This window comes from Callithrix jacchus, chromosome 16 (assembly GCF_049354715.1).
Source record: "Callithrix jacchus isolate 240 chromosome 16, calJac240_pri, whole genome shotgun sequence".
Lineage (NCBI taxonomy): Eukaryota > Metazoa > Chordata > Mammalia > Primates > Cebidae > Callithrix > Callithrix jacchus.
In genome coordinates, this window is record NC_133517.1 from 33,732,907 (window position 1) to 33,976,699 (window position 243,793).

A 243,793-nucleotide genomic window follows, 5' to 3' on the forward strand; every position below is an offset into this window, starting at 1 on the left:
GCTATTACATTTTATCTTCTGTGCACATGTGCTGTTGGCAAGCTTTCAGAGTCTTTTAAAAATTAGCTTAGAACTGGATGGAAATGGTACAGGTGCAAATGATTTGTGCACTGGGTTTTTCAAGTACACAGTGGGCTCATAAGAAGGTGCATTTTTTTTTCAAATTATATTTTGGATGTGATTTACAAAAAACTGCATGGAGAATAAACTTGGCATCACTGTACAGAAGCTATAGATGTGTTAAATGACAAAAGGACTCTGTTGGCTGGAAGATAATTTGGAAAATGGATCTCCTTCAAATTGGTGGCCTTGGCACTATCCCTCTGTTCAGTTTATTCCCCTCGCATGATTTTCTGCCCTTGTGGGTATCTTTAGGGTCCTGGAGACCAATGCAGCGGAGTGCTTAGCATAGCATCTATTGCCCTGGAATATACCCTTCCAAAGCTGCACCCCTTCAACAAATTTTAAAGGTAAAATGTTGGCATGATGTTTGTTAACAGGATAAATCTGTTTAAGGGGAAATACTTCAGTTATGTGATTGAAAGCTTAGTGCAGTGTCCAGATCAGGGACACAGAGCAAAGATAATCAAAGGCTATAGTCTTTTTATGTGCTTGTTTCCCCATCAGCCAGTGGCGCAGGCCCACTGCAGGGCTTACCATGTGAAAACTTATTAAGCTACTTGGAGGAAAGTTTATGTGTTTATGTTTTAGGAAACTAGGTGAATCAACAACTCTTTTTAAAAAACCATTGTGTGCATGGACTATAAACAGGTACTGTGGAGGAGACGAAGACTTCATTCTGGGGCTGATCAGATTTTGGATCAATACAAATAGACTAGTAAGAGCAGGATGTCTTCTCGCCCTTGGCCCTTTAAATTCTGCCAGTAACGTCAGAGTCCTGATTGCAAACTGTGAATATCAACAGCGTTTTCCTTCCTGGGCCATCTTCCTTCTGCAGGTCCTTTATAGCTTATGCATTCAATTTTGTCTAGTTTCTCTGACCTGTACTTCTTGGCTTCTTATCTGGCTTCATCATTCCTGCTGCTGGCTCTGCTCAGGCTGGTCACCATCTGTACTTGTGCCCTCCTTTCTTGAATTTGTCTCTGCTTGCCTCTTGGCTTTTAGCTGCCCTTGTTATGGCTCATGGGCACTTGTTTCCCAGCCTCTACTCTAGGCCATATCAGTTTCTCAAAGAAAGGATGGTTTGATACATATGTGTATATATATATATACACACACACACACACACACACACACACACACACACACACATATATATATATTCCATTGTAACAACAATTATTGGGAACTGGGCTCACAAAATCATTTCAACTTATTAAAAATATATCATCTTTTAATTTATTATTTTGAAAAAGTAACATGCACATGATTAAGTTCACATGATGTCAACAAGCATCATTAAGAAAAAAAACCTCTCTTTCCACCCAGGACCTCTAGTTTCTCACTTCAGAGACAGCCTACTGAGTTGTATTTTTTACCTACTCTTCCGGGAACATTGAATTCCTATACTGATAATTATTCAAGTAGTTTTCAGTCTTTTGCTTTCATGAAAAATGCTTGAACCTAATTTTTAATATACTTATGTATCATATCTAAAGAGTAAAATTCCCAGAAATAAAATTTCTGATTTAAGGATATTGTTACAAAATTTTAATTTCTTCGTATGGGAAGTAAACACACTTAAGAAAGGAGGACAGAGATATATGTGCTGGCTCAGTGAATTGCACTTGGAACACCTGTGTAATTACTGCTTAGGTCAAGAAAGAGATTGTTGCCAACACTCCAGAAGGTGCCTTCCTGTGCCCTTCTGGTTTTTACCTATTTTGCTTCTCTACTTCCTTTACTTTAATATTGCAGTTTAGGTTTTCATGCTTTTGAACTTTATATAATTGATTTACACAGTGTGTAATTTGTATGCCTTGCTTCTTTTATTTCTCATTGTGTTTGTGAGGATTGTTCATGTTGTTTCATGTAACAGGAGATAGGCCATTTTCCCTGGTGTATTCTATGCTATTCAATGGATATACCACAGTGCATTTATCCAGTCTTCTGTAGTAGACATTTGGGTTGTTTCCTAATTTGGCTATGTGGAATAATGCTGCAATGATCCAACAATCCCACTTCTAAGGGTAAATATTCACTGTCATTGGCACTGTCATTGGCACTGTCATTGGGTATAGACCCTCAGAAGTGGGATTGTTGGATCACAGGTTCTATGTATGTTTGATTTTACCATATAATGCCAAACTGTTTGCCAAATTTGTATTCATACCAGTATGTATAAGAATTCCTATTGCTCCACATTCATGCAAATATCACCCTTAAAAATATTTTTTTTTTTGGGACAGAGTCTTGCTCTGTCACCCAGGCTGGAGGGCAATGACTCACTGCAAACTCTGCCTCCCTTGTTCACAGGACTCTCATGCCTTAGCCTCCTAAGTAGCTAAGATTACAGATGTGCACTACCATGCCCAGCTACTTTTTTTTTTTTGTATTTTTAGTAGAGATGGGGTTTCAGCCATGTTGGCCAGGCTGGTCTTGAACTTCTGGACTCAAGTGATCTGCCCGCCTTGGCCTCCCAAAGTGCTAGGATTACAGGCATGAGCTGCCGTGCCCAGACAATTTATTTTGTTTGTTTTGAGCATTATGGTAATTTCATAGTGATATCACTGGGAGCTTTAATTCATATTTTTTTGATTACAAAAGAAGTTGAATGTGTTTCCTTATTTAGATATACTGTTTCTGAAGGGCCTGTAGACGTTTTTTGCCTATAAGGTTGTTAAGAACCCTGAGAGTGTTTTATATATTCTGGATAGGAACACTTTGTTGGTTTAATAGATGTGACAAAGTTTTTTCCCAATTTATGGCTTGCTCTTTCACATTTGTAATGTGGTCTTTTGATTAAAATTCCCTAGCTTTTGTAATTCAAGTTACAAACTTTGTCTCCATGGTGATTCTTTTTCTTGTGGCACATGTGTTGCTTATAAACATTTCCTTACCTTACCATAGTGAAGATATTCTCCTGTATCATAAAGTGTTACTGTTTGCTTCTACTTACCTGGAATTTATTTTTGTGTGTGGTGTGAGATAGCAGTTACTTCATTTTTCCCATAAAGATATCCAACTGATTCAGCATCACTTATTGAAAAGAGTATCTTTTGCCTCCAAATTGCGTTATTATGTTGTTATAAATATCCATATATTTGTGGTTCTATTTCTGGACTTTGTTTTATTTCATTGGTTTATTTATCAAACCTTGCAACAATATTGAATTTCTTCCATCCAAATACTAACCAGACTTGACCCTGCTTAACTTCCGAGATCAGATGAGATCAGGTGCATTCAGGGTGGTATGACCGTAAACCAATATTACATTTCTTAATTACAGTTGCTTTCTAGCAAGTCTTGCTATCTAGTGGAGCAAATTTTCTTACCTTGCTCTTTAAGAAACTTTGCATATTCTTAGCCACTTGCATTTCCATATAATTTTAGAATTGGCTTGTCAATTTCCTCATGAATAAATGTTGGGGTTTTGTTTTAGTTTTGTAGAGACAGGATTTTGAGATTGCCAGGCTGGAGTGAAGTGACACTGTCATAGCTTACTACAGTCTTGAACTCCTGGGCTCAAGTGATCCCCCACCTTGGCCTCCTGAGTACTGGGACCACAGGTGAGGCTACTGCACCTGGCTAATTTTTTTTTTTTGGTAGAGATGGGGTCTCTCTTTGTTGCCCAGGGTGGTCTTAAACTCCAGGCCTCAAGCAATCCTCTTACCTCAGCCTCCCAAAGTGGTGGGATTACAGGAGTGAACCACTGTGCCCTGCTAATGTTGGGGTTTTTAATAAGATTTCTTTGACAATCTGTAGAAAACCTGAGGGAAAACTGATATCTTTGTATTGAGTCTTACTATCTATGTGTATTATTGTAATCCTATGTTTATCTATAAGATTGGCCCATAATTCTCCTTTTTTGTAATAATTTTGACAGGTTTTGGCATCAGGATTATTATAGTCTCATAAAAATGAAATATTTTTATATATTCTCTGAAGAGTTTGTGTAGAATTATACCTATTTCTTAATTGATAAAACCTGAGCCTGAAGTTTTCAATTTACAGATTTTGAGAATTTAATAATTATAGGATTGGGGATGATCCAAGATGGCTGAATAGAAACAGCTCTGGATTGCAGATCTCAGCAAAAACTCAGAGGCCGCTGCAGGTGATCCTCAGGCAAACAGCATCTGGAGTGGACCTCCCAGCAGCCCTACAGCAGGGGGGCCTGACTGTTAGAAGGCAAACTAAGAAACAGAAAGAAGTAACTTAATCAGCAACAAAAAGGACATCCACTCAGAGACCCTGTCTGAAAGTAACCAATCACAAAGACCACAGGTAGATAAATCCACAAAGTTGGGAAGAAACCAGAGCAAAAAGGATGAAAATACCCAAAACCAGAATGCCTCTCTTCCTCAATGGGATCACAACTCCTCACCAGCAAGGAAATAAGGCTGGATGGAGAATGAGTCTGATGAATTGACAGCATCAGGCTTCAGAAGGTAGGTAATAACAAACTTCTCTGAGCTAAAAGATCATGTACTAACCCAATGCAAAGAAACAAAGAACCTTGAAAAAAGGTTTTACAAAATGTTAATGAGAATAAACAGCTTAGAGAGGAACATAAATGAATTGATGGTGCTGAAAAACACAACAAGAGAACAGCATGAAGCATACACAAGTTTCAATAGCCGAATCAACCAGGCAGAAGAAAGGATATCAGAGATTGAAGATCAACTCAATGAAATAAAATGAGAAGGCAAGATTAGGGGAAAAAAAGTAAAAAGAAATGAAGAAAACCTCCAAGAAATATGGGATTATGTGAAAAGACTTAATCTACATTTGATAGGTATACCTGAATGTGACAGAGAGAATGAATCCAAGCTGGCAAACACTCTTCAGGATATTATCCAGGAGAACTTCCCCAACCTAGCAAGGCAGGTCAACATTCAAGTCTAGGAAATACAAAGAACACCACAGAGATATTTCTCAAGAAGAGCAACCCCAAGGCACATAATTGTCAGATTCACCAGGGTTGAAATGAAGGAAAAAATGCTAAGGGCAGCCAGAGAGAAAGGTCAGGTTACTCACAAAGGGAAGCCCATCAGACTCACAGCGGATCTCTCAGCAGAAACCCTACAAGCCAGAAGAGAGTGGGGGCCACTATTCAACATCCTTAAAGAAAAGAACTTTCAACCTAGAATGTCATATCCAGGCAAACTGAGCTTCATAAGCAAAGGAGAAAAAAAATCCTTTATGAACAAGCAATTGCTCAGGGATTTCATCACCACCAGGCCTGCTTTACAAGAGCTCCTGAAAGAAGCACTAAACATAGAAAGGAACAACCAGTACCAGTCAAGATGTACCAAATGGTAAAGAGCATCAACACAATGAAGAAACTGCATCAACTAATGGGCAAAACAACCAGCTAGCATCAAAATGTCAGAATAAAATTCACACATAACAATATTAACCTTAAATGTAAATGGGCTAAATGCCCCAATCAAAAGACAGACTGACAAATTGGATAAAAAGTCAAAACCCATCAGTGTGCTGTATCCAGGAAACCCATCTCACATGCAAGGACACATGTAGGATCAAAATAAAGGTATTGAGGAAGATCTACCAAGTGAATGGAGAGCAAAAAAAAGCAGGAGTTGCAATCCTAGTCTCTGATAAAATGGGCTTTAAACCAACAAAGAATAAAAGAATGAAAGCAGGGCATTACATAATGGTAAAAGAATCAATGCAACAAGAAGGGCTAACGATCCTAAATATTTACGTGCCCAATACAGGAGCACCCAGATACATAAAGCAAGTTCTTAATGACCTACAAAGGGACTTAGACTCCCACACAATAATAGTGGGAGACTTTAACACTCCACTGTCAATATTAGACAGATCAATGAGACAGAAAATTAACAAGGATATCCAGGGCTTGAACTCATACCAGGACCAAGCAAGCCTAAGAGACATTTACAGAACTCTCTACCCCAAATCCACAGTGTATACATTCTTCTCAGCACCACATCACACCTACTCTAAAATTGACCAAATTATTGGAAGTAAATTACTCCTCAGCAAATGCAAAAGAATGGAAATCATAACAAACAGTCTGTCAGACCACAGTGCAATCAAATTAGAACTCAGAATTCAGAAACTAACTCAGAACTGCACAACTTGACGGAAATGAAACAACTGGCTCTTGAATGTTGACTGGATAAACAATGAAATGAAGGCAGAAATAAAGATGTTCTTTGAATCCAACGAGAACAAAGACACAACATACCAGAATCTCTGGGACACATTAAAAGCAGTGTCTAGAGGACAATTTATAGCAATAAATGCCCATGTGAGTAGCAAGGAAAGATCTAAAATCAACACCCTCTTGTCAAAATTGAAAGAGCTAGAGGAACAAGATCAGAAAAACTCAAAAGTGAGCAGAAGACAAGAAATAACTAAGATCAGAGCAGAACTGAAGGAGATAGAGACACAAAAAACCCTTCAAAAAATCAATAAACCCAGGAGCTGGTTTTTTGAAAAGACCAACAAAATAGACAGGCCACTAGCCAGCTTACTAAAAAAGAAAAGAGAGAAGAATCAAATAGATGCAATAAAAAATGATAAAGGGGATATTACCACCAATTCCACAGAAATACAAACCACATCAGAGATTACTACAAACAACTCTATGCACATAAACCTGTAAACCTGGAAGAAATGGATAAATTCCTGGACACTTGCACCCTCCCAAACCTAAACCAGGAAGAAGTCAAAACCCTGAATAGACCAATAACAAGGGCTGAAGTTGAGGCAGCAATGAATAGCCTACCAACCAAAAAAAGCCCAGGTCCAGATCAGTTCACAGCTGAATTCTATGAGACATACAAAGAGCAGCTGGTACCACTCCTTCTGAAACTATTCCAAACAATGCAAAAAAGAGGGAATCCTCCCCAAATCATTTTATGAGACTAACATCATCCTGATCACAAAACCCGGCAGAGACTCAACAAGAAAAGAAAACTTCAGGCCAATATCCACGATGAACATAGATGCAAAATCATCAATGAAATACTGTCAATCCGATTGCAGCAGCATATCAAAAAGCTTATCCATCATGATCATGTAGGATTCATCTGGGGATGCAAGGCTGGTACAACATATGCAAGTCTAGAAACATAATTCACCACATAAACAGAACCAAAGACAAAAACCACGATTATCTCAGTAGATGCAGAGAAGGCCTTCAACAAAATTCAAAAGCCCTTTATGCTAAAAACTCTCAATAAAATAGGTATCGATGACATGTATCTTAAAATAATATAAGCTATTTATGACAAACCTACAGCCAATATCATACTGAATGGGCAAAATATGAAAGCATTCCTTTTGAAATCTGGCACTAGACAAGGATGCCCTCTCTCAACACTCCTATTCAATATAGTATTGGAAATTCTAGCCAGAGCAATCAGGCAAGAAAAAGAAATAAAGGGTATTCAATTAGGAAAGGAGGAAGTCAAATTGTCTCTATTTGCAGATGATGTGATTATATATTTAGAAATCCCTATCATCTCAGCCCCAAATTTCCTTAAGCTGATAAGCAACTTCGGCAAAGTCTTAGGATACAAAATCAATTTGCAAAAATCACAAGCAGTCTTATACACCAATAACAGACTTAGAGAGAGCCAAATCAATAATGAACTGCCATTCACAATTGCTACAAAGAGAATAAAATACCTAGGAATACAACTAACAAAGGATGTAAAGGACCTCTTCAAGGAGAACTACAAACTACTACTCAAAGAAATAAGAGAGGGCAGAAACAGATGGAGAAGCACTCCATGCTCATGGTTAGGAAGAATCAGTATCATGAAAATGGCCATTCTGACCAAAGTAATTTATAGATTCAATGCTATCCCCTTTAAGCTACCAATGACCTTCTTCACAGAACTGGAAAAAGCCACCTTAAACTTCATGTGGAACCAAAAGAGATCCCACATAGCCAAGTCAATTCTAAGCACAAAGAACAAAGCTGGAGGCATCGTGCTACCTGACTTCAAACTATACTACAAGGCTACAGTAATCAAACAGCATGGTACTGGTACCAAAACAGAGATATAGACCAATGGAACAGAACAGAGGCCTTGGAGGCAATGCCACACATCTACAATCATCTGATCTTTGGCAAACCTGACAAAAACAAGCAATGGGGAAAGGATTCCCTGTTTAATAAATGGTGTTGGGAAAACTGGCTAGCCATGTGCAGAAAGCAGAAACTAGATCCCTTCCTGACACCTTACACTAAAATTAACTCCAGTTGGATTAAAGACTTAAACATAAGACCTAACACCATAAAAACCCTGAAAGAAAACCTAGGCAAAACCATTCAGGACATAGGCATAGGCAAGGACTTCATGATTAAAACACCAAAAGCATTGGCACCAAAAACCAAAATAGACAAATGATATCTAATTAAACTCCAAAGCTTCTGCACAGCAAAAGAAAAATCATTAGAGTGAACCGGCAACCAATAGAATGGGAAAAAAATTTTGCATTTTTTTTCCATTCTATTGGTTGCCGGTTCACCCATCTGACAAAAGACTTGTATTCAAAATCTGCAAAGAACTAAAACAGATTTAGAAGAAAAAAACTAACAAACCCATTCAAAAGTGGACAAAGTATATGAACAGACACTTTTCAAAAGAAGACATATATGAGTCCAACAAACATATGAAAAAATGCTCATCATCACTGGTCATTAGAGAAATGCAAATCGAAACTACATTGAAATACCATCTCACGCTAGTTAGAATGATGATTATTAAAAAATCTGGAGACAACAGATGCTGGAGAGGATGTGGAGAAATAGGAACACTTTTACACTGTTGGTGGGAGTGTAAATTAGTTCAACCATTGTGGAAGACAGTGTGGCGATTCTTCAAGGACCTAGAAATAGAAATCCCGTTTGACCCAGCAATCCCATTACTGGGTATATATCCAAAGGCTTATCAATTGTTCTACTATAAGGACACATGCACACATATGCTCATTGTGGCACTGTTTACAATGGCAAAGACCTGGAACCAACCCAAATGCCCACCTATGATAGACTAGACAGGGAAGATGTGGCACATATACACCATGGAATACTATGCAGCCACAAAAAAATGATGAGTTCGTGTCTTTTGTAGGGACATGGATGAACCTGGAAACCATCATCCTCAGCAAACTGACACGAGAACAGAAAATCAAACACCTCATGTTCTCACTCATAGGCGGGTGTCAAACAATGAGAATATGGACACAGGGAGGGAAGCGTCATACAGTAAGGTCTGTGGGGGGAACTAGGGGAGGGACAGTGGGGGGTAGGGAGTTGGGGAGGGATAACATGGGGAGAAATGCCAGATGTGGGTGATGGGGGGTTGGAGGCAGCAAACCACATTGCCATGTATGTACCTATGCAAGAATCCTGCATGTTCTTCACATGTACCCCAGAACCTAAAATGCAATGAAATAAATACACACACACACACACACACACACACACACACACACACACACAATTATAGGACTATTCTGATTTTTCTATTTCTTCTTATTTTTGTTTTTTAGGATTTGTGTATTTAATTACATTTCAACAATAACTTTTTAAGATTTTTTTTTTTTACAATACCTTCTTAGGATTTTTCAGTATCTCATCATGTTTCTCACTTTATTCCTAATATAGTTAGAAATACTAACTTTTCCCTTTTCTTTCTTGATGCATCTCCTGGGTGTCAGGTTATCAAATTTATTGATTTTTAAAATAATGAAGCAACTTTTGGCCTTGTCAATCCTTTCAATTGTGTATTTGTTTTGTATTTTATTAGTTTCTATTCTTATCTTCGGAGTTCCTTCCTTCTACTTAGGCTTATTTTATTGTTCCATTTCTAACTTCTAGAGATGGATGCTTAACTCATTGATTTTCAGCTTTTCCTCTTTTGTGATGGATATTGGGCATTTTCCCTCTGACAATGGGTCCAGTTACATCCTACAGTATTTTACCATAGTCAGTTAACCAAAATAAGAAGAATGTTTATTAATTTTTACACATATGGAGGCTTTCCAGTTATTGTTTTTGCTGTGATTTTAAGCTTAATAAAGCTGTGGTCAGAGAACATATTTTAATAACTTAAATCCTTTGGAATTTGTTGAGCTTTCTCCATGGCTCAGCACATGGTTAATTTTTGTTAATGCTCAGTATGTGTTTGAAAGGAATATGTATTCCGCAGTTGTTGGGTACGTTTTCTATAAGTCAATTAGCTTAAGTCTGTTGATCATGTTGTTCAAATCTTCTAAACATTTACTGATCTTTCTATACTGCTATCATTTGCTAAGAGAGTTTTGGCTATGTCTTCCACTGTGATGACTGGCTTTTCTCTTTCTCCTTGTAGTTCTGTTAGTGTTTGCTCTCTTTATTTTGAGGCTATGATATTAGCTGAATACAAACTGGGAATGGATTAAGATGGATTGATCCTTTCCTGTGAAGTTTCCCTTTTTGTCTCCACTTATTTATTTATTTTTGTATACTTTACCTGATAATAATACAGTTTAAGCAGCATTTTTTTTGGGTTAATGTTTACATATTGGATCTTTTTTATCCTTTTATTTTAAACTTTTTATTTCTTTATCTTGAGATGTGTTGTTTAGAAGCAGCATATATTATGTTTGAAAATTTCTGACCATCTTTGGTATGTCTGACCATCTTTGTCTTTTAATAGGAGCATATGATTATTGACATATTTGGGTTTAAATCTTTCATTTTATGTCTGTATTCAATTTACCTAACCTGTTTTATGCTTATTTTTCTTCTTTCTTGCCTGTTTTTTTTTGATAGATTAACATTTTTTTTTTTTTAGAATAAATTATTTTATTTTATTTTATTTTTTTATTTTATTTATTTTAATTTTTTATTGGATTATAGGTTTTGGGGTACATGAGCAGAGCATGCAAGACAGTTGCGTAGGTACACACATGGCAGTGTGCTTTCTTTTCTTCTCCCCTTCACCCACATTTGGCTTTTCTCCCCAGGCTATCCCTCCCCACCTCCCCCTCCCACTGGCCCTCCCCTTTCCCCCCAATAGACCCCAGTGTTTAGTACTCCCCTTTCTGTGTCCATGTGTTCTCATTTTTCATCACCCACCTATGAGTGAGACTATGCGGTGTTTCATTTTCTGTTCTTGTGTCAGTTTGCTGAGGATGATGTTTTCCAGATTCATCCATGTCCCTACAAACTACACAAACTCATCATTTCTGATTGCTGCATAATATTCCATGGTGTATATGTGCCACATTTTTCCTATCCAGTCTATTATCAATGGGCATTTGGGTTGATTCCAGGTCTTTGCTATTGTAAACAGTGCTGCAATGAACATTCGTGTACATGTGTCCTTATAGTAGAAGGATTTATAGTCTTTTGGATATATACCCAGTAATGGGATTGCTGGGTCAAATGGAATTTCTATTTCTAAGGCCTTGAGGAATCGCCACACCGTCTTCCACAATGGTTGAACTAATTTACACTCCCACCAACAGTGTAAAAGTGTTCCTTTTTCTCCACATCCTCTCCAGCATCTGTTGTCTCCAGATTTTTTAATGATCGCCATTCTAACTGGCGTGAGATGGTATCTCAATGTGGTTTTGATTTGCATCTCTCTGATGACCAGTGACGATGAGCATTTTTTCATATGATTGTTGGCCTCATATATGTCTTCTTTCGTAAAGTATCTGTTCATATCCTTTGCCCACTTTTGAATGGGCTTGTTTGTTTTTTTCCTGTAAATCCGTTTGAGTTCTTTGTAAATTCTGGATATCAGCCCTTTGTCAGATGGGTAAACTGCAAAAATTTTTTCCCATTCTGTTGGTTGCCGATCCACTCTAGTGACTGTTTCTTTTGCCGTGCAGAAGCTGTGGAGTTTCATTAGGTCCCATTTGTCTATTTTGGCTTTTGTTGCCAATGCTCTTGGTGTTTTGTTCATGAAGTCCTTGCCTACTCCTATGTCCTGGATAGTTTTGCCTAGATTTCCTTCTAGGGTTTTTATGGTGCCAGGTCTTATGTTTAAGTCTTTAATCCATCTGGAGTTAATTTTAGTGTAAGGTGTCAGGAAGGGGTCCAGTTTCTGCTTTCTGCACATGGCTAGCCAGTTTTCCCAACACCATTTGTTAAACATGGAATCCTTTCCCCGTTGCTTGTTTTTGTCAGGTTTATCAAAGATTGTATAGTTGTATGTATGTTGTGTTGCCTCCGGTGCCTCTGTTTTGTTCCATTGGTCTATATCTCTGTTTTGGTACCAGTACCATGCTGTTTTGATTACTGTAGCCTTGTAGTATAGTTTGAAATCCGGTAGTGTGATGCCCCCCGCTGTGTTCTTTTTGCTTAGAATTGACTTGGCTATGCGGGCTCTCTTTTGGTTCCATATGAAGTTCATGGTGGTTTTTTCCAGTTCTGTGAAGAAAGTCAATGGTAGCTTGATGGGGATAGCGTTGATTCTGTAAATTACTTTGGGCAGTATAGCCATTTTCACGATATTAATTCTTCCTAACCATGAACATGGAATGTTTCTCCATCTGTTTGTGTCCTCTCTGATTTCGTTGAGCAGTGGTTTGTAGTTCTCCTTGAAGAGGTCTCTTACGTTCCTTGTGAGTCGTATTCCAAGGTATTTTATTCTTTTTGTAGCAATTGCAAATGGCAGTTCGCTCTTGATTTGGCTTTCTTTAAGTCTGTTATTGGTGTAGAGGAATGCTTGTGATTTTTGCACATTGATTTTATATCCTGAGACTTTGCTGAAGTTGCTTATCAGTTTCAGGAGTTTTTGGGCTGAGGCAATGGGGTCTTCTAGGTATACTATCATGTCGTCTGCAAATAGAGACAATTTGGCTTCCACCTTTCCTATTTGAATACCCTTTATTTCTTTTTCTTGCCTGATTGCTCTGGCTAGAACTTCCAGTACTATATTGAATAGGAGTGGTGAAAGAGGGCATCCTTGTCTAGTGCCAGATTTCAAAGGGAATGCTTCCAGTTTTTGCCCATTCAGTATGATATTGGCTGTTGGTTTGTCATAAATAGCTTTTATTACTTTGAGATACGTTCCATTGATACCGAGTTTATTGAGGGTTTTTAGCATAAAGGGCTGTTGAATTTTGTCAAATGCCTTCTCTGCGTCAATTGAGATAATCATGTGGTTTTTGTTTTTGGTTCTGTTTATGTGGTGAATTACATTGATAGACTTGCGTATGTTGAACCAGCCTTGCATCCCTGGGATGAATCCTACTTGATCATGATGAATAAGTTTTTTGATTTGCTGTTGCATTCGGCTTGCCAATATTTTATTGAAGATTTTTGCATCTATGTTCATCATGGATATTGGCCTGAAGTTTTCTTTTCTTGTTGGGTCTCTGCCGGGTTTTGGTATCAGAATGATGTTGGTCTCATAAAATGATTTGGGAAGGATTCCCTCTTTTTGGATTGTTTGAAATAGTTTTAGAAGAAATGGTGCCAGCTCTTCCTTGTGTGTCTGGTAGAATTCGGCTGTGAACCCGTCTGGACCTGGGCTTTTTTTGTGTGGTAGGCTCATAATTGCTGCCTCAACTTCAGACCTTGTTATTGGTCTATTCATAGTTTCAGCTTCCTCCTGGTTTAGGCTTGGGAGGACACGGGAATCCAGGAATTTGTCCATTTCTTCCAGGTTTACTAGTTTATGCGCATAGAGTTGTTTGTAATATTCTCTGATGATGGTTTGAATTTCTGTGGAATCTGTGGTGATTTCCCCTTTATCATTTTTTATTGCATCTATTTGGTTGTTCTCTCTTTTCTTTTTAATCAATCTGGCTAGTGGTCTGTCTATTTTGTTGATCTTTTCAAGAAACCAGCTCTTGGATTTATTGATTTTTTGAAGGGTTTTTCGTGTCTCAGTCTCCTTCAGCTCAGCTCTGATCTTAGTTATTTCTTGTCTTCTGCTGGGTTTTGAGTTTTTTTGGTCTTGGTCCTCTAGCTCTTTCAATTTTGATGATAGGGTGTCAATTTTGGATCTCTCCATTCTCCTCATATGGGCACTTATTGCTATATACTTTCCTCTAGAGACTGCTTTAAATGTGTCCCAGAGGTTCTGGCATGTTGTGTCTTCGTTCTCATTGGTTTCAAAGGACTTCTTTATTTCTGCCTTCATTTCGTTGTTTACCCAGTCAACATTCAAGAGCCAGTTGTTCAGTTTCCATGAAGCTGTGCGGTTCTGGGTCTGTTTCTGAATTCTGAGTTCTAACTTGATTGCACTATGGTCTGAGAGGCTGTTTGTTATGATTTCAGTTGTTTTGCATTTGTTGAGCAGTGCTTTACTTCCAATTATGTGGTCAATTTTAGAGTAGGTGTGATGTGGTGCTGAGAAGAATGTGTATTCTGTGGATTTGGGGTGGAGAGTTCTGTAAATGTCTATCAGGTTTGCTTGCTTCAGGTCTGAGTTCAAGCCCTGGATATCCTTGTTGATTTTTTGTCTGGTAGATCTGTCTAGTATTGACAGTGGAGTGTTAAAGTCTCCCACTATTATTGTGTGAGAGTCTAAGTCCTTTTGTAAGTCCTTAAGAACTTGCCTTATGTATCTGGGTGCTCCTGCGTTGGGTCCATATATGTTTAGGATCGTTAGCTCTTCTTGTTGTATCGATCCTTTTACCATTATGTAATGGCCTTCTTTGTCTCTTTTGATCTTTGTTGCTTTAAAGTCTATTTTATCGGAGATGAGAATTGCAACTCCTGCTTTTTTTTGCTTTCCATTTGCTTGGTAAATCTTCCTCCATCCCTTTATTTTGAGCCTTTGTGTATCCTTGCATGTGAGATGGGTTTCCTGTATACAGCACACTGATGGGTTTTGGATTTTTATCCAATTTGCCAGTCTGTGTCTTTTGATTGGTGCATTTAGTCCATTTACATTTAGGGTTAATATTGTTATGTGTGAATTTGATACTGCCATTTTGATGCTAAGTGGCTGTTTTGCCTGTTGTTGTAGATTCTTCATTATGTTGATGCTCTTTAGCATTCAGTGTGATTTTGGAATGGCTGGTACTGGTTGATCCTTTCTATGTGTAGTGCCTCTTTTAGGAGCTCTTGTAAAGCAGGCCTGGTGGTGACAAAATCTCAGAGTACTTGCTTGTTCGCAAAGGATTTTATTTTCCCTTCACTTCTGAAGCTCAGTTTGGCTGGATATGAAATTCTGGATTGAAAATTCTTTTCTTTAAGGATGTTGAATATTGGCCCCCACTCTCTTCTGGCTTGTAGTGTTTCTGACGAGAGATCTGCTGTGAGTCTGATGGGCTTCCCTTTGTGGGTGACCCGACCTTTCTCTCTGGCTGCCCTTAGTATTCTCTCCTTTATTTCAACCCTATTGAATCTGACGATTATGTGCCTTGGGGTTGCTCTTCTTGCGGAATATCTTTGTGGTGTTCTCTGAATTTCCTGCAATTGAGTGTTGGCCTGTCTTGCTAGGTGGGGGAAATTTTCCTGGATGATGTCCTGAAGAGTATTTTCCAGCTTGGATTCATTCTCTTCGTCCCCTTCTGGTACACCTATCAAACGTAGGTTAGGTCTTTTCACATAGTCCCACATTTCTTGGATATTTTGTTCATTCCTTTTTGCGTTTTTTTCTCTAATCTTGGTTTCTCGTTTTATTTCATTGAGTTGGTCTTCGACTTCAGATATTCTTTCTTCTGCTTGGTCAATTCGGCTATTGAAACTTGTGCATGCTTCGCGAAGTTCTCGTATTGTGTTTCTCAGCTCCTTTAATTCATTCATATTCCTCTCTAAGTTATCCATTCTTGTTATCATTTCCTCAAATCTTTTTTCAAATCTTTTCTCAAGGTTCTTAGTTTCTTTGCATTGATTTAATACATGATGTTTTAGCTCACCAAAGTTTCTCATTATCCATCTTCTGAAGTCTAATTCCGTCATTTCGTCACAGTCATTCTCCGTCCAGCTTTGTTCCCTTGCTGGTGAGGAGTTTTGGTCCTTTCTAGGAGGTGAGGTGTTCTGGTTTCGGGGGGTGTTTTCCTCCTTTTTGCGCTGGTTTCTTCCCATCTTTGTGGATTTGTCCGCTGGTCGTCTGCGTAGTTGCTGACTTTTCGATTGGGTCTCTGAGTGGACACCCTGAATGTTGATGATGAAGTATTTCTGTTACTTGGTTTTCCTTCTACCAGTCTAGCCCCTTCACTGTACGAGTGCTGAGGTCCGCTCCAGACCCTGCTTGTCTGGGGTGCACCTCTAGCAGCTGTGGCACAGCGAGGGATGCTACCAGTTTCTTTTTCTGCTATCTTTGTCCCAGGATGGTGCCTGCCTAATGTCAGTCTTTTAGATATAGAGGGGTCAGGGAGCTGCTTGAGGAGACAGTTTGTACTTTATAGGGGTTTAATTGCTGAGCTGTGAGCTGTGTTGTTCATTCAGGGCTGTTAGGCTGCTATGTTTGATTCCGCTGCAACAGAGCTCATTAAAAAAACCCTTTTTTTTCTCAAATGCTGTGTTGAGGGGTTTGGGCTTTATTTTTGGATGTCCGTTGAGGTCCTGCCCAGCTAGGATGCAGACTAGCCACTGTTTGCCTGCCGAGGCTCCGCCCTTCTGTTGTGAGGCTCGCCCTGGCTCCGCTGTTCTGCTGTTCTCCGCCACGCCCTGCGGCAGAGTCTCTCTGTTGTAGCGGGTTGCCTCGGCGACGGCAGGCTGTGTCAGCAGTGGGCGTGTATCTCAGTAGGGACGGGTTGCCTCGGCAACGGCTGGCTGCGTCAGCAATGGGCGTGTATCTCAGTTGGGGCGGGTTACCTCGGTAATGGTGGCCGCCCCTCCCCCTCAGAGCGTCTCGGGCCGTCTGCACGGGGCTTGTTTGAAATCGCGGTTTTGTTCGTCCCACTGGGCCAATCCTAACGCTCTGTTCCTGCAATCCCCTGGGCTGGCCCACTGTTCAAGTCTAGCTCAGTCTCAAGTCCAGCCCTCTCACGTCTCCAGTTGCCGGTTTAACGGGGCACCCGGACAAGTGCGCCCTGTGGGGAGCGCTGGGTAGGGCCGGTCGCCACCACCCCGGCTGCCGGCTTCGCCAGGCGTAATATCTGCCTGGCGTCCCGCGTCTCCTCTTCACTTGGGAATTTCCCCGTTCCGTGAGCAACAAAGATCAGTCTGGAAATGCAGCTCAGACTCACCTCTCCGCAGACACAACGAGAACTCCAATCCTGGGTTGTTCTCACAGCGCCATCTTGAGTCCTCCCCAGAATAAAAAATTCTAGATTAACATTAAACATCAACATCCCCATCAATATCAGGTTGGTAGCTATGCAGTTATTGACATATCCCTGGTCAGCCAGGAGGCCTGTGTGGGTGGAGTTAAATGTGTGTGGCAAATATCAGTGGATAACGTTAGACGCATAGTGAGGTTTTTATAATGAGGTAGCAAGGTGAGAATAGAGGAAGGACACTAAGGCCTTGTACAAGGATTTTGACATTATTACGACATAAATCCCAATTTAAGAGAAATTATAGAAGTTAAATGTAAAATACAACTTTTTTTTTTTGTTTTAGCTTACATTTTTTTTAGAAGAATTAATTTAGACCAGGCACTGTATTAAGGACATTACATGCAAAATTTTAATAGTCAATGGATAAGAAGAATAGGGGTTTCACATAGGTTAATTAACTTATGCAAGCTCACAGCTTATATGCAGCAAAGGTAGGAGTAAAGTCCATGTGGTCTCTTAGCAATAATTCTGTATTTTTCTGACTCTCTTTGTCACTTAATGGCAGAAAAGTTAACAGTTCATTTGGAGAGATCTAGCTCTGAACTCTTCGGATGGGCTTGTCCACTTGCTCTTCTTTTAGTACACACAGCACTAGCACCGGCAACTGATCCCGACACCCTTGGTTGATAACATGGATCTGTGCTGTAAGTTTTACTTGCCACACACTACCTATCCAGTTCTGGGCATTTGTTTCATAAGTGCCCATTGCCAGCCCGTAAGGATGGAGAAAGATGTCATGGATGGGTCAATCTAAATTGAACACCATTACTGAAACAAAAAAAAGCTCATACCCCATAGAGGACATTGGTGTATGAGTTATTTAATCTATTATAAAATCTTTTGTCTACTTCTGAGTGACTAATTATGCTCCTTTTTGACTTCTTATACTATAAAATAAAAATTAAAATGGGTAGAATATGCAAGAAAAACTTGTGCTTAAGACAATCCAATGTTATATTTGTAATGTCACAAATGAGTAGCACATGCATTCTTTATCACCTTTCTAATCATGCCCGATGAACCCTCCTCAGAAAGGAATGAGGGCTAGCCCAGCCCCTGTGGAACAATCAGCAGGCTGGGCAATTCACTTTATTTTTACACAGTTTGGCTAGAAAGCTGAAGATTTATTGATGCAATGTAAAATATTAGCTGGCAGGTAAAAATAAGCCTGTTAATGAATGTGATTAGAACAGCAGCTGGAAAGAATTGCAGTGTTCGCAACATCAATGGAATTAATAGACCTTAAAATATTCAGGGAATCAATTAAAAGTCTTCTTTGGGATTCAAAAACTGTGTGTTCATGTGCTTAACTTTAAAATGAGCACCGGGAGAAGAAATGGCCAAACCTTCTGTCAGAAAAGCGTTTAAGGATTCCAAGGGCATCTGACTGTTTCTGGGCCCAGCCAACTACTGAAAGAAACCCTGGTGGGCTGAACGGCAGGCATCTTGGAACACAGGCTCCAGACTGTGCTTCCAAGAATTAAACAAGAGCAGCACGTGAGAGCAATTGAAATGGGTGGCCTGGCCACATTCCCTGAAGGTTTTGCAACCTCGTTAACCTTTGAGAAGAGCACAGCTCCCTACCAGGATGAAAGAGTAAAGGAAGGTGATAGTTTCTGAACCTTGTTCTTCTTTAATGGTCACCCCCAAAAGACCTTGAAAAGTTTTCAGGCATGAAGTTTTGAGCTGAATCTTCTTGTATAAAAGTCCTTGGGAGGAATTAATTGGACAGCATAATGTACAAGCAAGTGAAGATAGATATTATCTAGCTTTTCCAAAACTAGATTAATTAACCTCCATTCCCCCTACTAACAACCAATTAAATAGGCCTTTTAAAGCTAGGCCTTTATGCTTGTACCTTCAGGGAAGAGCCAAGAGAAGTATCTATTGTCTTTATAATTGTTCTACAATGCAAACTTGAAGATTTCTCTTCAAATTAATATAAAATAGAAGCATAAGATAATCAAGCTGGGTACATCATTTAGTCCAGGCCATGATTTGCCAAAACACCTATGTCCGACCTACCCTCTGTGGGAAGACTGGGCTCATTTGGAAAGAAACCGGACCGCAGGCTAGAGGAAATTCCTTAAGTTCAGGCTTTATTGAGAGGAAAGAGCCTCCAGGCGGACCAGCCGGGAGGAAGAGGAGAATGGCCGCACCACTCAGAGGGGCAGGGTTGTTTTATAGGGGGCTGAAGGGCTGGGGGGTGGGGAAGCCAAAAGCCGAGGTGGTGGGCAACTGTTGGTCAGTTTGAACTGCTGGGCGGGAAGCTGGGTGATGGGAAGCTGGGCTGCGGAAGCTGGGCGGCGGGAGGGCTAGGGCCTGTATGTAAAGTGAGAGATAAGGGAGCCTCTTTGTGGGGGAGGGAAAGAGAGAGAGAGAGAGAGAGCTTTTGCGGTAGGGGCAGAGTTTTCCAAACAACCTATTTTAATTCTGGGGATAGACTCATGCCCTGTTGTATGTCTAAGTCCACAAGATACATACTTGTTCACAGGTTAACTATGACCTACACAATTTCTATGTTTGCTTTTTTTTTTTTTTTTTTCTCATCATGTCAATAGGAAGCTGGGCAGGGTCAGAAATCCTGCAGTCAGAACAATGGTTTTGTGAAGATGACTTCAGGATTTCTGAACTTTTAAAACTTCCTATTGGTTGCTTATTGCCCACATAGCTCCAAGCTTCAATGTCATCCTTAGACCTGAGCAGCCAGGGTCCTCCTTGGTCCCATGCTGCTCATGGCCATCTTCTGGCTGCTCTTCTGGGGACAGTGGAGTTAGCCAGGGGAATGTGCCCACCCAGAGTAGTCTCTTCTAAACCATGCTCCAGGGACTCAGGACCTTAAAATTATTGCTCAAACTTGCAGGTTGACATTCAAGGTCACAGCTCATCCTTCCCAGAGTGGCCTGTGATGCTGTGGGTGTGTGCACACATTGGTCTAAGTGGTAGCCAGGGGGTGGTTGCTTATAGGGAAGAGTGACCACTGAACAAGAATGGGGCTTAGTCTTGTGGGTTGGGTTTCCACAGCATGCACCCCGGCCCTGCAGGGGGACCAAATGACCTGGGATAGGCAGACCGGAAAACTGGGGCTGCCCACACAGTTAGGGAGCCTCTAACTTGCTGCCACAGCTAACCCTGGACACACTCACACCAGAAGGTGGATGTGCTGTCTGAGTCTTGGGTCCCTAAAAAGGGATGGAAGACACAATTTGCATTCTCACCAATATTCTCTAATTGTTTTCTGCAGGAACTGAATTACCCACTTGACATTTTATTGGTGACATTATTAGAGGCAACAAGGAGTAAACTAATGTCATCAATTGTTCTACCCTAGTCCTAGTCTTGGCAACTTGTTTCATGTTTCAGTATCTCTTTGGCTCCTCCTGTTTAGTTCTTCCTTTTCTGGCAGTGTCTTCCCCGCCATGATCCAGCCATCAGCCATTGTCTCCATCACCCATAAATGGCTTCTGTTGTCCTTGCCTTGGTCCAGTCCACTAATGATGGAAACTTCAGGTGGAAGGAGAGTGTGGTGTCATTATGCTGTGTGTGTATGCACGTGTTTGCCAGAGGTGGGGGTAGGGGAGCACAGTGAATATTCCGCAGTGGATACCATAAAACCACAGAATCATGAGGCTGAACATTCTTTTGGAGTTTATGTTATTTGTCAATTAACCTTTCAAATACCTATAAGAAGAAAAATGCATTTCCTATGAAGAGTGCTAAGGCGAGCACATTATTATTATTTTTTAGACAAAGCTGAAGAGGTAACATGTAAACATCTTAAGAGCTCAGATTCTCATCTGGGGACAGGAGGGATAGGCAGATAGAAGATAGGTTTAAATTCAACCAATTCAGGAAAATGTATCAATTTCAGACCAAGAAAGGTCATGCATTTGAATGGTGAAAACAATGCTCTGAACTTCCATGAGTAGAAGGACTTAGTTCTCTCTTATCATCAACTACCTGCATGGCCTCAGGCACTTTACCTAACTACTTTCACCTTCAGGTTCCTCATTTGTAAAATTAGCATACCTTCTTTCCTGGAATCTTATAGGGTGGTTGTAAGGGTGAATTGAAGTACTGAGTATGAAAACAGTTTGTTTACTGGAATGTGCTATGTATACATGGTTGAGCCCCAAGTTCAGTTTGTGTCTAGGATCCAGACCTGGTCAAGGCCAGTAACATGGTGCTGCTCTTGCAGCTTTGCACTACTGCTTTTGCCTTTTCCTTCTGATAGTCCCACAAGCTGTTGCCCCCCGGATATAAAAGTTTGTTGTCTAAAGCCAGGAGTGGTAGCATGTGCCTGTAGTGCCAGCTCCTTGGGAGGCTGAGGTGGAAGGATCACTTGAGCCCAGGAGTTTGAGGCTGCAGAGTGAGCCCTGTTTAGAAAAACAGTTTGTTGGCTGGGGCCGGTGGCTCATACCTGTAATCCCAGCACTTTGGGAGACCGAAGCGGGCAGATCACGAGGTCAAGAGATCAAGACCATCCTGGTCAACATGTTGAAACCTTGTCTCTACTACAAAATGCAAAAATTAGCTGGGTGTGGTGGTGTTTGCCTGTAGTCCCAGTTACTTGGGAGGCTGAGGCGGGAGAATCGCTTGAACCCAGGAGGCAGAGATTGCAGTGAGCTGAGATCGTGCCACTGCATTCCATCCAGCTTGGTGACAGAGTCTGTCTCAAAAAAAAAAAAAAAAAAAGGAAAGAAAAAAGTTTATTGTCTTATGAAAATAATGTGGGATAATCTTCTACTTCTGTCATGGGGTCCTTTATTTCATTTTTTGTTTGTTTCATTTTGATAGTAGAGATCTACATATATTCTGGCGAGGCAAAAGATCACACCTAGAGTTCCTTATGGGCAGGATAAGTTCTCTTTCCCACAGGAAGCCTACTATTGAGGGATGTGAGTAGTTTAAGGATTAGGACAACAGCTTGGCCATTGATGAGCTGTGATGAACTTTGGGCATAATATTAATTAGGCTATTAAAATGGTAGGCTCCCTCAGCTACAAAAATAATATTTTGAGTGATATAATTTCTAGGATCCCTTCTAGGTTTAATTTCTAGGATTTGAAATCTACCATACATATCTGCTCAGCTTTTCTTTTTCTCTTTTCTTTTTTTTTTGAGACGGAGTTTCGCTCTTGTTACCCAGGCTGGAGTGCAATGGCGTGATCTCGGCTCACCGCAACCTCCGCCTTCTGGGTTCAGGCAATTCTCCTGCCTCAGCCTCCTGAGTAGCTGGGATTACAGGCACGCACCACCATGCCCAGCTAATTTTTTGTTTTTTTTTTTAGTAGAGACGGGGTTTCACCATGTTGACCTGGATGGTCTCGATCTCTTGACCTCGTGATCCACCCGCCTCAGCCTCCCAAAGTTCTGGGATTACAGGTCTTTTTCTTTTTGAAATGATGAGCAAGCAAAGAAGAACCAACCAGAATCTAAAGAATTAAAATTATAAACTGATTAATTAAATCTTTTATTCGTTCAACAACTGTTTTTTGACAGTTGAACAACTTTATGCTAGTTGGTACTGGTGACACTGGGGAAAACGAGAGAAAGATTGTTGGAGCTCACTGCTTAGTAGGAAAGACAGACAAAATAAGCATATAAGTGAATAAGAAACATGTCGAATAAAACATATTTCTTATTAATAAAATGAAAAAATTGGAAAAGAGAATGGAAAATTTTAGGCTCACAAAATTAGCCATACACTTTTTTTCACCTCCTTCAAATGCCAACATTTCTGGTTACGTATTATCTTTTAAGTAGATCTAGAGCATTTGGTTTGCTTGCATGGAAATGGGAAAGAGAAGATAAGTTGAGAGGGGTTTAGGAAGTACTGAATCTTTGTTCGAAATCATTAACTCTTCCAGTAGTTTGGGCAGAAAATCTAGACAGAAAAATGCACAAATGCTAGTCTTAGATACATCGCTGAATATATGAGGTTTATGAGGAAAACACTGAATACTAGAGTCACCAACTTAGGAAGGTCACAATTCAGTCATTCATTTGCATCTTGATCAAATACATTGATAGGGCAGCGACTCCAAATGAGATGGAACTAATTGGAATCTCACACATTCTTATTAGCTCAGCAAAACTAGTTACTCTATTTAAAATTTTAAAAATGAAATGGAAAAGAAGACTAGTATAATGCTAGTAAATAAAGCAGTAAGCCTGAAAGTCGGTAAGATGTTTTGAATTTTATGTTGAATGTCAGCACTTGAAGCAAATTTGTGAAACCAGAGCCACATATGACATAAAGTTAGAGGGAGAAGACTTTGTAGACGTTTCGGAGAGCAGCAGTGGTCGAGGGGCTGGGTCCTTATTATGCCATCTTTCACTTCTAAGTATGTGGCTTTCTTTTCCCTGGATTCAGTGGTGTCATGAATGCTATGCTTAGGCTTCTCAGTCATGATTATAGTCAGTAGTTTTATTTGACTCATAAATGGAACAATGTAAAGAGGAGAAGAAAGAGCATGTGAAGAAGGGTTGGGAAGAGAAATGGGATGGAAGGAGGCAAGAGCATGTGGTTACTTAAGAAAGAACTTGTCTGAAATTCAACTAGTAGTGAGAGGGAAAGGCAAGAATGAGAAGGAGAGGCTGGAAAAATAAGGGTGTTTATCTTGTAGGCAGAAAGGAAAAACTAGTATAGAAGACTGCAGCAATGAGCTTAAGATGGTGCTTGGTGCTAGTGACACATTACAACCTATAATTTCTATTTAGCAATTTTTGTAGATCAGATATAGGTAATGTTCAAGTATGCCTATTGTTTGAACATTTGCCTTTGATCTACCAGTGTTTCTAACTATACAGCATTTTTTTTAAAAGACAAATTTAATGCTGTTCTTTGTCATTCCCCAAATCTACTGTCAGGAATGGATGATTTGCTGACATTTCAGCACCAACTACAATCTATTTTCCCCACTAAATGCTGAATTAGACACTTTATGCTCATAATATGGATTTAAGAAATTTCCCTGCAGAAGTTAATGTGCTTAAAGGTCAATGGAGTGGGGTGTGTTTTGGAAGAATATAATATAAAGCATTTAATATAGATTTGGCAGATCTTTTGTAAACTTTATTGTCTAAAATGTAATGCTTAGTTTCTGTGAGATTAAATATACCCACAAAAGAAATCATTATTGGTACTTTGACAGAATGAATTGTTTCTGAAGCTAGTGCAACACCAAAGCCATGCTGAACACAATGTTCACAGGGTGGCAGGGAAGGTATAACTCAGCCTCATGTGATTATGATATTTAAGCAGAAAGCAAGATTCAGGGAAAGTGTTTTGCAACAATGTCCTGTCCAAACAACAGAGTATTTACTGATTCATCAAGAAAATGCCAGTGTTCAAAAGGACTGCAGGTGTCACAAGCAATTAGTGTGTCGACAAAGGATCTTCTGCAATTCTCAGAGAAGACAGGAAAATGTTATATAAAATATGAAATGTAGGGGTCATTTCAAACGTAATGGATACAGACACAGAGCTACAAACAATTTTAAGGTTTACACATCACTCAAAGAAATTGAATTAGAGCCAGAGAAAAAGATGTCTTATATTACAAAAAAAAATCTTAAGGGCATTTGGTGCAAGACAACGTAATATCTACCTTCTTTTGAAATGTAGTATACATGAAGGCAAAGGATTCTGTCATTTCGGAGGTAAAATGTTACCATTTTGAGCATGTTTTATTTCAAATCTTTATCCCAACAATAGCCTGAACATGTTAGGGTAGTTTCTAGGTAGTATGTAAATAGAGTACCTAAATTCTAGTGTTCGTCCCCTGCTGAATGAATTTATCAGATGTTTCATAGCCTATGCCTAATTCTCAAATAAGAGCAGACTGCCATTTGTTTTTCTTGTAAAGACACACATTTAACCGGCTTAGTGTTTTCACTTAGACTTGAACTCATAATTGTGGGCATTGGTTCAGTCGGGAGAGTGGTTGACTCTCTGAGGCTGGACTCTGGTTGTCATCATGAAAGTTGGCTCTATGTGGGCATTGTAGTGCTTTCAATGGTGGCCTCCCAAAAGATATATTTACATCTGAATTCCTCGAATCTGTGGGTATTACCTTATTTGAAGAAAGGATATTTGCAGTTCAGTTAGGGATTTTGAGATGAAGGCACGCCCTTGGATTTTCTGGGTGGGCCCGAAGTTCAGTGACAAATATAAGAGAAAGGCATACCAGGCGCAGTGGCTCACACTGGTAATCCCAGCACTTTGGGATGCCAAGGTGGGAGAATTGCTTGAGATCAGGAGTTTGAGATCAGACTGGTCAACATAGTGAGACCCCATATCTACAGAGGGAGGCAGGGAGGGAGAGAGATACACACACACACACACACACACACACACACACACACACACACACACAGTGAGTAAGTAAAACCATATGGAGACACAGAAGAGACAACAATGCAGCCACAAGGAAAGGAAGCCAAGATATGCCAGCAGCTATCAGAAGCTGGAAGAGGCAAGGAAGGATTCACCTATAGGAGGTCCTGAGGAAGAGGCTGGCCTGACTGACACCTTGATTTTGGACTTACAACCTCCATAACTGTGAGTGAATACATTTCTATTGTTTTAAGTAGCCCAGTTTGTTGAAACTTGTGACAGAAGCCATAGGAAACAAATAGAAGAGCCTTTAACTCCTCAGATTCTTCAAGGCCTGTTTACTTACCATGTCTCATTCTGCACTCATGGGAGGTGACAGTAACACACTTGGAGGTGACAACAAAGATGGAGAGTGTTTCTCAATTCCAAATGCCAGATTGTTCAGGTACCTGTAGTTGAGGAAAGATAGGAACCATTTCTATCTGCATGTTTCCCACTCTTATCTCTATCTGCCTCCTTTTTCCTTGCCTGCTATCTACAATTTAGCCTTGGGAAAAGGAGAGCAGGGAAGGGGAAGGCATGAAAAGAAAGGAAGAAATAACATAATAAAGAAGTAGTAACAGCCGGGTTGTTAGCAGTGTACAGGCATCAGTTAAATGAACAGTGAGAGGTGCTCATTGGCTTTGGTGCTTAGTAGCTCACTGGTGGCCTTTGTTGTAAATCACAGGCCTTTTCAAGGATGTAGCATCCACACAAACCCTGTTCCACACCCAGATATGTGTGCGTATGTATATACACACTTATACATGTGTATTTAGGTCTACGTATACATATACTTTATATATATATAAAATATAATTTTGACTCCAGACTTTGGAATGCCTAGGCTGGCAAGTCTACTATACTTTTGTAGTTAGGGACATAGTCTAGGTTCTCAGCACAAAGAGATATCTGGCAAAGCTTAAAGGAGGAAGACATATCCAAAGTACTCCTGTGCTGTGGATATGATTTTAATACTAACTCCTGCTGTATGCTATAATCTTAAACATTTCATCAGATTTGCTAAGCTCCATCTGCTTCCCAGGCTCTTGGCTGCCACTGAGACCGATTAGTCATCTGGAGGCACATGCAATTTTATCATCTGAGGCTGGACTCCTGGGGGTCTCGAACTCCTTTGGCCACTTCTAGGCTTGGATGCCCAGGACAACTGCAGCACTGGAATGGGCTTTTTCAGCAGCTGTTGTGGGAATTGGATGACATGACTTGGAATTTGTTGGGAAGTAACTCACTCTGTGGTGAACCTAGGAACTGGGAGATGGTAGGAAACCATACAGATAAATTCTCCCAGCTTCCTCTTTGTAGGAACTGCTTTGAGCTCTTTCTCTGAACAGCCTGTCTGGAGATATCCCAGGTGGCTGAATGGCTGCACCTGCTGAATGAGCAGCTGTGTGTCTTTGAGGCTCATGGTAAAGCAGTGGCCAGTGCAATGACTCAGCAAGTGGGGCTTTCCACCCTTCCTTGTCGCTCTTCCTTTTTTCCCTTTCACTACCTTGGGACTCTACCTTTCAAATAAAGCACGCTGACCAGCCCCATTTTCAACAGAACACAGGCTGAGACATTTGTCTATCTCCATGTCCACTTAGGTTGCTGGTTATTTTGGTAATACCAACAGCAAAGCTCAGACTTTCCCAGCCAATAGTTGATCTGTCATCTCCTTCCCAACTTCATGGGAATTAATAGGGCAAGGACACTGCACAATTTTCATGGCCTGAATAGCTGGCTGGGATTCATTGTGACTGATACTCTGCCTGTTATGCAAAAGTTAGAAAACTGACTTGGATAAAGGCATTGCTGTTCATTCTGGAACAAAAATGCACAATCCCCAGTCTACCTCCTCACTAGAGCACCAGGCTCTGACTTACTTTCCTTGGCTGCATGTGGCTGGAGAGCAGGCCCATACATATATCAGGAAGAAGGTGATTCTCTCAAGGTTCTACCTATCTGCTGGTTCCATCATCTGGGCCCCCATCCGTGTGGATGTAAAATTATATTCCTATTGAAACATGTCCTTTAGGTTATGAGTAATAAACAATATCTTAATTGAGAGGTTGTTTGGATTATTACTTAGGCTTTTGGCAAATTTGCAAGAAGAAAAGTGAATCCAGATACTCTGGAGCAGAGGGAATAAGTTCAATGCTTAGATCTGGAGCGAATCCCTAAGTAGCTGGACGAGAGCTGGGAGAGGAAGGGAAGTTTTTGAATAGGAATTCCTATATAGGACCCCAGATGGAGGGGAGAAAACAATCAGCATGTGCTAGCTTCTATGTCTTTATTTTGGTTATTTGAGGAAGAATAGATAGGACTGTAGACACAGAAGCTGTGTCAACATTTTCATCTTTCTGTACTACTTTTTCAATATTAGGTAGACTTTTGTTTATTTACAGGCTGAGGGGAAGGAGCCATCTGTTGAGTTACAGTGTAACCACAGAGGAAATGTTTCTCTTGCTCCCCAGATGGCTCTTGGAGTCTCATGTGAGTTCTGACACTTTATGATCATTTTGTCTGTCTGGACTAGGTTTTCTTTATTGGCAAAATAAGGACAGTGCACTAGGTGGTCTCCAAGGTGATTGTGATAAATGGTGGTTTATGCACATTCATTTTGCTGTGTAAGGCCAAGTTATGAAGCTTGTATTTGCTCATTTTCAGGCCCCCCACCATGTACTCCTTCCCTGATTCCCCGAGCAGAAATGTGTATGCCGCTGACTGCCCTTGTTCTCTTGTGAAAGTTATGATTCTGAACATTTCACATGATGAAAACATCGGGGTGGGATAGTAACAAGCAATTAAAAAAACAGTCTTTGATAGATGGACTGCAAGGTTTTGAAGTCCTGTGGAGCTCAAGGAAGATGGCTGAAACATAGATGAATAGAGCTTTGGCCAACTGTGAACAGGATCAGGGGCAGTGGGGGGAGAGAGAGAAAGAGAGAAAGAGGGAAAGAGAGAGGAGTACAGGGGCATAGGGAGGGAGGGAGGAAGGGAGAGAAAGATTCAAAAAGAGAGACAAGGAGGCAGGAAGGGAGGAAGAAAGAGGGAGAAAGAGATATAGAGAGAGGTAATGGCTTTACCATAGAAATAAATATCAGGAACCCCAGGTTGTGTTTTCAGCTAAGCAAAGCTACACTCACTCTCAGACCTACAAGCCCTCTCCAAAATTCAAACTGCCACACTTCCCTTTTGTCTCTTTGCCACCCTGTGGGAAAGGTCTGCATAGACAAGAGCCTTGCATCTCCTTCCTGCTTATTCTAGTTCACTGTTGTAACATATATTTGCTGAGTGCCTCTACTATGTCAAACACTGTGCCCCGAGCTGGTGCACTGCAGTCTGCAGGACCGAGGGGACCCTGTGCTTGTGGACCTTCCAGCTTTGGATCAGGCTTTCTCTTTGGGACTTGATCACATATTCTGTGACACATTCAATACCTTTTTCTAATTTTTCATAGATAATTTAGAAAAAACAATGCAGATTTTATTCATTTGTCATAAAAACATTTGTTGAACACCTGCTACATACCGAAGAACTTTCTAGATGTTGGGGTTAGTGTCAAACAAGACAGACACTGTTCCTGCCTCCTTGGAGTTTATGTTGTAGTGTGGAAAACAGAAATTGAACCAATAATTACGTGTGGTAAGTGTTGTAAAGAACTCAAAGTGTTGGGGCCGGGCGCGGTGGCTCAGGCCTGTAAGCTCAGCACTTTGGGAGGCCGAGGCAGGTGGATCACGATGTCAAGAGATTGAGACCATACTGTTCAACATGGTGAAACCCCATCTCTACTAAAAAAAAAAAAAAAACAAGAAAAATTAGCTGGGCATGGTGGCACGAACCTGTAGTCCCAGCTACTCGGGAGACTGAGGCAGGAGAATCACTTGAACCTGGGAGGTGGAGGTTGAAGTGAGCTGAGATCACGCCACTGCACTTCAGCCTGGGCAACAAGAGCAAAACTCTGTCTCAAAAAAAAAAAAAAAAAGAAAGAAAGAAAGGAAGAAAGAAAGAAAGAAAGAAAGAAAAACAACAGCAGCAACAACAATAACTACAGAGTGTTGAGGAGCTTATGTGAGGGTATTTATTTATTTTTATTTTAATAGAGATGGGATCTCACGATGTTGCTCAGGCTGGTCTGTAACTTCTGGGCTCAAGTGATCCTTCTGCCCTGGGCTCCCAGAATGCTAGGATTATGGATGTGAGCCACTGCGCCTAGCTTCGTGGGGATATTTGATTGTGGGAGTCAGAATAATTTCAGAAGATGTCCTGTTCCAGGAGACGAGAGCTCATTCCAAATTATCTGAGTTTGGTAAATTTAATGCAGAGTAAACTCTTCATTCCTCTGCCTCCCTGGTCAGAAAGTAGGTTTCTCCCTCAGAAATCAGTTGCTGCTTGCTTGGGAGCTACATTCTCATTTAAATGTTTAATAATAGAAGCAAAGCACTAGTAGGAAAGTAACTTTGATGTAAATAAATAAATAAACACCCACATGAATAAATTAATGGTTCTAAAGCCCAATACTAATTATTTAAAAATTATCCCTGTGTTCGATGATGTGCACTAATTTTTATGAATATGAATGATTTAGAACTGACTGTAAAAATACTATTTCTAGCCACCAACTGATCTCCTTCATGGATCAATTTAAGTTTTCTTTATTTGTGTTTGATTTTTGAAAAAGAGTTAATGTTTTTCCTTGCTGTGTATCAAACCATAACCTATGGTGTTCCATGAAAGCATGTCTTAATTCTAGTCTGAGATGCTAATAACTCACTTTCTGAGAATGTTAGCTAGCTGATGCTGCAATGACTAGGGACACAGTGGGAGTCTCAAGTGGGAGAAAAACACCTATGATTTGGGTAAGTGGGAGGGGGACACAGCTACCAGCTTGATGACAATCTGATGCTCTTGGGTAGCATTACTTTTCTGGAAGCAGGTAGAAAAGGCATTGGCATCCTCTAATACAAATGTGGATGCCAGAGAGAGGCCAACGCCTTGGGAGGCTAATATTCAGGAACCGAATTGAGCATCAGGAAAGCAAACCACTCAGGCTAATTGCATTTTATGTCAAAACAAAGGTTCAAAATCATATCTCAACTCAGTAACAAGAGTCAAAGTGTAGTCAGAACAGAGGTGACCTGAATGAGCTACCAAATTCTTGGAAGATGTTTTTATAACCTAAGCAACTACATTGTACATTTTAAAGCTAGTTTCTGTCTCTTCTAGATCTAAACCACCAATGTCCTGGAACCACGTGGAAAGGGCCTCTGAAGTGTGGTTCAGTCTGTGTGCTACCTCTCAGGGCTATTTTAAGATAGAATTGGCTGGAGCCTGAACAGCACTGCATCTGAAGGAGAAATAAACCTAGATCTAAAGATCTAGATTTGAGAATAATCTTAACCTTTCTTGTGACTCTGATAAAAGCTATGGAGTCTTTTCCAGGAAATGGAGCATGTGCATATGTACAGAAAACTTTGCTTGTTGCTTTTTAGGGCACCATGGACTTCAGATTAAAAACCCTTGGCCTAGAAGTAAAATGGAGCCCAGTCACTCTTATTTGGACTGGAATATTCTCCCTTCAAATCTTCGTTGATATTGGCCTAAGGAGTCTTCAGTCATTCATGGGGAGTTCATGTTCCATTGCATTTGCTTTATGGTATTTATGATTTCTGGTATTACTTTTAGGTAAGAGAAGTTTCTGTAGCGCCATTCAGTTTCAGACAGAGTATCAAATAAATTCATAATATATCAAGTCTGGTGTTATAATAATAATTATCGAAAAATGCTGACCTTGATTTAATGTCGACCTTTTTTCCTCTCAAAACATAAAACTGGGTCCTGGGCTTCTTGCAGACTGAAGGCCCAAGTTTATGACTGGGCAAGGATTTTGATTGGCTTCTTTTCTCTTTCCTCTGTGTGTTGTTTACCCTTCGTGATCTTGCCAGCTGTGACTTCTGAGCCCTGTGGGTTGAAACAAGGTGAAGAAGAAGAGCAGGAAGGGGCAAGAAAGAGCCCATTGACAAGTACTGTTGTGAGCTGGCTTCAGTTTGATGATACTGTCACTTCTCTAATTTCTTATGGGATATAGTAGACGTCACAGGACTAACTTGAGGGATTTTGTTTCGACAGCAGCTGCTGCTAAAAGTTGAGTGAGTTATTATGCACTGTGGCCGAGAATTAAGGAGCTCTGTGAAAGAAGGGAATTTATACCCATGCCTCTCACTTACTTTGGTCCTGCTATGGTGTGAATGTTTGTGCCCCCCCTAAACTCATATGTCAAAACTTGACCCCAAGATGGTGGTATTAGGAGGTGAAGCCTTTGGAAAGTGATTAGGCCATGAAGGCTCCACCCTCATGAACGGGATGAGTACCCTTTTAAAAGAGGTTTGAGGGAGCTTTTTGCTCCTTCTGTCATGTGAGAATACAACAAGATGTCATTTGTGAAGAATGTGCCCTCACTGAATTTGCTGGTACCATGATCTTGGATTTCCCAGCCTACAGAATGATGAGCAGTAAATTTGTGTTGTTTATAAATTCCCCAGTCGAAGCATTTTTGGATATGACTTTTTTTCAGCATCAGCTTTGCAGTCCCCAATCAATTTTAGCCTGAGAGTCTCTTACATGTATAATGGATATGTATTTATATGGATGTGTTTGTGCATATGTGTATAAAACATATTGTGCTTGGCAGATGAGCACATAACAAAGGCTTAATATGTGGTTAAATTAAAATAGTCACAGCCTGTTTCCTGCTGTTAGGTCTCAGGTATTGGATTTGCTGTGTGATTTGGAAACAAAGGCCACTCAATGTTGTGGCAAATGCACAGGTTATAACTTAAAAAGTGAGGAGGATAGGCATCACCAAGAGTGGAACAACCTCTTGATGTGAAATATCTCTGCTTTTATTTATTTATTTATTTCTTTTAGACAGAGTCTCATTCCATCGCCAGGCTGGAATGCAATGGCACTATCTCTGCTCACTGCAACCTCTGACTTCCTGGTTCAAGTGATTCTCCTGCCTCAGCCTCTTGAGTAGCAGGGATTACAGGCACATGCCACCACGCCAAACTAATTTTTGTATTTTTAGTAGAGACAGGGTTTCACCATGTGGGCCAGGATGGTCTCAATCTCCTGACCTTGTGATCTGCCCACCATAGCCTCCTAAAGTGCTGGGATTACAGGCGTGAGCCACCTCCCCCGGCTGAAATATCTCTGCTTCTTATCACCTCATTCCTAGGAGTTATTAGCTGAAGTAGTTAGGGGTGAAGTGGCCTGATATCTGTGCCTAACTTTCAAATGGTTTTCCAAAATAATACACACGTACATGCAGAATAAAGCAAATGTGTCAAAATGTTAACAACTGGTAAATCTAGCAGAAGGGCATATTGTACTATTCTTTCAATTTTTCTGTAAGTTAGAAAATATTTGAAATAATTGGGCAAAAATTAAAGTAAGATTTTTACAATATCAAAAAATATGTGGGGAGGCTGGGTGCAAAGTAGGTACTTATTAGTATATACACAAATTATATGTGGAAATGGTGGTATGGAGAGCTTAGGCTCTTGTTTCACGGTCACCCAATTAGTCTGTAATGGACTTTTTACTTACAGTGAACAATGAATAAGAAACCCAGGTCTCTCTGACTCCTAGTAGTTACTGTTACCGTAGCATCAAGGCAACGTGCACACTACTGTCTTCCCCTTCCCCTTTCAGTCCCCACTCTTGGTCTTTCTTTAGCATCTTTTAAGTAGAGCCAGAAATGTTTATCTTAAACTGATTTCATCCAGAAAATGATGGACTTAGGATGTGGAAAATCTTCTGTGCCTTATTTGAGATCCACACCAAAATGAGATTGCCTAGTGGTAAGGCATTCAGGGTCTGCTACTTCTCTTCATCAAAGGTGGGGAACACATTAGTGGCACATGGAACTGCACAGCCCTGGCTACCCTCTGTTGCTTTTTGGAGTTAAGCAGCAAGCTCAAGGAGTCTTCCCTTTTGCAACTTTTTGCATTTGTAGTTAGATAGGGAAGAAAGCATAATGAGTAGGAGGACTGTAAGCTTTAGAGACAAAGGAAATTGTGTCCAAACCTACCTTTTCATTTACCAGCTGTGGAAGCTTTGTGAGACACTTATTGTTTCAGTGGTTAGTTGTCTAATTGGAAGAAGGATAATAATAGTAGCCACTTTGTGGTGTATTGGATAATCAGAGATAATGTCTATAAGGTATATGGCATGAATGGTAGCTAATAAGGTTATTTTGAAAATACTCCTAAGTCTCTTTAGTGCAGGAGTTTATCAGCACAGCACATCCTCATCCATTCTCAGTCTGTATCAAATATTCAATGTGGCCTCCACCACATTTACTGCTTTGAGAATAAAAAAACATTCAAGCTGAGGTTATTTTTCTCTTCCACATGTGGTTTCTCATAGTTCTACATGTGTGGCTTGGTTTTTGGATTCCACCCAGTCATTATGCAACATCCTGATGTTCCAAAGATGCTGTGTTGGAGAGAGAGGTACACTTAGAACAGAAACCAGTATCAGAGTCAAACCCTTGGTGCTAGCAAGAGATGAACTTGACCAGATGTTCCCCAACCTCCCACAGGCTGTGACTCACAGGTGGCCCTTGGTGCTGTGTGCAGCAGCTCGGAGGATAATCTGTTCTCCCAACTGAGTTCTCCATCATGGTTAGGTCAGAGCCCTGGTGTGGCCCCAAATTTACGAGCTCCTGGCAAGAGTGAGGGCAGATGGAGAAAATGTCAACTTCAGCTTTTGTGAGAGGATCAGGAATTACCTTTAGGAATTCTCACTGACATGAATTATTAGGGAGTTCTATCCTTCTGAACCCTTTCTTCCATGAATCTCTCCTTGGCTGCTGACTTCTTTCCTTTCGTCTTTTCTTATTCCCCCTTACAATCACTAACTATGCCTATGGATCAAACCCTTATTCTTGACATCCTCTGCTCTTGATATTAGTTAGAAGTTTCTTCTTTTGTCTACCATCCTGAACAGTTTGAAATTCCACATGGTCATGCACATTCCCTGTTAATGACACAACTCAGAATATGGGATTGCATCACTCAGAGAGCTTGCAAATTGAAGTTGTCTTAGCTTTTTCTTCCTCAGTGGTCTTTATCATGGTCTTGTACCAAGTGAATTGCATTTCTTGGCTGTGCCTTTCAATGCTAATGAAATGTCTTTTGTATTGAATGATATGTCTTGCCATGCATTTCTTAACCCTTGGTCCAAAAAACAAAAAAAAGAAATTAAAAAAAAAGCGTTTATAGGAACAGAAAACCAAACACTGCATGTTCTCACTCATAAGTGGGAGTTGAACAATGAGAACACATGGACACAGGGAGGGGAACATCACACACCAGGGCCTTTTGGGGGTTGAGGCGCTGGGGGGCTGGGGAGGAATATCTAATGTAGATGACAGGTTGATGGGTGCAGCAAACTACCATGACATGTGTATACCTATGTAACAAACCTGCATGTTCTGCACATGTATCCCAGAACTTAAAGTATAATAAAAAAAAGCGTTAAATGGCTGAGCACGGTAGCTCAGGCCTGTAATCCCTGCACTTTGGGAGGCTGAGGCGGGCGGATCACCTGAGGTCAGGAGTTCGAGACCAGACTGATCAACATGGTGAAATCCTGTCTCTACTACAAATACAAAATTAGCCAGGCGTGGTGGCACATGCCTGTAATCCCACCTGCTCAGGAGGCTAAGGCAGGAGAATTGCTTGAACCTGGAGGTGGAGGTTGCAGTGAGCTGAGATCATGCCATTGTACTTTTAGCCTGGGCAACAAGAGCAAAACTGCATCTCAAAAAAAAGTGTTTAATGTGAGTTGCTTGTCTTTAGATAGAAAATAAATGAAATATCCTAGTATATGAACCATAAAAGGTTCAGATTAAGCAGAATTTATTTTCCACAGAATTCTTTAGAAATGGTCCTTTTCCACTGCTAGCCTTTTTGGTGTATGACTCCCCAGCCTCTGTTCTAGCCAACAGCTGCTGACAATTTAGCAATGAATCTCCCCTTTAATTAATTAATTGGAGTCCACATGGAGGAGGTCTGTATTTACTATGTCAAGATTTTGACAAAAGCATGCATGCAGGGGAATCAGGCATGCACAGAAAATCCAATTTCTTTCCAATAACATTCAAATAGTAATAAGAAAGCTGCCTGCAAGCAACATGCAACTGCCTTTACATAGACAATACATGTGTCATTTTTTTTTGAAAAAGAGAGGCATGCTTTCATTACTAGAATAAACATAATAGTACAATAAGATCAAGATCAGAAGAATATGTTTAGGAAAGAAAAACAAAGTTCATTAATTCAAGAATTGGAATAACTGAGAGCTTTTAGAGAATGAGAATCAGAGAGGAGAGGGGAGAGTTCCCATTCTTCCCAATAAAAGCAGAAACATACGCAGAGGATATGTCTTGCTCCAGAAGTGCTATTAACAGGGGACAGTTTTGCTGACAGAGAGTGAAGGACAGTGAGGGAGGAGGAAGGGTAGAAGGCCCACTTCCTGACGTATTCTAAGGCCTGTGGAATGTGGGAAAGTGGACACATGAGTCTGAAAAGACCACAGGGGATGGGGGTTCCTCCTGTAAAAGCCAGATCTCAGTGAAGATGGGCAGCAAAAGGTGTGTCCCGTGAGGAAGTTCAAGATACATGAGTGTTTGTTTAGATGGAAAGGGCTACACCATGGGATGCATTTTATTATTTGCCACATTTTGCCTGTGTGTATGCATATATATTCATATGCACATTATTCTAACTTTTATCAATTTCCTGCTTTTTTGTTGTTTAAAAAAATCAAGTTTCCATGACCTCAAAACATAGCAAGTCTCTTTTACCAAAGTGATTTTTTTTTTTACTTTAAAATAGCTGAATTAAAATGAACAAACTGGCCAGGCATGGTGGCTCATGCCTGTAATCCTAACACTTCAGGAGGCTGAGGTGAGAATATCATTTGAGTCTAGGCATATGTGACTGCAGTTAGCTACAATTGCACCACTGCACTCCAGCCTGGGTGACAGAGCAAGACCCTGTCTCTATAAAAAAAAAAAAAGAAGAAGAAAGGAAAAAAGGTAACTGAATGTAGCACAAAAACTCTGGATGAATGATATATACATATGAATGACATGTAATCCATATATTCATGTGTGTAGTATATAGTATATATATATTTTTACTATATATTACCTATATATAAACTACTATGTATATATACAAAATACTATTATGTATATAGCATATATAATATATAGCAATATATTACTATATATTACCTACATATACTATACGTTATATAGTATATATTTTCTACTATATGTTACACATATGAATATATGGATTACGTATTATTCATCTGTATATACTATATATAGTATACCTATAAATATATACTATATATTATACCTATAAATATATGGATTGGATAGATATGAATGTAAATATCTATAAGAAACATGCAGCTGCATGGACAAAAATCAAAGATGGGAGTCAGGAAGTCGATGGAGTTGTGTAACACCTATCTAGAGTGTCAGGCTTTGATAATGACATGGTTTCTAGTTTTTTGTAATCTTTAGTCACCAGTGTCAAAGAGTGCTAGTCTCAGGACCCCTCTGGGACATCTTCCTTTCACAGGGAGTCAGGAGTCATATTCCTGTCAGGATGTTTTGGGTACAGCCCCAGTGGGTGGGTGGAGGGGCTTTTGTCTTTTTCTTCTGCTTCATATATTGTGTTAGAAATGCCACTGCTGACAGTGTTCTTTCTCGGCAGTTTCCATGCCACAGAATGTGCTGAAGTCGTCTGGCAGCTTCCATGATGAGGGTAATCAGGCTGGCAGGCACCAGCCCTCATGCACCTGCACTTGGCTCCCGCGCAGAGCGGTGGATGGGTAGAGGGAGGGCTCCACCACAGCGCTTCACCCTGATCCTCCCTCCCTCCCTCCCTCTCTGCTGGCTCAGGACTGATTTCTTCCTGCAGAGAAGTGTGCAGCAAGGGACTTGGGCAGACAGGGTGAGAGGCAGAGTCTTTGCTTACCTGGAGGTTGCCTCCTAATGTACTGGGCTCCTGGGAGTGCATGAAGGCTTCTTAGATGAAGAGTAATGGGAATGTCTTACACAGCAAGATGAGAAAACACAGACCACTTGGCTCTCTAGCAAGGACCAGAATTTGAGTCAAAACTATATGGTAAGAAGCAACTTTTGTGTGTGGGACTAATGTCTATCTCAGGAAATGTTCTCAGAAGCATCACCAAACATTTATTCCAAAAAGGGAGCTAAGTTGTGGCTTGAAACATAAAGGCAGTTTGTTAAATGTAACAAGTAGTTATTGAGTATATTGAGTGTTGTCTGGTCCTAGACACTGCTAGGGGCAAGGGAATCCTTAAGGAAAGACTAATTAGTGCCTTTTCTAACAAACAATCCATGAAAAATGTTTAAGAAACAAGTGCTTAGTTTCTATTGTTACAGAAAATACATGCAATAAGAACTAAGAGGAGAATTTGTTAGCTGAGGGCTGGGACTTGGGAAAGGTTCCCCAAATGGCATGGGTTGGATGCTGGATCTGGAAGGAAAGTCAGGATTTACACATTGGGAAAAGGAAAGGTCATGAAAAAATGCATTGGTTTTAAATTCTAGCCCATGTCAGATTTTGATGTAATTAGGAATCAGTGTTAAATTCTGTTTTGTAAGTGCTAAGTCACAGGGTGTTTTCACCAAAATACGATGGGAGGGGAGAGAACTAGGGACTGCTTGAGAATACATTTTCATCCATGTAAAGCTCATATGGTAGGAGGAAACATAGTGTGTGTGCATGTGTGTGTGTGAGAGAGAGACAGAGGAAAAGAAGGAAAGGAGGACAAGGAGGAAGATGAAAAACAGAGACAGAGACAGGGAGAGGAAGGGGGTGGGAGGAGTGGGGAGGAGGCCTAATTACTCCAAACACATAGAATTAAGTCTTGAGATTTTAAGAGTTGAGACATTGTTATTCTCAGAAGGCCTAGGACAGTGTTGTACCAGTGTTTTACACATGTGATCCCACTGATTAACAGCTGGAAGGAAGCCCAGATAAAGGTGCTTATGCTGGGCTGTAGCTAGGAGAAAGGCGAAGGAAGAAGAATGAGGACACCTGCCTCAGTATGAATGGCATTATGTGCCCTCCTTTGGTTCCAGAACTATTTTTTAACCACCTATATATTGCTTTGTATTAGTCAGAATTTTATAAAAGTTAATTTAGCCATTTTTATTGTGTTCCAATAAATAGTACTTTCCTCTATTAAAAACACTGCAGAATAAGCTATCTGGTATAGGAATACTTGTGTTCTGTTAAGAAAACTTAAATTTCTCAGCCTCTGTTAAGGTGATGGGTACCTGTAATCATCGTGGCAGGTGAGAAGGCATCCCCTATGTCCTGGCTGCCATGTTTGACTTCTCTCCTTCCATTGCCCTGTGTCTCATGAGCCACCCTATTTTCTTTCTATAGTATCTCACACCTTACCACTCTTCTCCATGCCCATGGCAGCTATCAATGCTAGAAACCCATTGATATGGTTTGGCTGTGTATCCACTCAAATTTCAAATTGCAGCTCTCTTAATTCTCATGTGTCATGGGAGGGACCTGGTGGGAGGTAATTGAATCTTGGGGGTAGGTTTTTCTCATGCTGTTCTCATGATAATGAATAAGTCCCATGAGATCTGACTGATGGTTTTATAAAGGGGAGTTCCCCTGCACAGGCTCTCTTGCCTGCCACCATGTAAGACGTGGCTTTGCTCCTCCTTTGCCTTCTGCCATGATTGTGAGGCCTCCCCAGCCATGTGCAACTGGGAGTCTATTAAACCTCATTTTATTTATAAATTACCCAGTCTCGGGATTGTCTTTATTATCAGTGTGGTGATGGACTAATACACCCTTGCCTTTCCAGCATAGCCTCATTATTGCAAACACCACCATTTGGGCATCAAGGTAGGAGCTGGGATTGCAACTGTGCAAGAGAAACAGCCCCTGCTTTTCAGTTGCTCACAGTCTAGTTAAGGAGCAGCACAAGCAAGCTGACAATGGAAATACGATTTTAGAGCAAAGAAGTCAGGATGTTTTTAGTATGTGAGAGGGCTACCCACCCCAGGGAGGGGGTAGGGGTGATTTTCTGAAGAAGGAAGCAATGCCAAAGCTAGTCAGAGAAAGCAGAGTGGGAAGGGAGTGACCTGTGCAATGGTTTGCAGGTATGAGGGAGCATGGCAAATGTAGGGAACTGCAAGGCATCCTGAGTTACAATGAGACAGTAGCTAAGCAAGTGGACAGCATCAAGTTGTGATGGGTCTGTGTTTCATCCGCTTGCCATTTAGTCATTTCTATAATCAGGGCTTTGAGTATTCACCATGCACAAAGCAAGACATTAAGGACTGTATGTTTAAGAAAACCGAAAAATACGTCAAAAATGTGTTAATGAAAGAGACCACGGGTGTGGTGTAGTAAGAAGCTGGATGCAGAGAGGGGAAAAGCATTGATACTGGACTAATGTCCTGACCAGGGTTGTCCTCATGCCTCTGCTCTCCCCAGTCCCTGCTGCAGAGCACAGCTGCAGTGACACTGGGCAACTAAATATCAAGTTAACTTGACTCTAAAAATATAAATGTAGGAAGGATGATGGGGTATTCAGCAGTGAGGAAATGAGTCAGGGACTAAGTAGAAGCAAGCTAGATGGTTAAGCAATTTTCTTAAATGGTATATGAAAGGAGAATCTTGAAAAGGAATGGGTTTAGACTTTATATTCAGAACTTATAAAAATGCGGGGCAACATGCACTCAGCAGGGCATTAGTGCATTAGGAGCCATAATCTAGTTGAGTTTCTACAAAGTAACTCCACGCAAGAAATGAAAAATGAGGGTGTTCAATTTCTGTAGAATCAATTTTTTGAAAAAAAAAATGTAGTGAATAATGGATGCAACAGAATGGAATAATTGAATAATACAATGGGAAGGAATTAGGAGCAAAACAGGGAAAAGTAAGTTCTCAAAGATAGTCTGATCCATGGCAAAGGGTTATACACTACTATTTAGCAGTAAAGATACTTTGGAGCCAGGGAAAAGAATATGAGAAATAAAAAGTGATTTAAAAAATCTAGAAATGTGAAATATAACACTTGCACCATGCAATATTGAAAAGACAGAGCAAAATTAAAATAATATATAAATGCTGACAGTTTCCACTCGTTTTTAAAGCCATGTTTCCTGGCTGAATGCGGTTATAATACCAGCATTTGGGGAGGCTGAAGCAGGAGGATTACTTGAGCCGAGGAGTTTGAGACCAGCATGGGCATGATGGCAAGACCCCGCTTCTACAAAAAAAACAAAACAAACAAACAAAAAACATGTTTCCTCAGGCTGACTCCCAAACTCCTGCCACTTCCTGGTGGCTCTCACTCAACTCCTTTTGGGGAGACACTGGGCACCACTAACCTCTTGTGTACCTCTCTCTTCAGGCAGTTTGGAGGTCTCTTTCTCTGTATTCACTGCTCCAGCTGTTCAGCTGGATGAGCTTCTGTTAAATTTCATCTCTTGTATCAGGTTCTTGGAAATCTGGGATAACAGTGTCTGCTCTTAAGATAGGATGGCCAAGGTTCTAGAGAAAAATGATGAATAAAGCAAATGAAGGGAAAAATAAACTCTGAAAAGAGATGTGTTCATTTTCTTCTGGGAACTGTATTCTAGGGCCAACAAAGTCTCTTACCCTTTGACCTTTTCCCTTGGATGATTTCTCTACCTCAGGGATCCTCTAAGAGTGGTTTGTGGACCAGCAGTGTCAGTATTGCTTGGGAACTTACTAGAAATACAGATTTTCGAGCCCCACTCCAGATCTACTGAATCAGAAAGTGATTCTGGGTGAGGCCTAAACCCTGTGTTTAGAGGAGCTATCCAGCTGATTCCAATGCACATCCAGGCTTAGAACCACTGCCATCTTTTGGTCCAGTTTATCCTCAGGATTTATTCCTCAAGGAAGTCCAGCCAAGAGCTAGGTGCTTCCACATACGATGTCTTTCTTAGTCCCGGAAACAGTCTTACAGAATAGTTCGTGTTACTTGCCATTTCTATAGAAGACTAAACTGAAGCTCAATTAGATAAAAAGTACTTGCCCAAGGTCACAGTGATACCAAGTATAAAAGCTGCAGTTTGAGTCTGGGTCTGGTCTCATTCCACAGCCCAGGTTCTTTCATGTTGTTGTTATCTCAGAACATCACAACCTTTTCTAACCCAACTTTTCATACTTCCAATCAACCGTTCCTCCTTTGAAGTCTACTGTATCCTCTCTAAAATATATATCAGTATTTGTTCCCTCTCCAGTATCTCCTGAGAGAGAGAGAGAGAGAGAAAGGGAGAAAGAGACAGAGGCTCCTTTCCAAGGCTAACCCTTCCAATGTGTTGCCCTTGGCCATGACTCTGGAACTTTACTCCTTTCTCTTCCATCTTTCTGCCATTTTATATCTATTCCTGTCATTGATTTTCTTTTCATTAGCCCCTTGTACCCTGTTTATCTCTTCCAAAAATTACCTACTTGTCTGTCCGTCCCTCCTTCCCTTGCCTTTCCTTCCCTTCCCTTCCCTTCCCTTCCCTTCCCTTCCCTTCCCTTCCCTTCCCTTCCCTTCCCTTCCCTTCCCTTCCCTTCCCTTCCCTTCCCTTCCCTCCCCTCCCCTCCCCTCCCCTCCCCTCCCCTCCCCTCCCCTCCCCTCCCCTCCCTTCGCTTCCTTCCCTTCCCTCCCTTCCTTCTTGCCTTTCTCTTTTTGTCTCCCTCCCTTCCTTCCTTCTTTCCTTTCAGTTTTTATCACCAGATGCCCCTGTCTATCCTTCTTATTTTATATTTTCTCACTGAGAACTCACCTCTTCCCAGGATCTCTCTTTAGATGAATTCCAGACCTCTCTCTCCCATCCTGGCCTCTTTCCTAAGCCTCAGACCTATGGCTCAAGCTTCTTCCTGGGTGTCTTATTCAACCTCAGGTTAACAAGCCTAAAACAGAGTTGTTGTCTTTTTCTCCAATCTGTTTTCTATCTTTTAATGATGCCATTCTCCATCCAGTCTGCCTGGAGAGAAAATTTGGCCTTTTCTCTATTCTCTTTCCTCTCTCTTTCACACTCTGTATCTTATCAGTCTTTGTGATCTGATAATTTCTTAAGATAGTCCTCAGATCTCGTCCTTAGTTATATTCTCTAACTAGCTCCATGTGGGCAGAATATCATTCACCTTATATCTCTGTGCATAACTCATTGCCTTGCCTATTATAAGTGCTTAAAAATATTTACTGAATATATAGATAAATTATGGGGAATAAAAAATGTAACAATTATTATTCTCATAGGAAAAGGAGAGAAAAAGCAGATACTCTAAAGGTAAGTTAAAATAATTTATTGACAGTCAAGGTGAGTGTTAAAATGCTAGCTGAATTATTAGCCCCAGAGGAGCAAGAGGATGGGACTTGAAAGACTTATCAAATAAATGAATCAAAGAACAGTCCTTGTAGTGTCCTGTTAAGAGGCAGAGATATTTCAACATCTCAAGAATCAAGTACTACAATCTTTTATGAGACTAGAAAATCATTGTAGGTCTCATAAATTTCCCTCTTTCATTGTTCCAAAGGCTTAATTTAGGATGAGTCACTCCATAAATCTAGGCAAAGATGACTAATGATTATAATAACAATATCATAAATTATATAGTGCTTTTCCTCCAAAGGAAAACTGTATCTAATTTATTCTTACAATATTCCTCATTGGTGGCTAGGGCCAGGGATCATTATCTCTATTTTTCAGATATCTGGGCATGGAAACGTGCTACCAATTTATCCTCATTGCCATAGGATGCCCTATGGCCGCATCCTCTTGTTTAGTGAAGCTTACTTCTGAGTGGATTTCCACACCATCTTCACCTCATTTAGTCTCCAGGCCTTGGCTTGGTTTTCTTTCCTTCTGTTTGTCATAACACATTCCCAACCTTATCTGAGAAAATTTTGTAACTTAGTCATTTTCTTTCTTTGTATTTTTTTTTTTTTTGACAGAGTCTCACACTGTAGCCTGGGCTGGAATGCAATGGCGCAATCTTGGCTCACTGCAACCTCCGCCTCCTGGGTTCAAGCAATCCCCTGCCTCAGCCTCCTGAGTAGCTGGGATTACAGGCACCCACCATCACGCCCGATTAATTTTTTGTGTTTTTAGTAGAGACAGTGTTTCACTATGTTGGCCAGGCTGGTCTCGATCTCCTGACCTCGTGATCTGCCTGCCTCAGCCTCCCAAAGTGCTGGGATTACAGGCATGAAATTTAGGCATTTTCTAACTCATTCTAGAATTCAGGAAACATAACTGGAGGGCAAATAGAAAGTTGAAAAAAAGTAAGAAATATATTTGAGGTCAGTTTCTTGCGAATAAGTGTAATACTAGTTAAATTCTATCCTTTAACAAATACTTTAAAGGTACTATAAAACTATGGACATCTTTTTTTGGTATGTTCCAATAATCTAGTGTATAGTCTTCTATTTGTTAACTACAATAAAACAGGAAATATACATGTTTGATATAGCCTCAATCACTGTTTACCAAATTATGCTAGATGATTATTAAGCACACAGTTGTTTACTAAATGACTTGGTTAATGTCACAGGGTCAATAACACGATGATCATAGTGTTTCAGTCACAAAACATGAATCCATATTTTTTAATACTAAGTTTATCATTTGGTTCATATATTCATTATTGTGTAAAACCTTAAGGAGAACTTCACAATATTTTTGTCCCAGTAAAATGCTACTGGTGGGTTAATCTATGAACAATGATTTTTAATTATATAAAAGCAAGACATGCCTTGGATTTAATAATTTACTTTCTTATGAATTCAAATTGCATTTTGTGTGTTATTTATAATTACTTCATAGGATGGTAATGTAAAGAACACTCATATTCTTGCATATTTTTGCCTTCCCTTCATAGAGTTGCTAATGCTCCTCATTCATCTATTCATTTATTCCACAAATATTTGTTGATTGTCAACTGTATGCTAGGAGCTCTGCTGGGTGCTGGTTATATAGTGATGAACAAATCAGGCATAACCCTTGTCCTCCAAGAGCTTAGCATATTAAAAGAAACAGAGACAGGGAGCAAAGAGACACATAAAGGGATGCATATCTGGAGATCATGACAAGTGTCATGAAGTGAAAGAATGGGGAGGAATGCAATTTACAATGAGGAATCTGAGAAGGCCTCTTTGAGAAAGAGACATTTTTTGTGAGGTTGAGGGGTAAGAGTTAAGCATGCAGATGAATCAATGCATGTGAATGATCAGAATGCAGCTGAGAACTTGCAAAGCAGAGTATGGCCTGATGGCAAGGAGGGAAGAGAGTTTACAAAATGAGATGGAGAATGAAGGCAGGGAGGGCCCTTGCCAGATGGTTTCTCATATATTATCCATATGAAGAATTTGAGATGTTAAATTAAGTGTAAAAAGAAATTATCAGAAGGTTTTATGGAGGTGATATGGTTTGGTTGTGTCCCCACCCAAATCTCTTCTTGAATAGTAGCTCCCATAATTCCCATGTGTTGTGGGAGGAACCTGGTGGGAGACAATTGAATCATGGGAGCAGTTTCCCCCATACTGTTCTCTTGGTAGTGAATAAGTCTCACCAGACCTAATGGTTTTACAAGAGGTTTTCATTTTCCCTTGGCTCTTATTCTTTCTTGTCTGCCTCCATGTAAGATGTGCCTTTTGCCTTCTGCCATGGTTATGAGGCCTCCCCAGCCATATGGAACTGTGAGTCCATTAAACCTCTTTTTCTTTATGATTTACCCAGTCTTGGTATGTCTTTATCAGCAGCATGAAAATGGACTAATACAGTAGGGAAATAAAAAGAATCAATTTTTTGTTATAGAAGGACCACTCTGGTTACTCTGTGGGTGTGTAGGTTGGAGAGGTGTCAGAGTGCAGGAATTAGGAAGCTCTTGAAGTAGTTCAGGTGAGTAAATACCAAGGTGATTACTGTAAAGGTAGACTGATTTAAACTATAGTTTAGAGTCAGATCACCAGAGCTTTGTGATGAATTGGATGCAGTCAGAGTAGGGGATGTGGGGAAATAAGATTCTTTAGTTCATTGAGTCCCTGTTTGAGCCAGAAGGAGGTTTAGACAATATCTGATCCAACTCCCCCATTTCAGAGCAAATGGAATTGAATTTCTGAGGCACAGAAAAATTTCCCTCACAAATATTTTACTAGAAATAAAATTTGTGTTGCTCAGAACCAAAAGGTTGAACCAATAGAATTAAATGCTGTCTACATATTTAGTTCTTACCTCTAAGAAAAACAGCTTGGTAATTTAATATAGTAAGAAACTTGCCATTTATTTTGTAAATATTTGCAATATATATGAGGACATACAGAAAAAAGTTTCCAGTTCTTCTTCCTGTATGTTTAAGTGACTCATCATTTGGGGGAGCTGCCTCCTCATCTGGTTTGTTTCATGGTCTAATGCTACTGTAAAATGATTCCTTGATGTTTAGCTCAAGTTTATGCTTGTCCAATGTCAGATGTTATATTTTATTTGGAAAAATAACAGAAACCATTGTTTCCTAACTTTTCCCCTAAAAGGAAGATAGGGAGCTTTACTTTTTTCATGCATACCATTTTTTTTTAACTGATGCAAAAAGAATTGGCTGCTGACAAATGAATCACAGTTTATAGTCCTCTTTGATTGATGTAGCATATTCCTTAAAAGTTTGGTTATTAGTTAAATTATAATTTCTCACCATTGTCTTGGAAGAATGAAGCTTATATTCAGTGATAATCATAATTATGTTTTAATAATGATAGCTAAACAAAGAGAAACATTTCCTATATGCTGGGCACTGTACCAGAACTGTTAGCATTCACTGTTTGCCTAGAGTAAGACAGCTAATAGTGACGGAGTTGAAATTCAAGCCCAAATCTATATGATTACATAGTACATGTTCAAAGCCATTCTCCTGTACATTCATTCATTCAATAAATATCAAGCAATTGGGTGCTAGGACTGTTCCAGGAGCTGGGTACATAGCAGTGAACAAAATGGACAAAAATTTCTACCTTCAAAACCTTGTATTCTATTTTGGAGTGGGAAAGGGCAAGATTATAGAGCATAATAAATAAAGTATATAGTCTGCTAGAAAATGATAAGTGCTGTTGAGAAAATGAAATTTGAGTAAAAGGGAGCAATGTTAAATAGAGGAGATGGGGAGAGCATCACTGACAAGGTAACATTTGAGCCAAGATTTCAAGGAGATGAACAATTGAGGTCTACAGGGAAGAGCATTCCAGGCAGAGGGAATAGCAGTGGAAGGCTCTCCCTGAGGAGTTGCTAGTTGCCAGGCATATTTGAGGACAGGCAGGGAGGCCAGTGTGGCAGGGGTGGAGGGAGGGAAAGGGGTCTAACAGAAGGCCAGGTCATCCTGTAGCATCTTTCAAGCCAGGATAAAGTTTAAAATAGATGTAGATATATATAGTGCTATCGATCTTGTATAAGAATGCTATTTGTCACACTATTACAATGTAAACCTTATTCACATTGTGCTGGGTATCCCAGAGAATTGATCAATGACAGTGTTGCTGCTCTCTGAGAATGTCTGATCCACTGAGGAAGCAGTTCTGGCTCAGGAAAACAGTTGCATAGTGGAAATTTTGGAAACCCAGAGTGGTTTGGGTTTCGTTCAGCTTCAGAATAATCTCCTAAATCTGTCTTACAGTGCTTTAGAGTAGTCCCTTGGAAGTGCATATTGATTACCCTGAGGATCGTGTTAAAATGCAGGGTCTGGTTCAGTAAGTCTGAGGTTGGGCCCATGAATCTGCATTTCTAACAAGCTCTCAGAGGAAGTCAGTGCTGCTGGGTTGTGATCCAGACTTTGAGAAGTGGGGCTTTAGGGTTGCTGGAAGACTTTCCAGTATGTCATCTCATTTTAATTTGTATCTTCATTGAAGCCTGAGTTAATTGGTTCAGATATTATCATTTTCCTTTACAAGTGAAGAACTCAAAGCTCAGAGGGTTGAGATGACCTGGCAGAGGTCATATGGCCAAATGACAGAGCTGTGACTTGAATTTAGTTCCTTGGCTTCTAGACAATAGCTGCCCTGATGGCTTTTAAGCTCTAATACATAAAGCACATGCTAATTAATGTTTTTGGCTGGTGTACACATGTATACACACACACATACACAAGCACACATACAAGGCTGTAGTGGAGCGTGCGTGGGGGATGATTAGGCCCCCCTAAAGCTGCAGCTGCCCAGAGGCAGGCCTTGGCAGTGGTCTCTGGAACTGATCCAATCATCACAACATGCTCTGGAAATGTGCCTATCTCCTGCACAATGCCCGCCCTTACCTCAGATGGGAGCATTTTCTTCACAATTACTTTGCACATGAGTTAAATGGCATTTCATCTACCTTGGAGGTAATCTGGTCTCATCCTTTTGCCCAAGTCAGAAAGTTATTTACTGTAGTGCTGCAAAATTCTGTTCTTCTCACCCAAGGAGAGCAGTGTTCTCAGAGATGAAGCACATCGCTTCATACTGAGCTTCAGCTTTCTGGGAAAAGCAGAAATCTTTGAAGCATTTCCAACCAAATCCTTGGAGAAGTAAACATATTTTTCAGCTGCAGGATTCCAGGTTAAAGAAGTGTGTCCCCCACTTGTTTACAAAGCAGCGCAGCAGCTGTTAGGAGGCCTCCACCCCCACTGGACAGACAGAGGCATTTGGAAGATGTGCTGAGCCTTCCCATACAGTCTGCTCAGGCTCACCCCTCCGGGAAGACCTCATCACCATCAGCCACCAGCAGTGCTGAGAGCTCAGGGGTACAGGAATGGCAGATGAGACACGCCTGGCTTCTCTGATTCAGTTTTGCTGTGCTCTTTTTTATTAACATTTTAAGAAAAACATGCTGCCTCTCAACTGTTTTTTTTTTTTTTTTTTTTTTGCAGATGATGGGTAAAGAAAAGCCTGTGCCATCTCCTGCTTCCTATTCTCTTGTAGGAAACATGGCTTCAGAGACAGAGGCATTAGTTTCTTGGGTGTTGTGATGAGAAGAGCTCTACTCCTTCCCTTCTGCTTGTGTGCCCCTGCTTCAAAACCCTATTCATGTCCTGTGCTCTCTATGAAGCCCATCTTGAACACACAAGGTTGCAGTGGTTGCTCACTTTCCTAATTCCTAGAACACTTGGTGTTTTCTCATTGGATATTTATTTTGCACTGCTTTGTATGGTTAAGAATGATAATAGTGACAATAATAGCTAGCATCGATAATGTGATTGCTATCACACTGTGCTAAGCACTTCGTATGAATTATCCCATTTATCCTCAGAACAAATCTCATAAGGGCAAATTGCTTGAGCCCAGGGGTTCAAGACCAACCTGGGCAACATGGTGAAACTCCGTCTTAACAAAACATACAAAATTTAGCTAGATGTGGTGGTGTGCGCCTGCAGGCCCAACTACTCAAGAGAGACTCATGCTCATATGGTTCTTAGTACCCACAATCTCGAAATTGACCTTCTAGATTAGTTTCTGATTGGTTTGGCCCTGATCCATATGGAAATGTTTACTAAGGTAGCTGAAGTGGGAGGATCACTTGAGACCAGGAGGCAGAGGCTGCAGTGAGCCAAGATTGTACCACTGCACTCCAGCCTGGGCGACAGTGAGACCTTGTCTCAAAACAACAACAGAAACAACAATGGACCCCGTAAGATTAGCATTATTATTTATCCTCATTTTAAGATCAGCAAATTCAGGCATAGAGAAATGATTAGATATGGCAAAGGTCATACAGCTCATACATTCGAGAGTCTGGATTGGAACCAGTTTGTGTTAGAATCCTTGTTATCTTCTCAATATGTAATGATAATGCCTCTTCTATTATGCTGGAATGACAGTAAAGTCTGTGATGAATAGCAGTACTTTAATAAACATTTCCATATGGATTAGGGTCAAACCAATGAGAACTGAGACAGAAGGTCAAATTGGAGGTCATGGGTACTAAGAAGCATATGAGCTTGAGTCTATCAAGAGCCATCTTTACCTCCATATGATTAAAGCCAGCCCAAGAAGAAAGCCACATAGAAAGTAGAGCTGAGAGATGGAAAGATACTGTTTTAATGATACATTTGAACCCCTGATCCAGCTGGGCTTTGTTCCTAGATTTTTCAGTTATAGAAACAAAGAAATTTACTATTTTGCTTAGGCTATTTTTGAGTTCAGTTTTTTCCCTTGTTATCAAATGAGTCCTGGCTAATATAACCCATTAGAAACAACCAGCACCCCCAAATTAAAACTAACACTGAAACATAGGACCCCTCTTCCTTTAAATAACGGAGTTGTTTGAAAAGCAAGGGTTTGCTCTCTCTCACTCACTCTTTTTTAAATCTACACCAGTGCTGTCCAGTGTTACTTTCTGTGATGATTAGGATGTTCTAGAAATGGTCTAGATGTATACTGTCCAATATAGTAGCCACTAGCCACATGCGGTATTAAGTGCCTGAAATGTGATTAAGTGAATGTGGCTAATGGCTAACTGAAGAACTGAATTTTTAATTTGATTTACATTTAATTAATTTAAGTAGCCAAATATCGCTAGTGGCTATTGCACTGGGCAGCACAGATATAGATCATCTCTGTACTTCATGAACGAATACAGAAACACCTGATGACTCCATTGCAGTAGGTAGAATGAATTATAGCTCACTCTCTTTTTGTTCCTGGTGGGTCCCCAGGAGTCCTTCTGATATATCTGTGATTCCAAAGCCCATGCTCCTTTCACATATGAGACTCAGAGAGGCAAATAATAACTTGCCAGATCTTTTAATGATAAATACCTTATTGGCTCTGTTAGAGCAATGGCTGATGAAGGAAACTCTTACTTTATAAACATGGTTACCCCATCTTGGTCTATCTGTCCTGAGTGAGACTTCTTGTGTGACTGGCCCTGTGACCTCATTATAGCTGAAATTTTCACAGTCTGGGTTATGCCAACACTTGTAGAAATGGATAAAGAAAAAGAGACACAGCAATGTCCAGATGTTCTCATGTTTGTCTTGAAAAATTTCATCTAAGTTTGCAGAGAGAAGGTGGAGACAAGTCATGAGGTATTAATTTAAGAATTAAATTAATACTTAAACTAGGTGAATTTAAATTAGAAATTCTCCTAGTCATCAAGAGCCTTTGGAAGCAGGCAGCCTGGATCTAAATCCTGACTTCTTCTCTTAGCACATTTGTAAGACCCCAGTTGAACCACTTATACTCTTTAAATGGTGAGTTATTGCAACTGAAAAATGGGAATACAAGTATCTATGTCATGGTGTTTTAGTGTGTATTAAGTGAAACAGTACATATTAAGGACTTAGAGTTCCCAGAATGTGGTCAGTGCTCTGTAAATGTCCACTGTCATCATTGTTTCATATGATTATTGATATTCATGGGGTGATACAAGCAATAAAGAGCACAGCCATGTTGATGATTCTCTAACAGACTTTTCACACTGTGGATCCTCACTAGCCTGCAGCATTTTTTTCAGTATGAAATTTGGCTGAAAGTTAGAAAGAAGTTCCTCTCCACAAATTAGTCTCGACTGAGGTAAACGAAAGGTTCCTCTCCACAAATTAGTCTCGACTGAGGTCAGAAAGATGAGCTTCTGCCTGATGCTCACACTGCTTTTCTCTGTTTGCCAACTTTTTTTCATCTTTCATAGATGTCAAGGGTTCTTGGCAGTGAGATTAGAAAATGGTCCTTGCTATTCCTTTCCCAAGGCTGAAGTGTTCAATGCCTTAACAATGACATTAGACAGCAGCTCCCCTAAAACACTGGTGAGGAGGCTCATGTCCCCACCCAGGGTAGCCGCCTAGGTGCTGTTCAAAATAATTAGATTGATGTTCAGGAATCATTTATTCTAAAAATATTGATTGAGCTCCTCCTACTTTCCAGACATCATGCTGGCCCCTAAGGATATGGTAATAGACAAAATAGACATAGTCTGTAGCTCCCCACCATAGTCTAAAGATTGACTAAGGCTGGGGGATGTTTTGGTGCCTTGTTTGCAGAATACTGGTCATCTTTAAACCATCACCTCTCATTAGTACAGCACCATGGGTGAAGCCTATGGGTATGTACACAGAGTTTGAGAGAACACTATTTGATTAGACGCTGTAATTCCTGTTTAGCTTTTTATGCTCTTCATGCAACAGGAAAATTTCTATGTTCAAGTAAAATAATGTAATAACTGGATTCAGGTATAATGGCATAATTCTATCCATTAGAGGAAAGATGAAATATTATAACATATTTGAGTCCCACAAATTGTCAGCTCATTTTATCCAGACTTGTTCATAATACTTACTACAGAATAAAATGAAAGCATTTAGCATCTGAACATTAGGAAGCAGGCTCATCAGCATGAAGCATCTCACTAGCTAGAGTAGCCATTCAAAGTATCCATTCTGCAAACATTAATATAGTACCCATGTTACACCAGACACTGACTGGAATTTGGAAGCACCGAGGCTCTCAGTTCTCAGGGAAGAATGAATACAGTTTTCAGTAGCTTAAGAGTAGTAGAGTTCTGTGCATTTACATGATTGCAAAACATTCTTTTAATGGAATCCTGCTTCTCATTTCTAAAAAAAAATATTGTGTTGGGATTGTAGAGAAAAAAAAATCAAGGAATCAATGGCTTACAAAATGAGTCTTTCATATCTCATGCTGTATTCAGATTTATCTCCATCGTAGGTGACTGCAGCACACAACTTTAATAATTCAAAAGGGACAAAAAATGTAGAAGTTTCAATTCATTTTAGTTCCTTTTACTTTAGCAGATATTTATGGAGTCATATGCCCCATGAGGAACCATTAATAATAGCACACATTAACAGGGATTATCTGATGTCCTCTTGCTGCATTCTGACATAGGTGCTATTTTCGTTGCCATTTAACAGATGAGAATATTGGGAGTCAAGACTTACATTGAAATGGCTGTGATTAAGCTGCTGAGAAAAGGCAGACCTGGTTTGCATGCAGATGTATTTGACCTCAAAGTCCATTTTTTTAACTAACATGTCTGAGGACATGATTGCATTGTCAACATCCTTTTAGTCCCTGCAATGCTTTATCTATAGAGAAAGCGCTCAATAAATATTGATCAATTGTAAGTTTGAGGATCTGTTCCAGATTGGGGTAGGGGAGTGGGAGATTCTAGCCTTAATTAAAAAAATATTTTGCAGTACCTACTTGACCTGGATGTTACCTGGCATTTCTTTATAGCTTTGAAATTCAGGTAAACTGGGTTGGAGTCAGCAGATTTTATATCTCAGTTAATACCAGTTTCTACCTCAAACTTTCTTATCGTGCCACCATATAGGTTCTGTTTCTGAGCTGTCTTGATGTAAAATCTACCCTCTGCAAGTGTCTGCAAGACACCTAACCTCACAGTATGATGTTTTTCTAGTACTTTTCTTGAAGGTATTGGGATTACATTGCATGGCTATTGATATTTTTTGATTCTTTCTCCTTATACTGCTCCTGATCACCACACACCTAAAACTGCATACATGCTCTGAGTCTTCTAAAAGTCTGAGCTTCTGCCCCCACTGGGATACCCTATTCTTGCAGCTTCCTCATGAAGCATCATCCATTCTCCTCTAATTTTCTTCCATTGGAAATCTGGTGAATGAAATTTTGTACATTTTTACACTTATAGGTGTTTTGTGATTTGATGTACATTCTCATGTAATGCTTGCAATTAGACATTAGTGTCCCCATTCTATGATGAGAGGGGGGAAAACAAAACCAGTCTTGAGCAGTTAGGACTTGTCTGAATGCAGTTGTCACTGGAGGTGCTGTGTTGGGAAGCTTAGCCCTCTGCCTGGACTCTGATGCTTTTTCTGCTCTACCCTGCCTCCCCAGTCCAAATGAGGCATGTAGCAGAGAGGATGAAAGTGGATTCTGTCTTAGGGAGCCAGCTCTGGCAGTGTTTCTCAATGGAATGCTGTTGACACTTTGAGTAGGATGATTTGCTGCAAGGAACTGTTCTGGGCATTCCAGGTGCCTGGGATCTCTGGCTCCCATTCACTAAGTGCTGGTTGTGTCCTGCGCTCATTGTGGCAACCAATGAAGTATCCTTGTGCATGTCTAAAGGTTTAAGGTATGTAGAGAAGAATAGATCATCCCTGAGATCAGTGGACTAAGTCTTTATTTCGATACTGGGGTCCTCATTTCCATATGAATAGATTAACTGAAAGGTAGTATGAATATAGCAGCCACTACTAATGTTAAAATGATAATGCGAAACAAAATGATGAGGAAGAAGAGAGTGGCAGTAGGAAAACTAGGGTCCTCCTTTCCCCCTACTTGACATATGGGTCCCGTGGAAGGCTCGGGTTACAGTGTCCTCACTCCTAGAATTAGGCTGTGGTTAGAAGCCAAGATAGAAAGGAAAACAAGGCAGGAAGGAAATGGTGTCTTGGGAAACAGCAGGAAAGAGGGAACCCACATTTGGTGGTGGGGAGATGATTGGGCAAGCAAGGAGGGCATCAAGATAGAGCCTTTGCTTGGTTGCAAGCAATTTTGTAATCTTGAGTAGTATCCTCTTGACATGCAGAATGAGAGAGTTGGATCCGGGAATAGCCAAGAGTCTTGGCCCTGTTTCTCAGTTCAGGGACTTTGGGGGATCAGAGGTACTGGTTATTTTGTTTACTGATATTTCTTAATACTTTGGTTGTTGTGTACAGTTTAGCCTGCTAATGATTTCCATATTTGTCAGCTGCTTCAGCCTGAATCATCTTTATCCTTTAGGAGGAAGGAAAGTCAAAGCCCATGATTTGATTCTGTCCAGAAACCATAACCCTCAGGCTCAGGCTGGGGGCCTGTGCTTCCCTATTTATTCCTGCTGGCAAGTTGCAAGCTCTGGGTGAGGGAGATACATGATCTTAAGTGTTTATAGAGTCAGATGTGCACAGTGAAAACAGTCTGGCTGACTCACAACAGATTCCCAGCCCCTTGGCTGTCCTCCAGAAATCATGTCTGGTAGGATTTCTGCAGCAGATCTGATAGTTGCTGACTTAGGGAACTTGTTAGTTGCTTGTGAATTCATGGTGATGGTCCTAATTCCAGACGCAAATTCCCATTGACAGTAAGAGGCTAGAAATTTAGAGAAAATGCGTTGAAAGCTTATTTGTGAAATATGTGGGTATATCCGTGTGTGTGTGTGTGTGTGTGTGTGTGTGTGTGAGAGAGAGAGAGAGAGAGAGAGAGAGAGAGAGAGAGAGAGAGAGAGACAGAGACAGAGAAAGGGAGAGGGAAAGAGACAGGGAGAAAGGGGAAGAAAAAGAGAGAGGAAGAGAAAGAGATATTATGTAGATGATATAAAAATAATTTATATTAGTAGAGGTTGGATACCTTCTAAATGGAATATTTTGAAAGATGGCTACATTGGGAAAGAAGTTAGGCTGGAATGATGATCTCTGATGATTTTCCTAACATAGAACATAACCTCATAAGACATTGTCCCAAAATACCATGCTCTACCAAAAGGCTAGTATATAACTTTTGAAAATGAAGAGAAAGAAGGTAGGCAGATGGAAGACACAGGAGAGCTGATAAACTTTACCAGAATTTGCAGATTGGTTTTATTTATTTTGTGTTGCAGAACAATCAGAAAAACTTTTTGGGTAGATGATCAGATTATTTTAAGAACTGTTTTCCGTTTTGAAGCATGATGACATTTTGTTTATTTGTTCAATGCATGTTTCATAGAGCCTTCCTCTATCCAGATAGTAAGCACAGACTACTGTCATTTGTATGAGTTTGTACATGAGTGTGTGAGGCAAAGGGTAATTCGTGGAGATAGTAGGATAGATGGGAACTGGGTATTTTAATATCTTTTGCAGATAATTCCAGAAAAGTAGAGGAAAAATAATATTAATGTCTAATAAGTGGTTTATAGGACTTGGTGCAAAATGTGCTTTTTAGTAAGAATTTTAAGGTGACAGCATCAGAGAATTAAACCAAGCCCAGGGGCCTTGTACCTCTGGCTTGTACCAAGCCAGGGATCTTGTACCAGATCACATACTTATGAAGCACCCCTGCCATGGTACATGACCCTCTGAGCCTCAATTATATCTTTCAATTGGGAATAATGCTATCTACCTTGTAGCGTAATTGTAATGAAAACTTGAAATCATGTTGTGTGACAGTGTTTATTAAGTTTATTAATATGCTCATCAAGCTTATTAAGCTCATATTAGGTGTTTAAAAATAATAATATTCAAATGTTGTGATAGAAAGTTGAATTAATAGCATAAATTAGAATTTACTTGGAGGACTTGCAATGCCAAGAGTGTTTTTTGTTTTACTGCTTTTTGTCGGAGGAACCATTTGCTAAGTAATTTTACTTTTGTCCTAGATTTTTCTTTTCAAATTAGTAGACATTTATTAATTTCCTGTTCAAAGAAATAAGAGCTTGGTTGCAGGCCACATGTGTGTCATAAATCAAACCCTGGGTAGAAAATATATAAAATGTAAAGAAATGCTTGACTCACATGCTTAATCACCTTATAACATTTGCAATCATAAAAATGCCTCCTCTGATACTTTCAAACTGGAGTAGAATATCTTTTTCACAGAGTACCATAAATAAGCAAGTTTCCAGGTTCTGTAACATTCCTTAGAAATGCTTTCATTACTTGAGCTATTGAAAAGGACGTTTTATACCAAAAGCAGAAAATGTATACAGCTCTTTAATATTTAACAGCTGAAATGATTTAAGCTCAAATATCATCTTCAAACCCCAAAATATCTTGGAGAAAAAGCAACAATAAAAACTTTTAAGCCATAAAGAACATTTTATTTTATTTTATTTTATTTTCAGACAGAGTCTTGCCCAGGCTGGAGTGCAGTGGCATAACTTCGGCTTACTGCAACCTACTCCTCCCAGATTCAAGCGATTCTCCTACCTCAGCCTCCAGAGTAGCTGGGACTATGGGTATCTGCCACCACGTCTGGCTAATTTATGTATTTTTAGTAGAGAAAAGGTTTTACCATGTTGGTCAGACTGGTCTCTAACTCTCCATCTCAAGTGATCTGCCTGCCTCGGCCTCCCAAAGTGTTGAGATTACAGGTGTGAGCCACCATGTCTGGCCATGTAAAGAACATTTTAAAAAGCTATGAGTTAATAAAAAACAGGACCATTGATTTTCTGAAAGAAATTATTTTGACATATTTTTCTTACCTGGACAATAGAGTTGTAGAGAAGTCATAGTTGCAGAGTTTGAAGGTGAAGATCTGTTATATTCTCATTTTCCTAGTGAGTTATCAGGACAATGTTTCAGACAAAATCACTGAAAATCTAATATTCAAAATTATTAATACTTAGTAGAAACGGAAAGGGAATAAACTCTGTGAGGTGATAGCATTTTCTTTCTTTTGATTGCAAAGTCATTCCTTCTCTCTCTGTCTACACTTTAGTGTTTCTAGATGATCTCTAGGGTAAGAGTATCAACTGTTTTTATGGTGGATCACCTCTAATTAATAATGCTATCAAAATCTGGTCAAAAATCCATTTCTGAGTCTTTTGTCCTCTGCCCAGGGAGACCCACAGTTCATGTAACTTAATGAAGTGAACCCTAAGATTTTGAAGGAACTTCCTACCCAGTTCATGGAGATCAGATGTTCCTGGTAAAATGCCAGAGTTTCTGACCTTGAACACTCTGGATAGATGAGGACTTGCTGCCCCTTTGCAGGATCAGGGCCTGTGCAACCAATCCTGTATCCTTTAAGAGAGAAGTCCCCACCCCTGGGCTGCAGACTGGTACCGTGTCCATAGCTTGTTAAGAAATAGGTCACACAGCAGGAGGTGAGTGGCCAGCAAGCATTACTACCTGAGCTCTGCCTCCTGTCACATCAGTGGTGGCATTGGATTCTCATAGGACCAGGAACCCTATTGTGAACTGAGCATGTGAGGCATCTATGCTGCATGCTCCTTATGAGAATCTAATGCCTGATGATCTGAGGTGGAACAGTTTCACCGTGAAATCATCCCCACCACCTGGTCCATGGAAAAATGGTCTTCCACAAAACCAGTCCCTGGTGCCAAAAAGTTGGGTACTGACTGATGCTTTAAGGGGTCAACTAAAGAAAAGCTGAGCTGGGACAGACCAAAGGGCATTACATGTTCTGCTTTCCATCAGAAAGATTTCCTGTGTCTTTCTGTGTCATTTCTGAGCCTAGATCCAGGTTGTCCACTGATGCTGTCTGGGACTGATGCTGTATCATCCCAGCTGGCGATCCCTTCATTCTGTTGCCCAGTTTCCATTGAGCTCCATTGGAGTTTTGTGCCCCCTCATGCCTGGCCTCACCTGCACCATTATACCTGTGGGAATTATCCACCTGTTCCACATACCTGGTGGTCTCTGCCTCATACCACATCATACTGACCTGGTCTTCCTACACTGCAGCAGTTTTTGGACATTTTCTTCCTGACTTGGGAGAACATACTATTTCTATGCACACTTGACCTGGTGAATTCTTCTAGAGGCCAATTATGGGTTAGAGATTGTGTTTCCCTCCAAGTTTGGGTGTTCAATTTCTAATCCCTAGGGCCTCTGAATGTGGTATTTTTGGAGATAGGGTCTTTGTAGAGATAATCAAGTTAGGATGAAGTCATGAGGGTAGGCCCTAATCCCATATGACTGGTGTCCTTACAAAAAGGGGAAATTTAGGCCAGGTGTGGTGGCTCATGCCTGTAATCCCAGCACTTTAAGAGGCCTGAGGTCAGGAGTTCAAGACCAGCCTGATCAACATATCAAAACCCCATCTCTACTAAAAATACAAAAATTAGCTGGGCATGATGATGTGTACCTGTAATTCCAGCTACTTGGAAGGCTGGAGTAGGAGAATCATTTGAACCTGGGAGATGGAGGTTGCAGCGAGCCGAGATTGTGGCATTGCACTCCAGCCTGGGCAGTAAGAGTGAAACTCTGTCTCAAAAGAAAAGAGAAATTTGGAGATAGACTCATATATAGGGGGAAGACCACAGGAACATGAAGATGGCCATCTATAAGCTAAAAAGAGAGGCCTAGAAACGGATCCTTCCCACAGCCCTCAGAAAGAGCAGATCCTGCTGACACATTAATTTTAACTTCTAGCCCCCAGAACTGAGAGATTATAAATTTCTCTTGCTTAAGCCACTCAGTTTTTGGCACTTTGTGGCAATTTCCTTAATAATCAAATTTAGAGTCTCTTCCAATAGAGCTCTCAACTCCTTTTCTTGTCTCCCCTAGAGCATTCAAAGGTTCAAAGCTCATGAAGGGACAACCACTCTTTTTCTATGCCCGAGATTATGTCACCATGAAAGTGGGAAGGTTTACTTCCATGTCCACAAGTTCACCACTTTCTGAAATGTGTTTGGTCTGCACAGTGCAGGTCTCTCTGCTTTCTTGGGACCCACTTTTCTGGAGGGGCTTCTGGACTGATGATGTCCACATCTCTAGTTACGTGTTGAACCTGTTCTATTCTTTGAATACAAAGTATTCAGTCATCTCTTCAGACCATCTTTTTCTTTCTTCACTGGCTTCTTCCTAAGTGGAGTGAGCGAAAGTCAGCCAGCCCTCAAATCCCCTCCAGTGAGGACAGTTGCCAGTGTCTGGCTCTGCTGCTTCATCATGGAGGGTGACAGTGGGCCAGTCATACCATCAGGGGCACAAATCAAATGTAGCCGATCCCTTGCAGTCAGATACAATATTGTTTCCTCTGCCCTCCTTAAGAGCGAGTGGTCAGACCATAATTACTTCTGATGGCAGGTGGCAGGTCTACATCACATCTTGACATTAGCTTTTAGCTATTTTTTTTATAGCTGCCAGTGTGCTCGGTCAAATACCTGTCTGTCATCACAATCAGACAGGTCTTAATGTCTCTGCATTACAGAGGAGGACCTCAGCTCCCTTTCAGCCCGTTTATTATGGTCCCAGCATAGCATTTTATCACACATTCTTTAAGCATACTCTCCTCTCTACCACCACGGAAATCTTCCAAGTTGGCAGCTTTAGTGTCTACTGTCATTAATCTTCACTAGGCTGGGATCATGGGGCAAAGGATGATTTATTGCAATTACCTGTTATAGTGCAGAGCTCAGGTAAGCTGGGCTCAGATGCATTTACTGGGCTTCCTTCTATTCTCCCACAGCCAAGAAGGAAAGAATGTCTGCTTTGTTTCTAGGTGTATTTGCTTTCATTTAGCCCATCAAATGTTAGTTGATTAACAGGAAAGTGGAGAAATAGATTTAGATAGTATTAGGATTATATATAGACAGGCTGAAGGCTGGCTGTTCAAAGCCAGAACTGACACTGATATTTGACAGTCCATTTAATTTCTTTGTTGTTTCTGCATTTTAAGAAACATCCAAAGGAAATTCGAAATTGCACTTACCTGACACTTTCTGCACCATCTGTTCCAGGTGATTAAAACCAATCTGCATATAGTGTTGTGTTTCATTTCCAATTTCTCACTCCCTGGGATGGCAGGGGGCAGTGCATGAAGTGGGGATAATGTGTGCTTGGGTTCTTCTAATAAGGGAGAAAAAAGGGGTGATGGTGACAGAAAATAAAAGGGAGAAGTTCTTTGCAGCAGAAATAAATGTGTTCTTAAAATTGGCCCATTGTTTTTCCATTACCAGATCCGATGGCAGCTTCTTGAATGCTGAGTCAAAGAGCCTCAATATTCTCATGTCCTTGGCCTGGTGAAAAGTGGCAGTTGTCAGGATAGATGAATGAAATTAAAAAGCTTTTTTGCTATTGTACCCCAGATCTGCTTCGTTCTCAGATTTTATGTAATGTGTAGAAGATACTATTTGGTACCCTTATTATCGACAATAAACTATTTGTTTCCTCCTGGATGGTCAGGTAGAGGAGGGCTGGACTAAATGAGCCTTAGGGATTCTTTCTGAGTTTCTGACCTCCTAAGGGGACAGTAGAATTAAGGAGAGAATGGCTGCTCCACAATTCCCAGCTGAGACAGATACAACATTCATGTCTATCTCTTCATTTTCCCACTTTGTTTTGCTCCCTCTCAAGTTTGCTGTAATTCTCTGCATGGGCTGCTGAGAATGGGGATGCTGGAATTTTATGCAGTCCTCTCCCAATGCATCTTCCTCTCAGCATTGATGGACATTTATTTCCCTTGCATCCTGCTACCAATATGGGCTGCCCGGGATTTCACAGAACAGTTGACGAGGCTGCAAGGAGCCAGCAGTTTGCCAGCAAGACCCAGATTTGGCGGACATCCATTCTGCTGGGTTTTCACTGGTTCTGCATCCTAGTTCAGAGTATATCCTTCAGCATATATTTGAGATAGAAAGAGCGACTTTTTGAAAATATCTGTTGCCAGGAATGACTGCCTGGCAAACGTGTATCACCAAACTGAAAGTTTTATGAGAAGACTTTTCTTTCACATGTTCTTGGAACATGGTAGTAGAGGAGGACAAGTTTCCATCATTAGGGATTACTAATTCGGGATTAAGGCAAAGAGGAAAAATGCATGGAGAGGTTTGCATGTTAACCATGAGAAGTGGAGGTTTAGCAAAGTTAAGTAATTTGCCTAAGATCTCATAGCCAGTAAGTACTAAGGTCAGCACTTGGCCTTCAACAATTGACAGGTTTTTACATCGACAGATGGGTTAGGTTGCTTCTAAAATAGCTCCCAGTGATCACTGCCTCCAGTTTTTATTCCCTCATGCAATCTCCTTATGTGTGGGTTGGAACTGGGGACTAGCTACTAATGAACAGAATATGGTGCCATTGATAGGATATCCATTCTAAAATCAAATTATAAAAGACTGTGATCTCTGTTTCCTGACCCCCTGCTCTGATGAAGCTGGATGCATGCTGTAGGCTGCCCTATGGAGAGACCCAGGTGGGCAAGGAACTCTGGCCAACAGATGGTCTGGGTGGTCTCTGGTCAGTAGCCAGGGAAGAGCTGAGAACCTCTGACTAGAGGATTATGAGAAACTGAATCCTACCAGTAAGGTGAGCTTTGAGATCACTATAGCACCACCTGACATTTCAACTGCATTGTAAGAGAGCCTGAGTGACAGCATCTAACTCAGCCATGCTCAGATTTCTGGCCTGCAAAAACTATGAAATGGTAAGTGTTGCTTTAGGCCATTATATTTTGGGACATGTTGTTATACAGCTACAGTTGGTATGTATGTTATACATATCTATAGTTAATTAGACAACTAATAAAACAAGGAAACCTTAAATACACAGGAATCTTCTTCTGTTTGCTGTGGAAAGGCATCTGGGAAAAGACCCATTTGTCTTGGAATCCTGCAAGGAGTACTAAATGAGATCAATGAACAGGTAATAATAAAGGTATTTTAAAATCTCAATGGCACAGACACCAACCACTCCGAAAGTATCAGGCATCTCCCTATGCAGGATGCCTCAGGGCCGGGTTCTAGTCCATTCATTGCTGGATTGTGGAGGACTCCAAGTGGTCTGAGAAAAGGAATGGAGCAGTGTGCAGATATTTGTGAAGCTCAGGGGAGAGATTAACTTCCCTGGGATGTCATGGGATAAGCATGTTTATATTTTAACAATCTGCCTGCCCATCGGGCCTCCCTCCTGGCTATCAGGCCTGAGCCAGTTCCTAGAAACTCATTTCATGTACCATCATCTGAATCAGAAGGCACAGACCTAGGAGGTAAGTGGGATAGTGGGGAGATGGAAATCCCTTTTTGTTTTTCACTCTGACTTACTGAAGAGACAGTCTTGGGGCTCCTAGGCTCCAAAGACCACAGCAGCTGCCTTTTCCATTTGCTTATCAGTAAGTAGTCTACTACAAGCTCAAAGGTTTTGGAGAACATACCCTCCCACAGCTGGAAGCCCAGGTTTTGCTCTGACATCCTTTCTCCAGTTTTCATGCATTAGTGAATGTAATTCTTCAGTATGCAGGATCCTGGGCAAAGGCAGATCTTTTAAACATTCAGCTGTATGCTTGAACTGGGGAAATCACAGCTGCTCCTTGCTTTTGATAATGCCAGGGAAATTGGGTAAATAAATAAATAAATAGAGCCCAGGGTTCATTCACTAAATACCCCAGTATGTGCAAGCAAGCTGCAACAGGCACGTCAAAGGAAAATAAAAGCATAATTTAGTAATAATATGGTCTCCTGCAGCCTTCTGCTTAACTCAAGTGTTAAGTTAAAAGAGGTAAATCAGGGGTTTTGAAACATGATTTTATACTTAGTCTTCTTTCTCTTAAAAAAAAAAAAAAAAAAGAACAGGATCTGGGACCATTTCCTATGTTCACAGGATCTGGCACAGCTTTCCTTTCTGTGAAAGGGAAGAATTTAAAAAGTAATTGTTAACAATTATTCTTTATTTACCCTTCAGCTAGGGAATTTTCCCACATGCAAGAAGCATGCCATGTTTAAAGTGTTTGCAAGTATTTGAGGGACTTAAAACATTTCCCATGTCAGAGATTGGTTTTCATTTTGAGTTTGGCAGAAACACTGCAGAGCCCATACCCTGACTGAAGAAATTAATATGCAAGGAGAAAAAAGACACTGGGACATCTTCCAAATTATCTATTCCTGGGGATACCCAAACTCCACACCTACATTATGTTGGAGAGCAGACCACATAGGAAGGGCACTGGGAGCGTCATGGTCAGCCTTCATTTCTTGTACTTCAGCCTCTGTACTATTGCTCTTACATTGTCCTCCAGCTTTTCAATGCCACTTTAGAATTCATCCCCACCCTGGGGCAGGCCTTTCCGCATTCCTCCCACTTCAGCTTGGTGGATTTATCCCTGCCTTGAATGCCACAAACCCTGTGCGGCCACACCTCTGTGCATCTATTTGCCCATTGTTCTCTGATTCCTTACTCCCTGACTTCCACCTTGGTGCTGAAGTCTTTCAATTTCATATTGCTGCACAGTTCAATATTGAAAACTGCTTCTATACCCACTCCTAACTAAAATGATGTCTTTCTGCCAATCCTGCCCTTCACTGAATGCCCTTGCCATGCAAAGATGTGTGGGCTTTGGAATCAGTCAGCCGGGTTTCAAATACTACCCTTCTTCCCTATTAGCTGTGTAATCTCAGGCAAATTAATTTGCTGAGCCTTGGCTTCCCATGGTTAAAATGGTAACTTCTCCAAGTCTCGTCTTTTCCTTAACTGGGAATTAGTAATCCTTAACTCATAGGTTTGTTGTGAGGATTAAATGATTTACATGTGTAAACTGTTTCACATGCTGATTGGCCACTTAAGAAACCCTCAATAATTGATATGTACATATGTGATTTAATACTACCCTACTACTGCTGATGTTCTTTTGAACATTAGATAATTTTATTCTGTTAACCTCCCTACTAGATAAGTACCATTATTATCCCCCTTGCACAAGTTATACATCTACCGAGAGAGGTTTGAATCTGGATCTGAATTCAGCATCTCACTCTAGCTTCTCTTAAGATGATAGACGATTTGCTTACTCTCTCTTTTCTTACTCTTCATTTGGCCAAGAACTGATGAAGTGTTTATGTTTCAAATGGTTTATCCATACAATGGGATAAATAGAGATTTGAGAAGTCAACACAGGTGTAATTAGAGAGATCATTGGCTGTTGATAGCAACTCTCCCAGATGTCAACAAAACAGGCTCTTAAATAGAGCGGCTGCTGGTAGTAAACTTGAAAGTGAGCCATACCTTGAAAGATGAAAAATCACTGCTAATGAAAGGAGCAATAGCAGAATTAGTTCAACACATAGATTAATAATAATTTACTTTTAGATTTAGAATCTATTTGATACCCATATTAATTCATGTGAAGATGTTTAACAGTTCAACATTTGGAAAAAGCATCCTGTAAAGATTCCATCTATGAGGTGCTCAAAATGCATTCCTATCCCTCCACTTTCTTCTTCCACTTTTATTCCAGAGAGGATGCTACACTTTTATCTTAGGGAAGCTCCTTGTAAGTTTCATACCTTCTTGGTGATTTGAAGAAAAAAAAGAAAATTCAGTGTTTTTTTGTTAAACTAAATCTGGAGTGGTTGCACGAGGGATATGATCACATCTTGATAACATTTACTTTTTCTGATGTGGTCTGTAGTCGATTAAGCATCTGAAATTCCTTTGGGTAAGCTGTTATTGACTTCAGTTTTGTTATAGGAAAAAATGAGAAACTCCCAAATTCAAAATCTTTCTAGATTGTTCTGGGCTGCAGAAGAAATGTGTAAATCAACAGGGGATGAAGGAATAATAGAAGTAGAGAGAACCAAAGGCAGAGTCTTTTTGAAGAAAGAGGTCAACATTCAGAGTTAATTAAAACTTGCTGCCAGATCCGAGATTGCAGGGTCATGGGTGGGACTTGCAAACCAGAAGCATGCAGATATTACTTGGTCTTTGGTCTTGAAAACAGTTTGAGTTTTATTGCTAATATGTATAGATTGGAAAATTTCATATAAAAATCTATATTTCTGCTTTTTCTTGAAATATATAAAATTCTAGCAATAGTAGACTTGCATTTTTCTGAATAGCAATCAGATGCAGATGAGTAACAACTAGCCTCTTTAGACAGAGAGACTCACCAGTTTTACCCAGTCCTGAGTACCTGAGTAGGACAATTTCTGTTGTTTCCTGGCTGTCAGGATGAGTGCATTTGCCATTCATCTGGATAGTCACTTATTACAAGGGTTTTATATATATATATATATATTTTTTTTTTACTTATTACAAGGGTTTTATATATATGTTTATATAAATATATATAAAACCCTTGTAATAAGTAATAAGTAAAAATATATATAATATATATGATATATATAAGTAATAAGTAAAAGTAAAAAAATATGTGTATATATATTACAAGTATATATATACATGTATATATATACTTGTATATGTAATATATATACAAATATACATATATATTATATATACATATATATGTAATATATATACACAATATTATATATATATACAATATAATATATATATACTTGTAATAAGTAATAAGTAAAAAAATATATATAAAAATATATGAAAAGTTAGGGTTATTATCATTTAGGACTTCATATGGGCAACTTATATGAATGGAGAATATACTAAATATGGTAATTGCTAGATAGTTCACTTGAATATTTATCTCTATATAATATCTAACATTGCTTTCTGCCTGGTATTATATGGGCACATCATATTTCATTAGTTCCTCCTAATAGCCCCATGATAATATTATGATAATTGTAATATTATAACTAATATTATGATAACTGTAATTATGATAATTACAGACCCAATATTAACCAACATTTTATAGATGAGGAAACTGAGGAACTAACAGCATTAGTGACCGCTGTATTGCCCAGCTGGCATGTGGCAGAACCAGGGCTCCAAGCCAGCAGTCCAACTCAAATGCCCACTTTCTTAATCACTACCTTTCTTGCCTCCTATCTGCAGGGAAGAGGGATCAGTAGTAGCTCCATGGCACTTTAGGCAATCTCAGGTGGAAGATTTGTGAAGAGTGAAATGATTATTAAGCACGTCTACAGGGACTCCTATATGAATGGTTAAAAATAGCAGCACATGTGCCTCCCCTGGTAAATTTGATTGTGCATAAGCGATGATGCAGCTTGTTGCCCTGCTAACCCTGGCACTAAGAAGTAGAGACATTGGCAGAGTTTCTAGCTGCATCCTGCATTGCCATTGGCAGTCATGGTGACTAGATGTTGGGGAAGACCAAAGCAGTAGTTGGTCTTGTGTCCTTGCGGGACTCTAATATCACATTATCTGTTGGCTGCTGGTGTTCTGTGGACTGATAATGCTGGTGCTGCCAGCAACCCTGGCATTGCTGGCTAGAGAGCAGTTGCACTGTGGTGGAAGGCATGCAGTCTCTGTGTTTTATTTCCTTTGTGTCACAGTGCTAATGAAGCTATAGATAGCTGGTTAGAGGAAAATTTAAACTACCATCATAATTTACTTTTAGATTTGCTAGAACTATGTAGCAAATACCGTGTGTCCTGCTGTAAATGTGGAAAGCCTCATATACTATATTGCTAGACTGGGAATCAAGAAATCATTGTGACTAAGAATGTGATTTTAGGGGCTCCAGTGGATTTGGGTTTAAATTCTAGCTTTGTCTGTCAATAGCTGTGTGACTTTGGGCTTGTTAATTAACCTCTTTGAGTGTCATTCTCACAATTTATAGAATAAGGACTAATTTGAGTAATGTGAGTAACTGATAAAATCATATTTTAAATATGATTAGGAGCAGATGGAAAAATATGTGGTTCTCTTTTACCAGGACCATCACAGGCTCTGCTAAACCATGCCTCTTTGATTCCAAGTCATACTTAGTAGTACTGTTGTCAAAATGGTAATTTCTAGTGAGAAAAAGACACACTAGCACATTGAACTAACTCGTAAGGCACGTAATTTTGTTTGTTTTTTTTGAGATAAAGTTTCGCTCTGTCAACCAGGCTGGAGTGCAGTGGTGTGATCTCTCCTCACTACAACATCTGCCTCCCAGGTTCAAGTGACTTTCCTGCCTAAGCCTCCAGAGTAGCTGAGATAACAGGCACTCACCACCATGCCCAGCTAATTTTTTTTTTTTTTTTAAGTAGAGACGGAGTTTCACCATGTTGTCCAGGCTGGTCTCAAACTCCTGGCATCAGGTAATCCACCTCTGTAAAACTAAAAAAAAGTATATCTCAAAATTATGGAAATGCGATCTATCAAGCCTGAGCTGTATCTGGTCAAAAAGACTTTGCTTTATTAACCTTCCAGATACTGTTTCCCAAAATTGAGCCTAACTGAAGACTTTGTTATTTCTCTCACGAAGGCTTTGATGGCCTCTTGTCATTCTGTTTCACACAATATGGAGTAGCAGAAAAAAACACAAGTGCCTCCTATTGGTGGACATGTGGGCAAGTGACTCTTCTCTGGCTGAGCCTCAGTTTCTTATCCTTGAAATTGGATATTACCCATCTCATAATTGAGATTTAAATGAGACAACATTGACAAGTCCCCCACCCTGAGGCCTTCCACAGAAAAGGAGCTCTGCTTCTTTTTGCTTTCACACAACAGACTGTGTGCTACATGAATTAGAGCTAAATGACTTGTACACAAGGAAGTGGTATGGAATGACATGGAACATTGCTGAATTAAAAAAAAAATTAGACCGCTGAGAATTCTCAGCCTGTATATTTAGCCAGCACTCATTGTGTAATGAGCACCAACATGCAAGCTGGCTGCAAAGCCCCAGATTAATTATGCTAACTGATGTGGGGTGGCCTGGAGATTATGACTCTGGAAGGATCCACCTGGGTTTAGCAGAAGAGGGGCTCCGCTGATGAATCAGTGATTGTATGGAGACTCTGAGAGGGCAAAGCAAGCTTGGGAAATAGTCCTCCTACTCTCTCCAAAGAGTCAAAATTTTCATTTATTTGTTCAACTATTACTTATCATTATTATTTTTTGAGATCGGGTCTCATTCTGTTGCCAAGGCTGAGTGCAGTGGCATGATCATGACTCACTGCAGCCTCAACCTCCTGGGCTCAGGAAATCCTCCTGCCTCAGTGTCCCATGTATCTGGGACTATAGGCACACTCCACCACACCCAGATAATTTTTTATTTTTTTGTAGAGACTCCAGAGCCTCACTGTGTTGCCCAGGCTGGACTTAAACTCCTGGATACAAGTGATCCTCCTGCCTCAGTCTCCTAAGGTGCTGGGATTACAGGTGTGAGCCACCATGCCTGGCCTATTATTCTTAAAGTACCTCTGCTATAGGCTGAATCTGTCCCTCTGAAATTCATATATAGAAAGGTAGTTGTCAGTGTGGTAGATTAAGAGGTGGGCCTTTAGGAAGTGATTAGGTTATGAGAATGGAACCCTCAAGAATGGGATTAGTGCCCTTATATAAGAGATGTGAAGTAGCTGTTTGCACTTCTCACCATGTGAGGATGCAGCAAGAAGGCACTGTCGTTGAAGCAGAGAGCAAGCCTTCCGACGACACCAACTCTGCTGGCACCTTGATCTGGGGCTCTCCAGCCTCCAGAACTGTAAGCAATACATTTCCATTATTTATGCATTAGCCAGTCTATGGCATTTTATTATAGCAGCCCAAATGAACTAAGTCACTGCCAGGTATTGTGCTAGGCTGGGAATACACTGGTGAATAAGAGGCATATGTGACTCTTGTCCTGTGGAACTTGGAGTCTAAAAAACCAGATAGACAATAAACATAGGGGAAAAAATCAGCAAGGAATTATAACTTGACATAATTATCAAAAAGGAAAAGAGCAGAGCACAGGAAATCATAAGAGAATGTGGGATGATTGAGGAAAGTCTCTCAGTGGGACTGACATCTAAGCTGGAAGAAACCAGGAATTCAAAGCACAAAGAGAAGTGTTATTGGCCGAGACATTGGTATATAAGAAGTTTCTGAGGCAGGAAAGAAGTTGGCTGTAGGACCTGAAACAAGCCACTGGGTAAAAGGACAGTGACCAAAGGGGAGGCTCTTCTCAAACAATGGATTCACTTATTACTTCAGTCATGTGTTTTGGTAAATCTTCATGGATGATTATAACGTGACCCAAATACTTGAACTCCCAGAGGGAACTTGCAGGAAATGGAACATGCAAGTTAGATGTGTCAGGGACTGATTATCTTTTTCTTCTCCTGGTGATACATGTTACCATGCCCCATGCATATTTTTATGCTGTGATTTAGGTCACACTTTGCCTCTCCCAAAGTGAAGGTCCTGGAGTTTGGTTTCTCCAGCTTGTACTTATTTCATTCTGGCTGTGTGGACTGGTCATTTAGTTCCTGGAACTGGACCAGATCTTCCTGGAAGCTGTGAGCTAAGAGCCCAGCAGAATATGAGAAGATGTTTTTCCATTAGTAGAGTATTTGAAAGTAGTGTCATTTGCTTTTTATTGAGGGATTGGTAGTCTAGAACAGTGTACATCTTAATAGGTATTGGATGAAAGATAAAACTAGGGAAAAAATAAGTTTGGGAAATCCTGGGTGGTAAACAATGCTGGATTGCTTTATTACAGAACTTCCTGTAAGCCTTTTATAGGCTTGCAATTTCTCAATTACTGTAACGAATGTTTATATAGTCAGGCGTCACTTAATGACAGAGTTATGTTCTGAGATATAAATTGTTAGGTGACTCCATCATCATGCAAATGTCACAGACTAAACTTATACAAAACTAGATGGCATAGCTTATCATGTGCCTAGGCTAGATGGTATAGTCTATGGCTCCTAGGCTACAAACCTGTACAGCATATTACTCTACTGAACACTGTAGGCAAATATAACACAATGTTAAGTATTTATGTATCTAAATATATCTAAACATAGAAAAGGTACAGTAAAAATGCAGTATAAAAGTTAAAAAAATGGTACATCTCTATAGAGCTCTTATCGTGAATGGAGCTTACAGGACAGGAAGTTGTTCTGGGTGAGTCAGTGAGTGAGTGGTGAGTGAACGTCTCGGATGTTAGTGTACACTCCTGCAGACTTTATAAACATGATACACTTAGGCTACGGTATGGTTTGGCTCTGTGTCCCCACCCAAGTTTCTTCTTGAATTTTACTCCCGTAATTCCCACATGTTGTCGGAGGAAACTGGTCGGAGATAATTTGAATCATGGGGGCAGTTTCCCCCATACTGTTCTCATGGTATTGAATAAGTCTCATGAGATCTGATGGTTCTATCAGGGGTTTCTGCTTTTGCATCTTCCTTGTTTTCTCTTGCCACCACCACATAAGAAGTGCCTTTTGCTACCTGCCATGATTCTGAGGCCTCCCCAGGGATGTGGAACTGTAAGTCCAATTAAACCTCTGTTTCTTCCTAGTGTTGGGGATGTCTTTATTAGCAGCATGGAAATGGACTAATACAATAAATTGGCACCAATAGAGTGCGACACTGTTGAAAAGATACCCTAAAATGTGGAAGCAACTTTGGAACTGTGTGACAGGCAGAGGCTGGAACAGTTTGGAGGGCTAAGAAGAAGACAGGAAAATGTGGATAAGTTTGGAACTTCCTAGGGACTTGTTGAATGGCTTCACCCAAAATGCTGATAGTGATATGGACAATAAGGTCCAGGCTGAGATGGTCTCAGATGGAGATGAGGAACTTGTTGGGAACTGGAGTAAAGGTGACTCTGTCATGTTTTAGTAAAGAGACTGATGGCATTTTGCCCCTGCCCTAGAGATCTGTGGAAGTTTGAACTTGAAAGAGATGATTTACGGTATCTGGTTGAAGAAATTTCTCAGCAGAGAGCCATTCAAGAGGTGACTTGTGTGCTGTTAAAGGCATTCAGTTTCAAAAGGGAAACAGAGCATGAAAGTTTGGAAAATTTGCAGGCTGACTGTGCAATAGAAAAGAAAATCCCATCTTCTGAGGTGGAATTCAAGCCAGCTGCAGAAAGTTGCATAAGTAACGAGGAGCCAAATGTTAAACCCCAAGACAATGGGGAAAATATCTCCAGGGCATTTCAGAAGCAATGGCAGCCCCTCCCATCACAGGCCCAGAGGTCTAGGAGGAAAAAATGGTTTTCTGGGTGAGGCTGGAGATGCTTGGTGCTCTAGAACATGACTAAAAGGGACCAAGGTACAGCTCCACCTGTGGCTTCAGAGGTTGGCGCCCCAAACCTTGGCACTTTCCATGAGGTGTTGTGCCTGCCAGTGCATAGAAGTCAAGAACTGAGGTTTGGAAACCTGAGGATGTACAGAAATGCCTGAATGCTCAGGCAGAAGTTTACTTCAGGAGCAGGGCTCTCATAGAGAACCTCTGGTAGGGCAGTGTAGAAGAGAAATGTGGGGTCTGAGCCCTCACACAATGTCCCTCCTAAGGCACCACCTAGTGGATCTGGGAGAAGAGAGCCACCATTCTCCAGACCCCAGAATGGTAGATGTACTGGCAGCTTGCACCTTCCACCTGGAAAAGCCACAGACACTCATTGCCAGCCCGTGAAAGCAGCCAAGAAGGGGGCTATACCCTGAAAAGCCACAGGAATGAAGCTTCCCAAGCCCATGGAAATCCACCTCTTGCATCAGCATGACCTGGATGTGAGACCTGGAGTCAAAGGAGATCATTTTGGAGCTTTAAGATTTTGACTGCTCTGCTGAATTTTGGACTTGCATGGGCCCTGTGACCCCTTTGTTTTGGCTGATTTCTCCCATTTGGGACAGGTGTATTTACCCAATACCTATACCCTGTTGTATCTGGGAGCAACTAGCTTGCTTTTGATTTTACAGGCTCATAGGTGGAAGGGACTTGCCTTGACTCAGATAAGACTTTGGACTATGGACTTTCGGGTTAATGCTGAAGTGAGTTAAGATTTTGGGGGACTGTTGGGAAGAGATGATTGGTTATGATTGGTTTTGAAATGTGAGAACCTGAGATTCAGAAGGGCCAGGGGTGGAATGATATGTTTTGGCTCTGTGTCCTCATCCCAGTCTCATCTTGAATTGTACTCCCAGAATTCCCACATGTTGTTGGGGGAACCAGGTGGGAAATAATTTGAATCATGGGAGCAGCCTCCCCCATACTTTTCTTGTGGTATTAAATAGGTCTCATGAGATTTGATGGTTTTATCAGAGATTTCCACTTTGCATCTTCCTCATTTTCTTTTGCCACCACCATGTAAGAAATGCTTTTTGCTCCCACCATGATTCTGAGGCCTCCCCAGCCATGTGGAACTGTAAGTCATATTAAAACCTCTTTTTCTTCCCAGTCACAGGTGTGTCTTTATCAGTAGCAAGATAATGGACTAATATAGCTTGCACTAAATTTATAATAAAATTTTTTAAAATAATGAATTAATCTTAGCTTACTGTAATTTTTTCACTTTACAAACTTTTAAAACCTTTTTGACTCTTTTGTTATAACACTTAGCTTATAACTTCAACACATAATATATGTATAGCTGTAAATAATATTTTCATTCTTTTTTATGAGCTTTTTCTGTTTTTCCTTTTTATTTTTTTACATTTTAAATGGTTCTGTTAAAAACTAACACATAAACATAGGATTATCAATGTCACTGTCTTCCCCCTCGACATCTTGTCACACTGGAAGGTCTTCAGGGGCAATAACATGCATGGAACTGCCATCTCCTGTGATAACAATACCTTTTTCTGGAATCCTTTCTGAAGGACCTGCCTGAAGCTGTTTTATAGTTAACTTTTTTCTAAAAGTTTCTGAAGTTGGAACACACTTTAAAGAAATGATAAAAATTATGGCAAATACATAAACCAGTAACATAGTTTTAAATTATTATGACATATTAAGTACCATACATAATGTATGTGTTACAATTTTATATGACTGGTAGAGCAGCAGGTTTGTTTACATCAGTGTCACCACCAACATGTGAGTAATGCATTTTGCTATGATGGTAATTTGGCTATGATGTCACTAGGTGACAGGAACTTTTCAGCTCCCTTACAATCTTATGGGACCACTGTATATGTGTGGTCCATATCTGGGTGAAACATCATCATGTGGTGCATGACTCTATTTCTCTTAGGGTAAATGTCAAGTAAAAGGAAAATTTTTTTTTTTTTTGAGACGGAGTTTTGCTGTTGTTACCCAGACTGGAGTGCAATGGCATGATCTCGGCTCACCGCAACCTCTGCCTTCTGGGTTCAAGCAATTCTCCTGCCTCAGCCTCCTGAGTAGGTGGGACTACAGGCACACACTGCCATGCCCAGCTAATTTTTGTATTTTTAGTAGAGACAGGGTTTCACCTTGTTGATCAGGATGGTCTCGACCTCTTGACCTCGTGATCCACCCGCCTTGGCCTCCCAAAGTGCTGGGATTATAGGCGTGAGCCACTGCGCCCAGCCGAAAAGGAAAAATTTTTAAATGATATTTAAAATCTTTTCAAGATATTTGGGAAAGACTCAACTTATGATAATATATGCCATAATCAAGATTGATAGCACTGGACAATTAGGAGTTTGAAGCAAATTATATGCTACAGAATAAGAAATGGAATGGAATTTGAGCTGTATCATGAAAGGCAACAGTATGTATCTTAAGTTTCAAATTAATTCCCTTCAGAAATAAACAACACACAGCCATAGTCAGCAAGATATGAGTATGTGAGTGAAAGGCATCTCTCATGTGGCTGGAATCATAGATTTGTGAAGATCTGTAGTTTGGGGGAAGAGTCTGCAAATAAATGCCCTCTGTGAAAATAGGATGAGCTAGAAAGTGAGCGAGAGGGAATTATTAAGAGAGAAGGTGGAGATGAGCCTAGCCATATGGTCAGTGCCATAGCAGGCAAGCCTGTCAGGGGTAGGCACTCTGGGAATGCAGGCGAAAGGGAATTTGTCCTGAAAGAACCACATGCATTCCGCCATGAGGAAATGAGGACAGAGGGCTGTGGGCAAGACTCTGTTCGGTGAGTGACATTTGCACTGATTGGAGCCAACACTGGATATTGAATCATTTCTACACAAAGTTGATTAGGATGGATGGGAGCCTTCTAATGCCCTAAAAACATTCCATTCAGGGCAAACCATACTCATCCAAAGTGCCATAAACAAGATTGGCTTCTGTTTCGCAATGTATGTGACTAAATTTACTCAACTGATTAGAGGCATATAAATAGATCTTTCAAGAAAGTCCTCTTTTCTCTGACCCATCTCTGTTCCAAATGTCTCTCTATAGCTACCATTTATCTATTAAAGTATTGGTTATATTATAATTTCAAGCTTTCCAGATTAGGTGGAAAAAATGATAACTTTAGAGATGTGCCTTTCTCTTTGCAGACCCTGTACCTTTGATTAGAGAAAGAGGACTTTCTTGAAAGATCTATTTCTATCCCTCTAATCAGTTTAGCTATGAACACTTTAGAATTTGCTAAGAGTAAGGATGAAAATACTTTTTTTTTCTTCAGCTTTCTATCCCCTCAGCAGGACATAATACAAGAGACGTGGTGGTTGATCATCCCCCAATTCTCTCATGCTGTGTGCATGCAGTGCTGATGGAAATGCAGCCAGGTATTTGGAACGCTACAAATGGCACATGCATACTGGGTTTTCCAAATTAAGCCTCTTTCTTGGTAAAATAGATATATGTTGGTTATAATGCCATCCACCCTGACTTCTAACATAAAAAGTAGGAAAAAGATTCTAGCTCATTTATGCCTCTTTTGTCCACTTCCCCATTCTCTACCCACTGTGCTAGACGTTGCCTTTTCATGAAAAATCACTAACCCCCAAGATTCTCAGGCTAACTTAATAGACCTAGCATTGTTAGCAAATTAGTCTCTCTCATTCACACACACTCACACATAATCACACAAATACATTATAATCTTTTAATGTTCTACTGGAAGTATTACTTGAAATTTTTGCACAAAAGAATAATTATCACAGTTATGGTTATATTATAATGTGTAAAAATGACCTTAATGTCATATAAAAACACATGTCCCTAAGGAAACTCTTGCTTCAAATCCTAATAGCAAAATTGATATTATGAAACGAGGTATTTTATGATATAATAATGGCTTAATTTTCTCACAACATTCCATAAACAGTTGCTCAAATTACATCATCCTTTCACTAGTGACAATGGTTTAAAATATCTTGCCTAAGTAACAGTTTGTTATGTTAGATATATAATGTCTGGTATAGTTTTCTAGAGACTTGAGTTATTTTCTTTTATATAGAGATAGCAATAAAAACGTTCTTTTAAAACAAAATCTAGCTCTTCTCCTCATCATAGAATTTTAACATAATGATCTTCAGGGGGTACAACATCTATTATATTAAAGTTTTCTCTTGTGATGCCTACAATGTCTTATTAAAAGGGGACCCAAGGAAGATACTAGTTTGATATAAGGTGAAGTACTCAAATGGCCTTGGCTGATGCTGCATGCTCTCTGGTTTTAGGATACTATTTGGGGCAGTGAATCATGTTACTGCTCTTTGTTCCGAGTCAGATGGTGAAAATATGTTTATTCTTATTTGTCTGTACATATTTTTAAATACATCTTCCTTCTTGTCAAGAAGCTATCTCTCATACTTTCTTGCTTATAAAGTTCTTCTAGATCTTTGTTGCTTTGGCTTTATCAAATTTCACCAAATTTACTTAATATTGATGCAGCCATTTGATCCTATATATATGTCTGAATACAAATATTAAAAACTTGGCAGCATAAAGTAGGTTCAGGTAAGTGTATTGCTTAATTAGTACATAGCCAACCATGAAAATCTGGGATTCCCATTTGAGTCTATACAATTCTCTGACTCATCGGAAAAGAAAAAAAGTCTTATTCTGAAATTGGGACCTGATTTCATGTCACTGAATGCAGTACTTGTCTACACTCTGGTGGGCCTAGGAATTACAGAATGCAATTATACAACTGATAGAGCTTTTGAAAAGATGCTTCAGAAATTTGTAGAAAAGCACATCTCCCTTTTAAGTGATTGAAGCTGCACTTTGTGAATATTGTGTTTTTAATGTAGACATCTAAGAATATTGGTTTTGAATGCCCCACTGAGTATACATATATATCTGCTGTTCTCTCTGGCTTTCTGGAAGTGCCTGTTAGGAGCAATAATAATGAAGAATTAAAGCCAGAGTCTCCTTTGATTCTTTATTCCCATCCTGAAATCTAGTTCATGGCTGTTTTACTTTGAATTATTCAATTCAATTTGTATTTGTAAAGCACCTGCGATATGTCCAGTCATTGGTGGTGTGAAGAGTTCTCAAAGGCATTCAAAACTCGGTCTGTTTGGGAATTTACAGTAAAGTAGGGAGGCTGGACTCAACAAACAACCAAATGACCGACATGGTAATGTAGTTCCAAGACACATGATCTAGAGACCTTTGTCCTCAAAGTGTGAAATGTGGACCAGCAGCCTCAGCATCACCCGGGAGTTTGCTAGCAATGCAATCTGCGTTCTCACAAGATCTACATGTTATCAAGTTGAATCACTCTAACAGTGAGCACCTGGGAATCTAGTTTGGGGTGAGGCTAATAGAGACTAGAGTTGTGGGAAAAGGCTTTATGGATAACCAGAGGTTCTTGGGAGAAAGGTAGGATTTGGGTAATGTGGATTTTGGACCAGAGTGTCTGAAATTGTTATTTGTGTGAAACCCACCTCCCTTTGGGTGCTTTTTTAAAATGCTGATTCCCGCAACTCCCGTTCCACGCCTTACTGAATCAGAATCTCAAGGGAGGGCCCTACGAAAATGCGTTTTTAACAAACTCCCCAGGAAAGTTTCTAAACTAAATTTGAGATTCACAGATGCAGTTAGAAAGGAGTGTATTCAAGATGGGGAGATTGTGCCCACAGAAGTCACATGAGTTTTGTTGTCTTTGTTTCTTCCCTCCTGCCCTTGCCTTCATCATTTCTCACCACTCTCTAGTTTATCTTCCTTACTGTTGCTAGATGAACTATGTAAAACCAAATCCAACTGCCTTGCCAATTGCAAACTCTGCTGTTGCCTAAAGCTAGATTCTTAGAGTGTGATTGTGGCAATAGCAGGCCCTTTAAACACGCCCTGCCTTGCTTTTCCATCTCATCTCCTAGCACTTTAGTTCTATGGCCATCAAATTCCAGGCAAACTAAACTCACTCTTCCCAGAACATGCCGGGCCCTTTCACTGCCTAAGGATATTTCCTTATAATGCCCTTTTCTTCTGGCAAACTTTTTCTTCTCATCCCTCATCCTCAAAAGCACTTCTGGCAGGGATGAAAATAAAAATTGTCTTTTTGCAGAGCTGTCTGCTTTCCATAGTCTAAGGTTGGCAACTGAAGGCAGCATTAGAAAAGGCAGTGTTTCTCTTTTCTGGGAAAAGCAATTTATTGAACTTTTGATTATTGCAAAGGTCAGGCATATTCTGGAGAGAAGGGTCTGGGAAAAGAAGAGCAAAGCTGCTCTTTATAATAAAGTATGAATGTCTTTTTTGAGACAAGGGAGATTGTCATAATGTTTCCTTTTTGTTTCTGTGTTTGCTTGTTTGCTGTATGCAGCCTGCAGAGCCAATAAAATGGGCCTGGTGAGGAGATGGGAGAAGGGGACCTTCTGACCTTCCAGTATCGCTGGGGCTAGCTATGGGTAAAAAGAGAGATCCAGGTAGGGACACCTGGGAGGGGCAGGGATAGGGTCTTCACTGATCATCTGACAGCCAGTCAGTTGATCACACAGTTTTGGCTGTGTCTTCTCCAATTTCTAATTCCTCTATGTTACGGTGAAGTTGTCAGTTAAGCTGGCTCACTGGTATTGCCCCATTTGGGTCTTAATTGGCATCCCCTGGGGGAATAAAAGGACCAGCTCTATCCATATTTTGGAACTGCAGTAACTTGGAGAGAGGGTGAGGAGTGGGCACACTGAGTTGAGGAAAAACTCTGAGCATCGGCTTGGAGACAGAATTCGTGGAGTAATGGAGTAGGTACACACCTGTCAGAAGTCATCATTCATTTATTTATTCATTCAGTAAGCATTGACTGAGCACCTACTGGGTGTCTGGAATTGGTCACCTCTCTTCTTCATTTCACCAAGGTCTGTGGAGGAAGTGACATAATTTTTCCAATTGTTGTCTAATTCAGACTTGATGCTTAGCAATTCTTTAACTCATCTCTGAGTGACTCAATTTTTCAACCCCCTAGAGCAGTTAAAACATTTCGGCATTTTCATTAAGCTACCTATTTCCTCAAGGCTTGCCTTGCACTTCACAGAAGAATAGAGATGAATTTATTCTGATTCCTGTCCTTCTGCTCCAGTGTTTTTCTGTGTTGTTTCTTTCCCCCCATCTTTACTTCCTTCCTTCTTAAGGAAATGGTGTCTTAGGTCTTTTGAGTTAATAGTGTTATAATGATTAAGAAGGAAGAAATAACCCAACACAAAAGTAGGTAAAAGCATGAACAAGCATTTCTCATCGGAGGAAATACATGTGGCCCATGCATATATGAAGAGAAGACCAAACATGACATGCCCACTTTGCCCAGGGTCTTGTCCCCTCTGTCTTTTTCAGAACCTTGCTCTCTGTGCCTATATTTCAATCTCTCCTACTTCCCCAGCTTTGCCATCTTCAACTCATCGGATTTCTCTTCTGTTTTCCTGGGTGCTGTTACTCTTTTCTTTTCTGCCTTGCTATGATCATTCTTGAAAACTCAACTGCACTGTTGGTTTCTCTTGGCCTCTACAGTCCATTCCCTGCAACGTGGCTTTCATCTCTGTCACTCCACTGAAAATTCTCTGGCCAAGACTAGAATAACCCCCTTACTTCTGAATCTAAAATCCTCTTTCAATTATCACTGCCATGGTCTGAACATTTGTGTCCCCTCAAAACTCATAAATTGAAATCTCAACTCACAAGATGATGATATAGGAGGTGGGGCCTTTGGGAGGGGATTCTTTGGGATTGGTGCTCTTATAAAAGAGGCCCTAGAAAGACCCCTCAGCCCTTCTTCCATGTGAGGACACAGGAAGACAACAGTCTGCAACCTAGAAGAGGACCCTCGGCAGAATCTGACCATGCTGGCAGTCTGATTGTGGACTTCTAGTCTCCAGAACTGTGAGAAATTTCTGTTGTTTCTAAGCTACTTAGTTTAGGGTATTTTGATGTAACAACCGGAACTGACTGAGATACACTATCTGTTATAGCAATATTTAAAACTGTTGATCACCTAGTCATTTCCTTCTTGAATTTTTCTTGTCTTAGTTTTTTTCTTGCCTCTCTGTTTTCTTCTTGGTCTCCTTCCATATCTCCCACCTCTCCATGTGGCTGTGCCTCAAGTTGCACCCATGGTGTTTTGCTTTGATCTGTCTTTATCTCTGTCAAATACTTTCACTGAACAAGTTTATTTATCCCTCTTCCAGGCTTTGGCTACCACCATAGTTTTGGTTCTCAAAACTCCAGCCTCCCAAGTCTTGATTTATCTAGTCATATTTCTAGCTGCAACTGAAATAATTGTAAATAGCAATAATAGCAATAACTGTAACTTAATGTTATTGTTTTAGTTGCTCCTACTCTAGCTTTTAATGTTGGGGTAAACAGAGATAGTGACCGTAAAAAGCTTAAGATAGTGACTGGCATATTGCAAGCCCTACATAATTGTTAGTGGCTGTGTTCCTCAAAAGAATAGAAGGATAACAAAATTATCATCACTGTGATGGCTACAGAAGAAAGGCAGAATATTGTGAGATCAGTATCAGGCTGTTTAAAACTCCAAGTCAGCTGTGGCTTAAAAACAAACTGCAAAAAAACCTCTAAATGGGGTCTTCACGTGATGTTAAAATTAATTCTTTTTTGCCAAATATATCCAGAGCTCTGCCTTCTGAGTACATGGTAGGTTGGTTTTTCTTGGACTTCCTGGGTTTGGTGGGGTTCTGTGGCTACCTTTGGCCAATGAGTTGTGAGCAGAGGTAATGTGTGTCGTTTCTGGATCAGGTTTTAAATTGACAGGGCAGAACTCTCCGGAGTGCTCTCCTCTCTCTGCCAAAATGTTCTAGATAACAGTTGTTCTATCAGCCAGGCTTGTTGGTGCTTATAGACAAATGACATGAAGGTTCACTGCCTCTTCTTTATATGACTGGGTGAGTTATAAATGTTACTAGTTTGGTATACATGAATATAAATGTCTCTCCAGGGTTGGGAGAGGAAATTCACCACTGCACTGTGTGGTTTTGTTGCTGGTACTACAAAGCTCCCACTGTGTAAGCACATATCTAGCTAGGTGGAATGTTCAAAGTTTATAAAGAATCTTGGCCATGCGCATTGTCTCATGCCTGTAATCCCAGCACTTTGGGAGACTGAGGCAGGAGGGTCCCTTGAAGCCAGGAGTTCAAGACCAGCCTGAGCAACATAGTGAGACTCCATCTCTACAAACAAACAAAAAAAAAAAAAAAAAAAGAGAGAGAATCTTTTATTATAAGTGCGCCTTGAGTTGGTTGTTGCTTTTAGTTGCTCCTACTCTAGCTTCTAATAATTATTATTGTTTTATTCATATTGATTTAATTGGTTGTGAGTTGTTTAACCATAGAGTGTATAGAATGCATTTTAATTTCAATAATATTTTTGGTCTATAATTATCTAATAATTTGTACGTAAGGGATAATGGTATTATAGCTCAAATGTAAATAATCTGTGTATTTTTCTTAAAAAATGTATCTGTACTTCATCTAAAATTTGCTTCCACAGTAATAATTTTTTGGTGATAATGCTCTATAAATCTGTGCTACCGCAAACATAAGTTAGTTATAAGATAATAAGATGACCAGGATATTTTTAATTTATAGGACATTTAAAATACATTTCACCTTACTTAATGCTTACTGTGATTTTGAGAGAAAATTTTCTCCATTTTATAGAAATGGAGAGACAGAGGTAGGATGAAAATTTTGTATAGGATCATATTTTTCTCTCTGGAATAAACAATGAGCAATTACATTGTGTGGTTAGCAGTACATTTATTGCAGCATTTAAATTTTGACCCTCTATCATTGTTTTTCATTACTAATTTGTGGATAGTGGGAAGGACTGGTGTTGTGAGTCCCAGGATCTTTGGCTCTGAGACTAGGGGGGTGGAATACAAATGTTGGAGAGTCACTGACACAAGTCCTCTTGAGTGGCCTGGTGAAGAGCTCAGTCATTTTGTTCAAAACATCCTCAGGCTTTCAAGATGTGAAGGGTACAAAAGAAGAAGGATTAGATTTTTCTTATGTGGTTCACAAAAAAGATTGCAAACTCAAGTTATACTTGTGACCAATAGGCAGGTAGTATACATGATTGGATAGTGAAGTACAGGAGAGAGTTCTGGGCATTGTGGAAAGCATATCACTCACTTAAAAGCAGCAAAAGATAAACAAATGACCTCAAACAGCAAAACAGGCCTGCAGGCTGCGTTCAGTGCCTGGACCCTCAATTGGCACTCCTTGTTCCAGAGGGCAGACACAGGTCCACGGGAAGGAAAGGATATTCTAGAGGACTTTGGTTCAACATTAAGACTAATTTCTAGTAACTGCTCCTGTGTGAAGCTGAAAAAGGGCTCCATGTAATCTTGCTGGATGTAGATGTCAAGATTTAATCATTCTTAATCCTTAGACTCTAGAGAATCTACATTTTTTCCTCTCAAAGGATAAATAATTGATTTAGTTTTTTTTTCAATAATTTCTATTATCTCCGCATCTTCCACCTTTGGGCCTGCTCAGCCTGCAGCATTTAGAGTTTCTAGTGAGGCAGGGCATCTCAGTACACCATCAGGAATTTAGGGACAGCAAAAGTCTGAGTGGACCTTTCTTCCCAAATTTTTATTTCTCCTGGATTATTATCAGTGAGTCTGCATTTCATCAGCAAGTTACTGGGGATAATATTTATCTGGATCAAGGACTTAAAAGTAACAATGGATTATCTTAATCGTTATTTGTCATAAACTTTGTAACACCTTGCAGTTTGGAGATTATTTTTCTTGATAAAAAAAGTAAGCAAAACTGATGGTAAATAATTCTGCCCTTTATCTATCATCCGCTCAACATTATATCACCTACACCAAACAGTGGGTCCATCCATTCCTTTATACTTCCTACTCCTCCCAGCCCTCGCAAATTTTTAACAACATTTGCGTTGCCCTTGGCATGACACCCAACCTTTCACTTGTTCTGGACTTAAGCAGATGCCAGTCCTTCTTGTTTGTGCCTTTCCTTCATGTTTGATGACTGAAACATTTTGATCAAAATCTTTTAGAATCCTAGTTCACCAGAGAAATCCCTGTGTAGCCACATCTGCTTCTTTATTGCCTTCCCTCTCCTCTTTCCACCTTTGACCATAATTAACTTAACTGTCTGAAATTTGTTTGACTATAGCTTCCTACTTATGAATCGAATGTCTGTGGTAACATACCTGTTATCCCCTGCTCAAACACTTTGAAATCTCACATAAAATGAAGAATACACTTATAAATATGCCTTTAGTTCTTTGCATTACAATTCAAACTTACTGTCAACACAACTACTTGCTTTCAGTGTTATCGACATTTTCATGTTATCTACAGATATTCCAGAAAAAGGTCCATGCTCAGTGGGAGGCAGTGTGGTATCTTGGAAACGGCACAGCTCTGATGAGCTGTGTGGCCTTGGACAAGTTGGTAAACCTATTCAAACCTCAGTGATGTTTCTCATCTGTAAAATGTGGACCATACTCACCTTGTGGGGGGTTATTGTGGCAATTATACTTAAGAAATGCTTTTAGCAGAGTACCTGTTATAATATGAGTTCTGTAAGAGTTAGCCATTATCTTATTTAAAGGCATAAAACTTTCAGTGAAGTGAGTTGAGAGTTCACCAGAAGCTTCAGTTTTAGCAGAAGAAGTAACTTCTGCCATCTGATAGTAAACGGGATGATGGTAATGATGACTCTAGCTCACATTTACTGAAACACTCACTCTGTGCCACCGTTTATCCCTAAGAGCAGCCCTGTACAGCAAGTAATTTTTATCACTTCCATTGTATAGTTGGGGAAATTGAGGTATAAAGAAAGAGGAGGTAAGTAACAGGGGCTTAAAGTAGCAGAGCCGGGATCCAAACCAGTATGTAGCCGACATTGATGTCTGTGCTCTGGAGGTTTGGATGACCCCTGCCACTCATCAGTACCAGGTCAGCCATGGCCCCTGGCAAGTCTGTCCACACAGTCCACTAGGAAGCTCTGGGTCACACCCCACAATGATGCCACTTCCATGTCCACCTCTTCTATTCTGACCCAGATTTCTCCATACTGTCTTTGCTCTGCTCTTTGTACTTGCACACAAAGAGCAAAGATGCTTCTGAAGTCTCAAAATATGACATTTCCCTATGATTTTGTTTTCTTCCAACAGTTATCATTCTGTTGCGTTGAACTCTCCTTTCCCATTTTGCACTTGTCTTGATGAGATCTCAGTCCATTTCCACAAGTTTCTAGTCCTCTTCAGTGATTAACACAGTTTCATCTTAGTAATTAAGATTAAGTCATGCTGATTTCTAAACTTCAGTTTTTTATTTCATTCAAAGCTCTCTTCTATTAGGGCAGAGAAGAGTTCCCAGCATGGGTCTACAGCAAAGTGGGGGTTGTCTGCTCTCTTGCTCTCCCTTCCCTCTTCTCTGCAGTGAGGCCCTTGGGGTTGGAATAGGAAGGAGGAAGAGGAAAGCAGCCTGGCATTTTATCTGTCTGTGGTGAGGTGTTTTTTTTTTTTTTTTTTCTGCAGCACAGTAGATAAGAATTATGCTGGTTACTTTGTCAATTTGGTTACATTAACTTGACCAGATGTTTGATCTAACACTAGTCTAGATGTTGCTGTAAAGGTATTTTAGCGATGTCGTTAACATTTACAATCGGTTGACTTTAAGGAAAGCAGATTGTCCTCCCTAACGTGGGTGGCCTCATCCAATCAGTTGAAGGCCTTAGGAGCAAGGACTGGGGTTTCCCAAAGAAGGAATTCTGCCTCCACACTGCTATATAGACATTCTGCCCAAATTGCAAGTCTTCACGCTTAGGACTGCAGCATTAACTCTTACCTGAATCTCCAGGCTGCTAGCTGGCCCTACAGCTTTAGGTGGACAGCCCCCGCAATTGTATGCATCACTTAAAAAAAAATCTCTCTTTCTACACACACACACTCACTCACACACACACACACACAGAGAGAGAGAGAGAGAAAGAGAGAGAGAATGAGAATCAGCCTTTCGTATCTGTGTATTCTGTATTATGACTTCAATCAAATGCAGAGAAAAAATATTCAGGAGAAAAACATTCCACAAAGTTTTAAAAGCAAAGTTTTAAATTTGCCACGTGGTGAGTACTATGTTGAATCTACATGAAATAAGTGATGTATAGGCATCGTATTAGGAACTATGAATCATATAGATAATTTAAAGTATATAAAAGGATGTATGTAGGCTATATGCAAATACTATATCCTTTTATATAAGAAACTTGAGCGTTGATGGACTTTGGTATTTGTGGCAAGCAGTAGGGTGTCTTGGAACCAATGTCCCGTGGGTACTGAGGAATGACTCTGTATCCTCTTGGTTCTGTTTCTCTGGAGAACTCCGACTAACACAGTGCTGATCTCTCAAATGGGGCATATATACTCAGGGTAGGTGCAAGATACTCCACTGGGATGCTGCAAGAAAACATGAGAACTTCTATCTATAGGGTTTGTGTTAATTCAAAGAAATAAAAAAATTCAGCTTCACTAATGTTTAATGTACATATAGACACCAGCATCTCCCCTGGATCCATATGTCAGCTGGTCTTGTTTAATGAACAAGGGTTGAAGATTCAGGGGCTAGGAGGGGAGTTCCACAAAGTACAGGACTTACCTGCACTGCTCTCCCACAGTCGTTGGCTTTTTGTGTATTCAGACACTTTGCAATTTACTCTTGGAGAGTTAAACGTATTTATGGATAATATGAACTAACTTTAGAAAAATCAGTCTTGATACAATGGACAAATGGTTTCAGATGATCTCTGCAAGGAATACATGGGTTGGAGCAGATATGAATAATGTAATCACAGATGAACAAAGGGCATAGCAGATATTTCTTGTGCACCTTCTACAAGAGCTTCTTCCTCTCTATGTCATGGGAAAGGCAGAAAATCTGAGACACTCCAATCAGAGATGACCAAAAGGCAGCCAAAAAGTTTTTCTAATTATCAAGGAGACTGTTAGAAACATGGGTTTGCATTCATCTTATACCTTAGCTTAAGTTTGCTTTCCTGTGTAGTCCCTTTTTATACCCTCTGAGATGAACAATTGAAACATAAGCATCTCCTGATCCAATTCTGTTGCCATCTTCCTTTATTCCCTGATATTATATGAATAGATGTGGGGAGGGAAGGATTGTTTCCAAGTTTTATCATCCTAGGTGAATGGGTGAGTTGTGATATGGAAAGTTGGGAACTTAATTGTGGATGGTGTTCCTTTTTGGACACGCTACATCTGAGCTCAGAAGACATTTAAGAATAAACTGAATAACACACACACACACGCACATACACAGTAGTACATATAGAGATATATACTTCAAGAAAGAGCCTATTTTGAAGAACATAAAAAAATGAATTTGTAAACTCAAATTTGTATAAAGTGTCCTGTCACTGTACATTAAAACGATGTACTATATTATACTTTAAAAAATACAGATATTAACTCTTGAGCACATTTATAAATAATAATGCATTGTGAGGGAAAAGTGTTGGTTCCAAAGTAGTAGTGCTTAACAAAGTGCAAGATTAGGCTGCAAAATATGTACATTTTGCAAATAAAGAATTGTTTATTATAATGATTGTTGCTTGTATATACAATTTATGAATCTGATTTTTTCAAAATGCTTTCCTACTGGAGGTATGTGGACTGGTGAGAGTATAAAATGATGATGCCATTGTCAGCTCAGAGTGGAGAGAAACCGGAGGACTCTTGGGAGAATCACTGTATCTAAGCCAAGTTAGATGCATTTCATGACCCTGCAAAATCTGAGCCCATTATGAAGAAACACCTTGAGGCTGAGATCAAGTCCTTATTTTCTTTTGCCTTTGGCCTTTCCTTGTCCTTTCCTCTCCCCTGCCAACACTCCTGCAACACATTCATCTACTGTCTGGTGGGAAACTGGACAACAAGCCGATAAAATTGAGTCAAGCCAATCTGAGTTGAGGGCTTTTGAACCTTTGAGAGTTAACTCGTCTGAGTTCATCTTACTCATTTAGCCTGGTCAAATTCCCTAAATGCCATATGGCAGCAATGAGAGTGCAGTGTGGAGTCTGTGTATACCCTGAAAGACTGGATTGTGCAGATCTAGTTCTTTAAAAAAAAAAAAAAAAAAAAAAAAAAGAAAGAAAACATCCCAAATCACACAGTAGTATGAGGCAAAATATCTGATTACAGAGTCTAAAACTGCTTTGTGTATGTAATTTTTGAGAAGAAAAAAATTACAAGCCAGCAGCAATGAAGTGCTTAGTGCAAGATTTCAGTTTTCAACCTTGCAGCTATTACATTTCAATCCGAGCAGCAGGAAGATTCTGCTGATCCTAAGCTAAAGAATGTCAAGAAGGAAATGGCTTTTTTTCTTCTTTTAGCAGGTGGTTATTGTTTTAAAAATGAAGAGCCTTAAACCTGGCTGGTATCCAAGGCATGTCACATAATCTTGATCTAGAGATCTGCAGTGAGACTCCCCAGCCCCCAAATATTTGATTAGAGCATATGTAAATCATCCTATGTTCTTGGCATGGGCTGAATCAGGAATGACAATGTAGATTATGATGTTCATACACAATCAAAGGTTATTATTACTATTTTTTCCCCAAAGGAAGTAAGACTTGTTTAGTTGGGGGACAGATGCTGCTTGGTATGGCAGATACTTTCTGCCCATGTTCAATAAGGAAATACACAGTGAATCAAGCAGTTCATGACATTTTATAAATATAACTTAGATTTCTTGAAAAGTTAATAACAATGCTAACACTGAAATATGTAGTCATTCAAAGAACTATCAGCAATTTTTTTATTGACCCCAATTTATAAGGAGTATCATAATTGACCCTGAGCCCTGAATCAGAAAATTAGATTTCTGATCAAATATATACCAAACTCATTTAAAAAATTATATACTAGCTAAAATATGAGAGAGATGAATTTTCTTACTATACAACTAGTTGATGAGGAATTTCAACATTTTATCTACTATCTGTCTGAAGCAGCATCTGGAAATGTAAAAATCACTCTAATCTTAAATGCCTAAGTTCAAAGCTCTGCAGAAAACAGCTCCATCTTCTTGCTAATATCCATGGTTTGATCCCATGGATTGGGATGTTCAGAGTAAACGCTCTAACCCCATTCCAAATATAGTTAAAAGAATGCTAGGTAAGGCTCCTCTTTGCATAGTGATAAAGACACACAGGAGGCACAAATTTATCAAGAAAATGACATTGCTGTGAGTTAACACGATGAAAAAATGGATTTACATGTAGTTAATATAACTTGTCATCAAGTTTGTATCTACAGAGCAAATCCGGGGGCGGGGGTAAGCATTTTACGCACATCACACGCACGATTTGAATAACAACCAGAAACATGTTTATATCTCAAAGTTGTCAGGTTTCAAAAGAATGCAGGTGAAATCTTTCCTGTTTAACTCCAGAAGTAGTTAAAGTATTAAATTAAAAGTGCTTCTTGCTCATAAAAATGAAAAGGGGGAAGGGATGGAAACCGAGTGCAGACAAGAACCAGTCTTGCCTGGAGATAGAAATGTGTGCGATGCCTCAGAACAGACAATAGAAAACTAATGAGGTAAAAAGTCTGGCATGATTGTGATCTGATTTCCACAGATTAAACTAATGTCAATGAGGAGAAAAGAAGAGCGAATGAGCCTAAATGGCTTTGAGACACCTGCAAATAATTGTATTCCCAGCAATATATTGTGTGGGCATTGTTTTATACAGCACTTTACAATAGGAGGAATGGAATGGGGATTTGGAGAGAGGTGGTATTTTCCTCCAGCTTCCTCTTGTCCAAACAAGTCCCTCCCTTAACCGCCTCTCTCCATGCATGTCCCAGGAAGGGGATGCCTGCTGATACCCTCTGCCTTTTAAAATCTTACAATTCTATTGATAAGAAAATAAAGTCTCTGAAGCTGGAAGTTGTACCTCAATCTTTAGAAAGAAACATTCATAGTGCTACCATTTTATAGCATGTTATCTGTATAGTATATGTATGGGTTGCAATTCTTGGCAGAGTTCTAGGGGCTATTTTTGATTCATTTGCTTTATTTTCTCTACTTTGGGCCATTGATCAGATATTCCTGGGCACATATTTTACTTAAAATTCAAGTGAGGTCCTCTGTAAACAATTGAAATTTTTTGACTGACAGCTAGGTAGGAGAGGACATGTTCCCATTCCTATGGGCAACACCTATGAAACAAAGTTATAAACAATTATCTAAGCACTAGATAAGGATGAGAGAGAGAGGTTAAATCTATGCAACTAGGCTTATGTTCTGAAATCTTCCATTACCATTTGGGAAATAATAAAAATAAAATCGTTATCATTGCAAGACAATGGCACTTTCTGTACTCTCTGGAAATTAATTACTAATGTGGTAGATATGTACTGAAAACTTTATTTCAGAGTTTAACCATATTCAATTATGTATCTGATTAGCTTAATATGACTTTATCTTACTAAAGAACAGTTTGAACTACAAAGAAAATTTGATTTTAAAGGAGGTAACACAATTCAAAGCAGGGTAACAAATTGATGTTGACTTTTCTATGAGTCTTTTCTTTAAAAAAACAGAAACAAGTTTATTGAGCTGTAATTTGCATATAGTAAAATTTCCACTTTTGGATATGAGCTCTGACAAACACAGGCATTCAGGTAACCATCACCATGATCAAAAGGTAACATAGTCTCACACCTGCAAACATTTCTTCAGTTCCTTTTGCATTCAGTCCTCTTCCTCACCTCCAGCCCCTTGCGGCTGCTCATCTGTTTTCTGTCATGTAATTCTATAGTTTTGCCTTTTCTAGAATGTGTTGAAAATATTGTATATATAAGCCTTCTGAGCCTGGTTTTTTTCATTTAGTATAATGTATTTGAGATTCGTCTACATTGCTGTGTGTATCAGTATTTCATTTCTCTTTATCACTAAATAGTATTCCACATAGTTCCAGTTTTTAAAAAGGAACATATATGCTATGTGGTTCTTCCATTTTGGTTATGATAAAGCCAAGGGCAGACAAAGCCTCATTCTGGTGGCACTGGGCCCTCCCTGCAAATTCTCCCTTAAAAACACCTGGGCAATAAGTTTTTAATGTGAGAGAAACCAAACCAAAGAAGCATGGTGACGCTATATACTGACTGTGTTCTCATCCCATTTGGGGGCGATTCTGATGAGAGATGAGTGTCTGGAACTGAGTTAGATACCTAACTAAAGTACTAATGATACCAGGGACAGATTAAAAAAAATTCTGCAGATATGCCACTCAACATTTATTGTTTTTCTGAAAGAAATCAACACTAAGAACCATTTAGAGGGTTAGGGAAGATCTTTAAAGATGATTGAACTTGATGACTGAGATCTTATTTTTCAAACTAATAGTGCATGCATTTATCTAGCACTTTCTAATATTCAAGGCATTTTCCACATGTGCTATCTCATGTAATTCTCATGGTGATCCCATGAAGTCAGCAGGGCAGAGGTTATTACCCATAATTTACTGATTTAAAAAACTGAAAGTCCAAGGACACAGTGGCTTACTCAAGATCAAGCAGTCCCTAATTGTCAGTGCCTGCTCAAAAGCCTGAGACTTCTGACTGGCAACATAGTGAGAACTGACAGGACAAAATTCTGATTAATGAATTTAAGCAGCAGTAAATATTGTAAGAGTTTAGTATTTAGGGTTGTAATAGCTCAACTCATACAAAAATTCAGCCATGAGTCTCTTGTTAATTCATAAAAAATTGGTATTTTTAAAGGGATAGAATCTCACCATGTTATTAGGTTAAGCACTTCTAACACAAGCAAACAATGATGTATTGTAAATTAGACCATTTTGGAATTTGTGCAATTTAAATGGTTGAGTTATTTTATGTTAGAGAAGTAGCTGCACAATATTCATTAGCTAATTTTCATGATTTAAAAAAAACACATTGGACCAAATTACACTTTTAGAGATGTCCACAGAATTTTAATTAACATAATAGGTCTAACTTCAGTTCTTTATTTAGTGCTTCTTTTTGATTCAAGAATGTGTTGAGTATCATAATTCCCCCTTTTGTAAGGGGAAAAAAAATCGATGTTTGCAGACTGAATTATATACCCACCGTCCAACAGTGAATTGCAGAAGTGTTCATCATAGGTGTGGGTTTCGTGAACTTGCCCTAATAGTGGGGCCTGTGGGTAAAACTGGTGATATCCACATTTGTCCAATTGAATGGCTTAGTGATGCTATCTTCCCAAGCCCCCACCTGTTCTCTTTTAGATTTGTGGAAGTCTGAGAATTATGGAAAGAACAAGGATCTGAGTATATTAAATGAGTTTTTAAAATATCCTAAAAATATTGTAATAAAATTGAAATTTTATTATTTATATTTATATGGCAGCATGTCCCACTAAAGCTTGTCAGTATTGTCACTATCCTCCAGGGAGGTAAGTAATAATATTTCTAAGCCAACTGGCTTATTTAAATTTAGTTCCTATATTCATATGATTTTTACTCAAGTGAGCTCAATGATAAAAGCAACCCCATGTAACAATAACCAAATCTGTGTCATTCTGATGCCAGCTGGTTTCAAGGATTGAACATAAATATATGGAACCTAAACAAATTGCATTCTGGGGTTAGGATCTCCCAGAGAAATAGAGTTACCTTTAGCATCTGAGAGCTATTGTCACTTGTCTTATGGATCTATGGTTTAAGAAAAAATATATTAGCAGGAGCTAGGGAGTACTCGGTGCTTAACATAAGCAGCTGTTAATTGTAAGATGGCAGTCATTTATATTTTCCTAAAAATGTTCATATGGCTTTCAAAGAATTTTTAGGAAGACATTAAATCCTTTTCATCTCCACATCTGATATTTATGCTTGCTACCTTCTCCCCCCTAAAGAATGCCTATTCTCCCTTCAGAGCTCTATCCAGGCTCATAAAACCAATAAAACATCTTTTTGGAGGAAGCCAAAATGTATTTGAAGGAATTAGGGCTGATTTGGGAGATGCAATGCTAGTGTTATAGCAAATTAGTCCTGTTAAATATGAGTAGGATGAGTATTCTGTAAATTGTTTTGCAACAAAATATATTTCATGTGTATATATGTATATGAAGGCAGTACACTTACATAGAAAGCTGCTTGCACATATCAGCAGGTGTTTAATCAAAGTAATACTGTGATAAAAATAAAAGCTTGGCCAAGAACAATAGGTTTTTCTGTAGAAGATGTAGACACAGTGTACGACATATTTCTTGCATTCAAGCCTGTCTTTTATTTTGTTTACACAACAAAGTTATTATGCTAATTACATAGTAATATGCTGCCCCTGAGGACTTTCACATTGATAGCATCTACTTAAGGATGCAGATTTGGAGCCAATATGTGATTATTATGATTTCAAAATGATATGATCAGATTGACAGTTTTGCCTTCTGAAAGGGAGTTCTCTCTGGCTCTCTACAGATGGGTATAGAGTTTTACAATGAGTGATAGAAAACATTCAGGAGAGTTTGGGAAATATTTTTTCATGTTTTAAAAGAAGTTGGGGTGGACAACATTTTGGACTAACAAGTCAAATCTAAGACTCTGTGTGGGTTTGTGTGTAACTCTGTGTGTGTGTGGGGGGGGTGTGCCTGCACGCGCGCACAGGCAGACATGCAAGCATGCAGGAGTTCACACTAATATGTGTGCAACTTCACTAGGGGGAGCTCTTGGCTGGCTGTTCAGCAGCTTGACCATTGTCTGTAGGAGACAATTTTTCTTTGTTTGAAAATTTACAAATCATCAATGAAAATGCCACAGATATGGCAGAAGTTTTGGGGCTAAGTCACTAGCTCCCAGTTCTGCCTTCAGGTGGGATTGGGAGTGATGATGTGTTTTCCCCCATGGTCCCATTGCCCAGCAATTATTTTCCCACATTCTCATAATTTAACAGATTTCAGAGCTACTGTAAATAGTTCTTTTCTCCCAGAGATAGGGCTTCTCTGTAGCCCACTCCCTCTGAAAGGCTCTCCACTGATGCCTGATGATTAACAGTGAAAAAGTATACATTTTCAAAAGCCCAGAACTCAGATCAATTAATTACATGATGATAGAAATATGATTGCCGTAAATGATATTGCAAAGCTGATTTCAAATGGAAAACTTTGTGATTACAAATGCACTTGATTAAAAGAGTTATTGGGGGAAAATGATCAACTAAAAAGAGAGAAAAATTATTTGAAAATTTTTATAATGTAATCACGTTGGAAAATAAAAGACAAAATGCCAGGTTTAAGAGAATAGTGACACTGGTTTGGACAATTTTAGGTTTTATTGTCCTTATTCTCTGAATGTTCTCTCCCTATTGCTCACTCGTGTGTGTGTGTGTGTGTGTGTGTGAGAGAGAGAGAGAGAGAGAGAGAGAGAGAGAGAGAATGTCTTTTTAAATTGGAGGAAAAAATAAAGCAAAGTGCTTCGTTCCCTACCATGTTCCTTTCCTTTTTCTCCACTCTAATGACATTTGGCAGGCTCGGCTGTGTAATGCTTGACTGGTTTTATTGTTGTCTGTTCCCAGTGGGGAATAGTTGACACTGCTCTCTGTTTTCAATTGATATCCATTTTCAACAATATTGCTTTCTATTAGATTCCTGCACAGTTTGTGCCAAGCAAACTGAATATTTACTGGGCTGACCTCAAAGCCTTCAAATCAACAAACACTAGAATAAGCAAAATACGCATTTTTAAGATCAAATGTTTTCAAATGCTCTTTTCAAAATTATTATTTTTAAATGCACTGTGAACTGCAGATTAAAGGATATTATATTGCCACTCTGTCAGCCCAATTTTATTTATTTATTTCCTCACATTAAATAATGGGATTAAACATTGAAAGAATAGTTGTGTACATTACCTGGGCAAGCTTAAAAGCAATTCAATTTTTTCATATGTAACAATCTCTCCTAGGCAATCGAGCATTTTTTTTTTGCTTATTACTTTTTAACATAGACATAGTTAATAACATCCTATAGAACAGAGCAACTTAATCTGACAAACCAGAAGATGGGAAACCATTTCAAGGCTCCCTGAGTGTCAGGGGGCTCTGTGTTGGAAATTGAGGGGTAGAAGATTAAATTTAGCCAAAAGAAAGCCAAATAGCCTGTGAGTTACATGAATTTTTCTAACATCTTTCCTTCAATTTGCTAAGCAAAGTTTTCAGAGTCTTAATTGTACACTCTACCTACATCTGCCTGCAGCTGGCACATAGGGAAGCAATATGATTTATTTTTGGAGATAATCAAGAAAAAGATTAAAAAAGAAAAGGATTGGTTTTATGACGAGCACCTCACAAATTATTGCAACACAGTCACTATGTTTAGTTACTTTAGAAAAGGCTTATCCTTCTTTTACACTAAAGTTAAAACAGCCCATAATAGGATGTGTCTGCATTAAATTTATTGGTTAGGTTGGGGTAACTATTGGTAACTCAAGTAAAGAAGCCCTCACAGTGAGGTGGGAGTTGACCCTTACAAGGGCAGTGTTAAGAAATGTTATGGCCAAAATATGTTTTGTGCATGGTATTTACGTCACCAAAACCACCATGTTACAGAAAATAAAACCATTTAATGAAACTCCAGCAAGTCACAGGAAAAGGACATGAACCCAGATTTCTATTTTAAAAGACTTCTTCTCTCACTTGCTTTTTTCCTTCCTTTCTTCCAAAAATATTTATTGAGCATCCAGATCAGCAACTTCATTTTTTGCAAGGCAGAGACTAATTTCTCTGTTACCATTTCTTGTGCCCACATTACCTGCCAGCTACCTGATGCCAAGCACTGTCCATATGCGTCATTGACTCCTCACAACAACCACACCCTCAGAACTTGTTGTTTTACCACCTCTCAAAGTATGTGCATATTGCAATTGAAACACACTGGAGTCTTTAATGCTCATCTGCCATTTGAGGTCTCTTACCCAGAAAATGTGTCCAAGTAGCGATTACGCAGGCCTGGCAAAGAGTGGCCTGGGTCTGATATGCCAGTGGTTCTGGGGAAATCCCTTACTCAGCTTCATTTTTCGCCATCTGTGTCTCAGTTTTTCTATTTGTAAACCAGCCATAATTAAAACTGCCCACTGGGCTTTTCACGGGCATGTTGGGAGGATTAGCAAGAGGCTGCAAACTTTCCTGAGCTCTTTGACAGAGAGGTGCTATAACAAATTCAAGGCAGGAGGCTTGCATGCAAGATGTTGGATGCATTTACATTTAAACCTCCATTTTTCTAAATTAAATATGGCATTCTTTGGCTTGAACACAGAGCACAATTAATCAGATGGGTCTCTATAAAAAATATAATTTTCATGGATTCCAGGAATGCCTGGAGGCTTATGGCCAATATGGAACTAGCATAATAGATTGATGTGCTGCTGGATGTCCTGGATGGATGTACAACAAATTTGGGTTCCGATCCAACCCCATCACTAACTAGCTGTGTCAACCTTGGCAAGCAACTTACCCTCCCTCTGCTTTCCCACTTGCAAAAACAATGCACTTTCTGACTGCCTCACAGGACTGTGAAGGGAATAAATTAAGGAATGTGTGAAAATATGTGGAATGATATCATGCATCATTTGTATGTAATAAGTGCTATTGGTGATTTTTGAAAATGGGATGAGATAGTCCCATACTTTTCTCTTTGGCTAATTGCAGTTGCATTAAAAAAGGCATTACAGATTATTTAAGGAACAAAGAACTCCACTCTCCTTATCATGCCTTATGTGTCTTTCTTATCATTAAATATCCTCCTGATGGAGGACTGAGACAACCATAAGACAGCAATTTCTCACAGAGTTGTGTCCCCAGAAGTACCCTCAGATGAAAGCAGAGTTCCAACTCTTATGAAAAATGTACATGACATGATCTGAGAGTGTTTTATGAACCTAGTTCAGGAGTCTGCAGGTAAAATATATGGTGTGCTAGCTACACAAATGATTTTCCTTGTGGCCCTGGTACCTTCCTAACATTCTCACATCTATGACTATCTTTCCCAAGTGGTATCAGAATTCAATTATGCTTTACTTGATTCTTTTCCAAATGTAAATGATTGTTAATCAAAGCAGCGAGCACACAAATTACAAAAAAAAAAAGGGAATATAAATTTTATTGAGATCTGTTACTTTGGTGAATACAATTTACATTGGATTAGTAAGGTGAAAATTATATTTTCTCTCCATGAGTTGCAGGCCACTCTTAGAAAGCAGACTTAAAGCCAGGTCACCTGCGAAGGTTGATGTTTCAAGGTACCTGGGATCATCTTGGTGATGGATACTGTAGGTGTGTTGGTATAAGTTATTGCAAAGATGTGGCCAGGTACAGTGGCTCACACCTGTAATCCCAGCACTTTGTCAGGCCAAGGTGGGTGGATCACCTGAGGTCAGGAGTTTAAAACCAGCCTGAGCAACATGGAGAAACCCCATCTCTACTAAAAATACAAAATTAGCCAGGTATGGTGGCACATGCCTGTAATCTCAGCTACTTGGGAGGCTGAGACAGGAGGCTGACCCTGGGAGGTGGAGGTTGCAGTGAGCTGAGATTGTGTCATTGCACTCCAGCCTGGTCAATGAGAGTGAAACTCCATCTCAAAAAATAAAAGAGTTATTGCAAAGATGTAAGAACAAAAGAAAGATATTAGTCAAAGAAATGAAGGGTGGAAGAAATCGTGGTGTGTTCCCTTAATTCCATTTAGGTAAAATTTAGGTTAAAATGAATCCTTCTACCATAGAATGGGGGAAAAGACAAAAAAGGTTAAGAAAAAGGCAGACTAAAATGAAGGGGAGAAGAGAGAGAGAATCAAATCCTGCTCCTCTCCCTTTCCTCCTCATATGCCATGATCTTCCATTATTCCAGTTTGTTAAAGTGTAGGGATGAATCCAAGGCATGGAGGCTCATTTCCATATCATGCCTTGGTGGGGTTTATAGTCCCAGATATCCATCGAAAATCTTTAGGACCTGACAAGCATCTGGAGCTGGAGTATGGCAGGATGTGACAGAGAGCTTTGGAACCCAGAGAGGAAAGAGTAAAGAGTAGAAGTAGCAAGAGACAGTGGGTGTGGAGATGCATTGTGTCAGGTTGAAGATGTAGATTTTAGCGGTGGTAAGGATTAGAGCAGAAGTCAGGAGGGTGAGAAAATTGGCACAGGAAGAAGGAACATGAAGCTGGCCTGGTGTAGTTACTCAGCTGTCATGCTAACTAAAGTGTCAGAAGATCAGGAACATTATCTCTAAAAAGGGAGTTAAAATATGGTTGACCTTTAGAAAAATTGGAAGTAACAAGTGGGATAGGATATGTAAAAACATTTTGTCCAAATTATCCAATAGTGTACAAACATAAAGTTCACTTAGGATTGACTGTGAAATTGGTACAATTACAAGAACAGCAAGGGCCGCCTGAAAGAGTTTTAGGATTGAAGTCAACCTGTCCTCAGTCATCAGGATTATCTGTGGGCAGCTTGCTGTGCAAGTCCAGGCTGCTGGGTCCATCTCAGCATCCGCTTGGCAGATGCGGGCTGTGCACTGAGCCCCCAGTTAGTGCACAGAGGGGGACTGTGAGAACCCAACTCATGCAGAAAGCTGCTTATGAATGGAGGTTGTGAGACCTCACAACCTTGGCCTCAGGGAGCAATGCAGCAGAGGACACTACCCAGGAAATGTCTTAAGCAGAAAGAAGCAGACTTTAAAATGTCCTCACAAATGAAGAAAATATCATTATTTCACATACAGATTCTTTAAAGGCGTAGTTTAGTGTCTGCAGTTTGTGGATTTCATAAAATGAAGAAAATCAAACCAGAGGCCTGTTTGTGGAGTTGAGGTGTGATTGTATTTTTAGTTTTCTTAACTAAATAAATCCATCAGTTGACAAAGAGCAGAGTGTAGTAGATTAGACAGGGAAGGTGTGATTGAAGATGTGAAGGCAGGGTCAACTCGAGACACATTGATCACAGTCTCATTAGGCCTGGAACAGAAACAAAAATGAATTTGAAATGTGAGGATGGGGAGGGGAAGGATAGAATGGGGACCAAAGGAAAATATTAGTATGTTTTCCAACATACTAATGGAGATACAGACATGGAGATACAATTCATCGCTCAAATTCCTGACAGACTGAACCAGGGTAAAGTGTTTCTATCAACCCATCTTTCTCTCTGTCATTGTCTTTCTTAGTAAAGTACCCTGAAATAAATTTCATAGCATCAAAAAGGGATTCTACTCCTAAGAAATATTTTTAATGTAAGACTGAAAAATATATTCCAAGGAAAGTTCAAGTAAGATGCTGGGAGAGAGACCAATAAGAGCCCAGGCCATTGTTACTGTTGATAGGTCAGTTCTCTGATTTAGATAGTACGAAGCATATATTAGCAACAAAAGAGATCTATAAAAGTGCTGATTGCATATTTCATTAAACTGGTAGTGAAGATGATCATAAAATTTAATATTAGGAGGAAGTGGAATAATTGGAGCAGAATTAAAACTTAATAAAAACTTAAATTTAGTCTTCAAAGCCCCTCAGTAGCTGCCTTGCTATCCTATACCTCACCAAACTTCTTCCTTCATTTCTTTTTCCTTTTTTTTTGAGATGGAGTCTCTCTCTGTCACCCGGGCTGGGATGCAGTGTTGCCTTCTTGCTCACTGCAACCTCCACCTCTGGGGTTCAAGCAATTCTCCTGTCCCAGCCTCCTGAGTAGCCGGGACTACAGGCGTGCACCACCATGCCTGGCTAATTTTTGTGTTTTCAGTAGAGGTGCGTTTCGCCATGTTAGCCAGGCTAGTCTCAAACTCCTGACCTCAAGTGATCTGCCTGCCTTGGCCTCCCAAAGTGCTGGGATTATAAGCATGAGCCACCGTGCCCAGCCCATTTCTTTTTATTTGTTTAAAAAACTGTTATATTCCTCAGGTTACTTTTCCTTCTCCACCTACAGCTTCCTTTCCTTGCGCAGGCTGTTTTCTTTGGCTTCCTTCTCCTATCTCTTTTATCCCATCCCAATTACATCCTTCACGAACTGGTGGAAAGTTTTCTTCAGCAGTTTCCCTTGAGTTACCCCTTCTGGTTTTCAGAGGAGCCTCAGGATGGACACTCTTCCCCATCTGAGTTCTGGCGCATTTGAGAAATCCACAGAAGTAGGACAGATGAAGGTCAAAATATGATCTTTGTTCTGTTATGACTGATGCTGGAGAAGGTGGCAAGTGAGATATGAAATGTATAATCCAGAATCAGAAAGGCATGGCCATCCCTTTGCAGGCAGAGCTGCCCCCAGCAAGAACCCACACCTGCCAAACCTCGAGTGGAGTGTGTATTTTTGGTGAGCAGGCAGTTCCCCTCCAAGAGAAGGAGAAAGTGACAGCTATGCAGACCCACTTTCACATCCCAGACTGGTCAGTTGAGGAGGATACTGTGGATGGAGAGAAGCTAGGAGGGTTTTGCTAGTGGACCATCCCCTACATGCAAAAAAAGAAAATCTGGAGTGGGGTAACTACTATGTCTCCAAATGCACCCCCATTGAAAAATTTTTCTTCAAGGGCTTGTTCTGTGATGTCATATTTTCACATACTTTGACTTGGTTGGGATTCAGTCAGGGAAGCAGAGCCATTAAGGGTAAGAAAGGATAAGGGGTTTATTATAGTATATTAGATCTTACACAACTGTGGAAAGAACTGCAGATGTGGAATCTCAAGGGAGGAGCTGAGGATCTGAGAAGAGTCACTCCCTGTCCATCCTGAAGCATGGGGATACCTCACAGCCTGAGGAGGAAGTCTGAGAAGCCAGGACATCAGCTGCCACAGTGGAACCGTAATCAGGAAGCTGTTGCCCCTTCCTGTCTCCATGGTTCTGTCGTCAAGCTTCTAGAGGTGGATGTGGGGCTGCTGTGGTCAGCAGTGGCTTGAGCATTGGCCACCAGCCAAGGAGAACTGGACCAAGGCAGAGGAGAGTGAGGACAAACTAGGACACTCTTGGCACCTCTAATCAGTCTGTCGCCTCATCTAGTATGAAAAGCATTGAGAGTCACGGAACACTCCTGCTTTTTCATCTCCTTGGTTAACTCTGGCCTGGAATTATATAGGGGAGGGGATTCTAGCAAAAGTACTTCCAAGGTTAAACACATTGATGATAAAACAATGCAATACATTCAACACCTTGATAACTTAGCATCTGTACACAGGTCTTCTAACCATGTTTAACTTCAAAATAAAGATAAAAACATTGCTTCTGCTTAATGTGATACAATTAAAAGCGCTCTAACTCACTCCCCAAAAGAGGATTGGAGTTTTCATATGTCAATTTACTTACTGGGGAATGTTTATTCCTCCTCTAGCTCAATCATATGCACCCCTTGATATCTTGTAACTTAAATGTTGATATAATGTAAGCAACTATGGACACATCTTACATCAGATAGTAGGGGAATCAGAGAGGAGAAGAAAGAAAGAAAAAAAAATATATATATATATCAACGTATGAAAGAAGTACTTGTAAGTGTGACTGTCCTTTTTTCTGCAAGTAGGCACATGGTCTCAGCTGGCATTAGAACTTCCTTCTTCCAGAAGCCATTCCATATCCCTTTGCTTAAGCAGGCACCTCAGCTCATCACAGTTCCTAGCCTGGTGGTGGGAAGGGGACCTAAGCCTTCACTCCTAAAGGTCTGTGCTATCAGCAGCTTCACCTATACTGGGTTATTGTAGTTTTCTATTTACTTTTATCAAAAGCATGGGAGTATTAAAAGGCCTCTATCCTCATTGTGCAGTAATGTGGTATAATAAGAAAAGTATTTGGTCTTTGTCTTCAGTTTTTGGCACAGAGCTCCTGAAACCCTTGAAATTTCCTGAGTGATAAAGGTGAAAGGAACATCTTTTGTTCTCATGTGGTGACCCCTCTTGGAGGGTTCTTAGATAGCTGCAGGATGGGGGTTGATTGCCAGATGAACCAACCATGTGATTAGAGGGCTGAAACTTTCAGCCCACCCTCAACCTCTAGGGATGGAGGGCAGAGGACTTGTAGACAGAGGTCATCAATGGCCGATGATTTAATCACTTCTGCCTACATAATGAAACCTCCATAAGAACCCCTTAATGACAGTGTTCTGGGAGCTTCTGGGTCAGCAAACACATCCATGTAAAAGGAGGATGGCACACTCCAACTTTGAAGGATAGAGGTTCCCACATTTGGGACCCTTTCAGACCTCACTCTCTGTACCTCAGCTAGTTGTTCATTTGTATCTCTTATAGTAAACTAGAATCATAAGTATAACATTTTTCTGAGTTCTGTGAGTTGTTCTAGCAAATTGTTGAATCTAGGTGGGGGGCTATGGAAACCTGTGACTTTGCAGCCAAGTTGGACAGATGTGTGGGTAACCTGGGGAACCAGTACGTTTGACTGGAGTCTGAAGTGAAGGCAATTTTGTGGCACTGTGGAGTTCCTTAAACTTGTAGAGTTTGACAGCTCACTATGGGTAGAGACAGAGTTGAGAATTGTGTTGAATTTTAGAATGGAGTAAAAAAATTCTCAAGTGGTAAACCAATTCCCCTTGACAGAATTAATGCAGTAACTCTTTCTTTGACTCTTGGTTTTCTGGCATGAAGACTTCTTGTGTCCACATGTCTCTCGGCTTTCAGTTTAATGAAACCGTTTTCTTCTGTGTGACCCTGGAAGCATTTCTTTATAACGACAAAACTAATTCAGCAGAGCCCAAAGTTGTGAGGATAGGATACAAACATTTCACTAGTCCATGATTAGGAGAAATAGGAGAGGAGCCATTCTATTTCCATCCCTTGATTGTTAGGTTCTGAATCCTATCCATGTGGAAAATGATACAATATATTAAACACTAAATTGGAACCTCAACCGCATCCTGGAGGATACCACACCCACCCTGCAAAGTGTGGGCACCCAGCTGGCACCATTACTGAGTCTTCAAAGGCCCTTCTATAATCTACCAAACTAGCTGATTCGGTGAGATGAGGACCATGCAAGTCCAGTAAATTTCATGAGCATAAGCCCGTGACCCTCTTACCTATTTATTTTCTTGGTAGGTTTTCCAGAAATGTACCGTATCAGGGGCTCAGTATTGGTCTTTTTGCTGACTGGTTGCATATTTGGCAATGATTAAAACCAGAGCAGCCAAGTCAGAGTGTGGTTGGGCCCAACACAAATTGTTGACCCACAGAACTATGAGAAAATAAATATTTAAGCCACAATTTTTTTATGTAGTTCGCTGGGTGGCAAAAGCTAACTAAGACAGAAATTGGTACTTAGAAGTAGGATGTGCCATAACAAAAACCTAGAACATGTGGCACTGGTTTTGGAGCCAAACAATTGGAAAACTCTTGCATGTGGTCACTTGGAAGATAGAACGTTTATCTAATAAACTTGTGGATCTAGTTAAGAAAATTTCCCGGGAGATTGTTAATAATATATGGGCTGAAAGAGATGGACTAAAGAAAGAACTGTTTTATTTACAAGCATAAAGTAGAAGACATATAGAGGGCTCAGGACTTTCTAAATTAGAAAATAAACTTGTTTTCAGTCTCTACAGTTTGCAAAAGATTCTTGCAAAATCAAATTAAGAGTCTACTTTAAGACTCTTGTAAAGACTTTAGAAGGATTTGTGGTTGTTCCTAGTAGATTATCTCAGCTCAACAAAATAACTTCTAAAGATCTTGAGGCATTAACTCACAACATCCTGATATACTGCCCAAAGAAGAAAGGATGCTGCATCAGAAAGAATGTGTGTGTGCCATTTGTCTGTTGAAATGGATGACTCCCTGATACATAGAAAACCCACAACGTATTCAAGGGGGCTGTATAAGCTTGCATTAAAAGAGACTAAGACAAAATTTCTTAGGGCAGGAAGCAGGATGAGAGAAGCTATTTATTCATAAACAAGGGCTATTTCTGATGGTCATGTGCACATGACTGTATTCCTGAATTGCTGTGCCAATGGCTCCCATGTACTCCCGATTTCTCCTTTTTGAATGGGGTGTCTATTATGATTATCTTCTTGCCATCTATGTTGGATATAGGAGAGGATGGAGATAAACTTGTCTGTTTAGTTCACAGATTTCTGAATTAAGAGGGGCCACATGCAAGGAGCTATAACAAAAGATCCTTATCCATACCTCGACCAAATGCACTTCTTGAAATCCTGGACATTTGGTTTGATTATATGATTAGATGAAACTTTTGGGCAGTCTTGGGATGGGGTGAATTCACTTGGCATATGGGAGAAACAGATATAATTATAGCTAACGGATGACCATAGTAAATTAAATATGGCCACAGATTCCTTACAGCTTGACCCATTAAAAAGAGGGAGTAGGTTTCTCCATTTTTTGAGTTATAGCTGACTTGGTTTGACCAACAGAACGTGGCAGAAGTGGTAATATTCAAGCTGTGAACCTAGACCACTACAGGCCTTGCAGCCTCTGCACTTGTTCTCTTAGAACTTGTCCACTTTGTGAATACGCCTGCCTGATTTTTCCAATGAAGAGAAAGATCCAGCCACCGCAGACTTGCTAGCTGTCCCAGCTGAGGCACCAGATACAGGAGCAAGCTCAGTAGACACTATGCAGGGTAGTGATGAGATGTCTAAGCTGAGCCCAACCCAAACTGCCCACCAAAGGATAAGTGAATAAATGATTATTTTAAGCCATAAGGTTTTGGGTGGTTTTTTAACCTAGCAAAATCTAGTTAAAACTCACCTACATTTGCACATCTTTCATATATAGGTCTTCTGTCTTTCTACTGAGATTGTAAAAACCTTGAAGGAGGTGACCTTTTTTTTTTTAAATAATTTTTGTGACTTCTGCAACATTTAGCACAGGACTGGGGACAGAACATTGCTTTAGGAATGCTTTTTGGTATGCCTAAAATTCTCCTTCCTTTGTTTGAAAATACAGAGTTTGAAAAGTAAAAGAATGTCAGAAGAAAAAGTTTAGGTTAGCTTAGGCATATCGTAGTATCTTGTTTACCCTTACCGTTCCCTGAATTTTTTTAACTAGGGAAGAAGTTTGGTCTTCAGGATCAGAGATAGCTAGATTTAAAAATTTGTTTCTCTGTTAGACTCTCAGGGAGTGGCAAATAAGTGCCCATTGGCTAGGCATGGTGGCTTGTGCCTTTAATCCCAGCATTTGTGAAGCCTAGGCAGGCGGACCGCTTGAGGCCAAGAGTTTGAGACCAGCCAGGCCAATATGGTTAAGCCCTGTCTTTATTAAAAAATACAAAAAAAAAAAAGAAAAAGAAAAAAATTAGGCACGATGGCTCACACCTGTAATCCCAGCTACCCAGAAGGCTGAGGCACAAATCACTTGAACCCGGGAGGCAGAGATTGCAGTGAGCTAAGATTGTACCACTGCACTTCAGCCTGGGCAACAGAACGAGATTCTGTCTCGGTGGAAAAAAAGAGTATTATGCAGCCATAAAAATCGAAGGGTTCGTGTCCTTTGTAGGGACATGGATGAATCTGGAAACCATCATGCTCAGCAAACTGATATAAGAACAGAAAATCAAACACTGCATGTTCTCACTCATAGGCAGGTGTTGAAAAATAAGAACTCATGGACACAGGGAGGGGAGCATCACACACTGGGGTCTGTCAGGGGGGACTAGGGGAGGACAGCGGAGGGTAGGGAGGTTGGGGAGGGATAACGTGGGGAGAAATGCCAGATATAGGTGATGGGGGGATGGAGGCAGCAAACCACATTGCCATATAGGTACCTATACAACAGTCCTTCATGTTTTGCACATTTACCCCAAACCTAAAGTGCAATAATATATATATATTTTAAAAGGTGCTCATTACATAAAGAAGCAAAAATTACTAATAATATATTATTGTTATATAACAGTAATAATAATAGAAAAAGTGAGAACCAAAAGTTTTTTGAAGAGGGGAGTATTGACTCCAACTCTGAACCTTTCAGTCAGTGCCTATGTCCATCACTGGATCTAATAACCAAATAACTAAAATAACCAGATAAGTCAAAAGCACACCAGTGAGAGAACAATGGCCTGGAATCATCTTGCTTCCTTCCTGATCTGATTCTGCTTTGCTCCTCTTTTATCCCAGATCCTGATCTCTGGCTTCATTTCCCATTTGCAACTGACTCCCTCCCTTGGAACTTAGCATTGCTATTTAGATTTCCTGGCTTGGACCATTAGTAATCTGTACAGATAGTGGCTTATTTGGATCTTTCAGTCAGAGTTGCCTTAGATGGGATACCCTGCCCTAATTCAGCTCCTCATAGACTGACCACCTATCCCAGTTTTCTCCCAATGAAGAAGAGTTCAGACTGCCAGTTGTTTTCACAGACAAAATAATGGGGTAATGGCAAAGGGAATGAGACAGATTAGAGAGAGAACAGGAAGGCCCTGGTCACATCTGTCAACTATGACAGGGAACCACCTGGTTTACTTAGGACCTCAGAAAAATCCTCCCATGGGAAAATTCTTGATGCTGGAATGGTATGTAATCAGAGGAGAACTCTTTTTTTTTTTTTAATTTTTTTTTTTAAAGACAGAATCTCACTCTGTTGCCCAGGCTGGAGTGCAGTGGCATGATCTTGGCTCACTGCAACCTCCACCTCCCAGGTTCAAGTGATTCTTCTGCCTCAGCTTCCCAAGTAGCTGGGACTACAGGTGCATGTCACCACACCTGACTAATCTTTGTATTTTTAGTAGAGATGGGGTTTCACCATGTTGGCCAGGTTGGTCTGAAACTTCTGACCTCAGGTGATCCACCCACCTCAGCCTCCCAAAGTTCTGGGATTACAGACATGAGCCACTGAGCCTGGCTGCAGTCTTCCTTCTAAATCTTTCTCACTCCTCCCCAAGGGCTGTTCAAGCTCTGAAGGAAGACATGTCCTCTCCAGGTCTCTCTTGTTTATTGTGGGAGGGTGCCCTCGAGTGATGCTGCAAGAAATGAGCTGATGGGTGGGTGATTTTATGCATTTCTTGTGCTGTTGGGTCTAAGAGATAGTTGGTTCAAGTCAAGGCTGACCAACCAGATGAAAGGAAAGAAAATATTCTGATATTTAAATGCCGAGAATGTAATAATTTCCTTGTGAAATGATTATATGACATATATAATGTATACTGTATAGATTTGGACTTGCTGAAATTTAGAGAGGTGGGTCTCAGGCTGTGTACAGCCGGAGCAGCCAGTGTCTGCAGAGCTGTGTTGAGGGCACCTGCACCTACACCCAGCAGACAGCTCTGCATCAATCTGCTTAAATGTGGGTGATGTATAAAAGGTTGCTGTGAAAGGATTCTGCTGCCTTGGAGAATCCAGTGGAAGGCTTTAGATATTAAGTTCACATCCCTTTCATTTTTTGAGCCTAATACGAGAGCTCATTATAAGAACTTGCTCAGTAAATGTTTGTTGACCAACTGCCTGACTATATCTCCACACTTTATAATGGCAAGTAGCTTTAAAGGCCATGGAATGACTTTTAATTTTGCAATAAATTTGGAATGTGACTTGTTCCCTTTATGTTTCTTTGAAGAGGCACACATGAATCTCTAAAGTGATAGTTACTAAACATGTGGGTGGGCAAAGTTAGTGAATGACAATACTGCCTTTCTATGTATGAGCCTCATTAATACTTCAACATTCATCTAAAGAGAGAAGGGTGTGTGTCCCATCAACTCCCTTGCCTCCCATTATGTTTGTGCTTGATTACTGCAGGTGTGCAAAAGCCTTTTCCGTGTGAAGCCACATGCCTCTGCCTAGGAGCTTGGGGTTTGGGAGTACATTTATCAAATGCATGCCAGCTCCTGCAAACTCCCTGAGAAAATTGTAGAACACCTGCATACTAATGGTTTTTATTGTTGGAATTATTTTATTGCACAATCAAAAACCTACAATCGTATCATAGAAACATACTACATGGCTCCAAGTACAGAAACAGGCTGTGAAGTTCACTGCCGACACTTTATTTCTTGTAATTAAACTTTTACTTTTATTTCACCTATTTTATCCCATAAACAGGGAAAGAAAATAAAACATATGGAGTAAACTGCAGGATGTTGTGGTTTATTCCATGTTTTGGTATTTTTAGCTGCTCCCAATGAACCTATAGTTCTGAAGTTTGCATCCAAAGTATATTAAAAATAAATTCATTAGCTAAGGAATATTAAAAAGCTGGCTATATATTTGGGTTGAATTTTCTTGTTTTGCAGGAAGCAACAGCCCTCAATTGCCTGCATTTTCTTTCCTCTTCAAAACCACTTCTGCTCCAAAGACCATGAACCTGAACTGAAGAAACGACTCTTTCCTGCTGGCATGAGATAATTCAGTCTCCATGATGTCTTAATCCTGGGCCTCCCTTAATTGACTTCTAACTGTGCTGAACTGTGGCTGTGAGGAGTTCCAATGTGGATTGCAATTTACAAGGCACTGGAATCGTTTCTTGTCTTCAAATTAGTCCTGAGCTGTACTTGAGAAAGAAAAAAAAAGAGGGGGGCGACCTTTACCCTTCTTGCTGTCTTGCCACCTCAAGTGAGACTTTCTTACCATCTCAGATTGGATGGTTGCCTTTTAACAATTTATTTAGGGACAGAAAGGAAAAAGAAGGTTGCCAGTACTTCATCAATTTTGTCTTAATAAAGTTGCCTCACATGGCCTATCTTGTCCTGGGGAATGAAGAACTCCTAATGGTTTTAGGCTGTCATGAAGGGGTAGTCATTATTCTGAAATCCTGTTCTGTGGGAAATCCAAGCTAGAGCAAGGGTCACTGCTTTTTCTTTCTCCATGGATATCTATAGGATGTATTTAGTAATTAAGAAGTGTTATAGTTCTAAGAAGCAGGGGGAAAAAAAGGAAAGGAGTTATTTCTTTTATGGCCTTTTATAGCTACTTAATATCTATTTCTACTTCTCCTCCCTAATTTCTTCCTTTCCATCTTGGAACCCCAAGTTAGAAAGCTATGGTACACACACGCCTTCCCACCAGTTGGTATAGGCACTCTGTTAGACCCTGGGGTAAATGTGATATGGTTAGCACCCTCAAAGGAAAGATACACATATAAATGATAATGATGATGCAACCTAGGAAGGTGTATACGGGGGATGTTTATGGGAGCATAGAGGAGGGACACCTATCAGATGCTAGGGGAAAATTGGATGGAGGAGGTGGAAACCCAATGGACTCTTTAAGAATAATGCAGAATCAACCAGAAGTATGTGAAAATGGGATTTTTGTTTTAAACCTATGAAATGCTATGCAATTACTGAGGAGTGATTTACTTCCAATTATGTAGTCACTTTTAGAGTAGGTGTGATGTGGTACTGATAAGAATGTATGTTTTGTGTATTTGGGGTGGAGAGTTCTATCAATGTTTATTAAGTTTACTTGTTCCGAGTTTCAGTTCAAGTCCTGGATATCCTTGTTAATTTTCTGTCTCGTTGATCTGTCTAATATTGACAATGTGATGTTAAAGTCTCCCACTACTATTGTGTGGGAGTCTAAGTTTCTTTATAAGTCATTAAGAACTTGTCTTATGTATCTGGGTGCTCCTGTATTGGGTACGTATTTAGGAACGTTAGCCCTTCTTGTTGCATTGATCCTTTTACCATTATGTAATGTCCTTCTTTGCCTCTTTTGATCTTTGTTGCTTTAAAGTCTATTTTATCAGAGGCGAGAATTGCAACTCCTGCTTTTTATTTATTTATTTATTTATTTTTGCTCTCCATTTGGTTGGTAAATCTTCCTCCATCCCTTTTTTTGAGTCTTTTTGTATCCTTGCATGTGAGATGGGTCTGGATGCAGCATACCGATGGGTTTTGACTTTCCATCAAATCTGCCTGTCTGTGTCTTTTGACTGGGGGATTTAGTCGATTTAAATTTAGAATTAATAATAATATATGTGAGTTTCATACTGCCATTTGATGCTAGCTGGCTGTTTTGACCTTTAGTTGATGTAAATTCTTCATTATGTTGATGCTCTTTACTTTTTGGTATATTTTTGGAAAGGCTGATACTGGTTCTTCCTTTCTATGTGTAGTGCTTCTTTCAGAAGCTCTTGTAAAGCAGGCCTAGTGGTGATGAAATCTCTAAGTACTTGCTTGTTCACAAAAGATTTTATTTTTCCTTCACTTGTGAAGCTTTAGTTTGGCTGGATAAGAAAATGGGATTTTTAGGCAGAGGGAATAGATGAGAAATGCTTAGAATTACATCCTCTTCTATGTCAGAGCAACTCAGAAGGTGAGGTGGAGGAGTTGGGGAAGGGCATCAGGCTAGAGGGGGTAAGCAGGGATCAGTTACAAGTGGCCTTACAGGCCATGCCAATGAGCTTGGACTTCAGCAAGTAGATGATGGGGAGGCCCTTAAGCAGGGAATGGAACTGATCAGATTTGTGCTTTATATATGTCCTTCTGGAAGCTGTGTGCAGAATGGATTTGAGCAGAGGAGGCCTAAAGCTAGAGGTTAGATTGGAGGCTGGTGCAGTTGTCTAGGACAGAACTCTGAATAACGGAAGTGAGAGCAAGATAGACAGGAGCTAGGGCTGAGAAATAACTAATAAGTTGAAAATTGGTGGCACTTAGATGGATGGAGTGCATAGAAGGTGACTTAGAGGTTCATTAAGCCTACAGAATTGCCACGGCAGATAATCTGGCTTCAAAGAGAATGGATTCTCTATTTGAGACCTGACGATCCTTGATTGTACAAGGTAGACTGAATACCTATCACTGTAGTGAGGCTGGTATTTTAGTGAACCAGGCATTATGGGTGGGAATTTGGGTATGAAATCAGTTCTTATAAGAATTCCATAAAGTCTGGCCCTTCTCATTCTTTGGACACTTAAGACATCTGTGGGGTAACTCTTCTAGAAAACTGAGGATGAATGGGACTGGGATGGTTGGAGCCATTTTTTATTTTGAGAGAGAATCTCACTTTTGTTCCCCAGGCTGGAGTGCAGTGGTACAATCTTGGCTCACTGAAACCTCCACCTCCTGGGTTCAAGCAATTCTCCTGCCTCAGCCTCCTGAGTAGCTGGGATTAAAGGCATTTGCCACCATGCCCAGCTAATTTTTGTATTTGTAGTAAAGATGGGGTTTCACCATGTTGGTCAGGCTGGTCTCAAACTCCTGACCTCGTGATCCTCCTGCCTCGGCCTCGCAAAATGGTGGGATTACAGGCTTGAGCCACCGTGTCTAGCCCTTTCTTTTTGTTTTTTTTTTTTTGGTGAGATGAATTTTCACTCTTGTTGCCCAGGCTCGAGTGCAATGGTGTAGTCTCAGCTCACTGCAACCTCTACGTCCTGGGTTCAAGGGATCCACCTGTCTCGGCCTCCCAAGTAGCTGGGATTACAGGTGCCTGCCACCATGCCTAGCTAATTTTTGTATTTTTAGTAGAGATGGAGTCTCACTGTGTTGGCCAGGCTGGTCTCAGATTCCTGACCTCAGGTGATCCAACCATCTCAGCCTCCCAAAGTGCTAGGATTTACAGGCATGAGCCATGGTGCCCAGCTGGTGCTGTTTCTTGGCTATGAAGTCTAGGATTTCCATTTCTAAGTGTTCCCTAATTGAGAGCCAGTCTTTTGTCAGCGGAATGCCATTTGGCTCCAAGATGATTCCTCAGAACTTCCAGGAGAAAGCCAGTACCCTAGGCTGTGTACAGGAGGGCCTTGGCTGGTCGGTCCCCATGTTCTTTACTCTTGTCTCCTACTACTCCGCACATGCGCACTTTCTCCATGCTGCACTATGGAATAATTTATGGATGTTTTCAAATGTTATTCTTACTTCTGAAATTTTCTCCCATGGTTTTTTATCAAAATATATTTTATGGCTGATTGTGGTGGCTCACACCTATACTCCCAGCACTTTGTCGGGGGCCAAGGTTGGTGGATCATTTGAGGCCAGGAGTTCAAGACCAGTCTGGACAACATGGTGAAAACTTGTCTCCACTAAAGATACAAAAATTAGATGGTGGTAGTAGTGTGTGCCTGTAATCCCAAGTACTCAGGAGGCTGAGGCAGGAGAATTGCTTGAGCCTGGAAAGCAGAGGTTGTGGTGAGCCGAGATCTCACCACTGCTCTTCAGTCTGGGCAATAGAGCGAGACCCTGTCTCAAAAACAAAACAAAACAAAAACCTTCTGTGCACCTTTATAAAGCATCTTATTCTTCGGGAATATTTTACAAGTCCCGGGTCTGATTTATTTCTGTTTTCCGGCTGAGCCTGTCCACACCCTACTTGTGCGCTTACCACACTGCTGTGCCTTCCGTAGTTTTCCTGTCAGTCTTGTTAGACGGTAAGGCATTTAAGGGAAAGAAATTCACTAGAGCATTTGCGTATGTGCATGCATCCTCACTGGCTAGCACAGTGCTTAGCCAACAACTTTGAATAAATGTTGGTAGATACATCTCTTGTCCTATAGCAGGCTCAGAATTGTGAGAATTTATAAATCATGAGTATGATTTAAAACTCCCAGGAATACAAATTTCCTAGAAAAAAAATAAAGCATGTGACAATACTTTAAAAAAATGTAAAGAGAACTGAATAAAGTATATTATCATATTATACAATGTAAGTAAGTATAAGAACATTATATTATTATTATAATGGATGCGGTATTCATCCACATGTTTACTTAGCTAATACCTATTTGGCAAAAACTGAGCAAAGCACAGATAGAACAGGTAGGGCATGTATAGGAGACTTACATGATTGAGTTCAGATATTGGAAGACTGGAAGTTCAGGTACAATGTTGAGTGGTTTACTGACCTCTGTATGCTGTGGAGTGGCTAGCTGTGATTGTGGTGTTTAGTAGAAGATATGAGCTCTAATTAGCTGATTGGCCTTGAGTAAAATCACTTTCTGAGCTTCAGTAGCTTCTTCTGTAAAGCCTGGTTAATGTTAAAAATCTCCAGTATTGCAGAGTTATTGTGCTATTCAGTAAATGACAGGATCTAACGTGAATACTCACATGTGTGCCTGGCACCAGGCTTGGCTGCATCGGTGTGTGACCCATGCAGCTGCACAGGGCCTTGCCTTCCTCTAATGCTCTGCCTTTGCCATCCTGGAGTTCTTCATAATTATTGAACAAGGTACCTCACATTTTCATTTCACTCTGGGGCCCTTAAATTATGTAGCCAGTTCTGCCTGACACATAGTAGGCACATAATAGTGCTCTCAAGAGAGCCCTGAATTCTCGCCCTGGCATTAGAAGGGAACCCAAGGAGCTCCTTCCAGTGAGTGTTGTGCTCTGATGATGTCTTCATTTTGCTTTTCTGCAGAAGGTGAGCGGTGCCTCCTCCTATTCCCACATCTGCTTCCTGTGGAGTACATAGATTTTCAATTCTGCCATCCACTTTCTCTCATTTATTTAGAAATGCCATACTGCGATCATTCTCTTATCTTAACTACTACTTTTATCCCCCACCTGCCCCCTCTCCCTACCAAGATAAACACATTGGCCACCAGCTGTACATAAAATCAAAACGCAAATTCCTTTTTGATTCCACCAAGGTTTGAGTTGCAATTTTTTTTTTTTGTGGTGTTAAAATACTTTTCAAAAATGTAAATTTTTTTAAAAAAAACATTAAGTCACTGAGATAATTTGATTTTGGCTTCTACCATGTTAACTTTAAGATTTAAGTATCTTTGTTGGTCCTAAATTGACTATGAGTTTTGCTCTGATGAAAATTACTTGTGCCAGAAAGCTACAGTGGGTTGAAACATTCTGCCACAGTAATCCCTGTGGATTAGAGCACATTGAAGCACAACCATGGGAAATAGAATGCTTCTTTTAAACCACTGAGCCAACAAATAAGGTCATTTGATGCTGAGAGACTGTGATCATCCATGAAGGGGCTAGTTCACCAGAAACATTAAGCTGGTTTGGGTGGACCCATCTGTTGGTGGTGAAAACACTGGGGTTTCTTTTTTCATCAATCCTTCTTTGGTTTTTTTATCCTTCCAAGTTACAAGTTACAAGATCACAAACTTACCAAATAACAAAACAAGGTGGTTTTATTCACACCTGCCTAAAGCTAAGTCAACTTTTGTGCAGAGTCTGTTGCCTTTCAGCTTTCTGTTTAAATGACTTAACATGGCAATGTTTTAGGCATTCTAAAGAGGAAATTTCCAGGTGTTATGTCTAAATGACAATTCAGAGATATTTACTTTATATTTCCCCCAAACGGTCTGAGAGGGAAAACTGAAGGAAAGAAAACTGGAAAAAACAAAACCAGTTGGAATCATGCCTGGCGTGTTTACTTTAGGAAATCTCTTAACACTCATTTTAATCAATTGAAAAGAGATGGTTCATCAGATCATAGAATTTTAGAGCCAAAAGGAGCCTTAGAGATTATCTCATCTGATTCTCTCATTTTATGGATGGAGAAACTGGGGTGCAGTGAGGGGGAAAGGCCTTCCTAGTGTTCCATGGCTAATTAGCAGCTGGGCAGACAACCCAGGTCTAATGCCCAACCTGGAGGACTGCCTGAGTTTTATACCCGTTCAAAGACAATATATTTCCAAATCAAAAAGGCTTATAAAAGTAACTTAGCACAGGAAGAATATATTTTTCAATGGAATGAGAGCTTTCAAGTATGTTTCAGAATACTGCCTGTATTGGATATTAAATTATTTTGCATATGGTAGATACTAAAAAAAAAATTGTCAATTGATAAATCTGTTCAGAAAAACTTAATTTACAAGAATAAAGGGAAAGAAACCCCCTACAGAAATAAGTCTAAGATCACATAAGGAAAAAATGCTTATATTTAATATTAAAGAAAATAAGTCTCCAAAGAAAAAATCCCAAAGGCAAGATCAGGTGTCATTTTTCAAACATAAAAAGAAACCTAAATGGTGGGGTATTTGCAGACTCTCTAGGTCACATATCAAAAAGGTGGACCATACAATGCATTGTCCAAACTGGGACATTTTTGAGAATGAAAGTGGGCATTATAAATATTTTTGTTAAGGTGACAAGTATAAATTGGGACTTTGCAGGGCAACTAGGACATATAGATCATTTTTTGTGTAAAAACAAATAAAAAATTTGCATTGATTATCTACCCTGTGCTAGATACTTTACTGTATTTTAAATTTTTATTTTAATTTTGGGGGTACATGTGTGGGATACACAGGTTTGTTAAATAGGTAAATGTCTGCCATGGTGATTTGCTGCACCTGTCAATCCATCACCTAGGTATTAAGCCCAGCATGCATCTCTTAGTGGTGGGGCAAGTAAAGAATTTAGTAGCATTTTATTATGACAGGTTCAATATTATATTAAGAGGTAAAGATGTGGGGTCTCATAATTTTCATTTCCTACAATGAACAATCCAGACATCTTTTTTGTTTACTTATATAGGAAGCAATAAAGGCTTTTTGTGTATCTCTCCTGCACACTGTATTCCCTGACCTGCTACAATTTCTTTCGTAAGTCCCTCTTTCTAAACTTCTATGAGTGGCAAAATTCAAATAGGATTATTTGGCATTGAATATTTCTCTGAAAACTGCTTCCTAGTGAGGAAGGTTTCTTTGTTTTGACAAGATAGGTTGCGGCTGAATTTGCTTTTCTTACTTTTAGTTGGTTTTATAATGGGATTGTTGAAAGCAATGAACAGTTTAGAAAAAAACCCTTGGTGTTGTGAAATAGAGACTATTTCCAAAGTTTGTTCAAAATCTGATTACATTAGCAATTTCTCAAATCCATTGTACTGGCTTTGTAATTTGATGACCCACGGTGTCTATTGACTCAGTCAGTGAATTTCGTTGTTGTTTTTTTCTTAAAGGAAGAGAAAAAGACCTGACTCTGTTTGGAAAATGCAAACATGGAAGAACTCAGAAACAATAGGTTTCTAGACTGGCTGGAAGGTAAGCTCTAACTCTACTGATTTGCTTGCCTTTGTTTGTTCTGCCTCTGTGGGTAGCTGGGACTATCCCTAAATAAATCTTTGAGGTTTTCCACAATGCATTAAGTAACACTCACAAGCTGTGCTCTGAGGAGTTTTATTCATTTTGTAGGTGATATGGTTTGGTTGTGTCCCCACCCAAATCTCATCTTGAATTATAATCCCCGTAATCACCATGTGTCATGGGAGGGACCCAACGGGAGGTAATTGAATCATGGGGGCATTTTCCCCCATGCTGTTCTCATGATAGTGAGTGAGTTCTCATAAGATCTGATGGTTTTATAAGTGTCTGGCATTTCCCCTGATGTCACTCATTCACTCTCTTGCTGCCCTTGGAAGAGGTGCCTTCCACCATGATTGTAAGTTTCCCGAGGCCGCCCTAGCCATGTGGAACTGTGAGTCAATTAAACCTCTTTTCTCTATAAATTACCTAGTCTTGGGTATTTCTTCATAGCAGCATGAGAACAGACCAATACTATAGGAAAGGAGAAATCTAGATATTTGAATATAGCTAATAGAGTTATTGAACCTAGAACATGTGCCTAAACGTTAGTACCTACTGTTTTCCTTATAATATTCTCACTTCATCTTTACAACAATCCTCTGAAAATGTAAACCATTATTCAACCCAGTTTGCAGGTGATGAAGCTGAGGCTTAGAAAGGCAGCCTGGCCAGGCACCCTGGGAGCTGTAATTTGCAAGCAGCTTTGTCTGGCCCCAGGGCTATATAGTTAGATCCTAATTAATCACTCTGCTAGGCTCTGTTTGAAGAATCTCCTGGCTTTATCTCAATTTTGAAAGAATTTTCTTCATGGAAAGCCAAGCATCCAACTATCAGAGCCAGAACATTGCCTGCTACTATGGGTTGAATTGTTTCTCCTCAAAAAGGTACGTTGAAGTCCTAACCCCTAATATCTCAGAATGAGACTTTGTTTGGAGATAGGGTCGGTCTTGACAGGGCTTAGCAACTTAAAACTAGGTCATCAGTGTGGTTACTCAACTAGCATAACTCAGTGTCCTTATTAAAAGGAGAAATTTGGACACAGAGGAATAACAATGTGAAGAAACAGAGGTAGAAGATGGCCATTTACAAACCAGGGCTACTGAAAGCCAGGACAGAGGGGTGGAACAGACCCTCCCAAGAACCTTCAGAGGGAGCATGACCCTTCTGGCCTCTAGAATGGTGAGAGGAGAAATGTCTGTTGTTGAAGTTACCCAGTCTATGGTACTTTGTTTTAGCAACCCTAGCAAAGAAATACACACACTCGCCCATATTTCAGTGGGTGTGGACTTGCTAGTGAATGGCCAACTGTTTCATCTACTTTTTCTGACTGCGGCTGGTGCAAGGAGCAGGACCCAGGTCTAAGCTGGAAATACCTGAGATGGAGCACAAGCCAGCTGCACCCATCTCCAGGCTCCAGATTGAGGTGAAGCCCTCATAGCTCCACCCTGAACCCTGGAGAGAGGGAGGGGAGGGCCTATGTGGTGGCTCTGACCAGCCCTCCAGACACAGATAGCAGTGGTTCCAAGGGGAGTCCTTTTCCTCTCTTTCCAACCCCCAGTGGTTTCTAATATTCCCTCCAGTGACTCTAATTGATGGGAGAATGATCTGTCACAGCTGTTGAATAATACACGTGCTGATGATTTCTTAATAACTTAGAAGACCTTGTGATGGAGTGAGGAGAAGGAAGAAAAACATATCCTACCTCTTGCAAAGGGGGAAACAAAAGCCTTCATTCGAATTTTTCACAGAAATAATCCTAGAGCTGCCAGGTGGAACCTGATCATCAACTTCTAGCAGAAACAACCTGAGTTTATCAAACTCACTACTAGCTCTAAGCACAACTGGAAACACAACACTACTATTAACTAGAAATAATAAAATGCTCAATAAACCTCAAATTATGAAGGCCTAGCCAGGAAACTCTCAGACACTCATGTTTACAGCACACCTGGCATGTAGTTTCACAATAAAGTATAAAATCTGCCCTTTTAAATAGCACAGAATTGGTGGCACAGCACATTTACACTCTTTAAGATGTAAGCCAGAGTTTGTAGAGTTTATAAACTCCTCATAAGTAATTGCTACAATGTGAAAGTTTGGAATAAAAGGAGTGGTTTGACAAGCTGTAGAGGTCAAAACAGCTTTTCTTGTCTGAAGAGAAAGTGGACAGGAAAGTAAATATTGTTGTTAGGGAATTGCTTTGGCCAGGGGGGAGAAAAAGCCTGTAAAGACAATTTTGTTCTGCCTTTCTTTGATTTCTACTTTAGAGTTGAGGACAAACTTGGAAAGAAGAAAGTATTGGTTAAATAGGGTGTTAGAACAGTGATGACCCGTGTAAGGGCAGCATTTCTTCTCATCAACATGGAGGAGCCAGGTGGGGCTGCCTCTGGGGACTTGTTCTTTTGGTATGTGTTTCTGCTGTTGAGTTGCCATATTTTGTGGTTTTCCCTGATTCTGGGCTTTTCCACATCCATGCCAAGCCACTCCATATCTCATCCTCACTCTTCTCCCAGCCCCTCCCCAGTTCCTTCAGGACGTTTTCATTCTTTAAAAAGCAAAACCCTTTCTTTCTTTTTTTTTTTAAAGGCTCTTTAGAGGGTCTTGCTCTGTTGCCCACAATCACAGCTCAATCATAGCTCACTGCAGACCGGAACTCCTCAGCGGAAGCAATCCTCCTGCCTCTCAGCCTCCTGGGTAGCTGGCAGTATAGGCTCACACCACTACATCAAGCAAATTTGTATGTATGTATGTAAGTATGTGTGTATGTACGTATGTATGTATGTAGAAACAAGGTTTTGCTTTGTTGCCCAAGCTGGTCTCAAACTCCCTCCAAGACATTTTTTGATATCATCACTAGCCTCAGCAGCATTCTGGTCACTCATTCCTTCCCCAAATTCTTCTCTCTTTTCTCTGTGGAGTCCTGGCCTGCCTTCACCGATGGCAACATATATTTTTCTAAAACCCTCTGTTGCAGGTTAGGTCCTGAGAAATAGACTATGAGATGGAGATTGGGAAGTGGTCAGCCCCTGAGGGAATAAAGGAAGCAGGATGGGGCAGAGAGAACCGATCCCGGTGCATCAGGAGGAGCCTCCGCTGGCCCCCTGGGAAACCCTTCAGAGTTGTCCCCAGTGGAGGCCAGAGGCTGGGTCTTGGTAACCCACCATCAAACAGTGCTAGGGGTGGGCTACCCTAGGGAGGAGGATGATCTTAGGCAAGTCACCTCTTTTTGGCTGAGGGCAGCTCTCTTCTAGGGAGGGACTCAGTTGGGAGCCCTTACCTTCGAACGTGCCAATGCTTTGCAGTTGGAGGAATGGGCACTGAGTCTCACTAGAGTGGATCTGGGTGGGTACTACTGTGTTGAATACACCCGCACTGTAAAGATCACATGTGAGGCAGACAAGACCTTATAGAGAGAGAAGCAAGTAAAGTTAAGGAGAACCTTAAATCTAATTTTTCACATCTACTAAAGTATAACAGTAAAACACATTAAGTACAATGTTATTTTACATATTGTTATTTGGTAGTTATGTTCTATAATTAAGTTACTTATTATTTATCTCCTTCAGGATCTGTCTCCTTCTTAGTTTTAATAAGATAAATGTGTTTTTCTTTGTTACAAGTAATATAACTGCCACTAATGAGCACAGACTATATTCCAGATATATTTTTATTAAATCTTCATAAGACTCTGCAAGAAAGATAAGTTGGTACCCACTTTATAAATGACAAAAACAAAAATGACTTGTCCAATTCACACATAAATGGCAGAACTGGGATCTGAATCCAACTGACCCTGGAAACTACTTTTAAATCTATCATGTTGCATTTTATCCTAATAAACGTTTCATTTTCCTTTTTGTCCTCTTTCCAAATATCCAGTGCCTCTCTGATTTGTTTTCACTCCAAGTTATGAAAGTCCATCCCTGAAATGTGACTGTCGTCCCAGAAATAACGACACGGAGGAGACACTGAGAACCTGTGCATAACCTCCTTGGAGTAACTAGGTGGGTGGTCCACAGAGAGCCCTCCAGGTTCCCAGGCTGGAACTGGCCTGGGCTTCCCGATGGTGTTCCACATGAACTCCCTGTCATCCAGTGATGCAGGGCTGTCTTGTTGGCCTTTCCTCAGTTCCCTGAATCACTCAAGATTTCACTGCAACAACCTCAATCCATACTTCACTAGTCTGTTCACTACCCAACCCTCAGTTCTTTTCCTCTGTTTGCTAATAGGAATGATTACTGATGACTAAAAATTCAGATTTAAAAGCCTCATGAAAACAAAAAGAATAAATGTATATGTTCCCACATCCTAAAATCTCAGACAAAGGGAAGAGTGAGTTAGGAATGACTACTGTATATACAGTGACTTAAAGAGCCATCTTAGTGTATCTTTTTACCAGCACATTCCATGTCTAAAGCCTGGTTTGGTCAAGACTAGAAAATCCTAGAGTTTGATACTTCAGGTAAAGAAATTCCTTACTTAAGCATTTCAGAGATTTCAAATTTAAGTAGAGTCAACTCTCTGTCTCCCCCTATCCCCATACACACACACGCACATATATAAAATACAATTTTGTATTATATATAAATATATATTATAATTTATAAAATTATAACAAAAGAAAATTACAAATTTAAACAGAACCATGACAGGTTGATAGGTGCATCAAACCACCATGGCACACATTTACCTATGTAACAAACCTGCACGTTCTGCACATGTATCCTGGAACTTAAAAAAAAAAATAGAACAAATTCTCTCTATACATACATATAAACACACATGCAAAATATGTATCTATACTCTATATCTATTATATACATATTACACATAGATGTATGTACATACAATTTATACAGTTACAACAAAACAAATCTTATCTAGCTCTATCTCAACTTAAAATGTACCATGTGGGCTTTAGAGAAGCCGTCAGAATGGAGTGCTTTGGTGAGGCCCTTTTTTATACTAGAATGGTAGAATTATAATCTCTGTTTTTGAAATAAAAAAATAGATTTTTGTCTGTCTGGGATAATGTAATATAACCTACCTGGAGGCAGAGGAGAATGGAGCACATGATTCTTTCAGTCATTTCTCTCTCCATAATTACATTTTTAGAAGGAGAGAATAAAGATTCCTTTGGCTTCACCCATTATTATACCGTTTGAAGAGGATTTAGAGTTTAATATTTGTCATTCAGCCACTTTCCTAATTTTATGTGTAATTGGCCAAGAAATTGAAGTTTCAAAATCATTCTCAATATGCTAAATTCCCATATGTATTTCAATTCAATACACATTTATTACATTTTTTTCGGGGAATTAGGGGCTGAGGGAAGGAGGCCAAATGAGGAGGCACAGGCCTGTCTTTGCAGGGTTGGGCATCCATTGAGGAAGGAGGACTTCTTCACAACCTACTAGCATGAACTGCTGAGCTCCCAGCATAAATGTCATTTAATGGAAGCACAAAGGCAGGCTCATTGAATTCTCTTGAGGGGTTGGAGGAGGACCAGGGAAACCTTTACGAGGGGCTGACATTGGAACTGGGTCAAAGATGAGTGGAATCTAACTGGGGTGCAGGAAGGAAGAAAGGAAGAAAAATTTCTTTGAGCTACCTCTCCGCTGGCCTGTTGTAATTTGCCCTCAGTCATTGTGTTTATTCTAGGGTGTCTGAGGGATCAGACATGAAAGGCCTGAATCTCTGCCAGGATTCTTTATTTCAGGATGGTCCATTGTTCCCCATCTGCACTTCTGATTAGGTGAAGTGTTGCATCAGGTCAACTCCGCACTTCTAGTCAACCTAGGTGTTTTGTATGTGAGGCCTCTGCTGCATCTTACCATCTTGTCACCCCATAATCAGAATGTTCCTTCCCAGAAACTCCACCATTAGAGCAGATTCCTGATGTGAATATTCTTCCTCTCAAGCCTGTCCTATCCTCCTAATCTTTAAAAACAGTTGCACTGTGTCTTCCAGCACTGCTGTACCCAGAGATAAATCTCTCCTTCCACATTTGTATTATTTTGCAGGATATTGTTGAAAACGTGTGTACCTAAATAACATATAGTAAAGCCAAGGTGTATTTACTTTTCCCTTTCATGAATTTGACTTTGACAGGCATCATATAGTTGAAAAGGATGCATGCTTTTTTGGGGGTTGTTGCACAGACACATGACCACAGCGCGCGCTTGAGGCCAGCACACATCTTCACATGAAGGCAGTGAACTTGGACTTCAGTACAGTTCGCTTTCTTTGGATTCCTAGCCACCCTCAAACACAGGCTGCCCTTCTTGCCATCAGCTTGTTGTTAACTAATCCCTCTAAACTCTGAATCCTTATCCTCAAGACATCTACTCCACAGAAACACAGTCTATTGGTGGAATCTCAGGCACGGTAACTGGTCTAAGAAGAAACGTGTAGTGAAGGACCTGCCAGTCACATGTCAAAGAGCACAAATGGCTACTGGGGCTATTATAAAGGAGCCTTACCTAAACTTATATAAAGGCAGTGACAGCTGCCCTTTCTGTACCCACAAATTTTTACCAAAAATATTTGGATTTTGTAACTTCTAGAAACTATTGGTTGGTGGTTTCTTTGACACTGAATTAACTCTGCCCACTACCTTTCTTGGGTTTTCAGATATAGAGGCACCTAAGATGCCACTTCTTATTCACAGGTGAAGTAGAAGCTCATCAGCTTTGAACTCCTCATCATTCTGCTTCTCCACTCACAGCATCTGTTTCTGTGCATGCCTAAACATTTCTCCTGCTCCACTGCCTCCTCAGACCCGAAGCAAGCCCGTTTCCTTGTGCTCTAGATTACACCGGCTCACACTTCTCAGGAATCTTTCCATTGGTTTCTCTTTCTTTCCTATATCTTCAAACTATTTCTCTTTGTTTCTTGTGTGGTTTCTTTCCATCACATGAATGTGTGCAAACCGTTCTCACCTGAGCATCTATAGTCCCTTCTTTGGATTTGAAGAGATACTGCCTTATCACCTTTGACTGTTTCCCTCTTTGGCTTCAGTCGATTAAAGTTGACAGTCTTTCTTTCCAATCTGATATGACTCTTCTTTCTAATGTCACCAATGACCCTGTAGGGGTTGACCTCCATGGACCCTTCTCAGTCGTCTTACTTGATTTTCCCTGCAACATTTAACACTGCTGATCTCTCCATTCCTCTTAAATTTTCATTCCTCATTTTGTTTCCTCCTTGAGCTCCTTGTGCCTTTTCTTGGTCTTTCTAGGTGTGTTTTCCCTCCTAAATATTGAAATTTATGTAAATATTGATAACATAAATCTCTCATCACTCTCTTTCTCTTCTTTAGTTCTGGGGCTGTCTCCAAAACTCCAACAGTTTATAATTCCTCTTTACGCTGTTGACTCTGAACTTGTATCTCCCACCTAGACTTCTCTTCTCTTCCTTGCTCCAGATATATGTACTCAAGTTTCTAATGGGCATCTACATCAAGTCAATCCAGACATCTCAAACTTGCTCCATCCCAAAGTATCTATTTCCCCTTCAACTCTCTTCATCTTACTTTGTCTCTTATATTCCCTAACAGGTGCCTGGTAATACTGTGCACCTACAGTCCTCCTGGATTTATTCCCCTCCTTCATCTCACACAGTCAACTGAATGACAAACTCATCAGTTGCACCAGCACCAGACACCTCTTGGCCATGCCCTCTTCTAATTCTTTACTACTACAACCGCCATTTGGGCAACCATTACTTCTTATATGAACTGTTTTTCTGTTCCTGTTCTCACCCTTCGCCAGCCACACACCCAAACACCACTATCTGCCACCAGTTTGATCATGTCAGAATTCTTTAAAAACCCTCATTGCTTACAGCAGAGAGAACCATGGTCCACGGGCCGAATCTAGCCTACTGTCCAGTTTTATAAAAAAGCTTTATTGGAATACAGCGACTTTCATTCATTTACATGTTGTTATGCTACTTTAATGCAATGGCTGAGTTGAATAGTTGTGAAAGAGATTATAGGACCTGTAAAACCTAAAATATTTACTGCCTGGCCCTTTACAGAAAAAGTTTGTTGGGCCTTGGTTTGGAGTATTAATCAAATCTTCATAGCCGGGCACAAAAGGCCCTTCAACAAATCTGTTCTGTCTGCCTGTCCAGATTCATGTTCTTTGATGTCTTCTTCAACAGAAAGCAATATTGGATTTTTTTAAATACATAAAGCTGTGTAACATGGTGGTTAAAGTTCAGCCAGGAAACCTGGTCTGAATTCTGGTTCTGCTACTAATCTGTGTGATCCTGGGCAAGTTACTTAAAATCTTTGTGGTTTAATTTCCCCATCAAATGGAACTATATTCCCTTTTACATTTTAGCATAGCTGTGAGTGGTAAACAAGGGCTGGGTGAGATTTCAGATGGTTCCATTCAAACTCTTTCTAATTTAGTCAACTGTTGAAACATATTTATTGCTTCAGAGCCTCATTGTATTTGTTTTTAATTTAAAGCTCATGAAATGGTCTTTTGGGTGATAGTTCGTGGTGTTAGAGTATACTAAAATATATTTTTGAGAGCAATGGTAAACATCAAAATATTCTCACTGACATAAACTCTCTTGTCTCAACTGACTTATCTGATACTTTGTAGGAACAAGTATTAACATGCCAATGGAAATCTCAAAGGGATGAGAAAAGGAAAATAGAGGTCTCAGTGAGGAGCCTTAACATTTATTTAAAAAGAGAAAGACTATCTCTTTAAAAAAGCAATTATTTAAAATGTATGCAAGTGCTATATAAACTGAGAAGAACCAAATACAGATAAGGTATTATATGCAGATCTTTAGCAATCACCCATAGCTGATTGTCTTCATCTGAGTTCATGGGAGAATGAGCTTTTTTGGTCCTCTTGCAATTAGGTAGGGGTCATGTGACTTGTTTGGCCAACAAGCTGTGCCATTCATTACTACCTGCATGAGGCATTGAATTACTGGTCAGAGACTAGCACTCTCTTCTCCTGCCGGATAGAACAGGGAGAGCACTATTCCAGATGATACCTCTAGGTGATGGTGGTATCACCGTGGGATTTCTGAGTCACCTTCTGGGTGATTGTGGGGGCAGTTAGCTCTGGAGCCACCTGGACCCATAGTAGATTTTTGTGACTGGGAGAAAGAAATGTTGTTGGTTTAACTCATAGCGATTTGAGGCTTCTTTGTCATTGAGAATAACCTAGCCTGTCTTAGCTTATTATTTTTTAAGATAATAATGTTTTCTCCCACTCATGCTCATAGATGGTAGACCTACATGGACATACCTGGAAGGGTAGAGCAGGCTTCCCCACATTGAGCCTCGCATGGGCAGTGAAGGGAGCTGGTCGATTGTTCTGTGCTGATGAGGCAGGGATGCCCCTTTGTGTTTGACTCCTGGTTGTTTTGTCTCTTATAATTAGCAGTTTTTGTTATTGTACTTGTGAGGCAAAGCTTTAGGAGCAAAGGCCACAGCTTTCATGATAAATGCCTCCTCAAACATTTCCAACCTAAAAATAAAGTAACATAAAACCTCGCAAATGAATGTGGTAGCAAGCTGCAAATGTCAATTCTGCCATTGTATGGATTTAAAATCAAATGTAAACAATGTTTGAGAAAACATTGACCTTAATCCAGGCTTTTTTCACACTAGTAATTAGTTCTCCTGCAGCAGGCTCCAGCTGAAAGCTGGGTCAGCACCCTCTCCCCTAGGAAGCTGAGAAAATTCTCACTGCGGTCAGACCACAAGACAGGGCCCCTGGGGATGTTGTCAGCTGCAGTTGCCACTTTGCCCATTTGTGGTAAAGGGCAGGCTTCTTGGCAAATGCTCTCCTACCTTGGCTTGCAGGGAGTGGGCAGAAATTCTCTCTTCACTGTGGGCAGTAATTAGAGGGGAGGCGTGGAGGCAGGTTCATAGAGGTACAAGAGGGCATTGGCCAAAATTCTAGCATTCAGACAGCAGACTTCACCCATGGTGGGAATATTACAACTGAAAAGATACTTTAACTTAAAAAAAAAATCTTAATAATTACACTTTGGTAGATATTTTGAAAAAATATTCTGAGATGCAATGCTGACCATGAAGTCAAATTACCTGAGGATTTCATTATTTGATTTTCATTCTGCAGTTTCTTCAGTAATCAGAACTTCTGTTAACACACACTCCTGATTCAGAAAACAATGGATACGTATGAATGTCTTCAGAAATTTGAGATCAAATACCTGGTTTCAGTTTCCCATGGTGCGCACTGTCATGTTAGGCCCAAGAAACAGACATTGAATTGTGTATAAAAAGCACAAATCAGGAGGCCGGGCATGGTAGCTCAAGCCTGTAATCCCAGCACTTTGGGAGGCCGAGGCGGGTGGATCACGAGGTCAAGATATGGAGACCATCCTGGTCAACATGGTGAAAACCCGTCTCTACTAAAAATACAAAAAATTAGCTGGGCATGGTGGCGCGTGCCTGTAATCCCAGCTACTCAGGAGGCTGAGGCAGGAGAATTGCCTGAACTCAGGAGGCAGAGGTTGCGGTGAGCCGAGATCGCACCATTGCACTCCAGCCTGGGTAACAAGAGCGAAACTCTGTCTCAAAAAAAAAAAAAAAAAAAAAAAAAAGAAAGAAAAAGCACAAATCAGTGAATAAATAAGAACTCAAGTATTTGGAGCTGTTATTCAGAACTGTCTGCAGATTCTGACATCCTTATGAACTTCCATGACACTTAAAAGTTTATCTGAGAGCCTTTGCTCTAAGACTCTCAAGATTATTGTCTCTGTTTCTAACTCAAAGAACCCAGAGAAAATAAGATTCTACTTAGTGAGGTGAAAAAATCATTTGAAAATCAGATAAATTTCAATGACTTCAGTATTAACAATTTATTATTATAGTATTCACTAACATTAGGCAGGCTGGATAGAAATTTTCTCTAAAGTGCTAAGCAGAAAGAATTTAATGATTTCAGTTTAATTCCCTGTTGACCTGAAGTCCATTCTGGAAAGAAAAAATAAAAGCCATCAATGTGCGTTATACTTAAGATCTGAGTCTCAGATGCAACTCTGATCTTGAGCTGGGAAAACCAAGTATCCAAAAATGTGTCCTGAGTCTACTGAAATTTCATCATGATTGAACAAGGTTAATCTTATCAACAGCTAGTTTCTATGTTAGGACAGTAAATTAAAATACCATTCTTTGCCTTAACAAGAAAAATGAATAAGAAGAATAAGAAATTTAAATGACTTTGCCGAATCAATTCTTTGGCTTGCTTTTTTGCAGCTTCCCTTTGCTGAGACAAGACAGGGAAGAAAATGGCTCTTACCTGTCTGCTGTCTTTTTCTTTCTTCTGATCCTTCTGGACTTTGCTCGTCATTTTTTTCAGGTCATTACATCCCTTCTGGATTAATTTCTTTCATATCCCATTGGCTGGGTTGCCAAAACTCATTTCTTCATTACTGTTCTTTGCTTAAGGGTGTCAGTTGCTGAATCCTCTGCCACATCCCCTTTGATCTGCCTCGGATTTTATTTTTTTATAACATATTTCTTTCTTTCCTTTGTTTACCCCAGTGGCAGAAAAAGAGGATTAATTATTTCTATGAAGCCAGTACTTCTCTTTTTGTCAAAGTGCTGGCAAACAGAACACATTTACCTTAAGAAAGTGCGTGCATTTCTCTGTAGGCTGTGATTTTGGGTTCTATAAATTCAACGTTAAATTTCCTGAGAGCAGGATCTCTGTTTACAAATTCTCTTGGAGGGGCCCATCTAACAGTGACAAGTATCTGCAGGTCTAAGTCCAACTCCAAAACAAGCCTCCTTGTCCCTAGCCCCAGTGCCTCCAAATTTGTCTTTCTGAAACACAAGTAAAAATGACGGTACTCATGTCACTCCTCAGTCCCAAATATTTCCTAGGCTCTTCACTACCTTCTCAAGAAACCCATACTATTTAAATAGCATCAGGACACTTTTCCCCCTGCTTACTTCATCTCTTTGCATTCTCTACAGATCTAGTATCTTGCATTTTAGTCTTACTAAAATGTCTGGGATTCCCAGATTGGAAGCATTCTCTTCTATCTTTAAGCTTTTGGACCTGCTATTTTCTCCTGGAAGTACCTTTCACTCCTTTGTCTAGTTGGCAAACTTCTCACAGTTTTTAAGACTCAGCCTAGAATCAGCCTCTCTGAAAACTTTTCCCATTTACCCAAGACCTACGGCTGCACTGTCTCCTTAACCTTTTTGTTCAATTTCAGTGTTGAACTGATCACATTCAATATAACTGTCTACTTGCCTGGATCACCCAGCAGGTTTTGATCTGCTTAAGGGCAAGACTTTGATCTAATTCATCTTTGGGATCTCCATGACCTGTTAAAGAACTTGGTATTTCATAGGGCTGAAAAATATTATGCGCTCAAATCAGTGAATAAGTGAATGATGGATTGCAAAGTAACTCAGTATTTCTCATTAGTTGCATGGCATAAATTATGAATTGCTCTAGTTTTATTTTTCTTTTTGGTAGGCAATAAGAGTATTCCCGAATGCAGGTACTTAATAGTTGTTACTGCTGTTATTCTAATTAATTAGGACTCATGCTTTGAACAATATGAATTGATTGTATGCATAGTCTAAATTTTTCAGGAATTTGTGGCTTCCTTTTTACAATTTCATGGAGCTTCTCATCTTTTTCCTAGATAAGCCACATTTCTATTGGTTTTCTGGAGAGCAAATACGATTTGGACTCTGTTCACTTTAAGAATGTCCTGAATCCTAAGGAAAAATTGCACTAATCTGAATTTACCAAGGTAGTGTTGGATTCAAAATTGGGGTCATATTATATATACCACAGTTATTTTTCTACATTTCTCTATTTCATTATATTGTCTTATTGTGAGTATTGTAGCATGTTATTAAATATTCTAGGTAAATATAATTATTGATTACATAATATATCATTGTGTGATTGTACTCTTTCTTAAATTTTTCATTCCTTCAGTCACTTTTAAGTATTGTTTCATTAAGCTTGTACATGTGCATGTGTATTTTTGTTTATATATTTATATGTTTGCACTGTGTTATGATGTTAAATGTATTTCTTAGTATAGATTGGGATCAATAGGGTTTAGATGCCACTGACTTACCTATAGGGTAGTTCTGAGACTACATATTCTCCCCTAGTATTTTTCTTACAAAGGCAAATTAGATTATGATAAACCTCAAGGAAGGCAACTTGGAAAAACTTCGTAAGTCTAAGGCATGTGTGTAGAAGCTAAGCTAGTCCTACCACAGGATAATGAAATATATTATTGATAAATATAATATACTTGGTTTCCTTGTATCACTTATGGAGACTGTATTCATTATTTTTAAATTCACTCTCCAGACCTACATTAAGCCTCCTGACTGTTTTATCTCCCCATGTCCCTGGTTCTTTGCCACTTAAGACAGCAGACTGGGGATACTCCAAATGGGGGGCCCAAGGCAGTGGACTCGGTTCAATATAGTCAATAGTCAAATATTATTCCTGCCTCTGGTCAGCCAGCCTCAATCCTCTGCTGTCATTCCTACCATGTTCAATCCATTGTCAAAACTGAGCTATGTCTCAGAAGTGGGCAGTTTCAGTTAAAGAAATAAGAATAGTAGTTGCTGCTTTGAAAAATTGCATTATATATTTCTGTACAGCAATATGATTATTGATATAGGAGATTAATATCTTCAGAACTCTTGAATCTTGTTTTTCTATAATAACACCTAGTACATCCCAACAGTGCATGGTAATTCCTCATGTGTACATTTTCTACAATTCATCTTGGTGATTCACCATTTCTAATGTTAGTAATTTACTGTAATAAGCCATGAGCTGACACCCAGGCTGGTTGAGACAGAGGCAACTTTCAATCTACAGCAAGTGGAGAAGAGTACTTGAGTGATACATTGTCTACATTCTGAAAGCATCTTAATGATCCTAAGTGGTTTGGATGTTTAGAGGAAGTTCACAGGCACTGAATCAATTGCACATTATTAAAAAAATACAATACATAAGGCTTGGGTGCTAAAGGAATGCTATCTGTTTCCCCTTCCATAGACTGAGAAGAAGGAAAAGGTAGCAGGTTAGGAAAGGATTGGAGCAATGCTTTTGTTCCCTTGTATGACTTATGAAGCATGGGGTAAATGCATGTTTTGTTATGTGTTCATGTCTGGTTTCCACGTGTGCCTGGGCAAAAATGAATGAATCCAGGCAAGTTTGGGGATCACGGAACTTCCCAATCTATTGTTTTTCAAATGTCTTGCATTTAACAAAGCACTAAACATCTTTAGCTGAACACCACTTCATATTAAATTATTAAACACACACACACACACACACACACACACACACACACACCCCAGAATATAGAATCCACGTTTCCAAGGCCTTTCACTTTTTTTTTTTCAATAAGGGTAGTCAGATACCTTTGGAACTGTGCCTTTCATAACAAATTATTTCTTTTCTGATAATGAGAATGAGAAATCTATGATTATTAGAACACACACACATTATCATCATGTAGATTGAAATAGTTCAGAAGGTCAATTTCCTAATAGAAGAACACAAGCCATCAATTTGATGAATTGCATTTTACTTTTTTTTCAGAGTGGGCCCTTTAATTTGGCTTCATTATTAAATAAAGCAGAGAATTCTAGTGCCGGAAAACTCCTGCCAGCTATTTTTAGATCCACATCTATGTTTCTCTCCCGAACTGTGGAAGGCATCTATGTATCTATGTAGTGGAAAAAACATGGCCATTGTCTTCAGACAGCTTTGGGTTGCCCCTGTGACTGGTTGAGTAGCCCTAGGCAAGTCACTTTACTTCTTTAAGGCTTCATTTCTTCATTGGTGGAAAGAGCACAATAATTCTTCACACTGTGTTCTTGTGAGAATTAAATGTCTAATCTGTGGCAAGTGCCTAACACATGGCCCATAGGGAGCAGAGGCTCAGGGAACAGTAGCAGTTAGCTCAGAGATGCTGCTCTAATCACTCTCTCCAGTTGTGCAATCAATGCAATTGGTCTCTCAGTCACAGAGACCAATGCAGAAGGTGCTCTGCTTTCTCCACCTCGGGCACTTCTGTGTGTTCCCTGACTTGCCACCATTGCCTTGTTGGCTGGTCCAAGACTATTGCAGGTGTGCTATTTAGATGTTTAGGCTGAACGCCAGTTCAAAATCAACAGTGTTGCCCTTGATGACCACAGCATAGAGCTGTCTTCCCTGAAGAACTTGATGAGATTTTCTCGCCTCTGCATTCTCTGGCTTACTATGGCTTCTGCACTGCATCTCACACTCCCACCCTGTTGGCAATAGTCTCTCTTTTCCTGTGCTGAAGGCAGCCTAAGAGAAAACTGAGTCCTTTGTGTTAAATACATTTCCCCTCTCTTTTTACATTGGTTAAGTGCCCACAAATGTTATAAGGACCGTGAAAGACGAAGTAACAATGTCTAGCTAGCAGACTGGAAGAGGAGTAAATACAGAAGTAGAAAACTGGCAAAAGCCGCTGTTGTCTATTGCCCTGTTATCACAAATCTGGTCTTGCTTCCTTTGTCCAAGAGACCAGATGTAGGGCAAAGGTCATTTCTGTGATATGACATGATATGGTACGATAAGATTATGATATATTAGTTAATCTTCATTATTCACCAAGTCCATATGTGACTTTACCTCTTCACTAAAATTTATTTGTAACTCCAAAATCAATATGCCTGATGCTTTCACAATCATTCAGACATGCAGAGCATGAAAAATTTGAGACCTGCTCTGTACAAATTCCCAGCTGAGGTTAAACAAGGCGTTCCTCTGTTCTGTGTCCTCTCATGCAGAGGTGACCAGAGGATGCAGACAGCAGGGGGCAGGGCAGGGTAGGACAAAATCTCTGTCTTTGGGGCCAGTTGGATGGAGTCTGAATCCTAACTCTGGCACCTGTCAGTGGGGTAGCTTCAGTCAAGTCTCAACATTTCTGAGCCACATTTTTCTCTATTGTAAAATAAAGAAAATAGAATCTACTAATCTATTATCAATATCTTCCCTGTAGCAAAGCACCACACATCTTTAGCTTAACACTACTTCAAATTTAATTGTAAAATTCATGTATATTTATATCAGAAGATAGAATCCACGTTTCCAAAGCCTTTTACATTTTAAGTTATTTTTTAGGATTCAAGATTATGATCAATCTACCTATGTATATCATTCTTTGTATATATACGCACATACATACAAGTGCTCATCGTTAAAAACAACAGTTTCATATTTGCTAATTGAGTGTTTGCAGAGACTTTATAGAACGCCGTGAGTAATGAGAATGTTCTCTTGTGTGTGGGTGTGTGTGTATACAACTTTTCCACTGTACTCTTTCTACTCTTCCACTGGAAGGTGTATATAAATCCATATCTCTCTACATATGTACATATCATATATCTTTCACTGGAGACATATATATGTATCTTTCAGTGGAAGAGTAGGCAGGGAATAGTAACTAGACCTTGGCTTCAGTTCCATTTCTATCAAGGAGGTCCACTGATGTGTGAACAGAGACCTTACTTTATGCCCCATAGTTCTCTAATATATAAAGTTGGGATCAAGGTGTCTGCCTTCCCAACAAGAAGTTGTTGTGGGTATAAAATGAGTTTCACAGACATGAACATACTTAGTAATTTTAAAAGCACGCTAATAATAGAAGGCATTAGTACTGTCTGGTACATGTCCAGGCAGCAGGAACAGTGATGAAGCTAGGATGGTCGTTCTGTGGGGGCTGTAGTCTACACTGGATTGTTTGAATACATTGTTCACTTCTTTATTGATTTATTTATTCAATCCTTCAACAGACTTTTGTATTGAAAGATGATTGTGCCCAGCCCTATGTAGGATGCCAAGGATACAAATGAATAAGTGAGATTCATCTCTTAAGAAGCTTAGTGGGGAAGGAGACAAACATGCTATCTGGATTCTAGGAAGGGGTAGTCTAGGCTTACATTCTTCCACCAGACCCAACTTTTTCACATGGCCCTAGGTCTCTATATGACAGTGGGGACTCTCTTTTATTGGTGCCAGTTGCATATGGGTCTGTGCTTGTACACATGTGTGCATGGATATGAATGTGACCAGAGGTAGGAGCGGGGATGTAACATACACTGGTGCTTTCAGTAAGTGCACTCTCCTAGGTGTTCTGCCTTCATTCATACTCATTCCCTTAGTTTTATGGTTTCATAATCCTTTCTCTGGGATGTTGGTAACATTTCTCATGTCTATAACTACCAATATAGGGAAATTTACACATGCCCACATGATTCCTGAGAGATAAATGCATTCACTAAACAAATGCATGCACTTCAGATGTGCTCTGTGAGAAGGATGTTAGGCTCTTTTTGAATCCAAAGCCTGAAGGTCCCAGCCTAAATATACTCACTGACATAGTTCCCTCATGTATTATTTATCTGATAACTTCAATTCTCTGATCTCATGTGAAAGCAATTCTTAGATAATAATGTGTGTATGAGCCAAAAATATCAGTTTAAGGAGCCATAAAATTGCAAGTGCTTTTTAAAACTATCTTGATTATGTATGTAAAATAAAAAGAAAAATTTTAGACTTCTCTAGAAATTTGCCTTGCCATGAGATGTGAGTGGTCATACAATCTGTCCTAAAAGAGCTAAAAGAAAACTTGGTACTTACATGAGCCAAATCCTTCCTTTCACAGATAAGGTCTAGAGTGATGAAGTGGATTCCCAATGTTTGAATTGTTTGCATGAAAATATCATGAAATCTGGCTAAAATACAATGTATCTTAGATCTTTTCTCTCATCTTTCTTCTCTTTACTTTTTCTCTTTTTTCATTCATTCATTCTTTCATGCATTAGTTTATTACTCAGAGTGGACTGGAAGCGTTTATGTGCAAGGTATACTCATAACTAAAATTCCTTTTCTAGAACATTTGCAATGGGCATAAATGTCCTGATCTACAGTATTTTGGGGTGGTGTCCAGCATTACACATCTGCTACATTTTAGCAGACTCTTTCACTCTTATTAAAGGTAGCAGATATTTTCCTTTCAGTTTGTAAAAGTTGAAAATATCTTAGCCGACGTAGGATTGGTGTGGTGGCGTGCACCTGTGGTCCCAGCTACTCGGGAGGCTGAGGCAGGAGAATTGCTTGAACCCAGGAGGCGGAGGTTGCGGTGAGCTGAGATCGTGCCCTTGCACTCCAGCCTGGGTAACAAGAGCGAAACTCCATCTCAAAAAAACAAACAAAATATCTTAGCTGAAGTAGGATTGGGCTTTCAGTTCTAACATACATTAATTTTAAGATGTCATCCCTGGCTTCTGGTAGGATAGTGAAAAGGTCAAGAGTATGGCCAGATTGCCTAGAACCAAACCCTGGCTTTGCTGTTTTCTATCTGTGAAACTGTAGATAAGTCACTTAACTCCTTTACACCTTGTTACTCTTACCTGTAATGTAAGAATAAATATTCTTACTTCAGATATAAAGTAGAAATGATGACATTTACTTTATAGGGCACTTCTGGGAAGTTGAGTGAAAAGTCCTGTAGAGCACATAGTCCAGTGCCCTGCCCACAGTAAGTACTTGATAGACGCCAGTTGTTATTGTTTTGCTGTTGCATAATGGAAGCAATGTCTTTGATTCCATATTGATTTGTTAGCATGGTAGATACTGTCTGTCAGAAATTTTATATCTCTACTAATATACTTCTTTGGGTAATATAGAGCCCATGAATTAATTATTCCTCAAACCCCAAATGCCAGGATGAGGGCACAGCATTGATTGGCTCCGTCTCCCACTAGTGAGGGAAGGAAGGTGTCTCTTGTAGCTGTATCTGTAGAAAGAGATTTACTAAGCTACAGAAACTAGGAATGGTGGAATGGAAGCAAAAGAATAAACTCATGGAAATTTCACTCATATTCTTGTATCAAGGAATGTATTGGTGGTTTTTGCAAACTTAAACTTCCACCAGAATCACCCGGGAGATTTTAAAAAATATAGATTTTGGGGCTTCAATTAGGACTGAATACATTAGAATTTTCTGAAATGTCTATTTAGAAAGTAAGTTCCCTGTCCTGCAACTCCCCTGGTAATTTATACGCAGCTAGCTTGGTACCAGCGTTTGAGTACTGGCATACACTGTGATTAGTAGTTGATGCCATTATTAGGTAGACATTCTGGACCAGGTAGAAGAGATAATTTGCTCCTTAATTTGGTCTCGTTGAAGGCATCCTAGGACCTATGTGCCCTTACTTCTGGATTGGTGACATCAGGGGGGTGAGAGGAACTAGAGAAATGAGGGGCTATTGTAATTTGTGTGGTGATCCTTTGTTTTCTGTGAATCTCCTGGAACTTCATCTTAGAGCTTAGAAGGCATGTGCCATCTCTCATCCTTCAGCAACAATTCCTAGTGCTACATTTAAACACTTCATCAAATATTCAGTTCATGGTTATAACACCTGGTTTGGCAAAAACCACAGGTAGCTGAGAAACAGAGTTGAAAATTTAAAACACCAAAACAAACACAGCAAAGAAAACAGTTTGCTTGAACATTTTTGTTAATACATTTTGTTTCTAAGAATGTAGCCCTTTTTGCTTTGACTACTAGAAAGCTTAGAGCCAAGTTCATGGCTGACTTTTCACAAATACATAATAGTGTGTTTTGCCAGGCATTTTATGTATTCCTCTCGCTCTTGGACTCTTGTTTCCTACCCATATTTACTCTTTAACATGATTTCTTTAGTTATCTATTTTTTATCCTAATGTACCTTGTATAGCATAAAGCATACAAAATCAGTTTTGGAACAAGTGGGCTTTTGAACAGATAGAAAAATGTGTTAGGCAATTGGCACAAAAGATATTATTTCTGCCCCAAAGAGCTCACAATTTAGTGTCCAGAGAGACACATAAAAACATAAAACAAGTTGCAATACTGTTTTGTAAGAGCTATCAAGGTGGTGTAGGCACAGTGCTCCAAGGAATACAACTGAGGGCGCATCACCATTTGTTCAGTAGCATGCATTCTGTGCCTGTTATGAGCCAGCAATTCTTTTAGGTCCCACAGACACATATTCCCTTAGCCCAAAGGAGCTCAAGTCTAAGGGGAAGACAAGTTCTTAAGAGAATAACTCCACAGTCATATGCTGCTTAATGATGAGGACACATTCTGAGAAATGCATCTTTAGATGATTTCATTATTTTGCAAACATCAGACTGTGCTTATACTAACCTAGATGGTATAGCCTACTATATTCCTAGGCTGTATGGTATAGCCTATGGCTTCTAGGCTACAAACCTATACAGCAAGCTTGTCCAACCTGTGGCCTGCTGTCCACATGTGGCTCAGGATGGCTTTGAATGCAGCCCAACAACACAAATTCATAAACTTTTTAAAATCTTTGAGATTGTGGCTGGGTGTGGTGGCTCATGCCTGTAATCTCAGCACTTTGGAAGGCCAAAGTGGTTGGATCACTTGAGGCCAGGAGTTTGAGATCAGCCTGGCCAACATGATGAAACCCTGTCTCTACTGAAAATACAAAAATCAGCCAGGCATGGTGGCACATGCCTGTAATCCCAGCTACTCAGGAGGTTGAGGCACAAGAATCGCTTGAACCTGGAGAGTGGAGGTTGCAGTGAGTCAGGATGGTACCACTGCACTTCAGCCTAGGCAACTGAGTGAGATTCTATTTCAAAAACAAAAAACAAAACATTATGAGGTTTTTTTTGCCATTTGTGTATTTTAGCTCATCAGCTATTTTTAGTATTAGTGTATTTTATGTGTGGCTCAAAACAGTTCTGCAAATGTGACCCAATGAAGCCGAAAGTTTGGATTCCCCTGCTGTATGGCATGTTACTGCACTGAATATTGTAGGCAACTATAACACAATGATAAGCACCTGTGTATCTAAGCATATCTGAACATAGAAAAGGTACATTAAGATGATGGTATTATAATCTTACGGGACCCCTGTTGTATATGTGGTTTGTCATTGACTAAAATGCCATTATGTAGCACATGACTGTACTATAAAGAGATTCCTTCTAAAACCAAGTATATATAAAATGCTGTGAAAACACAGATGAGAGGCAATTAATTCTGTCTGGGAAAGGAAGTCTTAAGGAGAGAGAGTTACAGAGAGGTGATGACATTTCGGCTTGATCTTGTGCATAACAAATGACTTCCTATAAGGTATTTTCCACCTGTTTTGAATTAACTAAAATGATTAGGTCTTAGAATTTATAAAGGTCATCTTTACTAGCATGAAAAAAGTGGATCACTCTTGTAAAATAACCATTTAAAATGCAACAGCCTGATTTTTGAATGGGTGCTAGTATGAATTAATTCTAAAGTTCAGAAGAAAGATTTGGAAATGGAAATGGATGGGGGCAAAATTATCAGGGATTTGACAGAAAATAGTGCTATCAAATGTATATAATAATTACAATATAATTCATATATATATATAATAATGATTACAGCTTCCTACCATACTACATTGCCTTTTAGTTTGTGCTTGACTGACAGGCCTCACTACTGGAAACGATTTACTGACTAATGAGACCATCAGAGACTTTGTACTCTTTGGCAGAAACAATGCTATGTATTCTCCAAACCTACTTCCTTTTCCTTCTGGGTTTACTGCTAAACTCCACTTCCCAGTATCCTTGCTGATCTCTGCCACTTCCAGAACTGGCCTGTCGAAATCTCCTACGCTTCATCTTTTACTCTCTTGCTTTCCCTTCCATTGGGACTTGCAGGTCACATGTTGAGGACAATAATGTCAAGAGGTGAAAGAAGCTTGAGTCCCTAAGGGACACGTAGAGGAGAACACCCTAAGAAAGCTGTTAACCCGGGATATCTGACTGGATTTTGCATGAGTGAGCCAAGTATCATTTTGTATTGTGCGCGGCCACTGAAATTGGAGGTTGCTTGTTATAGCAGTTATTCTATGCCAGTTTACCCTCTGTGAAATTATGTAAACACTTCTGCTTTTATATTTACTTCCTTTAGCTCCCTTCCATCCATCCTCATCATCATGTAACATGCTGTGAGGAATTTAATGAATGTTTACAGAATTCATGAATCAAGATATTCTTTTCAGATATTGAGCAAAGTTAGTATTGCAACTTCAGTCTGTCAAATATACATAACTTAGGTCAGGAAAATAAACAGAAGACCATTCAGTTCTCAGAGGAGCTACATTACATTTACCATGATGTATTTGTTCATGTAACACACACAAATGGGATATCTCAGAATGTGGTCCCTGGGCCAGATATAGGACACACACACACACACACACACACACACACACACACACACAATGTGAGGGGAGCATTCCCTTCTTCATTGTGTGACCATGTTTGGTACGGGGCCTTTCAGGATGTAAGAAATAAGTCAGGTCACTTGACCTTAGCTTTAGAGACCTGGATTTGTTTAGCAAAATCAGTAGAGTTTTAAAATAGCTGTTTCCACTTGTGAATTATGATGTTATTTCTATGGCATTCTAATGGACTTGAACAATTTATTCCATAAAGAATATTTCATAAGTACCTCCTGCATATTAAATAGGCATTGCTCTAGTTGTTGGAACTAATACAGTGAACAAGAAATATGGACCCTGCCCTCAAGAACCTTATATTCTAATGGTGAAACAGACATGTAAAATACAGTGACAGTTGTTATCATAGAGGCAATCCAGGACCTGTTGCTTTTTTTTTCAGCATTTCCTTCTCATTCTGGCCGAAAAGATAAGGCTATACTACTTCTGTTGTTTAAATCCAAAGCAACATCAAAAAGAATTTCTCTATGTGTGAAATTAAGCTTAATTATTAAGTTCCTTAAATTTGTTTTGTCTCCATCATAATGGGTATGGCAAGGTTTAGGAGTTGGAGGTAAGGTTTAGGAATGGAGGGTACATTTTCAAACATGTTAATTTATTTTAAGGCTGTGGTAGGACCATGCATATGCATTAATCTGTAATTAGGTAGCCACATATTTCTAGGTAGGCAGCAATATACATGAGAATTTCCTTTTTTATCACTATCGCTAAGTTTCTTAGTGGCTAAGTCCTTATTCCTTAATAAGGTGTCAAAATAGTGAATTATTAAACTTATGATTATTGAACCTAGTTTGCTTGCATTCAAATTCCCATGTCTCTAATACATCCTCATGTTGCCATGAGGTTACTTTCCTTAAACTTTACTTATTGCACCTGTTTACCCTGTTGAAAACACCTTCAGAGGCTCTCATTGCTTAATGAATCATATCCGACTCTATAATAGCATTTCAGTGCTCTTCACTGTCTACCACCATGTATGTTTCTAATTATAACAGCACCCCTTGATCCATCCCCTTACACACCCAAAGTATCGAATACTCTCTCATCTCATAGTACCTCAATACTTTTTCTTACTCTCACCCCTTCACAGAATCCTGAGGCTGTCCCATGACTCTTCACTCATTATGCTTCCTGAATGCCAAGATGCCCTGCAGAAAGACTGTGTTGTCAGAAATTGGAGCTGAAGGTAGGTTAGCTGAGCTCAGCACCTGCGGATGGGTCACAGGAGGAGATCATGGCAATGGCATCTGTGGATCTTAATTAACTGATGTTCAGGGGACCTACTGAACTCCACCTGTCTGACCTCTGACTAGAGAGTCTCAGACCTGTTCCCCACAGTTAATATTGTCTGATCTCCCTTCTTCAGTAAAATGGGTGTAGGGGGGACAGAACCTGAGTCACTGCTGCCTAAAGAGTCAGGATCTGGAAGTGTAGTCTCTTCCTTATGTGTGCTGTCAGTCACCTGCCGTGTCATCATCTGAATACTTATAAAATGCAGATTTCCAGGCACACAGCAGACCAACTACAACAGACTTTCCAGAGTGGGAGTATGTCTGACATTTTCACTTTAAACAATTATTCTTTGTGGTTTATTCAAGTCTGAGAGTCACTGCTCCCCAGATGAGCAAACAGTCTGTGAGAAAATCCTGGTATCAGTCCTTCTAGTGCCACCATGAAATTGAGAGTTGGCTGGGCACAGTGGCTCACTCCTGTAATCCCAGCACTTTGGGAGGTAGGGTTGGGCAGACCATTGGATGCCAGGAGTTCAAGACCAGACTGGCTAACATGGCGAAACCCCATCTCTACCAAAAAATACAAAAATTAGCCGGATGTGATGGTACGCATCTGTAGTCCCTGCTGCTTGGGAGGCTGAGACACAAGAATTGCTTGAACCCAGGAGGTGGAGGTTGCAGTGAGCCAAGATTGTGCCACTGTACTCCAGCCTGGGCCATAAAGTGACCCTGTTTCAAGAAAAAGAAAAAGAAGAAAGTAAGAGTTAATTCACTTTCCTGTCTTTGTCTAGTTGATACTAGTGTTTGGCTTTTCTACTGCCATGTGGATAATGGGAAAGTGGAGTCGAAGGAGTGGTGGGATGAGGGTAAATAAGGAAGGCACCTCCCCTGGTACTGTCCTTCACTGTCACAAGGAGGGGAATAGAATGTTATTGAGAGGCTGAGCAATTATACTGATATCCTTATTACCCATTAACTGTTTTCTTGAGCATTAGATATTGAGCAGGCAAACTGAAAAATGTCCACAGTCTCTGATGTCTCCCATTTCTTGTCCTTCACCCCATCCCAATCCTGTTTCTATAATCTTTATCCTCATGTCTAAATCTTGGTGACATTGCTGTAACAGTGGTGAGATATCAGAAGTATTAGGGAACGTGTAATGATTCCTTTTTATTTGCATCTACTTATTGTTGCTTTCTGAGTTTTTGTTTTTGTGTGCATTTTATAATGTACGTGTTATGTAGTGAACCATGTATGTGTATAAATGATAATACATATATTCAGGTTGAGTGCTTACTTTTCTTTAACTGATCACGTATACCCTCGAAAAAACTTCGCTATCAACTATCTTGTTCATGCAGCAACCCGATCCTCCGAGCTTTAGTCAATGACTGTCTCCTTTTTCCTGATAACTAAGGCCTGGGAATTCTGTGCTTTGGACTCTCCCAGGCCTTTAATAAATTTCCTTTTGATGCTTGTCCAATGGAAATAGCATTGCTATTTGACATTTCGAATTTCTCATTTCAGTATGTGACCTTGTAGGGTGTTGTTTTGAGGGAATCAAATCTTGATCTCAATCCAGCGAGCTTAACCCTTGAATGTTTCTCCACCAAGGTCATGGCCAGTTAAATACTTTGGTTATTCATATAATGCCCCAGAAAATTAAAGCTGGTCCTCAATTAAAAGTTTATTCTCTTCAACCTATGTGTGGCCTAACTCAAATTATTTGGTATGACCTTATAAATTTGAGACACAAAACGTTCATATTCTTAGCATCTTAAAACTTTCACCAATTAGCTATGTCAGAATATCCAGTAGTCATTTAATAGCAAATACCTATCTCTACATATAAAGTGCAGAATGTATAGGTATAACCCAGGGTCATTTAATTTCTTTTTAAGTGGGATTCTTTTGGGACCAGGGATGGTTTTTTTTTTTTTTTTTTTTTTTTTTTTTTTTTTAGTATAATAGATCTAAATTTATACACTTGGCTACTCTTCCAGGACAGCCTGGTCCCCGACATAAATCATCTCATTTCAGTAGCTACAGTAAGTAATTGGGCCCCTGGGACATTGTTTTCCGTCTTCTCTGCAGAGAGCCTCCTACAACCTCTGGGTTCTCCCCTGGGTGTGCAGGGTGATGGTGCCATTGCCTCTGGCCTTTTCATTTATTATTTATTTCATTTATTTCAGGATTCAGAGCAAATTGGAATTGGCAAAAAATGGAGAGAGTCTGTGGAAGGATAAATCCAAGGATCTCATAATTACCAGAAACTCTGGGGAGAGCAGAAAGGGAAAAAGGAACAAGAGAGAGAAACAAAATGAAATATTTCAAATCAGGAGACTTAAAAGAAAAACACAACAGTGAATTCTCAGGTCTCAATAACAAAAAGCCTGTTTTAATAAAGTTTTTTTTGTTTTGTTTTGTTTTTGTAAGGCTAAACACAGCTTCCGTTGCTAGCAGGCCGAGAGGGCTGGGTCTAGGCCAGGAGCTCTACCAGGAAGCTGATAAAGACTTACAGTATTGCCTCCCTGGGGCCAAGAGCATCCCTATAAGCCTTTGTTTTTCCTGTAGTAAACACCCATGGATTATTTTTCCCAGTCCCTAGAGTACAAAAGGGTCAGCTTACTGCCAAGTTATAATAAAGTTTTCTCTTTGGTTTCTGGTTTATGAAATACTTCCCAGCTTTTGTACAAAGATTAATTTGCTGCAATAGAACTTGATTACAATTCAATAGCTTTTATCCTACAACTTTCACCTTGGACCAATTCCTCTAGAAACAGAGGGTTTTTAAGTGATACAATTCCAACTGATATCAATTAAGGTACCTTACTCAAAGGCAGTATAATGTGTGTGAATGCTCGTTAGCCCAGAAACCAACATAGAGTCAGCACTTAATAAAGTGTCTCTCTTTTCTTCTCTGTATAGATAAAATCAGTATATAAACACACATATACATTTCTGTCATCCAGAATTGGAGAGTTTGAATGAATTCTAGAGAATGACATAGTTCAGCAATGTGATAGATAAGCACTATTATTATCCATGCTGTTCAGATGAAGAAACTGAAGTCTAGAAAGGTGAAATGACTTGAGAATCACAGTCAGGATTCAAATGCAGACCTGTGTAACTCCAGTAATTCTGTCCTAAACACTGTGTTAGATTGCCTCCTAGGTCTACTCAAACTCATGGCATCCTTTTGAAAGTATTCACTATCTATTGCAGTGTAGCAAATCATCCCCAAAATTAGTGACTTAAAAGAAGAATGACTTATTTTCTTGTAAAGTTTCTGTGGGTTGTGATTCAGGACTGATAAAGCAGTTTTGACTCAGCATTTTTCATGAACTGCAGTCAGATGTTGGCTGAGACTGCAGCCATCTGATGGCTTGCTGGTGCTGGAACATGCGCTTTCAAGGAGTCCCACTTGTATAACTGGCAAATTAGTGCTGACTCCTGGCTGGGGCTTCTGCAGCTCTCCATGTGGCTCTGTCCACAGGACTTTTGAGTATCCTTATAGCATGGTGGCTGGCTTTCCTCATAATGAGTGATCCAAAAGACCAAGGCTGAAGCCATGAGGGTTTTTTTTTTTTGGTGTGAGCTAGCCTCACAAGTAACAAACCATTATTCCCACCATACGTCTACTGATCACACAGCTACCTTTAACTCCATGTGTGACGGACTATACACAGGTGTGACTACCACAAGGCTACCATAGCAAACCACTACTTAGTCTCTTTTTGCATAACTCCCTTCCAACCCTACTGTAACCTATCACTCTTAGTCTATATTGGCCCATCATGGACACCTCAATAAATATTAGCCTAGCCAATGAACTTAATAAACATTTGGATTCAGGAAGGTGAAGAAATGCTTCCAGTTTTTTGAGCATTGCTAGAGAAATAATGGAACTTAAGCTTTTGCAAATGACTCACTTTTCCCACCTGCTTTTCCTTTTCAGAAACTCTTGGCCTACCTTCCGTATAATCCTGTAATCCAGTAGTTGTACAGGGAGCCTCACAACTGAGGCTGAACCTCACAAATGCTTTGTCTGCCTCCACTGAGAATATGAGAATAGGTTTGGCATGGTGGTGCTTCTCAACTGAATAACTGCTTTTTCCTGAATAACTGCTCAGGAGAATTTCTAAAGGAGACTCTAGTCCTAGAGACAGCTGTGAAACAGGTCTCTTAGACACTCCAGAGTCAGCCACAAGCCAATTCTGTAATGACAAAGAGCTATACATATCCCCATGCATTAATAATGTTGGTTTCGTGATGGGTATTTAGAAATACAGCATATTGAAAAATGTCGGTTTGGAAAGAAGGCCCTTAGCTGACTAATATTCTTTTTACCATTAGCTGACTAATATTCTTTTTCTTATATATCTCTCCATCCTATATGTTTCATAATGAAGATAAGCCACCAAAGCACTAGTTAAGACAGGAATTGTGTCTTTCCAGAAACAATGCCTGGTGTGATTTTTAAAAGTAGAGTGTGCTTCCAGCCCCTGCATCTTTCTTGTTCCAAGGATGTCATCATCAATACTAATATAAATTTTTCATTGCTTGAGCCATTACAATATACAGAGAATAGATTTTTCAATTTTTCCAGTTCCACTGAGTATATTAGCAAAATTGTCTGTCCGTCAGCAGGCATGTGGTGACGCCAGTAGCATCTCTGATTTTGATAGTTCTTATTCTTTTTATGTTTACAGCTCTCCAGTGGAGAAAAGGCCAAGGACTTATTTGTAAACCATTCTTCCATGCACTGCTTCTGATCACTTTCTTTGACATTTCTTATTCTCTTGTATGAGTCTTTAAAATCATAAATACTAAAAGCAATCTAAAGGGTATGAAGTATGTATATTTCATTGATAAAAGTATAGGCTTTTAAAAATCATACTTTAAGATGCTTTATTTTATTAGTTATTTTTTATACACCTGTAAGTTAAAGGCAGATAATGAGGAGCTTCTTGATCTATGCAGAATTTTCCCACATATTAGGGGCAGACTCAGAGTGGAGCCATGTTCTAACACCTGGCTTGGTGAAGATTCTGGACTCATATACAATGAATGACCTATTGCAGACAGAACTCTCAACTCTTTTGTAATCTTCATGAACTATAAATGTTGCACATGCCTGCAGAATGAATTTTAGTTTCATTGTGGGGTAATATGCAAGAAGAATCCTGGAGAGGGGCATGTTGGGAGAGGCAGATTAGAACATAGCAAGACTTCTTCATTGAAAAAGTGAAGTTTCTCAGGCCAAGTAGTAATATGATAAAATTATAGAATGGTATATTTGGGAAGTAGCTTCAAAGTGTGCCTTTCAGTTCCTTTCAAATTAAGATGAAGAAAGAGAGAGAGCAAGTGCGTGACTTAATGTTACTTGGTTAAAGGAAGATGAATGGGCCTTAAATCAACAACTTCTGCCTTTAAGTCAGGGATTTTCTCCAATACAGTGGATTATCTCCGGGAAAAAAAGAATATGAGATTAATCATGGATTTTTTTTAATTTAGATTTTTCAGGATTAGAGACTAAAGAATAGATTTTTGTTCGTTTCTTTGAAATACCTGGCTCAAACAACTAATTGGTTAGACTGCGTTAAACAAGAAGTCTTTTATTGTAGTGTATTGTTTGTCTCTACCCATTGAGCTTCAGCTTGCAGCATAATATCCATGACATTTTACTCTGACATTACCATGCAGACAACCTTACCAATGGATCCAACGTCATTAACATCTGTATTAGTTTCCTATTGCTGCTGTTGACAATACACCACAAATTTAGTGATAAAAACAATACAATTTAAATTTATTATCTTAATGTTCTGCAGTTCAGAAGTCTGGGGATAGGTCTTATATGGCTAAAAGCAAAGTGTGGGCAGGGCTATCTGCCTTCTGGAGACTGCAGGGAGGAATCTGTTCCTTGCTTTTGCCATCTTCGAGAGGTTTCCCACATGCCTTGGGTCCTGGTCTCTTTTTACCAGTGGCATCATGAGGACCTCTGCTTGTCATTACACCTCCTTCTCTGACTCAGATCCTCCTGCCTCTCTGTTATTAGGGATTTTCTAATTAACTAATAACTTGTAATAACATTAGTTCTTCCTTGATAATCCAGGATAATCTCCCCGTCTCAAGATACCTAACTTACTCACATCTGCAGTGTCCATTTTGCCATGCAAGGTAACAAATTCACTGGTTCTGGACATTAGGCATTTGACATCTTGAGGGAGCCTATTCTATCTGTCACATCTGTTTGTTATTTAATTAGAAAATAATTGAGTATGACTGTAAGAGCCTTGCAGAGTCTGAAGACTTCAGTGTGAGTCTGATTTAGAGCACACAAACTGGGTAACCATGGTTAGCTTAGTTAACCTTGCTGGGCCTTAATTTCCTCATCAGCAAACTTGAGTGGACAGAATAAGAGCCAAAATATATTATGCTCTTAGTATATTCACTCATTCATAAGTCTTTTAAAAAATATGATTGTGTTCTTCACGTCAGGGAGTGTTAGGTGCTGAGAAGAAAATGGTAAGTGGATACTCGCACAGAGTCTGTCTCAGGTGCTTTTAGACTGGTAGAGGAGGCAGTCCATCATCACATTTGTAATCCAACAAAGAGAGGTAAAATTTTAAAGAGGATTGCATTCTACTGTAAAGGGACTTGTCTCACGTGAGCTTCTAATGCAGGATTTCACCTACACGGGAGCTTGGGGAAGACACCCCTGAGAAATTGACTCCCAAATGGAGACCTAGAGATGGTGTAGGCACCAATGAGGCAGAGAAGGGAGGAGAGTGCAGGGGCAGAGACTCATGAGAGAAGGAAGGAGAGCGAGTTAAAGGGGATTGAAGAAGGCTGTTGTCTTGGAGCAGGAAGATGAACTATATCAGTCCCAGGCCAACAGTGCAGGATCCAAACTTCCACTGATTTTGGCAAATGACAGGCAAATCCCTGAACTTTTCTATGCCTCAGTTTCCACACTGATAACATACAGATAACAATGATAGTAGTTCTTAGGAAATGCGCAGCTTAGATAGGAAAATTCATGAAATCACTGTGTCAGTGCTCCATGAATCTTAGTAATTGTCCTAATCATAATCTCACGTATCCTTGCATCAACCTTATGAAGTAAGTAGACACTAAGGTGGAGAATATTAAGTAGCTTGTCCAGGGTCATACAGCCAGTGACAGATCAGGGATTTGGAACGAGGTACATCCTCCTGTGTGGAGCTGGTATTCTGCACCACAGCATCCCCCACCCCAGAGCATGGCTTTGAGAGATAAATGGGATAATATGCTGAGAGTGCTTTGTAAAGTAAACCTAAATCCATAAATAAAAGGCTCGTGATTATTCACATTATCCTCCTCACCACTATTTTTCTTCCATTATTACTCATAACAAGGGGAATGTAAGCTGGCTGAGGCTGACCCATTTTATTTCTTCATCTACATCATTTTCTCTCTAAATAAATTCCAATAAAAACAAAGGGAACAGGACTAAGCAGGAGATGCAAAGTGCAGTGTGTCTTCATTGACTCTGTGGCCTCATTCCTTTTGGCCCAGATGTCAGAGCTTATTTCTGAGGGGCCAGGAAAGATGAGAACAGCTCACTCTCTGTTATGCCCTTAGATTGTAGAAATAGGTGTTTGGGACAATCTGGTAAATTCAGATAACCACATAAGCCATTTGGGGTTTACTTAATGTTAAAGAATTAGAACATTAGAAGTATCAAACCTATATAAGTATGTTTAATCTTCATTTAATAAATTTGAAGACACCTCAAAATTGTGCTGTTTCTCAGGATTTCTACCACCATTTCAATCATCTTGGCCCTGATAAAGTGCAAGAGTGCTGGCTTATTAGGCCTTTTTAGTTGGTAGAGTGCCAGATAATCATCTCTTACTGGAAGTGGTCATAGACTGAAATTTGAATTTGTTGATTCTGTCAATCTGGAATGATACAGTGAGGGTTTTGAAATAGTCCCCTTTTAATTTCATCATTACTGTGAAACAATAAAAAGGATTAGATCGTAAGTGGAAAATGTGTAACTCCAAAATGCTTCCTTAACTAAATCAAACAGAATACGAAAAGAAGAAAGAAGATCTTCCATTTGTCAAGTGATAGATTCTTTTTATCAGTCACAGATGTCTGACACTGTTGGAATACAAGACTTTAGCAATTACGATGCTGGAAAGGTATTGAAGGACAGATTTATTTTCACAGACATTCACAAAAAGTATATTTGTTTGGCTTTTTCTGTGTGGTTGTTATTTTATGATTGTTTGGCATTGAAGAAGACTTGAACAAGAATCTAATATCAACTGACACTTTTAAATTTGTGTGATCCGAAATCTCAATCCTGCTACAAATTCAGGCAGGAATCCAACTAATGAAAAGGTATGATATGAATTATTATGATTAGGTGTATGCTAGTGCAAATTTGCAGGTTTCAAAATCTGGTCATTGAATAGCTGAGTTTAGAACTAAAGAAGCCACTGACAGCTTGGAGCTCAGCTTTCAAAGTTGGAACCAACAGCGTATCTTATGTATTGACTGAAATAATGCAATGAAATTCTTTTCTCTCTTAACAAGCTTCCTCCAGTCATGAAATTCCCTTTGCTATGCTGCAACCCCAATGTAAAAAAGAAGAACATGTTCAGATATTGAAAAACCATAGGCCATTACCTACTTTATCACTCATATCAAAGACACTGAAAAGATAGCACATGTACAATTGATGGATTATTCTCATCATGAAAGCCTGATCACCCCACTTGGGTTTTCAAACAAGGCATTTAATAACCACTGCCTTGTTAAAAGGTGGAAAATGATCTGGCTTGTGGCCTGATAGGACGAGTTTTTATTGATTTTGCTAAGGCCCTTGACTTGGGAGATCACAAGCTTCTTAAGGGCAAACTTAAAAGGAAGCATTGAGATGGATGAGTAATTACCTGTGTGATGGATGTCATTCTGTAAACATCAGGATCGGGTAGCTTCTCCTTGGAGTATCAGGTGGTGGGGGAGGGAGGGAACATAGTTGAAGTCTCATTTCAACCAGTTTTAGTCTATTTGCATATTTATAAATGAGCTGTGCCCTGTTGGAGTATGGGGTTATAGATGATTTTGAAAAGATATGCCTTTGTTTCTTAACTTAAACGTTGGTTTACAAGAAGAAAGATTTTTTATGGCTGCTAGAATAACATAATGATGATATTTCAAATGCTGCTAAAAACAACAACAACAACTTGATAAATGCTATTTGTTATCATGGTTCTTGGTCTATTTGGGAATGCAGCTCTCTGAATCCTGGGCTCCAAAAGGGGCCAGGCGGAGCTTGAGGCAATATCAGAAAAGAGACCATTGATGGAAGTTTGGGGAAGGAGGCACAGAGTGGGAGTCAGTGCTCAAGAGATTTGGAGGCTTACAGGGTGCTGGAGCATGGAGGTGACAAAGCAGCACTCAGTGATACAATAGGCAGGAGGGACCACAGGGAATGGAGCCCTATGTGAGCATATTCTGTGGACTGGGAGGTGGCTGGCCCGGAGATTGTAGAGTGGGGTTGTTCTCAGGCCTGTCTCCTGTGGCCCTTGTGCTTTCTTTCAATTGGCTTCACAAACTTCGACTTAACAAAGTTATCTTGAGGATGGAGAGGGAGTAGAGGAAGGAGGTGTGTTTACTGAAATCCACTGGGCTGCTGAACCCGGGTGATACCTGAAATTCCTTTAATGTTGCAACACTGAATTGAACGATCCTTTTAATGTAGAAGAAAAAAAGCATTTTTTTTCTCCAATCTATTGGATATAGTGGAATGGGTATGAGTTTTGGAGTCACACAGATGGGGTCACGTGGGTCTATTTCTGGCCCCAGGCACTGTAAGACCTTGGGCAAGTTTAATTCTCTAACGTTGACTTTCTCTCATTTTTCTGTCATTCATTTACCAAGCATCTATATTGTTCTTATTTTCAAAAAGATTCTAGTTTAATACGGATATTAATAAGTAAATAAAGAAATGCAATATTATTATAGCTACTGTAATATACTGGATAGAAGACACAGAAGAGTGAAGGCCTAAAAAGAGGAAGTGATTGAATTTTCTGAACAGAGTATGGGGCTGGAAACTATAAAGAGAGGAGGTAACTGAGTCCTGAAAAGATGACCAGCTGGGAATGTGGTTGCAGAGGCAGGCAGGTGCCAAGTCATGGAGGGATTGGAGTTGTCAAGGTGTCAAGGGTACTCCCTTTTGGGAGTGTCTTTGATTGTGTGAGAGATGAATGGGTCTGTATATAGTCTAGGGAGAAAGAGGGCACATACCTGTAAAATAAATTTGCCCTGGGCAAAAGTTATATGAACTTATTGTGGAGATTCCTTTTAAAGTTCCAAATTCTACAAGGAAGAAAAAGGTACAGCCTTATTTTTGATCTCTTAATCCATTTTGTTGATCTGTGGCAACTAAAGTTTTGCTTTCTAATGGGAATCACAAATTGATATTGTCCTGGAATATTTAAATAATGTACTGAATCTCCATGCTATATAATAGTGATGAAGGATGACTTAAACATGATTATTGTTCTCGAAGAGATTCTAGCCCAATAGGTACAATTAAGTATGTAAATAAATAAATGCAATATTATTATAGGAGAAATTACTTTGACTGTCTGGTAGCACATCCTCCAACCCCAAGGAGAGACTATCTACCTTCTGCAGTTATTTCTGTTGTAAGAGATACGGAGTCTCCTACCCATTTCTACAGGAAGGAAGTTTTTGCTCTTCATGCAGTTGTGACTCTACTGGCTTCCCTTCTGTGGGCTGAATGTTTCTGTGCATCATGTAGCAGGACAAGTCAGCAACCAAAGAGCTTAATGTGATATGTGAATTCTTTGTAAATGTCGTACAGGTTTGACTTGATTGATACTCGATGGAAGCATCATCAAAGTATTTCTTCTTCTTCTTCTTTTTTTTTTTTTTTGAAAACTTTTACTACTCATAAGTATAGGAAAAACAGAAGTTAAAAAATTAACAAATACAGAGGAAGTTACAGAGTTAGAAGAAATCATAAAAGCACTAGTAAGTAGTTATCCCTGGTCATCATTCAGTTACACTTGGGGCTTAACCTGCTTTCTTTTAGCCCCTCTCCAAACTCCCTTCTTAGATGTTGCTTTCTGGGAGCCCCTGTCCAGTGTTATCTGTGTTGGGTGAAGACCAGGCTACTCAGACTCTAGCACGAGGTAGATTCAAGCTGGCACCACTGCTGTGTCTGAATCCCAGGTTGTTCCCTCTGGCCCTGGGTGGAACTCTACTTTTATTCTCCAGCCACCCTGGATCCCTAAACCCCTGAGTAGGAAGGCACTTTCCTATCTGGCCTCCAGAATTTCTCCTTTGAGCTCTAGGCTATCTGGCTTTAACCTTTATTTACCTCCTTTATCCCTTTGTGAGGTTTCTCTATTTCATTATGACTTGGCTTTCTCTCCTGGTCTGTTTTTCCCTCCAGTTAGATTTGTCTGAAATATGTCCACTAGCCAGTAATTAAGCTGGCTGTACTCTTAAGTAAAGCTAGTTTTATTTACCCTCTTCTAAACTAGTATTTGGGCCCAATCTTAATATAGTCCTGTGGCTTCTACCATCATCTTGGGAGACTCTGCACTTCATTGATTTCTTTCCAGTAGCCATCTCTCCATGTTTCAGAATTCCTCCTGCTATTCTACCTCTCACCAACATTCTGTTTTTTAAGGGATGCTATTACTTTGCCACTTAATTTCAGAGGGCAGTGAAATGCTGAACCCATCGAAGAATCAATCCTTTACCAGTTGAGAATACTAGCTCCTCCCACTTCTCCAGGTTCATTTTACTACCTGATAATGCAGGTGCCTCACACCCCAGTAAGTATTATTAACAGAATCTAAGAAGTACAATTTTGTAATACCAAAATACACAAAACAACACTACAGAAATTACATATATAGTATAGGAAAAAAACAACAAGAAAACAAGAGGAAATCTCTTGCTTTATTTCCTACTTGAAATAACGTTTTTAAAAGGTAAGATCCAAGAGTGAAATCGTGAAGATGAGGTGCCAAAAATATATATTAATTCCATCATTAAATGAATTGATCATTTCTGTATGAAGAAGAAACATGAGTGGGACTTGGGAGAATAGTACTTAGAAGAATATTTTGCTAAGTGTTGTAATGAAATATTGCAATTATATTCCGATGATGTGATACTGTATACTAGAGGAATATATGGGATATTATTTTTCTATGTGAGAAAGTACTCAATGACTAGAAATATGTTTTTTATTATGTGGGTTTTTATATATTTATATAAATTGGATGTTTTCCACAGAAAAGGTAAATACATAAGGTATTTCATTTTGTCAGAACAATTTATAGTGAAGTATTGTTATAAATAATAACTGTGTGAAGGGTATTTGAACTGAAGGAGAATCTCTCTTGGATGGTAAGCTGCCAGAAATTTCTTGATATCCAGAAAAGAAGAAGAGGAATATCACAGGCCAAGCTAGTGTATTTTTTTATTTACATTTTTCCTTTATATTTTAAGCCCACTGCTCATTCCTTGGCTTAGACCTTCAATTCAAGCATATCCACAGAACCTTTCCTAGTTGTTCATGTCTGATGGGATAGACTAGATTGGAAACCTTACTCATAGGGCTCCCGCAAAACTTAACTGTTAACAGCCTATTGTTGGCTGGAAGCCTTACTGATAACATAAATGGTTGATTACCATATATTTTGTATATGTATTATATACTGTATTATTATAATAAATCAGCTAGAGAAAAGAAAATTTTGTAAGAAAATCATAAGGAAAAGAAAATACATTTATTATTAAGTAGAAGTGGAAAATATATTATTCATTAAGTAGAAGTGGATAATCATAAAGGTCTTCAGCTTTGTTGTCTTCATACTGCGTAGGCTGAGGAGGAAGGAGAAAAAGAGCTTCTCTTGCTGTGGCCAGGGTGGGGTGGTAGAGAGAGAGAAAATCTGCGTATCTGCAGACACGTGCAATTGAAACCTGTGTTGCTCAAGGCTCAACTGTTGTTTGTGTTTTGTTCTATGAAAATGATGCATGCGGCTGAAAGGCAGATTCTATATTAGAAATGTGTTCATGAGTATTAGTCCATTTTGGGGGAACATCTGTTTAATGAAGGTGTTTTGGACTACAGTTTTTATGAATAATATTTGAGCATATGTAATGTTTTCATTAATAAAATTATCGGTCTATCTATATATTTCCAAAGCATATCCATAAAATGTTGGGCTGTTTTGGGTAGTAAAAAAGTGGTGTTTCTTGAGATGGGTGAGAGTTGTAAAAGGAAGGCATTTCATGTGGCTTGATTGGAGACAAATAAGGCCTTAGGAGAGGCCACAGACTTTGCAGTAAGTAGGACCTGGTTCAATTCCGGTTGCACCATCTGTGTGAACCATCTCATGTTTCATAGCCTCTTTAGCCCCTAATTCTTCATCAGTATAATGGGATTAATAATATATAATCAAAGGATATTAATAAATGTCCTTACCCAGTGCCAGTCACATTATAAGTTTCAACAAATGATGGTTATTATCATTAAATGTACATTCATGAGTAGCTTTGAAGGAATCTCATCTCTCACATGATAGTACACTGCTTAGGTTATCTGCAAATAACTTAGTTTATTTTTAGAATGACCCTAACTTGAGGATCTCTAAAAGTCTTGTTTTCACATCAGCTGCTTAGATTGGCTCTGGTAATTCGCCTAGCAGCCTAGCAGAAGAGTTTTCCATTTCGTGAGTTGACCACACTGATCTGTAATGATTCCAAGCATCAGTGGCTAAGAAGTACCAGACCAAAAAGAAAGAAATATATATATATATATATATATACACATATATATGTACTTAAATTATATACAAATATATATATTTAAAATTGTATATGTATTTGTATATATATATACAAATATTTATATTTAAATTTGTATATATATTTATATATATATATACATATTTATATATATATACAAATTTAAATATAAAACCCCAAAATATAATTACATGGCATTAAAATAATAACTCCTATTTTTTCCTCACAATATGTGCTTATTATAAGAAATTTAGCTCACACCTGTAATCCCAGCACTTTGGGAGGCTGAGGTGGGCAGATCACAAGGTCAAGAGATCGAGACCATCCTGGCCAACATGATGAAACCCCGTCTCTACTAAAAAATACAAAAATTAGCTGGGCATGGTGGTACGGGCCTGTAGTCCCAGCTACTCAGGAGGCTGAGGCAGGAGAATTGCTTTAACCCAGGAGGCGGAGGTTGCAGTAAGCCGAGGTGGTGCCACTGCGCTCCAGCCTGGCACCTGGTGATGGAGCGAGACTCTATCTCAAAAAAAAAAAAAAAAAGAAAAAAGAAATTTAGAAAATACCGATATCAGGAAAAACATCTTTTCTTCCCATTACTCTAATATAATTTACAATTGTTAACATTTATTTCAATATACATCTGTTTAGTTCTTTGTCTAAATATATAGTGTATTTTTCCTAACAAATATTGAACATATTTCTTTGAAGTATGCTTTTTTGATGTACTGATGTCTTGTGACCATATTTTTCAAGTCTTTAAAGAACTCTAGCATATTTTTGTGAATGTAGAAATATTGCAGATATAATAGATATATAGAATATTATAAATATATCATACTTTAATCAACTTATTTTCAAACATTATATCTGATATTTTATTATTATGAATAAGACTGTGGCAAACATTCTCTTAGTTATTAAGCATTTATAAGCATGAATTAAAATTCCTTAGGATGATTTCCTGAAGGTGAAATTTTGGGGTTAAATGCCATAACAGTAGATATCGTTGGTTGCCAGTATATCCTTTTTCTTCTTTCTCTTTCCTAACAAGGATCTCAATTCTCTGTAGTTTCCCACTTCTCATCTGTGCAGCCAATTGCCATGGGAGACACTGAGCCCACCCTAATGCTAGGGGTGACTTTAATCAGCCAGTTACATTTCTTTTGTCAATGATTGATTCAGGACTGGCTTGGGATCTTGAGAGAGCAAGAAAAGTTTACTGGGAGCTTCAGAAAAAGTTATTCATCGTTTTTGGGGAGGATATTCAGAAGTGACTTCCCTCTTTTGCTCTGTTAGATATAATAATAAAATATCAAATATAACAAATGTTAGGTATGGATATGAGACCTCAGAAACCCCAGAACTCATTCTTTGTCTGAAGGAAAGCCCACATATGGGAAAGACAGTCATAAAGAACAAAAGTAGAGCCACTGGGCTACATTAAGCAGCAACTTGCTCAACCTTTCCACATCTAGTTATGTGAGTAATCCATTTCCTCATGTCCAAAACGGCTTGATTGGAGATTTCAGTTACTTATAGCCCAAAGCGCAACAACTGATATGGTAATCAGAATTTAAGGCTTTTAAGTATGTAACATTCTGATTTTAATCAGAAAGTACCACCAGAAGGTTCATACTAATTTATTCTCCTACAAGCAAGCAATACAGTTTCTTGAAAAATACACTAAAGTTTATTTTGGACCACATGAAAATAAATTTATTATCAAAATATACGGCTTTTTTGTGTCACTGTCCTGGGAGATGCAAACTGTCCTTTCTTCAAACAAGTTGTATCCATTGCTCTTTTCTCCTCTTCACCTCTCTTCTTCTACCTACCTTTATGTATATCAAGGATTGGTCTAAAAGAACATAAACTGGGTCGGGCGCAGTGGCTCATGTCTGTAATCCTAGCACTTTGGGAGGCTGAGGTGGGAGGACTACTTGAGTGCAGCCTAGGGAACATACTGAGACCCTGTCTTTCCACAAAAAAAAAAAAGAAAAAAGGAAGGAAGGAGAGAGAGAGGGAAGGAGGGAGGGAGGGAGGGAGGGAGGAAAGGAAGGAAGGAAGGAAGGAAGGAAGGAAGGAAGGAAGGAAGGAAGGAAGGAAGGAAGGAAGGAAGGGAAGGAAGGAAGGAAGATGAAAAAATAGGCATGGTGTCCATGTGCCTGTAGTCTCAGCTGCTCCAGAGACTGAGGTAGGAAGACGGCTGGAGCCTGGGAATTTGAGGCTGCAGTGAGCCATGATTTTGCCCCTGCTCTAGGCTGGTTGATGGAGTGACACCACATCTCAAAAACAAAAACAAAAACAAAAACAAACAAACAAAAAGCAAAGCCATAAATTGTTTACTAAGGGTCCTGTGTTCAAATTCCCCCATCTGCCATTAATTGTACTGATAATATTAAATAATTCATTAACTCTGTGACCCACTTCATTCACTTGCCCTCCCTAACTGATAGTTTTCCTGTTTGGAATAAAGAAAACAATCAATTCAAAAGAAAGCTCTTTTAAAAAATGCAGAAGCATTATCCATTTATTTGTCATCTATAACTTACGTTTCTACAATTCTGTTTTCTCTTTCTTTTTCCGGTTTTGCTTTAACTTGCTCTTGAAAAGCTCCAGCTTCAGATCCCTCAATTTCTCCCCAAGAATTCTAGAATCTTGCAAGGACAGGGGGTTCTCTCTTCCCTACCATGTGGCATCTACCATTCTATTCCTCCTTGGCTCTTGTAGCCATGTCTTTTCCCATCGCTGATATCCAGACCAGAGTTGTGCCAGGGACACACCAGAGCACTACTGTTGTGCTATCGTCACAAAAGTGCCAATGCCCAAGTGCTGATGTTACAGTACTCTTCCAGCGGAAGAGAATAATGTCTGATTTTGAGTATGCATCATTTGCCATTGGTTCTGATAACACCAGCAACATTCTCCCAGGGCCTTCTCATGTATTAGTTTTTGCCTCTGAAAATGTTTTCTGTAATCTCCTCCAAACCCACTAATACATAACTAACGCTTACATATTAGTCTGTTCTCATGCTGCTAATAAAGACATAACCAAGACTGAGTAATTTATAAAGGAAAGAGGTTAAATGGACTCACAGTTCCACATGGCTGGGGAGGTCTCACAATCATGGCAGAAGATAAAGGAAGAGCAAAGGGACATCTTACATGGTGGCGGCAAGAGTGCTTGTGGAGGGGAACTCCTCTTTATAAAACCATCAGATCTCATGAGACTTACTCACTACCAGAAGAACAGTATGGGAGAAACCGCCCCCATGATTCAATTATCTTCACTTGGCCCCACCCTTGACACTTCGGATTATTACAATTTAAGGTGAGATTTGGGTGAGGACGCAGACAAACCATATCATCTTGTCCTTCCTTAAAGTGTCACCTTAAATGTTTCTTCTTCCAGACATTTCTCTGCCTCAGTTTTTTTGGCCTCTTGCCTGGGTCTTGGGAAAATAAATCAACCATAAAACAGAGTAAAATTAGTAAGTAGATAATAAATAAATGAGTAGTGTCCATATATTCAACCAGTATTTATTTATTTATTTATTTATTTACTTATTTTTTGACACCGGGTCTCACTCTGTTGCCCAGGCTAGAGTGTGTGGTGTGATCTGGGCTCACTGCAACCACTGGGACCCGAGATGCACACCATCATGCTTTTTTATTTTTTGTAGGGACAGGGTCTCCCTATGTTTCCCAGGCAAGTCTCAAACTCCTGAGCTCAAGTGGTCCTCCTGCCTCGGCCTCCCAAAGTGCTTGGATCACAGGTGTGAGCCACGCTGCCCTGCTCTCAACTGGCATTTATTAAGTGACTTCTATTTGCCAGGCCCTCAAGTTCAGGCTGGATATTTCTCTATGAATTTTTATAGCAATCTCAGAGTATCATTTCATGGCAAGTTGTATGTTGTAGTGTATTGCCCTATTTGTCCATCACCACCCTGGATTGTGTTTCATTAGGCCAGGTAACTGTCATTTTATACCCTACACTTGAACTCCAGACTCATGTATCTTCACATAGTTGTTTAATAAAATATCTAAAGTGTTATACATCCAAAACTGAGCTCTGGTATTCTTCCTTCAAACCTGTTTCCCTTACAGGTTACTCCTATCAGAAAATGGCCATCTCTTTCTACAGGTTTAAAATATGTGGGGTCATCTTGGACTCTTCTTTTTCCTCCGCACTTCACACCATCAGCACATCATGTCAGTGCCACCTTCTGAATTTGACTGTCCTTTCCCTGTCCAACATATCCAAGATCCAGTTGAGGCACGACAGGTGCATAGGCTACAAAGTTTCCCTCTCAGCCATGCAAGCGAAGACCCTGCTGACACTACATGTGAACATTGCTGATGCCGAGTGCCTCCTTAAATTAAACTTGTGCTCTAGGTACTTCTCTTACTCAAATCTAGTGCTGTCCCACTGTCTAAGCTACCATGACTTTACATGTGGATACAGCAGGAACCTCTTCATAAGCCTCTGTGATGCTCTCTGTCTTTCTGTGGTTATTTCCACCACACTGTCAGCTGATCCCATGGAAGTATAAGTGAGACCATGTCAGTCCTGTTCTCAAACCCTCCAGTGGCTTCTCATCAAGTAAAAGTAGGTGGGACCACATTGGTCTGTTGGGTGCTGATTGGCCTGCTTCCCCATTTCACACTGACTTCATCTTCTACATTACACCTGCTCACCCTGCTGCTGCTTCAGTACACTAGACATGATCTGACTCAAGCCTTTGCACTTGGGAATCCTTCTGCCTGGAAAGGTCTTCCCTTAGATCTTCCTCATTTCTTCCAGCGCTTAACTCAAGTACCAGCTTCTCAAGGAGACCTGCTTGGCCACCTATCTACAATGTCAACACACCCCTTTAGTCTCACATTCCCTCCCCTGACTTTTTTGTTTTTCTTTAGCGCACGTGAACACACACACACACACACACACACACACACACACACACATGCATATTTAACTTATTCTATCCCTACCACTCCCCACGCCCACCAGATTGCAAGTTCCAGGTGGGCAGGGATTTCTGTGCCCTTCAATGTATCTAACAATCTAACACTCATATTCTCAGTGCCAGGAACTCAATAAATACTCACTGAATGATTGAACACTGCATCTACGGATGGATGAGTGCATTTATCTATCCACTTATTTATTAATTTTACTCTGCTTTTTGGCATATGCTTTTCCTCAAGACCTAGTTATGCAGCCAAGAAGACAGAGGCAGTCTTCCTGCTCTCAGAATTGCTACCCACCCATTTCCAGCTCCCAGCGTTGTCCAAGCCACCTCACAATTCCATACACCCTAACCCATGATCTTCCAGATATTTCTCAAAACTCTTCAGTCCTAGGGTACACCACAAGTGAAATCTCTAGTACATCAAAACTGATGAAAATGAATGAACTCTCATGTATGATAGAGATAAAGTTCTTTTATAGCAAGATTTTGAAATTAGCAACTAATTATGAGATCCCATCAAACTGCTTAAAATAATATATCTCTGGATATATGTATGAAGGAAAAATAACTTTTCTACCAAATGTTAAACATTTCTTTTTTGGTGAAAAATCAGTACACTAGATCTTTTGTTTTATTAAAGCAAAAAGCATATACAGGAGGTGACAAATCTAGTATGTTAAAATTTATAATAATATTTTTAAAGGCTGAAACCAGAGACCTTCTGATGGGTATGGGCAGGTTGTGTCTTTCAAACAGAATTAGTTTTCAAAATTCCTGTGATGTTAGTGGAAATTGCTCACTGCTTTGCTCTTCAAATGGCATGCTTGTTTCTTGAGAAAGATTTTTGAAAGCCTTTATTTGATTCTTGACAGCTGTGCATTTTTCTAGGCTGCCAGACGAGACTCAATCTTGTCTAAATGTAAATACCTGGTTACTTGATTCTCTGTCATGGAGGGCAGTTTATTCTTTTTGCAGGAAGCCTTGATTTTCAAGGAGGAAGTGACCAAGGGCCTTCATTAGCAGGCAGGCTTCAAACTGTTTCCAGGCCCTTTGTTTACTTCTGTAGAGCAGACTTTATTTTCATGCCCAATAAGTTTGACAAAGCAGTAAAATCAGTCCGGTTAAATGGGTCACCAATGCAGGTGGGGAGCCCAATCTGGTCTTGCAAAGTACAAAAGTGCTGCTCCCATGAATACAGCTACTGGGAGAGCTCAATATTCCCATTTTCCTTGGGCAGTTAGGATCATTTTGGGCTGTGGGGAGAGGTGGGTTTAGAAAGAGGATCAGCTTTGACTTAGTCTTATACAATCCTAACAGCTTAGATGAGGGAAACTGAGAAATGCCTCTAATAAAGTATACATGTCACATGCATAGTCATAAGGCCATTAAATGCTTGTAGGTTTTTTGGGGGGGTTGGAGGGTTGTGAAATTGCACAATTTATGCTGTCATTTTTGCAGCACTTCCAGTGAAGTATCTAGGTGTTTCTTCTAATATCTCCATTGCAACTTCCAAATCATAGTCTTCTTGTGTTAGCTGAAAGCATTAAACCAGAAATTATCATAATAGTGCTATTTACCCTTCATTTATGGAGCTGCTAGCGTTATTTTTCCACTAACTTTACAGAATGCATTTCAACCAGCAGTACTTCTGGTCTTGTTGATGAAACTCGATTGTACTTTAAAAATACAGTTGGGCATTGTATCAGAAGACTAAACCAGCAGGCTTGTCATTTTACAAAAGGGACTTCCAGAGGTTGTAGTCCCTGTAATCAGAAAGTATTTCGTTTGGTGTTTGAGGCTGTGGACTAATGCCTTATTTCACAGCTAATCATCTCCATGTGCTTATGTAGCTGGACCAGTGTTTGAATGAAGACTGTGCATTTTAACAGTACTGCAAACTAGATGTAAGAAATTCTATTTCACCTTCTGTCAAAACAGACCTGAAAGTGGGGGATGGGTATGATATAAACACTCAAAGAGTTCCTTAGCCTGAACCAAAAGGTTGAAAGAATAAAGTGGTGTGTGTGTGTGTGTGTGTGTGTGTGTGTGTGGATGTGTGTGATAACCCTGAGGTTGTTAGAGCAGTTTTACTTCATTGATGTTTTTTTCTAAGCCACAGCACTTGGAGACTCTGAACTCACAAGCAGCCTTGATTATGGTGTTTGTGACACTGCCACAGGGTCTTTGCATTATTTATCTCAGTCTGCTTTACCCATCCAGCTTTCTGGGAATATTTTCAGATGGAATCACTAATTAGCCCATATGTGGAAACTTCTCAAAGCAGTTGGGTCCCCTCCTCATTACTTTTTAATTTGTCTCTATTTGCCTAACATACGTGAAAGATAAAATTTTAAAGGATTTTAAAGGGTTAAGGGAATTTTCAGACTGAAATGCCCGTGTTCTATGGGAAACAGATTAGTCAAGCAAGGGACCAGAAAGAAAGCCATTCAAATGTGTACTAACAGAGAATGAAGTTGGTTTGGCCCAGACAGTGTTCTATGGATTATTTTATTAGTTAATTACCAGGAGAGATTTTTTAGGATTGCCTCACAAATATTTCAACAATGCTGTAAACTGTGCTTTATTTCTCAGTGCACATCCTGACTTTGCTAGACTATATTACAGTTCCTTCCACCTTCCTGTGCTTTAAATTATATACCTATTGGGCATGATATTTTCCTTATTAGACTATAGTCCCCATATTTAATAATATAGTCTGAATTTTTGTTTTAAATTTTAAAACACTAAAAATAATGTGAAAATAAAGTTTCTGAATCTTTGCACCTCTTTTCCTAGGTTTTCTCTAATCATTCTATGTCAAAAATGAAGTTTTTTCCCATGTCATATAGCAATACATGATAGGAAATTGTGAATTCTTAGGCAATGGTATTTTTAAGATGACAGAAAAATCTGAGTTTAGTCAGAAGAGAAGATACTTTTACTGGAGAGAAAACCCATAGGAATACTAAAAAATGCATGATCAAAATGAAACAGATCTCCTAACCAAAGTATTCAGACTTTGCAAAACTATGTTGAATTATATGATTTTCCAAGTAATATAGGTCTACCAAATATGTATTTTGTAAGTAGAGCAATAGAATGGGTGTGTGTGTGTGTGTGTGTGTGTGTGTAAGAATCACTGGAGTGTTGTTACTAAGGGATTTGCTACACAGTTTATTTATTACAGTTGTGTGTATACGCTGGAGAACTCAGTGTAAAAATGTGTGGAAAGCTAAATATGTATGGAAAACTCTCAGTATTCTCTCTGGAATTCTAAAAGCACATAAGGTCTGTTAGACGGTTGAGTTTAACATTAGGTATAAAGTACATAGTTATTTGGTCAAGTAGCCAAGTTACAATTGTCATCTAGAAGATCTAATATATGATACTGTTGAAGAGGTTTTTTTTTGAACCTAGTCTCAATAGCTTCTTTTTGCATATATTTCTAGTGTCTTACTTACAACCTAGTTTTTAAAGTGTGGTATGGAATAGAGGGTTAAGATTTACTTATCCATTGTCATTTTAAAGCGGTGGCTATATATTTAGGAAAGGGAAGGTGTTTGGACTCACCTTATTTGCCAGGTTCAATTCTTTGACAATGGCTGCCAGCAGACTTAGTAGGAAAGTGTGTTGGGATCTAGGAGTAACATCTGCTGTTGTTACAGTAAAAAGTTTAGTGGCATTAACAATATAAATGTCAGTCATTTTCTACCTCTTGTCTAAAAATTTGCACTCAGTTGTGAGATATTGCTATTTTCACAGCTGAGTTACAGATGAAAAGACTATATAGCATTTGTTCCAAATTTAATTCAATTCAAGATGCTCTAAATCTGTGCTGTCCAATATGGTAGCCATCAGCTAAATGTGGGTATTGAGCACTTCCCATGTGTGGCTCGTCCAAATTAAGGTATGCTGTAACTGTAAAAATATATATAGAATTTCAAAGACTTAGTAAGAAAACAAGAATATAAATATCTTGTTAATATTTTTTATATTGTTCCATTTTGAAATGGTAAGATTTTGGATATATTAAGTTAAATAAAGTATATCATTAAAATTAATTTTATCTATCTATTTTTGCTTTTTTTCCAGTGTGGCTACTAGAAAGCTTAAAATTACGTAAGTGACGCACATTTCTGGCTCACAGAGTATTTCTATGGGATTGCGCTGCTCTAAAGTAACATCTTCTCTTCTTTCATTAGTTCTAATGTTTAAATATTCTAAACTTTAAAGACATATTGTTGTTTCTTTTCTACAAATCAGTGAAAAGGAATTGTTAATTTTTCCCCCCAAAATAATCTAACTAATTTTCCAGGCAGCTTTATGCCTCTAGGCTCTTACTGTGGCTCTCCCTATTCTGTCTGGGATGCCACCATACCCTGAAGGGCTCAGACATAAGGTGAAATCTACTAACTTATTTTACAAGAGTTCTCTCAAGTATCAGTATCGTGTAAGGCCTGAAACTAAGGCCCAATATTAGGTACTGCCTTGATATCTGGTGAGGTTAAGAGGGTCTCAAATAACCTAATCCTGGAGTCTCCTTCTCATTCTGCTCCTGCAAATAAGGTCCTGTAGCCAAACAATCTCCTTATCAAAGAGACCAAGTGAAGGTCCTGCTTATCTTTAAGGACTGTGATTTAATTATTGGCCAGCCCCAGTATTATTCAAATAACTCAGTCACCTCTTGCTATGGGAGTTTGGGGGATAACTTACCCCTTGGTACTACAAAGCTTCTCATAGTTCCTGGTTGTTCACTTTATTCCAGAGTGCAAGCTTTATGTGACCCTGCATGACATGTGATGTCTTCCTCCCAGGCTGCAGGTATATGTGACTAATAAGCTGGCGTCAAGCTTACCTGTCCAGTGCTGGGCGCTGTGCATTCAGCTGTCCTCCTAAGCTTGAGCAGAATCTCTCCCTCACCAAAGGGTGAATGGGAGGTAATTAAAATAATTACCTTTGCTCATTAAAAAAATTACCTTTACTCCCTTCTCTTCCCCCTCTCTTTTTTTTCCCTCCCTCCCTCCCTCCCTCCCTCCCTTCTTCCCTTCTTTCTTTCTCTCTTTCTCTTCTTTCTTTGAGGTCTGACTCTGTTACCCAGGCTGAAGTGCAGTGGCATGATCTTGGCTCACTGCAACCTCCGCCCCCCAGAGTTCAAGCGATTCTCCTGCCTTAGCCTCCTGTGTAGCTGGGATTACAGGTGCCTACCACTGGGCCTGGCTAATTTTTTTTTTTGTTTTTAGTAGAGACAGGGTTTCAACATCTTGTCCAGGCTGGTCTTGAACTTCTGACTTCGTGATCCACTTGCCTTGGCCTCCCAAAGTGCTGGGATTATAGATGTGAGCCACCGCACCCGGCACTTTGCCCCACTTTCAAGGTAGAATTGGCCACCGTTACACTCCCTGTATACTGTATCTCCTTCTATCTTAGTGACCAGACCATTCAATTATAGTAATTTGCATATGCATCTATGCTTTTCTCTTAGAAACTAAAAGCTGCTTGAAGGTATCAACAGTTTCTCATGTGTTTTTATATTTCTGGATCTGAGAACAGTGTCTGGTACACCATAGGTACTGAGTAAATGTTTTATAAATGAATTTGAAACCCAGAACTCTCCCCTGGCAAGGTTTAAGTTCAAAGTGGTCTCCTTCACTGATGTGTATAACCTCTGGCCCCAAGAACCTTCAGAGTTCAGAAGTCAGAATTTACAGTTTATATTTCTCAGTCTGCAGATTGTCCTCTATTTAGAATTAAATTAACTTAAAAAGAAAGCGCAAATATTCCTTGTTTAAAAATCTGTTGTTTGCTTGGTGATTTAATTTCCAGCCTAGATATGATTTGGCCTCCCTTGTGGATGGTGTCTGCTTTCTATTTGCTGGGGGTTGTTCACAAGGTCTGAGGATGAGGCAGGAGGCCACCAGCCAGACAACAGCAAGCCCTGAAAAAGCCAGGCCTGGGAATACTTGTCAACTTCAGAGCCACAGCACTTGCCTCTCCACCTGCCGCATTCAGTCCACTTCGAGAAGGAAGGTGTGCTTTCTGCTCTGCAAAGCGTCTTGCATTATTTTTTAAACATTTTGCCTTTGGTACATACCCAAGCTCCGCACATTTTTTCCCCTTAATTTTTAAACCCACGTACACTTCAAGGGAAATCGAATCCATATGTTTCTGATTCATTTACACACAACTCATCAAAATGGTTTTTTAAAAGAGCTAAACTCAAATCCCATGGGGGCTGAGTGGGTTTCAGACTTGGCTAAAGCCTCTTCCTTCTCTGATCGTGGCTAGTTATGGGCATACTAGCCAGAGTGAAACAGAAACCCTCACACCTCCCAGAGTTTGAACTGAACAGCACCTTTCTTTGAGGTTTAGCTATAGAGAACCTAGTGGCTTCTTACCTTGCAGTCAGCCTTCATCTGCACAGCTGCCATGGCCTGTGCTTGTCTTAGTCCAGACTGCCTAGAGAAACCCAACAGAAAAAGGAGCTCTTTACATTGGTCTAGCCAAACTGGAATGACCAGAAATCTTCTAGGGAGACTATTTATGCTTGCTATTCTGCCTGATGGTGGACTTATAAAATCACGGCTCTGGCGGGCACCCTGCAAAAATTATGTTCTTCTTACCTTTAGTCAGGCCTCATAAAATTCCTAAGCAAACAGTAAAGCTATCCTAATTACTACCACAAGTAATGCTATATAGCAAAGGCCATTTCTTATTTCCTTTCAGGTAATTCTGACCAAAGCTCAACAATTTTCAATGCCAGTAACTTTCTTAAATTATATATATAGTTTGTATTCTTGCCCGCAACTAAATTCTTGAGGTTCCACTAGTTCTTGGATAATGATCTGTGAAATTGACCCATTATGCTGCTGGTTTCTGATAACCATTGAAACTAGTTTAGAGACTGGCAGGACAGTTTGGGGTTAAGAACTCTTCTCTTTTTCATAAGTTGATCAGGTGGCTTAGTTGGAATGGGTAAAAAATAACCATAAGCGTCTAGAGATTTCCACCACAAAAATGTCCAAGGCAATTATAAGCATACATAACAGCATTTTGGGTTCTATTCTTCCAGTGCTGATACAGAAAACAGGAATACCAGATGTTTCACAAACCATTGAAAGGTTAGCTAGTCGACTGAGATGCATGACGGTGAGTAGGAATCCCTATTCCAAGAAGGTTCAGGACCTTGAACGCAATACATTTACTAGCTGTCAGAGGGGCCCCATGTACAACAGTCTCTGACTGACACCCTAGAAGAATGGGTGAACTTTCCAATAGACTTTTTGATTAATGCCAATTAATGTAACTGCTCTGAAATGGTGGGGTCTCATTAGTATCAAGAAGTTCTGTTAGCTGGCACCAACATGGCATCAGGCATTCAGCTAAATTTCTGCTTTCCCCAGGGGCAACCAGCTCTGCTCAGTTTGCCTGGGGGCTTTTGACTCTACAATCTCTTCCAACATTAAACAAGTGAACCCTGTGTACCACAGTGAGTTCACAAACCCTGACAGATGTTTCTTTACAAAAACACATCCCTTGAAAACCTTAAATGTATGATGTTCTCCCTCTCTCTCTCCCCCAACTTTCTCCACGTTGCTTCCTCGTTTTACTAAAATACATACTAAATACTCTGTTGAGCTTGGCCCCTCCGATAACATTGTGTGGATATATTTAAGGTTTTAAAAATTGGTTTATTATTGTTTTTTATTTTTCTTTCATTTATTCCAGGTTAGAACTGTTTAGTGGCCATGAAATATTCCTCTGGGCAATTCTTCTGTGGCATCAACTTATGATCTAAATTTATTATGAAGGCTTGGTGGGTGTAGCTAAAAATAAAGGTACAAGGGTATGTATCACAAGGGCACACTTTATATAGGCTCCTGAAGGCAGCTTTTAAAATCAGCTGAATCACTTATCAACTGTATTGGAAATGAGCACATTCATTTCTAAGTATTCAGAGTCTGGATAAAGCGAATTATCTTCATAACCTTCTACCGTAATCAGGATATAGTTAGGCCATGGGTTTGTGTCCCAACCTTTGGAAGAGTACTAATAATACAAATATTAGCAGCTGATACCTGTGATTCCCTGATGTGTGTTCAGCCCTACACTTAGCACTATGTACATTACCTTATTAAACAGAGACAGTGAGGTAAGGTGGGCATTATCAAACAGAGACAGTGAGGTAAGGTGGGCATTATCACAGTTACACAGATGAGAACACTGAGGCTCATAGTAGTTGGGTCATCTGTCCAAGAAGCAGGGCTATTAAATGGAACAACAGAGATTTGGACCTAAGCTTTTCTGATGCCAAAGCCAGGTGCTATGGTGTGGATGATTATCCCCACCAAATCTCATATTGAAATGTGATTTGCAATGTTGGCGGTGGGGTCTGGTGGAAGGTGATTGGATCATGGGGGCAGATCCCTCATGAATGACTTGGCACCATCTTCTTGGTGATGAGTGAGTTCCTGCTGTTGGTTCACAGGAAATCTGGTTGTTTGAAAGGGTGGGGCACCTTGCCCACTCTCTCTTGCTCTTGTTCTCACCATATGACATGCTGGCTCCTAGTCACTTTTTACCATAGTTCAAAGCCTCCTGAGGCCACACCAGAAGCAGATGCTGACACTGTGCTTCTCATACAGCCTGCAGAGCAGTGATCCAGAAACCTTTTTTCTTGATAAACTACTCTGTCTCAGGTTTTTCTTTATGGTGACACAAAAATGGGCTAACACGCCAGGGAAATTAAAAAAGCAAATGAAGTCTAATAAAATAAAATTAGTCTCAGAAACATAAAGCAGTGCGGAGAATTCTCTTACTATGCCTCAGTATTTGAAAACATACTATAAGAAAAAAGGGGCCAGCACAGTGGCTCACAGTTGTAATCCCAGCACTTTGGGAGGCTGAGGCAGGTGGATCTCCTGAGGTCAGGAGTTCAAGACCAGCCTGGCCAACATGGTGAAACCCCATCTCTACTAAAAATACAAAAATTAGCCTGGTGGGGTGAGGGGCACTTGTAATCCCAGCTACACGGGAGGCTGAGGCAGGAGAATTGCTTGAACTCAGGTTGCAGTGAGCTGAGATTGTACCATTGCACTCCAACCTGGGTGACAAGAGCGAGACTCCAGTTCAATAAAAAGAAAAAGAAAAAAGGACTTTTGCAAAGGTTAGATATTCTGATTTTTAGGTGAGTACCATGAGGTGAATAATCGAGTTAGTTGAAAAAGCACCTCCTCTGTGACACCCTCCCTGATCACTAGGCAGAGTACCCTCTCTCTCCTCCATATTCTTGTATTTCTTTCAACAATTCCCTTTATGTGGGTTTTTTTTCCCGAGTCTCTGTTCCCTGCCAGACTCTATTACCCTCCAGAGAAGGGTTGGTGTCCTGTGGTATTCCAAGGGCCCTGTATAGTGCTTGACATGAAACAGATAGCTTCCAGCAAGTGTAGTTGAATGGGGACATTGAAAGAGCTGATCAGCCTTCTGTGATGTATGAAGAACAGGACAGTGTCCAGAGGTCTTTGGGGCTTGAGAACTGATTAGACTGGGGGCTTTCATGAGATGGGGAACCAGTGAAGGACACTTATGAGTAGTTTGACATCACCATTTTCCATTTTGTAGGTAAAGCAGAGGATGGGGCTGTGAAAGTGAAGAATATAGAAAATTAAAATGTGTTCACAATATCTGGTTCATGAATCAAGCTGGTTCTGATAACCACAATGTAGCTTCTTGTAAATTCACTGTGCTGGTGATACCAGGAGCCCTGTGAAGACACGGTTTGCTCCAAACCCAGTCATGCAGATGAACCTTACCAGGTAGCCAAGACACGTTGAGGTTCGCGGACACACAAAGCCTTCTAGGTCCAGAAGTGCACTGCTGTCTAAACACAAGCCCCTGACAGCGGCTCCTCTGGAATCCCTGATACAGAAGACACTGCCATGGGAGTAAGTGCTTTGCAGGTGGATGGCTGCCCTCCAGGCTCACTTCTAGCCACTTGAGGTCCCAGTGCAACTCCTCTGACCTACCCCAAGAAATTCACAGAATACGTGGCAAAGCTTTTAGGCTTTCTTTTGCTGTGGCATCTAGAGGCTTCTTTTTTTAAAAAAGGCTGATGAGTATAGGATTTAGGGTACTGGTGCTGGAGTCAGGATCTCTGGGTTGGCATCTTGTCGTTTGTACTGGGCACCTGAAGATTTTGGGCGAGTCACCAAAAGTCTGAGCCTTCATTTTCTCATCTTGTAAAACCGCCACACTGCATTGTTTTGAACGTTAAATGACCAAGCACATGTAAAGCATCTAGAGCTGTGCCAGGCACATAGTAAATACTCAAGGAACAATAACTTATTTTATTTTCATCATTTGCGAGTTCCTCCTGTTTGGAGGAAGGAGAAATGTAAGTGGTTTTAATTCGTGTAGCTAGGGGATCCCTTCTGCAGAAATTACAGGACCCTGGCTTGGTTAGGGGTGGGACCACCTGTAAGATGAGCCATAGAATTTGAGGTACTTTCCAGCAGCTGACCTAGAAGAATAAGTCCAAGATGTCTTCCACAAGCTATGCTCTGTGAGGGCCTCAGGGAATCCCTGTGTGATCAAGCAGACTTTTACCACAGAAGCCACCCACCTACAGGTACTGATGGGCCTGCTGCTCTTAGCGAGGCTTAGGACCTGGCCACACATAGGAAGATGTTTGTTGAACCTTTTGCCCCCCGACAAGTGGAGCAGGTAGAGGTTCCAGGGTGACTAGGACATGTTCTCTTTCCTGCTTATACCTGCAAAGGTGACATGTTGCCAGGTGGGACATTTGCACCTTTATTGTATCAACCACTTCTTCCTCGTGTCCTAGCACTATGGGCAAGGAGTCTGTGATTTACACTTTGAAAACTGATGATGAAATGTCAATAACAAATGCTCATCGTCTTCGCCAGTTTAAAGAGTACAATTCAGTGCTATTACAGACATCCGTGACTACACAACCAGCACCACCATCTAGTTCTAGGATTTTTTAATCACACCCAACGTGCTGCTCAAATTTGCAGCTTCCAGATTAACCTTCAGGAGAGTGTCACCCTCAGCTGTCATGCCCCATTTCCCCTCTCCCTCACCCCCTGGCAACCACAAATCTGCTTTCTGTCTCTAAGGCTTTGCCTAATTGGAATAGTTCATATAAAATGGAATCATAAAACATGTGGCCTTTCGTGCCTATCATCTTTTACATAGTATAATATTTTCTTTTTTTTGTCTTGGATAGGCATGATGGCATAATATTTTCAAGACTTAGATAATTTTTAGCCTGTACCTGTGCTTCTTCCCTTTTTATGGCTGAATACAATTATATTTTATGGATGGACCACATTTTGCTTATCTATTCATCACAATTGGGTTTGTGGGAAATTGGTCAACCTTCCTCCTTAGTCCAAACTAGCCCATGATTGCCAAGTGGGCCTGAGGTTGTCAGACCTTTCAATTTTTCAAGATTCACCAGAAGTCCATACACTATGAGATATTTTCTATTTTTAAAATCTTTTTCACAATTTTAAATTTTTAGAAAAAACACAATGTGGGCCATCTTCTCTGTGCCAAAGGAAACATGTCTTTAGGTGAGGTCTAGCTCATGGGTCACCAGTTAGCAGTTCTGGTTTACTTTCTATATAAACAGCCTCTCTTGGTGATACGTTCAGTGCTATTTGTCTTTACTATATTATTAGACAGAAAATTTCCAACATCTTCCTATGTAGATGGTTCAGTTCATTACTTTGTATTATAAACTAGGTGTTATTTTTGCAGAGAAAGTTTTAGCTAACCTTTGGGCTATGTAGATGATTAGGAAAATAATCAATGCTTATTAAGAACTTATTTATTTAGACAAAACAGATCAAAACCTTGCTATGCCATGCTTTGTTGGAAATGAGTGCTGTTGGCTGGTCCCAGCACAGTCTTTTGGTACAATCCAATTGACACCCCTCTACTTTCAGAGCACAGTACATGACACAGCGGACAAGCAAACATAATTAAACACTGGCCCGGATAGGGTTTTCCTTAATTAGTTGTGAGTTTCTGTAATGAAAATACCTGGAGATTTATCTGACTTCAAAGTCCCATTAAAGCTGTGCTGCTTTTGTTGCTTTGAAAATTTGGGAGTTTAGGACTCCTCGCCTCATGCTTCTTAATGATGATAATTATATGATATACTTAAAAGTGCTTTTGATCTTGGCCTCTCAAAGCACTCAAGTGAGGCATCAATTCCCTCAACCCCACTCTGAGGCAGGCCTTCCTTGTTTATGGGCAATGTGTGCTGACATGTGTGTCGCAGCCATTGCTGCTTCTGAGAGTATCTGCCAACAGCGCCAGTGAAAATGCACAGTTACACATCTCAACTCTCCAGCCTTCATATTAATTTGTGGAAATAATTGTAACACCTCACACTTATGTGGTGTTTCACATGGCCCTTTATCTCCTTTAAACAATAACAAAAATGTATAGAAGAACCAAGTAACACAGCACCCACTGTTCCTATAAAAATAAGTAATAGAACCTCTCTTAATTTTTCTTTTCCTTTTTCTAACAGTTTCTCAAGGCAGCTGGCCAACCAGGTGACAGGTGAGTGGAATAAATCTTTCAGGCTGCAAGGAGCAATTCCCTGCCTTTCCTGCAGTGTCCAACCATGTTAATGAAACAATTCAGAGTACAGTGAATTTCTTTGTGCATCTGTAACTGATTTTGCTGACTTCTTCCCTTGCTAGAATGTTAGCTTCTATGGTTTCGTCATCCCTGGGGCAGGCTACAAACAGCCATTTACATCTATTAAGGAAAAGTGAATTAAAAGTTATATGATTAAAGCTTGGTTCTGACACAGTCTTTTCCAAGGAAATAAACTCTCTAGTGGACAGGCTGAGGTTGAGTGAGGTAATCTTCTAACTGCTACTTGGATTTATAGAATACATCTTTGCCTAAAATGATTCAATAAGTCAAAGGTATGAGCAGACGGTCCATGGGTCTAATTTGGGGAGGCCTCTCAAGATCTACAGAGAAGAGAACTTGATAGAACAAAACCTGCAGAATAAGCTTTTAAAATTTTTTTTAATTTATTTTTTATTTCACAAGAAGATCTCAGAGTGCCATGCTATCCTTCTAGTGCCATCTCTGAAGTAAAGGGACCAGGGATATACTGGTATCAGGGATAAGTGTTATGAACACATGTAACCATAAACGTCTAGTACATTTGGAGAGATTGATAGAAATAAGTCATACTAATTTTATAGATCCAGATCCATATAGAAGCAACAGAATCAGTTAAAGAAACTTAAAAGCAAAGTAAATAAAGTGCATCGCGCACACACACACACACACACACACACACACAAAACGCCACAGATCACATTTAGGATCTGCTAAAATTAGACTAGCAGCAACAATGGAGTTGTAATTATCTGATGTCTGTCTAAAGTGTACATTTTTAAATCTCAAAGACTCTGATGTGCTAGTTTTCTATGGTCAGGGTTTCGGAAAGTTAAGAAAAGAGAGTAACAGCAATATTTACGACATTCTTTTACTATGTGCCATAATTGTTCGGTACTTTAGATGCAATCTTCACTTCAGCCTTACAATGTAGGTGTTGTTTCTCTAGTTTAGAGGTGCAGAAACCGAGATTCAGAAAGGTTAACTAACTTGCTAGAGGACAATGTTAATTAAAAAAAAAAACAGGATTATTACTCAGAGGTGTCTAAAGTCAAAGCTTACATTTTTATCTGGCAGATTATTCTGCCAGGAGGATGCAATTTTAACTGGAGGACAGGGGACCTGGAACGAATAATGTTAGCACAAGAAAAATCCATCTCATATATTGTTCCTATGGAAAGGTAAACATGCACGTACTCGCACTCATCCACGTACACAGACAGAGGGGCGGGGGGGGGGTCTATACCATCTTTGTAAAGCGGGTGTTAAATAAATACTCAAAACATAGCTAATAATTCTTTTCTTTAAAAAAGAAAATCCCTGCTTTAGAAAAGATTATTCAAAATTTGGAAATAAGGCAAATCCAAGTCCTTGCAGTGTGATAGTGGGGCATTGTTTAACAGGTCCTCCTAAGAATTCAATCTTTGCTTTATTTTCTGTTTACTAATGGTGAAGACCAACACTCTGTACATTAAGCTGTAGACTCTCTTTCAGGAGATGTATAGGATTCTGTTCACAGAGAAGACAAACCCAAAGATTATAACTTTATTGTCTTAAAGGACATTGACCAGGTTTGTCTTTCACTCAGCAAACGTATTTCAACATGCCTTTCCTGAGTTACTACATAAATTTCTGGTCCTCAAATTCACCTTTGAACCAGCTTTAGCACCTTGCTGGATTCTTCATTAATGAGTTCCATGAATTTTTGACATGTGCTGTTGATTTGCATAAGAGTCATCTTTTTAACTATTTTGAAAATTAAAATTTGATATCTGAGAAAGTTGAATAGGTGAAATGGATAAACCTGAGCTAGGATTTTAAAGACAGATCTGATAGAGAAGGCCCTTGATGAATAAAGACTAGAAGAGTAGGTGCATTTTAAATCCCTTATACATGTATAGCTTGGGCCTCAATACCTCAATACTAAGTTAGCATCCATTTGTGCTTGGGCAGGACCTTGCTTCTTTGCTGAAGGAAGCTGGCTGGAGCCCGTATGCCCAGTGCACTTAACAGAAAGAAAGGCAGACTTGATTTCTAATGTTTTCCTAGGGAAACTGAAGAAGAATAGGCTACTCTTCCATCATATCTTATCCTCTAAAATGGAATAGATGACAATAAAGCTGATGTGCTGCTTGTGTTCTAACAGAGAGGGATAAGACACTCTGTTATTTCAGGAAGTGAAAGGTCAAATTATACCAGTCATCTCCTGAGATGATCTAAGTGTATCTTTGAGAAATGTTTCTCAAGAATGAGATTTGGCCTATTGGAGAGCAACTGTGGCCATCGTAATGGACTGCAAACAGATCCCAAACCATAAACCATTTTTTGGGTGTGAATGATGCACATTTCTTCTTTATTTTTATATGGCCAAGGCTACTTGATAGAAACCTATCATGTTTTAATATTAAAAAGAAAAGGAGATTTGCCACTCTATATTGCATATATGCAGCTATATATAACCTTGGTGAGATGAGAGACTGTTCTGTTCATTGCTTTAGCCCCATCACCTGGAACAATGCTTGATGCATCTAGTAGGCACTTAACTAGTACATAAGAAGGTACTGAAATATTTTAAGAAATGAAGCTCCTCCTTCACATAGGCATAGGCATCACATTAGATTTCTCATGATTTTTAGGAAGGACATGTTGTTATTAGTACATCAACAGTTTGTTATGATTTTTCAATTGCTGCTAATCTTGTTTTAGAGTGATAAATTCCTGTTAGGTTAGCTTTGTCATTACTAATTTTAGTATGATGTAGGTTGCTTGATGAACCCTACAATATGTAACTCTGCACATTTGCATCAACATTAATTTGGTTCATAATTTTCCAATAACTAGATTTTAAGGCATGCCTGTGTTGAGTTCAGGAATGAATTGTTTATACCTCTAGAGATAAAGCAGACACCTGCATCGTCTGCCAAATTTTGTTGCCTTTACTAATCAGATGCTGCCTATATATTTGCTGCATTCAAATAACTCAAAAATGTACTATCAAAGTAAGTGTAACAAAGGTACTGGATTATTTTTAACTTTATAAGTCATCATTGCATAATATAAAACTGCACAAGCTTATAATTAACTTGTTCATTTTGGCATCTTCTTTTCTTAGTTGTTGGGTTCTTTATCCATTGAAAGTTGGAAACAAGTAGAAAAGGAAAACATGGGTCTTTGGCCTACCTTCATAGACTATGATGTATTCTACAACCCTTTAGCTGTCTGTGTTCACAAAAAAAGTGAGAACCCACTGTTTTAGAACTGAATGCTTATATGTTTAAACTCTGGCCAAAAGTGTCTTAGAAGGTCTTTGGAGAATACCTCCAAGTTCAGCTACCTCTTGTCTAGTCAGATCCTCCTTTGTATTCTTCTGAGGCTCCTGTAACAAACCATTGCAATCTGAGTGGTTTACAGCATCAGAAATTTATTCTTCCACAGTTCTGGATGCCAGAATTCTTCAATCCAGCTGTTGGCAAGACTGGTCCCTCCTGGAGGCTCTGAAGAAGAATTTGTTCCATGCTTTTAAGAAGTCTCTCTCCTAGCTTCTGATGGCTACTGGTAATAGTTGGCATTCTGTGGCTTGTTGGTACATCCCTCTAATCCCTTCTTCATCTTCATATGATGTTCTCCCCTGTATGTCTGTGTCTGCATCCAAATATCTCTCTTCTTCTAAGGATACCAGTCACTTTATTAGAGCCCACCATAATCCATGATGACCTCATTCTAACTTGACTACAAAGTTACTATATTTTCAAATAAGGCCACATGCACAGGTACTGAGAATTTCTCTTCCTACCCTCAATTAGTGCCACTTCATTTGGTGGGCTGGAGTTTGAAGGCCCCATGGAATCTCCCAGCTTGACCTCCATCCAGCATTGTCCAGCCCACACACATGTAACATGGAACTTTGCTTCCAGAGTAGACCCTTGGTATGTGTCTGCTGGTGTAACTTTAGTGGCTCTTAGACTCCAAACAATATTTTCCTTATTTTAAAAAATCAATATAACAAAATGACAGTTCAAAAAATGATCACTATCATAAAACGATACTGATTTAAAATGCACTTTAATTTTTTTTCATTGAAAACAGCAATATGGTTATGGTTGCTGGAGAACACAAAGCATGTATTGTCAGTCTATGAATGTACTTGTCTGTGGCTTAGTGCCTCACAAGGCCTCCAGAGGCATGGTGTGCTGGGCCAGTCATAGGACATACCCTACTATATCTTTTAGTTTAACTGTGCTTCAGACAGATTGAGTTAAAACACATGCGTTAATTTTTTTATCATGACTCTAAGGTCATTTTTTCTTATGTTCACTGGCATTTTTTAAAATAATGAATTAATCACAATCACTCTCTTCACACCCTGTAGTGGCTGCAGAGTTCAAGTTGGGCCTTCCTTGGCTATTTGCCATCCCAATGCCAATTAGTGTACACAGAGCCTGGATTCTTCTCCAGCCAGGAGGGGCATGGTTACAGCCTGGCCTCATCATCAGAAGGTATTTATCGAGTGAGTATTGTTATCTTAACATTTACCACACTATACTGGAATTATCTGCTTGTATTCATCTATATGTGAGATTGGAAGGTATTGAAGAAAACAAAAAATATCTTACACGATTTTGTATTACAAGTAGAGTACCTGGTATATGAGTCACTCAATAAATGTTTGTTGACCTGAGTTGAAGTATTTTCAAACGTATTGCTCTAGATGACATAGAGAAGGGGAAAATCCAGAGAGACAAAATGGCCTCCCTTATTTTATTTTTCTAAATGTTATCTAAACAAGAATAGATCAAAGAATAATTATAAAGAAAGGTCGAAGGTAAAGCCTTGACAAAAGCATACTAGGCAACTATGAGCTGAAAGAAAGTTGGGTACAATATACTATAATATCAGACATGTTGACTTAAAAGGAATATATACATTGAATGTATTTAAGATAGAATATTAGAAGATCACAATTAATAAACTTTATTATATAAAATTCATTTATTTTCAAGTATATATGGAATATTTCTTTAAAAATTAACATATAGTAGGCCAAAATGCAAATATTAACAAATAACAAAGAAGCAGTGTAATTAAGACCACATTTTTTTGTCATAATGGAATGATATTAGAAATGAGAAATGAGAAATAAAAATACAGCCAAAAGAATGCCATGCAATTGGAGACCAAAAAGCACTCTGCTAAATAATGCATGGATCAAAGAAGAAATAATAATGAAAATGTTAAAAGTATATAGAAGGAAAAGAATAAAATGATCAAATATGAAGATTTGTGGGATAAGGCTAACTTAGTGGTTGAGGGCATTTTATAATTTTAAATGTCTATTGAAAACTAAGAAACTCAGAAAAATTTAAAATTAAAAGCTAAGCTTTCAAGTCAAGAAATTGGAAGAAGAACATCACAGTAAATCCAAAGAAAATAGAAAGAAGGAAATATAAATCAGCATAAATTAAAGAAATATTTTTTTAAAGCAATGGAATTGACAAAAAAGCAAAAACTAATATTTGTGAAAAAACTGCTAAGAGTAAGAAACTTTTGGTGAAGTCAAGGAAAAAAGCAAAAAAGTAATATTAGAAATTTATTAATAGAACATAACAGCAAAGTAGAAATGAAAAAACAAAAGTATCCTATTCATAATTTATGCCAATAAATTCTAAACTGATTAAATGATTTTATAAAAAATAATCACCAAAATGAACCCAAGAAGCATTGGAAAATCCAAATATACTAGGAAATTTCCACCAGTGATTAAAAACCTACCATGAAAAATACCACAGGTAGGTGGTGTTACAGGTGAGTTTTCTTTTAAGGAATAAGCAACTCAAATCTTGCACAAATTGTTTCTGTAAACAGAAAAATCAGAAAGTCTTTATACCAAATCCAGAAAATACAAGGAAAGAAAATTACAAACTAATCTCATCTATAATGATGAAGATAACAATTGGCATTTAAATTGAACATTTACAGGTATGCTATAAGCACTTTGCATGCATTATCTCCTTAATACTAATAACAACCTCATGAAGTTGGTACTTTTTTGACTCTAATTCCCAGCTGAGAAAACTGAGGCATAAATTGGTTAAGTAACTTATCTAAGATAATAGCTAAAAAGTGGCAGAACTTGGATTTTAATGCAGAAATTACAATTTAGGTGAATCAAATCAAAGTGTGTGTGTGTGTGTGTGTGTGTGTGTGTCTAATCTACAGCATTAACTATGTTAATATCAAAAAAGAAACATGATGACAATTATTATCACTGTGGATCAACACTGAAATAGAAGCTGTATCCATCATGGTAAAATAAGAAAAAGAAATAAGACACATATAAACTGAAAGGTAAGAAATAAAAATATTTGTTATTGACACATGATAATGATTGCCTACACAGAAAAACTAAGAAAATCTACATATTATTAAAGTCATAAGAATTCAGAAATGATGTTAATACATAGCCATGTAAAACATAGCTTATATATAAACCATGCAAATAGTATTCATGTTCCTATAACTAGGAATAGTAGATTAGAATACACAATTTAAAAAAAGAAAAACATAGCTATTAAAATTATTGTAATGGATATTTAATGGGGAAATGGAAAATAATCATGATGTAATGTTAAGTTTTAAAAAAGCAAAAAAAAAAAAAGTACCTTTATCAGCATTTTGTTTAAACTATATAAAGCCCATTATTCCAGGGATTTTGGCTGTGATTTTTTGTTATATGTTTATAAAGTCCAATAAAACATCAAATAAGTCATGGGAATTTGAGAGATATTGTTACTTCACAATTTCCTTCATCTTTCAAGTGTTTATACTAAGACACATTTTGAAAGTCAGTAAAAATCTCATGAAAAAGTTTAAACCAGATGTGCTAAATTGGACTTAAAGAAAAGTTTTGGACAAATACTTTGGCAAACATGGCAGAATTTTTAATCAAGGAATAAGAAGACTAAATAGGGATGCTAATTCAGGAAGTGGGAAATTAAGCTCCAGCATAGACTTACAAAGGCTATACTTCTAGTACCAAACCAAGGCAATAGATCTGGGGGAAGGAGACCACATGTCACTCCAGTTTCTTGAAACAGTTCATTTCTCAACATTTTCCTGTGTTGGGAATGCCAGCTAAATGATTCCATGCACTGGCCAAAGACCAAAAAAGAAGGAAATATAAGTTTAATAATCAAATCAATCAATGATAATTATGTTGTTGGTTGTGATTACAATTACATGCAACAAGGAGAAATGTAAAATCTACATGGAACTTTCCCTCCATCAATTAGGGCTATAAGACTAGTGGTGGTTTGATCCTCTGGTGGGTATCTTGTCCCAAAAATGAATTTAAAAAACTGTTATTAGATACAAAAATAAACTATAATCTTACAGGAGCTCTAACCCAGCATTTTGATGATACTATTTTACATTTGGTCCTCATGCATTGCAGGGGTCATCTTGTGGGGCAGGTGCAAGTGAGGAGATCCCTGGGGTCCTTTGGTTGACATGTACAAGGCTAGGATGCTGGATGTCTCCTTAGGCAACAGAATGTGGTCATTAAGGGGGGGGTCTTGGCATTAGACTTGCTTGGTTTGAGACTTATTCTGTCACTTTTCAGCTGTGTGACTCTGGGCAAGTCCCTGGGTGTTTTTGAGCCTCAGTCATCTTATTTGTAAAATGGGGTAATGGCAATAACTGTCACAGAATTGTTGTGAGCACTTAGCTAGTAACAAACATAAAAAACTTAGTGTGATCAGACACTTGTGCAAAGGTTAGCCATTATTATATATGCTAAACACGAACTGCTAACCTTTTCTGAGATATTCAAGTATTATAGATATGTTGGTTCATAAAGGCTTACCAGCTTAATTGTCCTTTACAAATACTCTAATCTTCAGAAAAATTCTTTTTCTGAATCTGTGTATTGCAATAGCACTTACAGATCAAGACTAAATTTCCCTACTTCTAAAAAAAACTAGAAAAACCTGAAGGCTATATGGATTATGTATACTTGCTATTTAACTAAGGTTGAGGGAGATGTTTAGAAAGCACTCTGGAAGAGGGAAGTCAGGAAAGGGAGTGCAAATCCTGCTGAGTCTAAAACCAAGCAAACTGACCAGTCAGCTTGAGTCTGTCAACAGAAAAGGGAAATAAAGTCAAATGGTGGGAGCCAGACAGCAGGAAAATAATTAGGGAACAAAGCAGTAATGAAAACAAAGTTAGAGGTCCCAAATTCATCTGAAAATCCACAGCTGGCTGGTTTGCTGATTGATTGATTGACTGGCTGATGGTGGGCCCCATTTGGAGTGAATGTGCCACTTTTGAAGACTCAAATAGGATGGACAATGTATTTTTGTAGTAGCTGTCAACTACGGAATTGGTTTTGAAAGAAGAAGAAAATCAAGTCAATAGCTATCATGATAACCATAAACAATGATAAAATTCTTTATCATCTACTTCTGTGCTGCTGAGGTCCATACAATAATTAATAAATATGAAATGGGTAAGAGGTAAAATTTTGGGTCACTGGTCTCTGGAAAAAAAAAGTGAAATCAATGGAATTATGCAGGACGTATTCATAGTTTCTATTTTGCCCATCTCAGACTAATTTAGGAGTTGCTTATTTTTTTTTCTGGTAAGTGGAATTGGCTTTGTACACTCATCCCTTAAATAGTTGAGCAAGACATCTTTTGACTGAGAAGCCAGAACACCAACTCATTCTCTGGTTACTAAATATCTATCCATAGATAGGTATTTTTGAAGTATTAGAGGAAGTACAGTTAATTTTATGTGGTTTTTATGGACGTAGAGTTTTGACTTACATAGAAATTAGCAATTGCAAGTATCTAATTGATGAAAGTCTAAAATTATCAGCATAGGCCAAAATTATATAGAAACTGTGTAAGACATAAAATACAATCAGAACCTAAAAGACTAAAGACTGAAGAAGAAAAGTCAAATTGAGCCGTGGCAACAATTGTGTGCCACTAAAGAGAACACTGAGTGAAAAACAAGCACTGTTTGACTTACCACCCCCTGATCTACCAACCTGTATCTGTACCTGTATAAACTGCTTTTCTACCTATTAAAGCAAAATGATGGAACTATCCTTGTATCTTCCTAACACTAATGTATCTGGTTCCCTCTCATCTACTCAGGGACTTAGCTGCTCCAGTGCCTTGCCTTAGTCTCTTCTGCTCTTTATTCTTTTCCCAAAGACTAAAAGTGATGCCGAAATAGCATCCATAGAAGAAACAAAAACAAGATACAAAATACAAAATAACCTCAGTCTATTTTAGTCCAGATTCACAGGGTGTTCATCCCCATTTCTTGCTCCCTTTTGTAGCAGATATCTAAAGAATCATCTGCACTGTGAGTTTTTGTTCTCTCATTCCCCTTTCTTTGACCCAATCAGGTTCTCTTCCCCGCACTGTGCTTCACTTAGGACCCTCATTGCCTCAAACTCAGCAGTCTCTTTTCTGCCTAGTGTTGTTTGGTCACTCAAAAGCTCACTCTTCACTTCAAACAGATTGTTCCCTCTTTTTGGAAAAATATTCTTCTCTTGATTCCTGAGAAATCACGGTCTTCTAGTTCTTCCTCCTCCTGTGTGCTAAATAATGAACTTCTCCACGGCTCAATTCACAGGTCCTAGCCACTCCTCTATCTACATTTTCTCTTTAGGGACTGTATGCCATTGAGTCTCATGGTCTAAACATCACGTAACACTGGGGAAACCCAAATCATTCCTGTTACCCTAATCTTTCCTCAAACTCTAATGTCTCATAAACGTCTCGAACTATACAAGTCCATAATGCGACTTTTGATCCTTTCATTTTGATTATTCTCTAATTTTTTGAACTAAATTACTAACACTGTCCTTAAACCATTTGCTTAGGCCAGAAATCTAGAAATCATTATTGCTTCCTCTTTTTCTTTTACTCCCTATCCAATCTAGCAATTGTTGGATTGCTGTTGGATCCACTTCAGTTCATAATAACTTTTGAGTTTAAATAATTAAATAAGAATAAAAACATTCAGAAAAATATATTCTCTGTTCACCTCTACTGCCATCCTGGTCCAAGACCCCAGCAAGGTCTTCTCACCTCTGTGATATCCTCCTAGCTGGTTGTCCTGCTTCCTGTCTTGTTCCCACAGGCTTCTTTGACACATAGCATTCAGTCTTTTAAAATGCAAGTCAGATCATGTCATCTCCTGCTCAAAACTCACAGCTTCTATTTCCCTTCAAATAAAATTTTAAATTCTTACTCTGACTTATGAGATCCTCTGTGAATTTGCTGTGTCTGTTTTGCTGTGGTTATTACCTACTTTTTCCTCCAATGCAGAGTAGGCTTTAGCCCATGGTTAGCCTTTTTGCTGGAATACACAACACTTATTTTTTCTCTGAGAATTTTATATCTGTTGTTCCCTCTTCCCCAGGCCTTTGCATGGCTGTCATCATTTATGTTTTTCCTGCAATGCTGCCTCAGAAAAGACTTTCCATGCTACCCTACCTAAAATAGCAGCATCCTCTCTTCCATCACTCTCTCTGCTTATTTTGCTTCATAGCATGTATCAAGAGCTGAATTTATATTATTTTTTAGTTTACTGATTTGTTTCTCTCACTAGAGTGTAAACTCCATGAGGTGAGGGACATTGTTTTATTCCTTGTTGTAGCCCCTATATCTTGAAGGATTTCTGGCACATAGAAGTAGCACTAATAACTTTTGACATGTGTACACAAGAGTATATATCCATGCATACACAGCTAGCTTTCCCTTTTGCAGGGGAGAAACCCTTTTGTGAGGTTTAGTGTGAATCTCTGTCCCACCCCTAGAAAAACTAGGTCAACATCACATAATAAAAGACCATCTTGTTTTTCCTTTTCCTTTCATTGTATACATTAAAACTAACAGGTAGATGACTGACAGATGACCAACTTTAAATACAGAGAGATAAACTAGTGGCTCTTTTAGAAGGCAACAGCCAAGAAAATATGTCCAGTAGCATCTACATCATAATTCCTTCTTCCTTGCATCTTGTCCTACCACCCCCACCCCACAACAGTTCATTAAGAAGTTATGATCCCATAGACACCGGTGGCAGGTGACAATGGCTGACAAACAGCAGGTATATTGCTCCAGGGCATCCTGTAATTTAATGTACCAGTAAAACATGTCTGCTGATTTATGGATTGATGGATCACAAGGACCTCCTGGGTATATATTGGAAAGGTAACATCAGAATCCACAAGGAAGACTGTCTGAAGCACAAACCAATATGCATTTGTTAAAGAAACTGGAAGTCTTGGTGTTTCATTCCACTCAAAACTAGAACAAAAGCAAACTTAAAGGCTTTAACAACCAAAGATTTGTACAGTTAGATAAGATCTCAGGTATCTTCTTATTTAATCCCTTTATGGACGGATGAGGAGTCTAAGGTAGAAGTGCTAGGATGTTTGCCCACAGCCACCCAACCAGCCAAGAATATCTCCCTACATGATCGATCTGTACCAATCCCTGAAAACCACTGGTGCCTGTTTAATGCCTGGCTTCCACCAAAATACCTTTCCATTGGAATTAATGTTCGCAAACTGTTATTTCCCACACCACATTCTATTTATTTCATGTTAACTCCATCAAATTGCTTTGACTTTGGATTCATTAACACAAGTTTTGACAGACACCACCTTTTCCATGAGACATGTAACTAAAATCCAGAGCATGGCAACTTGGTTTATTGTTTGCCTCACATGAATAAACAAAAATAGCTGCACTGGATTAATCTCTATAAATGAGGTCAAATCATCCCTCCATTTCTGTGTAACTGGCTAAGAGGCAGTGTAGCGTGGTGGTTGGAGCACAGACCCTGCAGTCACATCTCAGGGTCCTATGCACTTTTCTATTATCAGCACTTACTAAGCTCTGTGGTCTTAGGAAGGGTGCATAGGCTTTCTATGTCTCAGTTTTCTTAGTTATAAAATAGGGATAATAACAGTATGTACCTCCTGGGGTTTACAAGGATTAATGAACATAATACATTTAGAAACAATGACAGGCATACACTAAGTGCCACATGCATGTCACTCAAAAAGGAAACTCTTTGATGACCAAATATTTTTCAAGGGATCTTCATCCTATTACACTTAAGAATTCAGTGCAAGGAATATGACACATTTTATTGAGATTAACTTTTCCAGGATGCAATTTAAGCAGTACACATTATAACTACTACTGAAATTTCCATAAGTTTGTAACAAAGGAATTTAATTATAACACGATCCTACTTAGTAGCTCCATTACCAAAACAGAAGCATAGACATAAGGCAAAAGTTGAAACTAAGGTAATGTACTCATGATTTCAACATCTTAGGAAGGATCCTTGAGCAATTTGGAAGTAGAATTCTGTTTAATATTTTGGCAACAGTTTAAAAAGCAGCAATAATGCATGCTTGCCAAATCATCACAAGATTTGTATTAGTAAAGGGATAATTTAACTTGTTACAAAAGTTGTGGCTACATTTTAATTTTTCTAAGCATTTAGTAAAATAATAAATGTAGAATTTATTTACAAAATTCTTTGTTCCAAAGTTTAGTCTGTGAAAACAAAGTACAAGGAAGCCCCATTTTATAGAAAGAGTGAAAAAAGGGAAACTGAGTCACAGAAAGTTCAGAAACTCGTCTAAAATGTTATTGTTTGTTAAAAAAATCAGATCTGGGACTCAGAATGCAAATATCATTTTTAAAGTATTAATATGATGAATGATTAAAAAGATGAACTCTGGAGCCAAAATTGCTGGCTTCCAATCTTAGTTGTCTGACCTTAGGCAAGTTATTTAACACCTTTGTGCCTCAATTTCTTTTTCTCTAAAGCCAAGATAATAATGGTACCTGTATCTAGACTGTAATGAGTTACGCAGGGAAATTTAAAAGACTCCAAATAACCTAGATAGAACACAATTGGGTCTTCTAGAGATTCCCCTAGCCAGGGCTTCAACAGGAAGCTGGTAATGGACTCCTGGCTAGGGAAGGGCAAGTACAGAGAGAGGGAAGCCCCAGCAGGGAGGGCTAGTGCTGAGAGTATTCACTTGCTTTCTTGAAGCATAGACACTTAACCCCAAACATTTCTGTCAACTCCACAAATAGTCATCGGAGTGATTTAAATGGTCTCATGTTCTGTCAGAGCAATAAGAAACCTTCAGAGGAAAGCAAACCAATATGTTGTTCGATTTTCAATTGGATGTTTTAGTTGACTCCATTCTCCCATTTTTTTAATGAGCTCAGTGAGGGAGCGATGTTAATTTTGTCTTGTGTATAACATGTATAACATTTTACTAGACGATCTGAGTCACACTCCTCACACTCTACATAGTAACAGAACTCATTCAGATTGCATGTTTTGGTATTTAGGAAGTGGTATCTATATTTATATATTACTATGTATATATAAATACATATGTGTATAGATATAAATATATGTGCATCTACATACTTTTCATTTGCATACACATACACAGATCTATGGAGAGCTGTATCACAGGCCAGAGTGCAATTCAAGATGAGCTTTTTGGATTCAGTTTCTGGTTACCAAGCTGCTTATCAGATTACAAATGCATAATGATCTGCACTCTGACATTCCTTACCTAACCGAGACAGTCACTAGGAAAATTCAAAGAGCAATTAGTCGTTTCCTTTATGCTTGAGAGTTTCTGGCAAACTCTAAAATGTCAAGTCATAAAATAGCTAAGAAAATCTAGTTTCAACTTCAACTATTTGCCATCACCATTAAGATGACATTAAGTTTAACTTCGGGGAAATCAGGAAAAGATATCTATGTAAATGGTTTTATCATCGGGAAATAAATATTTTATGAGCTCTCATGAATATGGTTATAAACATATATTATAGTGAAAGCGGAAGACCTAGGTTGGAATCTCAGCTCCCTTCCCTATTACAGATGACTTGGGGCAAGTCAAACTTTTGAGCCTCATCTGTAAATAGAGGGTAACAATAAATACCTTTCAAGGTAGTTATGAGAAATAAATAAGATGATGTAAAAGAAGGCACTTTATAAACTGTCAAGAGCTATGTGGTTGTACAGTTGAAGGAACATAATAACCAGAGTCATAACCAAGGTCAAAGTGATAATGGAAATGGAAGACATCTACTCCCCAAATTAACTTAGATTCTACAGGTGGTGGCTCTGCTGTTGGTAGGCATAGTCATTCTAAGGAGAGACAGAACTGCTCATCTCTAAAATTTCACAGTGAAAAAAATCTTTAAAGTTATATATTACTTGAGACATTTTCCACTATCTTATGCCTTGTTATTTCCAAAATACTGTAATATTTATCTTGGTAATGACAGCACCAAGGTATACTTTTTTCTTAACTTGGAAAACACATTACAGAGGAGTTGTAATTTCAGTATATTTTAACTAGTTTTTCTTGAGGTATGTAAATACTCCCGCTTGCCATATCTGACCCAGAGAGCAGAACATTTTGGTAATTGTCTTCCAATATTTTGGTCCTGTGGGGGTCTTAGAAATTGACTTCATTGCACAAATTTCAAACATTAAGGATGCAAGGTCTCTCAGTATTTTCCTAAACTCATATAGAACTTATCTGCCACCAGTCTCATCTTGCTGATTTTCTCAGTCTATATCCAGTATGGTAGAGTCTGCGGCTCAAATCTATGTTTATATTTGGGAAGGTTATTCTCTCTAAGTCTCAGTTTCCTCATCTGTAACCATGAGACAACAGTATGTACCTCATGGAGTTAGAGGCTGTAATGAAATAGTTATCGTGGTCCTTGGCACACAGTAGACATTTAATAAGTGTTTCTTGCCCTCCTCCTCCTTCTACATTCTTTTTTCTTCTTTGTTGTAAATGATCTTCAGCAGCCCTCGCTCCTCACCCTTTATTTGCTCATTTATTTTAAGCCTGATATTTAAATCTGTCCTATCCTAAAACTGGAATACATTTGGATACTGTGGCCTAGCTACTGTCAAGGCTAAGAGTCAAAGAGAACCTGCACTTATCCGAAAAGCAACAATGAATGTCGCCCTTGAGAGTTGAGAATGGTGCTTCAAAGGACAGTTAGAGTGATATGGGAATGAACACTTCTCTTTACATGCCTAGAGTCCTTGAGAAGGGCGACAATGTCAGTAACAAGTTATGAGAAAACTGCCTGACAACACCAGGGATGGTTCCATCCATTTATCTCATGTTAGCCGTCACCGGTCAGTTTTGGAATATTGGTTGTCATGTGGAACCCTGAAGCCATCCTAGTCAGGTGAAGATAACAGAAGTCATTGAGATGGATAAATGAAGAAATTTTATCATAAGCTAGAAAGGAGAAAGATTTAGAAGAGTGTTGTCTGCTTTTTAAAATGTCACTTAAGAGGTTTATATGCTGGGTGTGGTGACTCATTCCTGTAATTCCAGCACTTTGGAGGCCAAGGCAGGCAGATCATGAGGTCAGGAATTCAAGAACCACCTGGCCAACATTGCGAAACCCTGTCTCTATGAAAAATACAAAAACTAGCCAGGCATGGTGGCACACGCCTGTAGTCCCAGCTACTCAGGAGCTGAGGCAGGAGAATTGCTTGAACCCAGCAGGCAGAGATTGCAGTGAGCTGAGATTATACCATTGCACTCCAGCCTGAGTGGCAGAGCAAGACTCTGTCTTAAAAAAAGAAAGGAGTTTATAGACAAGCAAACTACTTTTGACTCATGTTTCTAATCTCGAAAGATGTGACCAGTTTTATTGCTCTCACACACATTTGTCTATTTCTTAGGGATCTTTGTATTCTTTTACCTTCACATTAAAAAGTTCAAGGAGAAACCATCTGCCTGGTACAAATTCTTGTAGTGTAAAATAGAAAGATCATAGGCCTTGGAATCAAAGTCTCTGGTTTGAAGCCTGCCTTGATCAAATGCTGTGTAAATTTGGAAGTCAACTAACTTCTCTGATCTTCAGTTTATCTTTTGGCATGATAGGGATTATGGAATGAAGAGCTGTGTGGGTTAAATGAGAATATTTATATCAAAGTGGCTAATATATTCTTAGCACTTAAGTGAGGATCACAATAAAGGCTAATAGTTTCCTCTAACCCCATTAATACAGCTTTCTAGAAAGTTTTCACGTAAAGGTAGACTAAAGCAAGGCAGCAAGCATACTGATTTCACCGAAGGGTGAGATATATGGAAATTGATAAACATTTCATGTGTTTAGATTCACCTCGTCTTTCTCCAGTCCAAAGTTGATGCACATTTGCAATTTTATTTTGGTAGCAATAGTTGTTTCACCTGTTGGGAAATTTCTGATATTCATTTGGAGAATAGATGATTTTACTGCAATTAGACATTTTACATTTACTCATTTACCATTTACTGAGTGCCTACTTTGTTCTGTGGAAGCAGAGATTATTTTCAACATGCTCATGACACTTAATGATCTCAAAGAGTATTCAAGAAGCAACAATAATATATGGCTAAGTAAAAATAATAAATTCCTGGGAGTGACATCCACTGAAGGTACACTGACATACTGAAGAGAGGAATAGCCCCTTCTTATTGGATGAAATAAAAGATTTCATTAACAAGGCAACTCCTGAATTACATTTTAAAAGGTAAGATTTTTCTAGGTGGACATTGTGGTTGAGTGAGAAATGGATTGGAGAGTGTGTTCAGAACAAGTGATCCCGAGTGACTGAAGGATAGAATATAATAAAGGGGTAAAGGTGAAATGAGACGTGAGAGTTGAGCCGGGATCATGGGGAGGAAAATCATCACATTTGCCATTCAAAAAGATGGTTCTGGAAAAATATGCAGAACTGCTTGAAGTAGTAGCAGAGCTAGTGACCATTAAAACTGTGCAATAGCAGATAATGGGACAAGAGCCCTGTAGCTATAACTAAGAGCCCAAGAGGCGGGTATGGACTGACACAGTAAGGAATTAGACTATTCAGTATCTGGTATAAAAGGAAGAGTCCAACATGGATCTGGCTTAAGAAAATGAATATATAGTGGTGCCCATAACTGAAGCATGGCTCACAGGAGAGGAGCATGGGCAATGTAGGCTTCAGGAAATTGTGCATCCTGATGCATCTATTTGGCAGGGCATACTGGATATATTTACATGAATCTGAGGAGACAGGTTTGATCTGGAAAAGTGATTTGAATAGCTTCAGCATCAGGTAACACTTGACACTCTTGGAGCAGAAATAAAGTTTACTATGTAAAAACCACTGGGTAAGGTAATTTTTCACTTAGATTGACAGTGAGAGATTTGCTTCCAGGCTAGTTTTAACAGGGAAAAAGACAGAGGAGAAAGTAGAGCTGCATTGGGCAGCCCAGGTAGAGGAAGGACAGGGAAGAGAGGGAAGGAAGAGCTGAAGAGAGACTCTACCCCCTCATCTCAGCCCACTGTAGGAGATTTTCCATGTGATTTAGGAACTGACTTTCAGCATCCTTAATTTTTTCAGGTCTCTGGTCCAGGATCAATACTGTAATGATATTTCATAGAATCATAAGATCTGAATATAAAAGGAACTTTTAAGGTCAGTCTACTTGATCAGTTTAAGTAGTTTTTCCAACATCATTTCTGGAAAATGGCTATGCGGCTTATCTTATATGCTTCCATAATTACATTCTCCTTTACATTGTACTATCATCTGCATCTCATTCAAGAATGCATCCAACGACACGGATTTTAGAAGAGAAAGGAACCTTAGAGATGATGTGCATCTGTGCATTTCAATCTTTCTACTATGAGAAACATTGTCCTCTCCCTCCTCAGCCTGTTCCCCTTCCCAAACATGCTTTCCTTGGGCCGTATTCTCTGGCTCAGGTGCTGACTTCAGTGTTTCATCGAGTCAGGAATTTGATGGGCTTCTTTAAGTCCTACTGTTTATTTTCACATCCAACCAGTTTATCGACAGAACTCTGGAAAATGTGGACACAAATCTGGAAAGTACTATCTTGGGAGTTTAAGTATTAAGAGACATCTATAAAGGAACCTGAGAAAGAATGGTCAGAGAGGAAGTAATCTCAGAACAGTGCCACAGAAGGCTAAGTCAGAGGGAGCAGTGTGCAGTGCAGGAGAGAATTCTTTTTGGTGAGGGTTACATGGCATTCCTTGGATTTTGCATTTTGGAAGACTATCCCTGAAATATTTGCTGTGGGAGAATTCAGTCAGAAGTTAGTTCCAAGGAACTGAAGAGTGAGTGGAGTGTGAGGAAGTTGAGACAGAAAAAGTATTGACTCTTCTCACCAAAAGCTTGGCTGAAAAGAGAAGTTGAGAAAGAGTGTAGAACTATCAAGGGAGGGAAGCAACACACACACACCCCCATATACATATGCTCTGTATGTAATAAAGTTACATATGCATTAATATAAATTACATCTATATATATTTTAATTGGAGCAAGCCATGCCCATTTATAGACTGAAGGGAATAAGCAATAAATAAGAAACTGTTTAAGAAATAGAAAAGAGGCCAGGCACAGTGGCTCACTCTTGTAATCCCAGCACTTTGAGAGGCCAAGACAGGAAGATTGTGTGAGGCCAGGAGTTCAAGACCAGCCTGGGCAACATAATGAACCTCCATCTCTACAAAAAGTAAAAAAAAGAAAAAAGTGTTTAAAAAATATTAGCCAGGCATGATGGTCTGTGCCTGTAGTCCCAGCTATAGTCCCAGCTTCTTAGGAGGCTGAGGCAGGAGGATCACTTGAGCCCAGGAGTTCAAGGCTGCAGTGAGCTATGGTAGCACCACTGTACTCCAGCCTGGGTGACAGAGGGAGACTCTGTCAGAAAACCAACCAACCAACTAAACAAACAAACAAGAAAAAAATCAAAAAATGGAAAGAAGGAAATAGAAAAGAGAGAAAGCATTTGAGAATGATCATTGAAGTGAATGGCATGAGATGAGACTGAGAACATAAGTACAAAGGCAGACAGGAGTGAGGGTCCCACTGGTCTGAGTCTGGAGGGAAGAAATATGATTGACTTTTAGCAGAAAGAAAAAATATTTCTAGAAATTACTTTAAATGCTTATTTATTCTGGAGAACTTTCATAATTCATATCAGAAGAATGGAATCTTCAGAAGAAAACTCCTTAGTGGCCTCTTGGAGTGTGAAAGACAGAGGTCTAGCCCAGCATGACCTGAAGGGTCCTGAAATGTTGTTGCCCCAGGAACCCCTTTATACTCATTAAAAATTACCGAGGACCCCGAAGAGTTTTTGTTTATGTAGGTTATAAGTGTTTACCATATTATAAATTAAAACAGAAATTGCTTTAAATATATTTTTAATTTATTTAAAACTAAAAATCAAATGCTAACAAAATGAGATTTTATAAAAAATAACACTATTTTCAAAGCAAAAAAATTAACTGGAAGAGTGCTACTGTTTTACTTGTTTGAAAATATCTCTAAAATCTTTATTTGTCTTTTGAGACAGGGTCTGTCTGTTACTCAGGCTGGTGTGCAGTGGCACAATCTTGGCTTACTATAGCTTCTGCCTCCTGGGCCCAGACACTCTGCCTACCCCAGCTACCCAAGTAGCTAAGACTATAGGAGTGCACCACCATGCCCAGCCAAGTTTTGTATTTTGTGGGGTAGAGACAGGGTCTTCCTATGTTGCCAGGCTGGTCTTGAACTTGTGGGCCCAAGCAATCCTCCTTTCTGGGTCTCCCAAAGTGCTGGCATTACAGGTGTGAGCTGTCGCACCTGGCTTTTTTGACTGTTTTTGAAGTCTTGATAGGAGACAGCTGGAATCCCATGTCTACTTCTGCATTAAGTCTGTAGCAATATCCCACGTCATGCAGGCTCCAGAATCTTTGGTGTAGACTAATGAGAAATGACAATGAAAAAAGCGAATAATTTCTTAATTATATTGTAAAAATGGTTTTTCCCTTAGAAATTGCTTTAAAAAATGACTCTACAGGTGAATCTAAATCACATTTTGAGAGCTAATGTTCTGTGGTTAGGTCAAAATGGAGTAGAACTGCACTGCATGACAAAGAAGGGTGAGGCCAGACACAGTAGCTCAGGCCTGTAATTCCAGCACTGTGGGAGGCCAAGGCAGGAGGATCGCCTGAGCCCAGGATATTGAGACTAGCTTGGGCAACGTAGTGAGACCCTATCTCTACAAAAAAATGTAAAAAAAATAAGTCACATGTGGTGGCATGTGCCTGTAATCCCAACTACTTGGAAGGCTGAAGTGGGAGGATCACTTGGGCCTGGGGGTGAGGTGGCAGTGAGCAAAGATCCAGCCACTGCACACTGGCCTGGATGACAGAATGAGACCCTGTCTCAAAACAAACAAACAAACAAAAAATAAAACAAAATAAAAATAATAAAGTAGGAGGAATTTGTAGTTTCTGGGAAGGGCATTCCTAGAGAGAAGTGAGGAAGGTTAGAGAATCTATCAAAGAGCAGTGAGAGTTGGGCTAGAGAGTTGGTTATTATTAAGGAGTAAGGCCTGAGAAAATGATAAGCAGCCTTGCTCTTTAGGGAGCTCACAGCCAGTATGACATTCCAAATCATAGGGAGTGGCAGATGTGTTTGAGGATATTGATGTTTAATGTGCAATGTTAAGAATGGCCTTTATTCTATTCTAAATCCACTTAGTGACACTAACCATGAGTACATGTTTGTTACACAGCAAAAAGAATGGTAGCCTCGAGAGTAAGAAAAACGATATTCTACCATAGAAAGGAAGTTTTTAAGTGTGGACAGATTCAAGGAACACATAAACTTATTTCCACCTTGTTAAAACATTTTGGCAATCACAAAGTATCTAATGAGGGTTCAAATCTTTTTTTTTTTTTTGAGACAGTGTCTCGCTTTGTTGCCCAGGCTGGAGTGCAGTGGCACAATCTCAGCTCACCGCAACCTCTGCCTCCCAGGTTCAAGCGATTATCTTGCCTCAGCCTATTAGGATTACAGGCACATGCCACTGTGCCCATAATCCCACCAGCTAATTTTTGTAGTTTCAGTATAGACGGGGTTTCACCATGTTGGTCAGGCTGGTCTCAAACTCCTGACCTCGTGATCTACCCGCCTTGGCCTCCCAAAGTGCTGGGATTACAGGCTCAAATCTTTTTCTTTAAGTGTTAAAGAAAGGGTTCCCTAGGCAGTGCAACCTGGATGTGAGATCATTAGAAGAAGGATGTTGGGTCATTGAGTCAGGTTGGGCTGGATTGCCTCAGTCTTCTGGGTGCACCAAACAAGGTCACCTGAGAGTGAGAGGGATGGGAATTAGGAAAGGAGCTGAAGAGAGTAGCAGACATTGTTAATAGTTGCTGAAGGATATGCTAGCATTAGTCAGTGTTCTCTAGAAAAATAGAACCAGCAGAGGGGAGAGAGAAAGAGAGAGAGAGAGAGACAGAGAGAGAGGTTTATTTTAAGGAATTGGCTTTCAATATTACAGGAGCTGTCAAGCCTGAAATCTATAGGGTAGGCTGGCAGGCTGCAGACCCAGGAAGAGTCAAAATTTCAGACTTGAGTCTGAAGGCCATCTCTAAGCAGAATTCTTTCTTCTTTGGGGGATCTCAGTCTTTTCTCTAAGATTTTCAACTGATTGGATGAAGCCCACCTACTTTATGGAAGGTAATCTACTTTACTCACATTAATCACATCTTAAAAAAATATCTTCACAGCAACATCTAGATTGGCATTTTAGCAAACAACTGGGGTAGCACAGTGTAGCTAATTTGATACCAAATTAATCATCACAGAGAGTATCAATAGGCTGAACCAAGAACCAAGGACAAATAAACAAATGTCAGGTAATAGTATAAGCCCAGGTGAGACTGGAGACCACTATTTCATTGTATCACTAGTCCACGTGGTTGCTGGGATTTTCTGAAGCAATGGTTAGTAGTCTGAATCTAGGGATAGAGAAGATGACATATGAGAATAACCCACAGATGGACTAAGATATGACATTGTGAGGAGTGTGAGGAAGGTAAGTGACTGTTCATAGCATATTTATGTGATCACCATTGGTCAAGCCTGGTCAGAAAAAGATGTGAGGCTGGAAGGTCCTATGACATACAGATGGCAGGAGAATAACATGCCTCCATCAGAGAGTCTAAGGAAAACTTTAGATGAGTTTGAAGATGAAGAAGAGAGTTGAAGAAGCCTCAATTAAAATGTGTTAGAACAGCAGGAGTTCTAGAATTTCTATACAGGAGAGGCTTATGAGTCCAAAATATATTGAAAGTGAGGGCTTGGAGACTTGTCTTGAAGCTGTATTTGCAGGACAAGTCCCTTGTTTACCTAAACTGAGACCTTTGTAATACATTTCTTGGCTTCTCTGCCCATTTGGATGGAGGTAGAAAGACGAAGGGTCAGAAGAGTTTGGGATGACAAACGAAAGACCTGTGGGACTAATATTTTTGCTAATGTTGATAAGAAGTCTACTGAAATGGGCTAGTATCCAGGTTCCAAGATGACAGAGTTCAAATAGAATGATAGCTGGTGAGCTAGTGTTGAGGAGGGTCAACTGCAATGGCCATGTTGAGGCAGAGTCAGGTTTGGGTTAGCCAGTCAAGGGCCTGGACACTTGGTTCTGTCTCTTATACTCGACTTTAGTCCTCTTGAAAGCAAAGGCATTATTTTGTGATGGTTGTTTGTCTATAGTGCTGAGTAGCTTGAAAAGTTACCAATGCCACACACTATGTGGCAAAGCTAAGTTAAACTCATTCATTCATTCTCTGAAAATTGATTTAGTAGCTATTATATGCCAGGCGTATGCCGGCTTGGAAATACTAATGTGGTCATGACAGAAATCAGTTTCTGCATTGATGGTGCTGATTATGGAGGAAGATTCTTATTTTTTTGATTTTAGTCAATTTCAGGATGCACTGAAGGCAAGCATGGAAACGTTGAAAAGATATCAGTGACAATATCATGCAGACTTCAGCCTTCATTCCTGTCACCTTAGTATGCTGCAGGCAGGAGACTATCTGATTTTACAGTTCGATTAGTCTCTTTCAAGCCTTGTTATTTATTGCCTCACCCCTCAACCTCACATCGTACATCTGCCTCTGCCCTGATATGCTCTAGCAGCAACATGACACCGAGCACATGGCTCTTTCTCAATCAAAGCAAGGCTAACTGTGAGGACAGCAGGTTTCACTGGGTTGGAATTGCAGTTTGGGAACGAGAGGGAGCTCTCTTGGGAATGGAACAGGCACAGATTGTATTAACCAGTGTGATTCTAGGTGAATTGGCAAAAGAGAAAGGAACTGTCAGCATTCAAGATGAATATGGGAGAAAGCAACACGGTGTGTGCTGGACAATCCAATAAACAGACAAAGGTATTTAAGCAGCACCCCTCAGGCAGTTCACTTGGTGAAAGAAAATGAGACTCGGGTCTCATGAGAACTGAAACAGCCATGATCAGCATTGCTTCATGGTTGCTTCTTCCCTCTCCCCACTCTCCTGCTGCATATTTGAAGGTCTTACCTATTTCTTCTTCATTCCCACAGAAAGAAATGTTTTAACATCTTCCATAGTAATCTGTCTACCAGTGTCAGCCCAGAGTGGCTGTCCCCTTCACCAGTGTTGAGCAGGAAGGCACACAAGGCCCAAAGCAAGTAGCCCCTTCCCAGTCCCTTCAGGAAACAGTTCATTCCATGAGACTCTTAAGGAATAATCTTTACAATTTTTTTCTGTTTGCCCTTCATCATGATTCTATTGTTAGCCATGTGAGTTCAGCTGTTAACTGCTCACTTAAAAAAAATGATCTCTCTCCCATTCTCATTTTCTCCAGTAACAGCCTGACAAACAGCACCTGCAGTTGCTCGCAGAGAAAAATATAAGAAAACAGAAAATCAAAGACGCAAAGCATGAGAATCCCACTAATGCCTGGTAACTGATCTTGTTAGTACGCATAGTGCGTGCTCATATTTTTCCAGAATCTTAGATCTCTCGACTGAACAACCACACACACATACACACACATACACACACACACACACACACACACACACACAAAAGCATTTTGGAGCAGGCCGCATATGCCCCTCTACCCTCTGCCTGGAGCTTGATTGTCAGTCTCATACACAAGCCCAGACAATGCTCTCAATAGGCGTCTTTTGGGGAGACAATTACAGAAAGCATGATAACGGGATTTGTCACCCTGATGTGGCTGCTGTTTCAGCAAGCGTTTCAGTAATGAAAGAAAGTTTTACTAATTGTAAATGTGAATGAATTTCAGCTGTCTCTTCTTAAAAAAAATCTTTTGGAAGAAAGCCAATTAAGATCATCTGCCTAATGCATCTATTCACCCCCACTGCAACAATATGTCAGTTATAATAGATGTCTAAGAAACAGACTTCTCAGGACAGGGTGCTGAGCAGGCTGAAAACAGGGAGAGATCAGGGCCTCTACCTGCAAAATATTTGGAGGTAGCTGATGAAATCTCCTCCCTGTGAAATTTTATTTTCAATCCATGGCGTGATGGAGCAGGGGGCATTCACAGCACACTGACACATCAAGATGGAGTAAGTTTCAGTGCAACAGCCTGGAGCATCCAGAGCAAGTCTCTTTCCTACTGGTGGCCTGGTACACAAATTGTTTTCTTTCCAGGGAATTGTGAAAGCTAATTGTCAAAATCCATGGCCTGGCTACTGGATGCCTGCTACCTTGCCTCCAGAGGTGAGGCATTTATTTATGTTAAGGAGAATGCACAAGTGCCTCCAGGAAGTGGAGCATAGGTAATCATGCTGACAAGCTCTCCTTCGAGAAGAAATCTTTGTGCATCTTGAGGCATCAACTTATCAGGAGGGCATTGTGTCCTAGAAAGAGACTGCCTGAAGTCACTAGAACTCACTAAGTTAAGAAGTGTGACTAAATATGCAGCACATCGTTTGCCTCTCCAAAGAAGGTTGCACACAGTGGCTCCTAAATCACACACATACCTTGGAGGTGACAGTCTTCCCTAATATATACTGGAAAAAATAATTGTACAGAAAATCCTGGAGAGGTTACAAAGGAAGGATAATTCTTTTCATTAGCTTAATGTTCAAACCATCCTAGTCTCATGAGCTATCCGCTTTGTCTCAATTCCAGATCAATCCACTATGTGACCAGTTATTCTTCCATAGCTCACATCCCTCTGCCTTATACATACTTTGAAGGGGACTGCTGTGTAACTGTATTTTCTGTGTGTAAATCATCTTCCCCCACAAGCAAGAAACTGTCTTAGCTTCCCACTGGGTTGACAGTGCTTGTTAAAGGCCAGGATGTAGTTAGTCAGGTTGGGGCATTCAGGCCTGCCCTTTAGAGCCGTGGTCAAGAGTACTGTGCACTGTGATGTCTAAACTACCATTGAGAATAAACCCCCTTTGCTGATGTTTCCAGTCCTGCTCACATTAACACCACTGTTGCCTTTGCCAACATCAACGTGCCTCCATTGCCACCATCATAGTTTGTACTATCACTATGGACTTCATCAACACTTCTGCTACCATCTGCAGTACCATTACTGCTGTCTTCATTACCACTGCCACCAGAACAATCAATATCAGTGTGGCAAGCTGAATAACGGCCCCCAGGGATATCCAGGTCTTGATCTCTGAAAGGATACCCTCGAGATGTGATTAAATTAATGATTTTGAGATGGGAAGATTATTTGGGATTACCCAGGAATCTCAGTGTAATCTCAAAAGTCTTTTCAAAAGAGAGGCAGAGGGAGATTTGACTATAGAAGATGAAAAGGTGATGTGATGATAGCATAAGAGATTGGAGTAATCCAAACATAAACCAAGGAATGCCTGCAGCCCTAGAGGCTGGAAGAGGCAAAGGAACGGTTCTCCCTTGAAACCTCCAGAAGAAACCAACCCTTCCAAAACCTTGTATAAGACTCAGTTTGGACTTCTGATCTTCACAACTATAAGAGAATAAATGTAGGCCGTTTTAAACAGTGCCAACAGAAAACTACTATAGTCAGTAACATTACCTTTGTTTTTATTACAATGGTTTGTTTTCTTTTCCTTTTCCAGCTTCTGGAGGAAAGTAAACAATTCATGGAACCTACAAAGTGCCTACAGATCCTTGCAGCAATCCCTGGGTCCCACTCCCTAGGAAGGGAAGTCAGGACTGTAGAATTTCTGTTTTCCAAAACATTACTTGGATTTTGTTCTACAAGGGAAGAAGAAAGTTAAGATTAGCAGCCTAGACATTTGTGCAAAAGTCCTAGATGGTGTCCCTTCTCTTTTCAATACAAGAGGGTTCCATTGGGGTAGTATGGGATTGATCTCAGGTTGATAGAAGGCAACGGCTCTGCACATAGACTGTAACTACATAGTGACCCATACACTTTCTCATCTCAATAGTCCAAACCTCAGAAAAGAAGAAAATTATCTTCCTTTGCGCAATTGCCGTCAACCTGAAGTCCTAACCATACATGGCACATGCAGATGATTTTGAAAATATTCACTTGAGGCTGAGTTACCTGTGCAACAATCAATAGATGAAGAAATGGCTTTCTCAGTTTGTTTTTCTTTGAAAATAAACCTATTGAAATTATCTGATGCCCCATACTCCCACACATTAAAAGAAAACAGGAGGAATAGAAGGAAAATTCTTAATTTTGTTTATTACTATGAACAGGATTTACTAAATGTCTATTTGCACATGGCTGGATCTTGGGCAGGGTAGTTTTGCTTTCTTTGCCCTATAATGAGCTTCCATAAATAATTCCGATTAGGTGACTACACTAATTAAATTTACCACATAATTGGCTCACGATTTCACTTCATTTTGCCATGCAAATCCTTTCTAAAAAGTAAAACCCATTCTAATTACCTTTTTAATAAATCAAATCAGAACTTGGTCAATCAATGTATGTACTTAGGTAAGCAACAATATCTCTTTTGAATTAATTTTTTGAAGGTGTTATGTGGTACTATCATAATTATTATTTATATTTTTCTTCATAAGAGTAACATATTACAATTTGGAAAACTGAGGAAAATATATAATCTTATCCTTGGGTCAAAACCGTTTGTAGCAATTGACTAATTTTTCATCTATTTTTTCTTTGCCTATAACTGTGACATAATTAAAATTAGAATGTAGGTAGCATTTAAAATACTTAAAACATTAAAATGCATTATTTTTCATTGAAAATTATTGATAATTATTAAAGTCTATAAAATTTACCTAATACATAAATAAAAATATCATAATTTATAATATTTAGAAACAAACTGTTTTTCAGATAATATTCTAAAAGGCAATGTTAGAAAACTGAAGGTACCCCTAACATGACCTATTTGTCTCTTCCTGTTTGGTGTAAGTGTATCACTACCTTTAAGACAACAACAATCATCACTGGTTACATGTCATAGAGTCTTCTCTGGGTGAACTGGAGCCCTCAAATTGTCAATAAATATCATAACTTGTCAATAGAGGTCGTGTTCAGTACTCATCTATCTGGGGAATGTAGTGCTTAAAGTTAAACTTAGGAGTATTTCCAACAGTTTTATATGATGTCGAAAGTGCTTACTACTAACCACACAACAAACTCAACCTTAACTTCTGTAAAGTGATCTTGATGCTTTGTACATTGGACTGGATTTAAAATGTTAAAGATGAAAAATATTAGTGTGCATGTAAGTGGAAACTTATTCCTCTCCTCTAAGATAACTCAGTTAATATAAATGATCAAAATTATTTCCACTTCTATTTTTCCTCAGATAGTTGTAAAATGTCTTCAGTATGAGGCAGACATAGAACGTACTGCACTGGTTTTTTCTTTACGTTTCAGTTTCTGCATCAATCAAATGAAAATATCTACTTCTTATTTAAAAATTGCATTTGAAAAGAATGAATCTGGAACTATATTATTTCCATAAGAATCAAAACAAATGCAGCAAAATTCAAATTTATGTAAATAGTAAATATATATACCCCCATGAACATTTAGAAATACAACAGATTACCAACACATATTTATCTCTGTAGCATCTTTAAGGAAGTGTAGAACGATGAAAGGAACATGAAGTTTGGAACACACTAATCTGGTTTATTTGCATTTAAGTCTTGGCTCTGTTTTCACTTGCTGCTTATTTTGGGCAAGTCATTTAACCATTTGAACTTGATTTACGTCATGTGCTGAGAACAACATTATTGTTTTACAGTGGTCCTTCAAATATCTCATCTTTGCAATCGACATTGTTTTAGAGCTGTTTTATTCAATATGGCAGCCACTAACCGCATGTGTCTCTTTAAATTTAAATTTTAATTAATTAAAATTAATAAAATTAAAAAAAAATTAAAAATTCATTTTATCAGTTGCAATGGCTACATTTCAAGGGTTCACAGTGTAACTAGTGGCTACCGTATTGAACAGTGGAAATACAGAAAACGTTTCCAGCCTCACAGAAAGTTCTGTTGAACGACACTTGTAAGAACATAACCATTATGTGAAAAAAAGTTTTGGCAAGGTGTGGTGGCTCAGGCATGTAATTTCAGCACTTTGGGAGGCTGAGGCAGCTGGGTTACTTGAGCCCAGGAGTTCTGGACCAGCCTGGGCAACATAATGAGACCTTGTCGCCACAAAAATATTTTAAAAAATAGCCAAGGCTGCAGTGAGCCGTGATTGTGCCACTGCACTCCAACCTAGGCAACAAAGTGAGACCTTGTCTCAGAAAGCAAAAATAAAGACAATTTTGATGCTAAAATATTTTGGAAACATAAATTAAATCAAGTGAAGAATATTTCTTTTTTTATAACTGATATATCAGTTGTACATATTTTTGGGGTACATGTGATATTTTGATTCATGTATACAAGGTGTAATGATCAAAGGATAACTGAGATATCCCTCACCTCAAACATTTATCTTTGTGTTGAGTGTTTCAGAAGTGAGTTTCATGCACATTCTTAGCCCAGGAGCTGTACCTCTCTTCCCTTATGTAGCATGCTAAAACATTATAATTATTTTCTAGTTATTTGGAAATGTACAATAAATTAACTGTAATTTCCATATTGTACTATTGAATATCAGAATTTATTTCTTCTATCTAACTGGAGCTTTGTACCCATTAGCCAATTTCTCTTCATATCCTCCTCCTCCTCCTTCCCTTCTCAGCCTCTGATAAATACCATTCTACTGTTTACCTCCATAAGATCCACATTTTTAGCTCCCCTACAATACGAGTGATAACATGCAATATTTGTCTTTTTGTGCCTGGCTTATTTCATTTAACATAATGGGACCGCTGGTTCCATCTATATTGCTGCAAGTGACAGAATTTCCTTCTTTTTTATGGCACAGTAATATCCCATTGTGTGTATGTGCCAGATTTGCTTTACCCATTCATCTGTTGATTGACACATGTTGATTCATATCTTGGCTATTATGAATAGTGCTGCAATAAACATGGAAAGGCAAACATTTCTTCAATATACTGATTTGCTTTCTGTTGGACATATACTCAGCAGTGTCATATGGTAGTTCTATTTTTAGTCTTTTGAGGATCCTCTATACTGTTTTTCATAGTGGTTGTACTACTTTGCATTCCTACCAACACTTGATGAGTGTTCCCATTTCTCCTCATCTTTGCCAACATTGTTATTTATTTTTTGTCTTTCTGATAGTAGCCATTCTAACTGCAGTAAGATGGTATGTCATCATAGTTTTGATTTGCATTTCCCTGATTTGTGGTGTTGAGCATTTTTTCATACACTGCTTGGCCATTTGTATGTCTTCCTGAGAAATGTCCATCTAGGTAAAGTGAAGTATGTATACTGCAGCATGTCTAGGGGTCTTTGACACGTGATGTGGACGTCCAAAAGAATGACATTTGGAAGACTGCTGTCTAGTAAAAATACTTTCCCAAGTTTTGTTATTATTTGGGAGTATGTTTTTTTCTCTTTATTTGAAACTATTTATAATATAAATATATATTCATATAATTTGTCATATGTAGATGATAAAATAATTTATTGGGAAAAGACTCTTTGGTCTCAGGGAAGGGAGGTACAGCTACTGGGCTGAGAGTATACATGAGACCCACTTCTGAAATGCTAAGAGAAATCTAGTACATTTCTGGAAGGATTGTAATTCCTGTTAGAAGAGCTAGACAGAGAGAACACTATGGCATGGCACCTTCTTATTCCCTTTTTTCCTGATATAAATCAATGGAGAAATTTTTATTTCAGGAAAATTTATATCAGGAAAAAAGGGAATAAGAAGGTGCCATGCCATACTGTTCTCTCCATTGATTTACAGGTTTAGAATTTGATAAAGTCATTTTGTCTTATTTACTATAGCTTATATTAAGTATTGACATCAGGTAGTATAACTCCTCCAACGTTAGTTTTTTCAAAATCATTTTGACTATTCTAGGCACTTTTTCTCCATGTAAATTTTAGAATTATGTTTTCATTTTCTACAGAAAAATCAGCTGAGATTTAGATTGGGAATGGATTGAACTTATGAATTAGTTTGGAAAGAGTAGATTTCTTCATAATACCAAGTCTTTCAGTTTACGAACACGTTGTCTCTCTTCATTTATCTAGGTCTTTTTAAAAATTCACTTAGTGGAGTTTTGTAGTGTTCAGCATTTTGCTCTTACACTTATTTAGTTAAATTTATTTCTAAACATTTTAAGCTTTTAGATACTATTGGAAATGTTTGTTATTTTACAATTTCATTTTCTAATTATTTATTGCTAATTATGGAAACACAATTGATTTTTGTATATTGACCTAGCATCTTGTGACTCTTAAATTTACTTCTTTAGTTTTGTTCCCCTCTCCTTTTCTGTAACTTACATATATATATGTATTAGTTTGTTTTCTTTTTGAGGCAGGGTCCAGCTCTGTTGCCTAAGCTGGAGTGCAGTGGTATAATCATGTCTCACTGCAGCCTCAACCTCCAGGACGCAAGCAGTCCTCCCACCTCAGCCTCCCAAGTACCCGAAACTACAGGTGCCCACTACCATACCCGGCTAATTTTTTAAAAAGAATTTTGTAGAGACGAGGTGTCACTATATTGCACAGGCTGGTCTCAAATTCCTGGACTCAAGTAATCTTCCCACCTTGGTCTCCCAAAGTGCTGAGATTACAGGCATGAGCCACCATGCCTGGCCACCTATCTTTTAAAAAAAATACTGTCTTTTAAAGAACAAATTTTTAATTAGGATGAAGTCCAAATAATTAGTATTTTACTGTATAACTTGAGTTACCTGTGTGCTCTATTTAAGTAATCATTGTTTAAGCAAAGATAAGATCCTTATTTCTTTAAGAACTTAATAGTTTTGACTCTTCCATTTACATTTGTGATCTACTTTGAATAAATTGTTGTGTATGAGATGAAGATTGAAATTCATTTTTCTTACATATAACTGTAATTATTACAGAACCATTTCCTGAAAAATATTATCTGTTTTTTTAGTAAATTGTCTTGACTCTTTTGTCAAAAGTCAAATAACCATATATGTGTAGGTCTATTTACTGTATCTATATGCTGTTGTATTTATTTATATTTCTCTTTACTCCAATATTACACTGTCGTAATTCCTAGAGCTTTAAGGCATAATCTAAAATCCAGTAGTGTACATGCTCCAACTTCATTCTACTTTTACTCTGTGTTTTGGCTATTTTACGTTCTTGTATCTCTATAAGATTTAGAATAAGCTTATCAATTTTTACAAGTATACTTAACCAATATTTTGTTAGTATTGCATTGACTCTGTTGTTTAGGGAGAATTAAAATTTTAACAATATTGAGTCTTCTGATCCAAGAATATGCTATATTTTCTCATTTCTTTAGGACTTCTTTAATATTGTTTAATTTTAAGTGTAAAAATTGGTAAAGAACTACTCCATGTGTTTGCAAATCTTCTGCAAAATTTATCTCTACGTATTTCAAATATTTAATGCTATTGAAATAGTTTTTTTTCAATTTTTTATTGCTCCTTGATAGTGTATAGAAATGTTACAGAATACATTGGTTGTTCAATGTAGCCTTTCTACCTGGACTGGTCAGAACTTGAACATCTCACATTCTCATATGATATCTGGGAATTCTTCAGCCTACAATTTCCTGGTAGTTGCTGTTTCCCCAGTAGTTTTTCATTGCTTGGCCTCTTGCAGTCTCATTCTATGACTGTACAGATTGAGATTCAGCCAATGATTCAAAGAGTTCCTTGTGAAGTTTTCTGGAACTCTTTCTTTGTGAAGTTGTCTCCCCTTTGCTTCTGTGTCCCACACATTTTAGCTGACTCAGGCTTTGCAGACCCAGATCTCCACTCCCTCATCTCATTGAGACTTCTGTCTTATGTTTGGGCTCCTTCTTTCTGCACCATGAATGCAGAAGTGCATCCAGGAAGAGACTGTGGGGATGGTAGTTTCACCTCATTTGTTTCCTTTGCCTCTGCGATAACAGTTAGTGTTATCTATTGTCTGAAACTGTTGTTTCATATATTTTATCCAGTTTCTCATTCTTCTTCATTTTTTTTTAGATTTCATATTTACCCTGATGTGATTATTATTTTTTCTTTTTTTTATTGCATTTTAGGTTTGGGGGTACATGTGAAGAACATGCAAGATTGTTGCATAGGTACGCACATGGCAGTGTGATTTGCTGCCTTCTCATTCTTTATGGCAAGAAAGTACTATGATACTAGATGGAAGCAGAATCATTTGTTGGCTTTTGAAATGTGCACCAGGTCAACCAGGGGGTTGTGTGTTTTGTGTTTCACCAGTTGGTGTATGAATAAAGGCTGTTACTCCTTACAAAGAAATTGTTCATTAGCAACCATAGTAATTACTTGATGATGAAGTAATGTTTTCAGTACTTTGCATTTCAAAATGATAGCTTTTATTTCTTTATAAGTATTTCATTATATTTAGTGCTATGGGAAACTGGTTTGGGGGTTTGAGCCAAAATGAACTGTTATTCTCACTTAAACTAATGAGAAATAGGCTTCTGTTTAGCCATATCATAGACAAGATCTGAATTTCTAATGTTAACTAGGAGATGAGTTTATGTGTACAAGGTATCAGCTGTTCTTGAACACACCTTACCTTTTTCACAACTATATCCGGAGGACATAGAACAGTTTCTGGCACGTACTGGGGACCTATGCAATACTTGTTAGTTAAATGAATGATGAATGTTCAAGATGGAATCTTTGATGTTGATGATGATAATTATTATCTCATTTGAATGTTAGTTGCTATTTTAATTAAATAAATTACAGTTGACCCTTGAAAACAGGGGTTTGAACTGCATGGGTCCACTTATATGGAGATTTTTTTTCAATAAACGTTGTACTGAGTGTGCCTGGTTCTACAACCTCCCTTTCCACCCACTCCACGGTTTCTGCCTCTCCCACACCTAAGACAGGAAGACCAACTCCTCCTCTTTCCTCTTCCTTCTCAAACTACTCAGTATAAAGGCAATGAGGATGAAGATGGTTAGGATAATTCACTTCCACTTCATGAGCACTATATATATTTTCTGTTCCTTGTGATTTTCTTAATAATATTTTTTCTTTAGCTTACATTGCGGTAACAATACAGTATATAATACATATACCAGGCATTGGTTAACTGACTTTATGTGATTGACAAAGTTTCTGGTAAGCAATAGGCTATTAGTAGTTAAATTTGGGGAAGTCAAAAGTTAGATGTAAGCTTTCAGCTGCATGGAGGTGAGGGGTCAGTACCCCTACCTGCTGTGTTGTTCAAAGGTCAAACTGTAAATTGAACTGCTCCATGTACTAGACTGAACTAACTTACTTAAGGGTGGTATCCTCCTTCTCCATGAGATAGTAAGAATTGAAAAAGAAAAATGTATAGTCAATGCTAAATGAACATATTTAGCATGATTTAATAAAATATCAGGCAGGTTAGATGGGGCCATTGGTTTTATTATTCAACTAAATATTTATAAATATATCTAAACTACAGTCAGTTCTATCAATGTCTGACTTCTCAAAGTGTGTACAAAATGCCAGTTTGGAGATAAAGACTCATCTTCCCAGAGTCCATGAATTTTTGGCCCTGTCCTATTCCTAATATTTGTCTGACTGGGGGTAAGAATGCAAGTGGAGGCCCACATATCATCTGTTTAAATGTAAGTTATTATTCAGTTACCAGAAAGTTTGATGAAATATATCTTATTTTGCTACCTGGATAAGTATATTCTCATGATGATCAGAAAACCAGGTTTGAACTTAGAATTCCTGGATGCTCCAATGTTGGGGGGGTCCTCTCAAGTTCCTCAAATTCCCCTCCCACAGCATGCCACCCCCTTTTCACACCATTGCTTCTGTCCTGCCCTGTAAGGATCTTTACATATACACTTATAAATAAATACCCTTCTCAGATATCCAAACTCTGTCTAAACCCTTTGCAAATACCTGTCCCTTAGTTGCCCCTAAAGGATAGAGGCATTCACATCAATGATGAATTCAAACTCAGAAAAACCCAAGGACAAAGGTCCACCCAGGTCACGGAGGAGGCTCCTCAACTGTTTGGGCAGGCAATCCCTTGGCCTGTGTATGGGGGATGATCTGACATGGGTGGGAGTATGGCCTCTGTGTATATGTCTCCCCTTGGCCCATAGAAAGGGGCATATCTCTGGAGGGAAAGAGCAGGGTTTCTAAAGACCCAGGCCCAGAGTAGGGTTCCTCCTGACGAGTGTAATACACTGAGTTCTAAGCATATGGGAGGTTATAAGAATTGGGAGGTTAAGTTATTCACACAGGTGAATTTCAGTGGCAGGACTTCTTGCCATTTGACTAATATCTATATTTTCTTTGTTCTTATAAAAGAACCCTCATTTTGTTTAGGGCAGCAAGGGTCCTAACTTAGAGACTATATCTTCTTTTTTTTTTTTTTTTTTTTTTTTTTGAGACAGTTTGCTCTTATCACCCAGACTGGACTGCAATGGCATGATCTCAGCTTACTGCAAACTCTGCCTCCCAGGTTCAAGCGATTCTCCTGCTTCAGCCTCCTTAGTAACTAGGATTATAGGTGCCCACCACCATGCCCAGCTAATTTTTGTATTTTTAGTAGAGATGGAGTTTCATCATAGTGGCCAGGCTGGTCACAAACTCCTGACCTCAGGTGATCCACCCGCCTTGGCCTCCCAAAGTGTTGGGATTACAGGCATGAGCCACCGTGCCCGGCCAGACACTATATCTTCAAGACACCTTGCATTTAGGGGTGGCCACATGATGTAATTCTGGCCAATAAAATATAACTAAATTTTTCTGGGCATTTTTGTGAATGTTTTATTCTCTCGATGTAATCGCCACTCTATCCTTCTGTGGTGGTTCCTTCTTTTTGTATGGAAAAGATATGTGAAGTTGGAAGTAGAATGGCATCTTTATAACCAAAATTCTAAGTGAACTCAAAGATGAAAGTCACCTGATAAAGAGGACACAGCAGAAACAAAAGAATGCTGAAGTGCCAATGATTTTAAAGAATTCATCACCAGGCTTCATAAAACAAAACATATTTGGTTTAGCCATTATAGCAATGTCTAATAAATGCATTCAAAACAACCCCTAATAAAGTTCAGTCAACTGATTTATATCACCTCTTTTTAAAAAAAATTTTTTTTTTTTTTTTTTTTTTTTTTTTTAAGACGGGGTTTCACCATGTTGGTCAGGCTGGTCTTGAACTCCCGACCTCAGGTGATCCACCCACCTTGGCCTCCAAAGTGCTTGGATTACAGGCATGAGCCACCACGCCCGGCCTATATCACCTCTTTTTCAACAAGCCTGTGAATTTGCATGTTGCCTGTTAGTTTATACAAATAAAAGGAAAATTATCAAATTGATTAAATTTATAAATTATCTTTTTGTGCACTATACTCTAAGCTCTTTGAATACAGAAATTGTATTTATTTTTCCAAAGCTTCCTAAATAATGTGAAACATAATCACACCAATAACATAAAGTAGAGATGCATTAAAAGTTTGGGTGAAAAAATATTAACCTGTACATACCGAACACTATCCATTGTAGCATAAATAGCTTATAATTCAGATAGGCAGTGAAACAACAGCATCTTGAATTAAAATGTGAACAGAATTTTAATTCTTTATAATTTCTGAATTGTTCTTCCATATTATTTCTCTAATGTTCTTTTTAAAAATCTCCAAAACAAAAACTAAGATTGACCGGGCATGGTGGCTCACATCTGTAATCACGGCACTTTGGGAGGCCAAGGAGAGAGAACCATTTGAGCCAGGAGTTTGAGACCAGCATGAGAAACATAGGGAGACATCCACCTCTATTTTTTTTTTTAAGTTTTTAAAATTAAAATAAAAGAAAAACTAAGTTCTATTCTGATATGTTTGAATTATACTAGAAAAATGGCAGTGAATGAATGTTTCTGTTTTTTAGTGATTCACTAGCAGTTTCAAAGAAAATATTTAGGTTAAGTTTACAAGTATTTAAATCATTTATTCTCAGAAATAAAGACAACATTTTTATTTATGATTTTGTTAAATATATTAGACATTATATTTTTGGAGATAACTGAAGTACTGAATATTTAGAATTATAAGTTGCCAAGGTGGGTGGATCACGAGGTCAAGAGATCAAGACCATCTTGGCCAACGTGGTGAAACCCCATCTCTACTAAAAATACAAAAAAATTAGCTGGGTGTGGTGGCACGCACCTGTAGATCCAGCTACAGGGGAGGCTGAGGCAGGAGAATTGCTTGAACCCAGGAGGCAGAGGTTGCAGTGAGCCGAGGTCGCACCACTGCACTCCAGCCTGGTGCCTGGTGACGGAGTGAGACTCTGTTTCAAAAAAAAAAAAAAGAATTATAAGTCATATATATTTGCATAAAACAGATATCCTGGATATGAGTTTCTACAGAAAGACATAAAATTTTTACTGAAAGATCAGCATGAACAATGGCAGACTTTAAGATTAGATAGTTGGGAGATTTACCAAGAAATATAACTTTCTCCTACCTAATTCATTAAGTGTTCTTTATCTTTTTTAAAGGAGAAAGTTTTTAGTTTCTCTGGTCTTTCATCAATGTCTTGTTATATACACATACAAAGAAAATAAAAATAGAGTCTATAGGACATATCCATATTTGAAGTTTCCTCTGTGTTCTCTTATACTGAAATCATTTTGTAAAAAAATAAAGTTTTTTTGGTGTAGAATGTATTAGATATTAGATTCACAGAGGGAGTATGTTAGAAGTTGGGCAGTCCTATCATTTAGACTTTCATAACAAAGGTACTTAAATATGAAACCATCAGTCCTTTGAGATGGAATTATTTCTTTTATCATCTTATTTTTCTTTGAATGCGAACACGTTTTGGTCCATCAAATTCAAGCTCCTTTCTGAAATGTGCCCTGTGGATACATGCTATAAATTCCAACATATTCAGCATTGCACAATCAAAATGATATCAACTTGTTACAGTGTTCTGTTTCTGTTGACATCCATGAGATTATTCTCTCTCTTTTTCTTCTGAATTAAAGGTATAGAAAATGGTGTCGAATGTCATTTATTACTTCCTCAGAAGATCTGAACAGAAACTATTATCTCCTTCAAATCTTTTATGCTATCTTTATTGAAAATTCTCAGGGAGACCTGAACCAGTGTACTTACTGTTGACCTCAGAACTATGGTAGCACAGTTTCTGTTCTGGAAAAAATGTAAAGCATAAAAGAGCTGGAAAGGACACACATTCTGAGTTACAAAGAAAAAAGCAGCCTACACCATGTGATTGACAAGAACTCAACATATTGCTTTGTCTGAGGCAAAACTAGTTTTAAAAAATACCATTGAGTAAATAATGCTGTTGTCATAGTAGACCATGAAGGTTGTAGTAGTTCATTCTCACACTGTTATAAAGATACATCTGAGACTGGGTAATTTCTGAAGAAAAGAGGTTTGATTGGCTCACAGTTCTGTGTGCTGTATAGACTTCTGCTTCTGGGGAGGCCTCAGGAAACTTACATTCATGGCAGAAGGTGAAGGGGAAGCAGGAATATCTTCACATGGCCAGAAGTAAAGCAAGAGTGAAGTGGGAAATGCTGCACACTTTCAAATAACCAGAATTTGTGAGAACTCTATCACTGAAACAGCAAGGGGGAAGTTGGCCCCCATGATTCAGTCACCTCACACCAGACCCCTCCTCCAACACTGGGAAGTAAAGTTTGACATAAGATTTGGGTGGGGACACACAGCCAAACTGTATCAGTGATGACATAAGAACATTTGCAAAGAAGAAAGTTTGGATGAAGGTAAACTATTTTCTTATAGGCCTAAACATAGAAATATTCATAATAACTTATATTAAAACTGAAATCAGTTAAATCTCATAAACATAATTTCTAAGCTCATATTATTGAACTGAGGCATTAATTCTGCATCATCCTAAATTATAAAAGGGAAGACTTAGTTCTGTTTCCTCCTGCTATAATTGATTTCTCATTTGTTCATTTATTTATTTAATAAGCAGTTTTTCAGTGTCTCTATATGAGGTAGTTCCTACAAATAAATACAAAGTTCTAATATTTGATATAGGTAGTCTCAAAGCAGAGTTATCAGTTGTCTCTTGGGGAGTAAGACTGACCCTTGGGTCAGGATGTTTCAGAGTCATGGTTCAGGATGTTTCAGAGTTGAGGCTGGAAAGGATGTTTGACCAGAATGGAGGCAGTGAAGATGGAAGGAAAAATAAGAAGACAACAATTATTCTGATATTAGGGGTGCGGGAGAGGGAGACTTCCCTAGTATGAGCAACATGGTGGATGGCATTGCTATTTACAGAGAGATAAACATCTGAGTTCATGACAGAAGATGGAGCTGGAGCTACAAGTCTTGAGTGGCTCTGAAGCCTTAATAGTGGATGGGCTCTCTTAGGGAAAGCATGTGGAGGGAGAATCCATGAAGAGCAGGATGGCCAATGCCTTCATTAGTCTGAAGCATAGGACAGGCAAAGGAAAACAGAATAAGGGACCTCTGAATGCCAGGCTGAAGAAACTGGGTTGTTTCGTAGATTCTGTAGAATGACTGGAGGTATTTATGGTGCAGAGACTTGATCAAAGCTTGGCTTCAGGGGCTTAATTTGGAGTGAAAAGAAGGCTAAAGCCAGATGACCCAATTTGGAAGCAACTGCTATGTGAAAGGTACTGCAGACATGGAGTTCTGGAGAGGGCGTGGGGCTGAGACAATCCAGTGACAGATTCTATGGGTACTCACAAGGTATGGGGAAAGAAGTAATTGGGAAGAAGTTAAGCAACAGTATTAGAAGGAAGAATGCTGAGTTTAAAAAGAAGGCTAGGCTGGGCACGGTGGCTCATGCCTGTAATCCCAGTACTTTGGGAGACAGGGGAATCATTTGAGATCAGGAGTTTGAGTCCAGCCTGGCCAACATGGTGAAACCCCGTCTCTACTGAAAATACAAAAATTAGCTGGGTGTGGTGGCGCGTGCCTGTAATCCCAGCTACTCAGGAGGCTGAGGTAGGAGAATCGCTTGAATCTGGGAGACGAAGGTTGCAGTGAGCTGAGATTGCGCCACTGCACTCCAGCCTGAGCAACGGAGGGAGACTGTCTTTTAAAAAGAAAAGAAAGGAAAGAAGGCTACAGGATTAAGGTTTCAGTTTCCAACAGGCTGCACTGAGAGAGGGAGAGACACTTCCTAGCTTAGACACCTGACCACAGCTCTGACCAGAGCCTGGGAGACCTGTCAAAGATGAATATCAAGAATTGAGAGTTATCTGAGAAGCAGCAATAGTTGACTCTGTGAGAATATTTCCTGTTACAGAAATACCGTCCTCACTCAAGCCTATGGAATAATGGAAGGTGCTTTTTAGAAAGACTCTCAGGAGAAGTGAAATGCTATGTGTTTCCGTTATCATTGGATACCTCTAGTCTCTACATGAAGTAACAGGAGCATGCATGACTTTAATTGACTTTCTGGAGACTTGGTTGGTAACAATGTTAAACTGTGCACCAATTCTGAACTTTTTATTATTTCATTTGCCAGTGATTTTTAAAATACTTATTTTAAAAATAATTTTCTTGAGTATTTTTTAACATAATTTTTAACATAATGTTTTAACTTAGGTTTGGTATTTCAAATAAATTTCTCAGTAGTACTGTGGCTGAGAACGGACACATCCAAAGAGCTGGGCCAGCATCCCAACCAAGCCAGCGAAAGGCTACGAGTTTCCCACTATCACTTTGGTAATACATGCAGAATGCCTAATGTATTATTAACTATTCAAAATGTACTCTGGTTCCTGCCATTTCCACAGAACAAGTATGGCAGCCTGCATTGTTTTGCAAAACACCTTTGAAAACTGGCTCCCAGTTTTGCCTTACCTGCTGACATTTAAAAATAACTGAGTTGTTTACTCTGTTTTTCTTGGAGCAAATAAAAGTAAAAATGATACTGTTAGTATTTGAGTCCTGGAGCCACAGTTGGAGATGGATTTTGTTTTCCTCTTTCCTTCTTGCGGTTTTTTTTTTTTTAAATGAAAGGTTGTTATTTTTGTTGATTGGCCAATTAGAGGAGCGGGTAGCTGCTACCTACTTCTAAGACTTGATTCTATTATAAAACCTCAGAAGCTAATGCTGCTTCAGTCTTGCCCTAAAGAGACATAAAAGGATACACTTGCAGTTAAGTCTCCCGGCAGATGAAGGAGCATAAACCATTGATCACAACTCGAAATGCTGAAAACTGAAAAGGAATTCAATTTATTTTAAATAAAACTACTCTGTTCTCCAGTGACAGATTCCAGAGTCAGACAACAGAAAGGAACTGACAGCAGATGTTTTAGAGCCAAGACACAGAGAGACTGAGTAATAGTATAGAAAAGAAATTGCTTTGAACTTCACCCCTGCTTTAAATACTTCAAATCAATAGGGTCACAGAGCTCTTTAATAGAGTGATGAGGTCTTGCCCTAGCAGATCTGCACAGTGACAAGTTGATGTGCGTCCTAACAGCAGGGTCAGAAAAATGGCAGGCTTCTCCCTGAAAGGGAGCTTTGTGTGAGCGGGGTCCATTTGGAGTGACTCCCCTCTACGGCCACTCTTGAGAGCCAGGCCCTAATAGTCTCCATCTAAATGGGACTGACCTCATGAATTACCTCAGGAAACTTAATCTATAAACTGGCTTCTTCTTATGCAGACTGATGAATTCTTGTTTATTCCTAAATGGCTGTCACAAGACCTATTCATCAAACCCTTAAAGGGGGGAAAGGAGGCTTACAGAAGCCAGCCTCTAGTGCAGCACCGTTAAATAATCATTAGGTTTCATGGCTGGTCTTAAGACCCACTCCAAATCCACAAAGCAAGCTTCTTTTTTATTTTTTAAACTATTCATCAGAACTGCATTTAGATGAGAGTCTGACCTGATAAAGAAAAAAAGAGAGTGCTTTTTGTCACTATCAGTTTCATGGCTGTGTTCTTTCTCTTTTGAGAGTTTTTTTTTAAACAAAAGTAAAAGAAAATAAAGGCAGATGGCCAACTCTTTTCAATATCCGTTTGCTTTATTTGAGCAGTTTAATGTAGTGAAACAGAGTGAAATGTTGCTACTTGCTAAATGGTAAACAACACCATTACCCAGAATTCTGCTGTAGATTGGTACAAAACAGGGTGCTGGTGATTAATTAAACTGTTGTTGTAATTGTAATGCATGATACATAATAGATAGTGTGCCATGTATTTTAAAAGCAGCAAATTAGCAAATAATAACTTTCCTACATAGCACATCTCCATTGCTTGCTGCTAATGCATAAATAATCAAAAATAAAAGGCTATTATGCAACTACCTAATAAAACGAATGTATCTGATGTTCACCAATCTGTAAACATGTGCTAGTCAAGCTATACATCATGGCTGCTATGGGTCAGATGTCCCTGGAGGCAAGAAGGAATTTTTTCTCCAGTTGACTTTATAATATCTGCTGAATTATAATATTCCCAATCCTAACAACAGTCATACAAAAAGTGATCTCCTCTACATGTGTACATTTAATATGTTTTATGTGGGTGTGCAGGTGTGGGCTACCAGCCTAGCATACAGAAATGGTTGCACAAATACCTTTTATAGAGAAATTTTTTTAAAAAGAACAATTTTATGAAACCTGTTTATGTTTTGTCTACTTTTTCAGTGTGATGACTTTTCAAAAAATGGGAATGTCAAGGTGATTATTTCTCTTCTCCAATTCTTTCAGCATTCTCTTGCATTTGTTAGGCAGAGAAATAGACCTAAGACAAGGTAACTTAAGCTAACCAGTACATATTGGACACTCATATGGGATGAATGAGATGAAAATATACAAGTAGCAAGAAGGGGCTCATTTGAGTTCTAAGAACATGAGAAACTTCCAACCCAGTCTTCTTTTTCCCCTTCCCCTGTCTTGCTTAGGTTGAATGACCAACCTTAAATTTTTTCTCTGATAGCTTTATTGAGGTATAATGTACATATCATACAATATGTCCATTTTTTAACTTCAAGTTCAGTGACCTTCAATAAATTTACAGAGTTGGACAACTGTTGCCACAATTCAGTTTTAGAACATTTCTATCACTTTCAAAGAGCCCATATGACCATTTGCTACCAGTTTCTGTTCCCACTCCCAGACCTAGACAAAAAATAAAAAAAGAAAACAGTTTTATGATACCATGTTTGTGTTTTGTCTACTTTTTCACTGTGACAATTTTTCAAAAATGGGAATGTCAAGGTGATATACTTTATGTCTATTGACCTGCTTTTCTGATCCATTCATCTAAATGGAATCACGCAGTATGATGTCTTCTGTGTTTGGTTTCTTTTACTTAGCACAATATTTTTTATGTTTACCCACATTGTAGCATATATCAGAATTTCAAATGTTTTCATGGCTGCATAGTATTCAATCATGTAGATATATCATATTTTGCTTATCTGTTCACCAATTGATGAACATTTGGATATTTTCCACTTTTTGGCCGTTATGATTACAGCTGCTGTAAACATTCACATGCATGTATTTTTGTAGGCATATGTTTTCATTTCTCCTTAGTAGTTTCCTGTGAGTAAAATTGTTGGCTCATATGGTAAATTTATTCAACCTGAAAAATTAAAATGATGTCTCTCAACTCCAAAATTTTGTTGTGAAATCTTAATGTAACCCACATGGAAAAGCTATTGAATTCTAGGACTGAAGAGTTGCTTAGTCTTTAGCACTCTGGTGGGACTAAGAAATACTGGGCCTGCTTGCATATCCACCATTTGTACCCTTGTGACCACAGCCACACCCGAAAAGGGACAACTAACAGAGAGATCCCCAAGGCAGTCCTGGTGGCATTCCTTGAATTCTCAAAGGCAAGAGACAACTGGAAACAAGCAACTCAAACTTGGTTAGCATTGCTGGTTGAGTTATATGAATTGGGAGACTAGCGTGAGACAGAAGATATTTTGGCACACAGCAGTAGGCATGCAGACCAGACACAGTACCCCAGTGTCTGGAGACAAGGGAGAAGTCAGAACTGGTGAGTCTCTGTTCTTTTGGCCTAGTACTGTTTCATAAGAGCAGAGTGAGTGAACTGCAAAAGCCCGTTGCCAACAAAGCAGCTCCTTTAATATGATGCTTGTTTGAAGAGGTTTTTTCCTATCAAATTGCTGTCAACATATTCTCAGGAGATAAGAAGGTCTGGGATTCCATGTTTCCCACCTCACTCTACCATTTATTCCTGGTGATAAAGAAGGCTTCTGTCTGTTTTAATGACTAGGGATTGTTTTAGGACACACTGATGGCAGCAACGGGCTATCTGGAGTGACTGCTACTGTCACACTGGCTGCATCATGGAGGCATTTCTGGGGCTGCATGGAGCTGGGAGCTGGGAACAAGCAGGAGCCCTGCCCCTTCCATGTTGGGGTGGGAGCTCCCTGGATGCTGTTGAAGCTGCCCAAGCCGTGGCTGCAGACCTGGGCATTCCTGTGCTCTCAGGGCCCAGGAGCAGGCAGAAGGCCCACCCTTCTGGGTACAGCAGCAGCCATGCAAACCATGGCTGTGAACTCGGGCATCCTGCTCCATGAAGCAGGTAGGAGCCCTGCACCCCCTGGGTGCAGCTGCAGCCACCTAAACTGCTGCTGTGGACCCAGGCATCTCTACAATCTTGGGGGCCCAGGAAAGTCCTCACCCCAACCTCACATGCTCAGAAGTGCCTGCTTTTGTTGCCTGGCTTTTCCCTGCTGTTAGCACCTGCTCCAATCTTGGAGCAAAGTTGGGGTCAAGCCCAAGTACTATCACAGCCTGGATGGGTGTGCACATGCTGGAGGCAGTGCTGACATGCCAGCCTCTTGCCACCTTGGCCCACTCTGGATGTTGGGCACTCCTATGCCTATAGGAGGGAGGCTGAGGTGGGGCTGAGCACAGCTTGGCACTGGTCTGCAGGTACCCCTCAGCATCTACAGCCTGGGTGTCATGAGGAGGCAGACAGGTTCTTGGGCAGAAGAGGGCAGATCACTAGTGAGTCCCCATCTTTAGACCAAGGAGGGCCTGAAGGCTGAGGGCCAGGCTGCCAGTCCTGTGGACTGGAATGGGAAGTTGTGGTGTCTTTTCTGGGTTCACCCATGGCTACCCATGGACCAATCAGAGTGCATTTCTTCCCCTCTAAGGCCCATAAAAGCCCTGGGCTCAGCCAGAGCTAAGCAGATGTTGGGATAGCCAGCTGCAGAGAGGAGCAACCGACTCTAGGAACTCCTCTCTTCTGAGAGCTGCAAAGATGAGGGAAAGATGATGGAAAGATGACAGGACAAACTGTCTGCAGAGAGGAGCAATCTACTCTAGGGCTTCTTCTCTGCTAGAGCTGCATAGATGATGGAATGACCAGCTGCAGAGAGGAGCTACTCTCTCTGCTAGGAGCTGAACACTTGTCAGGACACACTGGCTGCAGAATGGAGCTGCCCCCTGTGGGTTTCTGCTGAGTTATTCTATTGCTAAATAAATCTCCTGTTTATCATGCTCACTCATCCTCCACTTTTCTGCATACTTCATTCTTCCTGGTTGCAGGACAGGAACTTGGGACCCACCAAATGGCGAGGCTGAAGGAGCTGTAACACAAACAGGACTGAGACATGCTTGCTTGCCATGTTGTGGGTGAAGACAGGAAAGAAAAACTGTGGCCTTTCAGGGAACCCAGACTTAGAAGTTCCTTAAGCCAGAGCTGTGACTCTCTCTTTTGGGCCCTGTGGTTTCTTGTGTCTTCAAGCTTCTGGGCACTGGCATGTTTCCTAGTGCCAGCTGTGGAAGCTGCTTGTGGTGTGCCTGGTCTGGCCACAGTCTTTCAGAGAGCCAGTGCCTGTGCCATCACCTGGAGCTGCCTGCCCACTGCAGCAGCTGGCATTTTTGACTGTGCACAGGGGCGAGACCCATGCTTGCTCACATACCCCTTGTCATTCTACGCCTGACTCATCCTTGGAAGGCATGGGACTCAGGACAGTAGCATAAGCCAAGAGCAGCCTGCCAGGCCAAGTGGGCAAAACAAACCCAGAGGGCCTGAGCAAAGGTCAGGCAAAGGCGCCACTGGCCACAGAGGTTTCCGGCCAAAAAACAACACCCCAAAGATTCTATAACAATATGAACATCTAGATGCTTTCTCCTACCATTGCCTTGAAGTGCTGATAAATCACACTCTGTTCTACCTTTGCTCCCCATAAATAAACATAAATGGTAATTTCTCTAAGCATAGTAAAACTCTGATCAATGCTAAAAAGCAAAATGTAGTTATTGCTACTTGGCATATGTCATGCATTTCAACACTCACTGTCCTCTTTTAATAGTCCAGGTGGCATTTAGTCAATAAAGACTCAGTGTGTGTGTGTGTGTGTGTGTGTGTGTGTGTGTATGCTTTACCTTTCCTTTGCCAGGCACAAGATTCTGTTCTCTGCCCCATGGTGGGATGCAGGAGACCTCAAGAAATTAGCCAAGTGAAACAAGGACATCTTGGGAGGTGAAAGTAGTGTAAACACCACAGAGGGAGCTTCCCAAACTTCTGTGGGATTCAGACATTTCATGGAACATAGACACTTCCTGGTGGGAGATGAGAACATTATGTACAAATAACTCTGCTTGCTCAGGTTCTGCCTACTTCTACTTGTTTCTTTTGTGACAGCATGATTTTTAAAATAGCATAAGGGCAGGGTAATGCTTCTACTGACATAAGATTGCCCATGCTGGGAGGTGGGATGTGGAGCAGTGTCTCGTGGGGCACACGTGCATGTAGAAGAGTGCATTTGGGCAAAGAGCAGGGGTGTCTTAGTCACCCTGGCAATGCCAGATTTGCAGCAGACTCCCTATGGGTGTCTTCCATTGTGACCTCGGCAATATAACCAAGGACTGGCAAGTACTCGGGGTGAAAATTGTGCCCAAAAGTTTAATTAGTTTTATTTATCTTGGTCGCCATGATCTGGGATTCACATAAGCCACTGTAAGGAAAAGCAGACTTATTTTAAGGATACGTGTGATGAGAATTGGAAGTGAAAGACCATTCAGGGCTTGGGGATCTCTATGATCCTGTTACTTGTGGCCAGTGTAGTACTAGGTCTCAGCACATTGATCATCAGTTTTGATGCATGCTCTGCTTATTCTTGAGCCATTGCTGATTGGAAAGTTTCTTCATCTTCTGCAGGACTGAGTAGGAGAGTGCTCATCTGATTGGTCACATGAAAACCATCACCCATACTGTTGTCAGGTCCTGGGTTTCCTCTTTACCAAGTAAATAATTCACTATAGAGTTAAAGCTATTTTATTCAATGTCTTTGATCTGCCAAAGCTCTATTACCCATAGGGAAAAGAAGTGCATAGCTTTTCCTTCCTGTGCTGAGTGGGGTGCCTCTCTCCCAGGACCTTCTGCCCCAAACAGTGCTAATTTGTATTAATTTATTTTATAATATTTTACTTGGTTGAAGTTAATGTTTCTTTGATTTAATTTTTAAGAGATCTATAACATCATCGGGTATTACAAAACTGTAAGACAAACATTATATTTGAATTATTTGTTTTCCTAAACTCTGACAAGTAGAATGAAGCTTAAAATGAGCATGGAATAAAAATTGCCTTGGAAACTAGGTTTTCCTCTCAGCTGATGCTAATTACCTGTGTTCACAGACTTGTTACTGTAACATCAGTATCCCTAAACATTATATTAATAGAAATTCTATTTACATTGTATCTTTTGACCAGTGAAGAGTTTTATAAGCACAGTTTCTATGTGGCCTTTACTGAATATTACTGTCAAATGTCATTGTTTTGATGGCATTTATTAGGCATTTAAGGACCTATCTCCTCATGAAACTTCACGAAATTTCAGTTTCAAATTTATTTAAATAATATCTAGATAAATAAGAAAATTATAATTTACATTAGTTTGGTCCATTGTGCTTTACAAAGCCATCTCAAGTACACTATGGTATCTGATTCTCAAACCAATCATTTGAAAGAGGTAGGATGAAAGTTTCTTAGTTTAAATCCATTAGAAAGTAAATGTTGAAGTTGAGATGAAAACTCAGATATCTATTCTCTGAGTTTAATGTTCTTCTTTTCTAAGAGCCAATATTATTGAAAAACAGCATATCAGAGGCAGGGAGTTTCTGGCTCAGTCTCAGCCAAGACCTCACTGTATAGGAGAAGTTTTATATACCAGACATTTTGAGGGGTTATCAAGGGGATTACAGCTTGTCTTCCCATTACACATGTGCAAGCTCATCATTTTTGGTCAAAATTGTAAACCCAGCATTAATTCCCCTTGACGCTCTGGTTCATCTCTCTTTAGTCCCAGTGGTCAGTGTTCAAACATCAAATAATAAGAATAAGCTGAATATAGTTAGGAAAAGAAATTTACTGTGAAGAAACACAAAAACCTTGTGCCACAGAGGTCCTTTGCCAGAGGTTTGGCTTACATTGACAGGATTGGCTTGTATTTGACTGTTGTTGATTCTGTTCCTCTAAAAAGCCTGTAAAAATCCATTTTCTCTATTCATGATAATTCATGCATAGGTTAGTAAAGATTCTCCTTTATAAAGAATATAACTAAGAAGGCACCCCCTTTAAAATATTTTTATTATTATTTTTTAAAAGATAAAGTCACACTAGTCCAGGCTGGACTTGAACTCCTGGCCTCAAGGGATCCTGCCTCAGCCCCCTGAATAGCTGGGAATATGGGCACATGCCACCACACCGGGCTTTACCCCATAAAATTTTGTACTCCTTCCATGATGAGATCTTTTTCACATCAGGGGACATCAGGTTTAGATGGAACAGACAAACCCTAGTAGAGACATTTTTATCTCCCAGAAACACAACCCAATAAATCCTTAGTTTCCTTTAAGTGTTTGATTAGGAATAAGGTTAATCAGACAGAACCAAAATATGAATTTCCACATAATGAATTTTGGCCTCCTGAACAATAAAAATTCATTGTAACATGGTCAGGCAATACTTTGAAATGTTAACTAATGTATATTTAGTGCTCACCCTGGCTGCTTGGCTTACAAGTTTCAGAATCTTAAGTCTCAAGCAAATAGGGAGGATTTATGCACTTAAACATAATTCTGAGTGAATATCTGATAGGGCAAAGCAAGACTTAGCATGCATATTTCCTTCTCAACTTCCAAGACTTGAAACCATTTATACTATACTGGGGAGGAAGAAAATGAAGGTGAAACAAAAAGTGAGTAGATAATGTGGATCCTTGAGAAAGAAGTTCCCTCACCCTGGTTCTTCCACCTCCTGACAACAGCATTTTAGGAAGATTAAATATAACAGCTATCAGAGCGAAGATTTAGGGGGAAGTAAACTCACTTTCAGAAAGCACAGGAACCCTGAAAAAGCTTATAATCTAATATGAAAAAAAATAGCAACCAATGCCACAAAAAGAAATGATCACTGGTTGAAAATAGTCTTGGAATTCGTGAAGCTCACTAGCGGTACCAATTCTTGGTAGATTACACTGGAGTAAAGAATGCAATATTTGAAAAGAATGATACCACTTATGGTATGAATCTGGATATTACGCTCTTTTACTCTCAGGCCAGCGATTGGTTATGTACCCTCAGACAAGTTACTAAACATTAGGGTTGTTTTTTTCTATATATTCTTCAACTCCATAAGCAAAAAGTAAGAGCATTTTGTCAGTCGCAGTTTTTGGATATAAGCAGCAGAAAGCAGAATTTAGTTAACTTAAAAAAAAAGGCAATTTGTTAAAAGATGATGAAAAAGTTTTAGGATCAAAGCAGAGGCTGAAAATCAAGCATGAAAGGGCAGGAGCCAGGCAGCTTCTAAGGGCTCAGGAACATCACTGCACAATCACTTGATGGTCTTCTCCAGGAACCATTGCAGGATTGAGTCACGTGCAAACATGTTAATTCTCTGCCATTCAGATTTATATTTCAGAGACAAAATTGAGTCACCTGCCTGTTGCTTTGATAAGGAAGGAACAGGATTCCTTGACTGACAAGAGTACCACAAAGCTGTATCCAAAGGGATGGAGGGAATGCCCTCTAAAGGAAACTGCAGTCTAGTACTCAAAGGTGGAGGGAATTGGTTTTACAGGGATAACCAATTACACATGTTCTCTGCAAATTATATGGCATTTTGACATTTGTGAATAAACAGTAGCAAATAATATATAAGTATTATTTACATAATAAATGTAAGTATGCCATAGTTCCTTGTGTTTCTGTGTTTTCTGGCTTGCAGTATCCATTTGCACAAAGGAAGTCAGAATTCCTCTCAAGTTCCAATTGCCTTTTAGAAGAAGGAAAAACTTAACAGATCCTGAGATGCTAAGACTGGGTCTGAGCCAGAGATACTAAGTGCTGAACATTAATATTTGGCAAGTGACCATGAGGTCTCCTATAGGCAGTCATATATCTCTTCTTAAAAGAGAGAGTGTCCTTCCCAATCAGCTTGAAAAATAACCCCAACACACCCATCATTTAATATGTTTTTTAAAATGCCTTCTTCTAACATTTTTCTGTTGTAAGGGAAACTGCTATCTCTTCATTCATCACTGAAATTATCACTAGGAACCTAAATATTTAGAATCTCTCAATCCTCACAATACACAATTAAGTAAAACTTATGTCTAAAGTAAATATCTCTTATTAAACTACTTTTATGATCAATGAGTGGATGATGGACATTTTTCATTACAGTCAACAATTTCTAGTTTGTAATTATGACATGCTGATGTAAGTCATGCTTAGCTCTCTAGTGGACTTTTTGCACCAATGTACTGATCTTTCAGTTGGACTAAAGACCGATCAGCTGCTTTCTATGTAAATGCATTAATCACTCATTTTATACCATTTATTAGAAACCAATTATTATAGGATACTCAAAACTCACTTAGGGACCAATTCATTTAAAAATCAATTACACAGTTAGATTGTATAACATACCAATTAGTCTAAATGATTTTTGGCTTTTGGAAACTATTTGTAATTTACAAAATATATCTCACGGAGTTCATAGAAATGATATATAAATAATTCAGCAACTTGTATGTTTATTCACATCACTTCTTGTAACAGCATTAGTTGTAAATGTTGGAGATGGTGGGGGTTATGGAGAATGCTGCAACACATTACTTCCTATTTACTTCACTGCAAAGAGTTCCTGAGGGTAGGCAATGGAAATACCACCTGAGATGGGCTCCAGCTCCTTCAGGTAATCTAAGCTGAAGGCATAAAACCAGAGCAATTGATTTGAGGCCCGGCTTGAACATAGACACAACACAAAGACACTTTTAGACACACACTCAAATGCACACATAATATACATACCCACTTACAGACACACAGAGATCATGAAAGCGCTCATCACATAAGGCTGAAAGTGTTGACTCCAAATTATCTGTGTGAGCAGGTTACATCCAGGCTATGAAGCCATTTTTTTGTTTCATCTCTGTATCAATTTCACCATTATATTCTTTATTGCACCTAGCATCATTCATTCATGCTAGTTGTTCAGTTGTGGTTTTTCAAATAAAAATATCAGTGAAAAAAATCCACACAATAATGTTATTTTACAGTCTTTACTGTACCCAGTTATTTGCTCTTTAAAAGAAAGAAGCATTCACTATTTTATTCCATTTTGGCACCTTTCCTCATTTGTTCTAGTGGAAATGTTAACGAGAATTTTATAATCTCAAAACAGATGCTGTTGCAGACAGGCAGTCCAAAGTCATCCACAAGCTAAGTGATCAGCTGCTGGACATTAGAGAGGAAGTCTTCTCCCGATGGAATACCCAAGGATCCTGTAGTGTCTCACACCATGTTTCCCTCTGCCTCCCTCCCCACCGCCCTCAGGAATGTAGAGTGAAACAGAAGTTACAGCTAATTTGTAGGAGAAAATAATACCAAATTTATTCAGTGTATGATAAAAAAAGACATGTAAGTCAAAGACAAATTTCATGCTCAGAATCCATGACATTCCTAATATTGCTCACATATTCCTGTGAAATTCCTGGAATCTGGAATGTTTTAAACCATGTTAGAGAAGAAGCTACTGTCAGACACATGGGCCTTGGCACTAACTATCCCACCTCTTTGATTTGTCTTTAAATTTTCAGTACTGCAAATAACTCCGGGGAACATTTAAATTGATTGTTGGCAATCAGAAAATTGAAATACAAAGTAATCTCTGCACACTACTACTTTTTCAAAGTAAATTCTTGGTTTGTTTCAAAATAAATCATTTTGCCAACCTTATAACCTAGATAGCAGCAGAACTTCATTTCAAAACAATAAAATTGAGTGAGGACAAAAGCATCTTAAAAGCAAATGTTATGTTCACATACATCCACATTTAGAATCATTGCCATTCATCACAGGCAAGTGGTCTTTTCTGAAATTCAGTCAACATTATTTTACTACTTAGGTAGGTATTTGTTTTCAGAGTTTCAAGGTCTTCTGGCCATTTTTGTAAAAACTGTTGTTTTTTACTTTTTTTCTTTAAAATAAATAGCCAATAGAAATGACAATATATTTCACATTTTCTGGTGATACTGTAGATATAGTAGAGCCATCTGATCCCAAAGATATTTGGCTGCTGTCTTAGAGTGTTTCTTCTAAAACCTGGTTTCATCAGATGGGAATCACTTTATTTTCAGTAGGATAATTGTGGACTGATAACAGATAAAGAAGTACAAAGAACTCACGTTATGATTAGGAAAATAACTCATCATGAGCAATTTAGATTGACAAAATGGAGAACTTTGGAAGGAAAGCATGCCCTCTGTAATGCTAGCACTAAGTAGTTACCTTTCAGATATTAAGTGAATAATTTACTCTTAAATTTTAAGAAATGTAGAAGGAAGGGAAGACACTTTCTGGTGAATTAAAGAAATATGGACTACCAGTGTCTGCTTCCTTGTGCCTCTCAGTGATGCTATGATAGGAGTATTTGGTCTAGAATGTCTTTCCCATTATGAGAGAAACTTTTCCTTTGATTCTTGGAATGGAACTGCAATGTCCCTGTATTAGTCTGTTCTCACACTATTATGAAGAAATACTTGAGACTGGGTAATTTATAAAGAAAAGAGGTTTAATTGACTCACAGTTCTGCATGGACCAGGGAGGCCTCAGGAAACTTACTATCATGGTGGAAGGTGCCTCTTCACAAAGCAGCAGGAGAGAGAATGAGTGCCAAGAGGGGAAATGCCAGACACTTATAAAACCATCGTATGTCATGAGAACTCACTATCACAAGAATAGCATGGGGAAAACTGCTCCCATGATTCAATTACCTCCTACTGGGTCCCTCCCATGACACATAGGCATTATGGGGATTACAGTTCAAGATGAGATTTGGGTGAGGACACGGCCAAACCATATCAGTCCTCATCCAGGTCATTGAATGTTCAGAGTAAAGTAGGATGGTAGGGGAAAAATAGAAGGTGAGGGGCAATAAGAGAGAAGAAAGGAAAGTGAGTCCAAGTTCACCTTCTGTAAGAACTTCAGCCCCTGGAAATCAAGCAGTTACCTAACTCCATTTGAAATAAATACCAGAGCTCCCCAGATCTTACCAGGATGCCTAGGTGCCTGGGTGCTGACTGAACCAGCTAGGCTAGGTCAGGGACTAATACTTTAAGTTTTAGCACAAATTCAATCAGGTGGAGCATCAGAAATATGATTGTCTGACTAATTCAGGTACAGACAGATTTTTTTATTGACCCACGAATGAACAGATTGAGATCATCCACTCCTAGAGGCATTCATCCAAAGTTCTTTCTCAGTTCAATGCCCTGTGGTTTCCTGCAGAGAACTAATATCTGAGGGAAAAGAGAGAATGACTCTGGGGATTGTGAATGAATATAGGAAATTAGAATTCTGATTCTTGCGGTTTGCCTTGCAGAATCCATAAAGTTGGTAAAATCAGTTATTGCAAGAAAGGGGTTCAAATCATTGTTTTCTAAGTTTGTGTGTGTGTGAGAGAGAGAGAGCGAGAGAGACAGTCAGACAGACAGACAGACACACAGAGAGAGAAGTACAAAGAATTTAAGAGCATTTTTCAGTTAAATGATTTTCTGCATTTTGAATGAATGTGATTCAGAATTAAAACCAAACAAAACTTCTAATTCTTTTAAGTTGGTAAAGTCTATATTAGGCAACAGGACTGATTTGCAGAAGAATGACAGAAAAGTTCCTTTCTCCCTTGGTGGTTTATGGCTCAGACCCGTACTTCCTCAGTACATCAAAAGATGGGAGAATGTGTTGTGGCCTTGGGGTTGCCAGATTCAGTATGTAAAAATGCAGGATTCCAGTTAAATTTGGATTTCAGATTTTTAAATGAAGAATGTTTTAATAGTATATTCCTTGCAAAATTTGGGACATACTTATATTGAAAAACTTGTTTATCTGAAATTCAAATTAGCCAGGTATCTATATTTCACCTGGCAGAGCTATCTGGCTCTTTTTCTGTGAGTCGCTTATTTGAAAGACAATGTTTCCTGTGCTATTTTTCTATCTTTCTGGTCAGAGACCCAGTGCTTTTCAGACCCCCATGCCCACCAGAGCCACCATGGCCTCAGGCTTCTCCCAGACATAAACCATTATGCTTCTGGTGACAAATCATAAAAGCCAGAATAACTCAAAATTCCAGTAAGAGACATAAAACAACTTATTGCACTGAGTATGTTGATAAAACATTGTTGTTTAAAATTTTATGTTAGTAAAAAAAAAAGTGAGATTGATAGTGTGTACCAAATCTTTCTTGTCAAACTTTGGCAACTGAGATTTGGATTTGAATCCCAGCCCTGCCACCTATAAGCTGAGTAGAACCAAGGTATTGAATTTCTCAGAGCTTCAGTGTCCTCACTTTTACACTGGAGATACTGAAAGAGAATAATAGTAGCTACCCCAGGAGGAGGATTAAATAAAACAAGACATATAAAGTACTTAGCACAGTCATAGTAACAGCTCTTTCTGTTACTACTTTTCCTACTGCTACCTCTACAACTATTGCTATCACTAACATTATGTGCAAGGCATTGTGGCAGACAATATAAAGCAATTGTTAAAGAGCTCACAGGCTCTTTTGGAAATAGACCAGCTCCTAAAGAAATAAAGAACAATACAAGCCAGCAGGCCCTAAGTGCCAAATGAGGGTCACAGATGGATAAACTACAGGAGCTCAAGAGAAAGAAGGGACATTGGCCATACCCCTGGAAGCATATGAGGATAGAATGGTTTATGTCCTACCATGTTCCCCTGGGAACTTTCCTCTTAATAGACACCTCCAAATGTAGATAACTGATTACTTGCTACAGCTCTACCAGCTGCCCCTATTTCCTCGGTATTACCTGCAATGCCTTAGGTCTCTTCACTAACAAACACAAGTGTGCTCTCTAGAATCACCAATAACTTTCTCCAGGTTAAATATGAAAGCTGTTGTTTCTTTTAGTTTCCTTCTGAAAACTTTTTGTGACCCTCTGTTGATCATGCATTCCATTCCTTTTTTAGCATATTTTGTGTATTTATCCATTTGGCTCTCTTCTTTTTCTTTTCTGCTTACAGATGTCAGTACCAAGTCTTCTCTTTTTGCTCTTTTTTTTTTTGAGACAGAGTCTCATTCTATTATCCAGGCTGAAGTGCAGTGGCACTATCTTGGCTCACAGCAAGCTTCGCCTCCTGGGTTCAAACAATTCTCATGCCTCAGCCTCCTGAGTATTTGGGATTACAGGTGCCCACCACCATGCCTAGCTAATTTTTGTATTTTTAGTAGAGATGGGGTTTCACCTTGTTGGCCAGGCTGGTCTCGAACTCCTGACCTGAGGTGATCCACCCGCCTTGGCCTCCCAAATCTTTTTATTCTTTTTTATTCCTCTGTACACTTTTTACTTTTTTTTTTTTTTTGAAACGGAGTCTTGCTCTTTTCACCAGGCTGGAGTGCACTGGTGTGATCTTGACTCACTGCAACCTCTGTCTCCCAGATTCAAGCGATTCCCCTGCCTCAGCCTCCTGAGTAGCTGTGACTACAGGTGCGCGCCACCACACCTGGCCAATTTTTTGTATTTTAGTAGAGACAGGTTTTTACCTTGGCCAGGATGGTCTTGATCTCCTGACCTCATGATCTGCTTGCCTTGGCCTCCCAAACTGCTGGGATTACAGGCATGAGCCACTGCGCCTGGCCACTTTTTACTTTTTAGCTCATTTGTGCAAATGGTTCCTGTTGCTAATTTTATATGACTATTTTGTTTCCTTTAAACAGCTTCTTTCCATTAATCACTAAAACAGTTGAAAGAGGAATATCCTGGTGCCACATTTACCATATTAGTAAGCCTATAGTCTTCTACCAACAATAAATTCATAAAATTGGCATCAATATAAAATTAGCATTGTACCTAACCAAATTAAGGTTGACAGATGTCCACTCAACCAAATGAATATTTCCAACTTAATGGAATCATTTGGCAAGCCTCCCTGGCTGACCCATGTGGTTCCTCCCCATGCTTTGCCATAAAAAGTGTATTATTAGGATGTCACCTTAGAAAACATTGAGAAATGGTAAACTTTCTGTTCTTCTATTTTCTTTTTTTCCCCGAATGACATCCATTGATCTACTCTTGGCATTTTGTGAAATAAGCATGCACCAGAGACCACAATAGCAGAACACTAGAGAAAAAGATAGTGTCAGAAGTGGTGGGGACTTTGGGAAGGAAAGTGCTGGCAGAGTTTGCTTCCTTCCTTCCTTCCTTCCTTCCTTCCTTCCTTCCTTCCTTCCTTCCTTCCTTCCTCCCTCCCTCCCTCCCTCCCTCCCTCCCTCCCTCTCTCCCTCCCTCCCTTCCTTTCCTCCCTCCCTCCCTCCCTTCCTTTCCTCCCTCCTCCCTCCCTCCCTGCCTCTCTCTCTTTCTTCTTTCTTTCTTTCCTTTCTTTTTTGCAACAGACTCATTTTATTTTCACCATGGGGGCGCACTCTGTTGGTGAGTTCTCTGGCTCAGACCTTTGACGGCTCCTAGGTCTTGGGGCTGGGTCGGAAGTTACTGGCTGCTCAAGGAGAGAGTGGAGATGGTTGCAGTCCTCTCACTCAGTGGGTTGGGCTGGGTCCCCTCACTCACTTGCTCTTCAGTCTGTGCAGGCTGAGTCCCATCACTCAGTTTTTCCTCCAACTGCATCCCCTCACCCAGTGGTTTGGCCACAGCTCACGCTGAGGAAGCTCCTGGCTCAGTGGGCCCCTGGGGCCAGATGGTGCTGGCCGGCTCCCTTCCTCAGGTGTTCTTACAGCCACGGTCTTTTTTGGAGCACTTTTCTTCTTGGCTCTCCCTCAACGAGTTGCTTTTCCCTTCTTCGCTATTTTGGGACTCTTCTTAGGGCTTCTGGGCCTTGGCTGAGAGGAGGACTTCCTCTCTCGTGTCCCCTTGGTGCTGGGGCTGGAGGCTCTCGGCTTTCCATCCATCTTCAGTAAGTCAACGTCTCCCAATGGTCCAGAGTTTTTGAATTCATCCAATTGGGAGTCCTGAGACTTTTCAAAAAGGAAATAACTTAGCCTTAAGATTATTATAGAAAAATGTTCTGCTAGTGAAGGGCAAACGAACTATTCCAGAGCACCCATTGCATGCCTGTTTTCATTTTTCAAATACGACTAAAATATTCTCACAGAGAACGCGAGATTCGACTTATGATCTCAGTAATACTGAGGACACTGGACTAATATCTTAATAATGTAGACTACTAATAATTAGACTATTCCCAGGTAATCAATTATTCCATCTGAAAAAAGGGAATACTAACATTAGCTATCAGACTAGTATCTTAGTGATATAGTCTGATAGTTATTAGATAATTATTAGATAAATTGGCCTATGGAGCAAGAGATTTGCTGTTCTGCAAAACTAACAAATCAATAGACTGGTTGGTTTAGGAAAATCACTCTTTAGAAAAAAATTTAAAATCTCAACATGAAAAAAATGAAGTCTGTAGCTCTGCCTGGAGACTAAAGAGAATTTGGACATTAAAGAACAATAAAGTTCTTTAACTGACAGTTGGAGCTGATTACATGTCTTTTGGAATTGAGTATCTATTCAAAGATATAGTCCGTCAACCAATTTCCTTGGACATTTTCATATCAGAAGAATATTTCATATTTTAATAGAAATAAACTTATCTGAAGTTCATATAAGTTTTTGTCATTTCCGAAGAGCTTCTTTACACACCTGATGAGTGGGACAGGATCTGTAGTAGAAACAACAACAACATGGCTTTTGGTTCAGGCTCTGCCATTTTCAAGGTAATCAATTTTTCCATCTGGAAAAAAAGGGAATGCTAATACTCAGGATTTTAAAGAGAATTTATTAAAGTTACCAACCAAGTTTGTCCATTGGGATCCATATTGGTAAAAGGACATAATACATCAAATATCCAAATTATATAAAAGTAATTATTACAATAAAGTATACTAATTTTGAAGCAAATATAAATGACTTTCTCACATTTGTCTGTCCTTGAGAAATGCCTGTCAATGTATAGAAAGGATTTAATTGATTAATTACATATATATGAGCCTCTTGAACATAGCCAGCAACAAATACCTGCTAACCAGTTATAAATGACATTGATGAATATTGAGACGGAAATGTCAGCAGTTAAGTCTGAAATTTCTATTGCATAATGTAAAAGCACAAAGCACATTTTAGCATTCTATTTGGATTACATGTGTTCCAGTGGTAAGGTAGATTTTGTGCTGATTCATGTAACAACGGGCCTAATTGTCATTCAAGGCTAGCATCCATTATGATTGGTGGTTAATTTCCATGCTATAAGAGTTAGATATCTTGCATTTTACCATTTCCTTATAGTTATGTAAAGATATTTTCAAAATTGTAAAAATTAATTGGTTCGACACATACACGTGCACACATACACATATATACATTTGTAAAACACAAACTCAACAAAAAACAAGTATCTAGAATATATATATATATGTATAAACTCTAAAAACTCGATAGTAAATAAATGACCCAATTAGAAATGAGCAAAAGATATAAAGAGTTTTTTTTTGGAAGAGGACACACAGATGGCAAGTAAGCTTATGAAAATATGTTAAACATCATTAGCCTTTAGGAAAATGCAAATTAAGATCACGATAAAATATCATTACACACATATCAGGATGGCTAAAATAAAAACATAGTGACAAAGCCAAATGCTGGTAAAGGTGGTTAAACTGGATCACTCATACATTGCTGGTGGGAACGTAAAATGGTACACTCTTGTTCTTGAAAACAAGCAACAACCATGTGACCCAGCAATTGCCCTCCTGGACATTTATTCCAGATAAATAAATCTATATTGACACAAAAATATGCACATGAAGATTTTATAGGAGCTTTATGGGTAAATAGCCCTAAACTGGAACAATCCAGATGTCCCTTCGGAAGTGAATGGACAAACGAGCTATGGCACATCTGTACCATAGAACACCGTTCAGCAACCAAAAGGAACAAACTACGGCGCATCTGCACCATGGAACACAATTCAGCAGCCAGAAGGAACAAAACACTGATACACATGACAACCGGAATAAATGTCCAGAGAATTACGCTGAGTGAAACAACCAAAATATCCCAAAGGTTATATACTGTATGACTCTATTTAGATAACGTTTTCAACAGGATACAATTGTAGAAATGAGAAACAGATTAGTGATGGTCTAGGGCTAAGAAGGGTGGGGGTGGGAGGAAAGGGGGTGTGACTATAAGGGCAATATGAAAAACACTTGCAGTGATGAAAATGTTCTGTATCTTGACTATATCAATGTCAATATCCTTGTTGTGATACTTTAGTTTTGCAGGATCATACCACTGGAGGAAATTGGGTAAAGGATAGTGCGGGGAAATGTTTTTGTATCATTTCTTACAACTGCATATGAAATAATTATCTCAAAATAAAAGTTTAATTAAAAAGATGTTAAAATATGTGGCATTAAAATATTAATCTTGGCTACTGAGATTTTGATGTTCTCTTAAAATTTATACCCGAGTACTCAAGATGAGGGCCTATCTTGCCTTACCTTGGTTTCTGTCCTAGAAATCAGATTAAATGTGAAAGAAATCAGAATGAATGGGGGTCGAAGTGAATTGAGGAGTCTGCAGGCTTGTCGTGATAGAGGTGATAGAATGCTTTAACATATTTTAGGAAATAAGAAAGTTAGACAGTAGAGAGACTAGAAACCCCAGGAAGTTCAGAAGTTTAAGAGACAGAGCTTGGGAACGGAATCTTCCTCACAGCACTTGTAGGGAAGCACAAAGAAGGGATATTATGCAAATATAGATATTTAGAGGAATAAAACAAAACAAGGTTTTTGTTGTTGTTGTTCCCCTTTCATCACTCCATTCCCCCTGCTGTGAATCTTGCCAAAAGGAATCTTAGAATGCTAATGTCTCGTATTTGACACAGCAAGTGATAATTGCACAGTGGCCGATTGATTTCTGATTCACCCCTTTGCAGATCAGCCCTGCAACTTTGCATTCATTCCAAGCCTCAAGGAGTAGAGCACAGCAACAGCAGGGCCCACCTTCACCCGTCAGATAATAAAGTTTAGTCATGCAGCTTAAAATAAAATAAGCAAGAAGCAGATGGTGAAAAGGACAGAATGTAGTGTATTTATTCTGTCCATGTTTGCGAGGAAGCAATTGTCTTCTCAGCTTCAGAAAACAGTGCAAGACAAACAATAAAGCTTCTCTTTCCTGGACACATATGACACTGTTTATAGAGATGATCTAGAGTTTGGGGTGATTTGACCCTCATCTTGCTGAATTCTCTTTCTTGGAACCAGGAAACTGAGCTGGACTGGTTCTCCTGGTAGGCAATCAATGATAGAAGGAGGTTAGCAGCAGTCTGCTCAGTAAACAACTCCGTACAAAATGATCACACCCAAATGAAACCAATATTGGACAAAGTGAACCTCCCAAGGCCTGGGGTGGTCATCTATAATAAAAGAGCTGTCAGAGCAAATGGGCTAGTGTTAAATAGTTCAGTGTAAACTGTTAGGCAGCCACCCCTATGAAAACACAAGGTGGTGAGTAGCATCATGGAGCATTTATTCCAATTTGGCTTGTTTAGATTCGCTGCAATGCTGGAGAAAGACGACAGAAAAAATGACTTTGCCTCCTCTGAGAGGGCTTTCTGACACTGAAATCTGGAAGGCTGGCTTGAGCCCTTTGCCTGGAATTTATTCTTACTCCAGTTCAGATGGTGCCTGAGTGTTTTTTAATGATGTGTCAATTAAGGTCCATTGCTGACTGCCAGAGTGGAAGGATAGGGTAGAAATCTGTGTGCAAGACAGGTAGAGCCGGCTAGCTAGAGAAGAGGAAATAGGCAGAGAGTTCGGAAAGCCAATGAAAATGACGTCCAGCCTGGTTGTAGTTTTTCATTAAGTTTAATCACATAATGGGGAAAATATTTATAAAATCTACCTTTTTTTTTTTCCTCCAAAATAACACATTCAAATAGAAGAAATCTGGAGGTGAGTAAGAAGAGAAGCCTCCCAGCAGGCCCAGCCCTGACTCCCTCATCATTGTTCCATATCCTTGGGGAGTGTGAATTCCAAACACAGGGGGAGGGTATGCTAGTGGATACCAACTGGTGAAAGCCCATTCCCTTATCTACATACACTGGTCTTTATGCTCCGTCTTCTAGTACTGTGAGTCAGAAACTGAGTGGGGAAGACAAAAGATGGGCCTCCCCTTCCCATGCTATAGCTGTTCTCCACCCCTCTGAGTCTTCACCGAGTAGTGTACCTCATTACTTCCCTTCCTTTTCTGAGTTTCTGATCTAGAGAGAATGCAGCACACATCTCAACATTTAGCTTTCTCATGTTTTCATTTTCATTAACCTTGCTTGTTCATCCACCTGGCCAACTGGGTTTGAGCACCAGGGTTAACACAGTAAGTAAAATAGCCACATGGAGTCATATGGTTTTTGAGTCTCTCATAGAACTTCCTGTTAAGCCAGGTAGCAGACAATACCCAAAGTGCCTTAAAAACAGGGCCCTCCCTGAATACCATAATTTCTCAGAGATAATGGGTTATGTTTAAGTGGTTCCACAGGAAAATAAATGATCCGATGAGTTCAAAAACTTTCTCTATAATGGTTCCTAAATTAGACTTCTTTTATAAAAATGCAGACACCAGGCTTCTAACTTTGATTATTTCCTAACAGCAAAGTATCAGACTTTCAACAATGGGATTATTCTAAACTATAGTTGTGTCATGGGCAATAAAAAATGAAATGGCCCATGCCGTAACAAAACTAGAGATTAGAACCTGCCCTTAACTGTGGTTCTAACCATGTGGACAGAGAAAATGGAAGAAGCACATCAGCAGGGGGAGAGGAATGAATCAGATCCTCACAGGGACACAGCAGCCAGGGATGGTAGCCAGGGATGGCTGAGGGATTTTCCAAGACCCTGTACTTTTAGTGCTAATGCCAGGAATGAGTGAGTTAGCCACCTTACCAGGGGTTGAGTTAGCCACCTTACCAGGGGCTGAGTTAGCCACCATACCAGGGGCTGAGTGAGCCACCATACCAGGGGCTGAATTAGCCACCTTACCAGGGGCTGAGTTAGCCACCTTACCAAGGGCTGAGTGAGCCACCATACCAGGGGCTGAGTTAGCCACCTTACCAGGAGCTGAGTTAGCCACCTTACCAGGGGCTGAGTTAGCCACCTTACCAGGAGCTGAGTTAGCCACCTTACCAGGGGCCGAGTTAGCCACCTTACCAAGAGTTCCTGGGCTCCAGCTTTGTTTCTCACTTGACTGTGAGAAATTTCCGTTTTTGCTTATGCTTATCTGATCTGGGTTTCTGTCACTTACTTGCAAACCAGAGTCCTAACGAATAGTTAAGTAGTATTTTCCACTTTATAAAGAATTTTTGAGTCTCATGACAACTTTTTGAGACAAAGTAGATGACATCCCCATTTTGAAGAGAAGAAAATTGGCTTGAAATCCCAAGCACATTTACCAGCTCATATGGCTAAGTAGGTCAGGTAGCAAAGCTGGGCCCCCTGCCTCCTATCATAAGAGCTTTGTACTTCTGGAAAGCTCCCTCTCAGCGGGTGGGGGGTGAGAATCTTGCAGGAATAGATTCTGTACTGCCTGGGCATCCATCAGGCACAGCCCGCACTTTTAAAGACACTTGCTCTTATATTCCTCCTCTTCTCTCCTTCTCTAAGTTTGGGGGCTGCACACACTTTCTCCACCCTATGTTGTTTGAAACTCTGCCATTGTAGCCCCTTTTCCTATCCAAGGTCTTCTTGCTGCTTCACCAAGTGAAAAACTGGGAAAGTTAGAGTAACCAGAACTCAGCGATGACCTCTCTCTGGCCTTTACAAACATGTAATTGAATCCTCGAGGCAATTGTATGATACAGGTTTTACTCTTTCCTTTTATAGATAAATAATTTGAATCCCAGAGGTGACTAAGTAGCTTTTCCAAAGTCATTCAGCCATTATGCAGTGAAACTGTGATTCCAATTCAGAGCATCTGATTCCAGAGCCCATTCATTCTTTTGCCCATATATAATGCAAACTTCTAAGTAGGCACATCCCACTATTTTGGAGCACATAATTAATTTTACTGGGAGAACAAAGGTGAGCCTGGGCAAACTCTCAGGACAGAGACAGCCTGGTGATAATGTCAGGTGACGCTGAGTGTTAACTTTTAGGGTTGTCCTATGCAGCATAATTCTAGAGCTGCTAGAACAGAATAGGCCCTAAGATATAGTTTCTATTCACAGTTCATTTATACTTACTCTGGATTTTTTTTCCTTCAAGCATTTGGAAGGCCCTCATGTTACCAGAAAGGGGTCCCAATCCAGACCCCAAGAGAGGGTTCTTGGATCTCATGCAAGAAAGAATTCAGGGTGAGTCCACAGAGTAAAGTGAAAGCAAGTTTATTAAGAAAGTAAAGGAATAATAATGGCTGGGCACGGTGGCTCACATCTGTATTCCCAGCACTTTAGGAGGCTGAGGTGGGTGTATCACTTGAGGTCAGGAGTTCAAGACCAGCCTGGCCAACATGGTGAAACCCTGTGTTGACTAAAATGAAAAAATTAGCTGGGCATGGTAACAGACATCTGTAATTCCAGCTACTTGGGAGGCTGAGGCAGGAGAATTGCTGGAACCTGGGAGGCAGAGGTTGCAGTGAGCTGAGATCTCATCACTGCACTCCAGCCTGGGCAGCAGAGTGAGACTTTGTATCAAAAAAAAAAAAAAGGGAGAGAGAGATTGAAAGTGAAGAAATAAAAAAGTGGCTACTCCATAGACAGAGCAGCCCCGAGGGCTACTGATTGGCTAGTTTTATGGTAATTTCTTGACCATATTCTGCCAGTAATCCAAAGGGTGGATTATTCATGAGTTTTCTGGGAAAGGAGTGAGGATTTCCTGAAACTGAAGGTTTCTCTTCCTTTAGACCACATAGGGTAACTTCTGGACATTGCTATGGCATTTGTAACCTGTCTTTGCACTGGCGGGAGTATCTTTTAGCATGCTAATTCATTATAACGGGCAGTGAGGACAACCAGAGGTCACTTTCATCGTCGTCTTGTATTTGACAGGGTTTGGTTGGCTTCTTTATTGCACCTTGTTTTATCAGCAGACTTTTTGTGACCTGTGTCTTGTGAGCTCCTATCCCCTCCCGTGACTAAGAATGCCTAGCCTCCCGGGAATGCAGAACCGCGGGTCCGGTCCTCATTTTATCAACTCCTATTCAAGATGAAGTCGCTCTGGATTGACCGCATGTGACACTCAGGCTGAGTGCTCCTCCAAAGGAAATAAAACATTTCAAGGGGAAGAAAGAGAAATACACATAATCTTTTGTTTAATGTCTATTATTATATTTACTCTCAGGTGTTTATTATAAAATTATAATTATTGAAAAGAATAAAATTTTGAAAGTATTTAAAATACGGATGAATAAAACAAATTATAAAAAGTCATCCCAAATATACCTCCCCAAAGTCACCACTGTAAAGATGGTGCTGTTTGTTCTTTCAGGTTAAATACACACCCCGAAGACAACATCATGTAAAAAATGGTTTTAGAACCAGCTTATTCTCCTTTTAACAATAAATTGTGAAAATCTGTACATGTCAATGAGCAAGTATATTTTTAATTGCATAGAGAATTAATCTCTACCCAGATAGGTGCTGGCAGTTATGTTTTGTATCCATTCTTTACGCTTTCCCTTCTCCCATCACCGAAATCCAGGCCCATCCATGAGTAAAGCAGCGTCTGATGAACTGAAGTATTTAGTAAGCTAATGTTCACTGTCCCCAGCAGGAGGCCTGCACAGCTTGGCTGATGAGAAATGAACTGCCTGAAGCGATCTTTTAATGGCAACTAATTTCCCATATTTGATTCTCAGCTTAGCCGACTAATATCTAGTTCAAGCGTGACAAGGCATTCACAGTTCCTTTTGAAAGTTCTCTATCTGAGAAGCCAAACAGTATGTTCAGGGCCATCGTGACCTTCTAAGATCTTGTCCTGTCTACTCCAGACCAAACTTTGATCTGCCAGGGTCAGTGATCTTATAAAAAAAGTTTATATCTTCAAATTCAGCTCTTCTTTTTGATTCTATTTTCAGATAAGTTAGTACTGAAAATTACTGAATGTTGAAGTTTGTAAATTTCAACTAAAACTCTTCAGAGAAACCAGAGAGCTATTTTAATTTTCTTTAGGTTCCTGTAAACAGTTTCATATCAGTTGGTCTTTTTCAGACATCTAATAGGTATTAAGCTCCTCTGTCCTTGCCTTAAACAAATCCTATTAGTCTGTGATTCTATCCCATTACACAGTGATTATTGAACAGAGCTCATCTTAATTGGATATGATCATGTCCTGGTATGTAGAATTATCCAGAAAAATTAGTATTTTTAGCTTTCTCCAATAGCCCTATTTGTGGTGGTATTTTACACTTAATTTTTTTTCTAAATCTACAGATGAGTTCCTTTATATTATTTCAAAAGTGGCTCTAAAATGTCTTAATTGCTAATAGCTACAGCATGGCTAGATTCAAGGGGGATATATTCAAGGATTACTTGATCTTAAGTTTTACAGGCAAGAGGTAGGTTCAGGGTAGCTTAATGAATATTAGAGCCCTGGTCTTATACATAGGGCTGTGTGTTTGTGTGTGCGTGCACATGTGCACATGTGTCTCTGAAAGGTTTTGTATTATCAGAGAAAAATGCCACATCCTACTCTCCACCTCCCACCTCTGTTTCACATACTTAGTTTTGGAAGCCAGAATTCTGAATATTTACATTTTGGACTAAATTGCCATTTTTCAATTCTGAGACAATCTTACCACTTTATTTACACCTGAGTAAGAATGGCAATCTCAAAGAGTACTATAAATCACTTGTCAAAGCTAGGCTAATGTAGGCAGCATTGCAAACCTCAAAGAAAAAACCAGTCAGCAGGCCGTCAGGGGGCATGATAGGCCTCGGATCCTCACCCTAAAAAGACTAAAGCATAAATGTGTGCTTGTCCTTGAGGTGATCCTGAACTGTCCATTTCAGGGAAGAAACCTTCACATACAACTAGAGTCAGTGGTTCATTTCAGCTCTTAAGGAAGAAGTGAGATCATTGTTGCCTTAGAGAAAGACGATTCCAGATATTCCTCTGTCCCAATCGTCTCTCAAATTGCCCATGAAGCAGTTTACCTAGTTTCAGACTCACTGATACTGGTTCATTAGCAGAGTAGTTGTCTAGCATGGAAACTTCTGCTTTTCTATGAGACCTAAAACATGATAATTTTGCAAGAATATTCTTAACCTTGATGTGGTTCAAAACCACATCACACAGTGGTTATGGCAGTAGGCTCTGGTGCCGAACTGGTCCGGCTTTGAACCTCAGCTCTGCCACATGTTCTTGCTATAACATTGGACAAGTAAGGTGGCCTTTAGAAGTCTCAGTTCTTCAATCAGTGAAATAAGACAAACAATAATAACCATCTCCTAAGGCTGTCATGAGGAATGAATTACATAAAGCATGATCTTAGAGTAGTGCTTGAAACAATAAATTATTATTCACTATTATTGGTTCTATATTAATTTTACTATTATTATTTTATCTGTGTTTTCAAAGTCATGATTTTTAGGATACAGGATTTTAGATATCCGGGTAGGTCGCAAACTCTGATTAATTAACATTCCATCTCAATTAGATGACAGTCTTATACCTAATGTTCATCAACAATCAGATGGCAGGCACCAAAAGCCTTAGAAAAGCTCTGCGTTTCTGGTTCTTTCTTTGTTTTGTTTTGGTTTGGTTTTAGGATGGGTTTCAATAAGAGTAATTCTTTTAGTCTTAGACCCTTGTGCTTTTTTACCTTATTGATCATGACCAGGAATAGGCAAAGAAATGGCTAAAAAATTGTCAAAGATACTGTGGAAAGGGAGGATTGACATTACATATTTTTAAAGGGTAGTAGTAAACATCTATGGACAGTAGATGACATTCACAGTCTATAGTATTGAGTTGTTACTTGATAAACTGTCTTGTTTTTTCCTTGCTACATTGTTCAGTATGGTAGCCATTAGCCTCATGTGGCTCTTTAAACTTAAATTAAATTCATTAAAATTGAGTAAAATTAAAAATTCAGTTCCTGAGTTCTCATTACCATTAGCTACACTTCAAGTGTTCAATAGCCACATGTGGCTAATGGTTAACATATTTGACAGTGCAGATTGTGAGATATTTCCATAACGATAGCAAGTTCCACTGGACCACTTGATTTTCTAGGGTGCTGGGAGAAAATGACCAGCACCCGAGAAGGGTAGCGTGAGGCTTATGTTCAGATCCTTTCTACTGTCATACAGTATTCACACTGCCGAGGCTAAAGTGCCTTGAAGACGTGCCTACTTTTCAAATGTACAAGATAAATCCAGTTTTTACCCAACCCTTGGACTCTGAACTAACCTGAAGGGACTTTTTTAGGTCTGGAAGAAGGTAGGAAAACTGTCATCAAGCCTGACCCTGTCTGTCAAGGATGACTTCAATCTAGTTGGATCGCCTGTCACCTGGTGGTGAGAGAGGTGGGGTCCAGATTTTCAGCCTGGCCAAGTGAAGGAGATGACCAGATTTTGAGCAGACCAAGATTAACAGATGTTCCCTAGGGTTCACCTGGACCTGGCATAGGCATCATTAAGACTTACTTAATGTTGACACTTCTAATGCAGGATGCAATGAGTAACGACTACATCTAGTTTCCATATAAACAAGATTATTGTCTCCATTTTGAAGAACTATGATTTGGCATTTTTAAGTGACTTGCTTAAATTTGGATGTCTGGAATTAACATAGCAGCTACCTGGGATTTTAAGCCAAGTTTTCTGATTAGAAATTCTGAGACGTCTCTCATAAACTTAGCTATGTTGTAGTTTTAACAATAAATATAAAATAACAAGTATCTTTGGTGGTGTGGTCACTTCATGCTTATTTTGGGTTAATGATCTTTCATTCATTAGTTTGAGCATTCCATTCACACATAAAGTCATGATTCCAATAAAAATGTCACAAATGTAATATGACTGTAATTATTTTATTTTTCAAACTAGAATACCATGGATGCAAAGCAAAAAAAAAAAGTACATTTGCCCTATTATCTCTCACAAGCTCACCTGGCATATGCCAATCAGGTAATTGCTTGTGCAAACGGATCATTAGGTGCACAATTACCTCATTTGAAATACAAATTCAGGGCTGAGTAGAAGCATTCCCTGCATGTGCAATTTTGTGAGTGTACTAATCATTACAGCCAATATGGAAAAATTAGCCCCTAAATTCTTTTCCCACCTATGGCTTTCTGTTTCCTTCGCTGATGGTATTCATTAAAATCAAACAAACATGATGTGTTTTTCTGGACATAAACAATTAGTCACTTTCCATCATTGCTACTTGAGTAAACATGTACATAAAACCATGTTGTGTATGCAAACTTCACTTCATTCAATCTAGGCAGGGTAGTTCTCCCTTTACCCCAGGCTTCAGCTGACATTCTAGTTCATAACTGTTTGCATGGAAATGATGAAGCCTTTATTTTATTTTATATTTTTTCTTTCCAAATACATTTGGCAAAATCTTCCAAGCTGTCTCCTTTATGGCAGAATATTGTCCCTGGCCCATTTATATGCTAATTGTTGAAATGTTACCTTTTACTGACAAGTATTTACATGTTAATTAACTTTTGGAGGATGGTTAGAAATACTAGTTTGCCCTGTTTAAAGTGATAAAGGAGATGCTCTTTCCTTTCAAGAAGAGAACAAAGACAGTATCATAAAAGAAAATTATTTAATTACCTCCTTCTAAGAATTAGAAATATGTTTTCCAGCCTTTCTCTCTGTAGAGGAATTCTCCAGATTGTGACCTGAGGCACAAAAGGAGAAGGGAATGCACATTCTTCCTTTTAATCTGAGTTCCAGGTGAATACAGCTGGTGCATAGAATCTAGGTCAGGGATAGTGAAAAAGAAAAAGGAAAAAGAAAAAGTAAAGCAAGCTTGGAAATAGTATATATAATTTAAAATACATGAGCATAAATTGATTCCATGAAAACCAATACAAATGAATTAAACATACTCTCTTGACCTCTGATTTTATTATACTGTTGTGTGTCCTGGCGAAACTGAAGGGAAGGGAGTAGGAGAGTTAGGATATGATAGAAAGAGGATGTGATGAAAATTCTGAAGATCTGACAGGAAGAAATGATTGAAGTAGGAGTCAGTAACATTGAAAGAATTAAAATAAAGAGTACTTTGAATTTAATGAGCAAAAGAAGTATAGTGAAGTATGGCCCATTAAATACAAGCAACAAGTAGAAAGACACAGGTATAAACCAAAAATAAAATTCAAAGTGCCCCAACCAACTGAATGAACCCCTTTTCTTAGCCAAGGGCATTCCAAAATAAACCTGAAACACTAGTTCAGGCCACTATGGGAATGAGTGGTTGAACATGACTCATTATGCCTTTCTCACTTCAGAATTCAGGCACAACTGACCAGCATTAACATTAAAACAAAGAGACCCTAAGATTAACAAAGCAGACTCTTCATACCAATAAATGCCAAAATGACAGCTAGTAGGCCCTGAAAGAAATGAAAGTATTTTACCCCCAATATATATTTATAGCTGTCTTTGTGGGGAAAAATCTATGTTCTGTACAGAAATTTTTCCCCCCTTGCCATGTCTTTTTCCTGATCCAGGAGAAAATTAAGAATCTGGCACCTTTTATAAGTCTGATAAGAAATATTTACAATCTATTCTTTCTGAAGACTGTTACTTGGAGGCCTTACCTAATTAATAAGAATCTTGGTCTCCACAAAATCTTATCTTAACCCAGACACTTCCTTCCTTAAACTCTTTCAACCACTTGCCAATCAGAAAAATCTTTGAAATCTTTGAATCCACCTATGACATGAAAGCCCCTCCCACCCCTCCTATAAAACCAAGCTGTAGCCCGACCACCTCCAGCACATGTTCTCAGGATCTCCTGGGGCTGTGTTACGGGCCATGGTCACTCATATTTGGCTCAGAATATATCTCTTCAGATGTTTTAGAATTTGACTCTTTTTGTCAACACAGGAAAATTGACCCTTGTCAGTATGTAGAAGGATGTTTAGGGGAGTAGATGATTTAGTGAGTCCATACTTATGCATGCTAAGGCTTGTAATCTTATAAAAGTCCATGTTTGTTTTAATAATATTCACATGATTTTTTGCAATCTTTATTTTCAGGTGAATACCAGTGGGTATCGTGAGTCCTGTCCTTATTAACCTCTGGAAGCTTGCCCAAAATTCATTCTGGCAACAGATTCTGGAGATTCTAATTTTAGAATATACCTAGCCCTTGCTTTCCATTTCCACTGCCTTTTAAAAAATCACTACTTACCTCCTCAATGTTATTAAAATCTCCTAACTGGTCTTATTACTTCCATCTTGTCTAATCTCCAATTCACTTTCCATACCTCAGCCAAGATGATTTGCTGCATCCTCACTTCATTGATTTATCCATTCAGTAAACATTTTCTTGTTGAAGGCTCAGTGGTTGGTGTAAAATTTTACATGATTGTATATTTCAAGAAATTTGAATGGGTTTACTCTACAAGTTACGCACCCTTTCACTTGCTAATTGAGAGTCACTCTCATAAAATCTAATAAGGTCTAAGAAGACTGTGCTGTGAGCTCTGAATTTTGGATTTGAGGCATTTTAGGTGACTAGTTCAGTAGAAAAGAGAGAAATATTTGTATTTTTCCATAAATGTAAGTAGGTGAGGTTTATGTCTTTCTTCTCTAGTAATATAGATCTGCCCTACCAATGGAGATAGCTTTAAAGAAGCTACCACTTAGGAGAAGTGGAAAAATAGAAAGACACATATCATCTTTTCCAACATCTTTATTGTTAAAAAGGGAAGTAGTAAATGCTAAAACAAAAACAGAACAAAACAAAAAAAACAGTGAGGTCATTGTGAGGAGGAAGATGGGAACTTGTGCATATTAATGTATAGAGAAAACGAAAAAGATGAATATAAAAGATAAGTTCAAGGAGTTGTGTGGGGAGAAGTGGGGATAACGGGAGGAGGAATAAGGAAGGCCAAAAAGAGAGAGAAAAGACACATTAATTCTGATTTCAAAACAGAAAGGTAGTCCCTGATGGGGAACATACAGAATACAGAGTTAATGTTTTATATCCATTTCAATATGTTTAAAATTAATCTCTGGCAATAGAATAACATGATTTTGCAACTGGAGATGGATATGTCTCCTTTGAAAGACTTTCTGTTGTAATAAGGAAACACAGTATGCTAATAGGGTTTTATTCATAAATTTAAGCATTGTATGAAATCTCAAACTTTTGATCACTGTAAGAAAGTTAATATCAGTATTGTGTAGAAAGGAAGTAATTTTATGATTGTGTGCTACGCAGAAAACATTATTGCCCTGTTGCATTTTTTTCTTGTCTTTTTTTTTTTTTTTCCCTTTTCACATTTTGTTTGGTCTGGAGCCAAAAGAAGAAATAGAGAGTCTGAGTGCCAGAACTTGGAAAGATAATTAGGGCCTTTCCTCTAACTGGCTGGCTGTAAGCAGGCAGTGGGAACTCTTTCTCTCTGAAGTGGCAATCTGTAAGAGAAGAAAGACCAAGTGTTTTTTGTTTTGTTTGTTTTTGTTTTTATGTCAGTGTTGCTCTAGGTCTAGCAGTATTTACTCCTCCAAGGGGCTCTTGTCTAGACATGGTGATCCCCATGATGAGATTACATAACTGTCCTACACAAACCTGGTAGAACGCCACAGGTAGATAAAGGCTACCTGTGGGTAGAGTTCAAGGTCACTAAGACTGGTATGTTGTGAAAATATATATTTACATTTTTTCAACAAGTACTTGATGAAGCATTCAGTATCAATAACGTGTGCCAGACAACGTTCTAGGTGATCAGAATACATCAGTGAACCAAATCACCTGTCCTAATGGAGATTACAGTCTGGTAGAATTATACTTTCTTGTTTGCTTTTTTGTAGCATTATATCTTCTTGCTTTTTTTAAAAAACATCTTGCTTTATTAAAGTATGTTTTCAAATATAAATTATTACTACTTATGTTGGATTACAATGATTAATTCTAGTATCTTGGAAAAAAAGTAATTTATTGGGAGAACAGTCAGTCATTTTTTCCACTTAAGAATAGAAAAGCTGTCTGTATCCCAAATCCCTAGTTAAACCACACCTCTCGCTCACCCATGCATTTGTTAAAAGTATATTTTAATTATGGGCAAAATATCGATTCCCGCTTAGGAGCTCAAAAAAAAAGAGAGGAGAATGAACATCACAGTCACAGACTCTTTGGAAATGTTTTATATTTAAAAAGAGAATGTTTTCTGTAATACCTTACATTTTATTAAATTTCTCTCATGATCCACACACATATAAATAGCCCATTGAAATCTTCTCATTGATTGTTCATTTTTACTTCAAAAGTGAAATATAAAAAGGAAGAAATTGTTATCTTTTTTTTTTTTGAGACTTTAGAGGCTTTTGTATAAAAAAGAGACAAAACAGTTCATTCTCATCCAGTCGATAGCTATGGTAACTATTTAGTATGATGAAGATGCTGTAAGATATAAAATTAATGAACAATTGTCCTAATTTTCAGTAAACATTATTATTTTAAGGCTTCTATTTCGCAAGTCTCCTATTGTTTAAAATTTTATCTTCCTTTCCTTTTGAATACTAGAGTTAATGACTGAAGTGTTCACGTTAGAATTTTCCCCTTTTATGTAGCCTGCTCAAACCCCACAGTTCACATCCACTTGAAACACACATAATTATAAAAGACGAGAGACCAATTATTATCTTCTCTCCTCCCCTGTATCCTCACAGGTGCCTGGCTACTTCAAGAGTTGAGCTAATCACAGGGAAGATTTGGTCTCAGTTCAGCTGCCTCATTTGATCAACTCAAGACTGAGTCCAACAAAAGTGGTCTGTCTAATGAAACTCATTTTCATTTTTTCTCATTAGTCTATACACGACTGAGACTGTAAAAGGACAAAAGAATAAAAAGAAAAATGACAATTAAAAATCATTTTCTCTGGCCCTTGATTTTTGTCTTCTTCTTCTTCTTTTTTTTAATGGAGCTATGTGCTCATTTCTTTTTTCTTTTTTATTCTCTGCTCTTCTTTTCTCTTGATTTTCCATTTATGCAGGGAGAATTAGGAAATCATGGTCTGAGTGCTGAGATGTTCTGATAGGCCTCTAAGTTTTCAGCTTTACTCTGTATCAGAATAATAATCTCTGTCAAACAGCCTGACATTGGCACCACCTTCCCAGGAATCCAGGAGCACCTCTGCATGATGAAAAGCAGAAGAGAGCAAAGTCACGAAATATTGTGTGTGTTTGTATAAAATCACATATTTTTGCTCACATATAATATACATTTCTGCTCATTTTTCCTTTAAAAGCTGCTATTATTTAAAATCCATTGCCTAATAAAACTGCAATTCACCTTTGTGATTCACTCTTTTGTTTGCTGTCACAGAGAAGATAGAAATTGAGCAGGGTTTCTGCTTTCCTTCGATACCAAGGTCAGAATAAAGTGATAGTGGAAAGAAAACAAGGGTCTTGTTTCAAAAATCCTTCAATTCCATGTAACTGAAAACATGAGTCCAACTGACTTTCTTTTAAAACGGTGAGGTATTCCATAACTAAGAGTCCTGAAGTAGTGGTCAGGTGAAGATTATGACATGGATTAATAATGCCACTCAAATAACCGTTTTTTTCCTGATGTCTTTCCTGGTGCCATAAGATGGCCTCCCACAGCTAGTGGGAATTATTTGCCCCTAATTCATATTTAGCAGGAAGTTACAGTATGTCTTGTAGCAGTTCTCTTGGAGGATCAGATAAACTTTTTTTTTTTCTGGTAAGCCCCTATCTGAGTGTCTGATTGGCCCAATTGGTCACATTTTCTGAACCAATCATGAGGTCAGGAGGATGGGGCCTGAGTGTTGACTGGCTAAACCAGTTAAGACCCACACACATGGAGGTGGGGTGGAGGCTATATGGGTGTTATGTTGATGGCTGAATTATGAAAAACCCAAGGAAAAGGATGAATGCATGTTGGGAGGTTGAGAACAGTACATAGTCACCTCAGAGGTAAACATCAGAAGGGTTAGGCAATTCTTAAAATGTCATTCTCGGTCCTCAATGACATTCAGAACCTCAGCCTAGTGTAGATCAACAATTTGTCACTCACATTATTAATGATGATAGAGTAACCATTAATTCAAT

The 243,793-nt window shown here is 39.3% G+C and overlaps 1 long non-coding RNA gene across 1 annotated transcript; it reads left to right on the plus strand.

Moving 5' to 3' along the window:
• Positions 1–37,734: 37,734 nt before the first annotated feature.
• On the plus strand, positions 37,735–242,591 carry LOC103788553 (uncharacterized). The gene is made up of 9 exons (XR_004735151.3): positions 37,735–37,962; positions 114,297–114,378; positions 117,007–117,169; positions 118,300–118,424; positions 137,859–137,954; positions 169,399–169,430; positions 172,944–173,063; positions 173,878–174,015; positions 242,390–242,591. It is a non-coding gene; the product is annotated as an uncharacterized LOC103788553 (long non-coding RNA).
• Positions 242,592–243,793: the final 1,202 nt, after the last annotated feature.